The sequence below is a fragment of the Ranitomeya imitator genome, chromosome 1 (assembly GCF_032444005.1).
Source record: "Ranitomeya imitator isolate aRanImi1 chromosome 1, aRanImi1.pri, whole genome shotgun sequence".
Lineage (NCBI taxonomy): Eukaryota > Metazoa > Chordata > Amphibia > Anura > Dendrobatidae > Ranitomeya > Ranitomeya imitator.
Window position 1 is genome coordinate 299,310,738 of NC_091282.1, and position 288,358 is coordinate 299,599,095.

General features: G+C 45.0%; 3 protein-coding genes across 3 annotated transcripts; all 3 read left to right on the plus strand.

Annotated features, from left to right (window-relative positions):
- Positions 1–15,748: 15,748 nt before the first annotated feature.
- LOC138657739 (solute carrier family 2, facilitated glucose transporter member 11-like) lies at positions 15,749–63,124 on the plus strand. Its single transcript, XM_069745417.1, has 11 exons — positions 15,749–15,841; positions 21,597–21,757; positions 22,419–22,543; positions 24,141–24,270; positions 24,462–24,610; positions 28,079–28,269; positions 30,335–30,445; positions 35,367–35,468; positions 36,567–36,642; positions 36,725–36,852; positions 62,275–63,124. Exons 1-11 carry the CDS (start codon positions 15,767–15,769, stop codon positions 62,473–62,475), a joined length of 1,449 nt encoding a protein of 482 aa, XP_069601518.1. The 5' UTR covers positions 15,749–15,766; the 3' UTR covers positions 62,476–63,124.
- A 21,892-nt stretch (positions 63,125–85,016) lies between these two features.
- On the plus strand, positions 85,017–195,042 carry LOC138670117 (solute carrier family 2, facilitated glucose transporter member 11-like). The gene is made up of 12 exons (XM_069757159.1): positions 85,017–85,040; positions 91,098–91,196; positions 112,816–112,976; positions 113,601–113,725; positions 113,824–113,953; positions 114,137–114,285; positions 115,047–115,234; positions 117,696–117,806; positions 119,390–119,491; positions 149,448–149,523; positions 153,635–153,762; positions 194,587–195,042. Exons 1-12 carry the CDS (start codon positions 85,017–85,019, stop codon positions 194,782–194,784), a joined length of 1,491 nt encoding a protein of 496 aa, XP_069613260.1. The 3' UTR covers positions 194,785–195,042.
- Positions 195,043–240,908: 45,866 nt separating this feature from the next.
- On the plus strand, positions 240,909–249,815 carry MIF (macrophage migration inhibitory factor). Its single transcript, XM_069757116.1, has 3 exons — positions 240,909–241,096; positions 241,971–242,143; positions 249,641–249,815. Exons 1-3 carry the CDS (start codon positions 240,989–240,991, stop codon positions 249,705–249,707), a joined length of 348 nt encoding a protein of 115 aa, XP_069613217.1. The 5' UTR covers positions 240,909–240,988; the 3' UTR covers positions 249,708–249,815.
- The last annotated feature ends 38,543 nt before the right edge of the window (positions 249,816–288,358 follow it).

Here is a 288,358-nt window from a genome sequence, read left to right on the forward strand (position 1 = left end):
ATACCAATGGATCTTCTGCATAACTCATGTGGAGCTGATCGAGACTTCTCCTCTTCCTGGTATGTTCATCAGGTGTCTCCGGATCCCAAGGTAAAATCTTGAACTGCATAGCTAATTTAACAAGGGTGCATTGACCTATCCAGGCATTAGGCAACCTAGGACGGAGCTTACCATCTCCACATAACCAATAAATGTCGTACATATACTGTGTATGATTAGCTAGCAAGTCAGTATCTAAGGAACTGTTCTCTTTGCAGAAACCTGTCTCGAAGACCCCTACTGGTGTACCTGTAGTGTCGTAGGAATTATAGCAGGTATAATTATCAGCTAATACGGTTATTCCCCCTGGGACCTTTAGTTTAGGTGCTTCATGAATTAGTGGGACATAATCTGAGCAATCAGTGGGCTTTAGACCCTTCAACAGATTCATAACACAGGCAGTGGTATTGTCATCAGGAAAAAACAATGCATGTGTGTATAGATGTGTATTCGCTGCAGCACAAGCAATACATCCTACAGAGATATTCTGAACTCTTACATTGTATCTTACCCATTCTAACCATAAATTTTTCCTTGGGGCTGTTTGTGTTTCTATGGAGAAAACTTCTTGCCAACTGAGACCTGGAATGGGGATTACTTCGTTAACTATATTTTGCAAACGTTCACCTGGGCCTGTTTTAGCTGTACTGGTAACGGGGGCCTTGGTTGGTCTGAAGCTAATATCCTGGAGCTGTATATGGCCTAAATTCCCATAGTATCCGATACTAAATACACTATGAAAATGCCTTCCCAGTACAAACGTCTGCAGGTCAGCTGATTGGGGACTTTCAAGATTTAGGAGGAGGGGGTGACAGTTTCTACCCCATGTACAGCCCCTAGGTGGTTGTAACAGGGCTGTTAGATGCATTCTCCCATGAAGACTCCTACCCATCTCATCCTTAGGGAATATGGCTTCACTAGGTCTATATCCCCAATCATCCCCCGTATTCCAGGCAGCATCTGACCAATAATAACAATTATTATTGTTTTCTCTGGTAACACACATATAAAACTGGATAACTCCCTCTACCACCCGCTGAGTCTCGGGGCACTTGACAATATCACAGAAATCAAATCTCCAGATATTTACCGGGGCCGTTAGATTTACCCAGAGAATAGTGGCACCTGTATTCTTGTTTACAATAGGGGCCGAAGAGGTAAGGGTAAGGATGGCCCCCATCCTCAGAATCAAAAATAACAGCAACATCTCCCTTCAACCACCACTGTGACTAAGCACTGGTTCGGTCTCTTTTGCAGTGTGAAGCGTGGATCCAAGTGCTCTTTCCTTCAAGTTTTACAGCAGTGGGGGTAACCAAGATCACCGTGTGGGGTCCTTCGAATCTTGGCTGAAGACAATCTCTGCGCACAAACTTTTTCACATACACCAGGTCTCCTGGCATAAAGTCATGGACCACGTCACCTGTGGATTCTGGAAGAGAAGCAGAGACTGTAGGGTGGGTGTTAGACAGTTCTTTAGACAATGCAATCACAAATTTTACAACTTTATCATTTGTCTCTGACAACTCTTGGGGCCTAATATCCCCTATCTTAGGTGGAGCACCAAAAAGAATTTCAAAAGGAGTCAAACCATGTTTCCCCTGTGGGGTGTGTCTGATATGGTATAAGACCACGGGGAGCAAATCTGGCCATGGGAGTGGGTGGTCCTGGCTCATCTTAAGCAACTGGGTCTTAATTGTAGAGTTAATTCTCTCAACTTTGGCTGAACTGGAGGGGTGATAAGGGGTGTGTAGGCCCAAACCTGTCCCTAACATGTGCCACAGTTCCTCGTAGACATTAGCAGTGAAGGCTGGGCCCTGATCCGATTCAATGACTTCAGGGATTCCAAATCTGCACGAAATTTCAGTGATGAGCTTCTTAGCTGTAGTCTTGGCAGTCATGTTGGTCACTGGGTAGGCTTCAGGCCATCCGGAAAACATATCCACAGCCACCAGGGCATACTCATACTTTCCTGACTTGGGCATTTGAATATGATCAACTTGGATTCTTTGCCAAGGGTAGTCTGGTTTGGCAAGATGCTGAAGTGGCACCTTAGCGGTGGCTGTTGGGTTGCAGGTGGCACAAACTGGGCAGGCTCTTGAGTAAGCTGTAACAGTGGTAGAGATTCCTGGGGCCCAATAAAGCATCTTGATACAAGCTAGAGCTTGGTTCTTTCCTCGATGAGTCGATCCATGAGCCCATGCTGCAACGGCTGGGTACATCCTTTTGGGTAGACAGGGTTTCCCATCTACTTTGTAGAGTCTGGGAAATAGGTGCTGTCCGGCAAACCTAGGATTTCCACTGCAGCTTCCCACTGTCGTTTTTCTTCTTTGGAAATCAACTTCTGTTCTTCCCATAATCTTTCTTCAGGTGGCCGGGCTGGCTTCCAGACAGATCCGGTAGCAGGGTATTCCATCTCCATGTCTTCTATCAACTCTTTATTCTTCCTCCGGGCTTCAGGCTTGGCTTCAGACTTCTCAAAGTCTTGTTCTTCTTCAACTTGTGCAGCTTCCGTGGTTACCTGTTCCTTTGTTTGTGCTTTGGTAAGTACAGGCATCACAGATGTAGAGGTGTCTTTCCAGCAGAGTTTTTCTGATACTGCTTCTTCCTCTTCCCACTTTGCTGAGACATTCTTCATGGCAGCAGCTTTGGCAGCTTGGTCTGCTAAGTGGTTTCCTCTAGTCTCCTTTGAGTCAACTTTCCCATGTGCTTTAACCTTGATCACCGCAATCTGTACAGGTAGCTCCAATGCCTTCATCAGGGCCTTAATCCTCAGTGCATGTTTAACAGGGGTTCCTGTTGCCGTAATGAACCCTCGGGACTTCCACAGGAATCCAAAATCGTGACAGATTCCGTAGCCATATCTTGAGTCGGTGTAGACGTTGGCCGTTTTCCCTTAATAATCTTTATTTTTTTTTTTTTATATAGCGCTAACATATTCCGCAGCGCTTTACAGTTTTGTACACATTATCATCACTGTCCCCGATTGGGCTCACAATCTAGAATTCCTATCAGTATGTCTTTGGAATGTGGGAGGAAACCGGAGTGCCCGGAGGAAACCCACGCAAACACGGAGAGAACATACAAACTCTTTGCAGATGTTGTCCTGGGTGGGATTAGAACCCAGGACCCCAGCGCTGCAAGGCTGTAGTGCTAACCACTGCGCCACCGTGCTGCCCCTCTGCTAGATAACATGCTTGTTGTAGGGCCACAAGTTCAGCTTCTTGAGCGGACAGGTGAGGTGGTAAAGCTTCAGCCAGAAGGACTTCCGTTTCAGTGGTGACAGCATATCCAGTGTGGAACTTGCCATAAGAGTCTGCAAATCGGGATCCATCAGTCCACAGTTGCAAATCAGGACTGGGAAGCTCTTGAGTTACCACATTCTGTGGTGCAGAAATTTCTTGTTCCAATGCTTTTACACAGTCATGTGGGTCACTAGGTGACCTCCATTCCTCATACATCCAGTCAGGCATCTCCCCCCTAGAATGTGGAAGCAAAGTGGCCGGGTTGATGGTAGTACATTATTGGAAGGTGATGTTGGAGGGTAGAAGTAGAGAGCACTGAAGTCTGAGATGTCTTTGACTTGTCAGATGCTTGGAAGATGTTTGTTGGAGAACAACCGAGAGATCATGTCCGGGTTGAATGATCAAGTCATGACCAAGTGCTATGTCAGCAGATTTGTCCACGAGAACATGGGCTGCATGTACAGCCTTGAGGCAGGATGGAGCTGTTCTGGCAACAGGATCCAGTCTGGCTGAGTAGTAGGCCAGAGGGCGGAAGCGGTCAGCATGTTTCTGAGCTAGCACACCGGAGGCATGTCCTTCAGACTCCAAAACAAAGAGATGGAATGGCTGAGTGTAGTCAGGGAGACCCAGAGCAGGGGCACTGACAACAGCTTCCTTGAGAGCCTCAAAACAGTCCTTTTGCTGAGCATAGATGTACGGGTTTTCAGCATGATACCAATCTGGCCCTCCAGCCTTGAGGCAGTCATACAAGGGTTGCATGAGTCTTGAGGCATCCGGAATCCACTGTCTGCAGTAGGTAATGAGTCCTAAGAAAGATTGCATACCAGAGTAAGTTTTCGGATAACGAATGTCCTCGATGGCATGCTTTCTGTCCTCGGTGAGGTGTCTCGAGCCTTGAGAAATACAGTGTCCGAGAAAGACAACCTTTTCTTTGCACCACTGGACCTTGGCCTTCGAGACTTTGCAGTTGGCAGAGTGAAGGAAGAGGAGCAGGGACTCAGAAGCAGCAGACAGATTTTCCTCAGTTCCACAGAGGAGTAGGTCATCAACATACTGGAGAAGCATGACGTGAAGATTCTCCAATATCCATGGGTCCAGGATCATCTTCATAGCCTGAGTAAACTGGTTAGGGGAGTTCTGAGCGCCCTGTGGTGTCCTAGTCCAGGTCAGCTGAGATCCTTGGAACATGAAGGCAAATAAGAACTGTGAGTCTTCATGAAGTGGGACACTGAAGAAGGCGTTGGCCAAATCAATGACGGTGAAGAGTGTTGCTGAAGCAGGCACTTGGGAGAGCAAGGTGTTTGGGTTGGGGACCACAGGGGTTTCCAATATGGTAGCTGAATTGACTGCTCTAAGGTCCTGAACAAGTCTGTACCTTGGAGGGTCCCCGGGGGCTGTCTTCTTCTTCACCGGAAACAGGGGTGTGTTACAGGGTGAAACACACCTGATCAGTACTCCAGAACGTAAGAGGGAGGTAATCTGAACTCCAAGGCTTTGTTCCTGAGCAGCTTTGAGTGGATATTGAGGTAACCTGGGGTACGGGTGCCCAGGTTTGAGGTGGACTTTCACTGGAGGCACTTTGAGCAGACCCACGTCTTCAGGTCCAGTTGACCACAAGGCTTCAGGTAGGTCAGGCAGATCCGGAGTAGGTGTCGGTTGCAGTGTCATCATCATCAAAGGGAAAGCCTTGAGTACACAACGATCTTCAGTGCCTTGTTGTGAGGCAGGGTCTTGTAACTGCAGTTCCATCCCTTGATCACCAAAAGTGATGGTAGCACGAAGCCTTTGAAGGAGGTCAGCTCCCAGAAGGTTGACAGGACAGGTTTCAGACACCAGAAACTTGGTAAAGACACCAGAGAAAGGGCCGGCTGGAACAGGAACAGTGAGTGGTGATGAGGATTGTTGACCCTCAACTCCAATACACGTGAGGAAATCCGAAGACAGGGAGATAGTAGGAGGCAGTTGAGATGAAGAGATAACAGAGGTGGCCGCCCCAGTGTCCACTAGAAACTTGAGAGGTTGGTTGTCCACTTCCAGGGTAACTGTACCGCAGGATGAAGAGGTACGAGCTGCGGGGAAGGGGGGCACCGGTTGGCCTGAACTTCATGAGCATGGAGGAGGAGGTCTCTGATGATGCTCCTTGTGGGGGCAATCTCTTCTCATGTGGTAAAAGCTGCCACACTCCCAACACAGAGATCTCCCTTGGTCATCACGGTATGGTCTGTCTCTGTAGTTTCGGCCTTGGGGCCCTCTTGGCCCCGTGGTGGTGGTCCATACCGATCTTGGGCCTGGTACACCATAACAGGTACTTCTGGGGCTTCTGCCATATACATGGCTGATTTCTTCTTGCCTTTGTCCTTCTGTGCTTCTTTTTCTGCTTCTTTTTCTTCCCTTTGAAGCATTTTCTGATAACTCTTCACAACGGTGAGAGCCTGTTTTAGAGGACCATCAGATAATTCGGGACGAAGCTTCATGACCCTATCCTTCAGTGGATCTTCCAGACCATCAATGAACGCACGGACCAACAAGGCTGCTTGCGTCTTTACATGAACTGAGTAACCCAGGTCTTCAAACTGCATAGTTAGCCTGGCACTGTATTTCTCCACAGCTTCACCAGGTTCTTGTTGTATGTCCTGTATTGATCCTGCTTCGTCAGAGAGACGGTCCTGAGCCCACTTTGTGAGTTGTGCTATAAACTCTTCTCCAGACTTGAACTTGTTGAGGGGTCCCGCCTTAGTGGAGTCTAATTCTTTCATGATGGTGGGAAGAAAATATTCGGAGGCTTTGATTGAGGTAATGCCTGATAGATCAGACCATGTAGCCCCGTAGATGCTCCTAGTCTGTTCTAACTTCCTCACATACTGCATGGGAAATTTGTCCGGGTCTGGTAACTTGTTGACAATAGCATCAATCTGTACTGGAGTGAAAGGTTTGTACTTCAGCTTCAGCCCTTCTTCTTCTCCGTCACGCGTCACTACCTCATCTTTCGGGGCAGTTGGGGGCGCGGTGGGTGTTGTCTCATCCATAGGCTTTATACCTGTGTGCATTAGCGGTACCATGTATTCAGCTACCAAAGGCATGATGCCATCTATCCCAGACTCATGATAACAGACAATCCTGACTTCCTGCAAATCAAGGTTTGGGGTTGATTGTAGGCAATCTTTGATAACTTCAACATGTTCCTTCATACAGGGGCCCAGTGGGTATCCGAAGAGTCCTGAAGATATCAACGGTATAGCCAAGGTTCTACGAGGAAGTGTGTTTTTATCTAGCTGTCCTGCAAAAGTGAGCACTGTACGCAAGGCAGTCTGCAATATTGTACGACAGTGCTCGGGTGTCTTGTAATCATATATGGGACCTGCAGTGTGTAACACTATATCACAGGGTAAATTCCCCCCTCGGGTGGCCATAGCGTCTCCTGACTGCAAGGAGCCGTGAGTGATAAGGTAGGCCTGACATTCTTGGGTTATGACTGGGCCTCCCTTGTTAGCTATCTGTTGGGCCAAACCACCTCTATGTGACAGGGAAGAGTTGGCTGGGTTCACTATGGCTCCCACCTGGTGGGTGATTATGTCCCCATACCCCACCGAGAAGAGAACCTGGGAGCCCTGAGGTGTGACGTAGTAACGTGAATGACAGGGAAACCAGATCTCTGGGGCTTGTGGTAACTTAAGGGACTTGTTGAGAGAGGTAGGTCGCGGGCTTTTTACGGGTCTGGGAGATTCAAATGGACCTAACAGCGGTGGCGGGGTAGGTGGAATTGTAGCGGCCTGATTGTTCGGATCTTCCGGTTCTTCATCACCCTCGATAACCTGGCGTCTCATACGCATTACAGACTGGAAAGCCTCACTACCAGTTAGGGCATCGAAGGAGAATGGGCCCTGCCCAGGTGTGTTTACAAATATCACAGTGGGTTGCACCGGAAGACTAGGCCCAGTGGCCGAGGTGGAAACAGGAACAATGGATGTGGAAACAGTATCGGCCGGTGCTGGAAGTTTTTCAAGAGGGGGTGGTCCTTGATAGTACTCGCCGGAAGATGTCACCAGCGGATATGACGGCTGGGGAGAAATTCTGGGTGCACCAAGATGGCCGCCGGAGGAAGTGTGGCATGCCCCACTTCCGTCCGGGACCTGGGCGGAGCCCCAAGGACGGCCCGCCCCGCACACACGACAGGTTGTCACCCAAGACGGATTCTGCACACCACAAACAGGACACACCCATGGCTCTGGAGATATCGTGCCGCCGCCATTATAGGGCGGTGGCTGGGACTGTGTATTCATCAGTGGTGGCGCGGCGGCCATTTTACAATCTGCAAGATTACAATTCGGAGGCATTTTATAACCAAACATGGGCTCTGCATCTTCTGAGCCTCCCTCTCCATCAACCTCTTTCCATCCCTCGTTCTTCAAACCTCGCGCAACTCGCAGATGAGCTTGTGCTTGTTCTAACAATCCTTTATCTTTCAACATGCCCTTTTTGTTCTCTATGAGATTGTGCCATGTAGACGGCTGCAATCTCCCTGATGAGGGCAGTCCTACATGCTTGTACAATCTCTCAACATTCTTGACTGCCTTCTTCCCCTCCCGTGACTCTACTATTGTCTTGACTTCCACAGCATCCTCATCTAACCTGTGGGGCACGGACTTCTTCTTTAAGAGACGTAACATGACTCACAGAATACTACGCCCTTCTGCAGCAGGCCGCTGACAGCGATAACAACACGTGTGTCCTAACACGGAGCCTCACGCTCCACGTGTTATGAATAAAGAGCCTCGCGCTCAATATTTTTCCCTAACCTGAACACCAGTGATTACAGTCTGTCCTGTCACGATATTCTAAACGTTGGGAGGCTGTCTCCTAGTGAGACCCCTCCACTGTGTTTCTGGTGGTCCCCCTCTTGGGACGTCTTAATTACCGATATGTGCAAGTGTGTGCAAGTGTTTCTGGTGGTCCCCCTCTTGGGACGTCTTAATTACTGATATGTGCAAGTGTGTGCAAGTGTTTCTGGTGGTCCCCCTCTTGGGACGTCTTAATTACCGATATGTGCAAGTGTGTGCAAGTGTTTCTGGTGGTCCCCCTCTTGGGACGTCTTAATTACCGATGTATGTGCGTGCAATATCACAGAGGCTACGTCTCCTATCCCAATCCACAAACTTCTCAATCTTTCACTCTATCACTACTAGGCAACAGTCACGGGTAGGGTGGTTGAATGGAGTACAATGACCGGTGGAGGAGGTGTGGTGTACACGAGGACGCGCAGAGTGCGACGTCTCTCAGTTGCTGGTTCGAAGCGTGGCACGAGATCGCGCTCGGTCTCACCACTCGACCGGTCACTCCCCAGACCCAAGGAGACCACAGACTAACCAATAACGGCTGAAACACTAGCAAGTGTGACACATACAGAATGTATGATCTCCACTTACCGTGTTTGGAGGGTGATCAGTCCTCGAGGTCAGCCACTACGGGTGTCGTCCACGGACGTCCAGGTATGGGTCCAGAGGGTCTCGGATCTCACGGGCCACGCCCCACATTGGTTGCGCCAAATTGTCGGGGTCGTCACGACAATACCCTTCATCCACCAGTCATTCCAAATCAAGATAAGAGCAGTGGTACCAAATTGAAGAATGAGTCAGACAAAATCTGGTTCAAACTCAGTGCCTGCCCGTTTGTCTACCAGGTGTAGTAACGTCTCAGCAACTGATTTTATTTTCTAATACACAGCATTATATGATCTATTGGGGGAAGGTGTGCAGAGGGCGGGGATAGGCAGGGGTTAAGCAATGTATCTAGTATTCAGTCCTTCTGGTTGGTCTGACATCATCTGATGAATCTTTCTTTGTCCACATCTTGTTAAGTTTCGAATTCCAGAGAAATGATACTTGTCCTTCTGGAATGTGCAACTTGTTCCTTCAGCCTGAAAGTGGGGCAAAGGTGAATACTGGCAGCCATCTTAAATACAGTTAAATTTGCATTAGCAAGCATGAAAAAGAAAAACTTATTGTTTCACAGCATAAGAATATATAAAAGTACAAACATATATAAAGATATATATATTTTCACCTTGACACTACACAGCCTCGGGCTACTGGTGCCCGGTTCCTGCGCTTCAGCTCAGAGGGTGCCCGGTCACAGTTCCCCTCCGAACTCCTTTGTTCTCCTTTGCTTCTCCCCTCCCACACTTGTTATCCATGCAACCCGCTGTCCTGGAGATGCCGCACCACACGTGGCTGCACAGCCCCAACCTTTGCTCATTCTCCTCTCTCTTCCACTGTCTCTCCCCAACTCCCTAACTCCAACTCATTAACTCCTCATCCAGACCAGAATATCTATATCTGGGGGAATATCCCCTGAACCCAGGTTCAGAGCTCGCTCTTCTGGCCTGGATTCAGAATGTGTTGCATGTAGGTGTATTACCTGTTAAAGGGAATCCTCCTTGCCTCCAGGCATGACATCACCCTCCCCAAAAGGAAGGCAACAGCACTGTAACAACTGGTTACCTGGGGTGTTACACTTGTACATTAGTTAATGCAGATGTATGAAAACAGGTCACACAAGGATGTTACACGTATATCACACCAATGTCATATGGCTGTAAAGAACAGCGGTCATGACTCTGCTGTCGGTTGTGTCCCAGGACCAGGGGCTCCTTCCCTGTCCCTAACACTAGAGGCGCCCTATATTTCTCTGTTCCCCAGATTACTTCTGATGGTGAAGACACCGGGGCCATGTACCATGCCTTAGCTCTTAAATCCACCCTCAGTATGTACCCTTCCCCCACCCAAGGAAGAGGGGACTAGTAGTGTATCGTAATACACCTACAAGACTAACAAGGTAATACAAACAGGGATAAAGGAAAATACCAACCATACAAATATACTCACACAAACAACAGAGGTAAACACTGGGAAGTGGAGGATGGGGTTAAACTAAAGTAGGAAAAGGAGAGGAATTAGCACACACCCAAAACCTAGCAAAAGTCTCAGATAAATCCACCAAACGCCTTTTCAAACAACAACCACAAACTACTATCTCCTAACCATGCAGCATAAGCTATCTCTGCAATGAGTGCTAGCCAGGGCCCAGTTTATATAGGAGATCAGAGTGGCTAACAGTGCACAGCTGAAAGCCTCAATGCAGGAAAGCTTCCAAGAGCTCTCAACTGAGCAGATTAACCCCTGCACTGCTAAAAGAAACCTGCACCATTTAATATGAAAGTGAAGTGCTTCAAAACAGTGCAGGAGTAGGAGAAATCAGACGCTGCTGTTTTCTGGCTCCTCTCTGTTGTGCTAAACCCATAACAATGGCTACCTGGATGGCACAAGGATGAAAATCAGATGTAAATCAGAAAAGAAAAGTTTGAGTTTTCTGCATGAAACTCAGATGATTTTTCATATGCTCATCTGCAGCCATCCCCTGAAACTGATCTAACTTGACTAGAAAACATGGCAAATTAACAACAGTTTGCATCTGTTTTTCATTCTGTCTCCTACTTGCACCTTGATTTGACTCCCATAGAAATCATTACATGTTATTAAGAGTGGTTTGAGTGGCTGAAAATCAATTCCAATCACTGGTTGTTTTTGTGCCAAATTCATATATTGCTGCAAATTCCATTCAGATTAATTGTACAATAAAAGAAATGTTTGCAGCAACAAATCTGAAGCATGTGAATCATTCAAGACTGGGAAGGGAACCTGTGTCCAGAAAAAAACTCCATTACTGCGCCGGCACTGGTTCAGTCACTGCTCTGAGTATTTAGAGCGGCGGCTGTAACCACATCCCGACCCTCACTGATAGTCGGCCCCAGTGCAGAGCATGTGTCAGTAAGGGCTGGAGGTGCAGCTACAGCTGCTGCTCTCTATACTCTATACTGGTGACTGAACCAGCGCTGGCGCCGTCCTCGTAACTGAAGCCGGAACGCTGCACGGGGGGAAGAGTTCATTTTCTCCCCCTGCATTTGGCTAAGTGAAGGTGCCGGGCCGGTTAATTATGTGATTAACCTGCAGATTAAGCCCATATCTGCAGGTCAATAGCGTTTTTTTTTCTGGTAACAGTTTCCTTTGATCTTAGGGCAGGGGTCCCCAAACTGTGGCTCTCGGGCCCACGACGTGTGGATCACACTTGTCTGCCAGCTTGGTGCATTAGCACTAAATCTAGCAACCAGCTATGAAGAGCAGGACTCCAGATGGTGACTTTTCTGAGTAGCCCCCCACAAAAGAGTAGATCTGGATGAAATTGAATGATGCTGCCGGTTAGGTGGGTACATAAATCTGTATGTAATAGTGTGGTGGGAGTGCTTAGCGCGAGAATACGGAATGGGGGTAAGGTAGGAAACCCTGGATGTAAATATACTGCCTTGGTGTGACAGCTTTTGGATGTCATTATAACGGAGCTCCTATGGGAGTAATTATTGTGAGAGAAGGGAGGCAAGAAATGGATGTCACTGCTCTGGGGGTTCTGCATGTGGCTCGAGACTTCTGTTACTCTTAGACCTAAATGTGGCTCTTAAGGTTAGAAAGTTTGGGAACCACTGTCTTATATCTTGTCCATGGCCTAGCTATAATCAGCTGTTGCCACAAGATGGCACATTTGTTTTGCCAGGTTCTTCAGTTACCGATGCTCTTTGACGCTGCTCCCAGCTCTAGTTGACTATTCTAACCATGGAACTTTCCTCTACTAATTTCATATTGGGCTATTTGAAAACTGGACACATTTTTTATACAAACCTTTGACCATTTGACCAGTTAACTTAACACTATAGAGCTTTTACCATCATCGTAATTGTTTCTTATAAGAAATGTGAGTCAAACAGTGCCATAGTGACAAAGGGCTAGAGAGACCAGTGCTGTAATTATTGCCGTCCTTTGTTTAATCCTGGTCGCATCACTCCGTTTCCGCATCAATGTACTGTACTTGCTTAGCAGAGTTTTGGGTCCACTGACCATCTGATGTTTCCTGTGTAATGGCTGTTAATGTTTTGTCATACTCCATACCTCTCTGTCATCTGCCATGCGGTCACTGGGTGTCTTAAAATCTACTGTAACTCCTTACTACCATCAGACTGTGCACTTGTGATCTAGTCGTCCTTGCATAGATCTGAAGTTGTCTTTCTAAGGACAATCAATTGACTACCAGGAGAGAAGACAGTTTCAGTAGCGATAACTATGGGCAGCTTGGCTTCAGAGCTGGTGAGTGTACTATATAAAACTTATGTAAAATGTTAGGCTCCTACATCCCATCTGTCTTATCACTTTATTGGGTCCATTCCCAGCGCATTCCTAATATTCAGTCAGAATTTATCTGAAATTATGGATGACCTCCCCTCTCAATTCTTACATTGAGTCTGGTTTGTAGGTCCTACAAGGTAGGTGGCCCATTATGTTGCCTTTCCTCTTCGGCCTGTGGTCCACAGTCCAATAATATTTTGGCATACTCCTTTTTTTTCTCCTGTTATAAGCCTAAACCAGGAATGAAATCTAAAAGCTGAGAAAACATGGTAATGGACAGAACACAGTTTTTTTTTAACATCCATTCTTTAAATTGGCTGCAAAAAATAAATGCAAATGCTACATGTAATTTAAGCTTTAGGACAGCTTGCACTTGAAGTGATTACAATATGGTTCTGAAATATCATAAAACATTATGGGTGACACACTGTTCACACAATGATGCAAAATCATATCATAAGTATTGTATGAATATTAGGGTGTGTTCACACCGACTTTTTAAAGGAGTTTTTGGAGCAGAATCAGGGAAGGACCTGGGCAGAAACTGTCTAAGGCTGTGTGCACACGTTGCAGATTTTTCGTGTTTTTTTCGTGTTTTTTCGCTATAAAAACGTGAAAAAAATGCATACATTATGCATCCCATCATTTAGAATGCATTCCGCAATTTTTGTGCCCATGATGCTTTTTTTCTGTGAAAAAAATGCATCGCGGTAAAAAGCGCAGCATGTTCATTAAGTTTGCTGATTTTTTGCGGATTTGCCACTATATTATTGCATTGGGAACCTCCAGAAAAATCTGCAAAAAAAACCGCACCAAAAACGCGAGAAAAACACATGTGGATTTATTGCAGAAAATGTCTTGTTTTGCTCAGGAAATTTCAAACCTACTCAAAAACTTTTAGTTTCCGCTTAGTTTTTTTCTCCAAAAACTAAGCAAAAAGACAGTGTGCACATACATTTACAGATCTGAAATAAGTGGCCTGTTTTTATTTAGGGAGGTGATTGAATTACATGGGACAGCCTCAAACAAAAACAAAAGCAATACTGATGAATTACTGATGCATTCATATTTTTTAAACATTTGCTATGTGTCTTTTTCCTCCTACAAATCGAATGAAAGTAGGGCATGCTTCATTTCTCAAAGCATTTATTTTATACGCATGTGTAAATAGCCTTACATGCTAACATAGGCTCTATAATAAGCTAGGTAAATACTGCGTCTGTGGCTTCTGTCGGGTGCATACACTGAGTCAGGAGGCATGTGCCCGACAGTGGCCACAGGCTAGATGTCTAAGCATCCGTCCACCATAAGAACTATCGTAATAAAATGTATACCAGAGTCTTCTGCACTTTCCTATAAGTAAAAGAAATGGGATGTAGACACAAACAGGCCAGATACTGTATAGGCTGAAAGATCATGCTTTTGGCCTGTCTCTGGTGAGTTATATCGTATTGGATTGTTACATTATATGTTTGGAAAAGCCTCCAACACATACTGCACATTTACTGAAGCTTTTCTCACTTGAGTATAGAAAATACATTTGCAACATGTCAGTTTTATAGGGTGAAATCTGCAGTAAATCTGCTTAAAGGGAACCTGTCACCTGAATTTGGTGGGCTCTGTTCCGATGGGTGGCGTTTTCTGCTCTTTCGTGCACCCCTTCCTTTCCCGCTGGCCGCAATATTGTCTTGAATGTGATTCGGTTTCCTCCGTAGTACACGCGTGTGCAATGCAATCTCGCCTTGCGCATGCGCAGTATGCTTTGCCCAACTGCGGGCAAAGCCGAAAAGTATTAGTGCGCATGCGCCGGCGCGCTATGTCCCGGAACACAGCTAAATACTTCAGTAAATGTGCAGTGTATGAACATGTCCAAATGCTGACTTGTCACTATACAGCTCTGGCAAAAATTAAGAGACCACCACATCAAAACCCTGTCATAGGCAGCCCAATCTCCAGGGACCCAATAGAGAATAAGGAAGGCACAAAATATGTAAAAAAGTATAAATGTATTAAACACACATGTATAAATGTATACAAACACTAGATAACACAAAATATATAAATGTGCCTACAATTGCATAACAATACCCTAAAAATAGGGGGAGAGTAAGACAGGCTGTATATCAGCAAAGAACCGATAGGAACCACAGTCCATACGGGGTATATACCATCATGGCTAGGAGATAGAGTATATAGATAAATCAAAGCTTTGCCCTGATGCTCGTTCAGAAATATCTCATATTGTTTAGAATGACACCAGCTACCTATGTCAAGCAATTGCTATATATAGTAGCACAGTTATAAAACGGATCTGAAACAAGCCATCCACCATAAAATAATAGATGTGAATATAACAATGCCGGTGAGGCAAGCCACGCTGGTAATCAAATAGGCAGAGCTATATAGTGCGTCGGCATGGCTACGGACCAGGTCATGTGACCGGGTCATGCGCCCATGTGACGTGCTCCTTGAGCGCCGCCCCGCTCTCCGCGACGCATCATGGCGGGGGAGCGCTGCTTACAGCTGGTGGTGAGACACATTAGGATGGGAGCAGTATAAAAAGGTGGACTATCAGGTGCCCATTACCTCCTGACGAAACTGCGGGAGCAGTGAAATGCGCGTCGAGGTGCGCTATGGGACCATTTTCTGGGGTCACATCATGGCTGCAGGTAATATGAGAGCTCCCTATGGTGTGTGCTACTATTAGATTGCACAATTACCCGATGGGCACTATATAGCTCTGCCTATTTGATTACCAGCGTGGCTTGCCTCACCGGCATTGTTATATTCACATCTATTATTTTATGGTGGATGGCTTGTTTCAGATCCGTTTTATAACTGTGCTACATGACGCATGAAAGCGGTGATTAAAAATCATGGTTATTCCACAAAATATTGCTTTCTGAACTCTTTCTGAGTTAAAACATTAGTATTGTTGTTTCTAAATGATTATAAACTTGTTTTCTTTGCATTATTTGAGGTTTGAAAGCACTGGGTTTTTTATTTTGACTATTTTTCATTGTCAGAAAAAAATACAAAATGTATTGCTTGGAAATTCAGAGACATGTCAGAAGTTTATAGGATAAAAGAGCAATTTACATTTTACTAAAAAATATACCTATAAAGAGAAAAATCAGACAAACTGAACATTTTGCAGTGGTTTCTTAATTTTTATCAGAGCTGTATTTCCAGAGTATCATATATCAATGCATCTCTCTTTTACTTTTGTGTCAGGTGCAGCACCGGAACCTTTTCCTGATGTTGTTTGTGTTGGGCATCGGCGGTACATTTCAGTACGGTTATCACATGTCCGTGCTTAATTCTCCATCTCCGGTGAGAACAATCATCTTTCTTCATAAACTTCTCCACTAGTGCAATAGGGCATAGTTTTCCATATAGCATGCATCTGTTCATTTTCATTGGCCTTAGACTTTCCGTTCACGTAGATATTAAAGAACTTTGTCAGTTTATGTTCTAAATTCAGTTAAAAAGTGCATGTTTAGTTATACAGTGCATAGAAAAATATTTTACAGTTTAAAAGATCCTGTCACCAGAAAAAAACACTATTAACCTATAGATATGGGGTTAATTTGCAGGTTAATAGCGTTACTAACCTGCATGGCGCCTCCACTTAGCTGATTGCTGATGGGAGATAATGAACTTTATTCCCCTCGCAGCGTTCCAGTTTCAGTCACGAGGGCCGTGCCGGCGCTTGTTCAGTCACCGCTGTGAGTATAGAGAGTGGCAGCTGTAGCCGTGCTTCCAGCCCTGACTGACACTGGCTCTGCACTGGGGCCGGCTCTCAGTGATGGCCGGTGACGCTGTTACAGCCACCGGTCTATATACTCAGAGCAGTGACTGAACAAGCACTGGCCTAGCTCCCATGACTGAAACTGGAAATCTGCTAGGAGAATACATTTCACTCTCTCCCCACAGCATTTGGGAAAGTGAGGGCGCTGGGCAGGTTAAAAATGCTGTTAGCCTGCAGATTAACCCCTTAATCCCATTTGACGTACTATCCCGTCAAGGTGACCTGGGACTTAATTCCCAGGGATGGGATAGTACGTCATAGGGATCGGCCGCGCTCATGGGGGGAGCGCTGCCAATCGCGGCCGGGTGTCAGCTGACTATCGCAGCTGACATCCGGTCATGGACCGCCCCCGGCACATTAACCCCTGGCACATTAACCCCCTGCACACTGCGTTCAAACATGATCGCAGCATTCCGGGGGGTATAGGGAAGCATCGCGCAGGGAGGGGGCTCCCTGCGGGCTTCCCTGAGACCCTCGGTACAAGGCGATGTGCTCACCTTGTACCGAGCGTCTCTTCCCTGCAGACCTCGGATCCAAAATGGCCATGGGGCTGCATCCGGGTCCTGCAGGGAGGTGGCTTACAAGTGCCTGCTCAGAGTAGGCGTCGGGAAGCCTACCTGCTGTGCATGTCAGATTCCTGAGATCTGTCACTTTACTGTGATGTCAACATTCCTAAATAAAAAAAAAATAGATATATTGTTCCAATACATTCCTTTATCTAAATATAAAAAAAACAATAAAAGTACACATATTTAGTATCGCCGCGTCCGTAACGACCCGACCTATAAAACTGTCCCACTAGTTAACCCCTTCAGTGAACACCGTATAAAAAAAACCGAGGCAAAAAACAACCCTTTATTATCATACTGCCGAACAAAAAGTGAAATAGCACACGATCCAAAAGATGGATATAAATAACCATGGTACCGCTGAAAATGTCATCTTGTCCCGCAAAAAAACGAGCCACTGTACAGTGTCATCAGCGAAAAAATAAAAAAGTTATAGTCCTCAGAATAAAGCGATGCAAAAATAATTATTTTTTCTATAAAATAGTTTTTATCGTATAAAAGCGCCAAAACATAAAAAGATTATATAAATGAGGTATCGCTGTAATCGTACTGACCCGAAGAATAAAACTGCTTTATCCATTTTACTTAATGCGGAACGGTATAAGCGCCCCACCCCAAAAGAAATTCATGAATAGCTGTTTTTTCATCATACTGCCTCACAAAAATCAGAATAAAAAGCGATCAAAAAAGTCACGTGCCCAAAAATGTTACCAATAAAAATGTCAACTTGTCCGGCAAAAAACAAGACCTCACATGACTCTGTGAACCAAAATATGGAAAAATTATAGCTCTCAAAATGTGGTAACGCAAAAAAATATTTTTTGCAATAAAAAGCGTCTTTTAGCGTGTGACGGCTACCAGTCATAAAAATTTGCAAAAAAACATGCTATAAAAGTAAATAAGTAAATATACTTATAAGTAAATGTACTTATTTCCATTTTCCCATTAGGGTTAGGGCTAGGGTTAGGGCTAGGGTTAGGGCTAGGATTAGCGTTAGGGTTAGGGCTAGGGTTAGGGTTTGGATTACATTTATGGTTGGGATTAGGGTTAGGGGTGTGTCAGGTTTAGGGGTGTGGTTAGTGTTATGGTTGGGATTAGGGTTAGGGGTGTGTTGGAGTTGGGGTTAGGGGTGTGATTGGGATTAGGGTTAGGGGTGTGTTTGGGTTAGGGTTTCAGTTAGAATTGGGGGTTTCCACTGTTTAGGCACATCAGGGCTCTCCAAACGCGACATGGCGTCCGATCTCAATTCCAGCCAATTCTGCGTTGAAAAAGTAAAACAGTGCTCCTTCCCTTCCGAGCTCTCCAGTGCTCCCAAACAGGGGTTTACCCCAACATATGGGGTATCAGCGTACTCAGGACAAATTGGACAACAACTTCTGGGGTACAATTTCTCTTGTTACCCTTGGGAAAATAAACATTTGGGGGCTAAAAAAACATTTTTGTAGGAAAAAAATGATTTTTTATTTTCACGGCTCTGCGTTATAAACTGTAGTGAAACACTTGGGAGTTCAAAGTTCTCACAACACGTCTAGATAAGTTCCTCAGGGGGTCTAGTTTCTAATATGGGGTCACTTGTGGGGGGTTTCTACTGTTTAGGTACATCAGGGGCTCTGATGCCTGCAGACCAATCCATCTAAGTCTGCATTCCAAATGGTGCTCCTTCCTTTCCGAGCTCTGCCATGTGCCCAAACGGTGGTTTACCCCCCCATATATGGGGTATCAGCGTACTCAGGACAAATTGGACACCAACTTTTGCGGACCAATTTCTCCTGTTACCCTTGGAAAAATACAAAACTGGATGTTAAACATAATTTTTGTGGAAAAAAAATGATTTTTTATTTTCACGGCTCTGCGTTATTAACCGTAGTGAAACACTTGGGGGTTCAAAGTTCTCACAACACATCTAGATAAGTTCCTTGGGGGGGTCTAGTTTCCAATATGGGGTCACTTGTGGGGGGTTTCTACTGTTTAGGTACATTAGGGGCTCTGCAAACGCAATGTGAGTAAAATCCATTTTAAAAGTTAATTGCTAAATAATATTCCTTGTCTATTGCTTAAATAGCTATTATTTATCTAGCAGTTGTGCGAGTGGCGCAATCCTGTTGAGCTACAGAAATGTCACTAATTACCAGCAATTTCCCTGAGTCTGCTGTTTGCATGTCTCATAAAGGCGATCTAAAAGATCCCCCCCAAAAATTCTATTGGCTAAATAAATAAGTATTTGTATCCAGCAGTCAGGCCTCTCAACGTGCACCACTAAAGAGGGTCATGAGGAGGTGGAGTGCAGTGATGCCCAAACATTTGAGCACCCACAGCCAGGAGAAAGCCACGTTGGGGAAGGTCAATTCATGTCTAAAGAGGACGAGGATAATAATGACACACAGTTGCCATCAGGTCAGCCAAAAATCTCAACTCAGAAGGAGAATCAGATGAGGTCACTGATTCAACCTGGCATGGTGGCACGCCTAGCGAGCTTAGTGACCACAGCAGTGCAGAGAGGGATGAATCAGTAGCATGAAACAGGTAACAAGAGGTAGTGGTTTGACCAGAAGGAGAACTCATTCAACTGTTCCACAGAGCCCCCAACTCGGCTAGATAACAGGCCAACGGTGCATTGTTCCCCTGTATGGCAGTTTTTTTCTGAAATTCCTCCAGACAAAACAACTGTAATTTGCAGCATCTGCCAAACCAAGCTAAGGCTGGGTTAGTAACATAGTAACATAGTAACATAGTTAGTAAGGCCGAAAAAAGACATTTGTCCATCCAGTTCAGCCTATATTCCATCATAATAAATACCCAGATCTACGTCCTTCTACAGAACCTAATAATTGTATGATACAATATTGTTCTGCTCCAGGAAGACATCCAGGCCTCTCTTGAACCCCTCGACTGAGTTCGCCATCACCACCTCCTCAGGCAAGCAATTCCAGATTCTCACTGCCCTAACAGTAAAGAATCCTCTTCTATGTTGGTGGAAAAACCTTCTCTCCTCCAGACGCAAAGAATGCCCCCTTGTGCCCGTCACCTTCCTTGGTATAAACAGATCCTCAGCGAGATATTTGTATTGTCCCCTTATATACTTATACATGGTTATTAGATCGCCCCTCAGTCGTCTTTTTTCTAGACTAAATAATCCTAATTTCGCTAATCTATCTGGGTATTGTAGTTCTCCCATCCCCTTTATTAATTTTGTTGCCCTCCTTTGTACTCTCTCTAGTTCCATTATATCCTTCCTGAGCACCGGTGCCCAAAACTGGACACAGTACTCCATGTGCGGTCTAACTAGGGATTTGTACGGGGTTCACATTGCGTTATGGTGGTACGTTAAACGGACTACATTACACCGCGGCATAACGCGGTGTAACGTAGTCCGTTAATGCCGCCATTGAAAGCAATGTCGGACGCATCGCTAGCGCACGCCCACAATGGGCGTGCGCTAGGGATGTGCCGTCATTGAGTGACGGACCCTGAGATGCGGGCTGCAGCGTTTCCGGGTCCGTCACTGCTAGCGCAGATAGAGCTAGCAGATGCTCTATCTGTGCTAACGCGATGCAAATGTCGGCACTTGCGTTACAGCAGCCCGTTAGCGTATGTGCTGAACGGGCTGCTGCTATCGCAATGTGAACCTGGCCTAAGAAGATGCAGAACACTGTCAACCTGACCTCCACCAGAACGCAAAAGCATATGGCAGCTAAGCACCCCAGTAGGTTGGCGGAATACCTGGCTACAAAATCTGTGTCTGATGGTGAAACCACTGCCCCTTCCCCTGTGTTACAGCCTTCCCTATTTGCTGTCCAGGAAGGAGGTGCTGATGCCTCCTGTCCACAACCTGCAGTTGCACAGACACAAGAGTCAGCAATCACTTCCAGTTCGTTGTCCCAGTTCAGCGTTCAGGTGTTCCTTGTCAGCATATATGTCTGTTCACAGATTGTTAGTTAGATAGGACATACATAAGCGTTAGCATTTTACATTGTTTGGTGCTGGACAAAGACCATTGCTGACTTTTCCAGGCTCATAGATGAGACTTGTGTATCTTTATTAAACTGTCGCTTCCCTTACATTTTCCAAATTTGGGTCCTTACTCCTTACAAAAAATGGTGGTGGGGTATTGGCCAGTTTATGTACATTTTAAACACGTCTAAGAGACTGAGTTAATACACTGCTGAAAAAGCAGGACTGAACCAAAGTTAGATTAACTACAACTGGCAGTAGATAGCAGGATTTTAAGAGATTAAATAACTTGTAACCCTGGGCTAAAAAGAAAGAAGCACTCACAAGCAGAAGTTAACTATTGACTTCCTAGCCTGAATGGTACTACACGTCCCAGAGAAGACTGGACTAGTGTTGTCACACCATGCTGTGTGCAACGAAAGTACAACACCACCCGGCAGCAGAAGCAGAGTCAGGACAGCCACTGACACAGATGTCACATTAACCATTTAAAGGGGTTCCCCAAAATAATATACAAATGGAATCCCTGATATAATTCAAACTGCAGCCCGCCCTACTCACGTGTAGGATGGGCTGCAGACTGAAGACATAAACCTCTAGAAACCTCAACTGACAGAGATACAGAAAACAATGCAGAGAAAGTAATGAGTGCTAGGAGATTGGAACTGTGATGTTGCTAGTTTGTACTATAATTTCTATTAATTCCGACTTCCAGTTCAGCCTTTACTGACCTCATATATTGTTACTATCACATTAGTTTATCAAACAGTTCATCAATGACACTTGGATGAGAAGATACGGGACCAGAATCACTGATGGATCCCTTACATTGATATGGTCTTTGGTGGTTTCAGTGTTCAGCATCGGTGGTCTAATAGGATCCACTGCATCTGGCTACCTAACCGGAAGATTTGGGAAGTAAGTAAATGGGAACCTTGTTAAAATCCAACTGAAATTGAGCATTTACTTATTTTATTTTTCTACTTGCATGTGTATTGTATCTATTGTTTTATGAGTCTCCCATAATTATAATAATTTATGCTATATAATAATAGCTATTGAAAGGAGTTGACCATTTTTATTGTTTATGGTTCATGAATTTCCAACTACTCCGCTTACTCTTCTGAATTGTAAAGATGACAGCAACATAACATTGAGCAAATTAGAATAAAGTTTTAATATTGTAAGGAAAAACGGTAGAAAATTCTAAGATACGTTTTGTTTCAAGCCTTCAACATTTTCAAGATGTCTGCTGGCTGTCAGTGAATGGAAACAAGCACAATTTAGGTTCAGAAGTTAACAACCTAATTTTGTCCAAGTTAAGGCAGTGGGTGACAGTGATGAATCACCTAGGGAATAGGGTGACGCCAGCAGTGGACAAACTGTGGTGTAGAATTCTTTTTTCACAAATATTGTAAATATATGAATGTAAAATACCAGCTAAATGTCGAACTGTCCGAGCCAAAAAACAGAGCCAAGGAGTCTCTGCCACCTCTGATGACCTGTCACTGCTGCAGCCAGTGAAAATAGTGAAATATATCTGCACTATGTTATACTATTGTCCACATTTGTACTACAGGAAGAAGTGCCAGCTGTGTATCGCAGTGCTGCCGCTGGTCAGTGCTGTGCTCATGGGCCTCAGCCAGACTGTTGACCGGATTGAGATGATTGTAGCTGCGCGTTTCCTCTCTGGGTTTTACTCAGGTTTGTGCCAAATAAATCAATACAGATCAGATTGTCATAGATTGTCCCCAAATAGAGAAGAAGCATCAATAATGAGAATATATCAATTAAAAAATGTGCAATCCTTTCTCTGTATTACCATCCACGGGGTTGTATTTTTAAAGGAAATCTGTCGGAAGGATTTCACCCCTCAAACTATTTATATGCAAATGTAGTTCCTTCAAAGACAAGTCTAGCAATACTTTTACATGACCAGTTTGTTCCTCCATTACTGAGAAATCAGCATTTGAATTGATATATAAATGAGGTTGTAGATCTGGAGCCTGTGTCACTCCAGCTCTATTCCCCACCCAGCAATGCCTACTCCTGCTTAACTGACAACTCCTTTGTCTGAATTCAACAGGAGAAGGTGGAGTGACAAAAGTTTCAGATCTACAGCTCCATTTGCATATGAATTCAAAGGCTGATTTCTCAGTAATGGAAGAACAAACTGGCCATGTAAAAGTATACAAAACATAACTTTTTTATTTTTCCAAGAGGGCTTGTTTTTTCATGGGACGAATTATATTTTTGAATGAAATCATTCATTTTATCATGCGATGCACTTGAAAGTGAGAAAAAAAATTCCCAGTGCGTTGAAATTGCAAAAAAAAGTGCAATTTCACAAAATTTTTAAAAGAATGTATTTACTATGTTGGCTGTATGGTAAAACTGACCTGGCAATATGATTCTTCAGGTCAGTACGATTAAATAGATATCAAACATGTTTATTTTTTTTTTATTTAAGTGGTAAAAAAAAATGTCAGAAATTTGTAGGAAAAAAAATTTGCCAATAGGAGGGTGGGATGACGTGCCCCTGCAGCTGTCAAAGATTGACAGCTGAATTTAAAAGGTTGTCAGCTGATAAAGTCACACGATTGCTGATTAAATCAGCCATCATGTGCGGGGGGGGGAGGGAGATATGGGCTTGGCGTGCCAACCTGCATCAAGGGCAGGGCCACAACTTTTCACAAGCACGTCAAAGGTCGTGAAGGGTTTCATAGACAACAGCCATTGCGGTTCTGTACCCAACAGCTATGTAATATCATTGAGGATGAAAAAGTATCACTTACTATATTTTGAAATGCTGTGTAGAGTGGCGGCTGTGCTGCACCGCTGGCTTCTCAAAGAATCGGGGTATCCAAACTAGATTTACATTAGTAGAATAGGTATTAAGGTTTATTCTCAAACGTGTTAAAAAATACTTCTTCATCAGGAGGACCATAAGTTAATCTTGAGGTTCTCCTGATTTAAATGTGAGTTGTACTTTGAAATGCTTTGAGAATAAACAGCAGTAATTATTCTATTAATGTAAATCTGTTCAGATTTCCGATTCATTGAGAAGCCAACAGTGCAGCATAGACATCTATCAGCACCATTTTGATTTCAATGTTGGATCTGCCAACCAGCGGGGCAGCAGCAGCTGGACCTATTGTAAGAGTTGTGCTTTTTTTACAACTCTATCCAACTCGTACCATACCACAAAACACTTTCTGTCTGGATAATGGCCTATTTTGCTCTCTTTTGTCCTTGTAGCCTATAATCAATGCTTACTATATTTTGTTTCTTTCAATATTAGGTTTGGGAGTTAATATTCATGCACAGTATGTTGGAGAAACTGCCCCTCGAAAGTTGCGTGGCTTCATCAATGCAACCGGACCCTTGTTTGTAACTCTGGGAAAACTTTGTGGACAGATTGTAGGACTTAAGTAAGCGCTGCTAAAAAATCACGCACAACACGACAGTATTAGTGCTCAGTCCAGGCTGTTACGGGCCCACACTGTACCGCTGTGTGCTCCTGATTTTATATGGAGACACCCATCCATTAACCTCTGCCAAAGGTCTGGCGTGAACAGTTTATGAACTTCTCCTCTTAAAATGTTCTTTTGTCTCAACACAGAGAGATATTTGGGACAGAATTCTTGTGGCCTCAAGTTCTGCTCTGTAGTTCCATTTCATCCCTTATTCAGCTGGTTACTCTGCCCTTCTTCCCAGAATCTCCAACCTACTTGCTGCTAGTAAAAGGCGACAAGGAAGGTTGCCTAAAAGGTAAGTGCAACACAACAGAGGAAATAACCATTGTCAAGCATAACGGAAAGGTGATTGTTATATGTGCGGGTCACATAATTCCAATCATAATGATCATCTTCTGCAGTTTTCATTAACATTTCAGAGTCTTATATACTGTCTAATCACATTGCAAAATCACAAGAGAGGTACTGTTCATAGATCTTTACACGTTTAGGATTGGAAATAGATTTCGGTTCAAATTCTGTCTCCAGCGTTGTCCTTGGGCAAAGATAATTTCAATGACTAGCTGTTCCCTATGCATGTCAATGGGGTTACCCACCCCTATTCACACACTATTCAGAATTTCAGTACTGATATTTGGAGAAAAAAAACACAAGAATAAATTTGATGCTACCTATTCTAGTGGATTATCCAAGGAAAAGAGCTGTGTGTAGATTAGACCCTCTAAATGTTTCTGAGTCGCCCACCAGGGCAGGGCACTCGGTGTCGGGTCCGGTCGACTATTAAAGGGGATGTCATGGTGGCTGCGACACAGTCTGTGGCCCTGGGACTCACTGTAAATGGGAACGGTCTTTTAAGGGGAATTGTGAAGTCTGTCGTGATGCCACCTGTGATGTTCAGTCAATAGCGGGACCGATACTGGGTTAAAGGGGTCCTCTGGGGGATGTTGTAGCAATGATGGTGACACTTCCCACAGATGAAGCGGGGTCCCCAGGGGTCGTGAAGTGTATGGCGATGATGGTGTACACCGGACAATGAGTAAAGGACACAAGATGTAAAGTCTTTACCTGGTTTACTGTAGTTGGCAGGCCACAGTCCAGGGCACCAGGCACGGATGGTGATGCGGCCCGGCCTCCTCAGAAGCAATGGAAGGTTTCCTTTTTCCAGTCGAGGTCCGTGAGCCTTTCCAACTAGCGCTTTTTGTATATGAAATCCCTGCTGCCTGAAGCTTTCTACAGAGTCCTCTATTCCCCCTGTCCTGAGACAGGTACCTGCATGATGGGCAGCTTGAGCCTTTTTATAGGGACTCTATCATGTCCCAGGCCCCTCAGTTGCTGCTGCATCTCAGGTGTGGGCCAATCCCATAAAGTTCTCAGCCCTTCGATTCTGCCGAGTGTCCTACAGTTCCACTAAGGCCTCAGGCTCCCAGTACCCAGTACTGCGCTTTGGCTCTGAGGGTGCCCGGTCACAGTTCCCCTATGAGCCCTGTTCCTCTCCTTTGCTCCTTTCCTCTGAAGCTCCACCACATACATCCCCTCAGGTTATCTTTCCTTTCAGAGGCTTCAGCTCCCTCGTGGCTACCAGGCCTCTCTGTCTGCTCTCTCAGACTTCCTTCTCCTTCAGTGTCTCTATCAGACTGTCCTGCTTGGTCTCGCTCGACCAACTGCCTAGCTCCTCCTCCAGGTCAGGATACATATAGCTTAGGGAAGCTCCCCTGAATCCGGGTCCTGAGCTCCCCCTCCTGGCCTGGATTTGGATTGTGTTGTATGCGGGTGCCTTACCTGGTGAAGAGAACTCCATTACCTCTGAGCATGATATTACCCTCCCCAAAGAAAAGGCAACATCACTGTAGCAACCGGTTACCTTGGGTGCTACATTTCTATAGCTCGATGACAATTCAAATTGTACATCCGAGGCTGAAATCCAAATTCTAATGCAGATCATATATTAATTACTTGTGGAATTTCATATTTCAAATTCAACATATGTGAATGTTCCCATGGATTGTGTGTATCTTTATTTACTGGTTTCGAACGAGAATGTTTGCCATTTTTATTTCCTTTACACCGACGGAATTACAGTGCTAATATAAATCAACCAAAAACCTAAGATATGTTAGGATTAGTGATGAGCGAGTATACTCGTTACTCGAGATTTCCCAAGCATGCTCGTGTGGTCTCCGAGTATTTCGCGTGCTCAGAGATTTAGTTTGTCGGCGCAGCTGCATGATTTGCGCCTGCTAGATAGCTTGAATACATGCGGGGGTTGCCTGTTTGTTAGGCTGGAGTAACACTAGAGAGTAATATGGACAAGTGATGTGCGATATACGCTGACCCCGACAATGAAGGAGATGAAGAAATTCATTTCTCCGCCTCCTCCGCAGCTGTGATCCGATGCTCTCTGTGCAAGAAGCTCGGAGCACAGACGCATGACACATGGCTCCCGCTCGCAGCAGAGCAGGAGCCGAGGGTCATTAGCATATCACATCTGATGCCTTAGGCAAACAAACATGTATTCAAGCTGTCTAGCAGTTGCAAATCATGCAGCTACGTCGACAAACTAAATCTCCAAGCACGCCGAAATACTCGGAGACCACCCGAGCGTGCTCAGGAAATATCGAGTAAAGTATATTCGCTCATCACTAGTTAGGATCCAATTTACTGATAGAATACACCCATTAACGTCTATGGGGAGTGCTTAAGATATGGGTGCATCAGTTTTGCATCATTACCTGATCGGTATTTCAAGTTTTCCCATCTGTATTTGCATTTACCACTTTTATTTTCTATTGAGCAAAAATAGATCCGTTTTTGCACAATAGAAAAAAATAGCAATGAAAGAAAATTCAGATGCAAAAATTGATCCTATACACAAGGATTACTGATGAAATGCTAATGCATCTAGATTAATATTATGTCTATATTGCAGATCTGTATTATGAATATACAATAATATGATTGTGTGAAAGGGGCCTTTCATGCACCGGCGCATACTTGTGATTGGTTCAGTAAAATATTAATGACACTCATACATTTTTTTTAGATTTTTTAAAAAGAGGACTGGAGCAAAACAATTGTTTTGTGGTTGATACCTTTTTAGGCATAAAAATTATGCAAGGCACTTAGAGGTGGTAAACAGAGATGACCAAACGTTTGGCATTCGTACCGGACTTCCATTGCAATGTTCCAGGGAAGGAGAAAGAGAGAGCATTTTCCAGATCAAAAGTTTGGGTCTGCATTGTTGTCAATGTGGTCCAGATTTTGGTTCGATTTCGGGTACAGTTCTGGTACCCGAACTGAACTTTAGAATGAAGTTCGGTTGGGTACCAGAACCAGAACTTCCACGGGTGCGCTCATCCCTCGTGGTAAAGAATTATGCAACAAATGTATATTTAAGTTTTCTGGTCATTATTTCACATCAGAACCCAAAACCAAGAGTGGAAATAACAGAGAAAAACTATAATCATAAGCTTAATCATAAGCTCTACACCCATTCCATGTTTAGATCCGCTTCTGTTTTTGGCTATTAAATACAGATGCAAAACATTGGCTCAAATATAGACAATTGCCTAAAGCAATTTTGTGATGATTTTATTAACAGTGCAAAATTATGAACGTTTCACCTGTAAAAAGCAAGCCGTTAATAATCGCATCGCAAAACCATGACAAATCTTGGAAAAATTCATGTGGTTGGTCAGTAAATAGCTGCGGTGCACATTACCACAATGCGTGAACATAGTCTAACAGCTTTTCTTTTTTTCTCAAGCCCTGAAACAGTTGTGGGGAGACAGAGATCACCAACCAGTCATTGATGAAATGATGAAAGAGCAAAATAATACCCAAGAGAAAGGAAAACGCATGGGTGTTTTGGAGCTGCTAAGGGACAACTCCAATCGCTGTCAACTCCTTACTATGATTGGCTTATTCACCAGTCTTCAACTTAGTGGTGCCAATGCAGTTGAGTGTTATTTTGAACACATTATAACAAGATTTAAGAATAAAAGATTTAAAAATACAGAAAAACAAATTGTATTACATCCACCATTTTTGACTGCAGCTTTTTTGCCACTAAAAAGTTGCAAAAAATGTATGAGACCTCCCTTATGATCAGGTTAAAGGGAAGGTTCCTCGTTTGTAGGTCATTAATAAATCACTGTAATGTAGCATAACATGCTGCTATAAGCAAGTTTGAAATGCATGTAAAACAGATTTCATGTGTTATATGAGTTTAAAGAATGCACTGGGGGCTGACATCTTGGTTTTGCAGCAGTAGCAGGGCACTATCAGTGTCAGATTACAGCACCCCATGGACATAGGAGATAATAGACCAGCTCGGACCCTATCTGTAACAATGCAGCAGCATTAGCAGTGAGCTGGGCACGCCTCTGTGGGCTGCACAACTCACTGCTGTAGGTGTGACTAGCTGCCATTTTATTATGGCCCTGTGCTATCTGCCGAGCTCCACTTACTCTCTATCGCAGAACAGAAGAAGCCCTCACTGCTCCTCTGTACTCCAAGCAGGAACATCCTCTGCTCCTCACACCTCTGCTGCCCTGTGTGCTTCTCCTGCTGTGTCTCTGCCTCCCCCTCACACACAGTCCTTGTGATCTCCAGTAAGCTGCACTCACAGCCTGCAGAGAGGGAGGTGACACCTGGAGAGAGAGAGGGCAGCTGACAGGACAGGGATTAAGGTGGGGGAAGGGGGATGGCAAGAATGTTATTCACAAAAAATGCTGCTGAGCCCGCTGTGTTCTGCTCCTCTGTAAACAAGCTGCTCCTCTGATGCAGTAACTGCAGGTGATAGCAGGTCACAGGGCAGTCACACACAAAATGGTGCTACCCTGTGATGCTGCTCTTCATTCTGCCCCAGGGATATTAGACCACCCAAAAGAGAGGGAAATGGTGATGTCAGCAGTTACTGCGCCAATTTTCCAGCAAAGAGTAAAGTTGCTAAATCTTACTATAACTGCTTGAGGTCTAAAACGGAAAATGCTCCCCCTAGTGGTAAATATGTATATTTGTAGAAAAATATATAATATTTTTCATATAGAAATGTTTGCAAACAGTGCAAACATTGCATTAATACATTTTAATTACTATTTTAAGCTTAATTTCACAAAAAAAACAAAATACAAGAAAACTGGTGGCACCTTCCCTTTAAAGATTTTAACAAATGTGTTGAGGACATGATTTTGAGGGACTTTTCTAACATATTAGTATTACACGTTCCCCTCCAGCACTTATTTCTGACTTTTTCCTCACAGACTACACAGCTATCCTGTCCACACAAAGGCAGCTGAGAATGTGACCAGAGCCACAAAATCATGTCCCCAACTAACCTATGAAAATTTTCACAATGACAAATCTGAATAAGGCCGGGATCACACACAGTGAGATACAGTCGAGTCTCGCTGGTTAAAAACAAGCTCTGGCACCGGCACTCCAGAGCGGAGCGTGCGGCCGCGCAGCAATACATGGAGCTGCACGCTCCGCTCCGGAGTGCCGGTGCCAGAGCTTGGTTTTAAACAGCGAGACTCGGCTGTATCTCGCTGTAGTGTGACTCCGGCCTAAGGGCTCCCACATATTTACAGTATCTGATAGCACATGGAGCAATGTTATTCTATTGGGCAGTGCAGATCTGTGATTTAGCATGAGAAAAAAATCAGCATGCTGTGACTGACTGCGCAAATCAGAGCATGCGCACTCATTCAAGTCCACGGATGTGTGTGAAACATCATCTTGCAGTCTGATTTACGCAGACATAGACAATGGAGAAGATGGAGAAATTCAGTTCTCCATCGTCTCCTCGCCTGTGAAAGCCAAGTACCAGGAAGTATATAAAACAGAGCAGATTTATTTAAAACATGACAAATCAAAATAATCTAATTTACCTAATAAGTGTAGAAATGTTTCAAAAAATTTAAATCAAAACCCTTTGCAATGATGCAAAGTCTAGGCCTAGATATGACTAAATTGTGTCTTCTTCGCTACAATTACTGTATATCTTCTCATGATATAACAGATTTACTTCTACGCATATGACGTGTTTCATGAGGCCGGTTTCCCTGATGACCAGATTCCATATGTTTCACTAGGAGTCGGGAGTTTTGAGTTGGTTTCTGCTATGATCTGTGTAAGTCTTTTTCGCTCAAAGATGTACAGTATGTTGCTTGCTTTGTATTTGAGGACCAGCCTACTATTTCACAAAATACAGTATATTATATTTATTTGTATTACTTATGAAAAGATCTGCTAAAGATCAATTTACACATGCCAGCTGATGAAGGTTTTTCAGCAAATCACTTATTTTTTTGGAGTCTCATTGTTTTTTTAGCTAGCTTTTCATAACGACAGCACTTGTTTTACTGTGATTTGAAATAATTATGTTAAAAAAAAAACACACAGAACTACTGTAACATACAGTTGAAACCAGATGTTTACATAGACTATATAAAAAGACACATATGCATGTTTTTCTCAATGTCTGACATGAAATCAGAATAAACTTTTCCCGTTTTAGGTCAATTATGATTACCATAATTATTAATATTTGCCAAATGCCAGAATAATGAGAGAATGTTTAAGACATTTTTACTTACGGAAAAGTCAAAAGGTTACATACATTTTATTATTATTTGGTACCATTACCCTTAAACTGAATAACTTGGTTCAAACGTTTGGGATATCCTTCCACAAGCTTCTCACAATAGTGGGTCGAAATTTGAGCCCATTCCTCCTGACAAAACTGTATGTGTATGTGTAACTGATCCAGGTTTGTAGGTCACTTTGCTCGCACCTGCCTTTTCAGCTTTGCCCATAAATTTTCAAAAGGATTGAGATCAGGGCTTTGTGATGGCCACTCCAAAACATTGACTTTGTTATCCTTAAGCCTCTTTGTTACCATTGTGGCAGTATGCTTCGGGTCATTGTCCATTTGGAAGACCCATTTCCTTCCAAGCTTTAAGTTTCTGACTTATGTGTTGAGATGTTGCTTCAGTTTTGCCATATAATCTTTTCTCATGATGCCATCTATTTTGGGAAGCGCACCAATCCCTCCTGCAGCAAAACAACCCCTCAACATGATGCTGTCATGCCCGTGTTTCACAGTTGGGATGGCGTTCTTAGGCTTCCAAGCTTCTCCCTTTTTCCTCCAAACGCAACGATGGTCATTATGCCCAAAAAGTTCAATTTTAGTTTCATCAAACCACAGGACATCTCTCCCTAAATTAAAGTATTTGCTCATGTGTGCATTTGCAAATATTAATCTGGATATTTTATGTTTCTTTTGGAGTAATGGCTTCTTCCAGGCATAGTGGCCTTTCAGCCCATATTGATACACTACTCGTTTCACTGTGGATATTGACACAATCTTACCAGATTCCGCCATCATCTTCACAAGCTCTTTTGCTTTTGTCCTTGGGTTGACATTCACATGTCGGACCAAAACACATTCATCTATGGGACACAGAACCCGTCTTCTCCCGAAGCGATATGATGGCTGGACATTTCCAAATTGTTTGTGCTTGCATATAATTGTCTGTACAGATGAACAAGGCACCATCAGGTATCTTGAAATTGTACCCAAGCATGAGCCTGACTTGTGCAAGTCCACAGTTATCTTCCTGATATCTTGGCTGATTTCTTTACTTTTCCATGATGCTACAAAAAGAAGCAGTATGTTTCAGGTGTGCATTAAAATATGAGCTGTGTCTCTAATTAACTCAGATGTTGCCAAAAAAACAGAAGCTTCCAAACACATGACATCATCATATGGGCAGTCCAGAATTGTTTAAAAGCATAGTAATCTTAGTGTATGTAAACGTTTGACTTTGCAGTAATTAAAATGCCTTAAAAGAGTCTCTCTCATTTGCAAATATTAATAATTATGGTAATCCTAATTGACCTAAAACATGAAAGGTTTATTCTGATTTCATGTCAGATATTGAGAAAAACATACATACAACTCTGGCAAAAATTAAGAGACCACTGCAAAATTTTCAGATTGTCTGATTTTTTTCTTTATAGGTATATTTTTGAGTAAAATGTACCGTATATACTCAAGTATAAGCCGAGATTTTAAGCCCATTTTTTTAGGCTGAAAGTCCCCCTCTCGGATTCTACTCAAGTCATACCCAGGGGTTGGCAGGAGAGGGGGAGCGGGGGCTGTCTAATTATACTCACCTGCTCCTGGCACAGTCCCTGCAGGTCCCTGGATCCACGGTTCCCCAGCTTCTTCCTGTACTGAGCGGTCACATGGTACCGCTCATTACAGTAATGAATATGCTGCTCCACCTCCCATAGGGGTGGAGCCGCATATTCATTACTGTAATGAGTGGTAACAGTGACCGCTCACCTCAGGAAGAAGCTGCGGTGCTGGGAAACCAGGGACCGCGCCAGGAGCAGGTGAGTATAATGGGGAGGGGGAGAGCTGCACGATATTCACCTGCTCCCCGTTCCAGGCACGGCTCCGTCTTCAGCGTCTTCTGCCGTCTTCTGCCTGAACATCAGTGCAGATGACGCTGAAGATGGAGCAGTGCCGGAACGAAGTCAGGTGAATATTGAAAGTGCCGGGAGCGACGAGAGGTGAGTATGTGATTTTTTTTATCGCAGCAACAGCAAATGGGGCAAGTGTCTATATGGAGCATCTTACGGGGCCATAATGTTTGTGCAGCACTATACGGGGCAAGTGTCTGTATGGGGCCATAATCAACGTTTGTGCAGCACTATATGGGGCAAGTGTCTGTATGGAGCATCTTATGGGGCCATAATCAACGTTTGTGCAGTACTATATGCGGCAAGTGTCTGTATGGAGCATCTTATGGGGCCATAATCAAGGTTTGTGCAGCACTACATGGGGCAAATATCTTTATGGAGCATCTTATGGGGCCATAATCAACATTTGTGCCGCATTATATTGGGAAAATGTGTATATGGAGCATCTTATGGGGCCATTATTAACCTTTATGCAGGATTATATGGGGCGTATTTTAATATGGAGCATCTTATGGGGCCATCATAAACTTTATGGAGCATTATATGGGGCTCCTGATTCAATTTGGATATTCAAAAATACTTAACCTACTGATGTCTCAATTAATTTTACTTTTATTGTTATCTATTTTTACTTTTGACATTTACCGGTAGCTGCTGCATTTCCCACCCTAGGCTTATACTCGAGTCATTAAGTTTTCCCAGTTTTTTGTGGCAAAATTAGGGGGGGCGGCTTATACTCGGGTCTGCTTATACTCGAGTTTATACGGTAAATTGTACTTTTATTCTATAAACTACTGACAACATGGCTCCGAAGTCCCAAGCAATACATTTTGTATTTATTTTCTGAAAATGAGAAATAGTCAAAATAACAAAAAATGCATTGCTTGCAGACCTCAAATAATGCAAAAAGAAACCAAGTTCATAATCATTTAGAAACAACAATACTAATGTTTCAACTCAGGAAAAGTTCAAAAATCAATAGTTTGTGGAATAACCATGATTTTTAATCACAGCTTTCATGCGTCTTGGCATGCTTTCCACCAGTCTTTTACACTGCTTTTTGGTGACCTTATGCAACTCCTGGTACAAAAATTTAAGCAGTTCTTCTTTGTTTGATGGCTTGTGATTATCCATCTTCCTCTTGATTATATTCCAGAGGTTTTCAGTGGGGTTCAGGTCTGGAGATTGCGCTGTCCATGACAGGGATTTGATATGGTGGTCCTTTATCCACACCTTGATTGACCTAGCTGTGTGGCATGGTGCATTGTCCTGCTGGAAAAAAACATTCCTCAGAGTTGGAGAACATTGCCTGAACAGAAGGAATCAACTATTTTTCCAGGATAACCTTTTATGTGGCTTGATTCATACATCCTTCGCAAAGATTAACTTGCCCAATTCCAGCCTTGCTGAAGCATCCCCAGATCATCACCGTTCCTCCACCAAATTTCACAGAGGTGCAAGACACTGTGGGCTTGTGTGCCTCTCCAGGTCTTTGTCTAACCATTAGATGACCAGGTGTTGAGCAAAGCTGAAAATTAGACTCATCAGAGAAGATTACCTTACTCCAGTCCTCAAAGGTCCAATCCTTATGGTCTTTAGCAAACTTCAGCCTGGCTCTCCTTTGCTTCTCATTGATGAAAGGCTTTTTTCTACCTTTACATGACGAGTCCTGCCTCTAGGAACCTGTTACAAACTGTTCTTGCCCTGAACTTCACCCCAGCTGCCATTTGCCATTCCTTTTGTAGGCCACTTGATGTCATCCTGCGGTTGCTGAGTGACATTCGATTAAGATGATGGTCATCCCCGTCAGTGGAGAGTTGTTTTCACCCTCTGTCGGTCTGTAGCTTTGTTGTCCCCAATGTCTGCTGCTTGACCTTGTTGTAATGGACTGCCGTCTTAGAAATATTAAGGATGGAGGCAACATGATGCTCACTATGTCCCTGTGCTAGTAAAGCCAGAATTGAGCCCTTCTTTTCCTCACTCAAGACTTTTCTTTTCAACTCCTTTGACATGGTTAAAAGTTATGTTTTCATTCCTATTACTTTTGGGGTATTACTAGCAATTGTTTTGCCATCCAGCTTGTCCTATTACAAGAGGATTGTGAACACCACAGCAGTGTTTTTTATACTTTCCTTCGGTAAATAAGATTTGGTGCAGGTGATCACCTAATCAGAAGCACATTAAGTAGAATGAGGTGTACTCTGTGGGAATTCAACTGACACTGGAATGGAATGGCTATCAGACATGTAGACAAGTTGATTTTTATAAAACTGCAGTGGTCTCTTAATTTTTGGCTGAGTTGTATGTGTCTTTTTATATATTGTATGTAAACTTCTGGTTTCAATTGTATGTGAATTCACCCTAATAAGTGTTCAGTTCATTGAATAGCATTGTTATCTAGTCTTGCATCTTGTATCAGGCATAAAATTACCAAAAGTTGCTACAATGTAAAAACCATAATGTCACAGTAAATACATGAATTACTTTTATTTTGGCACTATGTGTTAATAGCCATAGCCTGAAGTTTGAAAATAAACTAATGGCACATTTATTTTTCTTAGAGTCTCCTGATTGACCGCTTTGGAAGAAGGGTTCTACTCTTGGGGGGCTATAGTCTTATGGCTCTGACCCTAGCGCTTCTAACTGTGACACTTGCAATGCAGGTAGCTGCTACTTCAGGGTATACCTTTATACATTTTTATGCAGAGTCATCTTATAATGAATAATTGAGTAATTTAAAGGGTATCTTCCATTTTATTTTATTATTTTATTCTACTCACTAATATAGAGCCATTAGAGGTCTCAATTTTAAAATCACCTTGATTGCTCAAAATTTTTTTAAAATCTCTTCATTGCAATGCCCATCAGCATAAGAGCTGACTTCCTGCATGTGTACATGCACAGAACGATACAGTACATGGGCTCAAGAGGAACTCTGTTGGCATGAACACAGAGTACAGTACAGGTTCATAGACTTTCTATTGCGCTCATATACTGCTCTCTGTACGCGCTAATGCCCAAGCTCAACGGAGCAGCTTTTTGAGCACTAGGATCCCATATGGATCAACCTTATAGCATCTGATTTTTATGGATACACTGAAATTCTTAACAAAGGAGATAGTATTTGGTCTTGTAAAGTTTACAAACTGATGATTCCTAAAAAACAAATGCCACATGGACGAAAATACAGATCAAAAATCGCCTTTTTTTGTGAATGAAAATAAGACGATTTTTATCATAAGATCTTGTGAACTTATTCAAATACTGCATTTGGTAGAACATTTCACACATATAATTCAGTCAGTACTTTGGATCGGTCACCACCCGTCATGTTTGGTTTAGTGAATATTTTTACCCTCATGAATAATTGCTTTTTCTTACTCTGTGAAGTGTTGTACCTCAGCTACTCCTCCTAGAAATAACATAAATACATTGACAACCAGTGTTACCATTCCCATTTTTTCAAACGGTGTCTCCCTACACAATTACCACTAATTGGCGAGTTGTGTAATGACATACCGCTAACTTATAACACCCAGGTGGCAATTAACCAATAAATATCAAAAAGGAATAATAGAGAATTGTCCCAATGAAGGGAAAATTCAAGTGTTTACTAATATAGATATGTTAGCAATAGTGACATGTTCGTGTTAAGTCTGAGGTTACATCATCTTTTAATAATGTTGTACACCTAGCAACTAATCAGACGTTTTCCATTGCAGAATAGTGTGGCGAAAATGCTCTTTATTCTTGTATTTTAGGAAAAATACTTCTGGATGCCATATTGCAGTGTCGGCCTCACCTTTACCTTCATTTTTGTATATGGAGCTGGGCCAGGTAAGTGATTGGACTTGCTGCAGTATAATATTGCACGGATCATGTTCTTCTGGTTTGTAACAGTGACTCTTATCATCTACAGCTGGTGCCACAATATCTACATGTGTTGAAATCTTTGCTCAGGCCCCTCGTGTTCCTGCATTTGTCATTTCAGGAGTTTTCGGCTGGGTTGGGCTCTACATCCTGGGCATGATTTTCCCATATGTTGTGGTAAGTTGGAACTTATACATTTAGATTAAATTAAACATAATTAGTATAAATTGTTAACAATCATTTACAAAATAGACTTAAATTGCCTATAGACATTATATTAATCTCTATCCTCACCTACTGTATTCTCACCCATCCCTTGTAGATTGTGAGCCTTCGCGGGCAGGATCCTCTCTCCTCCTGTACCAGTTATGACTTGTATTGTTTAAGATTATTGTACTTGTTTTTATTATGTATACCCCTCCTCACATGTAAAGCACCACGGAATAAATGGCGCTATAACAATAAATAATAATAATATTAATGTTGAATAAGCCCGCCGATCTTGGCAGGTGTGGCTGACAGTGGCATAACTAGAGTCCAACGGCCCAGTGCAAAATTTGGACCTGGTCCCCCACCTGAATGTTGGTCAGATGTATGGGCCCTTGTAGCGTTCTTCATCCTAAAAAGACATACATGTTCATAACTTATTAATAATATCCCCAGTACTGTCTCCTTCTTGTAATAATCTCCGCCATTCTGCGCACCTTTCAGTAATGATTCCCCAAACTCTGGGCCCCATGGTACAACATTTTTCCCCTTTCTGTTGTAATGTCCCCAATTTTGGTATAAAGCCCCCATCCTGGACCCCTCCGTTCTTCTCTAACACATTTTTTTATACTATCTAGCGCCACTATATATATATACAGTGGGGTAAAAAGTATTTAGTCAGCCACCAAATGTGCAAGTTCTCCCGCTTAAAAAGATGAGAGAGGCCTGTAATTGATATCATAGGTAGATCACAGCTATGAGAGTTAAAATTGAGAAAACAAATCCAGAAAATGACCTTGTCTGGTTTGGCAAGATTTAATTTGCATATTATGGTGGAAAATAAGTATTTGGTCACCTAAAAATATGCAAGATTTCTGGCCTTAACAGACCTGTAACTTCTTTTTAAAGAGGCTCTTCTGTCCTCCACTCATTACCTGTAATAATGGCACCTGCTTGAACTTGTTATCAGTATAAAAGACACCTGTCCACAACCTCAAACAGTCACACTCCAAACTCCACTATGGTGAAGACCAAACAGCCCTGCACCAGGTTGGGAAGACTGAATCTGCAATAGGCAAGCCGCTTGGTGTGATGAAATCAACATTGGGAGCAATAATAAGAAAATGGAAGACATTCAAGACCACTGACAATCTCCCTCGATCTGGGGCTCCACGCAAGATCTCACCCCGTGGGGTCAAAATGATCACAAGAACGGTGAGCAAAAATCCCAGAACCACACTGGGGGACCTAGTGAATGGCCTGCATAGAGCTGGGACCACCATCACAAAGGCTACCATCAGTAAGACACTACGCCGCCAAGGAGTCAGATCCTGCAGTGCCAGACGTGTCCCCTTGCTTAAGCCAGTACATTTCCTGGCCCATCTGAAGTTTGCTAGAGAGCATTTGGATTATCCAGAAGAGTATTGGGAGAATGTCATATGCTCTGGTGAAACTAAAGTAGAACTGTTTGGTAGAAACAAAACTCATCATTTTTGGAGGAGACAGAATGCTGAGTTGCATCCAAAGAACGTCATACCTACTATGAAGCATGGGGTTGGCAACATCATGCTTTGGGACTGTTTCTCTGCAAAGGGACCAGGACAACTGATCCATGTACATCAAAGAATGAATGGGGCCATGTATTGTGAGATTTTGAGTGCAAACCTTCTTCCATCAGCAAGGGCATTGAAGATGAAACGTGGATGGGTCTTTCAGCATGATAATAATCCCAAGCACACCGCCAGGGCAACAAAGGAGTGACTTCGTAAGAAGCATATGAAGGTCCTGGAGTGGCCTAGCCAGTCTCCAGTATCTCAACCCCATAGAAAATGTTTGGAGGGAGTTGAAAGTCAGTGTTGCACAGCGACAGGCCCAAAACATTACTGCTCTAGAGGAGATCTGCATGGAGGAATGGGCCAACATACCACCAACAGTCTAAACAGGAAGAAAATAGCAGGACCACACAAGTCTTCCATTAGAAAAACCTTTGTCCTTTATTTTAACAACGTGCTGTGGACATGGTTACAGAGGGCAGGATAATTGCAAGACAAACTGGTTAGGTTAATGTCCAACAGTGAGTACTCACCTGTTTCTTAGTGCCATTCAGCTTTTTTCTTGTTTTTTATATACCACCAACAGTGTGCGCCAACCTTGTGAAGACTTACAGAAAACGTTTGACCTCTGTCATTGCCAACAAAGGATTTATAACCAAACTAGCTGAAGAGCCCGGCGTTGCCTGGGCATAGTAAATATCTGTGGTTAGTTATAGCACCTCACTTCTCTTATTTTCCCATCACGCCTCTCATTTTCCCAATCACATCTTTCATTTTCCCCCTCACATCTCTCATTTTCTCCCTCACACCTCTCATTTTCTCCCTCACATCTCTCATTTTCCCTCTCACATCTCTCATTTTCTCCCTCACACCTCTCATTTTCCCCCTTACTCCTCTTATTTTCCCCCTCACTCCTCTCATTCCGCCCTAACACTTGTCATTTCGACCTCACATCTGTCATTTTCCGATCACTCCACTATTTTCCCTCACTCCTCTCATTTTGCACTCACACCTCTCATTTTCACCTCAGTATATACATGTTTGTCATCTCCCTTATTTATAGTATACACCTGTATGTCATCTCCTGTATATAGTATATACCTGTATGTCATCTCCCCTGTATATAGTATATACCTGGTGTGTGTCATCTCCCCTGTATATAGTATATACCTGTATGTCATCTCCTCCTGTATATAGTTTATACCTGTGTGTCATCTCCCCTGTATATAGTATATACCTGTGTGCCATCTCCTCCTGTGTTAGACCTCGTTCACACGTTATTTGCTCAGTATTTTTACCTCAGTATTTGTAAGCTAAATTGGCAGCCTGATAAATCCCCAGCCAACAGGAAGCCCTCCCCCTGGCAATATATATTAGCTCACACATACACATAATAGACAGGTCATGTGACTGACAGCTGCCGTATTTCCTATATGGTACATTTGTTGCTCTTGTAGTTTGTCTGCTTATTAATCAGATTTATATTTTTGAAGGATAATACCAGACTTGTGTGTGTTTAAGGGCGAGTTTCGTTTGTCAAGTTGCGTGTGTTGAGTTGCGTGTGGCAACATGCATGTAGCGACTTTTGCGAGTTGAGTTTTGTGTGGTAACATGCGTGTAGCAACTTTTTGTGTGTCGAGTTGCATGTGACAGGTTAGTGTTGCAAGTTGTGTGCAGCAAGTTTTTGCGCATGGCGAGTTTTGCGCGTGGCGAGTTTTATGTGTGGCGCGTTTTGAGTATGTGCAAGTTTTGTGTGAGGCAACTTTTGCATGTGTTGCAACTTTTGTGCATGTGGCAATTTTTCCGCGTGTGCAAGTTTTGCGTGTGGCGAGTTTTCCATGAGGTGAGTTTTGGACTTGTGGCGAGTTTTGCGTGAGCCTAGTTTTTGCATGTGGCGAGTTTTGCGCGTGGCGAGTTTTGAGCGGCGACTTTTGTGTTTTGACTTTTATCTGGCGAGGTTGGTGTATGTGTGGTGAAATGTGTGCTGAGGGTGATATGTGTTCAAGCACGTGGTAGTGTGTGGCGCCTTTTGTGTGTGTGTGTTCATATCCCCGTGTGTGGTGAGTATCCCATGTCGGGCCCCCACCTTAGCAACTGTACGGTATATACTCTTTATAACAAACCTTATGAAAACCAACATCACACAACAAGATCTATAGGATAAAGCTATATCCCATGATGTCAATAGACATAGACTGGAAATATGTCGCACAAGAACTCAGCAACAAAGAAAAAACCACGACAAAAAATTCCAAATACAGAAAATAATTAGCAAAACATTATTTTATTAAAGTGACCGGGTATAGATGACATAGGAGAACAAAGGGAGGGGGAAGAAGAGAGAGAACAACACCCTCTCACACATGTCAGAGTTGAAACATGTTGGCATATGCAACAGATTGGGACTTATTATAAGTGAAAGGAGGACTTTATACTAACCAGACAGTAGATGGCGATAGTGTGTAAAGTTATATACTTGCTGTAATGTGGGGAGGGAAGCTCTCAGTGGTTGGTTGCTTTTCTTACTTTCGGTTTTGCTTTTCTTCATGAATGTGTTGTCTTCAGTGCACGGACTGTGCGACACTGAATTGTATCTCATGTTTATCCAGTATGAAGTAAATACTGTTCACTCAAGATATCTTGCTGATTGAAGCTCTCCTAAGTACAGCGGTGACTGCAAGAAGACGCACTCTGCAACAGGTTATGGGCCCAGGCACCCCAGATAACCCCAGGCACCCCAGATAACCCCAGATAACCCCAGACAACCCAGGCACCCCAGACACTACAGGTCTGCACTACAAGCTCAGGCAGAAGGATCCTGGTTTATAGCCCAGATAACGGAGCACACAGATAAGCTCTGTAAACAGAAGGAACTAAACCCAGATACAGAGTGACAGAGGAATTCAGCATCCCAGGAGCTGGATATAATTGCAGAGAATTCACAGGACATACAGGAGAATATCTCCAGTACAACTCTCTAAACAAGTAAGACTATATAAAGATGATGAGTAACACAGAACTGAAATTTACAGTAGCTAAACTGAATAGTGAAAATTATCAGTTATGGAAATTCAAAGTAGAGATGTTGTTATCTAAGGATGATCTATGGGAAGTAATTGTTACAGCAAGACCAGATCAAGATAATCAGACATGGGATAAGAAGGATATAAAAGCTAGAGCCACCATTAGCTTATTAGTGGATGATGCTCAATTAATACATATAAGAAATGAAGAAACAGCTAAGGGAATGTGGGAAGCATTAAGAAAACTGTATGAAAGACCTAGTTTGAATCACAAGTTATTTTTATTAAGAAAGCTGTACAGTATGAGATTGAGTGCAAATGACGATATGCAGAAGCACATATTCTCAATGATGGAAGTGATATCACAGCTAAGATCTATTGGTGAAGATATTAAAGAAAGTCATGTAGCAGCTATATTGTTGTGCAGTTTACCAGATTCATATACAGCCTTGATAAATGCCCTTGAGACGAGACCAGAAACTGACATTACATTAGATTTTGTGAAAACAAGACTAATAGATGAATATCAGAGAAGAAAAGAACAAAGAAATGATTCTTCTACTGAAAAGGACAGTGAAAACGCTCTCAAAGCTACAGAATTCCAAAAACCCTATAATAAAGAGACAAGAGAATGCTTCAGATGTAAGAAAAAAGGTCATTTAAAGAAAGACTGTACCATATGGAAAGCAGAACAACAAAAACTACAACATAAAAAGCATACAGAGAAAGTAAAAAACACAATTTCCGATTCATGTGAGAATAATTGGAATGGCACATTTAAAGTAACAGACAAGAAATCATCACTTGGTTGGTTTATTGATTCAGGAGCAACGAGTCATATGACAAGTGACAAGAATTTCTTTACTGATCTTGATTTAGATAAGAAAGAAGCCATTTATCTCGCAGATGGAAGCAAAATAACCGCAGAAGGTATCGGACAAGGTATGCTAAATTGTTCAAACAAGTTCGGACAAGATTCAAAGATACTTGTACAAGATGTGTTGTATGTTCCAAAATTGGAAGGCAGATTATTATCTGTGAAACGTTTAACAGCAAAAGGACTTAAGGCCCCTTCACATTAAGCGACGCTGCAGCGATACCGACAACGATCCGCTCTCCAGCGACCAACGATGCCGGTAACCAGGGTAAACATCGGCAGGGCCGCGCTTAGTAACCCGATGTTTACCCTGGTTACCATGCTAAAAGTAAAAAAAAACAAACACTAGATACTTACCTAACGCTGTCTGTCCTCCAGCGCTGCGCTCTGCTTCTCTGCTCTCCTCCTGTACTGGCTGTGAGCCGGAAAGCAGAGCGGTGACGTCACCGCTCTGCTTTCCGGCTCACAGCCAGTACAGGAGGAGTGCAGAGCACAGCGCTGGAGGACAGACAGCGGTAGGTAAGTATCTAGTGTTTGTTTTTTTTTACTTTTAGCATGGTAACCAGGGTAAACATCGGGTTACTAAGCGCGGCCCTGCGCTTAGTTACCCGATGTTTATCCTGGTTACCAGTGAAGACATCGCTGGATCGGTGTCACACACGCCGATCCAGCGATGTCAGCAGGAGTCCAGCGACGAAATAAAGTTCTGGACTTTCTTCAGCGACCAACGATCTCCCAGCAGGTGCCTGATCGTTGGTCGCTGTCACACATAACGATTTCATTAACGATATCGTTGCTACGTCACAAATAGCAACGATATTGTTAACAATATCGTTATGTGTGAAGGTACCTTTACAGTGAAATTCAAAGACAATGAGTGTGCAATTATTGCAGGAAACAAGGTGATAACCAAAGTCAAGGCAGATGAACAATTATATCATTTTGACACACCAAAGGAACAGATGAAGGTATGTACACATGATCACAAAAACTGTATTCACATGTGGCATAGACGTCTAGGACATAGACACCCTGACAGTATAAGGGAACTACAGAGAAAAGAATTGACAAAAGATTTAAAGATATCAGATTGCTCAATTACCATAAGATGTGATTGTTGTATAAAATCCAAAGCCACAAGGATATCTATTCCAAAAGAAAGTGAGATGAAAAGTGAAAGACCACTTGATTTGGTGCATACTGACGTATGTGGACCCATGAAAGTGACAACATCAGGAGGCAATAGATACATGTTGACTTTTATAGACGATTACTCAAGATACACAGTCACATACTTAATTAAAAACAAAAGTGAAGTTTTTGATAAACTTGTAGACTATGTAACAAGATCAAGTAACAAATTTCAAAGGAAACCAATTGTCATCAGAAGTGAAAATGGAGGTGAATTTACAAGTCACAGAATAGAAGACTACTTAAGACAAAATGGAATAGAACACCAGAAAACGGTTCCATACACACCTGAACAAAATGGAGTAGCAGAAAGGAAAAACAGAACTCTAACAGAGATGATAAGCTGTATGCTGACGGATTCCAAACTACCAGAGAAATATTGGGGTGAGGCAGCAATGACAGCAACTTATCTACAGAACCGACTTTTTTCCAGAAAACTGACGAAAACTCCATATGAACTGTGGCAAGGTATGAAACCAAGTGTCAATCATTTAAAAGTTTTTGGATGTAAAGTTTTCATATTCATTCCAACAGAAAAACGTTCCAAACTTCAAAACAGATCCATGGAAGGAATATTTGTTGGATATAGTGAAAATTGCAAAGGATACAGAATCCTAGATCCCAAAACAGACAGAGTTACGGTGAGTAACAGTGTGACGTTCATTGAAGATTTAAATGAAGACATTATGATTTCAGTTGAAACAAAAAATGTGAAAACCAATAATGACACAACTGAAGAAATATCTGATGAGAAAGAAGTAGAAATTAATGAAGAACAAAATACTGAAAGTGAAGAATCACAACTACAAACAGACACAGAACCAAGACGTTCAATGAGAGAGAACAAAGGAAAACCACCGAAACGTCTCTCATACAAGACAAGCACAAGAAAAATCTATGAGCCTACTTCTTGGGAAGAAATATCTAAACTGCCTGTAGAAGAAGCTAATAAATGGATAGAAGCAACAGAAACAGAAATTAAATCCATGCAAGATTCAAATACATGGACATTAACAGATTTACCAGAAGGAAGAAAAACCATAGGATGTAAATGGATTTTTAAAGTTAAATACCAAACAGATGGCACAGCTGAAAGATACCTAGCAAGACTCGTAGCTAAAGGGTATTCTCAAAAATATGGAGAAGACTATGATGAAACATTTGCTCCAGTTGTCAAACACACTACAATAAGAACTTTACTTACAGTTGCAGCAATGAAACAGATGCAACTGAGACATCTGGATGTAAAGACAGCTTTTCTGAATGGAGATTTAACAGAAGACATTTATAAAGATGAAAGAAATCCAAACAAAGTTTGTAAACTACAGAAAAGCATATATGGTTTAAAGCAAGCAGCTAAAGCGTGGAATGACAAAATCACGGAAGTACTTACAAATGAAAAATTTCAAAGAAGCACTCTGCAACAAAACACTCACAGAAAAACATCACATTCCAGATAGGTAAATGGGTATGGACTTATTGTGAAGTGAACTGGCCATTATTGCACATAAACCCATATAGCCTAAAAAGGAAAATACAACACCCCTATATAGCGAATAGAAATATAACCAAACGGCTAATATAGTTACCAATAGAGCCGGGGGTGTAACTGTGAGCGTCCTTCCCGATGCGCGTTTCGGCGGTGTAGCCTTTCTCAAGGGATGGCGCCATCGCTCTCATTCTTTAAGTCCCCCTTGTTCACATCTGGCAGCTGCCCATTTGCCTCCAACACTTTTCCTTTCACTTTTCCCCATTATGTAGATAGGGGCAAAATTGTTTGGTGAATTGGAACGCGCGTGGTTAAAATTTCGCCTCACAACATAGCCTATGATGCTCTCAGGGTCCAGACGTGTGACTGTGCAAAATTTTGTGGCTGTAGCTGCGACGGTGCAGATGCCAATCCTGGACATACATACACACACACACACATTCAGCTTTATATATTAGATATTGAGATGAACTTTTGTTAATGACCAAATACTTATTTTCCACCATAATTTGAAAAATAAATCTTGCCAAATCAGACAAGGTGATTTTCTGGATTTGTTTTCTCAAGTTTTACTCTCATAGTTGTGGTCTACCTATGATGTTAATTACAGGCCTCTCTCATCTTTTTAACCCCTTCATGACCCAGCCTATTTTGACCTTAAAGACGTTGCCATTTTTTGCAATTCTGACCAGTGTCCCTTTATGAGGTAATAACTCGGGAACGCTTCAACGGATCCTAGCGATTCTGAGACTGTTTTCTCGAGACATATTGGGCTTCATGTTAGTGGTAAATTTAGGTCAATAAATTCTGTGTTTATTTGTGATAAAAACGGAAATTTGGCGAAAATTTTGAACATTTAGCAATTTTTACATTTTGAATTTTTATTCTGTTAAACCAGAGAGTTATGTGACACAAAATAGTTAATAAATAACATTTCCCACACGCCTACTTTACATCAGCACAATTTTGGAAACAAAATTTTTTTTTGCTAGGAAGTTATAAGGGTTAAAATTTGACCAGCAATTTCTCATTTTTACAACGAAATTTACAAAACCATTTTTTTTAGGGACCACCTCACATTTGAAGTCAGTTTGAGGGGTCTATATGGCTGAAAATACCCAAAAGTGACACCATTCTAAAAACTGCACCCCTCAAGGTGCACAAAACCACATTCCAGAAGTTTATTAACCCTTCATGTGCTTCACAGCAGCAGAAGCAACATGGAAGGAAAAAATGAACATTTAACTTTTTAGTCACAAAAATGATCTTTCAGCAACAATTTTTTTATGTTCCCAATGGTAAAAGGAGAAACTGAACCACGAAAGTTGTTGTCCAATTTGTTCTGAGTATGCTGATACCTCATATGTGGGGGTAAACCACTGTTTGGGCGCACGGCAGGGCTTGGAAGGGAAGGAGCACCATTTGACTTTTTGAATGAAAAATTGGCTGCACTCTTTAGCGGACACCATGTCACATTTGGAGAGCCCCCGTGTGCCTAAAAATTGGAGCTCCCCCACAAGTGACCCCATTTTGGAAACTGGACCCCCCAAGGAACTTATCTAGATGCCTAGTGAGCACTTTAAACCCTCAGGTGCTTCACAAATTGATCCGTAAAAATGAAAAAGTACTTTTTTTTCACAAAAAAATTCTTTTAGCCTCAATTTTTTTCATTTTCACATGGGCAACAGGATAAAATGGATCCTAAAATTTGTTGGGCAATTTCTCCTGAGTACACCGATACCTCAAATGTGGGGGTAAACCACTGTTTGGGCACATGGTAAGGCTCGGGAGGGAAGGAGCGCCATTTGACTTTTTGAATGAAAAATTATCTCCATCGTTAGCGGACACCATGTCGCGTTTGGAGAGACCCTGTGTGCCTAAACATTGGAGCTCCCCCACAAGTGACCCCATTTTGGAAACTGGACCCCCCAAGGAACTTATCTAGATGCCTAGTGAGCACTTTAAACCCTCAGGTGCTTCACAAATTGATCTGTAAAAATGAAAAAGTACTTTTTTTTCACAAAAAATTTCTTTTCACCTCAATTTTTTCATTTTCACATGGGCAATAGGATTAAATAGATCCCAAAATTTGTTGGGCAATTTCTCCCGAGTATGCCAATACCTCATATGTGGGGGTAAACCACTGTTTGGGCACACGGCAGGGCTCGGAAGGGAAGGAGAGCCTTTTGACTTTTTGAATGGAAAATTAGCTCCAATTGTTAGCGGACACCATGTCGCGTTTGGAGAGCCCCTGTGTGCCTATGCATTGGAGCCCCCCCACAAGTGACCCCATTTTGGAAACTAGACCCCCCAAGGAACTTATCTAGATACATACTGAGCACTTTAAACCCCAAGGTGCTTCACAGAAGTTTATAACGCAGAGCCATGAAAATAAAAAATAATTTTTCTTTCCTCAAAAATGATTTTTTAGCCTGGAATTTCCTATTTTGCCAACGGTAATAGGAAAAATTGGACCACAAATTTTGTTGTCCAGTTTGTCCTGAGTACGCAGATACCCCATATGTGGGGGTAAACCACTGTTTGGGCGCACGGCAGGGCTCAGAAGGGAAGGCACGCCATTTGGCTTTATAAATGGAAAATTAGTTCCAATCATTAGCGGACACCATGTCGCGTTTGGAGAGCCCCTGTGTGCCTAAACATTGGAGCTCCCCCTCAAGTGACCCCATTTTGGAAACTGGACCCCCCAAGGAACTTATCTAGATACATACTGAGCACTTTAAACCCCCAGGTGCTTCACAGAAGTTTATAACGCAGAGCTATGAAAATAAAAAATAATTTTTCTTTCCTCAAAAATGATTTTTTAGCCTGGAATTTCCTATTTTGCCAACGGTAATAGGAGAAATTGGACCACAAATTTTGTTGTCCAGTTTGTCCTGAGTACGCAGATACCCCATATGTGGGGGTAAACCACTGTTTGGGCGCACGGCAGGGCTCAGAAGGGAAGGCACGCCATTTGGCTTTATAAATGGAAAATTAGTTCCAATCATTAGCGGACACCATGTCGCGTTTGGAGAGCCCTTGTGTGCCTAAACATTGGAGATCCCCCACAAATGACCCCATTTTAGAAACTAGACCCCCAAAGGAACTAATCTAGATGTGTGGTGAGCACTTTGAACCCTCAAGTGCTTCACAGAAGTTTATAACGCAGAGCCATGAAAATAAAAAAAAAATTTCTTTTCTCAAAAATGATTTTTTAGCCCGCAATTTTTTATTTTCCCAAGGGTAACAGGAGAAATTTGACCCCAAAATTTGTTGGGCAATTTCTCCCGAGTATGCCAATACCTCATATGTGGGGGTAAACCACTGTTTGGGCACACGGCAGGGCTCGGAAGGGAAGGAGAGCCTTTTGACTTTTTGAATGGAAAATTAGCTCCAATTGTTAGCGGACACCATGTCGCGTTTGGAGAGCCCCTGTGTGCCTATGCATTGGAGCCCCCCCACAAGTGACCCCATTTTGGAAACTAGACCCCCCAAGGAACTTATCTAGATACATACTGAGCACTTTAAACCCCAAGGTGCTTCACAGAAGTTTATAACGCAGAGCCATGAAAATAAAAAATAATTTTTCTTTCCTCAAAAATGATTTTTTAGCCTGGAATTTCCTATTTTGCCAACGGTAATAGGAGAAATTGGACCACAAATTTTGTTGTCCAGTTTGTCCTGAGTACGCAGATACCCCATATGTGGGGGTAAACCACTGTTTGGGCGCACGGCAGGGCTCAGAAGGGAAGGCACGCCATTTGGCTTTATAAATGGAAAATTAGTTCCAATCATTAGCGGACACCATGTCGCGTTTGGAGAGCCCCTGTGTGCCTAAACATTGGAGCTCCCCTTCAAGTGACCCCATTTTAGAAACTAGACCCCCAAAGGAACTAATCTAGATGTGTGGTGAGCACTTTGAACCCTCAAGTGCTTCACAGAAGTTTATAACGCAGAGCCATGAAAATAAAAAAAAAATTTCTTTTCTCAAAAATGATTTTTTAGCCTGGAATTTCCTATTTTGCCAACGGTAATAGGAGAAATTGGACCACAAATTTTGTTGTCCAGTTTGTCCTGAGTACGCAGATACCCCATATGTGGGGGTAAACCACTGTTTGGGCGTACGGCAGGGCTCAGAAGGGAAGGCACGCCATTTGGCTTTATAAATGGAAAATTAGTTCCAATCATTAGCGGACACCATGTCGCGTTTGGAGAGCCCCTGTGTGCCTAAACATTGGAGCTCCCCCTCAAGTGACCCCATTTTAGAAACTAGACCCCCAAAGGAACTAATCTAGATGTGTGGTGAGCACTTTGAACCCTCAAGTGCTTCACAGAAGTTTATAACGCAGAGCCATGAAAATAAAAAAAAATTTCTTTTCTCAAAAATGATTTTTTAGCCTGGAATTTCCTATTTTGCCAACGGTAATAGGAGAAATTGGACCACAAATTTTGTTGTCCAGTTTGTCCTGAGTACGCAGATACCCCATATGTGGGGGTAAACCACTGTTTGGGCGCACGGCAGGGCTCAGAAGGGAAGGCACGCCATTTGGCTTTATAAATGGAAAATTAGTTCCAATCATTAGCGGACACCATGTCGCGTTTGGAGAGCCCTTGTGTGCCTAAACATTGGAGATCCCCCACAAATGACCCCATTTTAGAAACTAGACCCCCAAAGGAACTAATCTAGATGTGTGGTGAGCACTTTGAACCCTCAAGTGCTTCACAGAAGTTTATAACGCAGAGCCATGAAAATAAAAAAAAAATTTCTTTTCTCAAAAATGATTTTTTAGCCCGCAATTTTTTATTTTCCCAAGGGTAACAGGAGAAATTTGACCCCAAAACTTGTTGTCCAGTTTCTCCTGAGTACGCTGATACCCCATATGTGGGGGTAAACCACTGTTTGGGCACATGCTGTGGCTCGGAAGTGAAGTAGTGACGTTTTGAAATGCAGACTTTGATGGAATGCTCTACGGCGGGCGTCACGTTGCGTTTGCAGAGCCCCTGATGTGGCTAAACAGTAGAAACCCCCCACAAGTGACCCCATTTTGTAAACTAGACCCCGAAAGGAACTTATCTAGATATGTGGTTAGCACTTTCAACCCCCAAGTGCTTCACAGAAGTTTATAACGCAGAGCCGTGAAAATAATAAATACGTTTTCTTTCCTCAAAAATAATTTTTAGCCCAGAATTTTTTATTTTCCCAAGGGTTACAGGAGAAATTGGACCCCAAAAGTTGTTGTCCAGTTTCTCCTGAGTACGCTGATACCCCATGTGTGGGGGTAAACCACTGTTTGGGCACACGTCGGGGCTCAGAAGGGAAGTAGTGACTTTTGAAATGCAGACTTTGATGGAATGGTCTGCGGACATTACGTTGCGTTTGCAGAGACCCTGGTGTGCCTAAACAGTAAAAAAAAACCACAAGTGACCCCATTTTGTAAACTAGACCCCCCAAGGAACTTATCTAGATATGTGATGAGCACTTTGAACCCCCAAGTGCTTCACAGACGTTTACAACGCAGAGCCGTGAAAATAAAAAATCATTTTTCTTTCCTCAAAAATGATGTTTTAGCAAGCAATTTTTTATTTTCTCAAGGGTAACAGGAGAAATTGGACCCCAGTAATTGTTGCGCAGTTTGTCCTGAGTATGCTGGTACCACATATGTGGGGGTAAACCACTGTTTGGGCACACGTCGGGGCTCGGAAGTGAGGGAGCACCATTTGACTATTTGAATACAAGATTGGCTGGAATGGTGGCGCCATGTTGCGTTTGGAGACCCCCTGATGTGCCTAAACAGTGGAAACCCCTCAATTCTAACTCTAACACACCCCTAACCCTTATCCCAAATGTAGCCATAACCCTAATCACAACCCTAACCCCAACACACCCCTAACCACAACCCTAACCCCAACACACCCCTAACCCTAACCACAACCCTAATTCCAACCCAACCCTAACCCTAAGGCTATGTGCCCACGTTGCGGATCCGTGTGAGATTTTTCAGCACCATTTTTGAAAAATCCGCGGGTAAAAGGCACTGCGTTTTACCTGCGGATTTACCGCGGATTGCCAGTGTTTTTTGTGCGGATTTCACTTGCGGATTCCTATTGAGGAACAAGTGTAAAACGCCACGGAATCCGCACAAAGAATTGACATGCTGCGGAAAATACAACGCAGTGTTTCCGCGTGGTATTTTCCGCACCATGGGCACAGCGGATTTGGTTTTCCATATGTTTACATGGTACTGTAAACCTGATGGAACACTGCTGCGGATCCGCAGCCAAATCCGCACCGTGTGCACATAGCCTAATTCTAAAGGTATGTGCACACGCTGCAGAAAACGATGCGGATCCGCAGCAGTTTCCCATGAGTTTACAGTTCAATGTAAACCTATGGGAAACAAAAATCGCTGTGCACATGCTGCAGAAAACCTGCACGGAAACGCAGCGGTTTACATTCCGCAGAAAGAAGTGACAGAAGTGAGAAGCGGTTTTACAACTGCTCCAATAGAAAATCGCATTTGTAAAACCGCAGTGAAATGCGCAGAAAAACCGCGGTAAATCCGCGATAAATCCACAGCGGTTTAGCACTGCGGATTTATCAAAATCCGCTGCGGAAAAATCCGCAGAGGACCAGAATATGTGTGCACATTCCTAACCCTAACCCTATCCCTACCCCTAACCCTACCCCTAACCCTACCCCTATCCCTACCCCTAACCCTACCCCTACCCCTACCCCTAGTTCTAACTCCAACCTTAGTGTGGAAAAAAAAAATTCTTTATTTTATTATTGTCCCTACCTATGGGGGTGACAAAGGAGGGGGGGGGGTCATTTACTGTTTTTTTTTATTTTGATCACTGTGAGGTTTTATCACAGTGATCAAAATTCACTCTGGAACAAATCTGCCGGCCGGCAGATTCGGCGGGCACACTGCGCATGCGCCCGCCATTTTGGAAGATGGCGGCGCCCAGGAAAGAAGACGGACGGACCCCGGGAGGCTAGGTAAGTATAAGGGGGGGGGGGATCAGGGCACGGGGGAGGCGTCGGAGCATGGGGGGGTGGATCGGAGCATGGGTGAGGGGATCGTAACACGGGGGGTGGAGCGGAGAACGGGGGGGTGGATCGGAGTGCGGGGGGTGGATCGCAGTGCGGGGGGGATGGATCGGAGTGCAGGGGGGTTGGATTGGAGCACGGGGGTGGGATTGGAGCACGGGGGGTGGGATTGGAGCACGGGGGAGCAGACAGGAGGACGGGGGAGCGGAGCACAGGACGGAGGGGAGCGGACCACAGATCGGGGGGCTGAGGGGCGATCGGTGGGGTGGGGTGGGGGCACATTAGTGTTTCCAGCCATGGCCGATGATATTGCAGCATCGGCCATGGCTGGATTGTAATATTTCACCAGTTTTTTAGGTGAAATATTACAAATCGCTCTGATTGGCAGTTTCACTTTCAACAACCAATCAGAGCGATCGTAGCCACGGGGGGGTGAAGCCACCCCCCCTGGGCTAAAGTACAACTCCTCCTGTCCCTGCAGGCTGGGTGAAATTGCAGTTAACCCCTTCCCGACCTGTGACACAGCGTATGCGTTATGAAAGTCGGTGCCAATCCGACCTGTGACGCATATGCTGTGTCACAGAATGATCGCGTCCCTGCAGATCGGGTGAAAGGGTTAACTCCCATTTCACCCGATCTGCAGGGACAGGGGGAGTGGTAGTTTAGCCCAGGGGGGGTGGCTTCACCCCCCCCGTGGCTACGATCGCTCTGATTGGCTGTTGAAAGTGAAACTGCCAATCAGAGCGATTTGTAATATTTCACCTATTATAACTGGTGAAATATTACAATCCAGCCATGGCCAATGCTGCAATATCATCGGCCATGGCTGGAAACATTGATGTGCCCCCACCCCACCCCACCGATCGCCCCCCCAGCCCCCCGATCTCTCCTTTACACGGCTCCGCTCCCCTCCGTCCTCCTGTCCGTTCCCCCCGTGCTCTTGTCCGCTCACCCCCGTGCTCCAATCACCCCCCGAGCAGTGGTTGCAGTTGGTCTTGTGGCTCAGTCTGCTGCTGCTGTCTCCGCTGCCTAAAAATGTGGGTGATGTCTGGAGGAGCAGCCTGCAACCTGCAGCCGCCCAGCTCACCCAGAACCCCAGAATACATGCATGCCACACAACCTGCACCAGTGGGGTAGGAAGAAGCTTAACCCCTTCCCATCTGTATGAAGGTTATTGCTGAACCTTAAAGATAACAATCCGACCCGCATAAATGGGGATAACCAGATGCCAGGAGGAAGGGGAGCTGCTGTCATGGATAAAACTGAGCTGTGGGCTGTACGTTGGGGCCCCGTGGCCCCAGGCTGGTGACTGGAGGGACTCTGCCCAGTGCTGGCATGTGGGTGATTTCTGCTCCGGAGTCTCAGCTTCTCTCCTCCAGGTCACACTGTGCAGTCACAACAACATTGGTTGTGTCTGTCCAGGTCCCAGCAGCTGCCACTGCTCCCACCAAGGACATGGCATCACTTAACCCTTCCCCTGCAGCCACCGGCAACAAATCCGGCAATTATTCCTTGATTAAATCAGGTTACAACCCAATAGAGGAGCAGACATTTTCTGCTGCCATTAGGGTCCGGGAGGGGGTGACCTGTGACATTGGCTGCCCTGCTACTCTGTAGTGGGGGGTGACAAGGGTAACATGGGGTAACGATAACGGAGAAATGCACAGGATAATAGCGCAACAGAGGGCAGTGTATGGAATGGAGCAGTCAGGGGGTGGGCTGCAGGATCCCCCTATACTGTACATGACTGCTCGGGACAGGGAGGCGTTTAATGAGCTTCTAATGACGGGGCACTAATTGGGTCATTAGGGTTTGTGGAAAGGATTCAGCATCAGATCCCTCATTAATGCCCGAGCCGCCTGTTACTTTGTAGCACAGATCTGTCGGGGCCGCAAAACCAAACAACGTTTATGTAGAAAAGTCTTTTTTTCATAGAAAAACTCAAAACAGAAAAGATTTTCTGATATAACAACGCCCTGCTCACGACACTGCACAGCACCTCTCCCCCTGTATATATACACTGCACAGTACCACTCCTCCTCTATATATACACTGCACAGCACCTCTCCTGTATATATACACTGCACCTTTCCTCCTGTCCTATATATACACTGCACAGCACCTTTCCTCCTGTCCTATATATACACTGCACAGCACCTTTCCTCCTGTATGTATACACTGCACAGCACCTCTCCTGTATATATACACTGCACAGTACCACTCCTCCTGTATATATACACTGCAGAATTTACAATAGCTGTCACTCATGTAAGAAGTGAAATCTGGCATTGTACTATACATTTCTCTGCCGTATCTGTGCATCATAAATCGGGGTATGTGTTAAAGGGGGGGGCCCACTGAGACTCTTTCGCCCGGGGCCCTCGAAAACCTGGAGCCGGCCCTGCTGGGTCATGAAGGGGTTAACCCTTTCACCGGATCTGCAGGGACGCGATCTTTCCATGATGCATACGCTGCGTCATGGGTCGGAATGGCACCGACTTTCATGACGCAGCGTATGCGTCAAAGGTCGGGAAGGGGTTAAGTATAACTTACACACTTGGTGACTGACTAAATCCTTTTTTTCCCACTCTATCTATCTATCTATCTATCTATCTATCTATCTATCTATCTATCTATCTATCTATCTATCTATCTATCTCTGTCTGTCTAATATAGTGGCTTGTGAAGGTGTTCACACCCTTGTTTTTTTACCTATTTTGTCCCATTACAACCAGTGTTTTATTTTTTTTGTAATCTGATTTTAGTGTGATGCATCATCACTAAATAATCTAAGATGGTGACATGAAGTGAGAAAAATATAGGCATTAATTAAATTTATGAGATCAAATAACTAAAAATTGCAATGTGCATATGTATTCACCCCTTTTGCGATAAAGCTCCTAAAAAAATTGGTGCAAGCAATTCCCTTTGTAAGTCACATGCTTACTGCAAGGAAGTCCACCTCTAATCTAAGTGTCACATGAACTGTCAGTATATACACTTTACCTTTTCTGAAAGGCCACAGAGGCTGCAACACCATTAAGCAAGTCACACCACTAACCAAACACCACCATTATTATTATTATCTGTGGTCAGACTTGCTGTTCACCAGAGTTTTCAGTTATTTTATATTATTTGTTGTAGGCATGTTCTTTACATGAACTGATGAAAACCCTCAAAAAAACAGTCAAATGCCAGGATGGGAGGTAGCAAAACATAATATCAAGGAGGGTGTACGGGTGTATACATTATATATATACTGTATATATATATATATATATATATATATACAGTGGGGCAAAAAAGTATTTAGTCAGTCAGCAATAGTGCAAGTTCCACCACTTAAAAAGATGAGAGGCGTCTGTAATTTACATCATAGGTAGACCTCAACTATGGGAGACAAACTGAGAAAAAAAAATCCAGAAAATCACATTGTCTGTTTTTTTAACATTTTATTTGCATATTATGGTGGAAAATAAGTATTTGGTCAGAAACAAAATTTCATCTCAATACTTTGTAATATATCCTTTGTTGGCAATGACAGAGGTCAAACGTTTTCTGTAAGTCTTCACAAGGTTGCCATACACTGTTGTTGGTATGTTGGCCAATTCCTCCATGCAGATCTCCTCTAGAGCAGTGATGTTTTTGGCTTTTCGCTTGGCAACATGGACTTTCAACTCCCTCCAAAGGTTTTCTATAGGGTTGAGATCTGGAGACTGGCTAGGCCACTCCAGGACCTTGAAATGCTTCTTACGAAGCCACTCCTTCGTTGCCCTGGCAGTGTGCTTTGGATCATTGTCATGTTGAAAGACCCAGCCACGTTTCATCTTCAATGCCCTTGCTGATGGAAGGAGGTTTGCACTCAAAATCTCACGATACATGGCCCCATTCATTCTTTCGTGTACCCGGATCAGTTGTCCTGGCCCCTTTGCAGAGAAACAGCCCCAAAGCATGATGTTTCCACCACCATGCTTTACAGTAGGTATGGTGTTTGATGGATGCAACTCAGTATTCTTTTTCCTCCAAACACGACAAGTTGTGTTTCTACCAAACAGTTCCAGTTTGGTTTCATCAGACCATAGGACATTCTCCCAAAACTCCTCTCCATCATCCAAATGCTCTCTAGCAAACTTCAGACGGGCCCGGACATGTACTGGAGTAAGCAGTGGGACACGTCTGGCACTGCAGGATCTGAGTCAATGGTGGCATAGTGTGTTACTTATGGTAGGCCTTGTTACATTGGTCCCAGCTCTCTGCAGTTCATTCCCTAGGTCCCCCCGCGTGGTTCTGGGATTTTTGCTCACCGTTCTTGTGATCATTCTGAACCCACGGGGTGGGATTTTGCGTGGAGCCCCAGATCGAGGGAGATTATCAGTGGTCTTGTATGTCTTCCATTTTCTAATTATTGCTCCCACTGTTGATTTCTTCACTCCAAGCTGGTTGGCTATTGCAGATTCAGTCTTTCCAGCCTGGTGCAGGGCTACAATTTTGTTTCTGGTGTCCTTTGACAGCTCTTTGGTCTTCACCATAGTGGAGTTTGGAGTCAGACTGTTTGAGGGTGTGCACAGGTGTCTTTTTATACTGATAACAAGTTTAAACAGGTGCCATTACTACAGATAATGAGTGGAGGAAAGAGGAGACTCTTAAAGAAGAAGTTACAGGTCTGTGAGAGCCAGAAATCTTGATGGTTTGTTTCTGACCAAATACTTATTTTCCACCATAATATGCAAATAAAATGTTAAAAAAACAGACAATGGTTTTTTCTGGATTTTTTTTTCTCAGTTTGTCTCCCATAGTTGAGGTCTACCTATGATGTAAATTACAGACGCCTCTCATCTTTTTAATTGGTGGAACTTGCACTATTGCTGACTGACTAAATACTTTTTTGCCCCACTGTATATATATATATATTTACTCATGTATAAGCCGAGTTTGTCAGCCCCTTTTTTTGGCTGAAAAAAAAACACTCTCGGCTTATACACGAGTCACGGTCCCAGTGCAGAGAACATGTCTGTGCTCCCCCCCGGCAGCCTCGGTAAGAATTTCGGTGGCCGCTGATAGGGCCGGCGGTTGGTGTTGGCACAGGGGCAAGTGCCAGTGTCCTGAGCAGGCGGGGACACCGATGCGCTATGGGGGCCAGGTGCCTGTGCCGCTGCTTACTCAGGCCCTCGGTACTTGCAATATTCACCTGATCCCGTTCCACCGCCTCTCTGTGGCTTCTGCGACCTCCGACTGTGACATTCAGGTCAGAGGGCGCGATGACGTGATTAGTGCCCGCCCTCTGCCTGAACAGCAGAGAGACGGCAACGCTGAGGAGCAGCGGTCAGCCACGAGAGGTGAGTATGTCATTTTTTTAATTGCAGCATCAGCAGCAATATAGGATATAATCGTATCAGCATAAACTGCACTGATATGATGAGTATCTTATGGGGCTATCATCAACCTTTGTACAGCATTATATGGGGCATATTTTTCTATGGAGTATCTTATGGGGCCATCATCAACCTTTATGCAGCATTATATGGAGCGTATTTTTCTATGGAGCATTTTATGGAGCCCATCATGAACATTATGGAGCATTATATGGGCCCATCATGAACTTTATGAAACATTATATGGGCACATCATGAACTTTATGGAGCATTATATGGGCACATCATGAACTTTATGAAGCATTTTATGGGCCCATCATGAACTTTATGGAGCATTATATGGGGCGTATTTTGTATGTAGCATCTTATGGGGCCCATCATGAACTGTATGGAGCATTTTTTAAATTTACCAGTAGCTGCTGCATTTCCCACCCTAGGCTTATACTTGAGTCAATAATTTTTACCAGTTTTTTGTGTCAAAATTAGGTGTCTCAGCTTATACTCGGGTCGGCTTATACTCGAGTATATACGGTATATATATGTAGCACCCCAGGTAACCGGTTGTTACAGTGATGTTGCTTTCCCTTCCTTGCTCAGAGGCAATGGAGTTCTCTTCACCAGGTAAGGCACCCGCATGCAACACATTCTGAATCCAGGCCAGGAGGGGGAGCTCAAGACCTGGATTCAGGGGAGTTTCCTTCAAATATGGATATGTCATGGTCTGGAGGAGGAGTTAGGTAGTTGGTCCAGGGAGACCAAGGGAGCCAATCTGATAGAGACACTGAAGGAGAAGGAAGTCTGGAACTGAGAGCAGACAGAGAGGCCTGGCAGCCATGAGGGAGCTGCAGCCTGTGAAAGGACAGATAACCCGAGGGGTTGTATGTGGTAGAGCTTCAGAGGAAAGGAGCTAAGGAGAGGAACAGGGCTCAGAGGGGAATTGTGACCGAGGCCTTAGTGGAACTGTAGGACACTCGGCAGAACCGGAGGGCTGAGAACTTTATGGGATTGGCCCACACCCCACCGCAGCAGCACCTGAGGAGCCCGGGGCATGATAGAGACCCTATAAAAAAGGCTCAAGCTGCTCGTCATGCAGATACCTGTCTCAGGTCAGGGGGAATAGAGGACTTCATATACAGCAAGCGCTAGTTGGAAAGGCTCACGGACCTCAACTGGAGAAAGGGAATCCTCCATTGCCTCCGAGCCGGCCAGGCCATACCATCACCCGTGCCTGGTACCCTTGACTGTGGCCTGCTAACTACAGTAAACCAGGTAAAGACTGCAACTTGTGTCCTTTACTCATTTTACCGGCCTACACCATCATTGCCATACACTCCAGAACCTCTGGGGACCCCGCTTCACCTGTTGGAAGCGTTAGCATCATTGCTGCTACATCCCCCAGAGGACCCCTTTAACGCAGCGTCGGTTCCGCTATTGACCGAACACCACAGGTGGCGTCACGACAGACTCATTTACAATATCCCTTTAAAGACCGTTCCCCTTTAATTAGACGCCCAGGGCCACAGACCGGGTCGCAGCCACCGTGACATCCCCTTTGAGACCGGACCTGGTACTGAGTACCCCACAGCCCTGGCAGGGTGCTCCACATATATATGAGAACTCCTTCAAGATTGTTGGAAGACCATTCCTGGTGACTACCTCTTGAAGCTCATCAAGAAAATGCCAAGAGTGTGTAAAGCAGTCATCAAAGCAAAAGATGGCTACTTTGAAGAACCTAGAATATAAGACATATTTTCAGTTGAGACACACTCTTTTGTTAATTATATAATTCCACATGTGTTAATTCATAATTTTGATGCCTTCAGTGTGAATGTACAATTTTCATAGTCATGAAAATACAGAAAAATCTTTAAATGAGAAGGTGTGTCCAAACTTTTGCTCTGTACTGTATATATATATATATATATATATATATATATATATATATACATATACATAATACAGGGCAATTCTGGATGAAAATCTGTTAGAGGCTGCAAAAGATTTCAGACTGGGGCATAGGTTTACCTTCCAGCATGATAACTACCCTAAATATACTGCCAGAGCTACAATGGAATGGTTTATATCTGTTATGAAAGCAACACACACTCCCTCGCGGGTAACAAAAAAAGGGAAGACCTACTACAGGAAGATGCCACACCCACACTCAACTGGTCCCTGTACAGACTGGAAAGACCCAGGCCACACAACTCAAAAACAACACCTCAGTTCACGACGGTGTTCCGCTGGTGGTACCGCGCAAAAGGCTGGTACCACCAGCAGTTTCCATATTGAGACATCCATCACTTGGCTGAATTTGCAGAATGGGCAAAACAAAAATTGGAACAGGACCCTCAGTTTACAGACAACATTATGTTCAGTGATGAGGAAAACTTTTTTGGGTGGGCCATTTACATGAATACACCTGAATAACATGGGAATGGTGACAGGTTTCTTGTGCAGGGTGTCCTGCATTGAAATCTGCTGCAATGACCCGGGTACTGCGTTCACCAGACATCAAAACAATTTCTATCACGTGTTAACCTCTGCGACATGTCAATGGCTGTAAACAAAGAGAAACTTGTAAATAACTCATGAAAGAATAATGTTATGTTAAAGCCAAGCACACCATTGTTTGTCTTGTGAAATTCTCAGTAAGTTTGATGTGTCACATGACCCTCTTCCCATTGGAAAAAATAAAGTTGGATACAAAATGGCCGCCTTTTAAATGGCCGCCAAGGTAACCACCCATCTTGAAAAGTTTTCCCCCTTCCATATACTAATGGGCCACAAAAGGAAGTTGATATCACCAACCATTTCCATTTTATTTAGGTGTATCCATATACATGGCCCACCCTGTATATATATATATATATATATATATATATATATATATATATATATATATATATATATATATATAGACTATATACTGTATATATATATATATAGATAGATATATATATATACTATATATATGCGCATCGCAGTGGCTCAGTGGTTAGCATTTCTAGTAACAGATTACTGCTGTTTTGCTATGCATCATGTTTGCAGCCGGTCATAATAACCAGAGCAGCTCTAAGTACTTGGCCGGTGTCACACTAAACGTATGAAAAATCGGTCCGGGTCTCCCTGCCGAGAGTTGCACAAGTGTTCTCCGTATGGTCATCCGTGTGCAATGCGTTTGCAATGCGATAATGCGATTTTCTCCCACCAATGTATCCGTATGGCATCTGTATGACAATAGTATGATACGCGTATGCCTTTACATTTCTCACTGACTTTCTCCATTGAATTAAATTGCTCAATGGGCTGAAATCGGGAAAATATGTGTGTATTTGTTGCAAGTTAGAAAGATGTTCCGTGTGGAGTCCGAGTTTTTCTCGCACTCATAGGCTTGCATAGACGAGTCTCGGACGATATACGCGCACAATCACAGCATGCTGCGATTTTATATGCACGTCGAATGCACGTCGAATATGGCTGAGAAAATCAGCCCCATATATTAACACTAGTCTGAGTGCTATGCAATGTTTTCTCACATAGCACTCGCCCGTATTCTATGGTAGTGTGTCATCGGCCTAAGGGCTCCTTCTCACTTGCTAGCGACTCGGATGAGTTTCGCATGATTAAAACCCGGCTCGGCACCCGGCACTCAGATCGGAGCGTGCGGCCGCATAGGAATACATGCAGCTGCACACTCCACTCCTCTGTGGCGGGGTATTGCCGTGCGAGACTCATCCGAGTCTCACACAAGTGAGAATGAGCCCTTATAGATATATCTGCATAAAAAGTTGAGTAATATTTAAAAAATGCATAAACAGTTATTTATTTCATGCCCTTTCTTCCTATATACAGAGTTGGTTTCAGAATACTGTTGGCTGCCCATTTAAACAGACAACCACTTTAGGTCACATCCCAATGTTAGAAATGTGATTTTACAATTTAGCTTGAACTAAAGAACACCAACACTAGCGCTTTTATAAAGTGGATTTAAAATACATTTTATTTATACGCTAAATGTAAAAAACCACACAGGCTTATAAAAGTGGATGAAACACTAATACAGGAGAAACAAAAAGGTGGGTATGGCTTAAAGTGGCATAGTATATGTCATATGTGTAAAAGGGTTACAATATTCAATTACAAAGAAATTCAGATGCATACATGTATATATAGCCTAAGTAAGCATGCATATATATGTTTTCTGAGTACAATCAGTCTGCAGGAAATAAAAGACAGGCACCATATAGTAAAAAGTGTATAATCTTAATAATAAATAAGTTATATACACATATTAAAAGTGGAAAGAGATGGTGCCAGGAAAATACCGCGGGCAGACAAATCAACATCCAGCATCAATAATACACAAACCCACAATACATATACCATGATGTTAATTACCTCATACAAGCCAACAGCCAGGGACCCACTACACCCGGTGAGCGTTTCGCTGTAGAAAGCTTCATCCAGGGGTTGATTTTACAATTTAGCTTGAACTGTGTAACTGTATCTGAGCTTCTTCAAGGTATTGCTCTAGTGATAGGAAACCACCAAATTACCGTATGTATTTTACTTTAGAGATCACAGTGGAGAAAACATCATTGTGGATTTCATAATTTGCAATGCATTTCCACAATAAAATCTGCATTAATATCTGCTTGACTTGGCGAGGCTTTGCAGTTGCAGATTTTACTGTGGAATTATCACTGCAGAAAATCCTTAGTCAACAAATCCTGTGTGGCTGTACCCAAACAACTCAATGTCACTGATCATTGTCTTCCACTGAGTAACATCTTTCTAATCGCTCATCATATTTTTTGGGATTATATCTTCTAGGAGACTCTTCGTCATTTCTGCTTCCTTCTCTTCTTATCAGTTATCATCACTTCAGCAACTGTTATATATTTTTTTGTTCCTGAAACTAAGGGGAAAAGCATAGCAGAAATTTCTCAGGAATACTATAACCGAAAATTCAGGAAACAACGCATGGAGACAAAAACTGCCCACCCTGAAGGCGTACTGTGCAGCAGACTTTAAGCACTGAAACATAAAGGAAAACATCCAGAAGATACCTGTGTATAAATCTAATGCCATTGCAGGGATATGAGAGTGACTGGATATAATATAAAGCAAAGATAGAGGCTACAAGTGACCAGAGGTGAAAATGAAGGACAGGCTGTACGGAGTTGGGACAGTTCCAGGTGGAGAGCATTGATGGTCGTGGAAAGGACTGGAGAAGCTGCCCACGCCCCCTTGAAGATCTTATGATTATAAAAAGCATTGCTATGTTTTAAATGTTGTTTTATCTATTTTGTGCAAAGCAACAGTGAATTAGTAGTTATTGGGACCAACCCATGATGGGAAGACATACATGGGCACATAGGAATGCAGTTTCCTGTTGTTAGATAGGAATAAGTATTGAGAAGTGAACAGACCCATGGTCTTGTTGCTCCCAGATGTGCATTGTAAGGTTGCCGTCACACTAGCAGTATTTGGTCAGTATTTTACATTAGTATATGTAAGCCAAAACAATGAGTGGAACAATTAGAGGAAAAGTATAATAGAAACATATGCACCACTTCTGTATTTGTCACCCACTCCTAAATGATTATGAACTTATTTTCTTTGCATTATTTGAGGTATGAAAGGACTGTTTTTTATAAAAAATTTGACCATTTTTCTTTGTAAAAAAAATAAATAAATAACAAAATATATTGCTTGGAAATTCAGAGACATGTCAGGAGATAATAGAATAAAAGAACAATTTACATTTTACTCAAAAATATACCTATAAAGAGAAAAATCAGACAAACCGAACATTTTGTAGTGGTCTCTTAATTTTTGCGCCGTTAATTAACGGCGCTGTGGAAAAAGTGTATAGTGCCCCCCAGAGTCGGATTTTCTCTGGGGTCTTGGTTGCCGGGGGTAGCCGAGACCCCAGAGAACATGATTGCGGTCGGTTTTTACCAACCCCTGAGTTGCGATCGGTAATTAGCCATTTACCGGCGGTCGCAAAAAAAAAAAGCGATTTGCCATTTCATTTCTCTGTCCTCCGATGTGACCACACATCAGAGGACAGAGAAATGGGGTCCACGATCGCCCCCCGATACTCACCCGTCTCCCCCGGTGCACCTCGTGGTTCCCCATGGGCGCCGCCATCTTCTTCCGGCAAAAAAATGGCGGGTGCATACGCAGTGCGCCCACCGGCCGGCACCCGGAACATCTTTGGGGTCTCAGCTGCCGGGGGTAGCCGAGACCCCAAAGAACATGATCGGGGTCGGTTTTTACTGACCCCTGTTTTGTGCTCGCCAGTAAATAACTGTTTACCGGTGACCGCAAAAAAAATGCAGTATTTTATTCTCTGTCCTCTTATGTGATCACACATCAGAGGACAGAGTAATAGGGGGATCGGGGACCCTGTTATACTTACCGGTGTCCCTGGGTCCTCCTGCTTTCTCTCCTGGCCGCCGGCTTCTTGCTTTGGTAAGAAAATGGAGGGTGCATGCGCAGTGCGCCCGCCGTGATCTGCCGGCCAGCAGAGGAAGATTTCTTCCTCTTTTTTATTTTGGTCACTGTGAGATCCTATCACAGTGATCAATATAAAAAAATAGCAAAGAACCCCCTCCTTTATCACCCCCTTAGTTAGGAAAAAATAATAAAATAAAAAGTATGTATTTCTATTTTAGGGTTAGGGCTAGGGTTAGGGTTGGGGCTAAAGTTAGGGTTAGGGTTGGGGCTAGGGTTAGGGTTGGGGCTAGGGTTAGGGTTGGGGCTAAAGTTAGGGTTAGGGTTGGGTCTAAAGTTAGGGTTGGGATTAGGGTTGGGATTAGGGTTTGGATTAGGGTTGGCATTAGGGTTACCCTTCGGATTAGGGTTAGGTTTGGGATTAGGGTTAAGGTTAGGGTTGGGATTAGGGGTGTATTGGGATTAGGGTTAGGTTTAAGGTTAGGGTTGAGATTAGGATTAGGGGTGTGTTGGGCTTAGGGTTTTGATTAGGTTTATGGTTTGGGTTGTGATTAGGATTATGTACCGGGTTGGGATTAGGGTTAGGGGTGTGTTGGGGTTAGGGTTGGAGTTACAATTGGGGGTTTCAACTGTTTAGGTACATCAGGGGGTCTCCAAATGAGACAGCCAATTTTACACTCAAAAAGTCAAATGGTGGTCCCTCCCTTCTGAGCTCTCCAGTGCGCCCAAACAGTGGTTTACCCCCACATATGGGTAATCAACGTACTAAGTACTAGTAGTTGGACAACAACTTTTGGGGTCCAGTTTCTCCTGCTACCATTGCAAAAATAGAAAAAAAATTGGGGGCTAAAAAAATCATTTTTGTGGGAAAAAAAGATTTTTTATTTTCACGGCTCTGTGTCAAACTTCTGTGAAGCACTTGGGTGTTCAAAATGCTCACCACACATCTAGATAAGTTCCAAATAACTTTTGGGGTCCAATTTCTCCTGTTACCCTTGGGAAAATAAAAAATTGGAGGCTAAAAAAATCATTTTTATGGAAAAAAAAATATTTTTTATTTTCACGACTCTGCATTATAAACTTCTGTGAAGCACTTGGGTGTTCAAAGTGCTCACCACACATCTAGATAAGTTCCTTGGGGGTCTAGTTTCCAAAATGGGGTCACTTGTGTGGAGTTTCTACTGTTTAGGTACATCAGGGGCTCTGCAAATGCAACATAACGCCCGCAGACCATTCTATCAAAGTCTGCATTCCAAAACAGCGCTCCTTCCCTTCCGAGCTCTGCCATGCGCCCAAACAGTGGTCCCCTCACATATGGGGCATCAGCGTACTCAGGATAAATTGCCCAATGAATTTTGTGGTCAAATTTCTCATGTTACCCTTGAGAAAATAAAAAATTGCCAGCTAAAACATAATTTTTGAGGAAAAAAAAAGGATTGTTTACTTTCACGGCTCTACGTTATCAATTTCTGTGAAGCACTTGGGGGTTCAAAGTGCTCACCACAAATCTAGATAAGTTCCTTAACCCCTTTCCGACCTGTGACACAGCGTATGCGTCATGAAAGTCGGTGCCAATCCGACCTGTGACGCATATGCTGTGTCACAGAAAGATCGCGTCCCTGCAGATCGGGTGAAAGGGTTAACTCCCATTTCACCCGATCTGCAGGGACAGGGGGAGTGGTAGTTTAGCCCAGGGGGGGTGGCTTCACCCCCCCGTGGCTACGATCGCTCTGATTGGCTGTTGAAAGTGAAACTGCCAATCAGAGCGATTTGTAATATTTCACCTAAAAAACTGGTGAAATATTACAATCCAGCCATGGCCGATGCTGCAATATCATCGGCCATGGCTGGAAATACTAATGTGCACCCACCCCACCCCACCGATCGCCCCCCCCAGCCCCCCGATCTGTGCAGCGCTCCCCTCCGTCCAGTGCTCCGCTCCCCCGTCCTCCTGTCTGCTCCCCCCGTGCTCCAATCACACCCCCCGTGCTCCAATGAAACCCCCCGTGCTCCGATCCCCCCCCCCGCACAGGGATCCCCCCCGTGCTCCGATCCACCCCCCTGCACAGCGATCCCCCACCCCGTGCTCCAATCCACCCACACGCACACCGATCCTCATCCATGCTCCGACGCCCCCCCATGCTCCGACGCCTCCCCCCCGTGCTCCGACGCCCCACCCCGTGCCCTGATCTCCCCCCCTTATACTTACCGAGCCTGCCGGTGTCCGTCTTCTTTCCCGGGCGCCGCCATCTTCCAAAATGGCGGGCGCATGTGCAGTGCGCCCGCCGAATCTGCCGTCTGGCAGATTCGTTCCAGAGTGAATTTTGATCACTGAGATATAACCTATCTCAGTGATCAAAATAAAAAAAATAGTAAATGACCCCCCCCTTTGTCACCCCCATAGGTAGGGACAATAAAAAAAATAAATATTTTTTTTTTTCCACTAAGGTTGGGGTAAGAACTAGGGTTAGGGGTAGGGTTAGGGGTAGGGGTAGGGTTAGGGGTAGGGTTAGGGGTAGGGTTAGGGTTCGGGATGTGCACACGTATTCTGGTCCTCTGCGGATTTTTCCGCAGAGGATTTGATAAATCCGCAGTGCTAAACCGCTGTGGATTTACCGCGGTTTTTCTGCGCATTTCACTGCGGTTTTACAACTGCGATTTTCTATTGGAGCAGTTGTAAAACCACTGCGGAATCCGCAGAAAGAAGCGACATGCTGCGGAATGTAAACCGCTGCGTTTCCGTGCAGTTTTTCCGCAGCATGTGTACAGCGATTTTTGTTTCCCATAGGTTTACATTGAACTGTAAACTCATGGGAAACTGCTGCGGATCCGCAGCGTTTTCCGCAGCGTGTGCACATACCTTTAGAATTAGGCTATGTGCACACGGTGCGGATTTGGTTGCGGATTCGCAGCAGTGTTCCATCAGGTTTACAGTACCATGTAAACATATGGAAAACCTAATCTGCTGTGCCCATGGTGCGGAAAATACCGCGCGGGAACGCTGTGTTGTATTTTCCGCAGCATGTCAATTCTTTGTGCGGATTCCGCAGCGTTTTACACTTGTTCCTCAATAGGAATCCACAGGTGAAATCCGCACAAAAAACACTGCAAATCCGCGGAAAATCCGCAGGTAAAACGCAGTGCCTTTTACCCGCGGATTTTTCAAAAATGGTGCTGAAAAATCTCATACGAATCCGCAACGTTGGCACATAGCCTTAGGGTTAGGGTTGGGTTGGAATTAGGGTTGTGGTTAGGGGTGTGTTGGGGTTAGGGTTGTGATTAGGGTTATGGCTACAGTTGGGATAAGGTTTAGGGGTGTGTTGGAGTTAGAATTGAGGGGTTTCCACTGTTTAGGCACATCAGGGGGTCTCCAAACGCAACATGGCGCCACCATTGATTCCAGCCAATCTTGTATTCAAAAAGTCAAATGGTGCTCCCTCACTTCCGAGCCCCGACGTGTGCCCAAACAGTGGTTTACCCCCACATATGGGGTACCAGCATACTCAGGACAAACTGCGCAACAATTACTGGGGTCCAATTTCTCCTGTTACCCTTGAGAAAATAAAAAATTGCTTGCTAAAACATCATTTTTGAGGAAAGAAAAATGATTTTTTATTTTCACGGCTCTGCGTTGTAAACGTCTGTGAAGCACTTCGGGGTTCAAAGTGCTCAGCACATATCTAGATAAGTTCCTTGGGGGGTCTAGTTTCCAAAATGGGGTCACTTGTGGGGGGTTTCTACTGTTTAGGCACACCAGGGGCTCTGCAAACGCAACGTGACGTCCGCAGACCATTCCATCAAAGTCTGCATTTCAAAAGTCACTACTTCCCTTCTGAGCCCCGACGTGCGCCCAAACAGTGGTTTACCCCCACACATGGGGTATCGGCGTACTCAGGAGAAACTGGACAACAACTTTTGGGGTCCAATTTCTCCTGTAACCCTTGGGAAAATAAAAAATTCTGGGCTAAAAAACTATTTTTGAGGAAAGATAACGTATTTATTATTTTCACTGCTCTGTGTTATGAACTTCTGTGAAGCACTTGGGGGTTCAAAGTGCTCACCTCACATCTAGATAAGTTCCTTTCGGGGTCTAGTTTCCAAAATGGGGTCACTTGTGGGGGGTTTCTACTGTTTAGCCACATCAGGGGCTCTGCAAACGCAACGTGACGCCCGCAGAGCATTCCATCAAAGTCTGCATTTCAAAACGTCACTACTTCACTTCCAAGCCCTGGCATGTGCCCAAACAGTGGTTTACCCCCACATATGGGGTATCAGCGTACTCAGGTGAAACTGGACAACAACTTTTGGGGTCAAATTTCTCCTGTTACCCTTGGGAAAATAAAAAATTGCGGGCTAAAAAATCATTTTTGAGAAAAGAAATTTTTTATTTTATTTTCATGGCTCTGCGTTATAAACTTCTGTGAAGCACTTGAGGGTTCAAAGTGCTCACCACACATCTAGATTAGTTCCTTTGGGGGTCTAGTTTCCAAAATGGGGTCATTTGTGGGGGATCTCCAATGTTTAGGCACACAGGGGCTCTCCAAACGCAACATGGTGTCCGCTAATGATTGGAGCTAATTTTCCATTTAAAAAGCCAAATGGCGTGCCTTCCCTTCTGAGCCCTGCCGTGCGCCCAAACAGTGGTTTACCCCCACATATGGGGTATCTGCGTACTCAGGACAAACTGGACAACAACATTTGTGGTCCAATTTCTCCTATTGGCCATTGGCAAAATAGGAAATTCCAGGCTAAAAAATCATTTTTGAGAAAAGAAAAATTATTTTTTATTTTCATGGCTCTGCATTATAAACTTCTGTGAAGCACCTGGGGGTTTAAAGTGCTCAGTATGCATCTAGATAAGTTCCTTGGGGGGTCTAGTTTCCAAAATGGGGTCACTTGTGGGGGAGCTCCATTGCATAGGCACACAGGGGCGCTCCAAATGCGACATGGTGTCCGCTAACAATTGGAGCTAATTTTCCATTCAAAAAGTCAAAAGGCGCGCCTTCCCTTCCGAGCCCTGCCATGTGCCCAAACAGTGGTTTACCCCCACATATGAGGTATCGGCGTACTCGGGAGAAATTGCTCAACAAATTTTAGGATCCATTTTATCCTATTGCCCATGTGAAAATGAAAAAATTGAGGCGAAAAAAAATTTTTTGTGAAAAAAAAGTACTTTTTCATTTTTACGGATCAATTTGTGAAGCACCTGAGGGTTTAAAGTGCTCACTAGGCATCTATATAAGTTCCTTGGGGGGTCCAGTTTCCAAAATGGTGTCACTTGTGGGGGAGCTCCAATGTTTAAGCACACAGGGTCTCTCCAAACGCGACATGGTGTCCGCTAACGATGGAGATAATTTTTCATTCAAAAAGTCAAATGGCGCTCCTTCCCTTCCGAACCTTACCATGTGCCCAAACAGTGGTTTACACCCACATGTGAGGTATCGGTGTACTCAGGAGAAATTGCCCAACAAATATTAGGATCCATTTTATCCTGTTGCACATGTGAAAATGAAAAAATTGAGGCTAAAAGAATTTTTTGGTGAAAAAAAAGTACTTTTTCATTTTTACGGATCAATTTGTGAAGCACCTGAGGGTTTAAAGTGCTCACTATGCATCTAGATAAGTTCCTTGGGGTGTCTAGTTTCCAAAATGGGGTCACTTGTGGGGGAGCTCAAATTTTTAGGTACACTGGGGCTCTCCAAACGCGACATGGTGTCCGCTAAAGAGTAGAGCCAATTTTTCATTCAAAAAGTCAAATGGCGCTCCTTCCCTTCCAAGCCCTGTCATGCGCCCAAACAGTGGTTTACCCCTACATATGAGGTATCAGCGTACTCAGGACAAATTGGACAACAACTTTCGTGGTTCAGTTTCTCCTTTTACCATTGGGAAAATAAAAAAATTGCTGCTGAGATATCATTTTTGTGACTAAAAAGTTAAATGTTCATTTTTTCCTTCCATGTTGCTTCTGCTGCTGTGAAGCACCTGAAGGGTTAATAAACTTCTTGAATGTGGTTTTGTGCACCTTGAGGGGTGCAGTTTTTAGAATGGTGTCACTTTTGGGTATTTTCAGCCATATAGACCCCTCAAACTGACTTCAAATGTGAGGTGGTCCCTAAAAAAAATGGTTTTGTAAATTTCGTTGTAAAAATGAGAAATCGCTGGTCAAATTTTAACCCTTATAACTCTCCTAGCAAAAAAAAAATTTGTTTCCAAAATTGTGCTGATGTAAAGTAGACATGTGGGAAATTGCAAAAAACGGCCAGGTCATTAAGGTCAAAATAGGCTGGGTCATGAAGGGGTTAAATATGAGATGGTCCCTAAAAAAATGGTTTTGTAAATTTCGTTGTAAAAATTAGAAATCGCTGGTCAAATTTTAACCCTTATAACTTCCTAGCAAAAAAAAATGTTGTTTCCAAAATTGTGCTGATGTAAAGTAGACATGTGGGAAAAGTTATTTATTAACTATTTTGTGTCACATAACTCTCTGGTTTAACAGAATAAAAATTCAAAATATGAAAACTGCGAAATTTTCAAAATTGTTGCCAAATTTCCATTTTTTTGACAAATAAACGCAAAAATTATTGACCTAAATTTACCACTAACATGAAGCCCAATATGTCACGAAAAAACATTTTCAGAACTGTTAGGATCCGTTGAAGAGTTCCCGAGTTATTACCTCATAAAGGGACACTGGTCAGAATTGCAAAAAACGGCCAGGTCATTAAGGTCAAAATAGGCTGGGTCATGAAGCGGTCAATTTATTAGCTAGAGCGCCCAAATTTTGCACATACAAAATTGCAAATATTTTGGAATATGCAAAAGAAAAAAGGGATATGAGATGGTTTACTGTATGTAAACCATGTCTCATATCATGTCGGGTTTGAGAAGCTGATGGGAAAAGCCGGCAATTGAATTACCGGCTTTTAAGCTATCTAGCGCTGTATGATATATTAATATATATATATATATATATATATATATATATATATATATAGGTGTCTCACTGACATATATAGATAGATAGATATAAATATATATAGACAGTATATATGTTTTTACGATTATTTGAGCCCATGGATCCATTGTATGTCCGTATGTCGGTTTTGCAAGCCTGCGAGAAAATCTCACAGTACAGATGCCATACGGATTACATACGGAGGATGCCATGCGCAAAATACGCTGACACACCCTGCCTACGGATGACATATGGATCACTATTTTGGGGACTTTTCTGCGTATTACGGCCGTAAATAACGGACCGTATTTTTATACACTGAGTGTGAGGCCGGCCTAACCCAAAACAGTAAGAAATGCTGTAGTAGACGACGATTAATCTAATCCCATCAACTAATCTAAATTACTTTTTTTTACTATCTGACACTAATTAAGTTCAGCAAAAAATACTGTAGTAGTTGACAATTACTATGTTTTACTTTCACTAATCTAATCCTTTCAGCTAATGTAAATAATTTTGTACTCTTTTTTCACCCCACCCAAAAGAAATTACAGACCTGTCAATGATGTTCATCACCGACCAGCACTCGACAGCTGTAGGACGCATGACCCATGTTGTGCAAAAAGGGATAAAAAAATAGACAGGACAAAAAATTCCTTACAAAAAATGAGCACTGGTGCTAATCAGTGGTGTACGTCTGATTAGCAGCTCAGCATCTGTAGGACCCACACACGGAGTGGTGCAAAGAGGAGAAAAAATAGTTGGTTAAAAAAAGTTGTGGAAAACAGTGAACACAAGTGCGGATCAGTATTTGCGTTATTGATCAATGCACGGCAGCAACAGGATGCACGTTCGGAGGTGATGCAAAAGGGGGCATGGACAGGTACAAAAATAGTCCTGGAAAACAGTGAGCATGGTTGATCAGTGATTTGCAGCTGCAGAATGCACAAAAATCAAGCGATCAGGTACTGATCAGCAATCAAGTACTGAACAGTGATTGGCGACAGAAGGTGGGGTGGAAAAGTGTGGAGAGGGGGAAAAGGGGGGAACAGAGGAGGGAGAGGGAAATTGGGGTGAATTAGGAAAGATTAGGAAAGGATCAGGAATAGTGATGAGCGAGTATACTCATTGCTCGCGTTTTCCCGTGACCTCCGAGTATTTATGACTGCTCGAAAATTTAGTTTTCATCGCGGCACCTGAATGATTTACAGCTACTAACCTGCTTGATTATATGTGGGGATTCCCTAGCAACCAGGTAACCCCCACATGTACTCAGCCTGGCTAGTAGCTGTAAATCATTCAGCTGCCGTGATGAAAACTAAATATCCGAGCAGTCATAAATACTCGGAGGTTACCCGAGCGTGCTTGGGAATACCCGAGTAATGAGTATATTCGCTCATCACTAATCAGGAACTCTTCTTTGCTCTTCAGCAGGATCAGCGATGCACAGGCTTCAAAATGTCTGTGGAACGACAAGGCCCAGCACGGTGCACAGAGTGACCGCCCTGTACAAGACTGCAGGTCACTTCCAGGTCACACCACGTCTGTGTGTAATAGTATGCAGGTACTGAGTATGTCACCACGGAACAGACAGACCAACAGTTGAGGGGTTTAATAACAGTAATAAGGTTCTCCTCGCAGGGAGGAAGCAATGGAAAATAACTGGCAATAAAACAGTGCAAAAATATGGGAATCAAACAGTGTAACAGAATTAAGCAGGATTTTCTTGAGAAATGAACACTTATCAGTCTGATGAGGACTTGCTTGAAGGGTCATCTTCTCCAGCGTAGGCGCCGAAAAACACTTGTCGCTCCTCTGTTGCCTGTGGGCTGAGTAGTCTCTAGGAGCCTGCTGCCTGGGGTTTCGGGAGTTAATGTGATATGCACAAGTTCTTAGTCTTTAGCCTTTACAGCACAGCAGGAATCAGGGGCTCTGCACTGTTAAGTCTCTGTACCAGAAATGAGGGGCTCTGCACTGTTCAGTCTCTGTACCACGAATCACAGTCTCTGTATCAGGAATCACAGTCTCTGTACTGATACCGCGGGTACCAGGGGTCGCAGTCTCTATACGGGCCAATGTCTCTACATGGGTCTCAAAGCGCCCCTCACCAGTCACAGCAGAGTCCGCATTCAGGTACTCACAAGATGCAGTCTTTTGGGGCAATCTCCCTGTATTTGTCCTCTGACCAGGAGATTTCTCTCTCTCCCAGAGCGCAGCTGCACCCTGCTCTGATCTCTGCTCACGCTGCTCTGTGTCTTGCATGCGTGCCTTTCCTGCTCTCTGTCTGGCTTTCTTCCTGTCCCAGTCTCTAAGTGTGTCCCCTCGGGAACCTGCAGCACAGCTCAATGGTTCCAGGCACAGAGCCGAGAAGGTAACCGCCCTCAGACTCTCATTGTGCTTCACCTCCTTACATTTGCGCTGATTGGTATTATCAAACTCATCGTTGATCACACCAATCAGAACTGGCTCTGGTGATACCGGCGTTGCTAGGCTTCAGCCTATGATCGCAGCTCTTACAGCTTGAAATGCTGCAATTTGCTGTTCAGAAGCGGGGGTGGGGTGTTGCCACCCCCGAGACTATGACATCATGCTCCCTGCTCCACAACAGAAATCCGCAGGTGTAAATCCGCAGGTGGAATCCACACAAAAAACGAACAGTAAATCCGCGGTAATTCCACTGTAAATCCGCAGTGCGGTTTACCTGCGGATTTACCAAAAACAGTTAGGAAAAATCTGCACACCATTCCGCAATGTGTGCACATACCCTAAGAGTTTCCTACAAACTCAACTCTTTTGGCTACATCATACCATTCAAAAATTGTTATAAAAAATATTCCTGTAGGGCGCATACTGTAGAACTCTCAGCAATTTCTCATTTTTACAACACCAGTTTTTTTTAGGGACCACATCACATTTGAAGTCACATTGAGGGGTCTATATGACAGAAAATACCCAAGTGTGACACCATTCTAAAAACTGCACCCCTCAAAGGGACTATGGCTACGTTCAGATTAGCGTTTCCCGACGCTGCGTCGGGAAACGCAGCGGCGACGCACGCGTCATGCGCCCCTATGTTTAACATGGGGGACGCATGCGTTTTTCTTGTTGCGTTTTCCGACACGTGCGTCGTTTTTGACGCTAGCGTCGGACGCAAGAAAATGCAACAAGTTGCATTTTTCTTGCGTCCGATTTTCGTCAAAAAACGACGCACGCGTCGCAAAACGCAGCGTTTTTGCGTGCGTTTGCACGCGTTTTTTCGTGCGTCGTGCGTTGCGTCGCCGAGGCAGCGGCGCGCAACGCTAATCTGAACGTAGCCTTAGAACCACATTCAAGAAGTTTATTAACCCTTCAGATGTTTCACAGGAATTTTTGGAATGTTTAAAAAAAAATGAACATTTAGCTTTTTTTCACAAAAAAATTACTTCTGATCCAATTTGTTTTATTTTACTAAGGGTAACAGGAGAAATTGGACCCCAAAAGTTATTGCCAATTTGTCCTGAGTACGCTGATACCAAATATGTGGGGCTAAAACTCTGTTTGGGCGCATGGCAGAGCTCGGAAGGGAAGGAGCACCGTTTTACTTTTTCAATTTAGAATGGTATGGATTGAGATCTGATGTTATGTTGCATTTGCAGAGCCCCTGGTGTGCCTAAACAGTGGAAACCTCCCAATTTTAACTCCAACCCTAACCCCAACACACCTCTAAGCCTAATCCCAATCCTAACCACACCCCTAACCCTAACACATTCCTAACCCTAATCCCAACCCCAACACTCCCCTAACCCCAACACACCCCTAACCCAACCGTAAATGTAATCCAAACCTACACCCCAACTCTAGCCCCAACCCTAACTTTATCCCCAACTCTAACTTTAGCCCCAATCCTAACCCTAACTTTAGCCCCAAACCTATCCCTAACTTTAGCCCCAACCCAAACCCTAATGGGAAAATTGAAATAAATACATTTTTTTATTTTATTATTTTTCCCTAACTAAGGTGGTGATAATGGGGGCTTTGATTTACTATTTATAGCGGGTTTTTACAGTGGGTTTTTATGTCGGTTTTTATGATTGGCAGTTGTCACACACTGAAAGACGCTTTTTATTGCAAAAAATATTTTTTGCGTTACCACATTCCGAGAGCTATAATTTTTCCATATTTTGGTCCACAGAGTCATGTGAGGTCTTGTTTTTTGCGGGATGAGTTGACATTTTTCTTTGTATCATTTTCAAGCACATTACATTTTTGATCGCCTTTTATTCCGATTTTTGTTATGCAGAATGAACAAAAAACAGCAATTTGTGAATTTCTTTTGGGGGGGTGTTTATACCGTTCTGCATTTGGTAAAATTGATAAAGCAGTTGTTTTCTTTGGGTCAGTACGATTACAGCGATACCTCATTTATATAATTTTTTTATGTTTTGGCACTTTTATACAATAAAAACTATTTCATAGAAAAAATAATTATTTTTGCGTCGCTTTATTCTGAGGGCTATAACTTTTTTATTTTTTATTTTTTCGCTGATGACCCTGTATTCCGGCTCTTTTTTGCGGGACAAGATGATGTTTTCGGTGGTATAATGATTATTTATATCCATCTTTTTGATCGCGTGTTATTCCACTTTTTGTTCGGGGGTATGATAATAAATCATTTTTTTTTTGCCTTGTTTTTTATTTAGATTTTTTTTTTTTACAAATGTAAATGTTTTTTTTTTACTTTTTTACTTTGTCCCAGTGTGGGATATCATGTTATAGTGTCAGATCGCTGATCTGACACTTTGCAATGCACTGTGTCAGATCAGCGATCTGACAGACACTGCAGGAGGATTGCTGGCCCCTGCTCTGAGCAGGTGCTTGCAAGCCACCTCCCTGCAGGATCTGGAAGGAGCCCTGCGGCCATCTTGGATCGGGGGCTAGCAGGGAGGAGGACGGAGAAGACGATCAGAGCAACGCGATCACATCACGTTGCTCCGAGGGTCTCAGGGAAGCACGGAGGGAGCCCTCTCCCTGCGCGAGGCTTCCCTATGCCGCCGGAACGCTGTGATCATGTTTGATCGCAGTGTTTCAGGGGTTAAAGTGCCAGGAGCAGTCCGTGACCACTCCTGGCACATAGTGCCGGATGTCAGCTGTGATAGTCATCTGACACCCGGCTGCGATCAGCTGTGAGAGCGGCTGATCGTGTTAGACGTACTATCCCATCGGTGATCATACAGCCCATACCACCTCGATGGGATAGTACGTCGAATGTCAGAAAGGGATTAAATACTACATTTTGACATTATTTGGTTTATCCTTTATAAAGATTCCAAATCACAAAGTAGAAGTGTGCCTTCTGTAGTGCGGCAGTGTTCACACCTTGTGGTGCTGAGACCGTGATCCAGTAAAGTTCAAAGCAAATGTCTTTAATGTCCAAAACAACTCACAAATGAAAAGCAAACAGTGTCCTCCGGATTGCAGCCGGGGTGTCAAACAGTCTGTATCAGAGAACGGTTGCCGTGGGTGACTGCACCACTGTGTCATGCTGAGGGGTGCCAGGTGTCTTGCTTACCTTGACTCTATGGTCACTTTGCACAAGCCGGATGTTGCAGAGCCACCTGCTCTGCAGCTTGCAGGCCAACACTGACACACCCAACCTTTGCTGCAGGGTTTTTAAAGGAGACCTGTGGCCATGGGCCACTTGTAAGATCCGGCTGAAGGGAGTAAATTGCCAAAAACTGGAATAGAAAGCGATCAAAAAATTTTATGTGCGCAAAAATGGTACCATTAACCCCTTCATGACCCAGCCTATTTTGACCTTAAAGACCTTGCCGTTTTTTGCAATTCTGACCAGTGTCCCTTTATGAGGTAATAACTCAGGAACGCTTCAACGGATCCTAGCGGTTCTGAGATTGTTTTTTCGTGACATATTGGGCTTCATGTTAGTGGTAAATTTAGGTCAATAAATTCTGCGTTTATTTGTGATAAAAACGGAAATTTGGCGAAAATTTCGCAATTTTCACAGTTTGAATTTTTATTCTGTTAAACCAGAGAGTTATGTGACACAAAATAGTTAATAAATAACATTTCCCACATGTTTACTTTACATCAGCACAATTTTGGAAACTAAATTTTTTTTTGCTAGGAAGTTATAAGGGTTAAAATTTGACCAGCGATTTCTCATTTTTACAACGAAATTTACAAAACCATTTTTTTAGGGACCACCTCACATTTGAAGTCAGTTTGAGGGGTCTATATGGCTGAAAATACCCAAAAGTTACACCATTCTAAAAACTGCACCCCTCAAGGTGCACAAAACCACATTCAAGAAGTTTATTAACCCTTCAGGTGCTTCACAGCAGCAGAAGCAACATGGAAGGAAAAAATGAACATTTAACTTTTTAGTCACAGAAATGATTTTTAGCAACAATTTTTTTATTTTCCCAATGGTAAAAGGAGAAACTGAACCACGAAAGTTGTTGTCCAATTTGTCCTGAGTACGCTGATACCTCATATGTGGGGGTAAACCACTGTTTGGGAGCACGGCAGGGCTTGGAAGGGAAGGAGCGCCATTTGACTTTTTGAATGAAAAATTGGCTCCACTCTTTAGCGGACACCATGTCACGTTTGGAGAGCCCCCGTGTGCCTAAAAATTGGGGCTCCCCCACAAGTGACCCCATTTTGGAAACTAGACGCCCCAAGAAGCTTATCTAGATGCATAGTGAGCACTTTGAACCCCCAGGTGCTTCACAAATTGATCTGTAAAAATGAAAAAGTACGTTTTTTTCACAAAGAAAATGTTTTAGCCTCAATTTTTTCATTTTCACATGGGCAACAGGATAAAATGGATCCTAAAATTTGTTGGGCAATTTCTCCTGAGTACACTGATACCTCACATGTGGGGGTAAACCACTGTTGGTGCACATGGTAAGGCTCCGAAGGGAAGGAGCGCCATTTGACTTTTTGAATGAAAAATTATCTCCATCGTTAGCGGACACCATGTCGCGTTTGGAGAGCCCCTGAGTGCCTAAACATTGGAGCTCCCCCACAAGTGACCCCATTTTGAAAACTAGACCCCCCAAGGAACTTATCTAGATGCCTAGTGAGCACTTTAAACCCTCAGGTGCTTCACAAATTGATCTGTAAAAATGAAAAAGTACTTTTTTTTTCACAAAAAAATTCTTTTCTTTTGTTGGGCAATTTTTCCCGAGTACGCCGATACCTCATATATGGGGGTAAACCACTGTTTGGGCACACGGCAGGGCTCGGAAGGGAAGGCGCGCCATTTGACTTTTTGAATGGAAAATTAGCTCCAATTGTTAGCGGACACCATGTCGCGTTTGGAGAGCCCCTGTGTGCCTAAACATTGGAGCTCCCCCACAAGTGACCCCATTTTGGAAACTAGACCCCCAAAGGAACTTATCTAGATACATATTGAGCACTTTAAACCCCCAGGTGCTTCACAGAAGTTTATAACGCAGAGCCATGAAAATAAAAAATAATTTTTCTTTCCTCAAAAATGATTTTTTAGCCTGGAATTTCCTATTTTGCCAAGGGTAATAGGAGAAATTGGACCACAAATGTTGTTGTCTAGTTTGTCCTGAGTACGCAGATACCCCATATGTGGGGGTAAACCACTGTTTGGGCGCACGGCAGGGCTCGGAAGGGAAGGCACGCCATTTGGCTTTTTAAATGGAAAATTAGCTCCAATCATTAGCGGACACCATGTCACGTTTGGAGAGCCCCTGTGTGCCTAAACATTGGAGCTCCCCCACAAGTGACCCCATTTTGGAAACTAGACCCCCAAAGGAACTAATCTAGATATGTGGTGAGCACTTTGAACCCCCAAGTGCTTCACAGAAGTTTATAACGCAGAGCCATGAAAATAAAAATAAAAAAATTATTTTCTCAAAAATGATCTTTTAGCCTGCAATTTTTTATTTTCCCAAGGGTAACAGGAGAAATTTGACCCCAAAAGTTGTTGTCCAGTTTCTCCTCAGTACGCTGATACCCCATATGTGGGGGTAAACTACTGTTTGGGCACTTGCCGGGTCTCGGAAGTGAAGTAGTGACGTTTTGAAATGCAGACTTTGATGGAATGCTCTGCGGGCGTCACGTTGCGTTTGCAGAGCCCCTGATGTGGCTAAACAGTAGAAACCCCCCACAAGTGACCCCATTTTGGAAACTAGACCCTGAAAGGAACTTATCTAGATGTGTGGTGAGCACTTTGAACCCCCAAGTGCTTCACAGAAGTATATAACGCAGAGCCGTGAAAATAATAAATACGTTTTCTTTCCTCAAAAATAATTATTTAGCCCAGAATTTTTTAATTTTCCCAAGGGTAACAGGAGAAATTTGACCCCAATATTTGTTGTCCAGTTTCTCCTGAGTACGGTGATACCCCATATGTGGGAGTAAACTACTGTTTGGGCACATGCCGGGGCTCGGAAGTGAAGTAGTGACGTTTTGAAATGCAGACTTTGATGGAATGCTCTGCGGGCGTCACTTTGCGTTTGCAGAGCCCCTGATGTGGCTAAACAGTAGAAACCCCCCACAAGTGACCCCATTTTGGAAACTAGACCCTGAAAGGAACTTATCTAGATGTGTGGTGAGCACTTTAAACCCCCAAGTGCTTCACAGAAGTTTATAACGCAGAGCCGTGAAAATAATAAATACGTTTTCTTTCCTCAAAAATAATTATTTAGCCCAGAATTTTTTATTTTCCCAAGGGTTACAGGAGAAATTGGACCCCAAAAGATGTTGCCCAGTTTCTCCTGAGTACGCTGATACCCCACGTGTGGGGGTAAACCACTGTTTGGGCACACGTCACGTTGCGTTTGCAGAGCCCCTGATGTGGCTAAACAGTAGAAACCCCCCACAAGTGACCCCATTTTGGAAACTAGACCCCGAATGGAACTTATCTAGATGTGTGGTGAGCACTTTAAACCCCCAAGTGCTTCACAGATGTTTATAACACAGAGCCGTGAAAATAATAAATACGTTTTCTTTCCTCAAAAATAATTATTTAGCCCAGAATTTTTTATTTTCCCAAGGGTTACAGGAGAAATTGGACCCCGAAAGTTGTTGTCCAGTTTCTCCTGAGTACGCTGATACCCCATGTGTGGGGGTAAACCACTGTTTGGGCACACGTCGGGGCTCAGAAGGGAAGTAGTGACTTTTGAAATGCAGACTTTGATGGAATGGTCTGCAGGCGTCACGTTGCGTTTGCAGAGCCCCTGGTGTGCCATAACAGTAGAAACCCCCCACAAGTGACCCCATTTTAGAAACTAGACCCCCCAAGGAACTTATCTAGATATATGGTGAGCACTTTGAACCCCCAAGTGCTTCACAGACGTTTACAACGCAGAGCCGTGAAAATAAAAAATCATTTTTCTTTCCTCAAAAATGATGTTTTAGCAAGCAATTTTTTATTTTCACAAGGGTAACAGGAGAAATTGGACCCCAGTAATTGTTGTGCAGTTTGTCCTGAGTATGCTGGTACCCCATATGTGGGGGTAAACCACTGTTTGGGCACACGTCGGGGCTCGGAAGTGAGGGAGCACCATTTGACTTTTTGAATACAAGATTGGCTGGAATCAATGGTGGCGCCATGTTGCGTTTGGAGACCCCTGATGTGCCTAAACAGTGGAAACCCCTCAATTCTACCTCCAACACTAACCCCAACACACCCCTAACCCTAATCCCAACTGTAGCCATGACCCTAATCACAACCCTAACCACAACCCTAATTCCAACCCTAACCCTAAGGCTATGTGCCCACGTTGCGGATTCGTGAGAAATTTTTCAGCATAATTTTTGAAAAATCCGTGGGTAAAAGGCGCTGCGTTTTACCTGCGGATTTACCGCGGATTTCCAGTGTTTTTTGTGCGGATTTCACCTGTGGATTCCTATCGAGGAACAGGTGTAAAATGCTGCAGAATCCGCACAAAGAATTGACATGCTGCGGAAAATACAACGCAGCGTTTCCGCGCGGTATTTTCCGCACCATGGGCACAGTGGATTTGGTTTTCCATAGGTTTACATGGTACTGTAAACCTAATGGAACACTGTTGCGAATCCGCAACGGCCAATCTGCTGCGGATCCGCAGCCAAATCCGCACCGTGTGCACATAGCCTAATTCTAAAGGTATGTGCACACGCTGCGGAAAACGCTGTGGATCCGCAGCAGTTTCCCATGAGTTTACAGTTCAATGTAAACCTATGGGAAACAAAAATCGCTGTACACATGCTGCAGAAAAACTGCACGGAAACGCAGCGGTTTACATTCCGCAGCATGTCACTTCTTTCTATCGGATTCCGCAGTGGTTTTACAACTGCTCCAATAGAAAATCGCAGTTGTAAAACTGCAGTGAAATGCGCAGAAAAACCGCGGTAAATCCGCCATAAATCCGCAGCGGTTTAGCACTGCGGATTTATCAAATCCGCAGCGGAAAAATCCGCAGAGGACCAGAATATGTGTGCACATACCGAAACCCTAACCCTAACCCTATTCTAACCTTAGTGGAAAAAAAAAATTCTTTATTTTATTATTGTCCCTACCTATGGGGGTGACAAAGGGGGGGGGGGTCATTTACATTTTTTTTTTATTTTGACCACCGTGATAGGTTATATCACAGTGATCAAAATGCACTTTGGAACGAATCTGCCGGCATGCGCCCGCCATTTTGGAAGATGGCGGCGCCCATGAAGAAGACGGACGGACCCCGGGAGGATCGGTAAGTATGATGGGGTGGGGGGGAACACGGGGGAGGGATCGGAGCATGGGGGGGTGGATCGGAGCACGGGGGTGGATTGGAGCACGGGGGGAATCGGAGCACGGGGGTGGATTGGAGCACGGGGGGAGCGAACAAGAGCACGGGGGGAGCGGAGCACAGGACGGAGCAGTGCATAGGACTGATCGGAGGACTGGGGGGGGCGATGGGTGGGGTGGGGGCACATCAGTGTTTCCAGCCATGGCCGATGATATTGCAGCATCGGCCATGGCTGGATTGTAATATTTCACCAGTTTTAATAGGTGAAATATTACAAATCGCTCTGATTGGCAGTTTCACTTTCAACAGCCAATCAGAGCGATCGTAGCCACGGGGGGGTAAAGTCACCCCCCCTGGGCTGTACTACCACTCCCCCTGTCCCTGCAGATCGGGTGAAATTGGAGTTAACCCTTTCACCCGATCTGCAGGGATGCGATCTTTCCATGACGCCATATAGGCGTCATGGGTCGGATTGGCACCGACTTTCATGACGCCTACGTGGCGTCAAAGGTCGGGAAAGGGTTAAAAACATCAACTCGTCATGCAAAAATCAAGCCCTCACATGAGCCTGTCAACAGATATATAGGAAAATTATAGCTTTTAAAATATGGCGTTGCAAAAACTTTTTTTGTGTGTTTAGTGTATTATAGCAGCCAAACATAAAAAAATATAAATTTGGTATCACTGTAATCGCACCAACCCGAAGAATAAAATGGTCTACTTACTTATACTGCGTGAGGAATAGTATAAAAATAAATAGAACAAAATCTTGACCTGCTGTTGATTTGTTCATTCTGCGCCTCCCAAAGATCGCAGTAAGGCTCGGCTCACTGAGCGCTTACACTGAGGTTTTCTATGTAAATCTCTGAAATACATGATTCAGATAGAAGCCCCAGTGGTAAATTCTCTATTATGAGGCAGATGGAGACACAATGATCTGGCGGTGTCCCTCTCTTTTTTAAGAATGCATAGAAGTGCGTTCAGCCACAGTTTCTTGCACCTCGGCACGGTGGCGCAGTGGTTAGCACAGCAGCCTTGCAGCGCTGGGGTCCTGGGTTCTAATCCCACCCAGGACAACATCTGCAAAGAGTTTGTATGTTCTCTCCGTGTTTGCGTGGGTTTCCTCCGGGCACTCCGGTTTCCTCCCACATTCCAAAGACATACTGATAGGGATTCTAGATTGTGAGCCCCATCGGGGACAGTGATGATAATGTGTGCAAAACTGTAAAGCGCTGCGGAATATGTTAGCGCTATATAAAAATAAAGATTATTATTATTTATTACCTCTGAAACGTACACTCCTGAACAGTGCCCAAACGGAGTCCTCATTATAGTGAATGGATCCCTTAAGGGTTTCATCTGAATCACATCATTCAAAGATTTAGATGGAAACCTCTGCTGTTCTTGCACCACAGGAGCTCTGCCAATGTGACATGGCACCTGCAAATCATAACAACAAAATCTTCACCATAATATGGCGCTCCTTCCCTTCTGAGCTTTGCACTGTGCCTCAAAAGTAATTTTTTTATACATTTGGGGGGGTATTAGTGTACCTAGGAGAAATTCCTTAACACATTATACTATTCATTTTCTCCTATTATCACTTTTGAAAATTGAAAACTTGGGGTCAAAGCAACTGGGCCCAATGTTATACAATTCTGTGAGTGGGTTAAAAATGCTCACTACAGTACTAGGAAAATATTTAGAATTGAGAGTCCTCAGTGGTTGATACCTTTTAATGGCAGTACTAAGATGAATTCCTCAAAAGCAGTAGCTTCCAAAATGGGTCAACTTTTGGGGGTGTCTGCTGTTTTGGCATGTTAGGGCCTCTTCAAATGTGATATGGCATCTGCAATTTATTCCAGTGAAAAGTGCGCTCCAGAGTTCAATTGGCGTTCCTTCCCCTCCAAGCCCTGCCGTGTGCCCAAACAGTAGTTTTCCACTACATATGGGGTATCGTTGTACTCATGAGAAATTGCACAACAAATTCTATGTTCCATTTTCTCCTATTACCCTTGTAAAAATGAAAAATTTGACTTTTTAAAATTCTGTGAAGCACCTGTGGGTTCAAGGTGCTCACCATATCTATAGATAAATTCCTTGAAGGGTGTAGTTCCCAAAATGGGGGGATTCCACTGTTTAGGCACCTCAAGGGCTTTACAAATGTGACATGCATCCACTATCTATTTCAGCTAATTTGTGCTACAAAATTCAAATTGTGCTTCTTCCCTTCTGAGCCCTGCCATGCTCTCAAACAGTAGTTTTCCACCACATAAGGAGTATCAGTATACTCATAAGAAATTGCCTAAGAAATTGTATGGTTCATTTTCTCCTGTTGCACTTTTGGAAATGCAAAATTTGGGGCTAAAGCAATATTTTTGTGGGAAAAAGTAACATTTAAATTTTTTTCCTTCTACATTGCTTTATTAACCTTTTAGGGTGTTTCACAAGAATTAAACTTCTTGAATATGATTTTGAGCACTTTGAGGGGTGTAGTTTTTAAAATGTTGTCACTTTTGGGTATTTTCTGCCACATAAGCTCCTCAAAGTCACATTAAATGGGATGTGGTCCCTAAACAACTTGGTTTTGTAAATTTTGTTGGAAAAATGAAAAAATTGCTTTTAACCCTTCTAACTTCTTAATAAAAAATATGTTTAAAAAATAGATGTAAAGAAGAGATTTGGTAAATGTTATTTATTCAGTATTTTGTGTGGTATAATTATCTGGTTTAATGGCATAACAATTAAAAGTTTGAAAATTGCAAAAGTAATTTTTTGGGGGGCAAATGTAACATATTTTCATAAATAAACACAAATGATATTGATCAAAATTTACCACTAACATGAAGTACAACATGTCACAAAAAACAGTCTCAGAAGCAATGTGATATGTTGAAGCATTTCAGAGTTATTACCACATAAAGTGACACTGGTCAGAATTGAAAAAATTGGATTGGTCAGAAAGGTGAAAACAGGCTTGCGGGTGAAGGGATTAATGTTGGAAATAACCCTTTAACTAAGTTACTAACTCAGAACAAAATAATATTTTAAAATAAAAAAATAAATTTATTAAGCTTCCATTTGTCCACACAAGCAGAACTATCAGATAAATACATCTTAGACAAAAACATAGCAGGTCTCATATAAAAAAATTAAAATGCACGTGTCTGACAGTCCTACGTTAGCTTGCATACATTAAAAATATGCAGCACATGATGAAACTGCAAGTCATGAAAAAAAAATAACAAATCACGTCCCAAATCTTAGACTGAATTATCTAATCCAAAGGTCACAGTAACCCATGGTATGTAAAAATTTAACTTCATTCAACTCCTTGACCAGCAACTTCTTATAAACCCTGCAGTACTGAGAGACTAGACAAGGAATAGAGCTCCCACAATCCTTCCAAAATGTCATCATGGATGAAGGAACTCGTAAGTATTCATTCTCATTAGAACTGATGTAAAGCGTGACTGTCGGCAAAACTTAATTTATTAATGAAGAGACTAGGCAGGTGCCATCGCTATTACCATAGATGATGGGAAAGATTTATCAAGACTGGATTAAAAGCAAGAGTGAAGCATTTGCCAACATAAGTTATAACCATTCAAGTTTCAGCTTTAGGACTCATTCACTCCAGCATATCATATGGACGTGTACTGTCAGTGTTATAATTTGATAGCACATAGACAGCAAACCAGTGTTATTCAATAGGGCTGTTCAGGATGGCACATAGATTATAATCACCTTTTTGTCTGGATGAAAATTGGAGGATTTTTCATATCCTCACCTAAATCTGGTCAGAATTTAAGGAAAAGGTGGCCATTGTCTTCTGCAGATACAGCATACGATTTACTCATGCCAGGTTCAAACGAGCGTATGAAAAATCGTCTGATTTTTATCCAAAAAAGGTGGAAAAAGTCGAAAGCAATATGGATGATCCATATGGGATCTGACTTTTTTTATACACCCATAGACTAGAATTGGAGAGGATCATGTGAACGAGCCCTAATAGTCACAATGCACATTTACTATATAATTGTCTAAGGGTCACTTCCGTCTTTCTGTCTGTCCTTCTGTCTGTCACGGATATTCATTGCCACGACCAATCAGCGACGGGCACAGTCCGGTGGCAAAATGGCCGCTCCTTCCTCCCCGCAGTCAGTGCCCGCTCCATACTCCCCTCCAGTCAGCCCTCACACAGGATTAATGGCAGCATTAATGGACCGCGTTATGCCACTGTGTAACGCACTCCATTAATGCAGCTATTAACCCTGTGTGACCAACTTTTTACTATTGATGATGCGTATGCAGCATCAATAGTAAAACGATCTAATGTTACAAATGATAATAATAATAATTAAAAAAAAACTTTATTCTCACCCTCCGACGTGCGCGCTGTCCTCGGCAGTGCAAGCGGCAGGCTCCCGTGCCAAGGATGCTATGCGAGAAGGACCTTCCATGACGTCATGGTCATGTGACCGCGACATCATCACAGGTTCTGCGCTCATACCAACCCTGGGACCGGAAGCTGTTGCGTGCACCGCACACAGGCGCCAGGACTACAAGGGGCCTTCGGAAGATGAGTATATGTTTATTTTTTATTTTAAGTCTTTTTTAACCTGTTACATACGTGGAAGAGCAATATACTATGTGGCTGGGCAATATACTATGTGACTGGCCAATATACTACGTGACTGGCCAGTATACTAACTGTCTGTGCTGTGTACTACGTGGCTCTGTGCTGTATACTACGTCACTGTGCAATATACTACGTGACTGGGCAATATACTATGTATGTGACTGGGCAATATACTACGTGGTTGGGCAATATACTATGTGGCTGGCCAATGCACGTTTTGCGTGGGCTTCCTCGGGGGGCTGTTGGGGCGAAACGTGCGTTGGGGCTGCACTACTCAGGTGACAGTAGTGGAGACTATGGGTAAGGACACTTTCTGACATCCCTAACAATGTGTATTTAACTTAAAGTGATATACACCTAATTATAGGTTGAGGACTATTGTGACCGGTTTAGTTATCTCATTACTTCTTAAATTGATTAGCAGCACTTTAAATTTGCACATGATTCCTATGGACTTAGCACTTTAGTAAACTGCATCAATTTATCACATTGAGCACCTTGACATTCCTCTACCAGTGGCTTTGCTACAGTACTTTTCATTGACTGAGGTATTGTTGTTTAGGTGTCCTCCCATCCACTTTGATTTAATACTGTCCCTGGGTTTTATACCTGTGAAGTCAACTTTTCCACTTTGTTGTTATTGATTTTCTTTTGATTACTTTTTGTGATGTCTACTTGTATTGTTGAATAAATTATTTGGATTTTATTTAGGATTTTTTGTACTCTTTTTTTCTTCTGTGTCTTATGGTTATATGAGAGTGTCCTAAGCTAATATACAGTTAGGTCCATATATATTTGGACAGAGACAACATTTTTCTAATTTTGGTTACAGACATTACCACAATGAATTTTAAACAAAACAATTCAGATGCTGTTGAAGTTCAGACTTTCAGCTTTCATTTGAGGGTATCCACATTAAAATTGGATGAAGGGTTTAAGAGTTTCAGCTCCTTAACATGTGCCACCCTGTTTTTAAAGGGACCAAAAGTAATTGGACAATTGACTCCAGGGCTATTTCATGGACAGGTGTGGGCAATCCCTTTGTTATGTCATTCTCAATTAAGCAGATAAAAGGCCTGGAGTTGATTTGAGGTATGGTGCTTGCATTTGGAAGGTTTTGCTGTGAAGTAAACATGCGGTTAAAGGAGCTCTCCATGCAGGTGAAAAAAGCCATCCTTAAGCTGCGAAAACAGAAAAAACCCATCTGAGAAATTGCAACAATATTAGGAGTGGCAAAATCTACAGTTTGGTACATCCTGAGAAAGAAAGAAAGCACTGGTGAACTCATCAATGCAAAAAGACCTGGGCACTCACGGAAGACAACAGCGGTGGATGATCGCAGAATAGTCTCCATGGTGAAGAGAAACCCCTTCACAACAGCCAACCAAGTGAACAACACTCTCCAGGAGGTCGGCGTATCAATATCCAAATCTACCATAAAGAGAAGACTGCACAAAAGTAAATACAGAGGGTTCACTGCACGGTGCAAGCCACTCATAAGCATCAAGAATAAAAAGGCTCGACTGGACTTTGCTAAAAAACATCTAAAAAAGCCAGCACAGTTCTGGAAGAACATTCTTTGGACAGATGAAACCAAGAACAACCTCTACCAGAATGATGGAAAGAGAAAAGTATGGCGAAGGCGTGGTACAGCTCATGATCCAAAGCATACCTCATCATCTGTAAAACACGGCGGAGGCAGTGTGATGGCTTGGGCATGCATGGCTGCCAGTGGCATTGGGTCACTAGTGTTTATTGATGATGTGACACAGGACAGAAGCAGCCGAATGAATTCTGAGGTATTCAGAGCCATACTGTGTGCTCAGATCCAGCCAAATGCAGCCAAACTGATTGGTCGTCATTTCATACTACAGATGGACAATGACCCAAAACATAAAGCCAAAGCAACCCAGGAGTTTATTAAAGCAAAGAAGTGGAATATTCTTGAATGGCCAAGTCAGTCACCTGATCTAAAGACTAAACTTCAGACAGAAAGGCCCACAAACAAACAGCAACTGAAAACCACCGCAGTGGAGGCCTGGCAGAGCATCAAAAAGGAGCAAACACTGTGTCTGGTGATGTCCATGAGTTCAAGACTTCAGGCAGTCATTGCCAACAAAGGGTTTTCAACCAAGTACTAGAAATGAACATTTTATTTAAAATTATTTAATCTGTCCAATTACTTTGGGTCCCTTTAAAAACAGGGTGGCACATGTTAAGGAGCTGAAACTCCTAAACCCTTCATCCAATTTTAATGTGGATACCCTCAAATGAAAGCTGAAAGTCTGAACTTCAACTGCATCTGAATTGTTTTGCTTAAAATTCATTGTGGCAATGTCTATAACCAAAATTAGAAAAATTTTGTCTCTGTCCAAATATATATGGACCTAACTGTAGCTCCCCCATGATGTAAATTGAGGGGCATAAATGATCTAGGAAATGCTTTCTGCTCTGAGGCTTGTGTATCAGATGGAAATTATTGGCAATTATCAAGACACACTCAATAAAGGAGTGGTTCTGCAGGTGGGGGCCACAGACCACATCTCAGCACCAATGCTTTCTGGCTGATGTTTTAGTCACTTTTGAATGTTGGTTGTGCATGAGACGGACTCTACAACCCACACAAGTGGCTCAGGTAGTACAGCTCATCCAGGACGGCACATCAATGAGAGCTGTGGCAAGAAGGTTTGCTGTGTCTGTCAGCGTAGTGTCCAGAGGCCGGAGGCGCTACCAGGAGACAGGCCAGTACACCAGGAGATGTGGAGGGGGCCGTAGGAGGGCAGCAACCCAGCAGCAGGGCCGCTACCTCAGCCTTTGTACAAGGAGCAACAGGAGGAGCACTGCCAGAGCCCTGCAAAATGACCTCCAACAGGTCACAAATGTGCATGTGTCTGCACAAACGGTTAGAAACTGCCTCCATGAGGATGGTCTGAGTGCCCGACGTCCACAGATGGGTGTTATGCTCACAGCTCAACATCTTGCAGGACGCATGGCATTTGCTTCAGAACACCAGGATTGGCAAATTCACCACTGGCACCCTGTGCTCTTCACAGATGAAAGCAGGTTCACACTAAGCACATGTGACAAACGTGACAGAGTCTGGAGATGCCGTGGAGAGCGATCTGCTGCCTGCAACATCCTTCAGCATGACCGGTTTGGCAGTGGGTCAGTAATGGTGTGGGCTGACATTTCTTTGGAGGGCCGCACAGCCCTCCATGTGCTTGCCAGAGGAAGCCTGACTGCCATTAGATACCGAGATGAGATCCTCAGACCCCTTGTGAGACCATATGCTGGTGCGGTTGGCCCTGGGTTCCTCCTAATGCAGGACAATGCCAGACCTCATGTGGCTGGAGTGTGTCAGCAGTTCCTGCAAGATGAAGGCATTGAAGCTATGGACTGGCCCATCTGTTCCCCAGACCTGAATCCGATTGAACACATCTGGGACATCATGTCTCACACCATCCACCAACGTCACATTGCACCACAGACTGGCCAGGAGATTGCAGATGCGTTAGTTCAAGTCAGGGAGGAGATCCCTCAGGAGACCTTCCGCCGCCTCATCAGGAGCATGCTTTGGCGTTGCAGGGAGGTCATACAGGGACGTGAAGGCCACACTCACTACTGAGCTTCCTTGTCTTGAGCCATTTCCACTGAAGTTAGATCAGCCTGCAATTTGATTTTCCACTATGATTTTGAGCATCATTCCAACTTCAGACCTCCGTGGGATATTAGTTGTGATTTACATTCATCATTTTTAGGTTTTATTGTTCTCAACACATTCCACTATGTAATGAATAAAGATTTGCAGCCAGAATATTTCATTCAGTGATATCTAGGATGTGGGATTTTAGTGTTCCCTCTGTTTTTTTTGAGCAGTGTATATATTTACTAGATGGAGGCCCGATGTGGTATGCTCTGTACACGGTCAGACACACTCACCCCTGTGTCTGACCGTGTACAGAACATACCACAGCTCCTGGGCAGGGGAGGAAGCAAAAGACAATATTGTCATTACAGGAGGAGATCGTAGAGGATACATTTTGTGAGGTAATATATTTTTTAAAAACAGTCAGTGAAATATTTTACCTCATAAAATGAATCAACTGTGATCCCCTGCTGTAATGTCAGTATTATCTTTTGCTTCCTCCCCTGCCCAGGAGATGTGGTATGCTCCGTGCACGCTCACACACAGTCAATTTTTAAAATGAACTTTCCTCCATGGGAAAAACCCTTTAATGTGACCGGCTTCCTCTGCCTGTAGACATGTGGCGCATCTGCTGCCGGGATCAGATGAATGATTCACTGCACCTGCGCGTAATTTGCGCAGGCGCAGTAACTCAGATGACCCCCATCTTTGTGCAGACAGATAGCGGCAGTCCCATTAAAACTGCGCATGTGCTCCTCCTGTACAAAGATGGCGGCAGTTAGTGAATCATTCGGCTGATCCCGGCAGCGGCGTGTTCGCTATGGTGTTCCTCTGGTGGTACCGTGCAAGAGGCTGCGTGAGTGTGTGAGTGTGAGAGTGTGAGTTTGAATGTGAGAGTGTGTGAGAGTGTGAGTGTGTGAGTGTGAGTGAGTGAGTGTGTGTGTGTGGTGCGTCGGTGTTCCGCTGGTGGTACCGCGCAATAGGTTGGTACCAGCACCAGTTTCCATATTGAGACACCCATCACTTGGGTGTCCCAATATGGCGGTCAGTGAACTTCCTCTGCTTGGAATTCTGGGATACGGTGACATCTGGACAGAACAGGAAATGAAAACATTACAAGTCAATTATAGAAATAGATCCTTTTTCCTTGTTAATGAACCACATCAACATAATAATATTTTACGCTTTCATTTTGTTTTTCAGGTACAATATCGCGGGCTATTCATGCTGATCTTTGTATTGGGAATTGGAGGAACTTTTCAATATGGATTTCAAATATCCATCATGAACTCTCCTTCTGAGGTCAGTATGTAACGCCGCTTCATCACTGAGAGTAACTGAATCACTTCAACTGTGGATTCACCTGGATTTTCACCTAGGGGTGAAAAGTGAAAATGCAAAACACTCTACCTGTAGAAAGAATTCCATGAAGTAATAAAAATACTGTATATTTACTCTCTTAACTATGTTGTAATTTCAAAGTTAATGTAAAAAAACTGTTTCCAGTCCCAAATTTTGATATAGATATTGAATTTAAATTTTACCCATTGCAAGGAAAAGATGCACGCTGTCATGCTGAAGCTATGCAGGTAACTGCAAATTCCACCAGATGGCAACAAAGTGGAAGGAAAGTAACAAGTCTGCAAGGGCAGACCTGCAGTGCTGCTGCGAAGCTGCCACCAGGTGGCAGCAGAATAGTCAATCACGCGGTATAGGGGAAAAAAACAATAACAGAGTCAGTGGAGAGCCAAAGGGTCAAATACCGTACAAGAGGCAGAAGTACCAGGGACCAGAGGCAAAGTCAAGTCAGAGTCAAAGCCAAGTCAAACACAAAAATCCAAAAGCAATCAGGAAACACGACAAGTCGGGCAGGGAAGGAGGAATAGACACGGGCCAGAAATCGCAGCCCTGACATGATCAGCACATGATGCACATGGTTGGTGTGCAGTGTCTACAACTCTACCAGATACATACCATCTATTTTAACCAGTCTTTTGACAAGTATTACCTTGTATCTCCAAACCCACAGAGGCTATTTCACTGCTTTAATTTAATGCATTTTAGGTCCATTCTCACCATAGAAGGCTCATCACTGAGAACATATGATACCTATGTACAAAATGTCACAATTATAGGAGCAGGCTCTTCCTACTAACTGTGACACTGAGTCACTTATCAAGAACAAGCCATAAGATGGCATAGCCAATGAGTCCAAGGTCTAAAGCCATAAGGGTACATAATAAACAGAAAGAAGAGACAATGATGCAGTCAAGTAATGGTCCGAGGTAAAAATACTAGCTCAGAGCAAAGGGGTTCAACAGACGGATGGTTAGAACGAGGTTCAAGATCAGTTTCACAGTTCAACCCCTAAGGGTGTTTGGGATGCAATTACTGACAGCTCGGCCATCCAGCGTGCTGAAGCTGTCAGTACTTTAATTTACAGCATGACTGTCCAGTCTGGTTCAGGGGCGTGTTGAGCTGTTGGTGTGTTTATTGACAGCTCAACTAGCCAATCTGTGACTGGGAGGCGTCGGCTGTCTCAGGTGTTTACTATCCGGGGTGATGGCCATGCCTACTTAATTGAGCAGCTTCTCCCAGACCACTGCCAGACGTACATTCATCTTGTGAGGTTTGTGCTTTGTGCTCTCTGTGCCTTGAGTTCTATATGCTTGATCTGTAGCTTGAGTTTGGACTTCGTTCTGACCATCCGCCTGTTTAACCCCTTCATTTCTGATTCGTTATACTCCCGGCACTCTGACATCGGAAACGTTACCTGACTACGCTTTTGTCTCTTCCTTCTGTTTGTGACGTACCCTCCTGGCTTCTGACCTTGGACTCCCTGATCACTCTGACTCACGGCTTAGCCGCGAGAAGTGACTAGCATCACAGTCAGGTAACAAAAAATCAACCAACAGAACGCAAGGTACAGAGATACAAACCGCACAAAATCTAAATGTAAACGTCTGGGACTAAAGGCCCCTTCACATTTAGCGACGCTGCAGCGATACCGACAACGATCCGAATCGCTGCAGCGTCGCTGTTTGGTCGCTGGAGAGCTGTCACACAGACCGCTCTCCAGCGACCAACGATGCCGGTAACCAGGGTAAACATCGGGTAACTAAGCGCAGGGCCGCGCTTAGTAACCCGATGTTTACCCTGGTTACCATGCTAAAAGTAAAAAAAAACAAACACTAGATACTTACCTACAGCCGTCTGTCCTCCAGCGCTGCGCTCTGCTTCTCTGCTCTCCTCCTGTACTGTCTGGGAGCCGGAAAGCAGAGCGGTGACGTCACCGCTCTGCTTTCCGGCTCACAGCCAGTACAGGAGGAGTGCAGAGCGCAGGGCTGGAGGACAGACAGCGGTAGGTAAGTATCTAGTGTTTGTTTTTTTTTTACTTTTAGCATGGTAACCAGGGTAAACATCGGGTTACTAAGCGCGGCCCTGCGCTTAGTTACCCGATGTTTACCCTGGTTACCAGTGAAGACATCGCTGGATCGGTGTCACACACGCCGATCCAGCGATGTCTCCAGGGAGTCCAGCGACGAAATAAAGTTCTGGACTTTATTCAGCGACCAACGATCTCCCAGCAGGGGCCTGATCGTTGGTCGCTGTCACACATAACGATTTCATTAACGATATCGTTGCTACGTCACAAATAGCAACGATATCGTTAACGATATCGTTATGTGTGACGGTACCTTAACAGCCCAGTTAATTAGCCTGGTAATCACCTGGTGCAATGAACACCTGGAAACAGCCAGCACAGCCAAGTCTCCAAGTCTCAGATTGAACGGCTGAGCCGTCAGTAACTGCGTCCCAGACACACCGAGGGGTAGAATCGTGACAATAAATAGGTGGAGATATTTATCTCAATTGGTATCTTTCCCATTGGGACATTATGGAATTTTGTACATCTGTTATGGGATGGGAGACATAAACTTAACTCTATATTTCCAAATGTATATGACATGGTGCTCCTACCATAAATCCTACCATCAAATTGGATATTGCATCGATTGTTATTTAATAGTTGCAACATTTGTCACTTTGAAGATATTTGTGATAATATTTGTCATCTGCTCTGACTACACTTCTATCACTGAGAGTCTAACACATACACACATGGAGAAAAAACTGTTGGCACCCTTCTGATAAAGTAAGAAAATCTCACAATGATCTCTGAATTAAACTGAAACTGATAAAAGTAATTTTCAACGTAAATTTACTGAATATCAACTAATAAAAATCAGACATTACTTATGAATTGTGGTTCTATAAAAAAAGAAAAATAAGGCTGCCATCACACTAGCAGTATTTGGTCAGTATTTTACATCAGTATTTGTAAGCCAAAACCAGGAGTGGAACAATTAGAGGAAAAGTATAATAGAAACATATGCAGCGTCGGACTGGAGCACCTTGGGCCCACCAGAGAAAATCATTCTTGGGGCCCACTATGTAGCTACATAGAAATAGATACAAGACCACCAATTGTGCGGTAAAAAGCGCTAATATCAGGGTATACTATAAGGTAGTTCACGTCTTAATAATGTAGCAAGGGTTGGGGTAGCCCCCTCACAGAATATAATGTAGCCCCCTCATAAAATATAATGCAGTCCCTTCTCATAGAATATAATGCAGCACCCCACAAAATATAATGCAACCCTCTCAGGTATGACGCAGTCCCCACCATAGAATATAATGTAGCACCCCATAGGGTATAATGCAGCCCCCTCATATAGTATAATGCCACCCACCACAGAATATAATGTAGTCCCCTGAGAGAATGCAGTTCCACCACAGAATATAATGCAGCCCCCCCATAGAGTATACTGTAGCCCCCTCATATAGTATGATGTAGCCCCCATAATATTATGTAGTCCCCTGAGAGAATAATGCAGCCCCACCACAGAATATAATGCAGCCCCCCATAGAGTATACTGTAACCCCTCATATAGTATGATGTAGCCCCCCATAATATAATATAGTACCTTGAGTATAATGCAGTCCCCCCACAGAATATAATGTAGCCCCCCAGGGCCGTATTTAGAGTTTCTGCTGCCCTAGGCACTTTTAGCGCTGCCTCCCCCATTGGTGAGTATGACACTATCGGCAGTGACTTTGGCAAGAATCGCTGATGTGAAAGTCGCAGATCCGGCAGTTTTTCTGCATCTGCCGTGTAACGGATCACTTACAGCAACACTGCGTTCCCTATGGGATTTGCGGCACTTGCCATGATCTGGCAAATGTGGTACCATACCTCCCAACTTTTGAAGGGAAGGAGGCATTAAGTTTGCGGCGCGCGTAGTGCGCCGCGGCAAAATTTAGGCCACGCCTCTGACCAGACCCATTTCACAACTAGTCACACCCATATCCACGTCCCAACCGCAGCCATTTAGCACTGCTGATCACACTGTTTTATATACAATAATTATAAGCAAACAAAAATATGGCCACACAGTGCTCCATACTGTATAATGGCCACACATGATGCTCAATACTGTATAACGGCCACCACACATGATGCTCCATACTGTATAATGGCCACACATGATGCTGCATACTGTATAATGACTGCACATGATGCTCCATACTGTATAACGGCCACACATGATGCTCCATACTGTATAATGGCCACACATGGTGTGCCATACTGTATAATGTCCATTGGCCACACATGATGCTCCATACTGTATAATGGCCACACATGATGCTCCATACTGTATAATGGCCACACATGATGCTCCATACTGTATAATGGCCACACATGATGCTCCATACTGTATAATGTCCATTGGCCACACATGATGCTCCATACTGTATAACGGCCACACACGATGCTCAATACTGTATAATGACCCCCCTCCTGTATGCATGGCTCATCTCCCTCCTATCCCATATACATAGCTCATATTACCCCCTCCTGTATGCATGACTCATATCTCCCCATGTATGCATGGCTCATATTCCCCCCCACCTATGCATGGCTCATATCCCCCCCCCCTGTATGCATGGCTCATATCCCCCCCCCTGTATGCATGGCTTATATTCCCCCTGTATGAATGGCTCATAGTCCGCCCCTGTATGCATGGCTCATATCCCCCCCCCTATATGCATGGCTTATATTCCCCCCTGTATGAATGGCTCATAGTCCGCCCCTGTATGCATGGCTCATATCCCCCCCCTGTATGCATGGCTTATATTCCCCCCTGTATGCAAGGCTCATATTCCGCCCCTGTATACATGGCTCATAGTCCGCCCTGTATGCATGGCTCATATTCCCCCCTGCATGGCTCATATTCCGCCCCTGTATGCATGGCTCATAGTCCGCCCTGTATGCATGGCTCATAGTCCCCCCTGCATGGCTCATATTCCCCCCTGCATGGCTTATATTCCCCCCTGCATGGCTCATATTCCCCCCTGCATGGCTCATATTCCCCCCTGCATGGCTCATATTCCCCCCTGCATGGCTCATATTCCCCCCTGTATGCAGGCTTATCTCTCCGCACCCACACCCGCTCCTGCTCGGCACGCCGGCTTATGTCCTCCTTCATCCCCCCGTTCCCCCGTCCCTCATACTCACCTGTCCCACTGCACGGCCGTGCCGACATCCCTCGCGCTCTGTCCCGACTCCAGCGGCGGCGCCGGCGCAGCACCTTCTACCTGCTTGAGCGGTCATGTGACACCGTTCATTAAGATAATGAATATTCTTGATCTTAATGAGCGGTGTCACGTGACAGCTCGTTCAGGACGAGCTGCAGTGCAGACGCCGAGACCATCGCTGGAGCAGGCAGGGTGAGTATTCAAGGCGGGCGACGGCGGCGGGGGAGGGGGCCCTGCAGCAGGGGGAGGCCCTGGAGCGGGAGGAGGCCCTGCCAGCAGGTGTCAGTGCCAGGGCCCACCGGAGGATCCCCCGGTTCCCCGGTGGGCCAGTCCGAGCCTGAACATATGCACCACTTCTGCATTTATCACCCACTCCTGGTTTTGGCTTGCAAATACTGATGTAAAATACTGACCAAATACTGCTAGTGTGACGGCAGCCTAAGGAAAATGACCTCGACAAAATTATGGTACCCTTTACTTAATATTTTGCTGCACAATCTTTTGCTCTTAACTGTTCTTGGATGCTTTTAGCAGTGTGTTTTGGATCATTATGCCCAACTGGAGATGGACGAAACTGAACAGTAAAGTTTGGCGTCCGTACCGAACACCGACTGTTCGGGCACGGACACCGAACACGGACTTCACCAGGAAGTCCATGATACTGTTTGGGTTCGATCCTCCGAACACCGCGTGACATGACAGCATGGCAAACGCTGCTTCTGATCAGCTGTAAATTCATCACGTCCGGTCAGACAGCCGCGATTCCCATGCTGTCAAATGACAGCATGAGCGCGCAACTGTGATCGGAGAAGTAAAGTTTATCTCCGGTCACTGGTGTCAGCTGATGGGGCTACTGCAATCCACAGCTGTCAGCTCTAGAAAGGCTGCTTATCAAGAATACAGCTGTCCCCACTCCGTTTTTTAAAATTATTTAAATAAATCATTAAAAAAAAAAAGATGTGGGGTCCCCCCATTTTTGACAAGCAGCCAAACTAAAGCAGACAGCTGGGGGCTAGTATTCTCGGTCTGGTAAGTGGCCATCGATATTGGCCCCCACCAGCCAAAAAATAGCAGCCCGCAGCTGCCCAGAAAAGGTGCATCTATTGGATGTGCCAATTCTGGCGCTTTGCTCAGCTCTTCCCACTTGCCCTGGAGTGATGTCAAGTGGGGTTCATATTTGTGGGGTTGATGTCACCTTCAGGGCGGCCACTAGAAATTTCGGGGCCCCATATTGGCAAATTTTTCGGGGGCCCCCTTGAGATTCCGCCCAGGCTCCACCGCAGCCCCGCCTCCATGCTCCACCCCTCGAACTGTCTACAGTCCCACCACTCTCTATTGGAAAAACTCCACTTCTCACCTATCACACATTAACAGATCCCATCACAAGATCACACATATAGCCGGCAGCTTTTGTTTTGGCCAAAAGATTTTTTAAGCCGCCACCATAACACGGTAGACACTTTTGGCGGGGCCCTACTCTGCTGTAACCTATTAAATATGTGTTAAAATATGCAATACAATTTAGGTATATTTTTATTTATTTTTCAATTTTTAAAATGACCAATAATATCACATACAAGGAACAAATACCGTTACACCATGTCAAGACCACATATTACCACCACAGTGATCAAATAACATCACATACAAGGAACAAATACCACAACACCATGACCAGACACCATATTATTACCACATAGTGACCAAATAGCACATACAAGGGACAAATACCACAGCTCCAAGACCAGACCACATATTACCACTACAGTGACCGAATACTACAATACTGATCAGTAATAAAAAAAACACAATACTATCACCGTAAGAGCCATTATACACAGGAGATCTGTACTTAGTATGCAGTATCTGTGTACAGGTAATACAGTGATCACTGGTGATATTATACACAGGAGCTCTGTATATAGCAGGGGTGTCAAACTGCATTCCTCAAGGGCCGCAAACCATGCGTGTTTTCAAGATTTCCTTAGCATTGCACAAGGTGCTGCAATCATTATGTGTGTAGGTGATTAAATTATCACCTGTGCAGTACAAGGAAATCCTGAAAACATGACCTGTTTGCAGCCCTCGAGGAATGCAGTTTGACACCCCTGGTATATAGCATAGTGTATAGTGTCAGTGTATAGGTAACACACTGACTCACCAGTGACTTCTCTAGGTGAGGCCCTTCATCTTTCAACTTTCATCCAGCACAGACCGCCGTCACTTCTTCCAGCCAGAACTTGTCTCTGCAGGAAATAACACAGTTATCTCGCACTCCGCTTGCAGAACACAATACTTAATTTTTCCCAACTTCTACATTGCACCACATGAAGAAAAAAAGGCGACATAGTATCACTCTACACATTAACAGGACCGCCCCCCATTTAAAACAGTATACTCAAAAAATAAAATAAATACATCACTGCAGTAATAATATCCCTTAATTAGCCCTATGGTAATAATATCCCCCATCCTGGCCCCTGTGTGTCTCATTCCTGGCTCCAGTCATATGTTCTTGCATCCTGCCCTCATGAGTATCCATTCTACCCCATATGATCTCCCCATCCTGCTCCATATGATCTCCCCATCCTGCCCCATGTGATCTCCCCATCCTGCCCCATATGATCTCCCCATCCTGCCCCATCTGTCTCCATCGTATCCATCCTGCCCCATGATCCTGCACAATCTGTCTCCAATCCTGCCCCCAGTGTCTCCAATCATGCCCCAATGTCTTTCATTCTTCCTCGTGTCTCCAATCATGCCCGTATCTCTATTCTGTCCCCAGTGTCTCCAGCATTTCTGTCCCCAGTGTGTCCAGCATCTCTCCCCGTGTGTCCAGCATCTCTGCCCCCAATGTCCAGCATCTCTGCCCCCAATGTCCAGCATCTCTTCCCCAGTGTGTCCAGCATCTCTGCCCCAGTGTGTCCAGCACCTCTGCCCCCAATGTCCAGCATCTCTGCCCCAGTGTGTCCAGCATCTCTGCCCCCAGTGTGTCCAGCATCTCTACCCCGGGTGTGTCCAGCATCTCTGCCCCCAGTGTGTCCAGCATCTCTGCCCCCAGTGTGTCCAGCATCTCTGCCCCCAGTGTGTCCAGCAACTCTGCCCCCAGAGTGTCCAGCATCCCTGCCCCCAATGTCCAGCATCTCTGCCCCAATGTCCAGCATCTCTGCCCCAGTGTGTCCAGCATTTCTGCGCCCAATGTCCAGCATCTCTGCCCCCAATGTCCAGCATCTCTGCCCCAGTGTGTCCAGCTTCTCTGCCCCAGTGTCTCCAGCATCTCTGCCCCCAATGTCCAGCATCTCTGCCCCAGTGTGTCCAGCATCTCTGCCCTAGTGTCTCCAGCATCTCTGCCCCCAATGTCCAGCATCTCTGCCCCAGTGTGTCCAGCATCTTTGCCCTCAATGTCCAGCATCTCTGCCCCAGTGTGTCCAGCATCTCTGCCCCAGTGTGTCCAGCATCTCTGCCCCAGTGTGTCCAGCATCTCTGCCCCAGTGTGTCCAGCATCTCTGCCGCCAATGTCCAGCATCTCTGCCCCAGTGTGTCCAGCATCTCTGCCCGAGTGTGTCCAGCATCTCTTCCCCAGTGTGTCCAGCATATCTGCCACCAGTGTGTCCAGCATCTCTGCCCCAGTGTGTCCAGCATCTCTTCCCCAGTGTGTCCAGCATATCTGCCACCAGTGTGTCCAGCATCTCTGCCCCCAGTGTGTCCAGCATCTCTGCCCCCAATGTCTAGCATCTCTGCTCCCAGTGTGTCCAGCATCTCTGCCCCAGTGTGTCCAGCATCTCTGCCCCAGTGTGTCCAACATCTCTGCCCTAGTGTGTCCAGCATCTCTGCCCCCAGTGTGTCCATCATCTCTGCCCCAGTGTCTCCAGCATCTCTGCCCCAGTGTGTCCAGCATCTCTGCCCCAGTGTCTCCAGCATTTCAGCCCCAGTGTGTCCAGCATTTCTGCCCCCAGTGTGTCCAGCAACTCTCCCTCAGTGTGTCCAGCATCTCTGGCCCCAATGTCCAGCATTTCTGCCCCAGTGTCTCCAGCATTTCTGCCCCCAGTGTATCCAGCCTTTCTGCCCCCAGTGTGTCCAGCATCTCTGCCCCAATGTCCAGCATCTCTGCCCCAGGGTGTCCAGCATCTCTGCTCCAGTGTGTCCAGCATTTCTGCCCCAGAGTGTCCAGCATTTCTGCCCCAGTGTGTCCAGCATTTCTGCCCCAGCGTGTCCAGCATCTCTGCCCCAGCGTGTCTAGCATCTCTGCCCCAGCGTGTCCAGCATCTCTGTCCCCAGTGTCCAGCATCTCTGCCCCCAGTGTCCAGCATCTCTGCCCCAGCGTGTCCAGCAGTCAGCCCCGGGGCCCCCTGGATCGCCGCTCTCAAAAAACAAAACAAAAAAAACACGAGTTCTTACCTGGCCGCGCTCCTGCGGTAGGCGAAGCTCACTCCCTCCACGCAGGTGAAGCGCGCACTCGCCGGCTGACAATGATGTCATATGCCGGCGAAGTGCGTGCTGCGGCTCAAGTCAGCTGCCAGCCTCTGATTGGCTGGCGGCTGTTAACTATTGACGTGCTGGTGCGGGCCCGCACGTCAATAGCGTGCTGCAGGGCCTGTAAGGGGGGCCCGGTGAGCAGATGAGACGGGGCCCAATGCGAGCCCCCTCTGCCCACCGGGCCCCATACGCCAGTCAGGGCAGTAATGCCCTGATGGCGGCCCTTGCCACCTTAACTGACAGCAGTGACCGGAGGTAAATTTTATACCTCTAATCACAGCTGCGCGATCAGGCTGTCTTTTGACAGCATGGGAACCACGTCTGTGCCCAGCTGTGATCATTTTACCGTCAATCAGAAATGATGTTTGCCACGCTGTCATACATATGACATCGCAACAAACACCCGGTGTTTGGGCAACTGGACCCAAACAGTAACAGGTACTTCCTGGTGAAGTCTGTGTTTGGTGTCCGAACACTAGACGCTGAACTTTATTGTTCGGGTTCACCAATCTCTACTAATGACAGGACACACCTTAGTTTAAATAGTCCCTATGGTCGAATAATTTTTTTTATTATCTGTTGAACTACAATTGAAAAGCAATGTCTGATTTTGATTAGTTGATATTCAGTAAATTTAAATTGATAATTACTTTTGTCAGTTTCAAGTTATTTCAGTGACCAATGTAGGCTTTTCTTACTTAAACAGAAGAGTACCAACAATTTTATATTGATTCAATGATGATTTGAATAAACCAAATTAAAATTCCACCGGTGGGCATATACACACATACAGTGGGGGGAAAAAGTATTTAGTCAGCCACAAATTGTGCAAGTTCTCCCACTTAAAAAGATGAGAAAGGCCTGTAATTGACATCATAGGTAGACCACAACTATGAGAGTCAAAATAGAAAAAACAAATCCAGAAAATCACCTTGTCTGATTTGGCAAGATTTATTTTTCAAATTATGGTGGAAAATAAGTGTGTGGTCATTAACAAAAGTTCATCTCAATATTTTGTTATATATCCTTTGTTGACAATGACAGAGGTCAAACGTTTTCTGCAAGTCTTCACAAGGTTGGCACACACAGTTGGTGGTATGTTGGCCCATTCCTCCATGCAGATCTGCTCTAGAGCAGTGATGTTTTGGGCCTGTTGCTGGGCAACACGGACTTTCAACTCCCTCCAAAGGTTTTCTATGGGGTTGAGATCTGGAGACTGGCCAGGCCACTTCAGGACCTTCATATGCTTCTTATGAAGCCACTCCTTTATCGCCCTGGTGGTGTGCTTGGGATCATTATCATGCAGAAATGCCCATCCACGTTTCATTTTCAATGCCCATGCTGATGGAAGAAGTTTGCACTCAAAATCTCACGATACATGACCCCATTCATTCTTTCATGTACACGGATCAGTCATCCTGGTCCCTTTGCAGAGAAACTGCCCCAAAGCATGATGTTGCCACCCCCATGCTTCACAGTAGGTATGGTGTTCTTTGGATGCAACTCAGCATTCTGTCTCCTCCAAACACGACTAGTTTTCTTTCTACCAAACAGTTCTTCTTTGGTTTCATCAGACCATATGGCAATCTCCCAATACTCTTCTGGATAATTCAAATGCTCTCTAGCAAACTTCAGATGGGACTGGACATGTACTGGCTTAAGCAAGGGGACACGTCTGCCACTGCAGGATCTGAGTCCCTGGCGGCGTAGTGTGTTACTGATGGTAGACTTTATTATAGTGGTCCCAGCTCTAGGCAGGTCATTCACTAGGTACCCCCATGTGGTTCTGGGAATTTTGCTCACGGTTCTTGTGTAAGAGGGTGGTGTGTTATGGACAGTAAGGAACACGCTGTCACTTTAAGATGCTGCACCCCCTTGTCTGGCATGATGAAATGTTCTGCTTCTCCCCTGCAATAGACTGTGTGAATGAACTGGACTGTGCAGAGGGTGGGGGTGGAGCCTGAACAGCGTGTGTGAACTGGAGCTGCTGCAAAGAGAACTTTGTGCTGTTTTGCTGCAAGAGAGGACCCCCAGCCTGTAACGTAGTGGACTTGTGAAATTTGACCGACTTTTCCGGGTGCAGCGAGAGTGGCTGTCCTGTGTGAGTTTGAGAAGCTACAAGGACACCGAGAAAGGGATTTACAGTTTCCAGAAGCATCTCCAGGACCCAGAAGCAAGGAGAAGACCATTTTTCACGGAGCTGGCAGAAAGCTGTGCGCACCACCATACTAGAGTGTAGGGGCCCCCCCCGGGACTGGATCTGAGTCCCCAACATCACCGTGAGTTTGTTCCTGTTTTGTGCACATTAGGGCCTAGTGTAGGCTTCAATAGTCAGTACACGGGAGCCGTGTGGCCTCCTTAGTAAAGGCCAAGGAGGTTATACGTAGAGTAGCATCATTATTTGTTTATTGTTTGCATTTGCTTGTGTGGCATATATTGAAACTGTAACAGTTGAGCACCGTGCTATTTGACGGACAAGCTAAAGAATATAACTTTTGTAAATTATCTTCTGCCATTGAATACCCCTGTTTGCACCTTCCTCATCCACTTCATTCCTTGTCTTCCAATAAATTTACCCTTTGTTGTTTGCACCTCATTTTGTGTACCGTAGTATTCCTGCACCGTGGTGGTCCTCCGGCCATCGCTTTACTTGTGATCATTTTGACCCCACGGGGTGAGATCTTGCATGGAGTCCCAGATTGAGGGAGATTATCAGTGGTCTTGTACAGTATGTCTTCCATTATTGCTCCCACAGTTGATTTCATCACACCAAGCTGCTTGCCTATTGCAGATTCAGTCTTCCCAGCCTGGCGCAGGACTACAATTTTGTTTCTGGTGTCCTTCGACAGCTCTTTGGTCTTCACCATAGTGGAGTTTGGAGTGTGATTGTTTGAAGTTGTGGACAGGTGTCTTTTATGCTGATAACAAGTTCAAACAGGTGCCATTACTACAAGTCATGAGTGGAGGACAAAAGGAGCCTCTTAAAGTTGAAGTTACAGATCTGTGAGACACAGAAATCTTGCATGTTTTTAGGTGACCAAATACTTATTTTCCACCATAATTTGAAAAATAAATCTTGCCAAATCAGACAAGGTGATTTTCTGGATTTGCTTTCTCAATTTTGACTCTCATAGTTGTGGTCTACCTATGATGTCAATTACAGGCCTCTCTCATCTCTTTAAGCTGGTTTTACACGTCAGTGGCTCCGGTACGTGAGGCGACAGTTTCCTCACGTACCGGAGACACTGACTCACGTAGACACATTAAAATCAATGTGTCTCTGCACATGTCAGCGTGTTTTCACGGACCGTGTGTCCGTTTGAAAAACACGGAGACATGTCAGTGTTTGTGGGAGCGCACGGATCAAACGGACCCATTAAAGTCAATGGGTCCGTGGAAATCACGTACCGCACATGGATGCTGTCCCCCCACCGCACACGGATGCTACAGTAAGCGCTGTCCCCCCAGCTTGTGGTGCTGAAGCCCCATTCATTCCTTCTCTCCAGCAGCGTTCGCTGGAGCGAAGGAATGAAAAATCTTTTTTTTTTTTTGGCGGTGTAAATAAAGTTCCCTGTAACCAACCCCCTCCCACCCCCTGGGCGCCCGCCCGCTGGAAAGAAAATACTCACCCAGCTCCCTCAAAGCTTCCTCTCAGCGTCGCAGCTCTTCCTGTATGAGCGGTCACGTGGTGCCGCTTATTACAGTGATGAATATGCGGCTCCACCTCCCATAGGGGTGGAGCCGCATATTCATCACTGTAATGTGCGGCACCACGTGACCGCTCATACAGGACAAGCAGCAACTCTGAGAGGAAGCGCCGAGGGAGTTGGGTAAGTATTTTAATGCCAGCGGGCGGGCGCACAGGAGGTGGGAGGGGGTAGATTACCGGGAACTTTATTTTAAACACAAAAAAAATTAAAAAAAACAATGATTTTTCATTCCTTCTCTTCAGCGAACGCTGCTGGGAAGAAGGAATGAATTCTGGATTGAGCACCCAAAGCAGGGGACAGCGCTTAACTCTGTCTCCTGCACGGTGCATGTGGTACCCAGTCGGCACACGGACGGCACACGGCTGCCGCACGTGTGCCACACTGATTTGCCACGTGAACACACGGACACGGATAACTCCGGTACCGATTTTTCCGGTACCGGAATTATCTGGACGTGTGGGACAGGCCTAAGTGGGAGAACTTGCACAATTGGTGGCTGACTAAATACTTTTTTTCCCCACTGTACACCCGGCTAAAAGCTTTGAGATCGCAACAAATTTTATTTCTCACAAAATTTTGCTGCTTCAGTGTTTTTAGACGTCAGATGTTTGTATGGTTACTGAAGTGCAATTAGAAACATGTTATAAGTTGGTTTTTTTTACTTATATTGACAAAAAAATCAAGTTTATGCAAAGAGAAGAGAATATTTGCAGTGTCCACCCTAATTCTTCAGTACTTCGGCAATTAGCCCTGACATGCTGGATATCAGCTTCTGGGCCTAAGGCCGGGTTCACACTGCACTAGCAGCAGCCCGTTCTGCACATCAGCTGCGGGCTGATATTCATAACAGGCTACAAATATTGGCCCCCGGCCGTCGGCTTTCCCCCTCTGGCGCAGAAAATTGCGCGGGAGCCCACGCCGTTTTTTCCGTTTTTTTTTAATGCAACGCTCATTAAGGCTACTTTCACACTTGCTTCAGTACGAGTCCGTCGCTATGCGTCGGGCCGAAGTACCGATGCACGTTGTGAAATTTGTGCACGACGTAGGCAGCAGATGCAGTTTTTCAACGCATCCGCTGCCCATTCTGAAGTCCAGGGAGGAGGGGGCGGAGTTTCGGCAGCGCATGCGCGGCAGAAAATGGCAGACGCGACGGACAAAAAAACGCTCACTTGAACGTTTTTTCATGCCGACGGTCCGCCAAAACATGACGGATCTGTTGCATGACGGACGCAACGTGTGGCCATCCGTCGTGATCCGCTGCTAATACAAGTCTATGGGTAAAAAACGCATCCTGCAAGCACATTTGCAGGATCCGTTTTTTTCCCAAAACGACGGATTGCTAAAAACGCAAGTGTGAAAGTAGCCTTAGAAACATCGGCCTTTCTATTATATATCTATGGATATATCTATCTATAGATATATTTATAGATAGATATATCTATAGATACATAGATGTATCTATCCATATATCTGGCTACTTTCACACATCAGGTTTTTGCCATCAGGCACAATCCGGCGAGTTTTGAAAAAAACGGATCCATTTTTTTCCGCCGGATCTGTTTTTTCCACCGGATCTATTTTCTTCCACAGGATCCGCTTTTTTCCGCAGGATCCGTTTTTTCCCCGGATCCGTTTTTTCCCCGGATCCGTTTTTTCCGCTGGATCCGTTTTTTCAAAAACAGCATCAAAAAAGCATCAAAAACCACACCAAAAACCTGCACCAAAAGCTGCACCAAAAACTGCACCAAAAAAAGCAAAAACCCCACCAAAAACTGCACCAAAAACTGCATCAAAAACCACACCAAAAACCTGCATCAAAACTGCACCAAAAACAGCATCAAAAACCACACCAAAAACCTGCATCAAAAACTGCACCAAAACCTGCATCAAAACTGCACCAAAAACTGCATCAAAAACCACACCAAAAACCTGCATCAAAAAATACACCAAAAACTGCACCAAAAACAGCATTAAAAAACACATTAAGGCTATATACACACGTTGCAGATTTGACTGTGGAATTTTTCTGTGCAGATTCTGTATTTCTTGGCAAAAAACGCAGGTCAGAATCTGTACCTTTTTTGGTATGTGCACACGTTGCAGATTTTTGTGCAGATTTCTTCCTTTTTTACCCTTGCAAATTTTTATTATGGAATGGGTGCAGAAACGCAGCAAATCTGCACAAAGAATTGACATGGTCCTTTTTTGAATCTGCTGCAATTTCCATACAGATTTTTCTGCACCATCAGCACAGGATTTTTTTTGCCATTGATTTACATTGTACTGTAAATCACTTGCAGATCTGCAGCGTTTCTGCGTGGAAAAAAAAATGCTGCAGATCTGCAGGAAATCTGCAACGTGTGCACATAGCCAAAAAATCTGCATCAAAAACCTGCACCAAAAACTGCATCAAAACTGCACCAAAAACTGCATCAAAAACCGCACCCAAAGCTGCATCAAAACTGCACCATTTTTTGATGCAGGTTTTGATGCAGTTTTTGGTGCAGTTTTTGATGCAGTTTTTGGTGCAGTTTTTGATGCAGGTTATTGGTGCGGTTTTTGATGCAGGTTTTGATGCAGTTTTTAGTGCGGTTTTTGATGCAGTTTTAATGCAGTTTCTGGTGCAGTTTTTTTATGCAGGTTTTGATGCAGTTTTTGGTGCGGTTTTTGATGCGGTTTTTGATGCAGTTGTTGTAAATAAATAAATAAATAAATAAATGGAAAATGTGCATGATTTCAACATGCATGAAAAAATGGATTCGGAGGACGGATTCATTTCACATCTCAGTTTCATCCGTTTTTTTCCGGATCCGTCGCTGTGCGTTTTTTTCGCCGGACAGAAAAACCGTTCCCCTGTATGTGTTTTCCGTCCGGCGGAAACAGCTTTCTTGACGGATCTGGCAAAAAAACGGATGAAACGTGTGGCCATCAGGCGCAATCCGGTGCTAATACAACTCTATGAGAAAAAAACGAATCCGGCAGAAAAAAACAGATCCTGCAAATGTGCTTGCAGGATGCATTTTTTACCCATAGACTTGTATTATCATGCAACGGATCCACCGTGTTTTGGTGGACCGTCGGCTTGAAAAAACATTCAAGTGAGCGTTTTTTGTCCGTCGCGTCTGCCATTTTCTACTGAAACTCCACCCCCTCCTCCCCGGATTTCAGAATGGGCAGCGGATGCATTGAAAAACTGCATCTGCTGCCCACGTCGTGCGCAAATTTCACAACGTGCGTCGGTACGTCGGCCCGATGTATAGCGACGGACCCGTACCGACGCAAGTGTGAAAGAGGCCTTAAGGAGCATTGAATTTTTTTAAAAAAGGCCAATATTTGTAGCCTGCTATGAATATCAGAATATCAGCCCAAAAAATGGCGTGGGGTCCCCCTATATTTTATATATTTTATAGCCAGAAAGGCTACGCAGACAGCTGCGGGCTGATATTCATAGCCTAAAGAGAGGCCATGGATATTGGCCCCCCGGCTACAAATACCAGTCTGCAGCCGCCCCAGAAACGGCGCATCTATAAGATGCGCAAAATTCCGGCACTTAGCCCCTCTCTTCCCACTCCCGTGTAGCGGTGGGATATGAGGTAATAAGGGGTTAATGTCACCTTGCTATTGTAAGGTGACATTAAGCCGGGTTAATAACGGAGAGGCGTCAATTAGACGCCTATCCATTATTAATCCAATAGTAATAAAGGGTTAATAAAACACACACACATTAGGAAAAAGTATTTTAAAATTCTTCATTTAACCATACTTACCATACTTCAGCGCCTGCAAAAAAACTTAAAATAATAAAACGTATACTACCTGTCCGCCGTAGTCCAATTAATAACGAGTGTCCCACGACGATCTCCCCTATAGAACAGTGACATCGGGTGATGTCACTGCTCTATAGGACCCTCAGTGACACACTGACAGGAGACAATGGTTCCTGCAGTGCATCACTGAGAGGTTACCTTAGGACAAAGTCTCACTTTATGGCAATTGCTGCGTGGGAAAATTTCTCATACAGCAATGCCGAAAGTGAGACTAGGAACTATCTTTTTTACAGCGGTGGAGGAATACAGTGCGGAAGGATACCTTCCTCCCGTCATTGTGTTCCTGTAACGTCCAACGATGTAAATCCTTCTGAAGGGGTTAAAACATTTTGCAGCAAGGAGCTTTGCTAATGCAATGCTACTCCTCGCTGCAAAACCCCGGGGAATGAGTCTAAATATAGATCAATGAGCTATATTTAGCTTCATTTGCGGTGAGGCGCCCCCTGCTGGATGTTCATAGATCGTGGGAACTTACCTAGAAAGCCTGGGAGCATTGCATTAGCAAAGCTCCTTGCTGCAAAATGTTTTAACCCCTTCAGAAGGATTTACATCGTTGGACGTTACAGATCTGCGGAGGGTAAGTATATTGTTGGTTTATTCTGTTTTTTCTTTCACAGAACGAGGGTCTTCAGTGACTGGATTGGGCGTAGAATAAAATACTCCAACAACAATTGTTTTTATTTTATTAAAATAATTTTAAATAATGTGTTTGTGTTTTATTTAACCCTTTACTACAATTGGATTATTAATGGATAGGTGTCATAATTGACGCCTCTCCATTATTAATTAGGCTTAATGTCACCTTACAATAGCAAGGTGGCATTAACCCTTCATTACCCCATATCCCACCGCTACACGGGAATGGGAAGAGAGTGGCCAAGTGCCAGAATAGGCGCATCTTCCAGATGTGCCTTTTCTGGGGTGGCTGGGGGCAGATATTTTTAGCCAGGGGGGGCCAATAACCATGGACCCTCTCCAGGCTGTTAATATCTGCCCTCAGTCACTGGCTTTACTACTCTGGCGGAGAAAATTGCGCGGGAGCCCACGCCAATTTTTTCCGCCATTTAACCCTTTATTTTAAGAGCTAGAACGGCCAAATTTTGCAGATACACTCTACTGACATTAGTAGTGTGGAATCTGCAAAAAAAATGGAGAGAAGACATGGTTTACTGTATGTAAACCATGTCTCAAATTATGTCGGGTTTTAGGAAGGAGAAAGAAAAAGCCGGTAATTGAATTACCGGCTTTCAAGCTGTATAGCGCTGGAAAAAATAGTAATATATATACATATATGTGTCTACTGACATATATATATATATATATATATATAGACAGTATATATATTTTTTTTTTACTTTTTGGGACACATGGATCATTTCTATAGCGGTATGTTGGTTTTGCAAGCCTGCGAGAAAACCACGCAGTACGGATGCCATACGGATTACATACGGAGGATGCCATGCGCAAAAAACGCTGACACACCCTGCCTACGGAGGAGCTACGGACCACTATTTTCGGGACATTTCAGCGTATTACGGCCGTAATATACGGACCGTATTTTCATACGCTGAGTGTGAAGCCGGCCTTAGGCTGCCGTCACACTAGCAGTATTTGGTCAGTATTTTACATCAGTATTTGTAAGCCAAAACCAGGAGTGGGTGATAAATATAGAAGTGGTGCATATGTTTCTATTATACTTTTCCTCTATTTGTTCCACTCCTGGTTTTGGATTACAAATACTGATGTAAAATACTGACCAAATACTGCTAGTGTGACGGCAGCCTTAAATACTGAGCCAATGTGTATTATGTAATTTTCATGCCATGGAATGACTTTGCAATTTTTTGGGATCCAGTTGGATGAAATATATTACGTGTGCTATACTGCTAGAGTAAATAAATTCTTCACAAATTATAATAAAACATTTTTTATTCACAACGTGTTTCAATGCCATATTTAACAATTGAAAAAAAAGAAATACATTTGGCTTTTTCACTTGATAAAGACACTTGTATGGTGTTGAAACGCATTGAGAAAAAAAAAAAATCTTATCATTATTGTTGAAGTATCAATTTAATACAGCAGCACAGGTCACCTAACATGTTTCATCCAACTGGATCCAATATCTCCTGGACGATTTATCCACCCGACACGGGCAGCAGCTGTTTTTCTTCATGCCTACATAGGAATTGTGCCTGTCACAGCTTCACCAGGTGAGTGTTAACCAAGCACGTACCCACTCTTCCTCCATAGGGCATCAACCAATTATGCGCTCTGTTCCCCACATCTAGATTTCTTTGCAATATTTTTTGGCAATTCATCTGATTATTAGAGAGTTAATGCAAGTTGCCACTATAAAATCTAAAGCAGCAAGTTTTGTGAAGGCCAAAATTATGACATTCTCAAAACTTTTGTACATGACTATACATACAGTACTTGAATTTTGAATAACAATACTACATGTTTAATGGGGACTATATCACTTCTCCCCTATGCCTCCAAGCTACTGGAACAACACGTCTACTTTGAACTGTCCTCCCATCTCTCTTCTTGCTCCCTCTTTGACCGCTTACAATCTCGCTTCCGGTCACACCACTCCACTGAAACTGCCCTAACTTAGGTCACCAATGACCTCTTAACCGCCAAGAGCAAGCGACACTACACTGTCCTCCTCCTCCTGGACCTGTCGGCTGCCTTTGACACAGTGGACCATTCCCTATTATTACAGACCCTCTCATCCCTTGGCATCACAGACTTGGCCCTATCCTGGATCTCATCATACCTAACAGACCGGACATTCAGCGTCTCCCACTCACACACCACCTCCTCACCTCGCCCCCTATCTGTCGGAGTCCCACAAGGTTCAGTTTTAGGGCCCCTGCTCTTCTCCATTTACACCTTTGGCCTGGGACAGCTCATAGAATCTCATGGCTTTCAGTATCATCTCTATGCTGATGACACATAGATCTACATCTCTGGACCAGATATCACCTCCCTACTAACCAGAATCCCTCAATGTCTATCCACTATTTCATCCTTCTTCTCCGCTAGATTTCTGAAACTTAACATGGACAAAACAGAATTCCTCATCTTTCCCCCATCTCAGGTGACCCCCCCAACGAACTTATCCATTACAGTAAATGGCTGCCCACTCTCCCCAGTCCCATAAGCTCGCTGCCTCGGGGTAATCCTTGACGCTGATCTCTCCTTCAAACCATATATCCAAGCCCTTTCCACTTCCTGCCGACTTCAACTCAAAAATATTTCACGAATCTGTTAATTCCTCAACCAAGAATCTGTAAAAACCCTAGTCCATGCCCTCATCATCTCTCGCCTCGACTACTGCAACCTCCTGCTCTGTGGCCTCCCCTCTATCACTCTTGCACCCCTCCAATCTATTCTAAACTCTGCTGCACGACTAATCCACCTGTCCCCCACTATTCCCCAGCTTCTCCCCTCTGTCAATCCCTTCACTGGCTCCCCATTGCCCAGAGACTCCAGTACAAAACCCTAACCATGACGTACAAAGCCATCCACAACCTGTCTCCTCCATACATCTGTGACCTCGTCTCTCTCCCGATACTTACCTACACGCAACCTCCGATCCTCACAAGATCTCCTTCTCTACTCCCCTCTTATCTCCTCTTTACACAATCGTATATAAGATTTCTCTCGCGTATCACCCCTACTCTGGAACCCTCTACCACAACACATCAGACTCTCGCCTACCATCGAAACCTTCAAAAAGAGCCTGAAGACCCACCGCTTCCGACAAGCCCATAACCTGCAGTAACCACCGATCGACCAAACCGCTGCATGACCAGCTCTACCCTCACCTACTGTATTCTCACCCATCCCTTGTAGATTGTGAGCCTTCGCGGGCAGGGTCCTCTCTCCTCCTGTACCAGTTAGGACTTGTATTGTTTAAGATTATTGTACTTGTTTTTATTATGTATACCCCTCCTCACATGTAAAACGCCATGGAATAAATGGCGCTATAACAATAAATAATAATAATGATAGGGACATTCATATGTCGTATAGCAGTCAGTAAGACAGTACTGTCATCACTAAGGTGCATTATACGGCACTTTCTTACACAATGTAATAAAAGTAAGGTCTGCTGCTATGCTATCAGTTAGAAAATAAAATAGGAAAATCATCTTTCAATACACCAATGAAGGATCTACAATGAATTTTGATACACAGCAGTAACATTACCAGTGTCTAAGATTAGTGATCTAAAAAACCTTGTAAGTAAGCCAAGTGCATGTACATTTTAATGACTGCTTAGTAATTCTCTTCCAGTTTGTAAAGAGGTTTATCAATGACACGTGGATGCATCGCTACCACCTACCAATTGCTGACAACAGCTTGAGATTGCTTTGGTCTTTTATTGTATCAAGTTACTGCATTGGAGGACTGTTGGGTTCTTTGGGATCTGGATATTTAGCTTCTAAATATGGGAAGTAAGTGTCTATTTCAGATTACATTTACGGTAATGACATCAAAATCACATCTCACTCTTCTTTACTCACTTTGCCAAAGCAACGGGAAAAAATGAGATTACTACCCATATGAAGCACAGATTAGAGCGTCTTTAAAGACCCTTTTTCATGGGTCACTGCAAACTCTATGGGGGCAAATGATAGTTAGAAAGATCATTTGGCCCTATGCAGTTTGCATATTCATGGCACCATATCTCCTGTTTACATGTGGCGATGACAAAAATGTTCTTTTAGGCCTCACAAAATTTGTGATATGTTGAAGAGCAAATGTTTTACTCTTTCATTGACAGATTGCTGCCATGCTTAGATCTGTCAATAATCAGAAAGAATAGGGAATGTAGTCAATTACTGGCCAATGTAAATGTTACATAAATGGGTCATCCAAGATAATTAAGATCCTCACTGGTATACCATTGACAGTGGCTGCGGATGTCAAGGCTCATATACGGCACAATACATCTGCAGCCAATCACTGGCATCAGCGGTCTCAGAAGTTTGGCTGCAGACATCACTGTACACAGACAATCTGGGCTAAAAAAAAGGCTTTACTAAACTAAATAATTATCCATACCTCACTTCTTACAGGAAAAGATGTCAGCTGTGCAGCAATGTGATCCCCATAACTGCAGCACTATTGATGGGGCTTAGTGCCACTGTCAGGTCTTTTGAGATGATTCTGATCGCCCGCTTTCTGTATGGCATTAATGCAGGTATGATTTTTTTTGCTAACACTATGTGCTGGTACCTTGATCTACGCCTAGATAAATGTAATGTATGAATGATAAATATATGTTTACAACTACTTCAGGATTTGGACTCAACATCCACTCTCAGTATGCAGGAGAGATTGCAGACAAGAAACTGCGCGGATTTACTAACACCAGTATATCCATATTTGTGACAACTGGCAAATTGACTGGGCAAATTTTAGGGCTCAGGTGAGAATTAGACTGATCATTTGTCAACATCTTGCTTGTCTAAAAAACAGTGAACAATATTGTTCTAACATTAGGTTAACGTTCGACTCTTACATTTTAATTATCTTTATCATTTTCATAGCACTCTTGATATTGAAATGCCTAATAGAAAGTCTGACCTGTTTATATTTTGTCCTTAACCAGGGAGATCCTAGGGATTGAGTCTCAGTGGCCTCTTCTCTTAGCTTTCAGTGGGTTCTGGGCACTTGCTCAGATGGTCACCTTGCCACTCTTTCCAGAGTCCCCACCATACCTCTTAATGGAAAAAGGAGACAAAGATGGTTGTATAAAAGGTAAGCAATAGCATAAAACATATTTCCTGCTTTAAAGAGACCAATCAGGTCTAATGACTGTCTATACTATACCTGCTTATATGCATATTTTATTATTCTAACAAGGTGTTTAATAAAAATGAAATCATTTAAAAATTAAATCTTAGACTGCAATGTTGCATATGCAAACAAAGCGGGACTAGTCCAATGGAGCAACTTTTCCCTCAGACTAGTCCTGCCTCAGATCATGCCCCTGGCTATGATTAACAGACTGTGTGTTTATGGTGCGACCATTATGTTGGCTGTAAATCACGTTCAGGGGTTCATAATAATAATAATAATCTTTATTTTTATATAGCGCTAACATATTCTGCAGCGCTTTACAGTTTTGCACACATTTTCATAGCTGTCCCCGATGGGGCTCACAATCTAGAATCCCTATCAGTATGTCATTTGGAATGTGGGAGGAAACCGGAGTGCCCGGAGGAAACCCACGCAAACACGGAGAGAACATACAAACTCTTTGCAGATGTTGTCCTGGGTGGGATTAGAACCCAGGACCCCAGCGCTGCAAGGCTGCAGTGGGTTCATGATTAGAAGATCTGAGGCAGGACTAGTCCATGAAATGTTGCCGTGCTGGATTAGCCCTACCTCATTGGCATATGCGGTGTTGTAGAATAGAAGTGCTTTCTTCAAAGATTGCGGCTCCTTATAAGTTGCATCAAACACTTCAGAGTTATCTCAATCTTTTGTCCTCTTATTATTTTGCTTTTCTCACCTAGCAATAAAACAACTGTGGGGGGATCAAGACCATCAGAAAGAGATTGATGAAATGTTACAGGAACAAGCTTCTCGGAAAAGTGGTCGTAGTCTGACCATCCGAGAATTGCTGAGAGAACCTTCACTGCGCTGGCAGCTGTATATGCTAGTTGCCTTAACCATAGCTCTGCAGCTATGTGGGATCAATGCGGTAAGCCTTATTTATCTTTTTATCTTTTCTGCTTTATAAATAAATATAGATGTAGATTTTATAATAAAATTATATTTACACAAAGTTAATGAATATTTAAAAGGAAACTCCAAAGAGACTGTCATATTGTCATCTGAGAAAATCATGTTCATCGAAAAACAACACTAATTTCCAGAGGGAAACAGAAATTTTTCAAACTTATGAAAAGGATTTTAAGGGCTTTATAGAACTCGTAGTTCTGGATATCTATGTCATTCTGAGGTTAGACGTCATAGAAGCGATTTTTCACATGCATCTAATATCATCCAATTGTGCTTAGAAGTAATTAAAAAGCATCTAAAGTGACGTATGAATTTGATAGGTTTCAACTTGCAAACTATATTGCTCTTATTGTTTTTAATAGGATTGCATTTTTTTTTACTAATATGCTTTTACTTTCAAAGGTGCCTTGATCTCCAGATTCCATTTTGGCCCATTTCAGTAGCTCCACTTCCAGCCCTTTCTGAGTCAGCATGTTATAAGTGATGTGTTTGAATGGGATTGACTGTTCATTTCAATAGTTCAGCCAGTCCCCTCACTATCAATGTATAACTTGGGACAGAAGGGAGCTAGCTTAAAATTCCTGTTGTGAATTAAAAGTAGTATTTTGAAAGTGGGTATCTCCTTTAAATAAATACTCCACTCTTCTAGATCCTGGAAGCATACCTATCTAATGCTAACTAGAAATGGTCTCACTAGAAATGGTCCCAGTGTTCTGATCAGTACGTTTCATCTCTGTCCTTTGCTGATCACGAGAACAAATTGGCAAAGGTCTCTTCAACATGCCTCCTGCACAGTTGTGCTCCTGGCCCTTGCTGCATAAGGGCAGTCTCACACGTCCAGATAATTCCGGTACCGGAAAAATCGGTACCGGAATTATCCGTGTCCATGTGCCCGTGCGTTTCTGTGGCACACGTGTGCCGCCCATTTGCCGCCCGGGTACCACACGCACCATGCAGGATTACACTCATGAATATGCGGCTCCACCTCCCATAGGGGTGGAGCCGCATATTCATTTCTGTAATGGGCGGCCCCACGTGACCGCATACAGGAGAAGCTGCGGCCAGGACAGGACACCGCAAGGGAGCTGGGTGAATATTTTTATAACAGCGGGCGGGCGCACGGGGGGTGAGAGGGGGGTGGGGACAGGGATCTTTATTTTAAACACGAGAAACAAAAAAAAAAAGGATTTTTCATATCGTCTCTACAGCAAACGCTGCTGCAGAGAAGATATGAATCGTGGCTTCAGCACCATGTGGGGGGGATAGCGCTTACTGTAGCGCTGTCTCCTGCATGGCACACGGACTGCACACGGACAACGTCCGTGTGCGGTACGTGTTTTACACGGACCCATTGACTTTAATGGGTCCGTGTAATCCGTACGCTCCCACGAACACTGACATGTCTCCGTGTTTTGCACACGGACACACGGTCCGTGAAAACACGCTGACATGTGCAGAGACACATTGATTTTAATGTGTCTACGTGAGTCAGTGTCTCCGGTACGTGAGGAAACTGTCACCTCATGTACCGGAGCCACTGACGTGTGAAACTGGCCTCACCAACTGCAACCCATCTATTTAAGTGAATAGGGTAGCAATGAATTTGGATGGCAGGAATTAGGATTGCACATGAAATATTAGCAAAGACTCCAAAGATCATGGGATTCCCAACAGTCAACCATTCACTGATGAGAAAGTGATGAAAATACCAACCTGTAGTACTGGTGGAAAAAAAACCGCTTTAAAGCAACACTACACTCTGGCCTAAATCAATGCACGGCTGGTGCAGAGCCTTGAGTGATGCAGGACACAGAAAATCTCTTTGTAACTGTTGCTTGTCCCTTTAAAAGCTTGGCATGACAGAACCGGTATGTCATTCTATGCAAATAGAAATGTTACCCCCTTAACCTCAGTCTGGAGCCTATCACCTAGCCAAATCAGTTCTGATACTTTGCACTAACGAGGGGCAGTAGCCTGAAACACTGTGTCTGCAAATTGAGATTCTGATTAGGCTTTTATTCTAAGAGTCGATAGTGATTTGTAGGATTGCTGCTTACACCGGTGGCGCTATAGAGTTCAAGTCCTCTTCCGCTCTGAAGAGGAAATTTGCACCTTTAGTAGCTAAAATACATGCAAATGAATGTATTGTAAAGCAGAGGTGATAGACAAAAGCGCACCACACAAATTTGTGTAGCGCTAAATTGGCAACCTTCATATCTAGATTCATACTTTGGGTACTTAAGGTTGGGGAGCAATCAGAGGGTCAAGAATGGATCAAAGCAACCTTGCTTTCTACAAATCTAGTAAAATGTTAACAATTCTATTTTAATGCTTACCAACATGATTGTAGAATATATAATCAGCACACATCTTATCATTTTTCCAACTCGGCAATCTTTTACATACCCAATGACTTTTAGGTATATTTTTATGCTGCTGAAGTATTTAAAGCTGCTGGGTTTTCAGAGAAGCAAATCCCATACTTAACAGTTGGTGTCGGAATATGTGAGACCACGTCGGTGATCCTGTGTGTAAGTGCAGCAACATTTTCTTGCATTTCTGTAGCAAACAGATATGTAGAATTTCCAGACCACTCCTAGAGTATGTAACAATACCCATCATATCTTCCTAAGCTTGGTTACTTATTTCCTTTTTTGTTGCATTTTAAACGCTTCTGTCTGATAAAATTTAAATCGGCCTAAAAAGTCAGTGAACTATGTATTCAGGTTAAAATATCTATAGGAAAAGCACATTACATTAAAAAAGGCTATGGACACCTTTGACACGGAAAGAGCAAGCAGGTGTGAAAGTGTATATAAATGATTGACCTCTCCTTGAAGCACCGAGCGCCTGTACTTGGTTTGAACAGTCATTCTGTGCTAACAGAGTCCCTTTAATACCAGATTGCCCAATTATTTTTTCTTCTTTTTTTGTGAACAGCTTTTAACATTCTTAGATGCTTTGTTGCTGTATTCTTATGCAATTGGCTTGCATATTTCCTATCGGTTTGGTATTTTCCTAAGCTTTGTCCCTATTGAGCTAGTTATTTGTTATACATAATCTATAGTGTCTGCCAACACCTCCGCATGATTCCCCTCCTCTCACCGTGCGGGGACGCTGGCTTACTCATCGACCCGGCATGGTCCTCGGCATGCTCCTTCTTCCTGGTCTGTGTGCACTCCACAGTTCCCCGGCGGCGCGCCTAGTACAAGCATGCTCACCTGCTTTTAAAGGGGCAGTGCACGCACAGGGTAAAATGCCCCCAGCTGACAGCTGGGAGGCGTTTAGTTAATGTGAACTCTGCTAGATGTCTCCCAGCCAATAGCTGGGAGGCATCTTGTATAAAAGGCACCCTCCCCAATAGGGAGGTGCCTGAGCAACCCCTATAGTTAGTATTAGTGGTGATGGTGTGTGCAACTGTATGTTGCCAGGTCCCCGTCCCTAGTATATTCTAAAGTTATTCCCATATCCTATGTCCAGTATAGTTTGCCCATGTTCTTGTTCCTGAAACCGCGTCTGTGGTACCTATACCCGAACCCTGGTCCCGGTGTGGCCAGTCCTGTGTCCGTTGTTCCTGGTTCCAGTGCAGCCAGCTCCAAAACAGCTCCTGGTATCTATGGGTCTAAACAAGAATCTACCTCCTACATCCACGTTGTCCGTACAGTCCACCAGTGTCCAGTTCCGGCTAATCAGTGACTTCTGTCATGTCTCCCCACGTCAGTGAACCTGACCCCTGTCATCTGCAGCTGCAGTACCGGTGGCTGAGCTGCTTAGCTGCGCCTTTTCCTAGGCAGGTCTGGCCCTATGGGACAGTGGGTCCATGAACCACATGTGCCACCTGCAGGCGTGACTCTCTCTATAGACTATGCCATCAAAACAGGCCTGCTTGGTAGTGGAGTGATTCAGTAATAGACACTGGCTATTATTTAATCTCCTGGGCCCATTTGCAAAACCTATACTGAGATACTGATGAACACGTTTATAAAGTAACAGGCACTAGGCATTTGGTAACCAATATCCATGGGGAACAATCAATCCATGCATGCAATTAAGTTTGTGTTTATATAATTAATGTACCATATCTTGAGCTTTTTTTTGTAAAATTCATTTTCAGAGTCTAGTAGTTGATCATTTTGGAAGAAGACTTATTTTGCTGGCTGGATATGCATCCATGATTCTCTCCTTGGGACTTCTGACACTGACTATTTCACTTCAGGTAATTATATTATTGCTACCACAATATTATTGAAATTAAAAAAAATTATTTTAACAGCGGTGACCTTATGTAGATAAACATACAAGAATAGCAAAGTGTGAATCAGTTGTTCTATCTATTCTAGGCAATTTACTGATAGAATTGATGGATACAATAGGGGGGCTTTATAGCTGAGTTTTCCCTCCTATTAGTCAGACTAATCTGGTCCGCTGCGCCCTGCTGGTGCATTCGGTTGGAGGCTTCAGCAGGTAAACATCTCTGCTTTTTTCTCTGTGACTTTTTTTGAAGAGAAAGAGAGGCTACTAAGAGCATGTCTCTTTCTCTAGGGAGGACATGAAAATGAGCTCTAAGCAGTCACTTCCTTTTCACTTGGGTTTGAAATGGTTACCAAACTAGACATTACCTTAATCTTCCACCATTTTTGAACAGGACTTGAACTTCGTTGGCTTCATACTCTCTGCTTTGACACTATAGTCATCAAAAATAACCATAGTTATGCACATCAGACAAGACTCAGCTCAGTCCGTCAGATATGAAGTATTGCTATTTGTTACACTTCATCCGACCATTCTATAGCCCCACAAAGTCATTTTATGCCATCATATAAGCATGAGTAGGTTTCTACTATTCATTAAAATCCCTGAATGCTCTAATAACTCTATTGGTCAAATGTAAGTGATATGGTCAAATTCACTTTCGCAACTTTGCATATTTCACAAGTGCACAAAGAAAAGAGGTAAAAGCAGAACTTGTGGCTGAAATAAATAATTGAATACATCACTAAATACATTCCCCAACATTAAAATTGCAACATCAAGAAGGACTAGTTATGGAATTATGAAAATCATGGGATCTATAAACATGTTAATGATATCTTAATGATGAAAAATGTAAACAAAAATTTACAAAACATCTCAATTTATTCAGTATTACGTTTGAGCGCTGCATGCAGAAATATATGCACTTACACACCTTGGCTACTATCAATGAGATTATGAGATTATTAATAGAGATGGGCGAACCCGAACAGTAAATCCATGTTACTGTTCAGGTTCGACACCCGAACCCCAGGTGTTTCTCGCGTTGTCATCTGCATGACAGCTCAAGAAACAATAGCGGCTCTGATCTGCGGCAAGTTTACTGCCAGTCAGAGAGCCGCATGAGCCCGCAGCAGTGACTGGAGGTAAAAAGTTTACCTCCAGTCACTGGCATCAGCTGATGGGACTACTACTTCAATCAGCCTTTGCCTGCTGCTGCTAATAACAGTGAGAGCAGGTGCGGCTAATTGGAGTATTTATCAGCTGGCATCTGCGCTCTAAATAATAATAATTAAAAAAAAAAATGTGGATTCCCCTGTATTTTTGATAACAAGCCCGGCAAAACTGACAGCTGCAGGATGCAGAGTTAGCTAGGCTGGTTATCAAGAATACAAGGGTCCCCCAGCTGTTTTTTTAAATTATTAATATAAATAATAAAAAAAAAAAAAACAGCATGAGGTCCCCCTCATTTTTAACAACCAGCCAAGCTAAAGCAGACAGATGGGGGCTGCTATTCTCAGGCTGGTAAGGGCCCATGGTTATTGCCCCCTCCCTGCCTAAAAATAGGAGCCCTGTTGTGGATTCTGTTTTTGGGCTCCCTCTGGTGGTTACAGATGGTACTGGGTGACTTGTGTTCTCTGCGGTCTCTGGTGTCCACCTGTTCTATCAGGATATGGGAGTTTCCTATTTAACCTGGCTTTCTTGTCATTTCCTCGCCGGCGATCAATGTAATCAGTGTGTCTTGTTACCTCTGCTTTCCGCTTCTGTAATCTTCAGGACAAGCTAAGTTTTTGATTTTCCTGTTCCACGTTTTGCTTTATTTTTGTTTTAGTCCAGCTTGCAGTTATGTGATTCCTTGTTGCTGGTTGCTCTAGTGGGCTGATATTACTCCTCATGTTCCATGAGTTGGCACATGAGTTCAGGTAATTTCAGGATGGTTTTTTGTAGGGTTTTTCGCTGACCGCGCAGTTCACTTTTGTATCCTCTGCTATCTAGTTTTAGCGGGCCTCATTTTGCTGAATCTGTTTTCATTACTACATATGTGCTTTCCTCTCATTTCACCGTCATTACATGTGGGGGGCTGCTGTTTCTGTGGGGTGTTTCTCTGGAGGCAAGAGAGGTCTTTGTTTCTTCTAATAGGGGAGGCTAGTCCTACGGCTGGCGCGAGACGTCTAGAATCATCGTAGGCACGTTCCCAGGCTACTGCTAGTGTTGTGAATTAGGTTCAGGATCGCGGTCAGCTCAGTTTCCATCACCCTAGAGCTTGTTCTGTTTTTTTTGTGCTTGTCCTTTTGTGATCCCCTGCCATTGGGATCATGACAGTATCGCCGGCCAAAAGTGGTAATCGTATTGGCTGAAGTAGGAGGAAAAGTAGTCTGAGGAAGTTTTTTTTTTTTTTTTTTCCTTCCCTCAGAGGTTGCTGCCTAGCCTTAATTGCAGCCTGGCTGCGTCTTACCTCCTCTTAATCCTTGAATGGCTCTGACCTCAGCTGTTTATCATGGACGTCCAGAGTTTGGCTTCCAGCCTGAATAATCTTGCTGCTAAGGTTCAAAATATACAAGATTTTGTTGTACATGCTCCTATGTCTGAACCTAGAATTCCTATCCCAGAGTTTTTTTCTGGAGATAGATCTAGTTTTCTGAATTTTAGGAACAATTGCAAGTTGTTTCTTTCTTTGAAATCTCGCTCCTCTGGAGACCCTGCTCAGCAAGTCAAAATTGTAATATCTTTCCTGCGGGGTGACCCTCAGAATTGGGCATTTGCATTGGCACCAGGGGATCCTGCGTTGCTCAATGTGGATGCGTTTTTTCTGGCATTGGGTTTGCTCTATGAGGAACCTAACCTAGAGATTCAGGCTGAAAAAGCTTTATTGGCTCTCTCTCAGGGGCAAGATGAAGCAGAAATTTATTGTCAGAAATTTCGGAAATGGTCGGTGCTTACTCAGTGGAATGAGTGCGCTCTGGCTGCAAAATTCAGAGATGGCCTTTCTGAGGCCATTAAAGATATTATGGTGGGGTTCCCGGCGCCTACAGGTCTGAATGAGTCTATGACTATGGCTATTCAGATTGATCGGCGTTTACGGGAGCGCAAACCTGTGCACCATTTGGCGGTGTCTTCTGAACAGGCACCTGAGACAATGCAATGTGATAGAATTCAGTCCAGAAGTGAACGGCAAAACTATAGGCGGAAAAATGGCTTGTGTTTTTATTGTGGTGATTCAGCTCATGTTATATCAGCATGCTCTAAACGCACAAAAAAGGTTGATAAGTCTGTTGCCATTAGTACTTTGCAGTCTAAGTTCATTCTGTCTGTGACTCTGATTTGTTCATTATCAGCCATTTCCGTCGATGCCTATGTGGATTCAGGCGCTGCCCTGAGTCTTATGGATTGGTCATTTGCCAACCGCTGTGGGTTTAGTCTGGAGCCTCTGGAAGTCCCTATTCCTTTGAAAGGAATTGACTCTACACCTTTGGCTATGAATAAACCTCAGTACTGGACACACGTGACCATGCGTATGACTCCCGTTCATCAGGAGGTGATTCGCTTCCTGGTACTGTATAATTTACATGATGTCTTAGTGCTTGGTCTGCCATGGTTACAAACTCATAACCCAGTCTTGGACTGGAAGGCGATGTCTGTGTTAAGCTGGGGATGTCAGGGGGTTCATGATGATGCACCTCCGATTTCTATCGCTTCATCTACTCCTTTTGAGGTTCCTGTATTTTTGTCTGATTATCGGGATGTTTTTGAGGAGCCTAAGCTCAATTCGCTTCCTCCTCACAGGGATTGCGATTGTGCTATAGATTTGATTCCTGGCAGTAAATTTCCTAAAGGTCGTTTGTTCAATCTGTCAGTGCCAGAGCATACTGCTATGCGGGATTATGTTAAGGAGTCCTTGGAAAAGGGACATATCCGTCCATCTTCATCTCCTTTGGGAGCAGGTTTTTTTTTCGTGGCCAAAAAAGATGGTTCCTTGAGCCCTTGTATAGATTACCGTCTTTTGAATAAGATTACGGTCAAATATCAGTATCCTTTGCCATTGTTGACTGATTTGTTCGCTCGCATTAAGGGGGCTAAATGGTTCACTAAGATTGATCTTCGGGGTGCGTATAATCTTGTGCGGATTAAGCAGGGTGATGAGTGGAAAACCGCATTTAATACGCCTGAGGGCCATTTTGAGTATTTGGTGATGCCTTTTGGACTTTCTAATGCTCCTTCTGTCTTCCAGTCCTTTATGCACGATATTTTCCGTGAATATCTGGATAAATTTATGATTGTGTATTTGGATGATGTTTTGGTTTTTTCTGATGACTGGGAGTCCCATGTTCAGCAGGTCAGGAAGGTGTTTCAGGTCCTGCGGGCCAATTCTTTGTTTGTAAAAGGTTCAAAGTGTCTCTTTGGAGTCCAGAAGATTTCTTTTTTGGGGTATATTTTTTCCCCTTCTACTATTGAGATGGATCCCGTCAAGGTTCAAGCTATTTGTGACTGGACGCAGCCTACATCTCTTAAGAGTCTACAGAAGTTCTTGGGCTTTGCTAATTTTTATCGTCGTTTCATAACTAATTTTTCTAGTGTTGTTAAGCCTTTGACGGATCTGACTAAGAAGGGTGCTGATGTTGCTGATTGGTCTCCTGCGGCTGTGGAGGCCTTTCAGGAACTTAAGCGCCGGTTTTCTTCTGCTCCTGTGTTGCGTCAGCCAGATGTTTCGCTTCCTTTTCAGGTTGAGGTTGATGCTTCTGAGATTGGAGCGGGGGCGGTTTTGTCACAGAGAAGCTCCGATTGCTCGGTGATGAAGCCATGTGCGTTCTTTTCTAGAAAGTTTTCGCCCACTGAGCGGAATTATGATGTTGGTAATCGGGAGCTTTTGGCCATGAAGTGGGCATTTGAGGAGTGGCGTCATTGGCTTGAGGGTGCTAGACATCGTGTGGTGGTCTTGACTGATCACAAAAATCTGATTTACCTTGAGTCTGCCAAGCGTCTGAATCCTAGACAGGCTCGTTGGTCACTGTTTTTCTCCCGTTTCGATTTTGTGGTTTCATACCTGCCAGGTTCAAAGAATGTGAAGGCGGATGCTCTTTCTAGGAGTTTTGTGCCTGATTCCCCTGGAAATTCTGAGCCCACTGGTATCCTTAGGGATGGGGTGATTTTGTCGGCTGTCTTCCCAGACTTGCGACGTGCTTTGCAGGAGTTTCAGGCGGATAAACCTGATCGTTGTCCGCCTGAAAGACTGTTTGTTTCGGATAATTGGACCAGTAGAGTCATCTCCGAGGTCCATTCTTCTGCGTTGGCAGGTCATCCTGGAATATTTGGTACTAGAGACTTGGTGGCCAGGTCTTTTTGGTGGCCTTCCTTGTCGAGGGATGTGCGTTCTTTTGTGCAGTCTTGTGAAGTTTGCGCTCGGGCTAAGCCTTGCTGTTCTCGGGCCAGTGGATTGTTGTCACCTTTGCCTATCCCGAAGAGGCCTTGGACGCACATTTCCATGGACTTTATTTCGGATCTCCCTGTCTCTCAAAAAATGTCCGTCATCTGGGTTGTGTGTGACCGCTTTTCTAAGATGGTTCATCTGGTCCCCTTGCCTAAGTTACCTTCCTCTTCTGAGTTGGTCCCTCTGTTTTTTCAGAGCGTGGTTCGTTTGCATGGGATTCCGGAGAACATTGTTTCTGACAGGGGATCCCAGTTTGTGTCTAGATTTTGGCGGACGTTCTGTGCTAAGATGGGCATTGATTTGTCCTTTTCGTCTGCATTCCATCCTCAGACGAATGGCCAGACGGAACGAACTAATCAGACCTTGGAAACTTATTTAAGGTGTTTTGTTTCTGCTGATCAAGATGACTGGGTTACCTTTTTGCCGCTTGCCGAATTTGCCCTTAATAATCGGGCTAGTTCTGCTACCTTGGTTTCTCCTTTCTTTTGTAATTCGGGTTTTCATCCTCGTTTTTCCTCTGGTCAGGTGGAGCCTTCTGATTGTCCTGGAGTGGACATGGTGGTGGATAGGTTGCATCAGATTTGGAGTCATGTGGTGGACAATTTGAAGTTGTCCCAGGAGAGGGCTCAGCAGTTTGCTAATCGCCGTCGCCGCGTGGGTCCTCGACTTCGTGTTGGGGACTTGGTATGGTTGTCTTCTCGTTTTGTTCCTATGAAGGTCTCTTCTCCTAAGTTCAAGCCTCGGTTTATCGGTCCCTATAGGATCTTGAAAATTCTTAACCCTGTGTCGTTTCGTTTGGATCTCCCGGCATCGTTTGCTATTCATAATGTGTTCCATCGGTCGTTGTTGCGGAAGTATGAGGTACCTGTTGTTCCTTCGCTTGAGCCTCCTGCTCCGGTGCTGGTGGAGGGAGAATTGGAGTATGTTGTGGAGAAGATCTTGGATTCTCGTGTTTCCAGACGGAAACTTCAGTATTTGGTCAAGTGGAAGAGTTATGGTCAGGAGGATAATTCTTGGGTGGTTGCCTCTGATGTTCATGCTGCTGATTTGGTCCGTGCATTTCATAGGGCTCATCCTGGTCGCCCTGGTGGTTCTCGTGAGGGTTCGGTGACCCCTCCTCAAGGGGGGGGTACTGTTGTGGATTCTGTTTTTGGGCTCCCTCTGGTGGTTACAGATGGTACTGGGTGACTTGTGTTCTCTGCGGTCTCTGGTGTCCACCTGTTCTATCAGGATATGGGAGTTTCCTATTTAACCTGGCTTTCTTGTCATTTCCTCGCCGGCGATCAATGTAATCAGTGTGTCTTGTTACCTCTGCTTTCCGCTTCTGTAATCTTCAGGACAAGCTAAGTTTTTGATTTTCCTGTTCCACGTTTTGCTTTATTTTTGTTTTAGTCCAGCTTGCAGTTATGTGATTCCTTGTTGCTGGTTGCTCTAGTGGGCTGATATTACTCCTCATGTTCCATGAGTTGGCACATGAGTTCAGGTAATTTCAGGATGGTTTTTTGTAGGGTTTTTCGCTGACCGCGCAGTTCACTTTTGTATCCTCTGCTATCTAGTTTTAGCGGGCCTCATTTTGCTGAATCTGTTTTCATTACTACGTATGTGCTTTCCTCTCATTTCACCGTCATTACATGTGGGGGGCTGCTGTTTCTGTGGGGTGTTTCTCTGGAGGCAAGAGAGGTCTTTGTTTCTTCTAATAGGGGAGGCTAGTCCTTCGGCTGGCGCGAGACGTCTAGAATCATCGTAGGCACGTTCCCCGGCTACTGCTAGTGTTATGAATTAGGTTCAGGATCGCGGTCAGCTCAGTTTCCATCACCCTAGAGCTTGTTCTGTTTTTTGTGTGCTTGTCCTTTTGTGATCCCCTGCCATTGGGATCATGACAGAGCCCGTAGTCGCTCCAGAAAAGGCACATCTTTTAGATGCACCAATTCTGGTACTTTGCCCTATGGCGGTGGCAAGTGGGGTTGATTTCACCTTTGTATTGTCTGGTGACATCAAGTCCACGGCTTAGTAATGGAGAGGCATCTGTAAGATGCCTCTCCAATAGTAATCCTATAGTTATATTATAAATAAACACAAAACGAGAATAAAGTCCTTTATTTTAAATTTAAAAAACTTTTACTTAGGGGCGTGGCCTGAGAGTCCATGTGAGCGGACGTGCGGCTGTGAGCTCCCGCCGCTGTATATCTAAAAATCCTGCAGAGCCGCTGCTGTTTGATCCCTGAGGGGGCTTACTGGCTGCGGGGAGACTTGTGGAGCCCGGTGGCGCTGAGCGGTAGCGCTGGAACCGGCGAACATGACAAGGAGACGGCAGAAGGACGCAGGAGCTGGGGATGCAGGCGCAATCCAAGATGGCGCCGACACAAGGGAGAAGGCGGATAAGGAGAACGCCTCATGCAGAAAGCGCATGGAGGTAGCGGCAAAGCTCCAGCAGTTTGCGAGAGCGGAGGCCGCAGAGGAGGGAGCCGGAGCTTATACCGAAGAGGAGGAGGAGGAGGAGAGCCCAGCAGGAGAACATGAGGTACAACAGGGGAGAAAGGAGAGTAAAATGGCGGTGGCAGAAGGGGGACCCGAGGAAATGGCGCCAGAAGCTGAGCCTACCTTAAGAGACGTTTTTGCGCTAGTTTCTTCATGTAAACAATCTCTGACCTTACTGATACAGGAGGTTAAGGGAGACACAGCCCAGATAAACGCAGCCATGCAGAAGATTGACAAACGTGTGGGGGAGGTAGAGGAGAGAGTGAGCACTGCAGAAGACCATATAGTGCAGCTGCAAAAAGCAGAGAAAAAGTTCACTCAAGCAATAGCTGAATTGGCGGCGAAAAATGAGGACCTTGAGAACAGGTCCAGAAGAAACAATATTCGCATAGTGGGCATCCCTGAAAAAGCTGAAGGGAGGAATCCAACGGAGTATATTGAAAACTGGCTGTTAGAGACTTTTGGAGATATGGCGCTAACAAAAGTGTTCGCGGTAGAGAGAGCGCATAGGGTCCCACCGAAACCACCTGTCCCTGGAGCGATTTCCCGTACCATGCTAGCAAAAATTCTAAATTATAGAGACAGAGACATTATCCTGAGGAAGGCCAGAGACATGACGGATCTGACAGTTGAAGGCCAAAAGATTGCTATCTACCCGGACTATTCTACTTTGGTGCAGAGACAACGGATGATGTTCATGGGTATCAAGAGACGGCTGAGGGAGCTGGGAGTGCAATACTCTATGATGTTTCCAGCAAGACTGAGGGTGGTGGCGTTTGATAAAATTCATTTTTTTCAGAAGCCGGAGGAAGCTACCCAGTGGATCGATATTAATGCTAAAAAGCTTAAAGGAAAAGGAGACTGAAACTGTGGGAAGAGTCTGATTTTGGTTACCTATTTGTCAGTGGGCATAGAGTCATGTGATTGACAAACTAGGGGGTATGGGTGGTGAAGAAGGGAGCTGGATTGTACTCAGTTAAAGTTAAAGGGAGAGTGTAATGGCAGCTGGGAAGGAGGGAGGAAGGGTAAGCGGCATATTTTAAGTGTATGCAGGTTTCTTGCGTATGTAAATAATTCTACGTTAAAATACTTTGAGACACGTTATTTTTCAAAATGTCTGAAATCCTGTTATGTACAGTGGTGGGAGGAGGGTTGGGAAGGTAATGCCAAACGGAGTGTTCGCTATGGGCGATGATGCCCCACTCTTGAAAAGAGGTGGAATGGTTAGATGTGAGGGGGGAAGGGTGGGAGGGGGAGATGGGAGGGGGGGAGGAGGGAAGTTAGACAGCTCGTGCTCAAAAAAGATGATACTTTGAGTGAAGATGAGCCAAGTGATGGGGACCCGCTTTAAGATTTTGTGCTGGAATGTGAGAGGTCTAGGGGAAAAATCCAGACGAGCCGCGTGTTTGCAATATGCAAGAGACCAACGGGCCTCAATGATATGCTTGCTGGAGACGCATTTGGTAAGGGAAAAGGTGGATGTCCTGAATAGACGGTGGATCCAGAAGGGATATCATTCTACCTTCTCCACGTATGCAAGAGGAGTCTCAATCTTGGTTCCAGCGGGAGTTCAATATGAGGAGGTGAAGGTATATGTGGATGTGGATGGGCAGTACGTACTAATACGGTGTATATTGTAAGGAGTGATGTTGTGTGTTGCCGCGATGTATATTCCGCCCCCCTACTCTAGCAGGAAAATTAGAGAAGTAATGGAGCGAGTGGAAAGATGGGGACCGACACCGTTAATAATTATCGGGGATCTAAACAGCATCTGTGATCAGTGGCGTAACTACCACGGTCGCGGTAGTCGCCACTGCGACCGGGCCCGGGGGGAGTCAGGGGCCCCGGCAGGTCAGGTGCACGCCGACACCAGCAAAAAGTTAAAAACTGTTGCCGTGCAGGTGATTCGTCCCGCACGGCAACAGACAGACCTGCCCTCCACCTGACCTGCCGGGCGCACACATCAGATCAGCAGCCGACGCCTGATCTGAAAGGAAGAGCTGAAGATCCTGTGGTGACGTCATCACTATCATAGGTCTTTCACCATTGATCAGCTCCGCCTCCTGATCACATGACGATGACGTCACCACAGGTCCTTCAGCTCTCAGCACCTCAGTCCTGGTTGTGTGTAGCTCGTGTTCTCTGGTATCAACCAGCAGCAGATTTCCGGTTCCTGCTGTTCTGGTGAGATATGGAGACGGGCAGAATGCAGAGTCGGATGGGGCAGAATGCGGAGATGGATGGGGCAGAATGGGGAGATGGATGGGGCAGAATGTGGAGATGGATGGAGCAGAATGCGGAGATGGATGGGGCAGAGTGTGGAGTCGGATGGGGCAGAGTGCGGAGACGGATGGGGCAGAATGTGGAGACGGATGGGGCAGAGTGCGGAGACGGATGGGGCAGAGTGAGGAGTCAGATGGGGCAGAGTGAGGAGTCAGATGGGGCAGAGTGCGGAGTCGGATGGGGCAGGAGCATGGGCAGGATGTGGATTTGGGTGGAAAATATTTTGGAGGGGGGGGGCCCATTTGAAAGTTCGCACCGGGGCCCATAACTTTGTAGTTACGCCACTGTCTGTGATGAATATTGGGACAAAAATAAAAGTACTCAGAATAGGTCGGAGGGACACATAACAACATTTGGCACCTATATACAGGAGATAGGTATGATTGATCTTTGGAGGGTCAGACATATTGGAGAGAGAGGGTACTCATGTTATTCACCAGCGCATGCCACGCTCTCTAGGATTGATATGGCTCTGGGTAACAGGATTATGGACACGTTGGTTGGGGAGGTGAGATATTTGCCAAGGGCCCTGTCAGACCATAGTCCAATTGAAGTAGAGGTTAGATTGGAGGGGGCACGGTCGACAAGTGGGAGAGAATGGAAGATTCATCCCAATTGGTTACAGAGTATTGAGTTGGAAAGTATAGGACGGGAGGTGGCGGAATTCTTTCTCTTAAATGATGGAAGCACTGATGCTCTTACAATCTGGGATGCAATGAAGGCGTATCTGAGGGGACTACTGTTTAGGGACATTAGTAGGTGTAAGCGGAGGACGAGGGAGGCAGAAAAGGCGGCAGTTGAGGAGTTGAAGGAAGCAGAAGTCTTCCTGGAGCAGAACAATATTGTATCATACAATTATTAGGTTCTGTAGAAGGACGTAGATCTGGGTATTTATTATGATGGAATATAGGCTGAACTGGATGGACAAATGTCTTTTTTCGGCCTTACTAACTATGTTACTATGTTACTATGTTAGAAGACGGGATGGCCACACTGGGAACCCCTGAGGCAGAGAGAAGGATGAAAAACGCACAAAATCATTTGGAAAAAATTCTGTTAGGCAAAGCTGAGAAGAAGCGGGATTTCCAAAGGGTATTGTTTTATCAGGAGGGAGAAACAGTGGGACATATGCTATCGGTAGTGGCTGCTGCTCAGAGAGGTTCTTCATATATACACTCTTTGGAATCTGCAAGTGGAGGTAGAATAACGGAAACGCCTGAAATCTTGAGGGCCTTCGCGGACTTCTATGCAGATTTGTATTCCTCTCGGGTTGGTGAATCGGTCGAGGACACATTGACTTTCTTGGAGGGTCTGGATCTGCCGAGACTGAATGAGGCAGATAGGTAGAGCCTTGAGGCCCCTATCACTGAGGAAGAATTGAGTCGGGCATTGATGTCTATGGCTAATGGGAAGGCGCCTGGGGTCGATGGGCTACCCGCTGAGATCTATAAATATTTGGCAGAAGTGTTGATTCCTAGATTAAAAATGGTACTGGAGGAAGCTAGGTCCTGTGGGTGCTTGCCAGCCTCTATGAGAGAGGCCATAATAGTGGTTATTCCAAAGGAGGATAAGGACTTGGGGAAACCGGAGTCGTACCGCCCAATTTCTTTACTAACTATTGATGTCAAGCTTCTGGCCAAGGTGTTGGCTCTCCGCCTCTCTAGTGTTATTTCGAGTCTGGTGCATTCGGACCAGTCTGGCTTTATGCCTGATAGATCAACGGCGATCAACTTGCGGAGATTATATGTAAATTTGCAGGTAGAGTCTGATAACGGTGGTCGAAGAGTGATTGCATCGCTAGATGCGCATAAGGCGTTTGACAGTGTTGAATGGGGATACCTCTGGCAGGTGCTGGAATGTATGGGGTTTGGTCCGCAGTTTGTGGCCTGGATACAGCTGTTGTATTCATTACCGACGGCTAGAATTAGAGTGAATGGGGAGCTGTCTCAGCCCATAGGGCTGGCTAGGGGTACTAGGCAGGGATGCCCGCTCTCACCCCTCCTGTTTGCGTTGGCTGTAGAACCTCTTGCTGCTAAGATTCGGCAGTCTGATAGGGTCCCTGGGTTTAGGTATGGGAAAGTAGAGGAAAAAATAGCGTTATACGCGGATGATGTTTTGCTGTTCCTGGCGGATCCAGACGATTCACTAAGAGGGGCCATTGAAATTGTTGAGAGATTTGGTAATGTGTCGGGACTAACAATTAATTGGGATAAGTCGGTTCTTTTTAGGGTGGATGACGTAGGAGAGAATGTGAGTGAGGATGTTGGGGATGAGAGGCTAAAGGTGGTTTCCCAATTTAAATACCTTGGAATATGGGTTTCGGTGCCAATTGCGGAGTTCCTGCAAAGGAATTTGACTCCTGTTATGGGGGTACTCAAGGCGAAGGTAGATGCCTGGAATAAACTACATCTATCGGTCGTCGGTAGGGTAAACCTTATTAAAATGGTCCTGATGCCAAAAATTCTATATGTTCTACATAACTGTTATGATTACGCAATTCGGTACCACAGTGGACATAGAGGTCAGAGCACATACAGTGATCTGACAATAACCCAAAAACATAGAACGAGCTCTGAGACGTGGGAACTCTGTTGACCGCAATCCCTGATCCTCTCCAAACAACACTAGAGGCAGCCGTGGATTGCGCCTAACGCTCCCTATGCAACTCGGCACAGCCTGAGAAACTAGCTAGCCTGAAGAAGAAAATAAGCCTACCTTGCCTCAGAGAAATACCCCAAAGGAAAAGGCAGCCCCCCACATATAATGACTGTGAGTTAAGATGAAAAGACAAACGTAGAGATGAAATAGATTTAGCAAAGTGAGGCCCGACTTTCTGAACAGAGCGAGGATAGGAAAGGTAACTTTGCGGTCAACACAAAACCCTAAAAACCACGCAAAGGGGGCAAAAAGACCCTCCGTACCGAACTAACGGCACGGAGGTACACCCTCTGCGTCCCAGAGCTTCCAGCAAACAAATAGATAAGCTGGACAGAAGAAAAGCAAACAAAATAGCAAAGGAAAACTTAGCTATGCAGAGCAGCAGGCCACAGGAACGATCCAGGAGGAAAACAAGTCCAATACTGGAACACTGACAGGAAGCCAGGATCAAAGCACTAGGTGGAGTTAAGAAGAGCAGCACCTAACGACCTCACCACATCACCTGAGGGAGGAAACTCAGAAGCCGCAGTACCACTTCCCTCCACCAACGGAAGCTCACAGAGAGAATCAGCCGAAATACCACTTGTGACCACAGGAGGGAGCTCTGCCACAGAATTCACAACAGTACCCCCCCTTGAGGAGGGGTCACCGAACCCTCACCAGAGCCCCCAGGCCGACCAGGATGAGCCACATGAAAGGCACGAACAAGATCGGGAGCATGGACATCAGAGGCAAAGACCCAGGAATTATCTTCCTGAGCATAACCCTTCCACTTAACCAGATACTGGAGTTTCCGTCTTGAAACACGAGAATCCAAAATCTTCTCCACAATATACTCCAACTCCCCCTCCACCAAAACCGGGGCAGGAGGGTCAACAGATGGAACCATAGGTGCCACGTATCTCCGCAACAATGACCTATGGAATACGTTATGTATGGAAAAAGAATCTGGAAGGGTCAGACGAAAAGACACAGGATTAAGAACCTCAGAAATCCTATACGGACCAATGAAACGAGGTTTAAACTTAGGAGAGAAAACCTTCATAGGAATATGATGAGAAGATAACCAAACCAGATCCCCAACACGAAGTCGGGGACCCACACAGCGTCTGTGATTAGCAAAACGTTGAGCCTTCTCCTGGGACAAGGTCAAATTGTCCACTACCTGAGTCCAAATCTGCTGCAACCTGTCCACCACAGTATCCACACCAGGACAGTCCGAAGACTCAACCTGTCCTGACGACAAACGAGGATGGAACCCAGAGTTGCAGAAAAATGGCGAAACCAAGGTAGCCGAGCTGGCCCGATTATTAAGGGCGAACTCAGCCAAAGGCAAAAAGGACACCCAGTCATCCTGATCAGCAGAAACAAAACATCTCAGATATGTTTCCAAGGTCTGATTGGTTCGTTCGGTCTGGCCATTAGTCTGAGGATGGAAAGCCGAGGAAAAAGACAAGTCAATGCCCATCCTACCACAAAAAGCTCGCCAAAACCTCGAAACAAACTGGGAACCTCTGTCAGAAACGATATTCTCTGGAATGCCATGTAAACGAACCACATGCTGGAAGAACAATGGCACCAAATCAGAGGAGGAAGGCAATGTAGACAAGGGTACCTAATGGACCATCTTAGAAAAGCGATCACAGACCACCCAAATGACTGACATCTTTTGAGAAACGGGAAGATCTGAAATAAAATCCATAGAGATATGTGTCCAAGGCCTCTTCGGGACTGGCAAGGGCAAAAGCAACCCACTGGCACGAGAACAGCAGGGCTTAGCCCGAGCACAAATCCCACAGGACTGCACAAAAGTACGCACATCCCGCGACAGAGATGGCCACCAAAATGATCTAGCCACTAACTCTCTGGTACCAAAGATTCCAGGATGACCAGCCAAGACCGAACAATGAACCTCAGAGATAACTTTATTCGTCCACCTATCAGGGACAAACAGTTTCTCTGCTGGACAACGATCAGGTTTATTAGCCTGAAATTTTTGCAGCACTCGCCGCAAATCAGGGGAGATGGCAGACACAATTACTCCTTCCTTGAGGATACCCGCCGGCTCAGACAAACCCGGAGAGTCGGGCACAAAACTCCTAGACAGAGCATCCGCCTTCACATTTTTAGAGCCCGGAAGGTACGAAATCACAAAGTCAAAACGGGCAAAAAACAGCGACCAACGAGCCTGTCTAGGATTCAACCGCTTGGCAGACTCGAGATAAGTCAAGTTCTTATGATCAGTCAATACCACCACGCGATGCTTAGCTCCTTCAAGCCAATGACGCCACTCCTCGAATGCCCACTTCATGGCCAGCAACTCTCGGTTGCCCACATCATAATTTCGCTCAGCAGGCGAAAACTTCCTGGAAAAGAAGGTGCACGGTTTCATCACTGAGCAATCAGAACCTCTCTGCGACAAAACAGCCCCTGCTCCAATCTCAGAAGCATCAACCTCGACCTGGAACGGAAGCGAAACATCTGGTTGACACAACACAGGGGCAGAAGAAAAACAACGCTTCAACTCTTGAAAAGCTTCCACAGCAGCAGAAGACCAATTGACCAAATCAGCACCCTTCTTGGTCAAATCGGTCAATGGTTTAGCAATACTAGAAAAATTGCAGATGAAGCGACGATAAAAATTAGCAAAGCCCAGGAACTTTTGCAGACTTTTCAGAGATGTCGGCTGAGTCCAATCATGGATGGCTTGGACCTTAACAGGATCCATCTCAATAGTAGAAGGGGAAAAGATGAACCCCAAAAATGAAACCTTCTGCACACCAAAGAGACACTTTGATCCCTTCACAAACAAAGAATTAGCACGCAGGACCTGAAAAACCGTTCTGACCTGCTTCACATGAGACTCCCAATCATCCGAGAAGATCAAAATGTCATCCAAGTACACAATCAGGAATTTATCCAGGTACTCTCGGAAGATGTCATGCATAAAGGACTGAAACACTGATGGAGCATTGGCAAGTCCGAATGGCATTACTAGATACTCAAAATGACCCTCGGGCGTATTAAATGCAGTTTTCCATTCATCGCCTCGCTTAATTCGCACAAGATTATACGCACCACGAAGATCTATCTTGGTGAACCAACTAGCCCCCTTAATCCGAGCAAACAAATCAGACAACAACGGCAAGGGGTACTGAAATTTAACCGTGATCTTATTTAGAAGGCGGTAATCTATACAAGGTCTCAGCGAACCATCCTTCTTGGCTACAAAAAAGAACCCTGCTCCTAATGGCGACGATGACGGGCGAATATGCCCCTTCTCCAGGGACTCCTTCACATAACTGCGCATAGCGGCGTGCTCAGGCACAGATAAATTAAACAATCGGCCTTTTGGGAACTTACTACCAGGAATCAAATTGATAGCACAATCACAATCCCTATGCGGAGGTAGGGCATCGGACTTGGGCTCATCAAATACATCCCGGTAATCAGACAAGAACTCTGGAACCTCAGAAGGGGTGGATGACGAAATTGACAGAAATGGAACATCACCATGTACCCCCTGACAACCCCAGCTGGACACCGACATGGATTTCCAATCTAATACTGGATTATGGACTTGTAGCCATGGCAACCCCAACACGACCACATCATGCAGATTATGCAACACCAGAAAGCGAATAACCTCCTGATGTGCAGGAGCCATGCACATGGTCAGCTGGGTCCAGTACTGAGGCTTATTCTTGGCCAAAGGCGTAGCATCAATTCCTCTCAATGGAATAGGACACTGCAAGGGCTCCAAGAAAAACCCACAACGCTTAGCATACTCCAAGTCCATCAAATTCAGGGCAGCGCCTGAGTCCACAAATGCCATGACAGAATACGATGACAAAGAGCAGATCAAGGTAACGGACAGAAGAAATTTTGACTGTACTGTACCAATGGTGGCAAACCTAGCGAACCGCTTAGTGCGCTTAGGACAATCAGAGATAGCATGAGTGGAATCACCACAGTAGAAACACAGCCCATTCAGACGTCTGTGTTCTTGCCGTTCAACTCTGGTCAAAGTCCTATCGCACTGCATAGGCTCAGGTTTAAGCTCAGGTAATACCGCCAAATGGTGCACAGATTTACGCTCACGCAAGCGTCGACCAATCTGAATGGCCAAAGACATAGACTCATTCAAACCAGCAGGCATAGGAAATCCCACCATGACATCCTTAAGGGCTTCAGAGAGACCCTTTCTGAACATAGCTGCCAGCGCAGATTCATTCCATAGAGTGAGCACGGACCACTTTCTAAATTTCTGACAATATAACTCTATCTCATCCTGACCCTGACAAAGAGCCAGCAAATTTTTTTCTGCCTGATCTACTGAATTAGGTTCATCGTACAGCAATCCGAGCGCCAGGAAAAACGCATCGATATTACTTAATGCAGGATCTCCTGGCGCAAGAGAAAATGCCCAGTCCTGAGGGTCGCCACGCAAAAAAAGAAATAATGATCAAAACCTGTTGAACTGGATCACCAGAGGAGCGAGGTTTCAAGGCCAGAAATAGTTTACAATTATTTTTGAAACTCAGAAACTTAGTTCTATCTCCAAAAAACAAATCAGGAATAGGAATTCTTGGTTCTAACATAGATTTCTGATCAATAGTGTCTTGAATCTTTTGTACTCTTGCCGAGAGCTGATCCACACATGAAGACAGACTTCTAATGTCCATTGCTACACCTGTGTCCTGAACCGCCCAAATGTCTAGGGGAAAAAAAAGGCAAAAACACAGTGCAGAGAAAAAAAATGGTCTCAGAACTTCTTTTTTCCCTCTATTGAGAATCATTAGTACTTTTGGCTTCCTGTACTGTTATGATTACGCAATTCGGTACCACAGTGGACATAGAGGTCAGAGCACATACAGTGATCTGACAATAACCCAAAAACATAGAACGAGCTCTGAGACGTGGGAACTCTGTTGACCGCAATCCCTGATCCTCTCCAAACAACACTAGAGGCAGCCGTGGATTGCGCCTAACGCTCCCTATGCAACTCGGCACAGCCTGAGAAACTAGCTAGCCTGAAGAAGAAAATAAGCCTACCTTGCCTCAGAGAAATACCCCAAAGGAAAAGGCAGCCCCCCACATATAATGACTGTGAGTTAAGATGAAAAGACAAACGTAGAGATGAAATAGATTCAGCAAAGTGAGGCCCGACTTTCTGAACAGAGCGAGGATAGGAAAGGTAACTTTGCGGTCAACACAAAACCCTAAAAACCACGCAAAGGGGGCAAAAAGACCCTCCGTACCGAACTAACGGCACGGAGGTACACCCTCTGCGTCCCAGAGCTTCCAGCAAACAAATAGATAAGCTGGACAGAAGAAAAGCAAACAAAATAGCAAAGGAAAACTTAGCTATGCAGAGCAGCAGGCCACAGGAACGATCCAGGAGGAAAACAAGTCCAATACTGGAACATTGACAGGAAGCCAGGATCAAAGCACTAGGTGGAGTTAAGTAGAGCAGCACCTAACAACCTCACCACATCACCTGAGGGAGGAAACTCAGAAGCCGCAGTACCACTTCCCTCCACCAACGGAAGCTCACAGAGAGAATCAGCCGAAGTACCACTTGTGACCACAGGAGGGAGCTCTGCCACAGAATTCACAACACATAACGCACCAATTTGGATCCCTCGGGGGAAGTTCAGGCAGATTAATGCCCTTTTTAGAAGTTTGATATGGTGAAGAAAATATCCACGTATTAGCCTGGAGACGCTTTAGCGACCCAAGGAAGATGGTGGTTTGGCTTTGCCCAACCTGGAAATATACTTCCTTGCGGCCCAGAGCCAGCATTTGAAGGGCTGGGCGCGAGGGGCGTCATCCAGTGCAGTACAACATCTAATGGAAGAGGTGACGGACCGACGACCGGTGGTCAGGTGTTTGGAGGATGGCTCCTTGGGCGCTTTGGGGAGAGTATACCCAACCCTGTTCCTGATTCGCAAATTATGGAATAGACTAAGGCAGATTCGCGGGGTTACAGGGTTGACTAAATTCACACCGATATGGTCTAACAACAATTTAAAGGAATTTGAGGCCTTGGGGGGGCTGATGGAATGGCAGAATAAGGGAATTTGCTTTGTTCACCAGATAATCCAGCAGCAGGCATTGAAGTCCTTTTCCCAATTGCACGTAGAATTTGGTCTGCGATCCGCAGGGGAATATCAGTATGCGCAGATGAGACATGCCTTTAGAGCTCAGAATAAGAAGGTTGATATCAGGGTTCAAGATGATATAGTGTTGGAGTATGTGTGTGGTGATGGGACTACAAGGGGAGTTATTTCCACTCTGTATAAGGACCTTATGCACACGTTTTTGCTAGACTTCCCTATAAAGGCGAGAACTAAGTGGGAGAGGGACGTGGGGCCAATGGAGAATGAAACTTGGGAGTCGGTGATGGAGTGGGTTCCGCGACTATCCTTGAGTGAACCATATAGACTCTCGCAGCTATATATTCTGCATAGAGTATATAAATCTCCGGAAGTGCTATACAGAGCGGGATTGCGTGCCAATTCTGAGTGCCCGAGGTGTGCGAGTGAGAATGCAGGAATATATCACATGATGTGGACGTGTCCTAGGCTGGCTGCTTTTTGGGTGGTGGTTTTGAGCCGGGTTGAAGTAGCGTATAAGTGTAGAGTTCTTAGAGACCCGATAGTATGCGTGCTGGGATATGTGGAAGAAATTGGAGTTGACAATACTTGGAAGATTGCAATCGCTAGGCTACTATACATGGCCAGGAAAGTAATAGCACGAAATTGGATAAATGCGGAACCACCTGCGAGAAGGGAATTTCTCCAATATGTTCAACATGGACTAAAATTGGAAAAGGGGGTGTACAAAAAAAGGGGGAAAATAGAAATGTTTAATAAAATGTGGTCTCCTTGGCTTGAATTGGATTGAGGAGTATTGATGTCGAGTTTCTTAAGACCTGGTTAAGGATAAATTGCACGAGGCAGAGAAGGCCTCAGTGGGGTGAAGATTGGGATAGAGCTGTCTTAGGGGGGAGGGGGGTAGTTGGGGTAATGTTGGGGTTTATTAAATAAGAAAATGTGTATGTGATATATTGCAATGTAAATGGCATTCTGATGTTCTTCTTTATATTGTTAACATTGTAAACAAACTTTTCCTTTTTTTATTTAAAAACTAGCTGAAGAGCCCGGCGTTGCCTGGGCATAGTAAATATCTGTGGTTAGTTATAGCACCTCACTTCTCTTATTTTCCCATCATGCCTCTCATTTTCCCAATCACATCTTTCATTTTCCCCCTCACATCTCTCATTTTCTCCCTCACACCTCTCATTTTCTCCCTCACTCCTCTCATTCCCCCCAACACTTGTCATTTCGACCTCACATCTGTCATTTTCCGATCACTCCACTATTTTCCCTCACTCCTCTCATTTTGCAATCACACCTTTTAATTTTCACCTCACACCTCTCATTTTCACCTCAGTATATACATGTTTGTCATCTCCCTTATATATAGTATACACCTGTATGTCATCTCCTGTATATAGTATATACCTGTTTGTCATCTCCCCTGTATATAGTATATACATGCTGTGTGTCATCTCCCCTGTATATAGTATATACCTGTATGTCATCTCCTCCTATATATAGTATATACCTGTATGTCTTGTCCTTCTGTATATAGTATATACCTGTATGTCATCTCCTCCTGTATTGTTATGAACAGGTAATTCAGAACCACAATGGACCTTGAAGTTCAGAGCACACAAGGTGACCTGACATTTACCAAAAACATAGGACGAGCTCTGAGACGTGGAAACTCTGCTGACCGCAATCCCTAATCCTAACACACCACACTAGAGGTAGCCGTGGATTGCGCCTAACGCTCCCTATGCAACTCGGCACAGCCTGAGAAACTAACTAGCCCTGAAGATAGAAAAATAAGCCTACCTTGCCTCAGAGAAAATTCCCCAAAGGAAAAGGCAGCCCCCCACATATAATGACTGTGAGTAAAGATGAAATACAAACACAGAGATGAAATAGATTTAGCAAAGTGAGGCCCGACTTACTGAATAGACCGAGGATAGGAAAGATAGCTTTGCGGTCAACACAAAAACCTACAAACAACCACGCAGAGGGGCAAAAAGACCCTCCGCACCGACTAACGGTACAGAGGTGCTCCCTCTGCGTCTCAGAGCTTCCAGCAAGCAAGAAAAACCAATATAGCAAGCTGGACAGAAAATATAGCAAACAAAAATAACACAAGCAGAACTTAGCTTATGCAGGATAGAGAGGCCACAGGAACGATCCAGGAGGAAGCAAGACCAATACTAGAACATTGACTGGAGGCCAGGATCAAAGCACCAGGTGGAGTTAAATAGAGCAGCACCTAACGACTTAACCTCATCACCTGAGGAAGGAAACTCAGAAGCCGCAGTACCACTCTCATCCACCAAAGGAAGCTTATAGACAGAACCAGCCGCAGTACCACTCACGACCACAGGAGGGAGCTTGGCCACAGAATTCACAACACTGTATATAGTATATATCTGTGTGTCATCTCCTCCTGTATATAGTATATACCTGTAGGTCATCTGCTCCTGTATATAGTATATACCTGTGTGTCATCTCCTCATGTATATAGTATATACCTGTGTGTCATCTCCTCCTGTATATAGTATATACCTGTAGGTCATCTGCTCCTGTATATAGTATATACCTGTGTGTCACCTCCTCCTGTATATATAGTATATACCTGTGTGTCATCTCCTCCTGTATATAGTATATACCTGTGTGTCAGCTCCTCCTGTATATAGTATATACCTGTAGGTCATCTCCCCTGTATATAGTATATACATGTATGTCATCTCCTCCTGTATATGGTATATATCTGTGTCATCTCCTCCTGTATATAGTATATATCTGTGTGTCATCTCCTCCTATATATAGTATATACCTGTGTGCCATCTCTCCTGTATATAGTATATACCTGTGTGTCATCTCCTCCTGTATTAGACCGCATTCACACGTTATTTGGTCAGTATTTTTACCTCAGTATTTGTAAGCTAAATTGGCAGCCTGATAAATCCCCAGCCAACAGGAAGCCCTCCCCCTGGCAGTATATATTAGCTCACACATACACATAATAGACAGGTCATGTGACTGACAGCTGCCGTATTTCCTATATGGTACATTTGTTGCTCTTGTAGTTTGTCTGCTTATTAATCAGATTTTTATTTTTGAAGGATAATACCAGACTTGTGTGTGTTTTAGGGCAAGTTTCATGTGTCAAGTTGTGTGTGTTGAGTTGCGTGTGGCGACATGCATGTAGCGACTTTTGTGAGATGAGTTTTGTGTGGCAACATGCGTGTAGCAACTTTTTGTGTGTCGAGTTGCATGTGACAGGTTAGTGTAGCAAGTTGTGTGCAGCAAGTTTTGCGCATGGCGAGTTTTGCGTGTGGTGAGTTTTATGTGTAGCACCTTTTGAGTATGTGCAAGTTTTGTATGAGGCAACTTTTGCATGTGTTGCAACTTTTGTGCATGTGGCAATTTTTCCGCGTGTGCAAGTTTTGCGTGTGGCGAGTTTTCCATGAGGTGAGTTTTGCACTTGTGGCGAGTTTTGCGTGAGCCTAGTTTTTGCATGTGGCGAGTTTTGCGCGTGGCGAGTTTTGAGCGGCGACTTTTGTGTTTCGACTTTTATGTGGCGAGGTTGGTGTATGTGTGGTGAAATGTGTGCTGAGGGTGATATGTGTTCAAGCACATTTTGTGTGTGTGTTCATATCCCCGTGTGTGGTGAGTATCCCATGTCGGGGCCCCACCTTAGCAACTGTACGGTATATACTCTTTGGCGCCATCGCTCTCATTCTTTAAGTCCCCCTTGTTCACATCTGGCAGCTGTCAATTTGCCTCCAACACTTTTCCTTTCACTTTTCCCCATTATGTAGATAGGGGCAAAATTGTTTGGTGAATTGGAAAGCGCGGGTTTAAAATTTTACCTCACAACATAGCCTATGACGCTCTCGGGGTCCAGACGTGTGACTGTGCAAAATTTTGTGGATGTAGCTGCGACGCCTCCAACACTTTTCCTTTCACTTTTTCCCCATTATGTAGATAGGGGCAAAATTGTTTGGTGAATTGGAAAGCGCGGGGTTAAAATTTCACCTCACAACATAGCCTATGATGCTCTCGGGGTCCAGATGTGTGACTGTGCAAAATTTTGTGGCTGTAGCTGCGACGCCTCCAACACTTTTCCTTTCACTGTTTTTCCCATTATGTAGATAGGGGCAAAATTGTTTGGTGAATTGGAAAGCGCGGGGTTAAAATTTTGCCTCACAACATAGCCTATGACGCTCTCGGGGTCCAGACGTGTGACTGTGCAAAATTTTGTGGCTGTAGCTGTGACGGTACATACATACATACACACACATATACACACACATTAAGCTTTATATATTAGATAACAAACACAGTTATATTCACCTAACACCCATTGCACTAAAGCCCTTGTCTCCTGTAAAAAAAACATAAAAATAAAAAACCACTACACACGTGGTCAAAATTGTTGGTACCCCTTGTTTAATGATGGAAAAACCACAATGGTCACAGAAATAACTTGAATCTGACAAACTTAATAATAAATAAGATCTATAAAAATGAACAAATGAAAGTCAGACATTGTTTTTCAACCATGCTTCCACAGAATTAAAAAAAAAATAAAACTCATGAAATAGGCCTGGACAGAAATGATGGTACCCCTGAAAATAATGTGACAAAAGGGACATGTTAAATCAGGGTGTGTTCACTACCTACCATCACAGGTGTCTACAATCTTGGAATCAGTGAGTGGGCCTGTATATAGGGCTACACATACTCATTGTACTATTTGGTGACATGGTGTGTATCACTCAACATGGACCAGAGGAAGCGAAGGATAGAGTTGTCTCAGGAGATTAGAAAGAAAATTATAGACAAACATGTTAAAGGTAAAAGTTATAAGACCATCTCCAAGCAGCTTGATGTTCCTGTGACTACAGTTGCACATATTATTCACAAACTTAAGATCGATTAGACTGTAGCCAACCTCCCTGGACCTGACCACAGAAGGAAAATTCATGACAAATCAAATCGACAGATAATACGAATGGTAACAAAAAAGCACAAAAAAACTTCTAAACTGATTAAAGGCAATCTTCAAGCTCAAGGAGCATCAGTGTCAGATCGCACCATCCGTCGTTGTATGAGCCAAAGTGGACTTCATGGAAGACGACCAAGGAGGACACCATTGTTGAAAAAAATCATAAAAAAGCCAGACTGGAATTTGCCAAACTACGTGTTGACAAGCCACAAAGCTTCTGGGATTAATGTCCTATGGACAGATCAGACAAAAATGGAACTTTTTGGCAAGGCACATCAGCTCTATGTTCACAAGTGGAAAAGTGAAGCATATCAAGAAAAGAACACTGTCCCTACTGTGAAACATGGAGGAAGCTCTGTTATGTTCTGGGGCTGCTTTGCTGCATCTGGCACAGGTTGTCTAGAATCTGTGCAGGGTGCAATGAAATCTCAAGACTATCAAGGGATTCTAGAGAGAAATGTGCTGCCCAGTGTCAGAAAGCTTGGTCTCAGTCGCAGGTCATGGGTCTTACAACAGGATAATGACCCAAAACACACAGCTAAAACACCCAAGAATGGCTAAGAGGAAAACATTGGACTATTCTGAAGCGTCCTTCTATGAGACCTGACCTAAATCCTATTGAGCATCTTTGGAAAGAGCTGAAACATGGAAAAGGCAACCTTCAAACACGAGACAACTGGAGCAGTTTGCTCTTGAGGAGTGGGCCAAAATACCTGTCGAGAGGTGCAGAAGTCTCATTGACAGTTACAAGAATCATTTGGTTGCAGTGATTGCCTCAAAAGGTTGTGCAACAAATTATTAAGTTAAGGGTACCATCATTTCTGTCCAGGCCTACTTCATGAGTTTTATATTTTTTTAAATTCTGTGGAAGCATGGTTGAAAAGCAATGTCTGACTTTCATTTGTTAATTTTCATAGATTTTTTATTTATTATTACTTTTGCCACATTCAAGTTATTTCTGTGACCATTGTGGGTTTTTCTGTCATTAAATGAGGGGTACCAACAATTTTGACCACGTGTGTATATCCCTCCCCTTTCCGTCGTTCTGTCCCACGCTGTAATACATGTCTGGTGATAAATAGTTTTCAACCTGGACAGTGCAAGATGCGACGGTCCATGTTCAGAACCACTGAGGAATGAACTGGTGCGAGGGCAGTGTCAGTGAGTAGTGGTGACGTTATCAAGGTTACTGCAGGTCACTGAGGCGGCGCTCCCAGCCAGGGCCCTGAACTGCGGTAAACTCGGTGAGATCACCGCTAGCTGTTGTGAATTCTGTGGCAGAGCTCCCTCCTGTGGTCACAAGTGGTACTTCGGCTGATTCTCTCTGGGAGCTTCTGTTTGTGGAGGAAAGTGATACTGCAGCTTCTGAGTTTCCTCCCTCAGGTGATCTTGTGAGCTCGTTAGGTGCTTCTCTACTTAACTCCACCTAATGCTTTGATCCATGCTTCCTGTCAATGTTCCAGTGTTGGACTTGTTTTTCCCTGGATCATTCCTGTGGCCTGCTGCTCTGCATAGCTAAGTTCTTCTTTGCTATTTGTTTCCTATTTTTTCTGTCCAGCTTGTCTTTTGTTTTGCTGGAAGCTCTGGGACGCAAAGGGTGTACCTCCATGCCGTTAGTTCGGTACGGAGGGTCTTTTTGCCCCCTTTGCGTGGTTTTCTTTAGGGTTTTGTGTAGACCGCAAAGTTATCTTTCCTATCCTCGCTCTGTTAAGAAAGTCGGGCCTCACTTTGCTGAATCTATTTCATCCCTACGTTTGTCGTTTCGTCTTAACTCACAGTCATTATATGTGGGGGGCTGCCTTTTCCTTTGGGGTATTTCTCTGAGGCAAGGTAGGCTTATTTTCTATCTTCAGGCTAGCTAGTTTCTCAGGCCGTGCCGAGTTGCATAGGCAGAGTTAGGCGCAATCCACGGCTGCCTCTAGTGTTGTTTGGAGAGGATTAGGGATTGCGGTCTGCAGAGTTCCCACGTCTCAGAGCTTGTTCTATGATTTTGGGTTATTGTCAGATCACTGTATGTGCTCTGACCTCCATGTCCATTGTGATACTGAATTGCCTTTCATTACAGTACAGGAAGCCAAAAGTGCTAATGATTCTCAATAGAGGGAAAAAAGAAGTTCTGAGACCATTTTTTTTTCTTTGCACTGTGTTTTGCATTTTTTTCCCCTAGACATTTGGGTGGTTCAGGACACAGGTGTAGCAATGGACATTAAAGGTCTGTCTTCATGTGTGGATCAGCTCACGGCAAGAGTTCAGAATATTCAAGATTTTGTGGTTCAGAATTCTTTGCTAGAACCGAGAATTCCTATTCCAGATTTGTTTTTTGGAGATAGAACTAAATTTCTGAGTTTCAAAAATAATTGTAAACTATTTCTGGCTTTGAAACCTCGCTCCTCTGGTGACCCAGTTCAACAGGTTAGGATCGTCATTTCTTTTTTGCGCGGCGACCCTCAGGACTGGGCGTTTTCTCTTGCGTCAGGAGATCCTGCATTGAGTAATATCGATGCGTTTTTCCTGGCGCTTGGGTTGCTGTACGATGAGCCTAATTCAGTGGATCAGGCAGAAAAAAATTTGCTGGCTCTTTGTCAGGCTCAGGATGAGATAGAGTTATATTGTTGGTCGCTGTTTTTTGCCCATTTTGACTTTGTGATTTCGTACCTTCCGGGCTCTAAAAATGTGAAGGCGGATGCTCTGTCTAGGAGTTTTGTGCCCGACTCTCCGGGTTTGTCTGAGCCGGCAGGTATCCTCAAGGAAGGAGTAATTGTGTCTGCCATCTCCCCTGATTTGCGGCGGGTGCTGCAAAAATTTCAGGCTAATAAACCTGATCGTTGTCCAGCGGAGAAACTGTTTGTCCCTGATAGGTGGACGAATAAAGTTATCTCTGAGGTTCATTGTTCGGTGTTGGCTGGTCATCCTGGAATCTTTGGTTCCAGAGAGTTAGTGGCTAGATCCTTTTGGTGGCCATCTCTGTCGCGGGATGTGCGTACTTTTGTGCAGTCCTGTGGGATTTGTGCTCGGGCTAAGCCCTGCTGTTCACGTGCCAGTGGGTTACTTTTGCCCTTGCCGGTCCCGAAGAGGCCTTGGACACATATCTCTATGGATTTTATTTCAGATCTTCCCGTTTCTCAAAAGATGTCAGTCATTTGGGTGGTCTGTGATCGCTTTTCTAAGATGGTCCATCTGGTACCCTTGTCTAAATTGCCTTCCTCCTCTGATTTGGTGCCATTGTTCTTCCAGCATGTGGTTCGTTTACATGGCATTCCAGAGAATATCGTTTCTGACAGAGGTTCCCAGTTTGTTTCGAGGTTTTGGCGAGCCTTTTGTGGTAGGATGGGCATTGACTTGTCTTTTTCCTCGGCTTTCCATCCTCAGACTAATGGCCAGACCGAACGAACCAATCAGACCTTGGAAACATATCTGAGATTATTATTATTATTATTATTTATTATTATAGCGCCATTTATTCCATGGCGCTTTACATGTGAGGAGGGGTATACATAATAAAACAAGTACAATAATCTTGAAAAATACAAGTCACAACTGGTACAGGAGGAGAGAGGACCCTGCCCGCGAGGGCTCACAATCTACAAGGGATGGGTGAGGATACAGTAGGTGAGGGTAGAGCTGGCCGTGCAGCGGTTTGAGATGCTTTGTTTCTGCCGATCAGGATGACTGGGTGTCCTTTTTGCCTTTGGCTGAGTTCACCCTTAATAATCGGGCCAGCTCGGCTACCTTGGTTTCGCCATTTTTCTGCAATTCTGGGTTCCATCCTCGTTTCTCTTCAGGACAGGTTGAGTCTTCGGACTGTCCTGGTGTGGATACTGTGGTGGACAGGTTGCAGCAGATTTGGACTCATGTAGTGGACAATTTGACCTTGTCCCAGGAGAAGGCTCAACGTTTCGCTAATCGCAGACGCCGTGTGGGTCCCCGACTTCGTGTTGGGGATCTGGTTTGGTTATCTTCTCGTCATATTCCTATGAAGGTTTCCTCTCCTAAGTTTAAACCTCGTTTCATTGGTCCGTATAGGATTTCTGAGGTTCTTAATCCTGTGTCTTTTCGTCTGACCCTCCCAGATTCTTTTTCCATACATAACGTATTCCATAGGTTATTGTTGCGGAGATACGTGGCACCTATGGTTCCATCTGTTGACCCTCCTGCCCCGGTTTTGGTGGAGGGGGAATTGGAGTATATTGTGGAGAAGATTTTGGATTCTCGTGTTTCTAGACGGAAACTCCAATATCTGGTTAAATGGAAGGGTTATGCTCAGGAAGATAATTCCTGGGTTTTTGCCTCTGATGTCCATGCTCCCGATCTTGTTCGTGCCTTTCATGTGGCTCATCCTGGTCGGCCTGGGGGCTCTGGTGAGGGTTCGGTGACCCCTCCTCAAGGGGGGGGTACTGTTGTGAATTCTGTGGCAGAGCTCCCTCCTGTGGTCACAAGTGGTACTTCGGCTGATTCTCTCTGGGAGCTTCCGTTTGTGGAGGAAAGTGGTACTGCAGCTTCTGAGTTTCCTCCCTCAGGTGATCTTGTGAGCTCGTTAGGTGCTTCTCTACTTAACTCCACCTAATGCTTTGATCCATGCTTCCTGTCAATGTTCCAGTGTTGGACTTGTTTTTCCCTGGATCATTCCTGTGGCCTGCTGCTCTGCATAGCTAAGTTCTTCTTTGCTATTTGTTTCCTATTTTTTCTGTCCAGCTTGTCTTTTGTTTTGCTGGAAGCTCTGGGACGCAAAGGGTGTACCTCCATGCCGTTAGTTCGGTACGGAGGGTCTTTTTGCCCCCTTTGCGTGGTTTTCTTTAGGGTTTTGTGTAGACCGCAAAGTTATCTTTCCTATCCTCGCTCTGTTAAGAAAGTCGGGCCTCACTTTGCTGAATCTATTTCATCCCTACGTTTGTCGTTTCGTCTTAACTCACAGTCATTATATGTGGGGGGCTGCCTTTTCCTTTGGGGTATTTCTCTGAGGCAAGGTAGGCTTATTTTCTATCTTCAGGCTAGCTAGTTTCTCAGGCCGTGCCGAGTTGCATAGGCAGAGTTAGGCGCAATCCACGGCTGCCTCTAGTGTTGTTTGGAGAGGATTAGGGATTGCGGTCTGCAGAGTTCCCACGTCTCAGAGCTCGTTCTATGATTTTGGGTTATTGTCAGATCACTGTATGTGCTCTGACCTCCATGTCCATTGTGATACTGAATTGCCTTTCATTACAGCTAGCACAGTGAGAAAAAGTCTCACAGTGCAGCACTGAGTTCACCATAGTTCATCCTTATTTTCATTTTTATGTCACTTGTGCATCAGTTTTTCACATCTGTTTGCAATCCTTATGTTTGTTTTGAACAACTGTATGGGATTTGCTTTAACAGAAACAATTTATGAATTGGTAAAAGTCAAATACAGTTTTCTATCTTTATAATAGTAATGTATCCATGAAACACTCATGACATAAGGTTGGTAACCCTTTCCTGATCAGTTTTTAAGCACCTATTGACTTATAACAGGCGAATCTGATTCAGAGTGTGGATCAAAGTAGCAAAAATATTTGTGTGAACTATTACATTGACTTGTATCGGTCAGTTTCCGTCCGTATGCTATATGTTTTGCATATAGACAGTACATGGGTGTTTAATACATCCATCTGAACAAGCCAATACTGAAATTTTTTCACAGACATGAAGTCCATGTGAAAAGTATAGCGTGTGTACTAGAACATTGGTACTGTCCATATGAGGTCCTTTTTTACACGGAGAGAACTAAAACCAAAATTATGTTCATGTGAACTTACTGTTATGTGTATTCCCATGGATGTCAGCAGATCACGTTGGAAAGGGCTAGTGATACAAATATTTGTAGTAAGTGATGTGAATGTCTGAATTTTAGATGCTATTATAAAGCTGTAGTTGTCTATTTGATAGTAATAAAGTGGGCGCTAATATCATTATCACACATATGTGACCATTTCTCATTATTAATACTCAGGGCACTTTCTCCTGGATGCCGTACTGCAGTGTAATCCTTCTATTCCTTTACACGCTGTCATTTGGTACAGGAGCCGGTAAGTGATCACCCTTCTAAGAGTAAAGTCACACAAGGCAGTAATTCCTGCTGTTGCACCATCAGTCTGAAGGTAACAAGCAGAAATAAATCTCATTCACATGGATGGAACTGATATTCAGTTTCTCAGATCTATGCAACAAATCTGCTGCTTGTGAATATATGCTTGGGCTTTATTCACATGACTATATTAGACATCTTAGCGAATGCCATATATTTTACATAAAAAAGAGATTGGATGGATTTTTTACCTTTTGTTTTTTGTTAGAAAATATATGGTTCATACGTTCATGTAATTAAAGCTCAGAGCTGGCCATACACATTAGATAAATGATGGCTCAAATCTCATAACAGCAGAGAAAAAGGATTGGGCTGCTGGAATTCTAAATGTCTATTTTTTTTTTGCTTATGGGTGATAAGCTGAACACCAAAGGTATCTTAGAGAGTTATTCTCCACTCTCCCCATTTAGAACACATGCACGCTCTGCCAAGCTGAGCATGTACGTGTATGGAGGAGAGGGGGGAATTTGAATGAAAAACTGTTGGCTGAACAAGCAAGCACTATAAAGTGTACAGCCACCCCTGGCACTTTCATGCACCAGTATTTTGGGCAGTATGCTCATCAGTAGTTATATGTCAAAACCATTAGTGAAACGCAGAGTAAAACCTTTCCATACACATTCAATGAATGTAGACAGAGCCCACTGCTTCCAGCAGAACTATAAGGAAAACATAAGAAAACCAAGAGTCTTTAAATCCAAAAGTATAAACAAGTACTAATAATAATGAAAGATAGTCCAAGAAAAGTAATCACTATCAAAATATCTTTAATAATAATACAAAAACACAAATAGGACATAAAAAACACATACAATACAATACAAAAAAATAATATAATTGGATAGGTCTAATGAACAATAATGCAAGACTGGCAGAGGGTAATCAAATTCACAATAAGAGGGAGAGCACGGTACTCAAAAAAATATATATGAGTATACAATCAATTCCAGCAATAGTATATGTCAGCTGGAAAGCACAAGTGTGCATAAACTGAGGCAAAGGAGTGACCATACACTAACCCTCATGTCATGTGGGGAAGACGCACGAGGGATCACAGGGGCCACTCTATAATAGTATAAGCCATGTGGCAGGAAGATCAAACCCCCATGACTCCCCGAATAAAAGTGCCAATAGTACGCTTATGTGCAAAATAGCATGTGTCTTACCACGGGAAACCGAACACCCACCGCACAGGTACCCCAACGCGCGTTTCACCGCTGCTTCTTCAGGGGGCAGTGTCTTCCAGCAGAACTAGCAGCCTGCCTAAGTGTATGGGGTGTCTCAATTCTCCCATGACTGCAGATGTAGGCTGGCGTTTACTTTTTTTCTTGACACCACCAGTAGTGTTTGGCAGAAGCTTATTCCCTTCAAATCATTAAAGGGAACCTGCCACATGGAAGGTTAATATGTATCCTTTGTATCCGGCTTAATGGAGTAGGGGCTATGGGTAGAAATTGAAGTTTAATCCTTCCTGCAGCAGCTGATTTCCAGTCATTGGGGTGGTGCAGGGAGTCACCTCTCATTATTCAGTAAGTGCACTGTTATCGCTCCCCGGCATATTGATTGACAACCTGCTCTGCAGCATAAGTGTGTAGCATGTGTGTGGTGCAGAGTGGACTGTCAATCAAGGTGTAGGGGAATGATTACAGTGCACTCTAATCCAATTCAGTCCTTCACATCGTTCTTGGCACCCATGAAGTGTATGTACTTAATATGGAATATCTCCAGAAAAACATGAATCGAGTGAAAGTTTTTTTGTACTGAGCTCTCGTGTTAAATACAAAAGAGCAAATCATCAACAATAATTAAAAACAAGGAATAATGGGAGGGAAAAATAGGAAAAACTAGTTTGAGATGACATTGGTATTGGCACCCTTTACATTAAATTAGCGTGGAAACACATTTTGACTCACCTGTGGTAAATCACAAATGAGAATCACCTTTGATTGATTGTTGGTGCCCATGTGACATGAATTAGCCAATGAATGATGACTTCAGTGGTTAAAAAACCCACATGGAAGGCCCTGTTCCTTTGTCACAATGGTGAAGAAAAAGGAGCTGTCTGAGGACATCAGAACTGCTATTTTTAGGAAACACAAGACTTTCAAAGGGTATATGGCATCCCCAAAGACCTTGATATCCCAGTTTTAACAGTGCGCAATGTTATTAAGAAGTTTTACAAGCATGGAACTGACAAGAACCTCCCTGGACGTGGGGAAAAGAGGAAAATGGACCAGACATGTCTTCAGGTTGGTTGGTGCAAATGATGGGAAAAACACCATGTCAAACATCTAAAGACCTGAAGGCCATACTGTAACAGTCTATTGTCATGGTTTTAACAAGTTTCATATGCCACACACTAAACCTAGCAGCTTTATGGGCGAAGGCCAAGAAAGAAAACATTGCTGAAAAAAAGACATAAAAAGGAACGACTGAACCTTGCCAAAGAGTACTTTAACAAACCACAATCCTTCTGGGAAAATATTCTGTAGACAGATGAAACAAAATAGAGTTTTTTGGCAATGCAAATCCATAGTTTGTTTACAGACAGTGCAATGAAGCTTATAACGAAAAGAACACTCTACCAACACTTAAGCATGGTGGAGGATCCACAGTGCTGTGGGGTTGCTTTGCTGCATCTGGTACTGGAGACCTTGTCCGTATCCAGGAATTATGAAATCAGATTATTACGAGATTTCACAGCGAAATGTCTTACTCAGTGTAAGAAAACTTGGTTTGAGTCGAAGATCATGGGTCTTCCAGCAAGACAATGTCCCAAAGCACACATCCAAAAGTACACAGGAATGGTTGCAAAAGAAAAAGTGGACTGTGTTAAAATGGCCAGCAATGAGTCCTGACCTTAATTCCATTGAAAATCATTTGGGTAAGCTGAAATCTGCCATTGGGAAAAGAACCCTGCACATATTCAAGAGCTTGAACAAACTGCTAAGGAAGAGTGGGAGACAATACCAGCTAAGAAGTGCAGGAAGCTTATAGATGGCTACAATAAATGTTTGAAGGCTGTAATCAATGCCAAAGGGTGTGCAACCAAGTATTAATTAGGGGTGCCTTTATTACTGCACATGCTGTTTATTCTGTTTCTTCTTTGAAATTGCAACATGTAAGTTGAAAAACAATGTTTTATTGTTATATTAATTTGGACCACTAATTAAAAAATCCTGAAGATATAGCTATGGTACATTTCCATTTATTTCTGAAGATATTGTACAGTTTTTGAAAAAAATAAAGGGGTGCCAATAATGGTGAGCAAGAAGGCAAGAGGGGGTCAGGGAGCTGCATGCCGTAGCAATCCAATCCAAACGAGGCTGGGTCCAATGTGTAACAGGTGAGTGTCGGTCCCGTTGAGAAGCACAGCCACGTAGAAAGAAGGGGAGGGATATAGTCGGCACCTCAACTTGTAACTAAAATCCAAAACTTTATTAGGATGTCGAGCCATGTTAAAATTATTTTTAAAAAACTGATGCTTTTCAGGCGCGACCATAGCGCCCTTAGTCATAGGTTGAGCAGCACTGCAAATGGAAGCAAGCGGCTCCAGGGAGAATATAACCATATTTTCTTCCAGTACGCTGGCTACTTACCTGCAGATTACCTCTATATCTGCATGTAAACTGAGTTTGTGGATGTGACAAGTACGCTTTAAGAGGCTATGCCTGTTCGGCCCAAGCAAGCATGGCAGTTTGGTAGAATTAGATGTTCAAGTTACATGGCCAGCTTTAGATTGTGTAACCAGATGAATCCTGTGGGACCAGTCAGTAGAGAAACTGTAATGGCCTTCTTTACAGGCAACGTATATGTTAGTTGATATACTGGATACCATATATACAAAATCAAAGCATGTTACTAAGCATATTATCCCATTACTTAAAAAGTAAATAAAGTTTTAATAATTTGCCCGATTCTAATTCATACTTGTGTGGGTAGCTTCTTTACTCTGAGATTGGATATCCCCTTTCATTTACCTATTGATATGCTCCTCAGTAGCCCTTTGTTATACACACAAGATGAACTCACTATAAACTTTCTTCTTTCAGGTGGGACTACTGTGACTATCATTCTGGAAATCTTTTCTCAAGAAGCTCGGGCAGCTGCAATGGTGATTGTAGGGGTAATAAATTGGCTCGGTCTGACGATCATTGGCATGGTCTTCCCCTTTGTGGTGGTAAGAGAAAACATTGAACATTGTGAGGTCTAAAGTATTGACTAGTTTATAATTTTTACTTTGAAATTTCACATTTTGGGCACATTGTCAACTAAGCTAAAATGATGAACCCTAGATCAAAATTCAGGCACATTGGGTGAACTATATTAAAGGGGTCCTATCAAGTTTGAAAGTTATCTCCTATTCATGGGATACCTTTACGATTGCTGGTGCTCTGACCTCCGTGGTCCACACTGATCCTGAGTGAAGCAAAGGTCGACTATGCGCTCTGTCCCTCCATTTGATTCGCCCGCTTGTCATCTATGTGCACAAGGCATGCCACACCAGCCCGGATAATCATAAGCCAAGATCCTGGAGCGATCTGCTCATCTCTAGTTGTATTGACCCACAGTATAATATTAACATGTTAAAACAAAACAAAGAAACAACAATCTAGAATTGCTGTTTTTTTGTTTTGCTTTGTTTCCAAAAAAGTAAAATAAATGAACTAAAAATCATATGTACAAAAAGTATTTGAAGACTTCATATAGCTCAATTTTGTGGCAATAGAAAAACTTTTTTTTTCTCAAACAGTATATTTATTTTACAAAATGACAAAAAAAACCCTATATGAATCTGATATCTACATAATCATGCTGACCCACTTTATATGGGCATGTTGGTCATAGGTAGCTAATTAAAGGGATACCTTGATATCTGTAATGCAATGTTTCTCAATAAGTAAAGAGCTGTTAAAGCACTACTCCAGCGTCTTTTTATTATTGCAGCACTGGAGAGGTGCTATTAAACTAAGTTCCCTGACCCTAGGTTCATATTTACCAGCCTCTCTTTTCATCTGTTCCCGGCGCCCCTCAGGTCCCGCGCCGCCATCTTCTGACCACAACTTCTAATTGACCGGAAGTCAGAGGAAATGGTCACAAGCTTTCAAAGCAACTCTATGAGAGCCTCGTTCTGGCTTTTTTTCTGGTTCCCATAAATTTACATTGAGTTATGATTTGTGGATCACCCAGCAAACACTGGAGCAATCCAGCAGGTCACAAACTGCTGGAGACTGACCGGAGCGTCGTCGAGAACAGATCAATACAGGGCTGGTAAGTATAAGACAGGGTGGCAGAAAACTTAGTTTTGTAGCACCACTCCAGCACTGCAATAAAACACTGAAATAGTACTTTAAGATCTACTGTATGGTGCAGGCACAGATCTCCCTGAGAATCTGCCTCCAGTGCTTATTTTACAGTTAGGGCCAGAAATATTTGGACAGTGACACAAGTTTTGTTATTTTAGCTGTTTACAAAAACATGTTCAGAAATACAATTATATATATAATATGGGCTGAAAGTGCACACTCCCAGCTGCAATATGATAGTTTCCACATCCAAATCGGAGAAAGGGTTTAGGAATCATAGCTCTGTAATGCATAGCGTCCTCTTTTTCAAGGGACCAAAAGTAATTGGACAATGGACTCTAAGGGCTGCAATTAACTCTGAAGGCGTCTCCCTCGTTAACCTGTAATCAATGAAGTAGTTAAAAGGTCAGGGGTGGATTCCAGGTGTGTGGTTTTGCATTTGGAAGCTGTTGATGTGAGCAGACAACATGCGGTCAAAGGAACTCTCAATTGAGGTGAAGCAGAACATCCTGAGGCTGAAAAAAAAAGAAAAAATCCATCAGAGAGATAGCAGACATGCTTGGAGTAGCAAAATCAACAGTTGGGTACATTCTGAGAAAAAAGGAATTGACTGGTGAGCTTGGGAACTCAAAAAGGCCTGGGCATCCACGGATGACAACAGTGGTGGATGATCGCCGCATACTTAATTTGGTGAAGAAGAACCCGTTCACAACATCAACTGAAGTCCAGAACACTCTCAGTGAAGTAGGTGTATCTGTCTCTAAGTCAACAGTAAAGAGAAGACTCCATGACAGTAAATACAAAGGGTTCACATCTAGATGCAAACCATTCATCAATACCAAAAATAGACAGGCCAGAGTTAAATTTGCAGAAAAACACCTCAAGAAGCCAGCTCAGTTCTGGAAAAGTATTCTATAGACAGATGAGACAAAGATCAACCTGTACCAGAATGATGGGAAGAAAAAAGTTTGGAGAAGAAAGGGAACGGCACATGATCCAAGGCACACCACATCCTCTGTAAAACATGGTGGAGGCAACGTGATGGCATGGGCATGCATGGCTTTCAATGGCACTGGGTCACTTGTGTTTATTGATGACATAAGAGCAGACAAGAGTAGCCGGATGAATTCTGAAGTGTACCGGGATATACTTTCAGCCCAGATTCAGCCAAATGCTGCAAAGTTGATTGGACGGCGCTTCATAGTACAGATGGACAATGACCCCAAGCATACAGCCAAAGCTACCCAGGAGTTCATGAGTGCCAAAAAGTGGAACATTCTGCAATGGCCAAGTCAATCTCCAGATCTAAACCCAATTAAGCATGCATTTCACTTGCTCAAATCCAGACTTAAGACGGAAAGACCCACAAACAAGCAAGACCTGAAGGCTGCGGCTGTAAAGGCCTGGCAAAGCATTAAGAAGGAGGAAACCCAGCGTTTGGTGATGTCCATGGGTTCCAGACTTAAGGCAGTGATTGCCTCCAAAGGATTTGCAACAAAATATTGAAAATAAAAATATTTTGTTTGGGTTATGTTTATTTGTCCAATTACTTTTGACCTCCTAAAATGTGGAGTGTTTGTAAAGAAATGTGTACAATTCCTACATTTTCTATCAGATATTTTTGTTCAACCCTTCAAATTAAATGTTACAATCTGCACTTGAATTCTGTTGTAGAGGTTTCATTTCAAATCCAATGTGGTGGCATGCAGAGCCCAACTCGCGAAAATTGTGTCACTGTCCAAATATTTCTGGCCCTAACTGTATGTGAATGTAAGTGATACAAGTTGTAGACATGTAATGACGGACAGTTTGCTCTCTTGATGTACATGTGTCACATTGGTAACGCCCCTTTTTGGCATTGGATGCACTATTCTGTCCATGTGACCTGGGACTTAATTCCCATGGACGGAAAAGTACGTCCAATGTGATCACCCGTGCTCCCGAGGGGGAGGGTGGCTGATCACGGCCGGCTGTCAGCTGATTCTCACAGACCAGTCACAGACCGCTCCCAGCACTTTAACCCCCGGAACACTGCGATCAAACATGAGCAGTGCATGTCAGGAAGTCTCTAAGGTCAGTGTACAGTAGCTGCAGCGCTGACAGTTTCTATAGTATCACAACCTTATTTTTCATGCACCAAGTTCAATTAATGAGGTGCAAAAACAATTTTTTTTAGAAATGGACACAGAATATATTTTAAAACTATAATAGTTTTTATTCATTTATACAAAACATGATTTAAAATGTTCAGGAACATGCAGATACTGGAAAAATGGAGGCTGATAAAGGATCACCGCTGACATATGGCAGGTAATTTTAAATATAGCAATTAATGACAACAAATAACAGCCAATATGTGAATGGCAAATTGCTTGATAGGTAAAGTGCTTAGTGCAGAAAGATCATTGGCAGGTAAATTATCTATCTAAAGTGCATTTGTCAGTTCATGCCACCACTATTAAGATTAGCCACTCTACAGTGTTCATTTTAGGACATGGTCACATATCAAAGTCAAACATCAGAAATACTCTGTCTAATACCTGACTCTGATACCTGACTCTGATACCTGACTTTCACATATCAAAGTCAAACATCAGAAATACTCTGTCTGATTCCTGACTCTGATACCTGACTCTGATACCTGACTTTCACATATCAAAGTCAAACATCAGAAATACTCTGTCTGATACCTGACTCTGATACCTGACTCTGATACCTGACTTTCACATATCAAAGTCAAACATCAGAAATACTCTGTCTGATACCTGACTCTGATACCTGACTCTGATACCGGACTTTCACATATCAAAGTCAAACATCAGAAATACTCTGTCTGATACCTGACTCTGATACCTGACTCTGATACCTGACTTTCACATATCAAAGTCAAACATCAGAAATACTCTGTCTGATACCTGACTCTGATACCTGACTTTCACATATCAAAGTCAAACATCAGAAATACTCTGATACCTGACTCTGATACCTGACTCTGATACCTGACTTTCACATATCAAAGTCAAACAACAGAAATACTCTGTCTGATACCTGACTCTGATACCTGACTCTGATACCTGACTTTCACATATCAAAGTCAAACATCAGAAATACTCTGATACCTGACTCTGATACCCGACTCTGATACCCGACTCTGATACCCGACTCTGATACATGAAACATTCAAACATCAGGATCAGAAGGTTATTTAGATTCCCTCCATACAGTATGTGAATGGTTCATCTCATAAAATTAGCACCTGGTATCACATGAGCTTGTGGTGATAATGGTAAGGCTGACGGCTGTAGTCTCTAGACATAGGCTGCTTTCACACATCAGGTTTTTGCCGTCAGGCACAATCTGGTGAGTTACGAAAAAAACGGATCCGTTTTTTTCCGCAGGATCGTTTTTTTTCTGCCAGATCAAATTTTTTTCTGCCGGATCCATTTTTTTCTTCCAGATCTGTTTTTTTCCGCCGATCCGTTTTTTTCTGCCGGATCCATTTTATCCGCAGGATCAGCGGGAAAAAAACGGATCCTATGGAAAAAAAATGGATCCGGCACAAAAAGAATAGATCCTGCGTAAAAGACGGATCCGGCAGAAGAAAAACGGATCCTGCAGAAAAAAAACGAAACTTTTTTTTCTGCCGAATCCGTTTTTTTACGCAGGATCCATTTTTTGTGCCGGATCCGTTTTTTTTCGTAGGATCCATTTTCCGCAGGATCCATTTTTTCTGCCGGATCCGTTTTTTCCGCAGAATCTGTTTTTTTCCGCAGGATCGTTTTATTTTCTGCCGGATCAAATTTTTTTCTGCCGGATCCATTTTTTTCTTCCAGATCCGTTTTTTTCCGCAGGATGTTTTTTCCCGCAGGATCAGTTTTTTCTGCCTGATCCTTTTTTTTACGTAGGATCTGTTTTTTTACGCCGATCCGTTTTTTTCTGCCGGATCCATTTTATCCGCAGGATCAGCGGGAAAAAACGGATCCCATGGAAAAAAATGGATCCGGCACAAAAAGAATAGATCCTGCGTAAAAGACGGATCCGGCAGAAAAAAAACGGATCCTGCAGAAAAAAAACAAAACTTTTTTTTCTGCCGAATCCGTTTTTTTACGCAGGATCCATTTTTTGTGCCGGATCCGTTTTTTTTCATAGGATCCATTTTCCGCAGGATCCATTTTTTCTGCCGGATCTGTTTTTTCCGCAGAATCTGTTTTTTTCCGCAGGATCGTTTTTTTTCTGCCGGATCAAATTTTTTTCTGCCGGATCCATTTTTTTCTTCCAGATCCGTTTTTTTCCGCAGGATCCGTTTTTTTCCGCCTGATCCGTTTTTTCTGCCTGATCCTGTTTTTTACATAGGATCTGTTTTTTTACGCCGATCCGTTTTTTCTGCCGGATCCATTTTATCCGCAGGATCAGCGGGAAAAAAACGGATCCTATGGAAAAAAAATGGATCCGGCACAAAAAGAATAGATCCTGCGTAAAAGACGGATCCGTTTTTTTTCGTAGGATCCATTTTCCGCAGGATCCATTTTTTCTGCCGGATCCGTTTTTTCCGCAGAATCTGTTTTTTTCCGCCAGATCCGTTTTTTCCCTGCCGGATCCTGTTTTGTTTGTCAGATTTGTTTATTTCCGCAGGATCCGTTTTTTTTCTGCCGATCTGTTTTTTTCCGCAGGATCCGTTTTTTTCCGCCTGTTCTGTTTTTTCCACCGGATCTGGTTTTTTTTTCCAGATCCGTTTTTCTCCGCAGGATCCTTTTTTTCCCCAAAAAACAGATCCTGCAGAAAAAACGGATCCTGCGGAAAAAATGGATCCTACAGAAAAAAACGGATCCTGCGGAAAAAACGGATCCGGCAGAAAAAAATGGATCTTGCAGAAAAAAAACGGATCCTGCGGGAGAAACGGATCCTGCGGAAAAAAAACGGATCCTGCAGGAAAAAAAACAGATCTGGCAGGAAAAAACGGATCCTGCAAAAAAAACAATGGATGCAGCAAAAAAATGGATCCGGCAGAAAAAACGAATCTGGCAGAAAAAAAACGGATTCTATGGAAAAAACGGATCCAGCGGAAAAAAAAAGATCCTGCGTAAAAAAAACGGATAGGCGGAAAACAGATCCGGCAGAAAAAACGGATCCGGCAGAAAAAAAAAACATCCGGCAGAAAAAAAAGGATCTGGCGGAAAAAAAACTGATCCGGTGGAAAAAAAACGGATCCTGCGGAAAAAAACGGATCCGGCAGAAAAAAATGATCCGGCAAAAAAAACAGATCCGGCAGAAAAAAAGGATCTGGCGGAAAAAAAATGGATCCGGCGGAAAAAAATGGATCCTGCGGAAAAACGGATCTGGCAGAAAAAAACGGATTCTGCAGAAAAAAACAGATCCGGCAGAAAAAAACGGATCCTGCGGAAAAAAACGGATCCGGCAGAAAAAAACGGATCCTGTGGAAAAAACGGATCTGGCAGAAAAAAACAGATCCGGCGGAATAAAACGGATCAGGCGGAAAAACCGGATCCGGCGGAAAAATACGGATCAGGTGGAAAAAAATGGATCCGGAATAAAAAAACGGATCCAGCAGAAAAAAACCTGATCTGGCGGAAAAAAACGGATCCGGCAGAAGCAAACTGATCCGGCAGAAATAAAACGATCCTGCGGGAAAAACGGATCCGTTTTTTTTGTAACTCGCCGGATTGTGCCTGACGGCAAAAACCTGATGTGTGAAAGCAGCCTATGTCTAGAGACTACAGCCGTCAGCCTTACCATTGCACCTCAAGCTCAAGTGATACCAGGTACTAATTTTATGAGATGAACCATTCACATACTGTATGGAGGGAATCTAAATAACCTTCTGATTCTGATGCTTGAATGTTTCATGTATCAGAGTCAGGTATCAGAGTCAGGTATCAGAGTCAAGTATCAGAGTCAAGTATCAGAGTCAAATATCAGAGTCAGATATCAGAGTCAGGTATCAAAGTCAGATATCAGAGTCAAGTATCAGAGTCAGATATCAAAGTCAGATATCAAAGTCAGATATCAGACAGAGTATTTCTGATGTTTGACTTTGATATGTGACCATGTCCTAAAATGAACACTGCACACTAGATGGTGATATCGCTTAGAAAAAACAGAAAAAGTACATTCATGAGTTTAAAATATGTTTGCTGCCAAGAAAAAACGAACACAACTGCATCAGCGTCTCAAATAATAATCCTAAATGGCAATCTTCAAACAATAATAATCAGGTTGTATAAATATTATAAGGTGCGATTTCTTATCAAGATATATACATGTCTATACATTAAACAATCCAGATTGTGCCATAGTAGCTGGAAAATATAAGTGGCTAGTAAGATTTGTGGATGGGATATTATATACCAAAGATGACAATTATCTGGATATCTCTGTGCACGCTGCTTGTGTCGTTGTCAGGACCTTAACCCCTTCAAGACCCAGCCTATTTTGACCTTAAAGACCTTGCCGTTTTTTGCAATTCTGACCAGTGTCCCTTTATGAGGTAATAACTCAGGAACGCTTCAACGGATCCTAGCGGTTCTGAGATTGTTTTTTCGTGACATATTGGGCTTCATGTTAGTGGTAAATTTAGGTCAATAAATTCTGCATTTATTTGTGATAAACACGGAAATTTGGCGAAAATTTTGAAAATTTCGCAATTTTCACATTTTGAATTTTTATTCTGTTAAACCAGAGAGATATGTGACACAAAATAGTTAATAAATAACATTTCCCACATGTTTACTTTACATCAGCACAATTTTGGAAACAAAATTTTTTTTTGTTACGAAGTTATAAGGGTTAAAATTCGACCAGCGATTTGTCATTTTTACAACGAAATTTACAAAACCATTTTTTTTAGGGACCACCTCACATTTGAAGTCAGTTTGAGGGGTCTATATGGCTGAAAATACCCAAAAGTGACACCATTCTAAAAACTGCACCCCTCAAGGTACTCAAAACCACATTCAAGAAGTTTATTAACCCTTCAGGTGCTTCACAGCAGCAGAAGCAACATGGAAGGAAAAAATGAACATTTAACTTTTTAGTCACAAAAATTATCTTTTAGCAACAATTTTTTTATTTTCCCAATGGTAAAAGGAGAAACTGAACCACGAACGTTGTTGTCCAATTTGTCCTGAGTACGCTGATACCTCATATGTGGGGGTAAACCACTGTTTTGGCGCACGGCAGGGCTTGGAAGGGAAGGAGCGCCATTTGACTTTTTGAATCAAAAATTGGCTCCACTCTTTAGCGGACACCATGTCACGTTTGGAGAGCCCCCGTGTGCCTAAAAATTGGAGCTCCCCCACAAGTGACCCCATTTTGGAAACTAGACGCCCCAAGGAACTTATCTAGATGCATAGTGAGCACTTTGAACCCCCAGGTGCTTCACAAATTGATCCGTAAAAATGAAAAAGTACTTTTTTTTCACAAAAAAATTCTTTTAGCCTCAATTTTTTAATTTTCACATGGGCAATAGGATAAAATGGATCCTAAAATGTGTTGGGCAATTTCTCCTGAGTACACCAATACCTCACATGTGGAGGTAAACCACTGTTTGGGCACATGGTAAGGCTCGGAAGGGAAGGAGCGCCATTTGACTTTTTGAATGAAAAATTATTTCCATCGTTAGCGGACACCATGTCGCGTTTGGAGAGCTCCTGTGTGCCTAAACATTGGCGCTCCCCCACAAGTGACCCCATTTTGGAAACTAGACCCCCCAAGGAACTAATTTAGATGCCTAGTGAGCACTTTAAACCCTCAGGTGCTTCACAAATTGATCTGTAAAAATGAAAAAGTAATTTTTTTTCACAAAAAAATTCTTTTCGCCTCAATTTTCTCATTTTCACATGGGCAGTAGGATAAAATGGATCATAAAATTTGTTGGGCAATTTCTCCCGAGTACGCCGATACCTCATATGTGGGGGTAAACCACTGTTTGGGCACTCGGCAGGGCTCGGAAGAGAAGGCGTGCCATTTGACTTTTTGAATGGAAAATTAGCTCCAATTGTTAGCGGACACCATGTCGCGTTTGGAGAGCCCCTGTGTGCCTAAACATTGGAGCTCCCCCACAAGTGACCCCATTTTGGAAACTAGACCCCCCAAGGAACTTATCTAGATGCATATTGAGCACTTTAAACCCCCAGGTGCTTCACAGAAGTTTATAACGCAGAGCCATGAAAATAAAAAATAATTTTTCTTTCCTCAAAAATGATTTTTTAGCCTGGAATTTCCTATTTTGCCAAGGATAATAGGAGAAATTGGACCCCAAATATTGTTGTCCAGTTTGTCCTGAGTACGCTGATACCCCATATGTGGGGGTAAACCACTGTTTGGGCGCACGGCAGGGCTCGGAAGGGATGGCACGCCATTTGGCTTTTTAAATGGAAAATTAGCTCCAATCATTAGCGGACACCATGTCACGTTTGGAGAGCCCCTGTGTGCCTAAACATTGGAGATCCCCCAGAAATGACACCATTTTAGAAACTAGACCCCCAAAGGAACTAATCTAGATGTGTGGTGAGGACTTTGAACCCCCAAGTGCTTCACAGAAGTTTATAACGCAGAGCCATGAAAATAAAAAAAAAAATTATTTTCTCAAAAATGATCTTTTAGCCTGCAATTTTTTATTTTCCCAAGGGTAACAGGAGAAATTTGACCCCAAAAGTTGTTGTCCAGTTTCTCCTGAGTACGCTGATACCCCATATGTGGGGGTAAATCACTGTTTGGGCACATGCCGGGGCTCGGAAGTGAAGTAGTGACGTTTTGAAATGCAGACTTTGATGGAATGCTCTGTGGGCGTCACGTTGCGTTTGCAGAGCCCCTGATGTGGCTTAACAGTAGAAACCCCCCACAAGTGACCCCATTTTGGAAACTAGACCCCCAAAGGAACTTATCTAGATGTGTGGTGAGCACTTTGAACCCCCAAGTGCTTCATAGAAGTTTATAATGCAGAGCCGTGAAAATAATAAATACGTTTTCTTTCCTCAAAAATAATTATTTAGCCCAGAATTTTTTAATTTTCCCAAGGGTAACAGGAGAAATTTGACCCCAATATTTGTTGTCCAGTTTCTCCTGAGTACGGTGATACCCCATATGTGGGGGTAAACTACTGTTTGGGCACATGCCGGGGCTTGGAATTGAAGTAGTGACGTTTTGAAATGCAGACTTTGATGGAATGCTCTGCGGGCGTCACGTTGCGTTTGCAGAGCCACTGATGTGCCTAAACAGTAGAAACCCCCCACAAGTGACCCCATTTTGGAAACTAGACCCTGAAAGGAACTTATCTAGATGTGTGGTGAGCACTTTGAACCCCCAAGTGCTTCATAGAAGTTTATAATGCAGAGCCGTGAAAATAATAAATACGTTTTCTTTCCTCAAAAATAATTATTTAGCCCAGAATTTTTTATTTTCCCAAGGGTTACAGGAGAAATTGGACCCCAAAAGTTGTTGTCCAGTTTCTCCTGAGTACGCTGATACCCCATATGTGGGGGTAAACCACTGTTTGGGCACACGTCGGGGCTCAGAAGGGAAGTAGTGACTTTTGAAATGCAGACTTTGATGGAATGGTCTGCGGGTGTCACGTTGCGTTTGCAGAGCCCCTGGTGTGCCTAAACAGTAGAAACCCCCCACAAGTGACCCCATTTTAGAAACTAGACCCCCCAAGGAACTTATCTAGATATGTGGTGAGCACTTTGAACCCCCAAGTGCTTCACAGACATTTACAACGCAGAGCCGTGAAAATAAAAAATCATTTTTCTTTCCTCAAAAATTATGTTTTAGCAAGCATTTTTTTAGATTCACAAGGGTAACAGGAGAAATTGGACCCCAGTAATTGTTGCGCAGTTTGTCCTGAGTATGCTGGTACCCCATATGTGGGGGTAAACCACTGTTTGGGCACACGTCAGGGCTCGGAAGTGAGGGAGCACCATTTGACTTTTTGAATACGAGATTGGCTGGAATCAATGGTGGCGCCATGTTGCGTTTGGAGACCCCTGATGTGCCTAAACAGTGGTAACCCCTCAATTCTACCTCCAACACTAACCCCAACACACCCCTAACCCTAATCCCAACTGTAGCCATAATCCTAATCACAACCCTAACCCCAACACACCCCTAACCACAACACTAACCCCAACACACCCCTAACCCTAACCACAACCCTAATTCCAACCCTAACCCTAAGGCTATGTGCCCACGTTGCGGATTCGTGTGAGATATTTCCGCACCATTTTTGAAAAATCTGCGGGTAAAAGGCACTGTGTTTTACCTGCGGATTTTCCGCGGATTTCCAGTGTTTTTTGTGCGGATTTCACCTGCGGATTCCTATTGAGGAACAGGTGTAAAACGCTGCGGAATCCGCACAAAGAATTGACATGCTGCGGAAAATACAACGCAGCGTTTCCGCGTGGTATTTTCTGCACCATGGGCACAGCGGATTTGGTTTTTCATATGTTTACATGGTACTGTAAACCTGATGGAACACTGCTGCGAATCCGCAGCCAAATCCGCACCGTGTGCACATAGCCTAATTCTAAAGGTATGTGCACACGCTGCGGAAAACGCTGCGGATCCGCAGCAGTTTCCCATGAGTGTACAGTTCAATGTAAACCTATGGGAAACAAAAATCGCTGTACACATGCAAACATACAAACTGCACGGAAACGCAGCGGTTTACATTCCGCAGCATGTCACTTCTTTGTGCGGATTCCGCAGCGGTTTTACAACTGCTCCAATAGAAAATCGCAATTGTAAAACCGCAGTGAAATGCGCAGAAAAAAACGCGGTAAATCCGCCATAAATCCGCAGCGGTTTAGCACTGCGGATTTATCAAATCCGCAGCGGAAAAATCCGCAGAGGACCAGAATACGTGTGCACATTCCTAACCCTAACCCTAGCCCTAACCCTAGCCCTAACCCTAACCCTACCCCTAACCCTACCCCTAACCCTACCCCTACCCCTAACCCTACCCCTAACCCTACCCCTAACCCTACCCCTAACCCTACCCCTAACCCTACCCCTACCCCTAACCCTATTCTAACAGTGGAAAAAAAAAAAATTCTTTATTTTTTTATTGTCCCTACCTATGGGGGTGACAAAGGGGGGGGGGGTCATTTATTATTTTTTTTTATTTTGATCACTGAGATAGATTATATCTCAGTGATCAAAATGCACTTTGGAACGAATCTGCCGGCCGGCAGATTCGGCGGGCGCACTGCGCATGCGCCCGCCATTTTGGAAGATGGCGGCGCCCGGGAGAAGACGGACGGGACCACGGCTGGATCGGTAAGTATGATAGGGTGGGGGGGGACCACGGGGGGGGGGATCGGAGCACGGGGGGGGGAATCGGAGCGCGGGGGGCGTGGAACGGAGCACGGGGGGGCTGGAATGGAGCACGGGGGGGTGGAACGGAGCACGGGGGGGGGGGTGGATCGGAGTGCAGGGGGGGTGATTGGAGCACGGGGGGGTGATTGGAGCACGGGGGGAGCGGGCACGAGCACGGGGGGGAGCGGAGCACTGGACGGAGGGGAGCCGGAGCAGTGTACCGGCCAGATCGGGGGGGTGGGGGGGCGATCGGAGGGGTGGGGTGGGGGCACACTAGTATTTCCAGCCATGGCCGATGATATTTCAGCATCGGCCATGGCTGGATTGTAATATTTCACCCGTTATAATGGGTGAAATATTACAAATCGCTCTGATTGGCAGTTTCACTTTCAACAGCCAATCAGAGCGATCGTAGCCACGAGGGGGTGAAGCCACCCCCCCTGGGCTAAACTACCACTCCCCCTGTCCCTGCAGATCGGGTGAAATGGGAGTTAACCCTTTCACCCGGTCTGCAGGGACGCGATCTTTCCATGACGCCGCATAGGCGTCATGGGTCGGAATGGCACCGACTTTCATGACGCCTACGTGGCGTCATGGGTCGGGAAGGGGTTAACCTGCCGCCCCAGATCTGCATGCTATAGAAGCGATCAGCCTGCACAAAATGAGTGTCCCATAGTGGGACACAGTGTAAAAGTTAGAATGAATTTAAAAAAAAATGTAATAATTGTACAAATATGTAAAAATAAAACATAATAATTAAAAAATCTATATTTATTCCATCAATAAATATTTGAATTTTAAAAAATCTAAACGGTAAAAGTACACATATTTACTATCACTGCGTCTATAACAACCCGACCAATAAAACTGTCCCACTAGTTAACCCCTTTGGTGAACACCATAAAAAAAAAAAAAAAAAAGGCAGAAAAACGATGCTTTATCATCATACCGCCGAACAAATAGTGGAATAATAATAAGTGGAATAACACGTGATCAAAAAGATGAATATAAATAAACATTGTACCGCTGAAAACGTCATTTTGTCCCACAAAAAAACAAACTGCCATATAGCTCCATCACCGGAAAAATAAAAAAGTTATGAGTCTCAGAATACAGCCATACAATAATAATTTTTTGTTATATAAAATAGTTTTTATTGTATAAAAGTGCCAAAACATAAAAATATGGGGTATGGTTAGGGTTGGGATTAGGGTTAGGGGTGTGGTTAGGGTTGGGATTAGGGTTAGGGTTGTGTTCGGGATAAGGGTTTGGACAGGCTCGGACTGGCCCACCGGAGAACCGGAGGATTCTCCGGTGGGCCCAGGCACTGACACCTGCTGTGTGGGCCCCCACTGCTCCAGGGCCCCCCGCCTCCCTCCCACCCTCCTTCCTTGAAGACAATACTCACCCTGCTCTAGCGATGGCTGGTCTCGGCGTCTGCAGCTCAGCTCCTCCTGAATGAGCGGTCACGTGGTACCGCTCATTAAGGTCATGAATATGCACATATTCATGACCTTAATTAGCGGTATCACATGATCGCTCAAGCAGGAAGAAGGTGCTGCGCCGGAAGTCGGGACAAAGCCTGGAGCCATGTCGACGCGGCCGCGCGGTGTGTGGGACAGGACAGATGAGTCTGAGGGACGGGTCAGGTCAGGTGAGTATGAGGGACGGGGGCGGGGCGTTCTCCAGTGCAGCGCTGATAGCAGCAGGAGACCTCCTGTGCTGTGGAGAGAGGCTGAGGAGCGGCGCAATGGTGGGGGCTCTGTACACAGGAGTACTCCATGGGGCTGATCAGAGGGTTGTGGGGGCACAGATAAGCGGACGTTCCTATATGGGGGATGTACAGAGAGCAGGGTGACTTTTGAATGTGGGGGAGGGGGTACTGTCACATGGGGGTCTGTGGGGAAGGAGGGGGTGCTGTCACATTGGGGTCTTTGAAGAAGGAGGGGGTGCTGTCACGTGGGGGTCTTTGGGGAACGAGGGGGTGCTGTCACGTGGGGGTCTTTGGGGAAGGAGGGGGTGCTGTCACGTGGGGGTCTGTGGGGAAGGAGGGTGTTGTGAATTCTGTGGCAGAGTTCACTCCTGTGGTCACAAGTGGTACTTTGGCTGATTCTCTCTGGGATCTTCCGTTTGTGGAGGAAAGTGGTACTGCAGCTTCTGAGTTTCCTCCCTCAGGTGATCTGGTGAGCTCGTTAGCTTCTTCTCTACTTAACTCCACCTGATGCTTTGATCTATGCTTCCTGTCAATGTTTCAGTGTGGGACTTGTTTTTTCCCTGGATCATTCCTGTGGCCTGCTGCTCTGCAAAGCTAAGTTTTGCTTATGTTATTTTGTTGCTATTTTTCTGTCCAGCTTGCTTTATTGGTTTTTCTCGCCTGCTGGAAGCTCTGAGACGCAGAGGGACCACCTCCGTACCGTTAGTCGGTGCGGAGGGTCTTTTTGTCCCCTCTGCGTGGTTTTTTATAGGTTTTTGTGCTGACCGCAAAGTTATCTTCCCTATCCTCGTTCTGTTCAGCTAGTCGGGCCTCACTTTGCTAAATCTGTTTCATCTCTATGTTTGTGTTTTCATCTTACTCACAGTCATTATATGTGGGGGGCTGCCTTTTCCTTTGGGGAATTTCTCTGAGGCAAGGTAGGCTTATTTTTCTATCTTCAGGATTAGCTAGTTTCTCAGGCTGTGACGAGGCGCCTAGGTTCTGGTCAGGAGCGCTCCACGGCTACCTTTAGTGTGGTTTGATAGGCTTAGGGATTGCGGTCTGCAGAGTTCCCACGTCTCAGAGCTCGTTCTATTATTTTGGGTTATTGTCAGTTCACTGTATGTGCTCTGACCTCCATGTCCATTGTGATTCTGAATTGCCTTTCATAACAGTACAGGAAGCCAAAAGTGCTAATGATTCTCAATAGAGGGAAAAAAGAAGTTCTGAGACCATTTTTTTTTCTTTGCACTGTGTTTTGTCTTTTTTTTCCCCTAGACATTTGGGTGGTTCAGGACACAGGTGTAGCAATGGACATTAAAGGTCTGTCTTCATGTGTGGATCAGCTCACGGCAAGAGTTCAAAATATTCAAGATTTTGTGGTCCAGAATTCTTTGCTTGAACCGAGAATTCCTATTCCAGATTTGTTTTTTGGAGATAGAACTAAATTTCTGAGTTTCAAAAATAATTGTAAACTATTTCTGGCTTTGAAACCTCGCTCTTCTGGTGACCCAATTCAACAGGTTAGGATCGTCATTTCTTTTTTGCGCGGCGACCCTCAGGACTGGGCGTTTTCTCTTGCGTCAGGAGATCCTGCATTGAGTAATATCGATGCGTTTTTCCTGGCGCTTGGGTTGCTGTACGATGAGCCTAATTCAGTGGATCAGGCAGAATAAAATTTGCTGGCTCTTTGTCAGGCTCAGGATGAGATAGAGGTATATTGTCAGAAATTTAGAAAGTGGTCAGTGCTCACTCAATGGAATGAATCTGCACTGGCAGCAATATTCAGAAAGGGTCTCTCTGAAGCCCTTAAGGATGTCATGGTGGGATTTCCTATGCCTGCTGGTTTGAATGAGTCTATGTCTTTGGCCATTCAGATCGGTCGACGCTTGCGTGAGCGTAAACCTGTGCACCATTTGGCGGTATTACCTGAGCTTAAACCTGAGCCTATGCAGTGTGATAGGACCTTGACCAGAGTTGAACGGCAAGAACATAGACGTCTGAATGGTCTGTGTTTCTACTGTGGTGATTCCACTCATGCTATCTCTGATTGTCCTAAGCGCACTAAGCGGTTCGCTAGGTCTGCCACCATTGGTACTGTACAGTCAAAATTTCTTCTGTCCGTTACCTTGATCTGCTCTTTGTCATCATATTCTGTCATGGCATTTGTGGATTCAGGCGCTGCCCTGAATTTGATGGACTTGGAATATGCTAAGCGTTGTGGGTTTTTCTTGCAGCCCTTGCAGTGTCCTATTCCATTGAGAGGAATTGATGCTACGCCTTTGGCCAAGAATAAGCCTCAATACTGGACCCAGCTGACCATGTGCATGGCTCCTGCACATCAGGAGGTTATTCGCTTTCTGGTGTTGCATAATCTGCATGATGTGGTTGTGTTGGCTTTGCCATGGCTACAAGCCCATAATCCAGTATTGGATTGGAAATCCATGTCGGTGTCCGGCTGGGGTTGTCAGGGGGTACATGGTGATGTTCCATTTCTGTCAATTTCGTCATCCACTCCTTCTGAGGTCCCAGAGTTCTTGTCTGATTACCGGGATGTATTTGATGAGCCCAAGTCCAATACCTTACCTCCGCATAGGGATTGTGATTGTGCTATCAATTTGATTCCTGGTAGTAAATTCCCAAAAGGTCGATTGTTTAATTTGTCCGTGCCTGAGCACACCGCTATGCGCAGTTATGTGAAGGAATCCCTGGAGAAGGGGCATATTCGCCCGTCATCGTCGCCATTAGGAGCAGGGTTCTTTTTTGTAGCCAAGAAGGATGGTTCGCTGAGACCTTGTATAGATTACCGCCTTCTTAATAAGATCACGGTTAAATTTCAGTACCCCTTGCCATTGTTATCTGATTTGTTTTCTCGGATTAAGGGGGCTAGTTGGTTCACAAAGATAGATCTTCGTGGTGCGTATAATCTGGTGCGAATTAAGCAAGGTGATGAATGGAAAACTGCATTTAATACGCCCGAGGATCATTTTGAGTATCTCGTGATGCCGTTCAGACTTGCCAATGCTCCATCAGTGTTTCAGTCCTTTATGCATGACATCTTCCGAGAGTACCTGGATAAATTCCTGATTGTGTACTTGGATGACATTTTGATCTTCTCGGATGATTGGGAGTCTCATGTGAAGCAGGTCAGAACGGTTTTTCAGGTCCTGCGTGCTAATTCTTTGTTTGTGAAGGGATCAAAGTGTCTCTTTGGTGTGCAGAAGGTTTCATTTTTGGGGTTCCTCTTTTCCCCTTCTACTATCGAGATGGATCCTGTTAAGGTCCAAGCCATCCATGATTGGACTCAGCCGACATCTCTGAAAAGTCTGCAAAAGTTCCTGGGCTTTGCTAATTTTTATCGTCGCTTCATCTGCAATTTTTCTAGTATTGCTAAACCATTGACCGATTTGACCAAGAAGGGTGCTGATTTGGTCAATTGGTCTTCTGCTGCTGTGGAAGCTTTTCAAGACTTGAAGCGTCGTTTTTCTTCTGCCCCTGTGTTGTGTCAACCAGATGTTTCTCTTCCGTTCCAGGTCGAGGTTGATGCTTCTGAGATTGGAGCAGGGGCTGTTTTGTCGCAGAGAGGTTCTGGTTGCTCAGTGATGAAACCATGCGCTTTCTTTTCCAGGAAGTTTTCGCCTGCTGAGCGTAATTATGATGTGGGCAACCGAGAGTTGCTGGCCATGAAGTGGGCATTCGAGGAGTGGCGTCATTGGCTTGAAGGAGCTAAGCATCGCGTGGTGGTATTGACTGATCATAAGAACTTGACTTATCTCGAGTCTGCCAAGCGCTTGAATCCTAGACAAGCTCGTTGGTCGTTGTTTTTTGCCCGTTTTGACTTTGTGATTTCGTACCTTCCGGGCTCTAAAAATGTGAAGGCGGATGCTCTGTCTAGGAGTTTTGTACCCGACTCTCCGGGTTTATCTGAGCCGGCGGGTATCCTCAAGGAAGGAGTAATTGTGTCTGCCATCTCCCCTGATTTGCGGCGGGTGCTGCAAAAATTTCAGGCTAATAAACCTGATCGTTGACCAGCGGAGAAACTGTTTGTCCCTGATAGGTGGACGAATAGAGTTATCTCTGAACTTCATTGTTCGGTGTTGGCTGGTCATCCTGGAATCTTTGGTACCAGAGAGTTAGTGGCTAGATCCTTTTGGTGGCCCTCTCTGTCGCGGGATGTGCGTGCTTTTGTGCAGTCCTGTGGGATTTGTGCTCGGGCTAAGCCCTGCTGTTCTCGTGCCAGTGGGTTGCTTTTGCCCTTGCCGGTCCCAAAGAGGCCTTGGACACATATCTCTATGGATTTTATTTCTGACCTTCCCGTTTCTCAAAAGATGTCAGTCATTTGGGTGGTCTGTGATCGCTTTTCTAAGATGGTCCATCTGGTACCCTTGTCTAAATTGCCTTCCTCCTCTGATTTGGTGCCTTTGTTCTTCCAGCATGTGGTTCGTTTGCATGGCATTCCAGAGAATATTGTTTCTGACAGAGGTTCCCAGTTTGTTTCGAGGTTTTGGCGAGCCTTTTGTGGTAGGATGGGCATTGACTTGTCTTTTTCCTCGGCTTTCCATCCTCAGACTAATGGCCAGACCGAGCGAACCAATCAGACCTTGGAAACATATCTGAGGTGCTTTGTTTCTGCTGATCAGGATGACTGGGTGTCCTTTTTGCCTTTGGCTGAGTTCGCCCTTAATAATCGGGCCAGCTCGGCTACCTTGGTTTCACCGTTTTTCTGCAATTCTGGGTTCCATCCTCGTTTCTCTTCTGGACAGGTTGAGTCTTCGGACTGTCCTGGTGTGGATACTGTGGTGGACAGGTTGCAGCAGATTTGGACTCAGGTAGTGGACAATTTGACCTTGTCCCAGGAGAAGGCTCAACTTTTCGCTAATCGCAGACGCCGTGTGGGTCCCCGACTTCGTGTTGGGGATCTGGTTTGGTTATCTTCTCGTCATATTCCTATGAAGGTTTCCTCTCCTAAGTTTAAACCTCGTTTTATTGGTCCGTATAGGATTTCTGAGGTTCTTAATCCTGTGTCTTTTCGTCTGACCCTTCCAGATTCTTTTTCCATACATAACGTATTCCATAGGTCATTGTTGCGGAGATACGTGGCACCTATGGTTCCATCTGTTGAGCCCCCTGCCCCGGTTTTGGTGGAGGGGGAATTGGAGTATATTGTGGAGAAGATTTTGGATTCTCGTGTTTCAAGACGGAAACTCCAGTATCTGGTTAAATGGAAGGGTTATGCTCAGGAGGATAATTCCTGGGTTTTTGCCTCTGATGTCCATGCTCCCGATCTTGTTCGTGCCTTTCATGTGGCTCATCCTGGTCGGCCTGGGGGCTCTGGTGAGGGTTCGGTGACCCCTCCTCAAGGGGGGGGTACTGTTGTGAATTCTGTGGCAGAGTTCACTCCTGTGGTCACAAGTGGTACTTCGGCTGATTCTCTCTGGGATCTTCCGTTTGTGGAGGAAAGTGGTACTGCAGCTTCTGAGTTTCCTCCCTCAGGTGATCTGGTGAGCTCGTTAGCTTCTTCTCTACTTAACTCCACCTGATGCTTTGATCTATGCTTCCTGTCAATGTTTCAGTGTGGGACTTGTTTTTTCCCTGGATCATTCCTGTGGCCTGCTGCTCTGCAAAGCTAAGTTTTGCTTATGTTATTTTGATGCTATTTTTCTGTCCAGCTTGCTTTATTGGTTTTTCTCGCCTGCTGGAAGCTCTGAGACGCAGAGGGACCACCTCCGTACCGTTAGTCGGTGCGGAGGGTCTTTTTGTCCCCTCTGCGTGGTTTTTTATAGGTTTTTGTGCTGACCGCAAAGTTATCTTCCCTATCCTCGTTCTGTTCAGCTAGTCGGGCCTCACTTTGCTAAATCTGTTTCATCTCTATGTTTGTGTTTTCATCTTACTCACAGTCATTATATGTGGGGGGCTGCCTTTTCCTTTGGGGAATTTCTCTGAGGCAAGGTAGGCTTATTTTTCTATCTTCAGGATTAGCTAGTTTCTCAGGCTGTGACGAGGCGCCTAGGTTCTGGTCAGGAGCGCTCCACGGCTACCTTTAGTGTGGTTTGATAGGCTTAGGGATTGCGGTCTGCAGAGTTCCCACGTCTCAGAGCTCGTTGTATTATTTTGGGTTATTGTCAGTTCACTGTATGTGCTCTGACCTCCATGTCCATTGTGATTCTGAATTGCCTTTCATAACAGGAGGGGGTGCTGTCACGTGGGGGTCTGTGGGGAAGGAGGGGGTGCTGTCAGGTGGGGGTCTGTGGGGAAGGAGGGGGTGCTGTTACGTGGGGGTCTGTGGGGAAGGAGGGGGTGCTGTCACGTGGGGGTCTGTGGGGAAGGAGGGGGTGCTGTCACGTGGGGGTCTGTGGGGAAGGAGGGGGTGCTGTCATGTGGGGGTCTGTGGGGAAGGAGGGGGTGCTGTCACACACATGAGGGGTTTGTGGGGAAGGAGGGGGTGCTGTCACACACATGGGGGGGTCTGTGGGGAAGGAGGGGGTGCTGTCACATGGGGTCTGTGGGGAAGGAGGGGGTGTTATCACGTGGGGGTCTGTGGGGAAGGAGGGGGTGCTGTCACGTGGGGGTCTGTGGGGAAGGAGGGGGTGCTGTCACACACATGGGGGGTCTGTGGGGAAGGAGGGGGTGCTGTCACACACATGGGGGGGTCTGTGGGGAAGGAGGGGGTGCTGTCACACACGGGGGATCTGAAGGAGGACATAAGCCGGCGTGCCATGCAAGATGGGAGGGGGGGTGTGGAGAGATAAGCCATGCATACAGGGGGGATAAGATCCATGCATTCAGGGGGGGGGGAATACGAGCCATGCATTCAGGGGGGGAATATCAGCCAAGCATAGAGGGGGGAATATGAGCCATGCATTCAGGGGAGGGGGAATATGAGCCATGCATACAGGAGGGGGAATATGAGCCATGCATACAGGAGGGGGATATGAGCCATGCATACAGGGGAGGGGGGATCTTTATACAGTATGGAGCATCATGTGTGGCCATTATACAGTGTTGAGCATCATGTGGGGCCATTATACAGTATTGAGCATCATGTGTGGCCGTTATACAGTATGGAGCATCATGTGTGGCCATTATACAGTATGGAGCATCATGTGTGGCCGTTATACAGTATGGAGCATCATTTGTGGCCGTTATACAATATTGAGCATCATGTGTGGCCGTTATACAGTATGGAGCACTATGTGTGGCCATTATACAGTATGGAGCGCTATGTGTGGCCATTATACAGTAATGAGCATCATGTGTGGCCATTATACAGTAATGAGCATCATGTGTGGCCATTATACAGTAATGAGCATCATGTGTGGCCATTATACAGTATGGAGCATCATGTGTGTGGCCATTATACAGTATTGAGCATTATGTGTGGCCATATTTTTTTTTTGTTTATAATTATTGTACAGTTAGGGCCAGAAATATTTGGACAGTGACACAAGTTTTGTTATTTTAGCTGTTTACAAAAACATGTTCAGAAATACAATTATATATATAATATGGGCTGAAAGTGCACACTCCCAGCTGCAATATGATAGTTTCCACATCCAAATCGGAGAAAGGGTTTAGGAATCATAGCTCTGTAATGCATAGCGTCCTCTTTTTCAAGGGACCAAAAGTAATTGGACAATGGACTCTAAGGGCTGCAATTAACTCTGAAGGCGTCTCCCTCGTTAACCTGTAATCAATGAAGTAGTTAAAAGGTCAGGGGTGGATTCGAGGTGTGTGGTTTTGCATTTGGAAACTGTTGCTGTGAGCAAACAACATGCGGTCAAAGGAACTCTCAATTGAGGTGAAGCAGAACATCCTGAGGCTGAAAAAAAAGAAAAAATCCATCAGAGAGATAGCAGACATGCTTGGAGTAGCAAAATCAACAGTTGGGTACATTCTGAGAAAAAAAGGAATTGACTGGTGAGCTTGGGAACTCAAAAAGGCCTGGGCGTCCACGGATGACAACAGTGGTGGATGATCGCCGCATACTTAATTTGGTGAAGAAGAACCCGTTCACAACATCAACTGAAGTCCAGAACACTCTCAGTGAAGTAGGTGTATCTGTCTCTAAGTCAACAGTAAAGAGAAGACTCCATGACAGTAAATACAAAGGGTTCACATCTAGATGCAAACCATTCATCAATACCAAAAATAGACAGGCCAGAGTTAAATTTGCAGAAAAACACCTCAAGAAGCCAGCTCAGTTCTGGAAAAGTATTCTATGGACAGATGAGACAAAGATCAACCTGTACCAGAATGATGGGAAGAAAAATGTTTGGAGAAGAAAGGGAACGGCACATGATCCAAGGCACACCACATCCTCTGTAAAACATGGTGGAGGCAACGTGATGGCATGGGCATGCATGGCTTTCAATGGCACTGGGTCACTTGTGTTTATTGATGACATAAGAGCAGACAAGAGTAGCCGGATGAATTCTGAAGTGTACCGGGATATACTTTCAGCCCAGATTCAGCCAAATGCTGCAAAGTTGATTGGACGGCGCTTCATAGTACAGATGGACAATGACCCCAAGCATACAGCCAAAGCTACCCAGGAGTTCATGAGTGCCAAAAAGTGGAACATTCTGCAATGGCCAAGTCAATCTCCAGATCTAAACCCAATTGAGCATGCATTTCACTTGCTCAAATCCAGACTTAAGACGGAAAGACCCACAAACAAGCAAGACCTGAAGGCTGCGGCTGTAAAGGCCTTGCAAAGCATTAAGGAGGAGGAAACCCAGCGTTTGGTGATGTCCATGGGTTCCAGACTTAAGGCAGTGATTGCCTCCAAAGGATTTGCAACAAAATATTGAAAATAAAAATATTTTGTTTGGGTTATGTTTATTTGTCCAATTACTTTTGACCTCCTAAAATGTGGAGTGTTTGTAAAGAAATGTGTACAATTCCTACATTTTCTATCAGATATTTTTGTTCAACCCTTCAAATTAAACGTTACAATCTGCACTTGAATTCTGTTGTAGAGGTTTCATTTCAAATCCAATGTGGTGGCATGCAGAGCCCAACTCGCGAAAATTGTGTCACTGTCCAAATATTTCTGGCCCTAACTGTATATAAAACAGTGTGATCAGCAGTGCTAAATGGGTGTGGTTGGGACGTGGATATGGGTGTGACTAGTTGTGAAATTGGTGTGGTAAGAGACGTGGCCTAAAATTTGCCGCGGCGCACTATGCGCGCCGCAAACTTTATACCTCCTTCCCTTCTTCAATAGTTGGGAGGTATGGTACCACATTTGCCAGATCACGGCAAGTGCCGCAAATCCCATAGGGAATGAATGAGGCCGAATGCAGTGTTGCTGTAAGTGATCCGTTACTCGGCAGATGCAGAAAAACTGCCTGATCTACTGCAAAAGGCGACTTTCACATCAGCGATTCTTGCCAAAGTCTATGGCGATAGTGTCATACTCACCAAAGGGGGAGGCAGCACTAAAAGTGCCTAGGACAGCAGAAACTCTAAATACGGCCCTTGGGGGCTACATTATATTCTGTGGGGGGGACTGCATTATACTCAGGGCACTACATTATATTATGGGGGGCTACATCATACTATATGAGGGGGCTACAGTATACTCTATGGGGGGGCTGCATTATATTCTGTGGTGGAACTGCATTCTCTCAGGGGACTACGTTATATTCTGTGGTGGGTTGCATTATACTATATGAGGGGGGCTGCATTATACCCTATGGGGGTGCTACATTATATTCTATGGTGGGGACTGTGTCATACCTGAAGGGGTTGCATTATATTTTGTGGGGTGCTGCATTATATTCTATGAGAGGGGACCGCATTATATTTTATGAGGGGGCTACATTATGTTCTGTGAGGGGGCTACCCCAACCCTTGCTACATTACTAAGACGTGAACTACCTTATATTATACCCTGATATTAGCGCTTTTTACCGCACAATTGGTGGTCTTGTATCTATTTCTATGTAGCTACATAGTGGGCCCCAAGAATGATTTTCTCTGGTGGGCCCAAGGTGCTCCAGTCCGACGCTGGGTTTGGATAGGGTTAGGATTAAGGTTAGGGGTGTGTTGGGGTTAGGGTTGGAGTTAGAATTGAGGGGTTTGCACTGATTGGGAACGTCAGGGGCTCTCCAAATGCGACATGGCATCCGATCTCAATTCCAGACAATTTTGCATTGAAAAGTCAAATGGCGCTCTTTCCCTTCTGAGCTCTGCCATGCACCCAAACAGTGGTTTACCCCCACCTATGGGGTATAAGCGTACTCAGGACAAATTGCACAACAACTCTTGTGGTCCAATTTCTCCTGTTACCCTTGGTAAAATAAAACAAATTGGATCTGAAGTAAATTTTTTGTGAAAGTTAAATGTTCATTTTTTTTAAACATTCCAAAAATTGCTGTGAAGCACCTGAAGGGTTAATAAACTTCTTGAATGTGATTTTGGGCACCTTGAGGGGTGCAGTTTTTAGAATGGTGTCACTTTTTGGTATTTTCTATTATACAGAACCCTCAAAGTGACTTCAAATGTGATGTGGTACCTAAAAAAAATGGTGTTGCAAAAATGCGAAATCGCTGGTCAACTTTTAACCCCTATAACTTCCTAACAAAAAAATGTTGGTTACAAAAATTCTGCTGATATAAAGTAGACATGTGGAAAATGTTACTTAGTAAGTATTTTGTGTGACATATCTATGTGATTTAAGGGCATGAAAATTCAAAGTTGGAAAATTGCAAAATTTTCGAAATGTTTGCCAAATTTCCGTTTTTTTCACAAACAAAACGCAGGTAATATCAAAGACATTTTACAACTCTCATGAAGTACAGTATGTCACGAGAAAAAAATGTCAGAATCACTGGGATCCATTGAAGCGTTCCAGAGTTATAACTTCATAAAGGGACAGTGGTCAGAATTGTAAAAATTGGCCTGGTCATTAACATGCAAACCACCCTTGTGGGTAAAGGGGTTAAATTAAGTTCTAACATATATCCATATCCCTATTGAAGCCCCTTAGTGTGTTCCCCAGCTGTGAATGATTGCACCAGAGAGATGATGCAGAATCCCACACACTATCACCACATGTGAAGAACCCACACCTCGCTACCACGCCTGATGTCATTACACGTTCCGCACCCTCTGGGGACACACAAGGTCAGTTTTACACAGACAACCCCTGTGCACACAGGCCCAATGACGCTCAGGGAGAGGATGTGGCCCATGCAGTCACTGACGTGGCACCACACTCTCTCAGAACTCTGACAGGCTGAGAGGCCCCTTTCACTATAACCAGTGAAACAGTGCCTAGTCAGTAGGACTGCCACCAGTTCCTCGTTAGATGCAAGCCCGGTCCGTTAACGGGATTATATTGGGCCAGACACCAGTCCTGGTAGTGTGAGGGTGATCTCTTAAAGTGAGATCTATATGATTGCTTGTACCTGACCAAATAAAAGCTGAGTGCGCACTTAGAGGCTAAAGAATGTATCTGATACACAAAGACAGATACACACTTCTCTCAGTCAAAGTTGGTACACAACTGAACTTTATTTTTAGAACAAAGAAAGATACTAAAAGCAGGAAATAGGGGGGGGGGAGGTCGCACAACTTCTGAACAGCTAGTCACTTTGTAATTGGTCCAGTCCAAGCTTCATTTCCAAATATGGTGTATTCCAGTGCCTTCACTCCTGCATTCCAAAGATTCCTGCCAGGACGGTTTCAAGGATTTCCAAGACAGTTTCAAAGACACAATCGCCATCTTGCTACACCCTATCTGAACTGACTTATATAAGGTTTAATAATTGATTTCATTAGCCATTTTCTCCTTCACAGTAGCATGGAAAGCTAAGCTGAGAACAGAGACTTGTGGTTCGTGGATTGAGGTAAAAGAGAAGCCCAAGGTTAAATTACAGTGGGTACGGAAATTATTCAGACTCCTTTAAATTTTTCACTCTTTGTTTCATTGCAGCCATTTGGTAAATGCAAAAAAGTTCATTTTTTCTCATTAATATACACTCTGCACCCCATCTTGACTGAAAAACAAGAAATATAGGAATTTTTGCAAATTAAAAAAGAAAAACTGAAATATCACATTGTCATAAGTATTCAGACCCTTTGCTCAGACACTCATATTTAAGTTACATGCTGTTCATTTCCTTGTGATCCTCCTTGAGATAGTTCTACTCCTTCATTGGAGTCCAGCTGTGCTTAATTAAACTGATCGGACTTGATTTGGAAAGGCACACACCTGTCTATATAAGACCCCACAGCTCACAGTGCATGTCAGACCAAATGAGAATCATGAGGTCAAAGGAACTGGCCAAGGAGCTCAGAGACAGAATTGTAGCAAGGCACAGATCTGGCCAAGATTACAAAATAATTTCTGCAGTACTCAAGGTTCCTAAGAGCACAGTGGCCTTCATAATCCTAGTATTCCTAGACCTGGCCCTCCAGCCAAACTGAGCAATCGTAGGAGAAGAGCGTTGGTGAGAGAGGTAAAGAAGAACCCCAAGATCACTATGGCTGAGCTCCAGAGATGCAGTAGGGAGATGGGAGAAAGTTCCACAAAGTCAACTATCACTGCAGCCCTCCACCAGTCGGGCCTTTATGGCTGAGTGGCTCAACGGAAGCCTCTCCTCAGTGCATGACATATCAAAGCCTGCATAGAGTTTGTTAAAAAAAAAACACATGAAGGTACAAATCTGTAACCATTCTTGACTGGCCCAGACAGAGCCCTGACTTAAACCCAATTGAGCATCTCTGGAGAGACCTGAAAATGGCTGTCTACCAACGCTCACCATCCAACCTGATGGAACTGGAGAGGATCTGCAGTGAAGAATGGCAGAGGATCCACAAATCCAGGTGTGGAAGACTTGTTGCATCATTCCCAAGAAGACTCATGGCTGTATTAGCTCAAAAGGGTGCTCCTACTCAATACTGAGCAAAGGGTCTGAATACTTATGACCATGTGATATTTCAGTTTTTCTTTTTTAACAAATTTGCAAAAATTCCTACATTTCTGTTTTTTTTTCAGTCAAGATGGGGTGCAGAGTGTACATTAATGAGAAAAAAATGAACTTTTTTTAAATTTACCAAATGGCTGCAATGAAAAAATGGAGTCTGAATATTTTCCATACCCACTGTATATATTTAACCACTTTAAGGGCACATTAAACAAAACACTATATATACAATGGTTATACATATACAATGGTCAGATATGCAAATACAACAGTGGTAGGACAAATAATGCAGAATATAAACAGACAGTTACCAGTCAGATGAAAGGCCTGGCTAGCGGTGGAGGGGCTGCCACATGAGAGGCTAGTGGTCTCCTCTGTTCCTTGAAAGCAATAGGGCATGCTTTACACGAGCATTTAACTACTTGGGGGTCACTAAATCCCCTCCCCTTGCATCTAGCAGCTAAAAACTCCAAGATGGATAATAGCACCTTAATGGATGGTCCAAGAGAGGCGGTTTTGGCACCATTGGATCCAGCCAGGCCCCTGCTACGTACTCCCCACCTTGGGGTGCTGGCACAACACCGCAGAAGAAATGTCAGCACAGGCTTCCAGTATCTGTTGTTTCAGGTCCTGCACATCTCGTATCTTCACAGCATAGACCAGGGGTGTCAAACTGCATTCCTCGAGGGCCGCAAACCATGCGTGTTTTCAAGATTTCCTTAGCATTGCACAAGGTGTTGCAATCATTATGTGTGTAGGTGATTAAATTATCACCTGTGCAGTACAAGGAAATCCTGAAAACATGACCTGTTTGCAGCCCTTGAGGAATGCAGTTTGACACCCCTGGCATAGACAATTGCCTTCAGATGACCCCAGCATCTGAAACAACAGATACTGGAAGCCTGTGCTAGCATTTCTTCTGCGGTGTTGCTATCAGTGTGTCAAGAGTGGGAGAAGAGGGTTGCATTGACAATTCAACACAATGGGCAGCACTTTGAACACATTTTATAAGTGGTCATAAATTTGTAAATAACTCATGAAAGAATAAAGTTATGTTAAAACCAAACACACCATTGTTTTTCTTGTGAAATTCTCAATAAGTTTGATGTGTCACATGACCCTCTTCCCATTGGAAAAAATAAAGTTGGATCCAAAATGGCCGACTTCAAAATGACCGCCATGGTTACTACCCATCTTGAAAAGTTTCCCCCCTCCCATATACTAATGTGCCACAAACAGGAAGTTGATATGACCAACCATTCCCATTTTATTTAGGTGTATCCATATAAATGGCCCACCCTGTATATGCCCATTGAGATGATAACAGCTGATTGTTAGCGGTACCAGTTGTTGGGCCCCCACAGATCTTAAAACCTTAGGTTAGGTTAGGTCAGCTATAAAAAAGTATTGGAAAAGTCCTTTAACCCCTTAATCCCATATGACGTACTATCCCGTCAAGGTGACCTGGGACTTAATTCCCAGTGACAGGATAGTACGTCATACGCGATCGGCCGCGCTCACGGCACATTAACCCCCGCGGTACACACGCGATCAACCATGATCGCAGTGTTCCGGGGGCATAGGGAAGCATCGCGCAGGGAGGAGGCTCCCTGCGTGCTTTCCTGAGACGATCGGTACAAGGCGATGTGCTCACCTTGTACCGAGCGTCTCCTCCCTGCAGGCCCCGGATCCAAAATGGCCACGGGGCTACTTCCAGGTCCTGCAGGGAGTACTTCCGGGTCCAGAGCAGGCTCTGGTAACCAAGCAGCAGGGCATGCCAGATCTGATCAGTGCTCTGCAAAGTGTCAGATCAGCGATCTGTCAGTATACAGTGATGTCCCCCCTGGGACAAAGTTAAAAAAGTTTAAAAAAATTTTTTAGATGTGTAAAAAAAAAAATTTTTCAAAATCCTAAATAAAGAAAAAATATATATATATTGTTCCCATAAATACATTTCCTTATCTAAATAAAAAAAAAAAACAATAAAAATACACATATTTAATATCGCCGCGTCCGTAAGGACCCAACCTATAATACTGTCCCACTGGTTAACCTCTTCAGTGAACACTGTAAAAAAAACAAAAACGAGGCAAAAAACGACGCTTTATTATCATACCGTCGAACAAAAAGTGGAATAACATGCGATCAAAAAGATGGATATAAATGTCCATGGTACCGCTGAAAACGGCATCTTGTCCTGCAAAAAACGAGCCACCATACAGCATCATCAGCGAAAAAATAAAAAAGTTACAGTCCTCAGAATAAAGCGATGCAAAAATAATTATTTTTTCTATAAAATAGTTTTTATCGTATAAAGAGCGCCAAAACATAAAAAAAATATAAATGAGGTATTGCTGTAAACGTACTGAACTGAAGAATAAAACTGCTTTATCCATTTTACCAAATGCGGAACGGTATAAACGCCCCGCACAAAAGAAATTCATGAATAGCTGTTTTTTGGTCATTCTGCCTCACAAAAATCAAAATAAAAAGCGATCAAAAAATGTCACGTGCCTGAAAATGTTACCAATAAAAACGTCAACTCGTCTTGCAAAAAACAAGACCTCACATGACTCTGTGGACCAAAATATGGAAAAATTATAGGTCTCAAAATGTGGTAATGCAAAAAATATTTTTTGCAATAAAAAGCGTCTTTTAGAGTGTGACGGCTGCCAATCATAAAAATCCGCTAGAAAACCCGCTAGAAAAGTAAATCAAACCCCCTTCATCACCCCCTTAGTTAGGGAAACATAAAAAAAAATTAAAAATGTATTTATTTCCATTTTCCCATTAGGGTTAGGGCTAGGGTTAGGGCTAGGGCTAGGTTTGGGGCTAGGGTTAGGGTTGCGGCTAAAGTTAGGGTTGGGTCTAAAGTTAGGGTTGGGGCTAAAGTTAGGGTTGGGGTTAAAGTTAGAGTTGGGGCTAAAGTTAGGGTTAGGGTTACATTTACGGTTGGGATTAGGGTTAGGGGTGTTTCAGGGTTAGGGGTGTGGTTAGGGTTATGGTTGGGATTAGGGGTAGGGGGTTTTGGCGTTAGGGTTTCAGTTAGAATTGGGGGTTTCCACTGTTTAGGCACATCAGGGCTCATAAACGAGACATGGCGTCCGATCTCAATTCCAGCCAATTCTGCGTTGAAAAAGTAAAACAGTGGTCCTTCCCTTCCAAGCTCTCCCGTGCGCCCAAACAGGGGTTTACCCCAACATATGGGGTATCAGCATACTCAGGACAAACTGGACAACAACTATTGGGGTCCAATTTCTCTTGTTACGATTGAGAAAATAAAAATTTTGGGGTCTAAAAAAACATTTTTGTGGGAAAAAAATTATTTATTTTCACGACTTGTTATAAACTGTAGTGGAACACTTGGGGGTTCAAAGCTGTCAAATCACATCTAGATAAGTTCCTTAGGGGGTCTACTTTCCAAAATCGTGTCACTTCTGGGGGGTTTCTACTGTTTAGGTGCATCGGGGCTCTGCAAATGCAATGTGACGCCTTCAGACCAATCCATCTAAGTCTGCATTCCAAATGGCGCTCCTTCCCTTCCGAGCTCTGCCATGCGCCCAAACGGTGGTTCTTCCCCACATATGGAGTATCAGCGTACTCAGGACAAATTGGACAACAACTTCGGGGTCCAATTTCTCTTGTTACCCTTGGAAAAATAAAAATTTGGGGGGGCTAAAAAAACATTTTTGTGGGAAAAAAATTAATTTTTATTTTCACGACTCTGCGTTATAAACTGTAGTGAAAAACTTGGGGGTTCAAAGCTCTCAAAACACATCTAGATAAGTTCCTTAGGGGGTCTACTTTCCAAAATGGTGTCACATGTGGGGGGTTTCAATGTTTAGGCCCATCAGGGGCTCTCCAAAGTGACATGGTGTCCCATCTCAATTCCAGTCAATTTTGCATTGAAAAGTCAAATGGCGCTCCTTCCCTTCCGAGCTCTGCCATGGGCCCAAACAGTGGTTTACCCCCCACATGTTGGGTATCAGCGTACTCAGAACAAATGGCACAACAATTTTTGGGGTCCAATTTCTTCTCTTACCCTTGGGAAAATAAAACAAATTGGAGCTGAATTAAATTTTTTGTGAAAAAAAGTTAAATGTTAATTTTTTTTAAAAAACATTCCAAAAATTCCTGTAAAACACCTGAAGGGTTAATAAACTTCTTGAATGTGGTTTTGAGTACCTTGAGGGGTGCAGTTTTTAGAATGGTGTCACACTTGGGTATTTTCTATCATATAGACCCCTCAAAATGATTTCAAATGTCATGTGGTCCCTAAAAACATTGGTGTTGTAAAAATGAGAAATTGCTGGTCAACTTTTAACCCTTATAACTCCCTAACAAAAAAAAAATGTTTGGTTCCAAAATTGTGCTGATCTAAAGTAGACATTTGGGAAATGTTACTTATTAATTATTTTACATGCTATATCTCTGTGATTTAAGGGCATAAAAATTCAAAGTTGGAAAATTGCAAAATTTTCGCCAAATTTCCATTTTTCACAAATAAACGCAAGTTATATTGAAGTTATATTGAAGAAATTTTACCACTATCATGAAGTACAATATGTCACGAGAAAACAATGTCAGAATCGCCAAGATCCATTGAAGCGTTCCAGAGTTATAACCTCATAAAGGGACAGTGGTCAGAATTGTAAAAATTGGCCCGGTCATTAAAGGGGTTGTCCACTACTTTCAATTAATAGCCCAATGTATCCCCCCGGGGCCCCTAATAAATTGTGCAAATACCTTGCGTTGCCGTTTTCGCCTGTGAGCGGCGCTATTCCGGCTGCTGAGTCTGGGTCACGTGACCCCCAGGCTGCAGCCGCCGCTCATTTTCGCTGACGTCACGTCAATTTCCAGACTCTGGAAATTGACGTGACGTCAGTAGCAGGCGTGACCAGCCCCCACAGACAGCAGTCACTCATCAAGAGTGACTGGGCTGTGGGCGGGGCTGGGGGCTGCCTGCGGGGCTGTGTTGGGGGTGGGCGGGGCTAGGCAGGGATGATTGTTGTGTGGACGCCGGGGGTCTGCGTGCCGGTGCCGGTATGTGCGTGCCGGCGCTGGTATGTGCGTGCCGGCTCCGTGGGTCTGCGTGCCGGCGCCGGTATGTGCGTGCCGGCGCCGGGGGTCTGCTGGGGGTGTGTGTGTGTGTGCGCTAATGTGTTGAATGTAAAAAAAAACACATACACAGTACGTACATACATACATACATACAATACACACCATGTGACATGCACCATGCGATGACATGCGACATGCACCATGCGACGACATGCACCATGCGACGACATGCACCATGCGACGACATGCACCATGCGACGACATGCGACATGCACCATGCGATGACATGCACCATGCGACGACATGCACCATGCGACGACATGCACCATGTGGCGACATGCGACATGCACCATGTGACGACATGCACCATGTGACGACATGCACCATGTGACGACATGCGACATGCATCATGCGACGACATGCACCATGCGACGACATGCACCATGTGACGACATGCGACATGCACCTTACGACGATATGCACCATGTGACGACATGCGACATGCACCATGGGATGACATGCGACATGCACCATGCGGCGACATGCACCACGCGACAACATGTGACATGCACCATGTGGCGACATGCACCACACGACGACATGCACCATGCACCATGCGACGACATGCACCATGTGACGACATGCACCATGTGACGACATGCGGCATGCACCTTGTGACGACATGCGACATGCACCATGCGACGATATGCGACATGCACCATGTGGCGACATGCACCATGCGACAACATGCACCATGCGACAACATGCGACATGCATCATACGACGACATGCACCATGCGATGACATGCGACATGCACCATGCGACGACATGCACCATGCGACGACATGCACCATGCTACGACATGGGACATGCACCATGGGACATGCGACATACAGTACATACATCATACATACAGACATACAGTACATATAACATAGAGTACATACTCACCATCACTTGTCATTTTGTTCCCCGAAGCCATTGTCACCTGTAAAAAATATTAAAATAATAAACAAACAATATACTCCCCGATCCGCAGAAATCCAATTAAAACGAGTGTCCCACAACGATCTCCTGTGGAGAGCAGGAGCATCAGCTGATGCAACAGCTCTCCAGGGGCTCCAGGAACACAATGATGGAAGGTATCCATCCACAATGTATTCCTCACAATGTATTCCTACGCCCCTGTGAGAAAATAGTCCCTAGCCTCACTTATGGCATTGGTGGGTGAGACATTTTCACACGCAGCAAATGCCATAAAGTGAAACCAGTGAACTAGAGTAACCTCAGTGATGCACTGCAGGAGCCATTGTCTCCTGTCAGTGTGTCACTGAGGGTCCTATAGAGCAGTGACATCACCCAATGTCACTGTTCTATAGGAGAGATCGTCGTGGGACACTCATTATTAATTGGACTACGGCGGACAGGTAGTATACGGTTTATTATTTTACGTTTTTTTGCAGGCGCTGAAGTATGGTAAGTATGGTTAAATGAAGAATATTAAAATACTTTTTTCCTAATGTGTGCGTGTTTTATTAACCCTTTCTTACTATTGGATTAATAATGGATAGGCGTCTTATTGACGCCTCTCCGTTATTAACCCGGCTTAATGTCACCTTACAATAGCAAGGTGACATTAACCCCTTATTACCCCATATCCCACCGCTACTCGGGAGTGGGAAGAGAGGGGCTAAGTGCCGGAATTGGCGCATCTTACAGATGCGCCATTTCTGGGGCGGCTGCGGACTGGTATTTGTAGCCGGGGGGGCCAATATCCATGGCGCCTCTCTAGGCTATGAATATCAGCCCGCAGCTGTCTGTGTAGCCTTTCTGGCTATAAAATATAGGGGGACCCCACGTCATGTTTGGGGGGGGTCCCCCTATTTTAATAGCCAGTAAAGGCTACGCAGACAGCTGCGGGCTGATATTCATAGCAGGCTACAAATATTGGCCCCAGGCCATCGGCTTTCCCCCTCTGGCGCAGAAAATTGTGTGGGAGCCCACTCCGTTTTTTTCCGCTTTTTTTTTTTTTTAAATTCAACACTCATTAAGGCCTCTTTCACTCTTGCGTCGGTACGGGTCCGTCGCCATGCGTCGGGCCGACGTACAGACGCACGATGTGAAATTTGTATAAAAAAATCAAAGAGCTGTCAAAGGACTCCAAATGCTAGCAGCAAAACAAATATATATATATATATATATATATATATATATATATATATATGAAACAAAAAAATATACTTATATATTATAAAAAGCCACAGAAAAGCAAGTCAATAAAAAAGCCTTTATTATAATAGTATGGCAACATCAGCACAAAAGTGCATGTGCTTGGGAAATAAATATACACAGGTGTACAGGTAAAAAATACGATATAAAAAATATATATATATACAACCAATTCCACAATCTGATTCTAAGCGCATGTATGAGACAAATTACGTGTATCCAAGGGGAAAAAAAATATACAACTAGTGAAGAAAAGTGTTGAATATGGATTGAAAAAATATATAAAATCTGTTAGTACATGTGTATCCACCAAAAACAATGTGCAAATAAAGTGCCACAGTATAATTGTGCAAAAGTGCAAGTAAAAGGGAAGACAAAGTCTATAGTGTGCAGTATGTCCCCTCCTGCACTATAGTATCATACACGCATGTCAATGTCTGCTGTGAGATATGTGGGAATTAGTGAGATATAGTCTTATATATACCTGTCGGTCCTGCGTGCCCAAGCACAGAGCACTCCGATGTGCGTTTCAGTGATTCCTTCGTCAGGGGGTAATGTGCTAAGCAGAACCGAAAGGATATATATACTCGCCGGAGGTGCCGATAAGAGTGGGCTAGTGACTCGACTTGTGACCATTCGTCGCTAATACAAGTCTATGGGTAAAACGCATCCTGCGAGCACATTTGCAGGATCCGTTTTTTCCACCGGATCCGTTTTTTTCCGCCAGATCCGTTTTTTCTCATAGAGTTGTATTAGCGCCGGATTGCGCCTGATGGCCACACGGATCCGTCAAAAAAGCTGTTTCCGCCGGATGGAAAACACCTACAGAGGAACGGTTTTTCTGTCCGTCGAAAAAACACACAGCGACGGATCTAGCAAAAAACGGATGAAACTTGTGGCCATCAGGCGCACTCCAGCGCTAATACAACTCTATGAGAAAAAAACGGATCTGTTGGAAAAAAAACGATCCGGTGGAAAAAAACAGATCCTGCAAATGTGCTTGCAGGATGCGTTTTGTACCCATAGACTTGTATTAGCGACGGATCGCGACGGATGGCCACACGTCACATCCGTTGTGTAACGGATCTGTCGTGTTTTGGCGGACCGTCGGCACGAAAAAAATGTTCAAGTGAACGTTTTTTTGGCCGTCGCGCCCACCATTTTCTAACACGCATGCGCGACAGAAACTCCGCCCCCTCCTCTACGGACTTCAGAATGGGCAGCGGATGCATTGGAAAACTGCATCCGCTGCCCACGTTGTGCAAAAATTTCACAACGTGCGTCGGTACGTCGGCCCGACGCATAGCGACGGACCCGTACCGACGCAAGAGTGAAAGAGGCCTTAAAGGGACACTGTCACCTGAATTTGGAGGGAACAATCGTCAGCCATGGAGGCGGGGTTTTTGATTCACCCTTTCCTTACCCGCTGGCTGCATGCTGGCTGCAATATTGGGTTGGAGTTCATTCTCTGTCCTCCGTAGTACATGCCTGCACAAGGCAATCTTGCCTTGCGCAGGCGTGTACTATGGAGGACAGAGAATGAACTCCAATCCAATATTGCAGCCAGCGGGTAAGGAAAGGGTGAATCAAAAACCCAAAAACCCCGCCTCCATGGCTGAAGATTGTTCCCTCCAAATTCAGGTGACAGTGTCCCTTTAAAGGGAACCTGTCACCCCGTTTTTTCAGTACAAGATAAAAATACTGTTAAATAGGGCCTGAGCTGTGCGTTACTATAGTGTATTTTGTGTACCCCGATTCCCCACCTATGCTGCCGAAATACCTTACCAAAGTCGCCGTTTTCGCCTGTCAATCAAGCTGGTCAGGTCATATGGGCGTGGCGACTGTTTCTTCCCCCAGATCTTGCATATCTTTCCGTTGGTGGCGTAGTGGTTTGCGCATGCCCATCTTCTGAATCCACTGGGCAGGAGAAGAAAAAACGCGTGATCGGCGCTATTTCCCTGGTGATCTGTGGGGGCGGCAATCTTCCTGAGGCCACGCGTGCGCATATGGAGTCCTCTGCTGCCCGGGGCTTCAGGAAAATGGCCGCGGGATGCCACGCGTGTGCAGATGGAGATCGCGGCGGCCATTTTCCTGAAGCCCATATGACCTGACCAGCCTGATTGACAGGCGAAAACGGCGACTTTGGTAAGTTATTTCAGGAGCATAGGTGGGGAATCAAGGTACACAAAATACACTATAGTAACGCACAGCTCAGGCCCTATTTAACAGTATTTTTATCTCGTACTGAAAAAACGGGGTGACAGGTTCCCTTTAATTAGCGTTGAATTTAAAAAAAAAAAAAGGCGGAAAAAAATGTCATGGGCTCCCGCGCAATTTTCTGCGCCAGAGGGGGAAAGCCGACGGCTGGGGGCCAATATTTGTAGCCTGCTATGAATACCAGCCCGCAGCTGTCTGCGTAGCCTTTACTGGCTATTAAAATAGGGGTCCCCCCCAAAAAAATGACGTGGGGTCCCCCTATATTTTATAGCCAGAAAGGCTACGCAGACAGCTGTGGGCTGATATTCATAGCCTAGAGAGGGACCATGGATATTGGCCCCCCACCCCCCTGGCTACAAATACCAGTCCGCAGCCGCCCCAGAAATTGCGCATCTGTAAGATGCGCCAATTCCGGCACTTAGCCCCTCTCTTCCCACTCCCGTGTAGCGGTGGGATATGGGGTAATAAGGGGTTAATGTCACCTTGCTATTGTAAGGTGACATTAAGCCGGGTTAATAACGTAGAGGCGTCAATAAGACGCCTATCCATTATTAATCCAATAGTAAGAAAGGGTTAATAAAACACGCACACATTCGGAAAAAAGTATTTTAATAATCTTCATTTAACCATACATACCATACTTCAGCGCCTGCAAAAAACGTAAAATAATAAACCGTATACTACCTGTCCGCCGTAGTCCAATTAATAACGAGCGTCCCACGACGATCTCCCCTATAGAACAGTGACATCGGGTGATGTCACTGCTCTGTAGGACCCTCAGTGACACACTGACAGGAGACAATGGCTCCTGCAGTGCATCACTGAGGTTACTAAAGTTCAAAGTCTTACTTTATGGCAATTGCTGCGTGGGTAAATTTCTCACCCAGCAATGCCATAAGTGAGGCTAGGGACTATTTTTTTCCACAGTGGCCAAGGAATCCCTTCTTCCCGTCATTGTGTTTGTGGGGCCCCTGGAGAGCGGTTGCAACAGCTGTTGCTGCTGTTCTTCACGGGAGATCGTCGTGGGACACTCGTGGATTTCTGCGGACAGGGAGTTTATTGGTTGTTTGTTTTTTTCACCTTTTTTACAGATGACACTGGCTTCGGGGATCAAAATGACAAGTAATGGTGAGTATGAACTCTATGTTTAATGTACTGTATGTCATGCATGTACTCTATGGAGTATGTATGGAGTATTTTTTTTTCATTCAACACATTAGCTGGATGATGGGACTACTACTGTCCCATCATTGGCTTATGTGTCCATCACTGTCAGTGTAGTAGGCATCGTCCGATGGGACTCATAGTCCCATCGGACGATGCCCGCACTGAGACACCCCGCACAGAGACACGCCGCAGAGACCCCGCACGCTGCACAGAGACACCCCGCACGCCCCGCAGAGACCACGCCCACCGTACAGAGACCACGCCCGCCGCACAGAGACCACGCCTGCCGCACAGAGACCACGCCCGCCGCAGAGACACCCCGCAAGCCGCACAGAGACCCCGCACACCGCAGAGAGCCCCACGGTCACGCACAGACACTGCCCGCACACACACACCCAGTCTCCGCCCACACTTCATTATACTGCATAATTGCACTATAGGAACTTCCGATTTCCGATATCGTAAAAATATCGGAACTCGGTATCGGAATTCCAATATAGCGAATATTGGCCGATACCCAATATTTGCAGTATTGGAATGCTCAACACGAGTGATGACACAACAATCTGAAGCAGCAGTACACAAGCTTCCCGAAGAAGCAAATATTGCGAAACGTGCGTTGGAGCTACGTACTCAGCGGGCACCATACCCACATGAGTAAGCACTATATGTATCACCTTATTAGCACTATGCACTTTATCACAGCTTTAATACATGTTTCTGCCTAGTATTTTGCCATTTTGTTTTCAACTGGGAAACGCTGCGTGAATAAGATTTGGCCAGATTGTAACGCATCGAGTACTCTAGAATATGTATGTAGTATATAATACAGCCCACGTAGTATATAACAAAGCCCACGTAGTATATTGCAATGTGGGCACCACATCCCTGTTAAAAAAAAAAGAAATAAAATAAAAAATAGTTATATACTCACCTTCCGGCGTCCCCCGCATCCAGGCCATGTCGTGACATTCCGTTGCCAGTAATGCCTTGCGGCCATAACACGTGATGATGTAGCGGTCTCATGAGAACGCTACGTCATGTTCGGGCATTGCCGCAATGCATTATTTGGACCGGATCGTCGCGAGTCGTGTGAAAGGCTGGCGCGGAAGATGAGAATATAATGTAATTTTTTTTGTATTACTTTTAACATCATATGTTTTTATTATTGATGCTGCATAGGCAGCATCAATAGTAAAAAATTGGGCACACTTAGACGATTAATGACAGCGTTAAAGGACTGCGTTACACCGCGTTATGCCACGGAGAAACGCAGTCCTAAAACGCTATGTGGGCGCTGACTGGAGGGGAGTACGGAGGGGGCACTGACTGGACGGAAGTAGTGGGGGGCCAATTTGTGGCTGGACTGTGCCTGTATGAGCACAAATAGTGTAAAATAAGAACACACATAATATATACATTCACACAAGTGTATGTAGATGGACATATATACCCACACATGTACTGTGTCATTTACATATCTAAGACATATACGCAGTGAGATCTCTTTACAGTATATCATATATGTATATTAAACTATACTATGAAATAGATGAGAAAGAAAAAAAGCTCAAAGCTTGATCACCATGGTTGTGCAGTTCTTGGTGCTGCTGCTTACAGCTTGTGACTAAGGCTACGTTCACACTAGCGTTATGCTAGTTTGCGTCGGGTTTGCGTCGGGCAACGCAGCGGCGACGCATGCGTCATGCGCCCCTATATTTAACATGGGGGACGCATGCGTTTTTGTTTGTTGCGTTGTGCGACGCATGCGTCTTTTTTGCCGCAAGCGTCGGACCAAGAAAACGCAACAAGTTGCATTTTTCTTGCGTCCGAATTTCGGCAAAAAACAACGCATGCGTCGCAAAACGCAGCGTTTTTGCATGCGTTTTGGTGCGTTTTTGCGTGCGTTGTGTGTTGCGTCGCCGACGCAGCGGCGCACAACGCTAATGTGAACGTAGCCTAAGATGTGGCCTCTCCTCATCAGCCTGAACAGAGAGGAGGGAGGGGTTTGGGTGTGTTTTGGAGTGGGTGTGCCAGTGCAGAGTTACATGCGAGTGCAATGCATCATGGAACTTGTAGTATTAGACCACAATAACTCAGGAGAAAGGAAGTTGTCGATTAACCCAATGAGAGCTGGATCCAGCACTAAAGATGTGCTGCTATAGCATGATAACAGGTAATATTGCTGAAATAAACACAGTAGATGTTTTCAGTGGCACATAATAGCAAGATTTATGAAAAAAAAACAAAAAAAAACTTTATAGTAGTGGACATCTTCTTTAACGTGCAAACCATCCTTCGCGCTTAAGGGGTTAAAATGTATTTATGTAACATGGTGAATAGTGTGAAATGTGAAGCAAAAAAATAACAACGTATAATTGCTGGGGAGTTTTTATTTTTCACCATAAAAATTTAAGCAGAGTTAGTAATATATACGGTATTTAGGCCAAAATGTTTTCACTGACAAATACAAACATCCTGCAAAACATTAGCCCTCATAGAGCTACAGCAAAGCAAAATCTAAATTGTATGGCTCTTATAATGTGACAATTAAAAAAAAACCTAGAAAAACAAGAATGACTTTGTCGTAAAGGCCCAAATTGGTTTCGAAGACAGAAAATATATACTATTTGTGCCAGTGACCAAGATGTGTGAGTCTCCGGGCCGCAGATAGAGGTCCCAAATCGATTCATCATTTGCTTTTTTGTGACTTTCGTTTTTTGTTTTGTGGTATTATTTACTCCACATTCATCAAAATTGCACACGTAATTCATGAGTTTGTCTAAAATTCTTTCTGTCTTGAACTATTTTTGCAACTTTTGCTGCCAAAAAGATCACCGTAGCACCAAAAGTTGAAAAAAAAAAACACCAAAATGTTGGCACACTCCAAAGTACACCATGGGGGATAGGAGTGCAGTTGTGCAAAATTTTGCAATTACTAAATTAGGCTTTAAAAAAAAAAAGCACCAATAGAATAATGAATTGGGGACAAAAAAGAGGCACAAAACTAGACAAAATCTGTCTATTTTTCCCAACAGTTTACCTCTTCTATTTCTCTCTCCAGGCTACTATGGAGCAATTCTGTTTCCTCATCTTCCTCATCATCACTGCCATCTGTGGGGCATTTCTCTACTTCTACCTGCCTGAAACAAAAGGGAAAACTTGGCTGCAGATCAGAGAGGATTTTGACAAGTACAATTTCTCAAAGCAGCACTGTATAGAAGACCAACCGAGTGCCAATGTTACATCGACCAGATTCTGATCTTCGGGACGTTCAGCCAGGTCACAAGACTGTTCTGGATTTGCTTCAAGCTTGCCTTGAAAAGGAAGCACACTTAATAATGTGTGTCTTATGGAAGCAGCTGACAAAGAGTGTGAATCCTTTCATGTCTGAGCACACACACACCAAGAAAACTGAATGTCTGATGAGGTCCCTTCATGAATACTCAGTTACTACATCCCGAGAAGCTACGCTACCTTTGTCATATATATTATGTGCTAATATCTAATAATTTATGTTAGAGCCAATATACATTTATGTACTGAACAGTTTGATGCCTTTATCTTGCATTTATTTATTCAGCGGACAGCTATTCTTAGCATTATACAAAGATATCAGTTCCACAGAACTAATATACCCATATACTTAGCCACTAGTGATGAGCGAATAGCATTGTTGCTCGGGTCTTCCTGAGCATGCTCGGGTGGTCTCTGAGTATTTGTTAGTGCTCGGAGATTTAGTTTTCGTCGACTCAGCTGCATGATTTATGGTTGCTGGACAGCCTGAATACATGTGGGAATTCCCTAAGAAACAGGCATTCCCCACATGTATTCAGCCTGTCCAGCAGCTGTAAATCATGCAGCTGCGGCAACGAAAACTAAATCTCAGAGCACTAACAAATACCCAGAGACCACCCGAGCAACGAGTATACTCGCTCATCACTATTAGCCACTCATCATAATATACTTAACAAGGAGAATCGGAGTCAAAATATGCTAAAAATGTCAACGTTTTTATTAATACACAAAATTACAAATAGAAATAAACAATATAGGATTACGAGTACAGATGTAATTTGGTCCTTGGTTAAAAAAAAGAGGCCGGAGAATAGGTCAGGACATGGAAATTGAATGCGAACAACTAAGAGTTTTCATGAGAGACATGTAGATAAACTGGTGCCCCTAAACTGAGTTTACACTCTACTAAGTAATAATAGGACAATAGTCCAATATGGGGGCAGTAGTCCAGTATCTGCCAAAAAGTACCAGAAGGCTTATGTTGGACGCAATACATATTATGAGCTTAACAAGTAAGAGGAGTATTTACCCATTGTATTTGTCAGTCCTGCCGCAACTGCGGCCACATTCTCCAACGTGCGTTTCGCATAGATGTCGCTTCCCCCTGAGCAAATTGGCATTTAAATGAAGATAATTTTTTTTTCCTCCACATTACTAAACGACTAAACCGTAAATGCATATATTATACATATGTACTGTATCTTGCAACAGTGCAGGCGACGGCGGCATTTTGATGACTATTATTTTTTTTTTGTAACAACACAATATGTTAGGCCGGTCTCACATGTCCAGATAATTCCGGTACCGGAAAAATCGGTACCGGAATTATCCGTGTCCATGTGTTCACGTGGCACATCAGTGTGGCACACGTGCGGCATCCGTGTGCCGCCCGTGTGCCGACTGGGTACCACACGCACCGTGCAGGAGACAGCGCCACAGTTAAGCACTGTCCCCTGCATCTGGTGCTGAAGCCCCATTCATTTCTTCTCTCCAGCAGCATTCGCTGGAAAGAAGGAATGAATAATCTTTTTTTTTAATTTATTTTTGTTTTTAAAATAAAGTTGCCGGTAATCTGCGCCCGCCCGCTGGCATTAAAATACAGGTCCTTCTCAAAAAATTAGCATATAGTGTTAAATTTCATTATTTACCATAATGTAATGATTACAATTAAACTTTCATATATTATAGATTCATTATCCACCAACTGAAATTTGTCAGGTCTTTTATTGTTTTAATACTGATGATTTTGGCATACAACTCCTGATAACCCAAAAAACCTGTCTCAATAAATTAGCATATTTCACCCATCCAATCAAATAAAAGTGTTTTTAAATAACAAACAAAAAAACCATCAAATAATAATGTTCAGTTATGCACTCAATACTTGGTCGGGAATCCTTTGGCAGAAATGACTGCTTCAATGCGGCGTGGCATGGAGGCAATCAGCCTGTGACACTGCTGAGATGTTATGGAGGCCCAGGATGCTTCAATAGCGGCCTTAAGCTCATCCAGAGTGTTGGGTCTTGCGTCTCTCAACTTTCTCTTCACAATATCCCACAGATTCTCTATGGGGTTCAGGTCAGGAGAGTTGGCAGGCCAATTGAGCACAGTAATACCATGGTCAGTAAACCATTTACCAGTGGTTTTGGCACTGTGAGCAGGTGCCAGGTCGTGCTGAAAAATGAAATCTTCATCTCCATAAAGCATTTCAGCCGATGGAAGCATGAAGTGCTCCAAAATCTCCTGATAGCTAGCTGCATTGACCCTGCCCTTGATGAAACACAGTGGACCAACACCAGCAGCTGACATGGCACCCCACACCATCACTGACTGTGGGTACTTGACACTGGACTTCAGGCATTGTGGCATTTCCTTCTCCCCAGTCATCCTCCAGACTCTGGCACCTTGATTTCCGAATGACATGCAAAATTTGCTTTCATCAGAAAAAAGTACTTGGGACCACTTAGCAACAGTCCAGTGCTGCTTCTCTGTAGCCCAGGTCAGGCGCCTCTGCCGCTGTTTATGGTTCAAAAGTGGCTTTACCTGGGGAATGCGGCACCTGTAGCCCATTTCCTGCACACGCCTGTGCACGGTGGCTCTGGATGTTTCCACACCAGACTCAGTCCACTGCTTCCTCAGGTTCCCCAAGGTCTGGAATCGGTCCTTCTCCACAATCTTCCTCGGGGTCCGGTCTCCTCTTCTCGTTGTACAGCGTTTTCTGCCACATTGTTTCCTTCCAACAGACTTACCATTGAGGTGCCTTGATACAGCACTCTGGGAACAGCCTATTTGTTGAGAAATTTCTTTCTGGGTCTTACCCTCTTGCTTGAGGGTGTCAATGATGGCCTTCTTGACATCTGTCAGGTCGCTAGTCTTACCCATGATGGGGGTTTTGAGTAATGAACCAGGCAGGGAGTTTATAAAAGCCTCAGGTATCTTTTGCATGTGTTTAGAGTTAATTAGTTGATTCAGAAGATTAGGGTAATAGGTCGTTTAGAGAACCTTTTCTTGATATGCTAATTTATTGAGACAGGTTTTTTGGGTTATCAGGAGTTGTATGCCAAAATCATCAGTATTAAAACAATAAAAGACCTGACAAATTTCAGTTGGTGGATAATGAATCTATAATATATGAAAGTTTAATTGTAATCATTACATTATGGTAAATAATGAAATTTAACACTATATGCTAATTTTTTGAGAAGGACCTGTACTTACCCAGCTCCCTCGGCGCTTGCATCCTCTCAGCGTCGCAGCTCTTCCTGTATAAGCGGTCACGTGGTGCAGCTTATTACAGTAATGAATATGCGGCTCCACCCCTATGGAAGGTGGAGCCGCATATTCATCACTGTAATGTGCGGCACCACGTGACCGCTCATACAGGACAAGCAGCGACGCTGAGAGGATGTAAGCGCCGAGGGAGCTGGGTAAGTATTTTAATGCCAGCGGGCGGGCGCAGATTACCGGCAACTTTCCAAAGACATACTGATAGGCAATTACAACGGGGACAGCAACGATAATGTGTGCAACCTGTAAAGCGCTGCGGAATATGTTAGCGCTATATAAAAATAAAGATTATTATTATGCTAAGCGATTAATCACTGTGTTTCTTAGGCCTCTTTCACACTTCAGTTGTTTGGCGTCAGTCACTACCGACATAGTGACGGATTGACGGATCCGTCACAATTGTTGAGAAAACGGTTCTAACGGATCCGTTTTTTTGACGGATCCGTTACTTGGGGGTTGTCAGGGAAAAGTATCTACTTTTTGGAGCATGCGCAATTGAAAAAACGGATTGGGGTGACGGATCCGCTGAAAAAACGGTTGCGGCGGATCCGTCGCCCATAGGCGCCCATTCCATTTCGGCGTTGACAAAAAACGTTTCAATGTCCGTCTATTTTCAGAAAACGTCCACATGGCGGATGGAACGGACGACCATCCGTCACAATCCGTCGCTAATGCAAGTCTATGGGAAAGGAAAATGGCGGTTTTAGACTGACGCCAAACAACTGAAGTGTGAAAGAGGCCTTAGCTACTGTATGAGCTGCAGCTTTTTATTTTCACCATTAAATTGGTTTTCTGGATCAGAAAATCCCTGTCCCCTGGCTGCAGTTTGTCTTTTAGGCTGGAATCACACGAGCATGTATATAAAAAAAAAAAAAGGTCCAATGATGACCCAGAAAAGTAGGATACGAGTGCAATGTGATTTTTGTCACCTAGCATCCGTATGACATCCATATTACATTAATCTGTATAAAATGCGTATTTAACATCATCTTTTACATACTGTAATTCTCTATGTAATTTACAACTAGTTTTCAAACTAATAAAGCAATCTTATATAAAGAGATATACATCCTGTAGACATATACAGTGGGGCAAAAAAGTATTTAGTCAGTCAGCAATAGTGCAAGTTCCTCCACTTAAAAAGGTGAGAGGTGTCTGTAATTTACATCATAGGTAGACCTCAACTATGGGAGACAAACTGAGAAAAAAAAATCCAGAAAATCACATTGTCTGTTTTTTTAACATTTTATTTGCATATTATGGTGGAAAATAAGTATTTGGTCAGAAACAAAATTTCATCTCAATACTTTGTAATATATCCTTTGTTGGCAATGACAGAGGTCAAACGTTTTCTGTAAGTCTTCACAAGGTTGCCACACACTGTTGTTGGCATGTTGGCCCATTCCTCCATGCAGATCTCCTCTAGAGCAGTGATGTTTTTGGCTTTTCGCTTGGCAACACGGACTTTCAACTCCCTCCAAAGGTTTTCTATAGGGTTGAGATCTGGAGCCTGGCTAGGCCACTCCAGGACCGTGAAATGCTTCTTACGAAGCCACTCCTTCGTTGCCCTGGCGGTGTGCTTTGGATCATTGTCGTGTTGAAAGACCCAGCCACGTTTCATCTTCAATGCCCTTGCTGATGGAAGGAGGTTTGCCCTCAAAATCTCACGATACATGGCCCCATTCATTCTTTCATGTACCCGGATCAGTTGTCCTGGCCCCTTTGCAGAGAAACAGCCCCAAAGCATGATGTTTCCACCACCATGCTTTACAGTAGGTATGGTGTTTGATGGATGCAACTCAGTATTCTTTTTCCTCCAAACACGACAAGTAGAGTTGAGCGACCTTGACCTTTTTAGAGTCGAGCCGGGTTTTGCGAAACCCGACTATGTCCAAAGTCGGGTCGAGTGAAATCGGCCGATTATGACGTAAAGTCGGGATCGACCGAAACACGAAACCCAATGCAAGTCAATGGGGCAGCATAGTCGGCAGTGAGTGGGGGCCAGGAAAACACCTAGAGTGCCCATTTTAATGTCAAAACCATCCATTCTTCTTAATGAAGCTTGTCAAGCGTAATTTACCTTATAATAATTGGAAGGCATTTGAAATTGGGGGTCATTTGGCTAAAGTTGTGGGGGGTAGGGCTGGTTCAAGTAATTAGTGGGCCCAGGAAATCTGGACCACGTCACGGCAGTGGAGCAGGGAGAGGTAAGTATTTCAACTTTGCAAGTGCTGTGAACCTGAGCAAGCAGGGGGGGCCCACTCGTTGGCATTGGCACTGGCACAGGGCCCCTCAAAGTACAGCGGTGTGTTTGCACGGCGGGGGCGCCTCCCACCGGCAGCAACACTTTTGCGTACTATGAGAGGCCCTGTGCCAGTGACGTCGCCAACTAGTATTCCTCCCCCCACCTGATGAAGGAACCTGCACTTTCATCTGCACCTTCCTCTTTGTCCCCGTGTAAGGTGGTATGGTATGCGGGAAGAGCAACCTGACTTTCAGCAGGGTCACAATGTTGTTGTGTAGCGTGCACGGGGAATGTTGCGTTATGGGTCAATGTACCAGCAGACTCATCTATCACTGGCTGGGCAATGGGCACGATGAAGTGGAAACACAGATATAGGCCCAAAGAAGAAAGTGGGCTAAATGCAGTTCAAAATTGGTAACACAGGAATAACCAGGGGGCATTGCAGTGGAGGACAACTGGAATGAGAGGCTGACACAGAGAGTAGGGCCAAATCAGTAAGTAGTCGAAATGCAGTTCAAAATTGGCAACCGTAGTAAACAGGCGGCACAGCTTTGTTCAGTGGAGGAGAACAGCAAGGAGTGGCAGACACCGATAGTAGGCCCCAAACCAACTAGTACGCCAAATGCAGTTGTTCCATTTAACCACAATTTAATGAGAGCCTGAAGATAGAAGCTCAGGAAAGGCAACCTGGGGAACACCTTGGAGTGTAACACACCATCTCTCTCCACCCCATACCCATTTTGTATGGCCTAATGCAGTGTACTTTTCTACAACTACTAAACGAGAGTCGGAAGACCGAAGCAATGGCAAGGAAACCTGGGGAACACCTTAGAGTGTAACACACCTCTCTCTACACCCCATACCCAATTTGAAGGTCTAATGCAGTGTAGTTTCCAAGAACTACTAAACGAGAGCCGGAAGATCGAAGCTCAGGAAAGGCAACCTGGGGAACACCTTGGAGTGTAACACACCCTCTCGCTACACCCCATACCCAATTTGAAGGCCTAATGCAGCGTAGTTTCCAACAACTACTAAACGAGAGCCGGAAGATCGAAGCTCAGGAAAGGCAACCTGGGGAACACCTTGGAGTGTAACAAACCCTCTCTCTACACCCCATACCCAATTTGTAGGCCTAATGCAGCGTAGTTTCCGACAACTACTAAACGAGAGCCGGAATATCGAAGCTCAGGAAAGGCAACCTGGGGAACACCTTGGAGTGTAACACACCCTCTCTCTACACCCCATACCCAATTTGTAGGCCTAATGCAGCGTAGTTTCCGACAACTACTAAACGAGAGCCGGAATATCGAAGCTCAGGAAAGGCAACCTGGGGAACACCTTGGAGTGTAACACACCCTCTCTCTACACCCCATACCCAATTTGAAGGCCTAATGCAGTGTAGTTTCCAAGAACTACTAAACGAGAGCCGGAAGATCGAAGCTCAGGAAAGGCAACCTGGGGAACACCTTGGAGTGGAACACACCATCTCTCTACACCCCATACCCAATTTGAAGGCCTAATGCAGCGTAGTTTCCAACAACTACTAAACGAGAGCCGGTAGATCGAAGCTCAGGAAAGGCAACCTGGGGAACACCTTGGAGTGTAACACAACGTCTCTCTACACCACGGAAGGGATGATTCTTAGGAAGGAAGGCTGTTGGAAATAAGCATTGCGCGTCCGAGGGTGATTAGATTCTTATTAGGTATATACTCACCCTCGGACGCGCCCTGCTTCTTTATTTGGAATGAATGTTTATTTGCAATGTGGTGTTGACTTTCTCTATTATTTTGGTAATTAATGATTTTATTATTTTCATTATTTTGCATCTTATCGGCAATAATATAAAGAAGACGCGACAGGACAACACTCGGTGGATGCCATATGTGTGTTTTCAATTTAAAAAACCTTTCAGTTAACTACTTGCAGGAGAAAGTAATTGTAGCTGGTGGCCATTTTTAGTACTGTACCAGATTTTAGCTGTTTGTTTGTTTTTAATGTCAAAATGTCTGCATTTGATATCTCACCAGTATTTTCTTTTTTATAAGCAAAATCCTTTTTTTTTTATTTTATGATGTTGGTTCAAGGGGTACACGGGCAGCAGTAGACAGGTCAGTGGAGGCCTAGTGGAAGGAGGGACCGCAGACAGGCTTCGAAGCCCTAACATAATAAATTGGGCTGCCTGTAGGCAATTTAAAATTGGTTCCAGGGGAACACGGGCAGCAGTAGACAGGTCAGTGGAGGCCTAGAGGAAGGAGGGACCGCAGATGCGCCAATGTTTCCCCCATACCAAATTTGTAGGCCTAATGCAGTGTAGTTTCCAACAACTACTAAACGAGAGCCGGAATTTCGAAGCTCAGGAAAGGCAACCTGGGGAACACCTTGGAGTGTAACACACCCTCTCTCTACACCCCATACCCAATTTGAAGGCCTAATGCAGTGTAGTTTCCAACAACTACTAAACGAGAGCCGGAATATCGAAGCTCAGGAAAGGCAACCTGGGGAACACCTTGGAGTGTAACACACCCTCTCTCTACACCCCATACCCAATTTGAAGGCCTAATGCAGTGTAGTTTCCAAGAACTACTAAACGAGAGCCGGAAGATCGAAGCTCAGGAAAGGCAACCTGGGGAACACCTTGGAGTGTAACACAACGTCTCTCTACACGACGGAAGGGCTGATTCTTAGGAAGGAAGGCTGTTGGAAATAAGCATTGCGCGTCCGAGGGTGATTAGATTCTTATTAGGTATATACTCACCCTCGGACGCGCCCTGCTTCTTTATTTGGAATGAATGTTTATTTGCAATGTGGTGTTGACTTTCTCTATTATTTTGGTAATTAATGATTTTATTATTTTCATTATTTTGCATCTTCTCGGCAATAATATAAAGAAGACGCGACAGGACAACACTCGGTGGATGCCATATGTGTGTTTTCAATTTAAAAAAACTTTCAGTTAACTACTTGCAGGAGAAAGTAATTGTAGCTGGTGGCCATTTTTAGTACTGTACCAGATTTTAGTTGTGTGTTTGTTTTTAATGTTAAAATGTCTGCATTTGATATCTCACCAGTATTTTCTTTTTTATAAGCAAAATACTTATTTTTATATTTTCTGATGTTGGTTCCAGGGGTACACGGCCAGCAGTGCCCTGGTCAGTGTAGTAGTAGTTGAAAGAATGGACCGCAGACAGGCATCGAAGGCCTAAAATAAAAACACATGGCTGTAGGCAATTTTAAATTGGTTCCAGGGGTACACGGACAGCAGTGGTGTGGTCAGTGGAGGCCTAGTGGAAGGAGTGACCGCAGACAGGCATCGAAGGCCTAAAATAATAAAACATGGCTGTAGGCAATTTTAAATTGGTTCCAGGGGTACACGGGCAGCAGTGACCTGGTCAGTGTAGTAGTAGTTGAAAGAATGGACCGCAGACAGGCATCGAAGGCCTAAAATAAAAAAATTGGGCTGGCTGTAGGCAATTTTAAATTGGTTCCAGGGGTACACGGGCAGCAGTGGTGTGGTCAGTGGAGGCCTAGTGGAAGGAGTGACCGCAGACAGGCATCGAAGGCCTAAAATAATAACACATGGCTGTAGGCAATTTTAAATTGGTTCCAGGGGTACACGGGCAGCAGTGACCTGGTCAGTGTAGTAGTAGTTGAAAGAATGGACCGCAGACAGGCATCGAAGGCCTAAAATAAAAAAATTGGGCTGGCTGTAGGCAATTTTAAATTGGTTCCAGGGGTACACGGGCAGCAGTGGTGTGGTCAGTGGAGGCCTAGTGGAAGGAGTGACCGCAGACAGGCATCGAAGGCCTAAAATAATAACACATGGCTGTAGGCAATTTTAAATTGGTTCCAGGGGTACACGGGCAGCAGTGACCTGGTCAGTGTAGTAGTAGTTGAAAGAATGGACCGCAGACAGGCATCGAAGGCCTAAAATAAAAAAATGGGGCTGGCTGTAGGCAATTTTAAATTGGTTCCAGGGGTACACGGACAGCAGTGGTGTGGTCAGTGGAGGCCTAGTGGAAGGAGTGACCGCAGACAGGCATCGAAGGCCTAAAATAATAACACATGGCTGTAGGCAATTTTAAATTGGTTCCAGGGGTACACGGGCAGCAGTGACCTGGTCAGTGTAGTTGTAGTTGAAAGAATGGACCGCAGACAGGCATCGAAGGCCTAAAATAAAAAAATTGGGCTGGCTGTAGGCAATTTTAAATTGGTTCCAGGGGTACACGGGCAGCAGTGGTGTGGTCAGTGGAGGCCTAGTGGAAGGAGTGACCGCAGACAGGCATCGAAGGCCTAAAATAATAACACATGGCTGTAGGCAATTTTAAATTGGTTCCAGGGGTACACGGGCAGCAGTGACCTGGTCAGTGTAGTAGTAGTTGAAAGAATGGACCGCAGACAGGCATCGAAGGCCTAAAATAAAAAAATGGGGCTGGCTGTAGGCAATTTTAAATTGGTTCCAGGGGTACACGGACAGCAGTGGTGTGGTCAGTGGAGGCCTAGTGGAAGGAGTGACCGCAGACAGGCATCGAAGGCCTAAAATAATAACACATGGCTGTAGGCAATTTTAAATTGGTTCCAGGGGTACACGGGCAGCAGTGACCTGGTCAGTGTAGTAGTAGTTGAAAGAATGGACCGCAGACAGGCATCGAAGGCCTAAAATAAAAAAATGGGGCTGGCTGTAGGCAATTTTAAATTGGTTCCAGGGGTACACGGACAGCAGTGGTGTGGTCAGTGGAGGCCTAGTGGAAGGAGTGACCGCAGACAGGCATCGAAGGCCTAAAATAATAACACATGGCTGTAGGCAATTTTAAATTGGTTCCAGGGGTACACGGGCAGCAGTGACCTGGTCAGTGTAGTAGTAGTTGAAAGAATGGACCGCAGACAGGCATCGAAGGCCTAAAATAAAAAAATTGGGCTGGCTGTAGGCAATTTTAAATTGGTTCCAGGGGTACACGGGCAGCAGTGGTGTGGTCAGTGGAGGCCTAGTGGAAGGAGTGACCGCAGACAGGCATCGAAGGCCTAAAATAATAACACATGGCTGTAGGCAATTTTAAATTGGTTCCAGGGGTACATGGGCAGCAGTGACCTGGTCAGTGTAGTTGTAGTTGAAAGAATGGACCGCAGACAGGCATCGAAGGCCTAAAATAAAAAAATTGGGCTGGCTGTAGGCAATTTTAAATTGGTTCCAGGGGTACACGGGCAGCAGTGGTGTGGTCAGTGGAGGCCTAGTGGAAGGAGTGACCGCAGACAGGCATCGAAGGCCTAAAATAATAACACATGGCTGTAGGCAATTTTAAATTGGTTCCAGGGGTACACGGGCAGCAGTGACCTGGTCAGTGTAGTTGTAGTTGAAAGAATGGACCGCAGACAGGCATCGAAGGCCTAAAATAAAAAAATTGGGCTGGCTGTAGGCAATTTTAAATTGGTTCCAGGGGTACACGGGCAGCAGTGGTGTGGTCAGTGGAGGCCTAGTGGAAGGAGTGACCGCAGACAGGCATCGAAGGCCTAAAATAATAACACATGGCTGTAGGCAATTTTAAATTGGTTCCAGGGGTACACGGGCAGCAGTGACCTGGTCAGTGTAGTAGTAGTTGAAAGAATGGACCGCAGACAGGCATCGAAGGCCTAAAATAAAAAAATGGGGCTGGCTGTAGGCAATTTTAAATTGGTTCCAGGGGTACACGGACAGCAGTGGTGTGGTCAGTGGAGGCCTAGTGGAAGGAGTGACCGCAGACAGGCATCGAAGGCCTAAAATAATAACACATGGCTGTAGGCAATTTTAAATTGGTTCCAGGGGTACACGGGCAGCAGTGACCTGGTCAGTGTAGTAGTAGTTGAAAGAATGGACCGCAGACAGGCATCGAAGGCCTAAAATAAAAAAATGGGGCTGGCTGTAGGCAATTTTAAATTGGTTCCAGGGGTACACGGACAGCAGTGGTGTGGTCAGTGGAGGCCTAGTGGAAGGAGTGACCGCAGACAGGCATCGAAGGCCTAAAATAATAACACATGGCTGTAGGCAATTTTAAATTGGTTCCAGGGGTACACGGGCAGCAGTGACCTGGTCAGTGTAGTAGTAGTTGAAAGAATGGACCGCAGACAGGCATCGAAGGCCTAAAATAAAAAAATTGGGCTGGCTGTAGGCAATTTTAAATTGGTTCCAGGGGTACACGGGCAGCAGTGGTGTGGTCAGTGGAGGCCTAGTGGAAGGAGTGACCGCAGACAGGCATCGAAGGCCTAAAATAATAACACATGGCTGTAGGCAATTTTAAATTGGTTCCAGGGGTACACGGGCAGCAGTGACCTGGTCAGTGTAGTTGTAGTTGAAAGAATGGACCGCAGACAGGCATCGAAGGCCTAAAATAAAAAAATTGGGCTGGCTGTAGGCAATTTTAAATTGGTTCCAGGGGTACAAGGGCAGCAGTGGTGTGGTCAGTGGAGGCCTAGTGGAAGGAGTGACCGCAGACAGGCATCGAAGGCCTAAAATAATAACACATGGCTGTAGGCAATTTTAAATTGGTTCCAGGGGTACACGGGCAGCAGTGACCTGGTCAGTGTAGTAGTAGTTGAAAGAATGGACCGCAGACAGGCATCGAAGGCCTAAAATAAAAAAATGGGGCTGGCTGTAGGCAATTTTAAATTGGTTCCAGGGGTACACGGACAGCAGTGGTGTGGTCAGTGGAGGCCTAGTGGAAGGAGTGACCGCAGACAGGCATCGAAGGCCTAAAATAATAACACATGGCTGTAGGCAATTTTAAATTGGTTCCAGGGGTACACGGGCAGCAGTGACCTGGTCAGTGTAGTTGTAGTTGAAAGAATGGACCGCAGACAGGCATCGAAGGCCTAAAATAAAAAAATTGGGCTGGCTGTAGGCAATTTTAAATTGGTTCCAGGGGTACACGGGCAGCAGTGGTGTGGTCAGTGGAGGCCTAGTGGAAGGAGTGACCGCAGACAGGCATCGAAGGCCTAAAATAATAACACATGGCTGTAGCCAATTTTAAATTGGTTCCAGGGGTACACGGGCAGCAGTGACCTGGTCAGTGTAGTAGTAGTTGAAAGAATGGACCGCAGACAGGCATCGAAGGCCTAAAATAAAAAAATGGGGCTGGCTGTAGGCAATTTTAAATTGGTTCCAGGGGTACACGGACAGCAGTGGTGTGGTCAGTGGAGGCCTAGTGGAAGGAGTGACCGCAGACAGGCATCGAAGGCCTAAAATAATAACACATGGCTGTAGGCAATTTTAAATTGGTTCCAGGGGTACACGGGCAGCAGTGACCTGGTCAGTGTAGTAGTAGTTGAAAGAATGGACCGCAGACAGGCATCGAAGGCCTAAAATAAAAAAATGGGGCTGGCTGTAGGCAATTTTAAATTGGTTCCAGGGGTACACGGACAGCAGTGGTGTGGTCAGTGGAGGCCTAGTGGAAGGAGTGACCGCAGACAGGCATCGAAGGCCTAAAATAATAACACATGGCTGTAGGCAATTTTAAATTGGTTCCAGGGGTACACGGGCAGCAGTGACCTGGTCAGTGTAGTAGTAGTTGAAAGAATGGACCGCAGACAGGCATCGAAGGCCTAAAATAAAAAAATTGGGCTGGCTGTAGGCAATTTTAAATTGGTTCCAGGGGTACACGGGCAGCAGTGGTGTGGTCAGTGGAGGCCTAGTGGAAGGAGTGACCGCAGACAGGCATCGAAGGCCTAAAATAATAACACATGGCTGTAGGCAATTTTAAATTGGTTCCAGGGGTACACGGGCAGCAGTGACCTGGTCAGTGTAGTTGTAGTTGAAAGAATGGACCGCAGACAGGCATCGAAGGCCTAAAATAAAAAAATTGGGCTGGCTGTAGGCAATTTTAAATTGGTTCCAGGGGTACACGGGCAGCAGTGGTGTGGTCAGTGGAGGCCTAGTGGAAGGAGTGACCGCAGACAGGCATCGAAGGCCTAAAATAATAACACATGGCTGTAGGCAATTTTAAATTGGTTCCAGGGGTACACGGGCAGCAGTGACCTGGTCAGTGTAGTAGTAGTTGAAAGAATGGACCGCAGACAGGCATCGAAGGCCTAAAATAAAAAAATGGGGCTGGCTGTAGGCAATTTTAAATTGGTTCCAGGGGTACACGGACAGCAGTGGTGTGGTCAGTGGAGGCCTAGTGGAAGGAGTGACCGCAGACAGGCATCGAAGGCCTAAAATAATAACACATGGCTGTAGGCAATTTTAAATTGGTTCCAGGGGTACACGGGCAGCAGTGACCTGGTCAGTGTAGTTGTAGTTGAAAGAATGGACCGCAGACAGGCATCGAAGGCCTAAAATAAAAAAATTGGGCTGGCTGTAGGCAATTTTAAATTGGTTCCAGGGGTACACGGGCAGCAGTGGTGTGGTCAGTGGAGGCCTAGTGGAAGGAGTGACCGCAGACAGGCATCGAAGGCCTAAAATAATAACACATGGCTGTAGGCAATTTTAAATTGGTTCCAGGGGTACACGGGCAGCAGTGACCTGGTCAGTGTAGTAGTAGTTGAAAGAATGGACCGCAGACAGGCATCGAAGGCCTAAAATAAAAAAATGGGGCTGGCTGTAGGCAATTTTAAATTGGTTCCAGGGGTACACGGACAGCAGTGGTGTGGTCAGTGGAGGCCTAGTGGAAGGAGTGACCGCAGACAGGCATCGAAGGCCTAAAATAATAACACATGGCTGTAGGCAATTTTAAATTGGTTCCAGGGGTACACGGGCAGCAGTGACCTGGTCAGTGTAGTAGTAGTTGAAAGAATGGACCGCAGACAGGCATCGAAGGCCTAAAATAAAAAAATTGGGCTGGCTGTAGGCAATTTTAAATTGGTTCCAGGGGTACACGGGCAGCAGTGGTGTGGTCAGTGGAGGCCTAGTGGAAGGAGTGACCGCAGACAGGCATCGAAGGCCTAAAATAATAACACATGGCTGTAGGCAATTTTAAATTGGTTCCAGGGGTACACGGGCAGCAGTGACCTGGTCAGTGTAGTTGTAGTTGAAAGAATGGACCGCAGACAGGCATCGAAGGCCTAAAATAAAAAAATTGGGCTGGCTGTAGGCAATTTTAAATTGGTTCCAGGGGTACACGGGCAGCAGTGGTGTGGTCAGTGGAGGCCTAGTGGAAGGAGTGACCGCAGACAGGCATCGAAGGCCTAAAATAATAACACATGGCTGTAGGCAATTTTAAATTGGTTCCAGGGGTACACGGGCAGCAGTGACCTGGTCAGTGTAGTTGTAGTTGAAAGAATGGACCGCAGACAGGCATCGAAGGCCTAAAATAAAAAAATTGGGCTGGCTGTAGGCAATTTTAAATTGGTTCCAGGGGTACACGGGCAGCAGTGGTGTGGTCAGTGGAGGCCTAGTGGAAGGAGTGACCGCAGACAGGCATCGAAGGCCTAAAATAATAACACATGGCTGTAGGCAATTTTAAATTGGTTCCAGGGGTACACGGGCAGCAGTGACCTGGTCAGTGTAGTAGTAGTTGAAAGAATGGACCGCAGACAGGCATCGAAGGCCTAAAATAAAAAAATTGGGCTGGCTGTAGGCAATTTTAAATTGGTTCCAGGGGTACACGGACAGCAGTGGTGTGGTCAGTGGAGGCCTAGTGGAAGGAGTGACCGCAGACAGGCATCGAAGGCCTAAAATAATAACACATGGCTGTAGGCAATTTTAAATTGGTTCCAGGGGTACACGGACAGCAGTGGTGTGGTCAGTGGAGGCCTAGTGGAAGGAGTGACCGCAGACAGGCTTCCAAGGCCTAACATAACAAACTTGGGCTGGCTGTAGGCACTTTTAAATTGGTTCCAGGGGTACACGGGCAGCAGTGGTCTGGTCAGTGGAAGTCTAGTGGAAGGAGTGACCGCAGACAGGCTTCCAAGGCCTAACATAACAAAATTGGGCTGGCTGTAGGCACTTTAAATTGGTTCCAGGGGTACATGGGCAGCAGTGTATGGTCAGTGGAAGTCTAGTGGAAGGAGTGACGGCAGACAGTCTTCGAAGGCCTAACATAACAAAATTGGGCTGACTGTAGGCACTTTTAAATTGGTTCCAGGGTAACACGGCCAGCAGTGGCCTGGTCAGTGTAGTAGTTGTAGAAAGAAGGGACCGCAGACAGGCTTCGAAGGCCTAACATAACAAAAATGTCAAAACAATGGTATTGTCAGTGCCAGGCATTGAAGGATGTCAGCGCCTAGACTACACATTGGTGAAGCTGTGAGAGATAATTTTGATAGTGGTAGAGCACTGTTTGAGCTGGGGGGGGGAACTGTCTTGTGGCCGGCGTTACAGGCACAGGGCCCCTCATATTACAACGGTGTGTCTGACGTTGGGTGCGCACCACCACCGCCAGAGACACTTTATTGTACTATGAGGGACCCAGTGGCAGTGCCGTCGACCAAAAGCGGCCACACCCACCTCTTCAGACAAACAGCACTCTCAAGGGTCCAAGCGCAAAGTGGCGATAGCACGGCCCCGTGTGGGGAGTTTGGCCATTTCGTGAGGTGGAAACATGTCGTATGCTGGACAATCAGGTGAAGAAAATTACGAGATTGGAAAAGTCATTCAGAATAGTCCACAGGCAAGACCTTTTCATAGGAAAGCTAGGTGTCAGCCGGGCAGGGTGGGGCAAAAGATTTTGAAATCCAGTTGTGGTTCATTTTAATGAAGGTTAGATCATCTACATTTTGGGTAGCCAGACGAGTCCTTTTTTCTGTTAGTATTGAACCTGCAGCACTGAATACTCTTTCTGATAGGACACTAGCTGCCGGGCAAGCAAGCTCCTGCAATGCATATTCTGCCAATTCTGGCCAGGTGTCTAATTTGGATGCCCAGTAATCAAATGGGAATGACGGTTGAGGGAGAACGTCGATAAGGGATGAAAAATAGTTTGTAACTATACTGGACAAATGTTGTCTCCTGTCACTTTGAATTGATGCTGCAGTACCTGTCCTGTCTGCGGTCATAGAAAAATCACTCCACAACCTGGTCAGAAAACCCCTCTGGCCAACGCCACTTCTGATTTCTGCCCCTCTAACACCTCTGGTCTGCTGGCCCCTGGAGCTCGTGTGAGAACGATCACGGGCGCTGTGTGCAGGGAATGCCAGAAGCAAACGGTCAACAAGAGTTGATTGTTTTGTTGCTAATATTAGTTCCAAGTTCTCATGTGGCATAATATTTTGCAATTTGCCTTTATAGCGAGGATCAAGGAGGCAGGCCAACCAGTAATCGTCATCGTTCATCATTTTTGTAATGCGTGTGTCCCTTTTGAGGATACGCAAGGCATAATCCGCCATGTGGGCCAAAGTTCCCGTTGTCAAATCTGCGGTTGTGCTTGGTTGAGGGGCAGTTGCAGGCAAATCTACGTCACTTGTGTCCCTCAAAAAACCAGAACCCGGCCTTGCCACGCCACCAATTTCCCGTGCCCCCGGGAAAGCTTCCTCATAAAAAATATACTCATCCCCATCATCCTCCTCATCCTCCACCTCCTCTTCGCCCGGTACCTCGTCATGTACACTGCCCTGACCAGACAATCGCTGACTGTCATCAAGGCTTTCCTCTTCCTCTGGTGCAGACGCCTGATCCTTTATGTGCGTCAAACTTTGCATCAGCAGACGCATTAGGGGGATGCTCATGCTTATTATGGCGTTGTCTGCACTAACCAGCCGTGTGCATTCCTCAAAACACTGAAGGACTTGACACATGTCTTGAATCTTCGACCACTGCACACCTGACAACTCCATGTCTGCCATCCTACTGCCTGCCCGTGTATGTGTATCCTCCCACAAAAACATAACAGCCCGCCTCTGTTCGCACAGTCTCTGAAGCATGTGCAGTGTTGAGTTCCACCTTGTTGCAACGTCTATGATTAGGCGATGCTGGGGAAGGTTCAAAGAACGCTGATAGGTCTGCATACGGCTGGAGTGTACAGGCGAACGGCGGATATGTGCGCAAAGTCCACGCACTTTGAGGAGCAGGTCGGATAACCCCGGATAACTTTTCAGGAAGCACTGCACCACCAGGTTTAAGGTGTGAGCCAGGCAAGGAATGTGTTTCAGTTGGGAAAGGGAGATGGCAGCCATGAAATTCCTTCCGTTATCACTCACTACCTTGCCTGCCTCAAGATCTACAGTGCCCAGCCACGACTGCGTTTCTTGCTGCAAGAACTCGGACAGAACTTCCGCGGTGTGTCTATTGTCGCCCAAACACTTCATAGCCAATACAGACTGCTGACGTATGCCAGTAGCTGCCCCATAATGGGAGACCTGGTGTGCAACAGTGGCAGGTGCGGATGGAGTGTTTGTGCGACTGCGGTCTGTGGACGAGCTCTTGCTTCTGCAGGAGGACGAGGAGGAGGAGGAGGAGGGGGTGCGAACGGCTACAGACAACTGTTTACTAGACCGTGGGCTAGGCAGAACTGTCCCAAACTTGCTGTCCCCTGTGGACCCTGAATCCACCACATTTACCCAGTGTGCCGTGATGGACACGTAACGTCCCTGGCCATGCCTACTGGTCCATGCATCTGTTGTCAGGTGCACCTTTGTGCTCACAGATTGCCTGAGTGCATGGACGATGCGCTCTTTAACATGCTGGTGGAGGGCTGGGATGGCTTTTCTGGAAAAAAAGTGTCGACTGGGTAGCTCGTAGCGTGGTACAGCGTAGTCCATCAGGTCTTTGAAAGCTTCGCTTTCAACTAACCGGTAGGGCATCATCTCTAACGAGATTAGTCTAGCTATGTGGGCGTTCAAACCCTGTGTACGCGGATGCGAGGCTAAGTATTTCCTTTTTCTAACCATAGTCTCATGTAGGGTGAGCTGGACTGGAGAGCTGGAGATCGTGGAACTAGCGGGGGTGCCGGTGGACATGGCAGACTGAGAGACGGTGGGAGATGGTATTGTTGCCGCCGGTGCCCTAGATGCAGTGTTTCCTACTACGAAACTGGTGATTCCCTGACCCTGACTGCCTGGCAAAGATACCTGCACAGATACAGCAGGTGGTGCGCTAAATGGTGGTCCTACACTGCCGGAAGGGATGTTGCGTTGATGACTAGCTTCATTGGCCGAGGGTGCAACAACCTTAAGGGACGTTTGGTAGTTAGTCCAAGCTTTCAAATGCATGGTGGTTAAATGTCTATGCATGCAACTAGTATTGAGACTTTTCAGATTCTGACCTCTGCTTAAGGAAGTAGAACATTTTTGACAGATGACTTTGCGCTGATCAATTGGATGTTGTTTAAAAAAATGCCAGACTGCACTCTTTCTAGCATCGGATACCTTTTCAGGCATTGCAGACTAAGCTTTAACCGGATGGCCACGCTGTCCTCCACCAGGTTTTGGCTTTGCCACGCGTTTTGGGCAAGATACGGGCCCGGCAGATGGAACCTGTGGCGATGTTGATGCCTGCTGCGGCCCCTCCTCCTCCTCTGCTTCAGAACTGCTGCCGCCTGCACCCTGTTCCCCCAATGGCTGCCAATCGGGGTCAAGAACTGGGTCATCTAATAACTCTTCTTGTACCTCCTGCGCAACTTCGTCTGTGTCACCGTGTCGTTCGGTGGTATAGCGTTCGTGATGGGGCAACATAGTCTCATCAGGGTCTGATTCTTGATCAGCACCCTGCGAGGGCAATGTTGTGGTCTGAGTCAAAGGACCAGCATAGTAGTCTGGCTGTGGCTGTGCGTCAGTGCACTCCATGTCAGATTCAATTTGTAATGGGCATGGACTGTTAACTGCTTCACTTTCTAAGCCAGGGACGGTATGTGTAAAGAGCTCCATGGAGTAACCCGTTGTGTCGCCTGCTGCATTCTTCTCTGTTGTTGTTTTTGCTGAAGAGGACAAGGAAGTGACTTGTCCCTGACCGTGAACATCCACTAACGACGCGCTGCTTTTACTTTTACCAGTTTCACGAGATGAGGCAAAAGAGCTAGAGGCTGAGTCAGCAAGATAAGCCAAAACTTGCTCTTGCTGCTCCAGCTTTAAAAGCGGTTTTCCTAATCCCAGAAAAGGGAGCGTTCGAGGCCTTGTGTAGCCGGACGACGAACCTGGCTCCACAGCTCCAGACTTAGGTGCAATATTTTTTCCCCCACGACCACCTGATGCTCCACCACTACCACTACCCTCATTACCAGCTGACAATGAACGCCCCCGGCCACGACCTCTTCCACTAGACTTCCTCATTGTTTTAAAAACGTAACCAAACTAACGTTATTTGTTGCAGTCACACAACTTACACGGTGAGCTATAACTTCAGTATGATTTAGCTACCCCTTTACAGGTTGGTGAGACCACAGCGAAAATCAGGCCCAATGTTACACACTCTTTTTTTGGTGGCTGCAAATTAGAGAGATGCCCCACACGCAGGACTGTCACTGAAGCACAAATGTTAATATTAATGTCACACTATTATTTTTTTTTTATTTTTATTTTTTTCAGGAACACTTTAGAAACCCCCCAAAAAAAAAAAAAAAGATTTTTGCAGGGAGAATTTAGAAAACAAATGTAACAAACTATATGCTTTCTATGGGCCACTGAGTGAGAGATGACGCACACAGGAATCAGGAGTGGCACACAAGCCCAGAGGCCAATATTTTTCTACCAATGATTGATGGAGTTATTTTCTCTGGTAGATTTTGGAACCCAAATCAAGGAAAAAAAATGTAGGCTTTCTATGGACCACAATTGGAGAGAGAGAGAGAGAGAGAGAGAGAGAGATGGCACACCCAGGAGTCAAGACTGGCACACAAGCAGAAAGGCCAATATTAATCTCCCACTGTTTTTTTTGTTTTTGTTTTTTTTTTTTTTTTTTTCAGGGAGACTTTAGAAAAAAAAATAATAAAAAAAATATGATTTTATCAGGAAGAATTTAGAAACCAAATAAAATAAAATGATTTTTTCAGGGAGAATTTATAAAACAAATAAAAACAAAAATAGGCGTTCTATGGCCCACTGACTGAGAGATGACGCACACAGGAGTCAGGAGTGGCACACAAACCCAGAGGCCAATATTTTTCTACCAATGATTGATGTAGTTATTTTCTCTGGTAGATTTTAGAACCCAAATCAAGGAAAAAAAATATAGGCTTTCTATGGACCACAATTGGAGAGAGAGAGAGAGAGAGAGAGAGAGAGAGAGAGAGAGAGAGAGAGAGATGGCACACCCAGGAGTCAAGACTGGCACACAAGCAGAAAGGCCAATATTAATCTCCCACTGTTTTTTTTGGTTGTTTTTTTTTTTTTTTTTTTCAGGGAGACTTTAGAAAAGAAAATAATAAAAAAAATATGATTTTATCAGGAAGAATTTAGAAACCAAATAAAATAAAATGATTTTTTCTGGGAGAATTTATAAAACAAATAAAACCAAAAATAGGCGTTCTATGGCCCACTGACTGAGAGATGACGCACCCAGGAGTCAAGACTGGCACACAAGCAGAAAGGCCAATATTAATCTCCCACTGTTTTTTTTTTTTTTTTTCAGGGAGACTTTAGAAAAAAAAATAATAAAAAAAATGTGATTTTATCAGGAAGAATTTAGAAACCAAATAAAATAAAATGATTTTTTCAGGGAGAATTTAGAAAACAAATAAAACCAAAAATAGGCGTTCTATGGCCCACTGACTGAGAGATGACGCACCCAGGAGTCAAGACTGGCACACAAGCAGAAAGGCCAATATTAATCTCCCACTGTTTTTTTTTTTTTTTTTCAGGGAGACTTTAGAAAAAAAAATAATAAAAAAAATGTGATTTTATCAGGAAGAATTTAGAAACCAAATAAAATAAAATGATTTTTTCTGGGAGAATTTATAAAACAAATAAAACCAAAAATAGGCGTTCTATGGCCCACTGACTGAGAGATGACGCACCCAGGAGTCAAGACTGGCACACAAGCAGAAAGGCCAATATTAATCTCCCACTGTTTTTTTTTTTTTTTTTCAGGGAGACTTTAGAAAAAAAAATAATAAAAAAAATGTGATTTTATCAGGAAGAATTTAGAAACCAAATAAAATAAAATGATTTTTTCTGGGAGAATTTATAAAACAAATAAAACCAAAAATAGGCGTTCTATGGCCCACTGACTGAGAGATGACGCACCCAGGAGTCAAGACTGGCACACAAGCAGAAAGGCCAATATTAATCTCCCACTGTTTTTTTTTTTTTTTTCAGGGAGACTTTAGAAAAAAAAAATAATAAAAAAAATGTGATTTTATCAGGAAGAATTTAGAAACCAAATAAAATAAAATGATTTTTTCAGGGAGAATTTAGAAAACAAATAAAACCAAAAATAGGCGTTCTATGGCCCACTGACTGAGAGAGAGAGAGAGAGAGAGAGATGGAACGCTTAGTACTGGCACACAAGCCCAAAGGGCAATATTAATCTCCCTTTTTTTTTCCAGGGAGAATTTCTAAAACCCAAAAAAAAAAAAAAATAGGCTTTCTATGGCCCACTATTTGTGAGAGAGATGGGACGCTCAGGACTGGCACAGATGGCACGCTCAGGACTGGCACAGAAGCCCAGAGGCCAATATTAATCTCCCTTTTTTTCTGGTAGAATTTATAAAACCAAAAAAAAATTTAAATAGGCTTTCTATGGCCCACTATTTGTGAGAGAGATGGCACGCTCAGGACTGGCACAGATGGCACGCTCACAACTGGCACACAAGCCCAGAGGCCAATATTAATCTCCCTTTTTTCAGGGAAAATTTATAAAACAACAAAAAAAAATAAATAGGCTTTCTATGGCCCACTATTTGTGAGAGAGATGGCACGCTCAGGGCTGGCACAGATGGCACGCTCAGGACTGGCACACAAGCCCAGAGGCCAATATTAATCTCCCTTTTTTTCAGGGAGAATTTATAAAACCCCCAAAAAAAATAAAATAGGCTTTCTATGGCCCACTATTTGTGAGAGAGATGGGACGCTCAGGACTGGCACAGATGGCACGCTCAGGACTGGCACAGAAGCCCAGAGGCCAATATTAATCTCCCTTTTTTTCTGGGAGAATTTATAAAACCAAAAAAAAATTTAAATAGGCTTTCTATGGCCCACTATTTGTGAGAGAGATGGCACGCTCAGGACTGGCACAGATGGCACGCTCACAACTGGCACACAAGCCCAGAGGCCAATATTAATCTCCCTTTTTTCAGGGAAAATTTATAAAACAAAAAAAAAATTAAATAGGCTTTCTATGGCCCACTATTTGTGAGAGAGATGGCACGCTCAGGGCTGGCACAGATGGCACGCTCAGGACTGGCACACAAGCCCAGAGGCCAATATTAATCTCCCTTTTTTTCAGGGAGAATTTATAAAACCAAAAAAAAAAATTAATAGGCTTTCTATGGCCCACTATTTGTGAGAGAGATGGCACGCTCAGGGCTGGCACAGATGGCACGCTCAGGACTGGCACACAAGCCCAGAGGCCAATATTAATCTCCCTTTTTTTCAGGGAGAATTTATAAAACCCCCAAAAAAATAAAATAGGCTTTCTATGGCCCACTATTTGTGAGAGAGATGGCACACTCAGGACTGGCACACAAGCCCAAAGGCCAATATTAATCTCCCACTGTATTTTTATCAGGGAGAATTTATACACCCCACAAAAAAAAATACAGAAAAATGAAAAGGCTTTCTATGGCCCACTATGTGAGAGAGATGGCACACACAGGGATGGCACTCTAGCAGAAATGCCAAATTGCCAATCTTAATCTCCCACCAAAAAAAAAAAAAAAAAAAAAACAGGGAATGTCCTACAATTACTATCTCCCTGCCTGCAGTAATCTCAGCCAGGTATGGCAGGCAGCTACTATCTCCCTGCCTGCAGTAATCTCAGCCAGGTATGGCAGGCAGCAATAAGGAGTGGACTGATGCACAAATGAAATAAAAAGTGTGGACAAACAAAAAAGATAGCTGTGCAGAAAGGAAGGAACAAGAGGATTTGTGCTTTGAAAAAAGCAGTTGGTTTGCACAGCGGCGTACACACAGCAATGCAGCTATCAGGGAGCCTTCTAGGGCAGCCCAATGAGCTACAGCGCTGAGGGGAAAAAAAAAAAAAAAAAAAACTTCCACTGTCCCTGCACACCGAGGGTGGTGTTGGACAGTGCAAATCGCTGCAGCACAAGCGGTTTTGTGGTTAATGGACCCTGCCTAACGCTATCCCTGCTTCTGACAAAGCGGCAGCAACCTCTCCCTAAGCTCAGATCAGCAGCAGTAAGATGGCGGTCGGCGGGAACGCCTCTTTATAGCCCCTGTGACGTCGCAGACAGCAAGCCAATCACTGCAATGCCCTTCTCTAAGATGGTGGGGACCAGGACCTATGTCATCACGCTGCCCACACTCTGCGTTTACCTTCATTGGCTGAGAAATGGCGCTTTTCGCGTCATTGAAACGCGACTTTGGCGCGAAAGTCGCGTACCGCATGGCCGACCCCGCACAGGGGTCGGATCGGGTTTCATGAAACCCCGACTTAGCCAAAAGTCGGCGACTTTTGAAAATGTTCGACCCGTTTCGCTCAACCCTAACGACAAGTTGTGTTTCTACCAAACAGTTCCAGTTTGGTTTCATCAGACCATAGGACATTCTCCCAAAACTCCTCTGGATCATCAAAATGCTCTCTAGCAAACTTCAGATGGGCCCGGACATGTACTGGCTTAAGCAGTGGGACACGTCTGGCACTGCAGGATCTGAGTCCATGGTGGCGTAGTGTGTTACTTATGGTAGGCCTTGTTACATTGGTCCCAGCTCTCTGCAGTTCATTCACTAGGTCCCCCCGCGTGGTTCTGGGATTTTTGCTCACCGTTCTTGTGATCATTCTGACCCCACGGGGTGGGATTTTGCGTGGAGCCCCAGATCGAGGGAGATTATCAGTGGTCTTGTATGTCTTCCATTTTCTAATTATTGCTCCCACTGTTGATTTCTTCACTCCAAGCTGGTTGGCTATTGCAGATTCAGTCTTCCCAGCCTGGTGCAGGGCTACAATTTTGTTTCTGGTGTCCTTTGACAGCTCTTTGGTCTTCGCCATAGTGGAGTTTGGAGTCAGACTGTTTGAGGGTGTGCACAGGTGTCTTTTTATACTGATAACAAGTTTAAACAGGTGCCATTACTACAGGTAATGAGTGGAGGAAAGAGGAGACTCTTAAAGAAGAAGTTACAGGTCTGTGAGAGCCAGAAATCTTGATTGTTTGTTTCTGACCAAATACTTATTTTCCACCATAATATGCAAATAAAATGTTAAACAAACAGACAATGTGATTTTCTGGATTTTTTTTTTCTCAGTTTGTCTCCCATAGTTGAGGTCTACCTATGATGTAAATTACAGACGCCTCTCATCTTTTTAAGTGGTGGAACTTGCACTATTGCTGACTGACTAAATACTTTTTTGCCCCACTGTAGTTTCATAAGCCCTCTACATATAACAAACTTGCACACTTTAGTGCCTTTCATCTGACACTAAAGGGTGTTAATCTTTATTTAATCTATTAAATAAATAATAAAAAAAATAACGCGATGTTCCCCCTATAATTGATAACCAGCCAAAGTAAAGCAGACAGCTGCGGGCTGATATTACTAGGCTGGGAAGGTCCCTGGTTACTGGGCCCTTCCCAGCCTAAAAATACCAGCCCGCAGCTGCCTCAGAAGCGAAACATCAGTCTTTCATTCACCCTCCCCAGGTGCGATGTTAAGTCTTTGCTGCTTACAGTCAACATCACAGCAGCCAATGAGCTCACAGTGTTGTCGATGTGACATCAGCATTGCAGACAATGGCAGATATTTCAAAAGGAGGACAATAGGTGGTTTTTTTTTTTAAATCAATACACAAAAATTTATTAAACACCGCATAATCAGTTAAAAAAACACATATAAAATACAGATTAAGGACACCATAAAATGGAATCCAGTACAATATCAATCATGAAAATCAAGTGTGAACAGTAAGGGAAGAGGAAGCCCTAATTTCTATGTACCCCCACTTTCAAGCCATAACCCTCTCTATTAGCAATCACTGTGTAACCCATTGTACCTATTATCAACCACAGAGGATAAGGCTTTCAAGGGAGGGAATATTTCCCCTAAGGTCCTGTATCAACTATGCCAAATTGTGTCCACTCCTACCATGGAAATTAAAGATAATAGAGCAAGGTCCTCTTACTCCGTACTGGATTCCACAAAAACGAAAGTGTGCAACCCCGACGCGCGTTTCGCTGCTCTACCTCATGCTTTCTCAAGGGGAGGTGCTCATTCATTCACCTACACGACCTTTTATCCCAGAAATCCCGGTCACGTGTACATCAGCTGACCGGGCCGCTGATTGGCTGTGTGGAAGCGGCGCATGCGACAATGGCAGATGCTAGGAGCAGTGGAGACTCGGACCCGGGAAGGGTGAGTAAAGCAAGGCTTTTTTTTCTTTAAATAAACTGCAGCCAAAAAAAATGCTCCCAAACTCCATTTAATTGCATTCCAGAGATGTATATAATATTGCCAGCGGCTACATGGTCAAAGATGACGTTAAACTGATGTCATAACACTTCGTAATGTTAGTGTCAAATATGGTTGCAAGAACACAATACAAAGATTTCATACAACCTGCATTATAGCAACTTACGTTATCGTACAATGAGAAGCCGCATGAAGTGATATTTGGATGTGAGACGTGGGTCAAAGCCTGAGTGGTTGTGCAGTCTCAACTTAAGTGTTGGGGACTTAAAGCCACCTAAAAAAACACCATGTTTTTCATGATGTTTTTTTTTTTTGCAGCAAATATGCCGTAGCCAGTTGTTTGATTAAATGGGTTTTCCAGGTTCAAATGTTTTTTGGTGCATAGGCAAAAATAACGACCATAGCTATATCCCCCACACCATAGCTCCAATGCCGGCTCTCCATAGCTGATCCAGTTTTGATTTAGACTAAAGTAGTGATGTCTCAGTGACCTATTACTGGGAGCAGAGGTCTCATGATGTCTACTGGTGCCCACAACCATTATTCGAACGTCGTCAAGATGGTCCAATAGTCTAATGTGTTTGGGGCCCCCAACTCTCAACAGATGACGTTTGATACAGAGAAAGATCTGGCCAGTTGGATTTCCAATGTCGGATCCTTTTTATCCCTGAGAGATAGGCCACTGCCAGAACAGTCTGGAAGAGGTCAGAAGATTCTGGAGAAGTCTGGCAGCAAGTCTTAGAGAACACAGGAGCACTAGGCCAAGCAGAATGTTTCTGTATAATGCGGAGATGACAGAGATAAACTGTTCGTCCGACAGCTAGCTAATGTGTACGGGGGGCCTTACCTGTTCATGAACGCTGATCCTAGCGATTGGCAGCAGCAGTCACATGCTGTAGTCTTGGTGATCACTACTGCAGCTTGCCAACTAGAATGGGGAATAGCAATAGAGAGGCGGCACTGGCTGCAGGGAAGGTCAGTATTGGCATTTCTGTTGTTTTCTGTGCCTGCAAGTTTATGGGCAAATGAAAATTAAACCTAGACAATCTGTATAATGAAGATGGTGCGGAATATGACAAAATAAAGCAAAATTTTTCCTTGAAGTGTGTGTGTGGGGGGTTATGGTATTTGTGCTGGTCTGATATGTGTTCCAGGCCGGCTTTTCCTGTCAGAGTCCAGCCTCGGCAACAATAGGACTATAAGTAAATGGCACTAAAAAGTGTGGATGAGATGGAGGAGTAGAAAAAAAATACTGGTAGTAAAGTATTACCTCAGACCTGCAGTGCCACTGCCCCTACGCGCGTTTCGGCCTGTCAGAAGGCACACAGGCCGAAATGCACGTAGGGGCTGTGGCCCCGCAGGTCTGAGGTAATATTTTACTATCAGTATTTTCTTTCTACTCCTCCATCTTATCCACACATTTTTTCTTGCCATTTACTTATGGTCCTACTGATTTCTATATTGTTATATTGCCCACTCTGGATACACAGATCTGCATCTCTGAACCAGATATCACTACCCTACTAACCAGAATCCCTCAATGTCTGTCCGCTATTCCATCCTTCTTCTCCGCTAGATTTCTAAAACTTAACATGGACAAAACAGAATTCATCATCTTTCCCCGATCTCACGTGACCCCCCCAACAAACCTATCCATTACAATAAACGGCTGCCCACTCTCTTCAGTCCCACAAGCTCGCTGCCTTAGGGTAATCCTTGACACTGATCTCTCCTTCAAATCACATATCCCTTTCCACTTCCTGCTGCCTTCAACTCAAAAATATTTCACGGATCCGTACATTCCTAAACCAAGATTTTTCAAAAACCCTAGTCCATGCCCTCATCATCTCTCTCCTTGACTACTGTAACCTCTTGCTCTGTGGCCTCCTCCCGAACACTCTCACACCCCTCCAATCTATTCTAAACTCTGCTGCCTGACTAATCCACCTGTCCCCCCGCTATTCGCCCACCTCTCCCCTCTATCAATCCCTTCACTGGCTCCCCATTGCCCAGAGACGCCAGTACAAAACCCTAACCATGACATACAAAGAAGACTAGAAGTAGGAAGGCACTGAGGCGATTATGAGGCGAGTAATTCACTTCTTCACGTAGGATTCAATTTAAGATATATACGGCACAAAATCCAGGATCGCAACTAGTGGGTGGTGCTCAACTGTAAGATATGTCATAACGATCCAAACAAAGTAAAATGAAAGTGGCACTCACCCAAACGTTGCTGACAAGTGAAGTCCTTTATTCAAATAAACAAATGGACAAACATGGAGTGGAGAGTGTTGTGAATTCTGTGGCAGAGCTCCCTCCTGTGGTCACAAGTGGTACTTCGGCTGATTCTCTCTGTGAGCTTCTGTGTTATGGCTGGCAATCAGGCAACACAGCGTGCAGTAATCAGCGCACATACAGAGATCTGGCAATAACCAAAAACAATAGGACGAGCTCTGAGACGTGGAATCTCTGTAGACTGCAGTACCTGATCTATCCTCACACAACTATAAGCAGCAGTGGATTGCGCCTAACAACTACCTATGCAACTCGGCACTGCCTGAGGAGCTGACTAGCCTGAAGAAAGAAATACAAGCCTGACTTACCTCAGAGAAATACCCCAAAGGAATAGGCAGCCCCCCACATATAATGACTGTTAGCAAGATGAAAAGACAAACGTAGGAATGAAATAGATTCAGCAAAGTGAGGCCCGATATTCTAGACAGAGCGAGGATAGCAAAGAGAACTATGCAGTCTACAAAAAACCCTAAAACGAAAACCACGCAAAGGGGCAAAAAAACCCACCGTGCCGAACTAACAGCACGGCGGTGCACCCCTCTGCTTCTCAGAGCTTCCAGCAAAAGACAATAGCAAGCTGGACAGAAAAAAACAGAAAACAAACTAGAAGCACTTATCTAGCAGAGCAGCAGGCCCAAGGAAAGATGCAGTAGCTCAGATCCAACACTGGAACATTGACAAGGAGCAAGGAAGACAGACTCAGGTGGAGCTAAATAGCAAGGCAGCCAACGAGCTCACCAAAACACCTGAGGGAGGAAGCCCAGAGACTGCAATACCACTTGTGACCACAGAAGTGAACTCAGCCACAGAATTCACAACAGTACCCCCCCCTTGAGGAGGGGTCACCGAACCCTCACCAGAACCCCCAGGCCGACCAGGATGAGCCACATGAAAGGCACGAACAAGATCTGGGGCATGGACATCAGAGGCAAAAACCCAGGAATTATCTTCCTGAGCATAACCCTTCCATTTGACCAGATACTGGAGTTTCCGTCTAGAGACACGAGAATCCAAAATCTTCTCCACAATATACTCCAATTCCCCCTCCACCAAAACAGGGGCAGGAGGCTCCACAGATGGAACCATAGGTGCCACGTATCTCCTCAACAACGACCTATGGAATACATTATGTATGGAAAAGGAGTCTGGGAGGGTCAGACGAAAAGACACCGGATTGAGAATCTCAGAAATCCTATACGGACCAATAAAACGAGGTTTAAATTTAGGAGAGGAAACCTTCATAGGAATATGACGAGAAGATAACCAAACCAAATCCCCAACACGAAGTCGGGGTCCCACACGGCGTCTGCGATTAGCGAAAAGCTGAGCCTTCTCCTGGGACAAGGTCAAATTGTCCACTACCTGAGTCCAGATCTGCTGCAACCTGTCCACCACAGAATCCACACCAGGACAGTCCGAAGACTCAACCTGTCCTGAAGAGAAACGAGGATGGAACCCAGAATTGCAGAAAAATGGAGAGACCAAGGTAGCCGAGCTGGCCCGATTATTAAGGGCGAACTCAGCCAACGGCAAAAATGACACCCAATCATCCTGGTCAGCGGAAACAAAACATCTCAGATATGTTTCCAAGGTCTGATTGGTTCGTTCGGTCTGGCCATTAGTCTGAGGATGGAAGGCCGAGGAGAAAGATAGGTCAATGCCCATCCTACCACAAAAGGCTCGCCAGAACCTCGAGACAAACTGGGAACCTCTGTCAGAAACAATATTCTCAGGAATGCCATGCAAACGAACCACATGCTGGAAGAACAAAGGCACCAAATCAGAGGAGGAAGGCAATTTAACCAAGGGCACCAGATGGACCATTTTAGAAAAGCGATCACAGACCACCCAAATGACCGACATTTTTTGAGAAACGGGAAGGTCAGAAATGAAATCCATCGAAATATGTGTCCAAGGCCTCTTCGGGACCGGCAAGGGCAAAAGCAACCCACTGGCACGTGAACAGCAGGGCTTAGCCCTAGCACAAATTCCACAGGACTGCACAAAAGCACGCACATCCCGTGACAGAGATGGCCACCAGAAGGATCTAGCAACCAACTCCCTGGTACCAAAGATTCCTGGATGACCGGCCAGCACCGAACAATGAAGTTCAGAGATAACTTTACTAGTCCACCTATCAGGGACGAACAGTTTCTCGGCCGGACAACGATCAGGTTTATTAGCCTGAAATTTCTGCAACACTCTCCGCAAATCAGGGGAGATGGCAGACACAATGACTCCTTCCTTGAGGATACTCGCCGGCTCAGATAACCCCGGAGAGTCGGGCACAAAACTCCTAGACAGAGCATCCGCCTTCACATTTTTAGAGCCCGGAAGGTATGAAATCACAAAATCAAAACGAGCAAAAAATAACGACCAACGGGCCTGTCTAGGATTCAAGCGCTTGGCAGACTCGAGATAAGTCAAGTTCTTATGATCAGTCAATACCACCACGCGATGCTTAGCACCCTCAAGCCAATGACGCCACTCCTCGAATGCCCACTTCATGGCCAGCAACTCTCGGTTGCCCACATCATAATTACGCTCAGCAGCAGAAAATTTCCTGGAAAAGAAAGCACATGGTTTGAACACTGAGCAACCAGAACCTCTCTGTGACAAAACCGCCCCTGCACCAATCTCAGAAGCATCAACCTCGACCTGGAACGGAAGAGAAACATCAGGTTGACACAACACAGGGGCACAGCAAAAACGATGCTTCAACTCCTGAAAAGCTTCCACGGCAGCAGAAGACCAATTAACCAAATCAGCACCCTTCTTGGTCAAATCGGTCAATGGTCTGGCAATGCTAGAAAAATTACAGATGAAGCGACGATAAAAATTAGCAAAGCCCAGGAATTTCTGCAGACTTTTTAGAGATGTCGGCTGAGTCCAATCCTGGATGGCCTGAACCTTAACCGGATCCATCTCGATAGTAGAAGGGGAAAAGATGAACCCCAAAAATGAAACTTTCTGCACACCGAAGAGACACTTTGATCCCTTCACGAACAAGGAATTAGCACGCAGTACCTGGAAAACCATTCTGACTTGCTTCACATGAGACTCCCAATCATCTGAGAAGATCAAAATGTCATCCAAGTAAACAATCAAGAATTTATCCAGATACTCACGGAAAATGTCATGCATAAAAGACTGAAAAACAGATGGAGCATTGGCAAGTCCGAACGGCATCACCAGATACTCAAAATGACCCTCGGGCGTATTAAATGCCGTTTTCCATTCATCTCCCTGCCTGATTCTCACCAGATTATACGCACCACGAAGATCAATCTTAGTAAACCAACTAGCCCCCTTAATCCGAGCAAACAAGTCAGAAATCAATGGCAAGGGATACTGAAACTTAACAGTGATCTTATTAAGAAGGCGGTAATCAATACACGGTCTTAGCGAACCATCCTTCTTGGCTACAAAAAAGAACCCTGCTCCCAATGGTGACGACGATGGGCGAATATGTCCCTTCTCCAGGGACTCCTTCACATAACTGCGCATAGCGGTGTGTTCAGGTACGGACAAATTAAATAAACGACCCTTAGGGAATTTACTACCAGGAATCAAATCGATAGCACAATCACAATTCCTATGCGGAGGTAGGGCATCAGACTTGGACTCTTCAAATACATCCTGAAAGTCCGACAAGAACTCTGGGATGTCAGAAGGAATGGATGACGAAATAGACAAAAATGGAACATCACCATGTACTCCCTGACAACCCCAGCTGGTTACCGACATAGAGTTCCAATCCAATACTGGATTATGGGTTTGTAGCCATGGCAACCCCAACACGACCACATCATGCAAATTATGCAGTACCAGAAAGCGAATAACTTCCTGATGTGCAGGAGCCATGCACATGGTCAGCTGGGCCCAGTACTGAGGCTTATTCTTGGCCAAAGGTGTAGCATCAATTCCTCTCAACGGAATAGGACACCGCAAAGGCTCCAAGAAAAATCCACAACGTTTAGCATAATCCAAATCCATCAGATTCAGGGCAGCGCCTGAATCCACAAACGCCATGACAGAATACGATGACAAAGAGCACATTAAGGTAATGGACAAAAGGAATTTGGACTGTACAGTACCAATAACGGCAGAGCTATCGAACCGCCTAGTGCGTTTAGGACAATTAGAAATAGCATGAGTAGAATCACCACAATAGAAACACAGTCTATTCAGACGTCTGTGTTCTTGCCGTTCTACTTTAGTCATAGTCCTGTCGCACTGCATAGGCTCAGGTTTACTCTCAGGCAGTACCGCCAGATGGTGCACAGATTTACGCTCGCGCAAGCGACGACCGATCTGAATGGCCAAGGACATAGACTCATTCAAACCAGCAGGCATAGGAAATCCCACCATTACATCCTTAAGAGCTTCAGAGAGACCCTTTCTGAACAAAGCCGCTAGTGCAGATTCATTCCACAGAGTGAGTACTGACCATTTCCTAAATTTCTGACAATATACTTCTACATCATCCTGACCCTGGCATAAAGCCAGCAGATTTTTCTCAGCCTGATCCACTGAATTAGGCTCATCGTAAAGCAATCCGAGCGCCAGGAAAAATGCATCAACATTACTCAATGCAGAATCTCCTGGTGCAAGAGAAAACGCCCAGTCCTGTGGGTCGCCGCGCAAAAAAGAAATAATAATCAAAACCTGTTGAATAGGATTACCAGAAGAATGAGGTTTCAAGGCCAAAAATAGCTTACAATTATTTCTGAAGCTCAGGAACTTAGTTCTGTCACCAAAAAACAAATCAGGAATCGGAATTCTTGGTTCTAGCATCGATTTCTGATCAATAGTATCTTGAATCTTTTGTACATTTACAACGAGATTATCCATTGAGGAGCACAGAGCCTGAATATCCATGTCCACAGCTGTGTCCTGAAGCACTCTAATGTCTAGGGGAAAAAAAAGACTGAAGACAGAGCTAAGAAAAAAAAATGATGTCAGGATTTCTTTTTTCCCTCTATTGGGAATCATTGGTGAGGCTCCTTGTACTGTTATGGCTGGCAATCAGGCAACACAGCGTGCAGTAATCAGCGCACATACAGAGATCTGGCAATAACCAAAAACAATAGGACGAGCTCTGAGACGTGGAATCTCTGTAGACTGCAGTACCTGATCTATCCTCACACAACTATAAGCAGCAGTGGATTGCGCCTAACAACTACCTATGCAACTCGGCACTGCCTGAGGAGCTGACTAGCCTGAAGAAAGAAATACAAGCCTGACTTACCTCAGAGAAATACCCCAAAGGAATAGGCAGCCCCCCACATATAATGACTGTTAGCAAGATGAAAAGACAAACGTAGGAATGAAATAGATTCAGCAAAGTGAGGCCCGATATTCTAGACAGAGCGAGGATAGCAAAGAGAACTATGCAGTCTACAAAAAACCCTAAAACGAAAACCATGCAAAGGGGCAAAAAAACCCACCGTGCCGAACTAACAGCACGGCGGTGCACCCCTCTGCTTCTCAGAGCTTCCAGCAAAAGACAATAGCAAGCTGGACAGAAAAAAACAGAAAACAAACTAGAAGCACTTATCTAGCAGAGCAGCAGGCCCAAGGAAAGATGCAGTAGCTCAGATCCAACACTGGAACATTGACAAGGAGCAAGGAAGACAGACTCAGGTGGAGCTAAATAGCAAGGCAGCCAACGAGCTCACCAAAACACCTGAGGGAGGAAGCCCAGAGACTGCAATACCACTTGTGACCACAGAAGTGAACTCAGCCACAGAATTCACAACACTACTGTGTCTCTTTGGTGTGCAGAAGGTTTCATTTTTGGGGTTCATCTTTTCCCCTTCTACTATCGAGATGGATCCTGTTAAGGTCCAAGCCATCCATGATTGGACTCAGCCGACATCTCTGAAAAGTCTGCAAAAGTTCCTGGGCTTTGCTAATTTTTATCGTCGCTTCATCTGCAATTTTTCTAGTATTGCCAAACCATTGACCGATTTGACCAAGAAGGGTGCTGATTTGGTCAATTGGTCTTCTGCTGCTGTGGAAGCTTTTCAAGACTTGAAGCGTCGTTTTTCTTCTGCCCCTGTGTTGTGTCAACCAGATGTTTCTCTTCTGTTCCAGGTCGAGGTTGATGCTTCTGAGATTGGAGCAGGGGCTGTTTTGTCGCAGAGAGGTTCTGATTGCTCAGTGATGAAACCATGCGCTTTTTTTTCCAGGAAGTTTTCGTCTGCTGAGCGAAATTATGATGTGGGCAACCGAGAGTTGCTGGCCATGAAGTGGGCATTCGAGGAGTGGCGTCATTGGCTTGAAGGAGCTAAGCATCGCGTGGTGGTATTGACTGATCATAAGAACTTGACTTATCTTGAGTCTGCTAAGCGGTTGAATCCTAGACAGGCTCGTTGGTCGCTGTTTTTTGCCCGTTTTGACTTTGTGATTTCGTACCTTCCGGGCTCTAAAAATGTGAAGGCGGATGCTCTGTCTAGGAGTTTTGTGCCCGACTCTCCGGGTTTGTCTGAGCCGGCGGGTATCCTCAAGGAAGGAGTAATTGTGTCTGCCATCTCCCCTGATTTGCGGCGGGTGCTGCAAAAATTTCAGGCTAATAAACCTGATCGTTGTCCAGCGGAGAGACTGTTTGTCCCTGATAGGTGGACCAATAAAGTTATCTCTGAGGTTCATTGTTCGGTGTTGGCTGGTCATCCTGGAATCTTTGGTACCAGAGAGTTGGTGGCTAGATCCTTTTGGTGGCCGTCTCTGTCGCGGGATGTGCGTGTTTTTGTGCAGTCCTGTGGGATTTGTGCTCGGGCTAAGCCCTGCTGTTCTCGTGCCAGTGGGTTGCTTTTGCCCTTGCCGGTCCCGAAGAGGCCTTGGACACATATCTCTATGGATTTTATTTCTGATCTTCCCGTTTCTCAAAAGATGTCAGTCATTTGGGTGGTCTGTGATCGCTTTTCTAAGATGGTCCATCTGGTACCCTTGTCTAAATTGCCTTCCTCCTCTGATTTGGTGCCATTGTTCTTCCAGCATGTGGTTCGTTTACATGGCATTCCAGAGAATATCGTTTCTGACAGAGGTTCCCAGTTTGTTTCAAGGTTTTGGCGAGCCTTTTGTGGTAGGATGGGCATTGACTTGTCTTTTTCCTCGGCTTTCCATCCTCAGACTAATGGCCAGACCGAACGAACCAATCAGACCTTGGAAACATATCTGAGATGCTTTGTTTCTGCCGATCAGGATGACTGGGTGTCCTTTTTGCCTTTGGCTGAGTTCGCCCTTAATAATCGGGCCAGCTCGGCTACCTTGGTTTCGCCATTTTTCTGCAATTCTGGGTTCCATCCTCGTTTCTCTTCAGGACAGGTTGAGTCTTCGGACTGTCCTGGTGTGGATACTGTGGTGGACAGGTTGCAGCAGATTTGGACTCATGTAGTGGACAATTTGACCTTGTCCCAGGAGAAGGCTCAATGTTTTGCTAATCGCAGACGCCGTGTGGGTCCCCGACTTCGTGTTGGGGATCTGGTTTGGTTATCTTCTCGTCATATTCCTATGAAGGTTTCCTCTCCTAAGTTTAAACCTCGTTTCATTGGTCCGTATAGGATTTCTGAGGTTCTTAATCCTGTGTCTTTTCGTCTGACCCTTCCAGATTCTTTTTCCATACATAACGTATTCCATAGGTCATTGTTGCGGAGATACGTGGCACCTATGGTTCCATCTGTTGATCCTCCTGCCCCGGTTTTGGTGGAGGGGGAATTGGAGTATATTGTGGAGAAGATTTTGGATTCTCGTGTTTCTAGACGGAAACTCCAGTATCTGGTTAAATGGAAGGGTTATGCTCAAGAAGATAATTCCTGGGTTTTTGCCTCTGATGTCCATGCTCCCGATCTTGTTCGTGCCTTTCATGTGGCTCATCCTGGTCGGCCTGGGGGCTCTGGTGAGGGTTCGGTGACCCCTCCTCAAGGGGTGGGGTACTGTTGTGAATTCTGTGGCAGAGCTCCCTCCTGTGGTCACAAGTGGTACTTCGGCTGATTCTCTCTGTGAGCTTCTGTTGGTGGAGAGAAGTGGTACTGCGGCTTCTGAGTTTCCTCCCTCAGGTGATCTGGTGAGGTCGTTAGGTGCTTCTCTGTTATGGCTGGCAATCAGGCAACACAGCGTGCAGGAATCAGCGCACATACAGAGATCTGGCAATAACCAAAAACAATAGGACAAGCTCTGAGACGTGGAATCTCTGTAGACTGCAGTACCTAATCTATCCTCACACAACTATAAGCAGCAGTGGATTGCGCCTAACAACTACCTATGCAACTCGGCACTGCCTGAGGAGCTGACTAGCCTGAAGATAGAAATACAAGCCTGACTTACCTCAGAGAAATACCCCAAAGGAATAGGCAGCCCCCCACATATAATGACTGTTAGCAAGATGAAAAGACAAACGTAGGAATGAAATAGATTCAGCAAAGTGAGGCCCGATATTCTAGACAGAGCGAGGATAGCAAAGAGAACTATGCAGTCTACAAAAAACCCTAAAACGAAAACCACGCAAAGGGGCAAAAAGACCCACCGTGCCGAACTAACAGCACGGCGGTGCACCCCTTTGCTTCTCAGAGCTTCCAGCAAAAGTTAATAGCAAGCTGGACAGAAAAAACAGAAAACAAACTAGAAGCACTTATCTAGCAGAGCAGCAGGCCCAAGGAAAGATGCAGTAGCTCAGATCCAACACTGGAACATTGACAAGGAGCAAGGAAGACAGACTCAGGTGGAGCTAAATAGCAAGGCAGCCAACGAGCTCACCAAAACACCTGAGGGAGGAAGCCCAGAGACTGCAATACCACTTGTGACCACAGAAGTGAACTCAGCCACAGAATTCACAACACTTCTCTACTTAACTCCACCTAATGCTTTGATCCTGGCTTCCTGTCAATGTTCCAGTGTTGGACTTGCTTTTCCCTTGATCATTCCTGTGGCCTGCTGCTCTGCATAGCTAAGTTCTTCTTTGCTATTTGTTTGCTATTTTTTCCGTCCAGCTTGTCTAATTTGTTGCTGGAAGCTGTGGGACGCAAAGGGTGTACCTCCGTGCCGTTAGTTCGGTACGGAGGGTCTTTTTGCCCCCTTTGCGTGGTTTTCTTTAGGGTTTTGTGTAGACCGCAAAGTTACCTTTTCTATCCTCGATCTGTTAAGAAAGTCGGGCCTCACTTTGCTGAATCTATTTCATCTCTACGTTTGTCTTTTCATCTTAACTCACAGTCATTATATGTGGGGGGCTGCCTTTTCCTTTGGGGTATTTCTCTGAGGCAAGGTAGGCTTATTTTCTATCTTCAGGCTAGTTAGTTTCTCAGGCTGTGCCGAGTTGCATAGGCAGAGTTAGGCGCAATCCACGGCTGCCTCTAGTGTTGTTTGGAGAGGATTAGGGATTGCGGTCTGCAGAGTTCCCACGTCTCAGAGCTCGTTCTATGATTTTGGGTTATTGTCAGATCACTGTATGTGCTCTGACCGCTATGTCCATTGTAGTACTGAATTGCCTTTCATAACAGGAGAGGCGGCTGGTAGTAGTTAGGGTGCGGGAAGGAGGAAAGGGACGACGGCCGTTTCGCGCGTGTGCGCTTCTACGGGTCCCGGTGTGAGAATCAAGAACGTCATATCCTATATAGGAGGTTAGACGGCTAGATGTGATCAGGTGAGTGGTAAAACTAATTAGAATAAAAACACCACAAAACGTTAATAAGCACATATTACAAATTCAGTTAGACATTACTTAGTACGAACTAAATCCGTATAGAAAAATAGTCATGTCCAATTTATCATTTAACCTAATCGGTCCCTGCGCGTTGGTTTCCATAATCCATCTGGCCTCACATTGTAAAAGGAGTTTGTTGCGATCACCCCCATTAGGTGGATTATTAACTATTTCTAGACCAGCGAAACGTAAAACGTTCGGATTAGCATTATGTATATCTTTCATATGCTTGATAAAGCGAGGGCATCCTTTTCCCGATGACATTGAGTTATAGTGTTCTCTAAATCTATGGAACATTGGGCGTATAGTTTTACCAATATAAAAGAACTGGCAGGGGCAAATAATATATATACCTAAGATTCCTGAATAATCCTATTCGTATAGGTCCCATCCACCATACAGTCCGCCAATTGATCACATGTAAATCCCAATATGTGGTTTATATTATTTGCCCCTGCCAGTTCTTTTATATTGGTAAAACTATACGCCCAATGTTCCATAGATTTAGAGAACACTATAACTCAATATCATCGGGAAAAGGATGCCCTCGCTTTATCAAGCATATGAAAGATATACATAATGCTAATCCGAACGTTTTACGTTTCGCTGGTCTAGAAATAGTTAATAATCCACCTAATGGGGGTGATCGCAACAAACTCCTTTTACAATGTGAGGCCAGATGGATTATGGAAACCAACGCGCAGGGACCGATTGGGTTAAATGATAAATTGGACATGACTATTTTTCTATAAGGATTTAGTTCGTACTAAGTAATGTCTAACTGAATTTGTAATATGTGCTTATTAACGTTTTGTGGTGTTTTTATTCTAATTAGTTTTACCACTCACCTGATCACATCTAGCCGTCTAACCTCCTATATAGGATATGACGTTCTTGATTCTCACACCTGGACCCGTAGAAGCGCACATGCGCGAAACGGCCGTCGTCCCTTTCCTCCTTCCCGCACCCTAACTACTACCAGCCGCCTCTCCACTCCATGTTTGTCCATTTGTTTATTTGAATAAAGGACTTCACTTGTCAGCAAAGTTTGGGTGAGTGCCACTTTCATTTTACTTTGTTTGGATCGTTATGACATACAAAGCCATTCACAACCTGTCTCCTCCATACATCTGTGACCTTGTCTCCCGGTACTTTCCTGCACGCAACCTCCGATCCTCACAAGATCTCCTTCTCTACTCTCCTCTTATCTCCTCTTCCCACAATCGTATACAAGATTTCTCTTGCGCATCACCCCTACTCTGGAACCCTCTACCACAACACATCAGACTCTCGCCTACCATCGAAACCTTCAAAAAGAACCTGAAGACCTACCTCTTCCGACAAGCCCATAACCTGCAGTAACCACCGATCGACCAAACCGCTGCATGACCAGCTCTACCCTCGCCTACTGTATCCTCACCCATCCCTTGTAGATTGTGAGCCTTCGCGGGCAGGGTCCTCTCTCCTCCTGTACCAGTTATGAGTTATGACTTGTAGTGTTTAAGATTATTGTACTTGTTTTTATTAGGTATACCCCTCCTCACATGATAACCAACGTCCAAATGATAAAGCTGGCACTTCTAAATACACTATAAAGAACAACGGTCACCCAGATAGGTAGCCAAAACGAAGAGATGGTGCTATAATATTATTATTAATAATATATACAAGATTGATGTTTGGAGTGGTTATATGGTATTTATTATGTATTTATTTGCCTTTGACCTGCGGTTCCACCATTGGTAGTTCTTCTATCAGGATATCCCTTATTGTTACAGTTATGTTCTTATTAATCCTTTAATAAAGTATATTTTTTTAATATTACCTTGTTCTTTTATGTGCAATCCTTTCTCTATAAGGGTTACATAACCTGAGATACAGCCTGACAACCGGACATAACCTGAGATACAGCCTGCCTACAGGACATAACCTGAGATACAGCCGGACAACCGGACATAACCTGAGATACAGCCGGACAACCGGACATAACCTGAGATACAGCCGGACAACCAGATATAACCTGAGATACAGCTGGACAACAGGACATAACCTGAGATACAGCCGGACAACCGGACATAACCTGAAATACAGCCGGACAACCGGACATAACCTGAGATACAGCCGGACATAACCTGAGATACAGCCGGACAAACGGACATAACCTGAGATACAGCCGGACATAACCTGAGATACAGCCGGACAACCAGACATAACCTGAGATACAGCCGGACAACCGGACATAACCTGAAATACAGCCGGACAACCGGACATAACCTGAGATACAGCCGGACAACCGGACATAACATGAGATACAACCGGACATAACCTGAGATACAGCCTGCCTACAGGACATAACCTGAGATACAGCCTGCCTACAGGACATAACCTGAGATACAGCCGGACAACCGGACATAACCTGAGATACAGCCGGACAACCGGACATAACCTGAGATACAGCCGGACAACCAGACATAACCTGAGATACAGCCGGACAACCAGACATAACCTGAGATACAGCCGGACAACCGGACATAACCTGAGATACAGCCGGACATAACCTGAGATACAGCCGGACAACCAGACATAACATGAGATACAGCCGGACAACCGGACATAACCTGAGATACAGCCTGCCTACAGGACATAACCTGAGATACAGCCGGACATAACATGAGATACAGCCGGACAACCGGACATAACCTGAGATACAGCCGGACAACCGGACATAACCTGAGATACAGCCGGACAACCGGACATAACCTGAGATACAGCCGGACAACCGGACATAACCTGAGATACAGCCGGACAACCGGACATAACCTGAGATACAGCCGGACATAACCTGAGATACAGCCGGACAACCAGACATAACCTGAGATACAGCCGGACAACCGGAGATAACCTGAGATACAGCCGGACAACCGGACATAACCTGAGATACAGCCGGACATAACCTGAGATACAGCCGGACAACCGGACATAACCTGAGATACAGCCGGACAACCGGACATAACCTGAGATACAGCCGGACATAACCTGAGATACAGCCGGACAACCGGACATAACATGAGATACAACCGGACATAACCTGAGATACAGCCTGCCTACAGGACATAACCTGAGATACAGCCTGCCTACAGGACATAACCTGAGATACAGCCGGACAACCGGACATAACCTGAGACACAGCCGGACAACCGGACATAACCTGAGATACAGCCGGACAACCAGACATAACCTGAGATACAGCCGGACAACCGGACATAACCTGAGATACAGCCGGACAACCGGACATAACCTGAGATACAGCCGGACATAACCTGAGATACAGCCGGACAACCGGACATAACATGAGATACAGCCGGACAACCGGACATAACATGAGATACAGCCGGACAACCGGACATAACCTGAGATACAGCCGGACAACCGGACATAACCTGAGATACAGCCGGACAACCGGACATAACCTGAGATACATCCGGACAACCGGACATAACCTGAGATACAGCCGGACAACCGGACATAACCTGAGATACAGCCGGACAACCAGACAAAACCTGAGATACAGCCGGACAACCGGACATAACCTGAGATACAGCCGGACAACCGGACATAACATGAGATACAGCCGGACAACCGGACATAACCTGAGATACAGCCGGACATAACCTGAGATACAACCGGACATAACATGAGATACAGCCAGACAACCGGACATAACCTGAGATACAGCCTGCCTACAGGACATAACCTGAGATACAGCCGGACATAACCTGAGATACAGCCGGACAACCGGACATAACCTGAGATACAGCCGGACAACCGGACATAACCTGAGATACAGCCGGACATAACCTGAGATACAGCCGGACATAACATGAGATACAACCGGACATAACCTGAGATACAGCCGGACAACCGGACATAACCTGAGATACAGCCGGACATAACCTGAGATACAGCCGGACAACCAGACATAACCTGAGATACAGCCGGACAACCGGAGATAACCTGAGATACAGCCGGACAACCGGACATAACCTGAGATACAGCCGGACATAACCTGAGATACAGCCGGACAACCGGACATAACCTGAGATACAGCCGGACAACCGGACATAACCTGAGATACAGCCGGACATAACCTGAGATACAGCCGGACAACCGGACATAACATGAGATACAACCGGACATAACCTGAGATACAGCCTGCCTACAGGACATAACCTGAGATACAGCCTGCCTACAGGACATAACCTGAGATACAGCCGGACAACCGGACATAACCTGAGACACAGCCGGACAACCGGACATAACCTGAGATACAGCCGGACAACCAGACATAACCTGAGATACAGCCGGACAACCGGACATAACCTGAGATACAGCCGGACAACCGGACATAACCTGAGATACAGCCGGACATAACCTGAGATACAGCCGGACAACCGGACATAACATGAGATACAGCCGGACAACCGGACATAACATGAGATACAGCCGGACAACCGGACATAACCTGAGATACAGCCGGACAACCGGACATAACCTGAGATACAGCCGGACAACCGGACATAACCTGAGATACATCCGGACAACCGGACATAACCTGAGATACAGCCGGACAACCGGACATAACCTGAGATACAGCCGGACAACCAGACAAAACCTGAGATACAGCCGGACAACCGGACATAACCTGAGATACAGCCGGACAACCGGACATAACATGAGATACAGCCGGACAACCGGACATAACCTGAGATACAGCCGGACATAACCTGAGATACAACCGGACATAACATGAGATACAGCCAGACAACCGGACATAACCTGAGATACAGCCTGCCTACAGGACATAACCTGAGATACAGCCGGACATAACCTGAGATACAGCCGGACAACCGGACATAACCTGAGATACAGCCGGACAACCGGACATAACCTGAGATACAGCCGGACATAACCTGAGATACAGCCGGACATAACATGAGATACAACCGGACATAACCTGAGATACAGCCTGCCTACCGGACATAACCTGAGATACAGCCTGCCTACAGGACATAACCTGAGATACAGCCTGCCTACAGGACATAACCTGAGATACAGCCTGCCTACAGGACATAACATGAGATACAGCCTGACAACCGGACATAACCTGAGATACAGCCGGACAACCGGACATAACCTGAGATACAGCCGGACATAACCTGAGATACAGCCGGACAACCAGACATAACCTGAGATACAGCCGGACAACCGGACATAACCTGAGATACAGCCGGACAACCGGACATAACCTGAGATACAGCCGGACAACCAGACATAACCTGAGATACAGCCGGACAACCGGACATAACCTGAGATACAGCCGGACAACCGGACATAACCTGAGATACAGCCGGACATAACCTGAGATACAGCCGGACATAACATGAGATACAACCGGACATAACCTGAGATACAGCCTGCCTACAGGACATAACCTGAGATACAGCCTGCCTACAGGACATAACATGAGATACAGCCGGACAACCGGACATAAACTGAGATACAGCCTGCCTACAGGACATAACCTGAGATACAGCCGGACATAACCTGAGATACAGCCGGACAACCGGACATAACCTGAGATACAGCCGGACAACCGGACATAACCTGAGATACAGCCGGACATAACCTGAGATACAGCCGGACATAACATGAGATACAACCGGACATAACCTGAGATACAGCCTGCCTACCGGACATAACCTGAGATACATCCTGCCTACAGGACATAACCTGAGATACAGCCTGCCTACAGGACATAACCTGAGATACAGCCTGCCTACAGGACATAACATGAGATACAGCCGGACAACCGGACATAACCTGAGATACAGCCGGACAACCGGACATAACCTGAGATACAGCCGGACATAACCTGAGATACAGCCGGACAACCAGACATAACCTGAGATACAGCCGGACAACCGGACATAACCTGAGATACAGCCGGACAACCGGACATAACCTGAGATACAGCCGGACAACCAGACATAACCTGAGATACAGCCGGACAACCGGACATAACCTGAGATACAGCCGGACAACCGGACATAACCTGAGATACAGCCGGACATAACCTGAGATACAGCCGGACATAACATGAGATACAACCGGACATAACTTGAGATACAGCCTGCCTACAGGACATAACCTGAGATACAGCCTGCCTACAGGACATAACATGAGATACAGCCGGACAACCGGACATAACCTGAGATACAGCCGGACAACCGGACATAACCTGAGATACAGCCTGCCTACAGGACATAACATGAGATACAGCCGGACAACCGGACATAACCAGAGATACAGCCGGACAACCGGACATAACCTGAGATACAGCCGGACATAACCTGAGATACAGCCGGACATAACATGAGATACAACCGGACATAACCTGAGATACAGCCTGCCTACCGGACATAACCTGAGATACAGCCTGCCTACAGGACATAACCTGAGATACAGCCTGCCTACAGGACATAACCTGAGATACAGCCTGCCTACAGGACATAACATGAGATACAGCCGGACAACCGGACATAACCTGAGATACAGCCGGACAACCGGACATAACCTGAGATACAGCCGGACAACCGGACATAACCTGAGATACAGCCGGACATAACCTGAGATACAGCCGGACATAACATGAGATACAACCGGACATAACCTGAGATACAGCCTGCCTACCGGACATAACCTGAGATACAGCCTGCCTACAGGACATAACCTGAGATACAGCCTGCCTACAGGACATAACCTGAGATACAGCCTGCCTACAGGACATAACATGAGATACAGCCGGACAACCGGACATAACCTGAGATACAGCCGGACAACCGGACATAACCTGAGATACAGCCGGACATAACCTGAGATACAGCCGGACAACCAGACATAACCTGAGATACAGCCGGACAACCGGACATAACCTGAGATACAGCCTGCCTACAGGACATAACATGAGATACAGCCGGACAACCGGACATAACCTGAGATACAGCCGGACAACCGGACATAACCTGAGATACAGCCTGCCTACAGGACATAACATGAGATACAGCCGGACAACCGGACATAACATGAGATACAGCCGGACAACCGGACATAACCTGAGATACAGCCGGACAACCGGACATAACCTGAGATACAGCCGGACATAACCTGAGATACAGCCGGACATAACATGAGATACAACCGGACATAACCTGAGATACAGCCTGCCTACCGGACATAACCTGAGATACAGCCTGCCTACAGGACATAACCTGAGATACAGCCTGCCTACAGGACATAACCTGAGATACAGCCTGCCTACAGGACATAACATGAGATACAGCCGGACAACCGGACATAACCTGAGATACAGCCGGACATAACCTGAGATACAGCCGGACAACCAGACATAACCTGAGATACAACCGGACATAACCTGAGATACAGCCTGCCTACAGGACATAACCTGAGATACAGCCTGCCTACAGGACATAACCTGAGATACAGCCTGCCTACAGGACATAACCTGAGATACAGCCTGCCTACAGGACATAACATGAGATACAGCCGGACAACCGGACATAACCTGAGATACAGCCGGACATAACCTGAGATACAGCCGGACATAACATGAGATACAACCGGACATAACCTGAGATACAGCCTGCCTACAGGACATAACCTGAGATACAGCCTGCCTACAGGACATAACATGAGATACAGCCGGACAACCGGACTTAACCAGATATATAACACTGAGATACAGCCTGACTACCGGACATAAAAAGCCAGATAACACAATTATACAGCCCGACAACCGGACATAACCTGAGGTACAACATGACCTGAGAGATAACACTGCTATACAGGACATAACCCAAGATTCAGCCTGACTACAGGACATACCGAGACAGATAATACTGATAGAACCAGACACATAACACTGAGATACAGCCTGTCTGACATGACCAGACAGATGAGATACAGCCTGACACCAAACATTACACACGACGACATGACAGGGGCCTGCTTTAGCCATAAGACATGACAGGCGCTGCTATTCTTCGCACGACCAGCAGGGGGAGGCGTGGCCTCGGATTGGCCGATTCTCCAGTGTTCCGGGCACACGTGCTCTCGTCACCCGCCGCCGTCTACAGACACACATCATGCCCACCTTCGAGCTATTCACTAACGTGGCCCGGGATGCCATTCCTGAAAACCTCCTGTGCAGCCTGACGGAGAAACTAGCTAAGGCGACTGGCAAGCCGGCAGATGTGCGTGGTAACTGTGGAGTGGGTGAAAGGGGCGGGTGGTGGTGCCATGTAGATAGGCGGCAGATGCCCATCAGAACTGGCAGGCCCTACTGCTTGCAGAGCGGCTGCAGAGACTGCCCGGCGGTGCCAAAGCCTGCTATTGCTGCCATGTCTACCTCTATATTAGGTTGCATGTGCTAAACCTCCAATCCGTGTAATAAAGCAGCCACCATGACGTTCCGTGTAGTAAATCACTTCTAGCCCGCATCTAAAGGGTTAACGCTGAACGTTCGGTCTAATAATATAGATAGAGATGTATCCAATCCACACAATGGGGGGAAGAGCCTGCATTGCACTGATACAGTGTAACTAGGGATGAGGAACAGCTTTGGATAAGAGCCTGTCCGAATATAGCGCTTATCGAATATCTGCGTCGGTACCCGGATCCCTGGAGCGCTCCGATAATCAGGGGTCCGGCTCCACGGCTGTGTGACAGGCCCAACAGATGCAGCGACTGCCTGTGCGGAGGGCTCTCCCTGCGTGTATTGTGCCCGTCACACAGCCGCGGAGCCGGACCCCTGATTATCGGAGCGCTCCAGGGATCCGCGATCCGGATGCAGATATTCGGATGAGCTCTTATCCAAAGCTATTCCTCATCCGAGCCTGCAGTGCACCCACTGCATAACTAATGTATTCATATGGCCCTATAATCAAAGTGGCAAAAAAAAAAACAGTGAAAAAGTGGCTGTGTCGCTGTTTATACGACTTTTGGCCATTACAATCATTTGTGCAGCAGATTATTCCTATATGTGCTTGGTCTTATCACTCACATTCCTTTTGGTTGGTAATTTGTTTTTCTTTTCACTAAAATACAGTTGTCTTTTTTTTTTTCTAGTACATTGCTGTGCACATCCTGCCTGATCAGATGATGAGCTTTGGGGGCACAACGGAACCTTGTGCCCTGTGCAACCTGAAGAGCATTGGCAAGATTGGAGGTCCACAGAACAAACAGTACACTACTTTACTGAGTGACATTTTGACTAAGGAATTGCATATTCCCGCCAACAGGTAAGCACCTTGTTAATTACATAGAATTCAGAACAGATAAATACGGTTTTAGAGGAGGAAAATAGGAAAAAAGATTGAAGCAAAAACTGTAGTCAATTCTGTACTAAATCCCCTATACTGATATATATATATATATATATATATATATATATATATATATATATATATATATATATATATATATATATATATATATATAATCTCATCCAGTTATACATGGCCCCCTCATCCCTATCCTGGTATGCATGGTTCCCCCTCATCCCTATCCTGGTGTGCATGGCTTGCCCTCATCCCTATCCTGGTGTGCATGGCTCGCCCTCATCCCTATCCTGGCATGCATTCTTCCCCCTCATCCCTATCTTGGTGTGCATGGTTCCCCTTCATCCCTATCCTGGTGTGCATGGTTCCCCCTCATCCCTATCCTGGTGTGCATGGTTCCCCCTCATCCCTATCCTGGTGTGCATGGTTCCCCCTCATCCCTATCCTGGTGTGCATGGCTCGCCCTCATCCCTATCCTGGTGTGCATGGCTCGCCCCATCCCTATCCTGGTGTGCATGGCTCACCCTCATCCCTATCCTGGTGTGCATTCTTCCCCCTCATCCCTATCCTGGTGTGCATTCTTCCCCCTCATCCCTATCCTGGAGTGCATGGTTCCCCTTCATCCCTATCCTGGTGTGCATGGTTCCCCCTCATCCCTATCCTGGTGTGCATGGTTCCCCCTCATCCCTATCCTGGTGTGCATGGTTCCCCCTCATCCCTATCCTGGTGTGCATGGTTCCCCCTCATCCCTATCCTGGTGTGCATGGTTCCCCCTCATCCCTATCCTGGTGTGCATGGCTCCCCCTCATCCCTATCCTGGTGTGCATGGCTCCCCCTCATCCCTATCCTGGTGTGCATGGCTCCCCCTCAACCCTATCCTGGTGTGCATGGCTCCCCCTCATCCCTATCCTGGTGTGCATGGCTCCCCCTCATCCCTATCCCGGTGTGCATGGCCCCCATCAGAAAAAAACAGTGAATAATCATTCTCTTTAATAGCGGGCACATGTGATCGCCCAGCTGCTGCAGGAAGCCGACAGCTGCAGCTACTGTGCCAGCTATTAAAGAGAATGAATATTTACTTCTCCTCGCGCCCATGGGAGTGGAGAGCAGTGAATGTTTATTCTTTAGAAGCGGTCACCCGTGATCGCCCAGCCGCTAAAGGAAGCTGGCGGCTGCAGCTATGGCGAACAGTGTGCCTGATATTAAGGAGAAATGAATATTCATTGCACCTCACACCCATAGCCCCTCCAACCTCTCTGCACAGACTTCAGTGCAAAGAGGTGGGTGGAGCTATGGGCGTGGAGAGCAGTGAATATTCATGTCTCTTTAACAGCGGGCACAGTGTTTGCCATTGCCTCCTGTGACCTGCTGCTCCGCCGCTGCTGCTTTCCCACCACCCCATCCAGAGCAAGTACATCTGGACTATGACGCACCCCCCATTTCCCTAGACATTTTTGGTGGAAACAATTGTCTTATAGTCCAAAAAATACGGTAAGCTGTCTGACCTGCCATCATTATGAAAGCAAAAATTTGTCTCCATTCATTTTTGTTGAATTTTGACCATTAGTTCATTAAAAAGAAAATAATTAAAGCAGAGTTAGGAAAATAACCATCCTGCCCATGCAGTTCTCATATGAATTGAGCATTAGCTCCCTGTTCTCCCATTCAGCCTGTGCGTCTGAGTTAAGGCTGCCGTCACACTAGCAGTATTTGGTCAGTATTTTACCTCAGTATTTGTAAGCCAAAACCAGGGGTGGGTGATAAATACAGAAGTGGTGCATATGTTTCTATTATACTTTTCCTCTGATTGTTCCACTCCTGGTTTTGGCTTATAAATACTGATGTAAAATACTGACCAAATACTGAGCGTGTGATGGCAGCCTCAGAGTTCAGGAGGCTCCATGTCTGCGCAGAGCCTCAGTCCACATGAACAGAGCAATGCGGAGCAGCACATCAGGATTACGATGCAGGGAGTATTTTCTTATTCAGTTCTTGTGGGGGCATGATATAGTGTGTACAGGGTCATGGGGCACATCACACTGTGTGTGGGAAGGGGGTCGTGGGGCACTTTACACTGTGTAAGGGGGGCCATGAAAGGAGGGTATCTTTGGTGAGCACACTAAGAGACCAGTAAAAGAGCAAATACTTTATTCTTGCTGCCATACATACAATACAATTACAATACAATACATACAATACTCTTTCTGTCTATAAATGTTAGGTGTAGTCACAGCAAGGCATAGCTCCAATGTCTGTGACCCTGCCTACTATGCCAAATATTGGAGTTATTTTATTTTTTGTGTTGTTAGTGTGAGGGAGTAAAGAAGGGGGCCAAATTAAACTTTTGCTATGGCGGGTTCCATGATTTCTATGTACAGTGCCTTGGAAAACGTGTTCATATCCCATGAACTTTTCCACATTTTTGTTTCACGCAACACCCACAAACTTAGGCTAGGTTCACACTTGTGTTCCTGTGCGCTGCGGATGGCAGTGTACTTCCTCCTTGCTTCCTCCGTGTAGCTCCGCCGCCTGCGTCCTGCGTTTTCCTGCGTACCTATCTTTAACATTTGGTACACAGGGACATGCGTTGTATGCGGATGTGTCCACATGCGGCAATTTGAGGCGTGCGGCGACCACACGGAAACTCAAAATTAAAGATCAGTACACAGGGAAACGCAGGCGGCAATATGCGGAGCCTCACGGAGGAAGTACGCTGCCATACGCAGCGCACAGAAACGCAAGTGTGAAGCCAGCCTTGACCCCTTCAAGTCGCGGCCCTTTTTCATTTTTGCGTTTTCATTTTTCACTTCCCTCCTTCCCTGAGCCATAACTTTTTTATTTTTCCGTCAATATGGTCATGTGAGGGCTTATTTTTTGCGGGACAAGTTGTACTTTTGAACGACACCATTGGTTTTACCATGTCTTTTACTAGAAAACGGGAAAAAAATTCCAAGTGCGGTGAAATTGCAAAAAAAAGTGCAATCCCACACTTGTTTTTGTTTGGCTTTTTTGCTAGGTTCACTAAATGCTAAAACTAACCTGCCATTATGATTCTCCAGGTCATTACGAGTTCATAGACATCTAACATGTCCAGGTTATTTTTTATCCAAGTGGTGAAAAAAAATTCCAAACTTTGCTTAAAAAAAAAAAAAAAGTGCCATTTTCCGATACCCGTAGCGTCTCCATTTTTCGTGATCTGGGGTCAGGTGAGGGCTTATTTTTTGCGTGCCGAGCTGATGTTTTTAATGATACCATTTTTGCGCAGATACGTTCTTTTGATCGCCCGTTATTGCATTTTAATGCAATGTCGCGGCGACCAAAAAAACGTAATTCTGGCGTTTTGGATTTTTTTCTCGCTACGCCGTTTAGCGATCAGGTTAATGCTTTTTTTTTTAATTGATCGGGCGATTCTGAACGCGGCGATACCAAATATGTGTATGTTTGATTTTTTTAAAATTTTTATTTAGGATGGGGCGAAAGGGGGGTGATTTAAACTTTTATATTTTTTATATTTTTTTCATATTTTTAAAAACATTTTTTTTTTACTTGTGCCATGTTTCAATAGCCTCCATGGGAGGCTAGAAGCTGGCACCACTTGATCGGCTCTGCTACATAACAGCGATCATCAGATCGCTGCTATGTAGCTGAAATGCAGGTGTGCTGTGAGCGCCGACCACAGGGGGCGCTCACAGCAGGCCTGCATCAGTAACCATAGAGGTCTCAAGGACCTCTATGGTTACCTTCCTGATGCATCGCTGACCCCCGATCATGTGACAGGGGTCGGTGATGACGTCATTTCCGGCCGCCCGGCCGGATGCGGTAGTTAAATGCCGCTGTCTGTGTTTGACAGCGGCATTTAACAGGTTAATAGCGGCGGGTGAATAGCGATTTCACCCGCCGCTATTGCGCGCACATGTCAGCTGTACAAAACAGCTGACATGTTGCGACTTTGATGCGGGCTCACCGCCGGCGCCCACATCAAAGGGGGATTCACGGCATGCGCAGTACATGTACGGCGCATGTCGTGAAAGGGTTAAATATATTTTATTAGGATTTTATGTGATATACCAACGCAATGTAGAAAGTATTTGTGAAGTGTAAAGGAATCTGATTATTGTGATGTGCATTTTTATTCAGCTCCCTGAGCCAATACTTTATAGGACCTCCTTTTGCTGCAATTACTGGTGCAAGTCTTTTGGGGTATGTCTCTACCAGCATTACACATCTAAAGGCTAAAATTTTTGCAAATTCTTCTTTTCACACTAGGTCTAGCTTAATGAGATTGGATGGAGCGCATGTCACAGGGCTACCGCAGCAGAGAAGGGTCAGAAGATCGCAGTGTCTGGTCACTGTACTGATTAGAACTCCTTCACCATCCTATTAAATAGTGCAGGTTTTTCCTTGCACTGTCATTGCAAGGGTTAATTAGTTCTGTGGAGCTCCCCACCCTGAATTGCCTCAGCTGTTCTTTTTTGACCACTCCCCTCTGGTATACATGCTTGCCACTGGCACTGGGATTTTCCAGTGATAGTTCTGACTTCCTGGTTAGGTGTTGGAGGAGATATTCAGTGTTTGGAGTAGGTGGTTAGAGAGTTGTTCAGGAGATTGCTGCATGCAGTTGGTTTGCATTTTTCCTCCTCCTCCCCTATTTGGTCTCTATTTGAAGCATATAGAGATTATGTTGACAGCCAAGTCTTGGTCGGTTTGCAGTTATGCCATATTCCTTCCGTTTTTGGATGATGAGTTGAACAATGCTCCATGACATTTTCAGAGCTTAGGATATTTTTTTTTTTATAACCTAATCCTGCTTTACCCTTCTCTTCAACTTTATCCCTGACCTGTCTAGTGTGTTCCTTGGTTTTCATGATGCTGTTTGATCACTAATGTTCTCAAACCTCTGAGGCCTTCACAAACAGATTTAGTTATACTGGGAATAAATTACACACAGGTGGAATTAATTTACTAATAATGTGATTTCTGGAGGCAATTGGTCACTCAGGATTTTATTTAGGCCTATTTTAATACATTTTCTCCTCATAAATTTAAGATTTATTTTTTTTTAATCAAGAAAACGTGCATGTGTTTGCGGCTGTCTAACAGCCGCAAGACATGCAGCCGTGGGGACTCTGACGTATTTTTCGAGCACACCCAAGGCACTCTGTTAGCACATGAGCATGCTCGGAAAACACTTTATCTGAGCATGTTCGCTCATCACCACTTTAGACTTCACAAATACTTTCAGCTTTGTTTTAGTATATTAGATAAAATCCAGTAAAATACATTTAAGTTTGTAGGTGTAAAGTGAAAAAATGTGGAAAAGTTCACTGGGTATGAATACTTTTTCAAGGCTCTGTATGCCCCTGTGGAACTCAGCTGTCATTCACTTCAATAGAGGCTGAGCTGCGGCACCCAGCGTGTATATTTATATGATTGAACTTGCCCCTTGTATAGTTGGGAAGAGAGGTGTATACAAGATTTTGTCAGTGATGGTGAGGGCTGGTTGATAATAGTGGTCCCTATACTAAATAGCTTCAGCAGGAGATGAAGATCTGTCATCAGATGCCCCAAAATGCAAACATCGCATTTATTTCTGATGGGGCCACTAATCATTGACTTGGCTGTCACGTCATCCACGTTCATTTGATTAGTGGTTATGGATCCTATCTCTGAAGCCATGTTCCATGCCTGCAAGACTGAACGACGGACAATCATTGTCTGTGGTTCTCTTGGTTAAACAGCGGTTTCCTAGTAAGGCTACTTTCACACTGGCGTTTTTTTAATACGTCGCAATGCGTCGGTAATGTAACTCTATGGGGCAAAAACGCATCCTGCAAACAACTTTGCAGGATGCGTTTTTGCCCCATAGAGTTACATTACCGACGTATCGACACACGTTGCAACCGTCTTGCGACGGTTGCGCCGTGTTGTGGCGGACCGCCGGGAGCAAAAAACGTAAACGTTTTTTGCAGCCGACGGACCGCTTTTTCCGACGGCGCATGCGCGGCTGGAACTCCTCCCCTACCTCCCCGCACCTCACAATGGGGCAGCGGATGGACGGCGCATGCGCGGCTGGAACTTCTCCCCCACCTCCCCGCACCTCACAATGGGGCAGCGGATGCGATGAAAATCTGCATCCGCTGCACCCGTTGTGCGGCGCAAACAACGCTAGCGTCGGTAACCTCGGCCCGACGCACTGCGACAGGCCGAGCCCGACGCTAGTGTGAAAGTAGCCTTAAATGTAAGTGCCAGGAAGCAGTGGAAAGACCACCGCGATCCAGGACTACTGCTGCATGTGAACAAGTCAAGTATATGAGGAGGTGATTTACCACTCTGGTTACGGTAATTTTTCTAGGGAAATTGAAGCTAATGGATCAATGGACTCCGCTCACAAAGTATTTTCAGCACTTGGAAGGATTAAAATATCTTCTTTATTTGGATCCAAAAACAGCTAAACATACATTTCTGACATGTTTCAAGCTGACAATGTCTCTGACTAAGAGCAGAACTTATAAAATGCCTTTTTCATCCTACCGGATGCTTTATGTGACTGTTTTCTTCAGTACCACTAACATTGTCTAGTGACATCTACCCATTCCCAGTCCAATACATAGAAAATGCAGGTTCACCTATTCCCCGGAGCAGCAAATTTCAGCACCCACTGATGGCTTGGCAGGGAACCAAGGGGTATTTGAATTGAGTAGTGTCTCTACACTTTAATTTTTCTGCTATGGAGTGATTTTGGATTGCAAATATACAATAGGAGAAAGTTTGCTGAGAGATTGAACAATGGTTTATTGTGGTAGAAAAATACTCTTCTTATTCATTACGTCAGTGTCCAGAATGAAAACTCACCTCCACCATCTTTCCATATAACCTATGCTCTGCTTTCTATAATGGTTCTTGAATATCTTCTATAAAGTTATTGTTTGTGCTGTTGTTACAGTTAAAGGGAATCTGTCAGCAGGTTTTTGCAATTTAATCTCACAGCAGCATGATGTAGGAGCGGAGACCCTGATTCCAACAATATAGCACTTGGTTTACTGGGTGCAGCAGTGTTGACACCGTTTTCTCTGCTGCAGATTTAGCAGAGCTTGAATGCTGAGCCCTTTATAACCCCACGCACACCACTGATTGGCTGCTTGTGTACAATGTTTATTGACAGAGAGCTGAAAATTAGTGATAGGGGCATGGTTGGACCAGCAAGCACCAGGCAGTTAGTCAAATAGTGATGTACTCCTGCTGATTGCTAAGTTTATTAAAACGGAATCTCACAGACCAGTAAGTGACACATCTTTGGAATCGGGGTCTCCACTTCTACCCCATGCTGCTCTCAGATTACATGACACAAACCTGCTGACATATTCCTTTTAATCCCAACACCCACAAAGTTCTATGGGTGGGTTTTGTGGTAGGTACTTTGCCTTGTGTATGTGACACTAACAGTTTCTCCATTTACAGGGTTTATATCAATTTTGTGGACTTGAATCCAAGTAACGTGGGCTGGAACAGATCTACATTTGCATAACTAGGCGCCGGTGCTCCAGTGCCAGAAGATGAAATGACAACCACTGCAGTATAATACCTGCTTGCCAATGTAATACATTCCTTACTGATTAAAGTAATACAAAGGTCATTTTTTGTGTCAGTCTTTATTACCTAGTTTTATGTGTGATTGTAAGGGTATGTGCACATGTTGCAGATTCCATTGCGGATTTTTCCGCGTGGATTCTGCAGAATCCGCAGGTAAAATGACCTGCATTTTACCTGTGCATTTTGTTCAGATTTTGTGTGGATTTCGCCTGCGTTTTTACACCTGCGGATTCCTATAATGGAATAGGTGTAAAAGCATAGCGGAATCTGCACAAAAAATTGACATGCTGCGGAAAATAAACCGCTGCGTTTCCGTTCGGTATTTTCCGCAGCATGTGCACTGCGGATTTGGTTTTCCATAGGTTTACATGGTACTGTACAATGCATGGAAAACTGCTGCGGATCCGCAGGGCCAAATCCTCTGGGGATCTGCAGCCAAATCTGCAACGTGTGCACATAGCCTAATTGTGATTGTGTACGTCAGAAAATATTATGTTGCTCAATTTGTTTTGAGACTGTACCGTCTCATTATTGTGATACAGTTTTCATTTAATTTTTTGTTCTAGCTCATGGAGGGTCAGTGGATAACGTTTGAATTCTCACCCTCTTTAACCCCTTCCAGACAAAGGACATAAAAGCAAGGCTGTGGAGTCTGAGTCAGTATAAAATCGACCGATTCCAACTCCTAAAATATATAACAAATTGGTTCAGTGCTGTAAATGTTTTCAGAATTTGGGAAAGTTATGAAATGTCCTATAAAAGTCTGTTCTGTTCCTGATCTAAGAACCTCGGCTTTTAGTTGAGATGAATCTGTCCTGCAATTTATGTGCATGCTCAGTAGGGGGCAGTGTTGTGGAGTCAGAGATTTGGATTAGCAACTCACTGCACTACATAAAAAGTATATTCTACAGTATGTGGGTCTCCATGTTTCACCTAGGCTCAGAAGATATCAAACAAACAATATCTGGAAAATAACAGCTGTCTCACTAACAACTGCATTTAAAGGGAATCTGTCAGCAGGTGTTTGCTATGTAATCTTAGAGCAACCATGATGTAGTGGAAGAGATCCTGAATACAGCTGTGTGTCACTTACTGGGCTGCATTTTGCAGTGTTTTATCAGCAGAAGATTCCCACTACAGGATAACTGTCCTGCTACCTCCTAGCCCCCACAGAAAGCTGCTAATCAGTGGTGTCGGCGAGGTTATACACAGCTTGGCGACTGAGCTCTGCTAGATCTGCAGTAGAGAAAGCTGAGATTCTACCACAACTGCTGCAACCAGTAAACTAAGAGATACATCACTGGAATTAGGCTCCCTGATCCTACACTATGATGCTAATCTTGCATAGTAAAAACCTTCTGACAAATTCCTTTTAATTGTGACACGAGACCCGAAGACGGACGTGTCACAGTCTTCCAGCTGCCTTGTCCCACAGCTTCCCACAACTAAGGCTACTTTCACACTAGCGTCGGAATCTCCCCGTAGCAATGCGTCGGGCAGAGATTCCGACGCTAGCGTTTAACGCACTGCACAACGGAGGCAGCGGATGCATTTCTTCGGCGCATCCGCTGCCCGATTGTGAGGTGGGGGCGGAGTTCCGGCTGCGCATGCGCGGTCGGAAAAAGCTACATGTAGCGTTTTTTGCTCCCGACGGTCCGCCAAAGCACGACACATCCGTCGCACGACGGATGCGACGTGTGGCAATCCGTCACAATGCGTCGTCAATACAAGTCTATGGGGAAAAAACGCATCCTGCAAGCACTTTTTTCTGCAAAACGACGCATTGTGACGGATTGCAGTTAACGCTAGTGTGAAAGTAGCCTAACTGCCTAAAACCCTCTACTTCTCGAAACTCTCTCGAGTCCTCCCACAAGCTAGCTTTCCATTGGTTCAAACATTTAATGGTTACTGCTTTGGCTAAAACTAATCCTTATCTTAATCTGACATCTAAGGCCCCTTTCACACATCAGTTTTTTGCCGTCAGTCACAATCCGTTGGCTCGAAGAATCCATCGCAGATTGTGAAAAATTGATGCAACGGATCTGTTTTTTGGACAGATCCGACTAGCGGATCTGGCTAACTGGATCGGAGCATGCTCAGTTTTTTTAAAAAAAAATGATCATAACCGTTGAGATTTTATTAAATTGGCTTAAATCCACACACATAACCCAATCCACCCGAAATCAACGGGCGACTTTCCCACAAATAAATGACACGACGAATAAAGAACAATAAAACATAACTTCAGGGAGGGAGGGATCTTTGATCTTCAGGTGACTGGCGATGAGCCGTTAAAACAGCTGATTTTTATACATAAAATCCTTCCCGCACTTTTTGTTTAAACCAATCAAAATGCGCAAAAAGTGCGGGAACAACTACCAGAAAAAACTGGATTGAACCTGCTCGTGCCTAGCACAGCTTACCAAGAACATAACTTAACCCTTTGAACACCATACCATTTTAAAACATATAACCACCAAAGAAAAGGAGGGGGGAAGGAGAGGCTGTTATCATGCGACCCCCCCTGCATTCGGCAAGGGGGGGGCGTCCAATGTATTTCACACACCTGTGGGAAAGCATTCTCCTCTGACTGCAAAGTCCCGATTTGTCTCAGCAACACGCAATTACTCTCAAAGTTCAGATTCATTTTCAACAGAACTTTTTTTAATTCCTATAGCTTCAATACAGACACCATCCAACAGTCCTCACATGTCACAGATGTTGCCCTTTCTAAGCTGTCCCTGAACTTCTGTACTAACATATCATCTGGTACTGTGGTCTCCATTTCTGCAGTTTTCCAGGATTGCCGGTCTAGCAGGTACCCGATGCTCCCCGTCCAACTTTCCCCTTCCTTGGGCGAAATTACAGGATTATGCTTCTAATCCTTGACTGACTGTAGGTAACGGAGTTACCCTAATGTTCACCCGCTGACCCCTCTAACTGCCCAGATCACACGAGTCCCGAAGACGGATGTGTCACAATTAGTGATGAGCGAGTATACTCGTTGCTCGGATTTTCCCGACCAGGTTGGTCTCCGAGTATTTATGACTGCTCGGAGACTTAGGCTATGTGCACACGTTGCGGATTAGGCTTAGGAATTTCTGGTGCGGATTCTGCCTCTCCTGGCAGAAAACGCACCTGCGGATTTGTCGGGTTTTTTGTGAGTTTTTGCTGCGGTTTTCTTGCGGATTTGCTGTGTTTGCTGCGGTTTTCTATAATGGAATGGGTACAAAAACGCTGCAGATTCACAAAAAAGAAGTGACATGCTACTTCTTTTAAACCGCAGCGTTTCCGCAGTCGATTTTCCACAAAGTGTGCACAACATTTTTTTTCTCATTGATTTACATTGTACTGTAAATCAATTGCGGATCTGCAGTGTTTCTGCACCTCAAAAAATGCTGCGGATCCGCAGAGGATCAGCAAAGTGTGCACATACCCTTAGTTTTCCTTCCGCAGCTAGATGATTTGTGGCTACTAGACAGCTTGATTACATGTGGGGATTCCCTAGCAACCAGGCAACCCCCACATGTACTTATGCTGGCTAACAGACATAAATCATCCAGCTGAGGCAAGGAAAACTAAATCTCCGAGCAGTCATAAATACTCGGAGGTCACCCGGGCGTGCTCGGGAAAACTCGAGCAACGAGTATATTCACTCATCACTAGTCACAATCTTCCCACAGCCTTGTCCCACAGCTTCTCACAACTACTGCCTGAGGCTACGTTCAGATTAGCGTTTCCCGACGCTGCGTCGGGCGACGCACGCGTCATGCGCCCCTATGTTTAACATGGGGGACGCATGCGTTTTTCTTGTTGCGTTTTCCGACACGTGCGTCGTTTTTGACGCTAGCGTCGGACGCAAGAAAATGCAACAAGTTGTATTTTTCTTGCGTCCGATTTTCGTCAAAAAACGACGCACGCGTCGCAAAACGCAACGCGCAACGCTAATCTGAACGTAGCCTGAAACCCTCTACTTCTAGAAACTCTCTCTAGACCCCTCCCACAAGCTAGCTTTCCATTGGTTCAAACATTTAACTGTTACTGCTTTGGCTAAAACTAATCCTTATCTTAATCTGACATCTACTTCTAACTCTAAAGTGCCCCCTTGACACTAACCCGACACTACACTGTCATAGCCTCTACCAATGCTGACCTAACTCTAAAGGTACCGTCACACTCAGCAACTTTCCAACGATCACGACCAGCGATACGACCGTGATCGTTGGAAAGTCCTTGTGTGGTCGCTGGAGAGCTGTCATACAGACAGCTCTCCAGCGTCCAAAGATGCCGAAGTCCCCGGGTAACCAGGGTAAACATCGGGTTACTAAGCGCAGGGCCGTGCTTAGTAACCCGATGTTTACCCTGGTTACCATTGTAAAAGTAGAAAAAAAAACAGTACATACTTACATTCCTGTCGCGTCCCCGGCCTCAGCTTCCCTGCACTGTGTAAGCGCTGGACAGAAAGCAGAGCGGTGATGTCACCGCTGTGCTCTGCTTTACGGCCGGTGCTGACACCGGGGGAACGTGACAGGAATGTAAGTATGTAGTGTTTTTTTTTTTTTACTTTTACAATGGTAACCAGGGTAAACATCGGGTTACGAAGCGCGGCCCTGCGCTTAGTAACCCGATGTTTACCCTGGTTACCAGTGAAGACATCGCTGAATCGGCGTCACACACGCAGATTCAGCGATGTCAGCGGGTGATCAGCGACGAAATAAAGTCCTGATCATTCCCCAGCGACCAACGATCTCCCAGCAGGGGCCTGATCGTTGGTCGCTGTCACGCTTAACGATTTCGTTAACGATATCGTTGCTACGTCACAAAAAGCAACGATATCGTTAACGATATCGTTATGTGTGAAGGTACCTTAACACTGACTGTCCGTAACTTATACAGATATAAACACAGGTACGTACATCAATTCACATCAGGACATTGTCAGCTATAATCATATTATACACTAGCTATTGAACCCGTTCTACGCCCGGGTGGCGAGCATCTATATTGGTATGTGCTGCTCCATCCTGCGTCCCCATCCTGTCATGAGCTGCTCCATCCTGCGTCCCCATTCTGACATGTGCTGCACCCATCCTGCACCCCCATGTGCCCCCGTTCTGTCATGTGCTGTTCCCATCTTGCGCCCCCATTCTGTCATGTGCTGCTCCCATCCTGCGCCCCTGTTCTGTCATGTGCTGCTCCCATCTTGCGCCCTCATTCTGTCATGTGCTGCTGCCATCCTGCACCCCCGTTCTGTCATGTGCTGCTACCATCCTGCGCCCGTTCTGTCATGTGCTGCTGCCATCCTGCGCCCGTTCTGTCATGTGCTGCTCCCATCCTGCGCCCCCGTTCTGTCATGTGCTGCTACCATCCTGCGCCCGTTCTGTCATGTGCTGCTGCCATCCTGCGCCCGTTCTGTCATGTGCTGCTCCCATCCTGCGCCCCCCGTTCTGTCATGTGCTGCTCCCATCCTGCGCCACCATTGTATTATATGCCCCCCATTATATATGCCCCCTATGCTGCTGCCATATATATATAAAATAAAAAAATAAAAAACATACTCACCTAACGTCGCTGGGCGCCGAGTGCTGGGGGCCTGAGCAGGCGGGGACACCGGCGCGCTGTGGGGGTCAGGTGTCGGAGTCACTGCTAGCTCAGGCCCCCAGCACTTGCTATACTCACCTGTCTGTCCCGTTCCAGCGCTGCGCATTAAGCGCGTCATCGCGCCCTCTGAACTGGGAACGTCACAGCAGAGGACCCGGGAGACGGAGCCGCACGCAGCGCTGGAACGGGGGACAGGTGAATATACTTACCCTCCTGGCGGTCCCTGACTCTCCGGTGGAGATCGCGGTGTGCGTTCAGTGTTTACGCATACCGCGATCTCCTGGGAGCGTCACTCTGTGAGGCCCAGACTGCGCCGGCGCTTGCGCAGTCTATAAAGGCTTCGGACAGAGTGACGCTCCCAGCGTTATATTATAGATCATAAACACTTAAAGGGAACCTGTCACCCCAAAATCGAAGGTGAGCTAAGCCCACCGGCATCAGGGGGTTGTCTACAGCATTCTGTATGCTGTAGATAAGCCCCCAATGTATCCTGAAAGATGAGAAAAAGAGGTTAGATTATACTTACCCAGGGGCGGTCCCGGTTCTGTTCTGGTCCGATGGGCGTCGCGGTCCAGTCCCTCCTATCTTCTTACGATGACGTCCAAAGTACTGCAGTGCGCAGGCACTGGGAAAGGTCAGAGAGACCTGGCACCTGCGCACTGCAGTACTTTGCTCTGCCCTCAACAGGGCAGACAAAGTACGCCTGCACAGAAGCCACAGCCTGAAAACAAGAAGAGGACGTCATCGTAATAAGATGGGAGGCCCCAAACCAGACCGCGACGCCCATCGGACCAGAACAGAACCGTGACCGCCCCTGGGTGAGTATAATCTAACCTCTTTTTCTCATCTTTCAGGATACATTGGGGGCTTATCTACAGCATTACAGAATGCTGTAGATAAGCCCCTGATGCCGGTGTAAGAGGGTGAACTGTAGTCCCACTGAGAGGGCACTAGGACCCTGTGGTTTTTGCCTATTGCAGAAGAGAACAGACCGTGCAAAACTCCCAGAGACAATGTGTGCTGCTGGGTGGGGTCTAGTGTCTCGGGTGTAAAGTGAAACTAGGAAGTGAGAGCTGAGAGAGAAAAAGGCGGGAAGCAAAGGCAGAAGCTGCTGTGATATCTTAAAGAGAGACTGTGTGTGGATTTACTGCAAGTGTTTTTGGAGGAAAAGAAGCTTTTGAGAGACTTTTTGTTGCTAACGTTCCCCTGGAGAAGAACTAACCTTTTGTTTAACTCTGTGAGAGACTTGTGAGGCTAACGTTTCCTGGAGAGGAGTTAACCCTTTATTTAACAAAAGACTGAGACTTTACTAAGAACCCAGTACGTATTTGGAAGTCTGTGGATTCCCTGTGCATTGAGTGGAGAACCAAGTCTGGACAGACTGCTGATACAGAGACGGACGGATTGTCGTGGAAGCATTCCTAGGAGCTACAGAAGCAGAGACAACATCGTGAGACCACTAACTAAGTCCCCGGCGTTTGGGCTCGGCATCGGCCGACAAGACAAGAGGAGTTTGCTGTAACTTATTGGCGCTGAAGATATGAAATGGCTGCAGCCTGTGCGGATTCCTGCCTGAGAGGAAATCCATCTCAGGATACGGTACCATAGTTATAGATACCCGGGTATCTCTGCTCAGAGTGTTAGATTGTTACTTTAGAGGTGTATCTTATATTAGAGTTGTGTAAGTTATACTCAATGTGCCATTCCAGGGGCTCCCTTAATAACACTACATTCAATTTACACTTGTTCCTGTTTTTTAGTTGCCTGTTAGGTAAATTTCTTACTAGTCTGTTGTAGGATACAGTTCTCAGGAGACCTTGGAGTGGCACAATGATTTCAGCTGCTGCTGAATTGGTGTATCTTTGGGGTGCATCTGTCTTAATATTCTCCATATTACCTTGATTATTTTGCCTTTGAGTAAATACCGTTGGAGATTTCTGCCTTGGTCTTGGTTTGTGACTCACTGGATCTTATTCGGACCTCTGGTCATTACATTTTTGGCGTAGTCGGCAGGATCCAGTGTTTGTCATGGACGAGGGCGAGGGTGGAAATGACCCCGCTGTATCCGCATCCTCCTCGGGGGTTGGGGTTCCCCTGGCAGCCGCGGCGACTTCGGGAGGGTATGTGCCTGTAGGAGCTTTACTTCAGCACATGCCGAAATACGATGGGCGCAATATGGCGTTGCAAGATTGGGCTGAGAGAATCCGGAGTATTCTGCGCATGTGTAATTTGACCCCCGCGTTACGCGCTGAGCTGGCATTAAATGCACTGGAGGGTGATATTAGGCGTATGGTGATGGTGCGCCCAGAATCAGAGAGGGATACATTAGAAAAGATTTTGGAACTGTTAGAGGGGAGTTTGGGGGGCCGAGCGCGCGTGGCCCAGCTTCGGTCCCTATTCTTTAATCGTCCCCAGAGAGAGTGTGAGTCCCTGATGCAGTACTCTAATATTTTGCAAGAGATGTTGAATGAGATGCAGCGACTAGACCCGGGGGCCATGGGGGCATTCCGGGAGGTAGACCGCTTGCTCCGGGACCAATTCATCACTGGTGTAGCCAATAGACTTCTCCGGGACAAACTGTTGGAAATGGCCCGGGTTGCACCAGAGTTATCTTTCTGGCAGATTTACCGAGCTGCAGTGGAAAGGGAAGAGAAATCGGCCTATGTTCCCGAGGGGTCAGTGAACAGTGCCCAGCTGGAGGAAGATGGTTCATCAGGGTCGGGGGGAGAGGGGCTGGTAAGCGTGGTACAAGCTCTGCGTGCTGAGGTGAAGGAGTTGAAGCTGAAATTGTCTCAACTGACAGTTGATCCCGCCTCTACCCCCTCGCGGGAACCTCCTGCCTCACCCCCTGGAACGGTGACCCCGCAAATGGCCAGGTCGTCCTATCAGAATGAGTCAAGCCCTCGCCCACGAGGAACAATCACCTGCTGGAAGTGTGGCCGCCAGGGACACATCTCGCGTTACTGCCGGGCGCTTACAGCCCCAGAAACCCCGTCGCCGGCTTTAAACTTCCGGCCGCTGCCATGAGAGGGCAAGCAGCAGCGGCCCCACCCACACAAAGCCCTCGACGGAATGAACAAGATTTGTTTGCATGTAGTCCAGTGATAGAAGCAGAGTTTGAAGGGCGGAAGATGAGGTGCTTGGTTGACACGGGATCCGAATGTACTATAATGCCTCTGGAAGTATATGAGAGATACTTCAGTCGACTAGTGATTCCAGAGGATGGCCGAGTGATACGACTGACCGCCGCAAATAATGGTCAATTGTCAGTAAAAGGGATCGTGTGGATGCAACTAAAAATGTTTGGTCAAGAGCTGGGGCAGAAAGGGGTAGTACTGGTGGATCATCCCCCTAGAAGAGGGATGGAAGTGACGCTCGGAATGAACGTGCTGCGAGATTTGAATCACCAGATGTATGCCAGTGAAGGACCCCGATACTGGGCCCGTGCGACAAGACACCGACCCACACAGAGAATTCTACACCGTCTAGTGCTGAGTTGCGACTTGCTGAAAAGTGCGGTCCCAGGTGGCCGGGTGGGCCGGGTCCGAGTGACTTCGAGGGCCCCGATCCTGCTGGGACCCAGACAAGAGGAACTCTTAATGCTGCCTGTGGGAGCTGCACAGAGATTGAATGGGCTTGAAGTGCTACTTGAGCCCGCCCGAGAGGGTTCCTCATTTGCCAAGGTACATGTGGCCCGTTCTTTGGCGATTGTGAAGAATGGACGAGTACCGGTCCGATGCATCAATGTTTTAGATGAAGCTGTTGCAATTCCCGCTGGGACCATACTGGCTGAACTGTTCGTACCGGCAGAGAAGGTGCCGGAAAATGCAGGGTTCGAATTGCGACCAGACCAACAGTCATCCTGGACATTCGCGGTCGAGGTAGGCCGGACTGAACCTCCTACGGAGGAATGGAATGTTCATGTGATCATGAAGCAGATGGGAGTGGATCGGGAGAAGCTGACCCCCGTGCAGTTGGAGCAGTTGGAGAGAGTTTTGTGGGAACATCAAGAGACCTTTTCCCGACATGGAGAGGACTTCGGGTGTACCCAGACGATTGAGCATGAGATTCCAACGGGGGATACTCCACCCATTAGAGAAAGATATCGCCAAATTCCTCCGGCGCTCTATCAAGAGATGAAGAGCATGGTGGCCAGTATGCTGGACAACCAAGTGATCCGAGAGAGCCGGAGTCCCTGGGCGGCCCCTGTAGTCTTGGTCCGCAAGAAGGATGGGACACTCCGATTTTGTGTGGACTATCGGAAATTGAATGCCCACACCGTACGGGACGCATATCCTTTACCCCGTATTGAAGAATCCCTGTCGGCCCTGGGTCGGGCCAAGTATTTCTCAACGTTGGATTTGGCAAGCGGGTACTGGCAGGTCCCAATGGCTGAAAAAGATCGGGCCAAGACGGCGTTTGTATTGCCAATGGGGCTCTTTGAGTTCAACCGGATGCCCTTTGGCCTCGCTACCGCCCCGGGAACCTTCCAACGCCTGATGGAACATTGCTTGGGCGATCTAAATTTTGAATCAGTCCTGATATATTTGGACGACATTGTGGTGTTCGGAACCTCATTTGAAGATCATCTGGAGAAGCTGCGTCAAGTTCTCCGGCGGCTCAAGAGCTACGGCCTGAAAATAAAGCCAAAAAAATGTCAGCTGTTACGAAACCAGATTGAATATTTGGGGCATCTGGTGACCCCGGACGGGGTACTACCTTTAGCCAGTAAGATTAAGGCGGTACAAGAGTGGCCACCTCCTTGTGACCTGCGAGAAGTGCGGGCCTTCCTGGGCCTAGCAGGATACTATCGGCGGTTTGTGCCTAAATTCTCACAAGTGGTGAGTCCCTTGAATGAACTTTTGAGAGGGACAGCGCTGGGTCCTCGAAATCGCCCCATTCCATGGGGGCCCCTACAGAAAAAGGCATTTGATGGAGTGAAAACCGCCCTAACGAGTGCCCCATTGCTGGCCTACGCCCGGTTTGACACCCCTTTTTTGTTGTATACCGATGGTAGTCTTCATGGGTTGGGGGCAGTACTAGCACAGGTGCAGGACGGCCGAGAGCGAGTGATTTCTTATGGCAGCAGATCTTTAAGAGACTCCGAGCGAAATCCGGCTAACTACAGCTCATTCCGGCTGGAATTGCTGGCCCTGGTGTGGGCAATGACAGAACGCTTCGCCGAGTATCTAACAGGAGCTGAGGTGCTAGTCATGACAGATAACAACCCGCTAGCTCACTTAGAGAATGCAAAACTGGGGGCGTTGGAGCAGCGGTGGGTCGCCAGACTGGCCAAGTTCAATTACCGCATTAAATTTCGCTCTGGTCGAGAGAACGGCAATGCAGATGCATTGTCAAGAGTGCCCCTTGGGTCATCCGGGGAAGATGTTGATGAACAACTTGAGGATACTGAAACTCCAGCTTTGGGGCAAATACCTATCTTCCAAAGTGTGGTACACTCAAGTGGGGTGGCCACCGGGATGCCCTGTGTCCTGGGTAAAACACCCTCAGGTTGGACAAGAGTCCAGGATGAGTGTCCGGACGTTGCACTTGTGCGCCGTTGGGTACAAAACAAGGCCTGGCCCAGTGCAGAGGACAAGGCTCAGTTGTCCATGGAAGGAATGAAACTCCTTCGACAATGGGATAAATTGTGTGTGGAACAAGGTCTTTTGTATCGTAAGGTGTACCTGCCATCGGAGCTGCAGCATCGGTACCAACTGATAATTCCTGTGGGGATGGGGCCGGTGGTCGCTCGTGAGGCGCATGAGAAGGGGGCCCATTTTGGAAGTGAAAAGACACTTCAGTGGTTGCAGCGAGTCCTCTACTGCCCTGAGTTGGGAGGGATGGTGGCCGACGCGTGTCGGCAGTGCCGAATTTGTGGGCTCAACAAAAGCCCTGAGCAGCGGGCTCCCACACAGTCTATTAAGACTTCAGCTCCACTGGAACTACTCATGATTGACTACGTGTTGATAGGGTACTCTACATCAGGGTACTCCTACTGCCTGGTGATGACAGATCACTTTACCAAGTATGCTGTAGCGGTGCCGACAAGAGATCAGACGGCCAAGTCGGCGGCTGAGGCAGTGTGCCGACATTTCTTCCAAGTGTTCGGGTGTCCGCAGAGAATACATTCAGATCAAGGGGCCTGCTTTCAGGGAACGCTGATGAAAGAGTTGCACCAGCTCTATGGTATCGAGCAGTCGAGAACAACGCCTTACCACCCTCAGGGTAACGGGGCGTGTGAGCGTTTTAATCGGACCCTGTTGCAAATGTTGAGGTCCTTAGAGCGTCAGCAACAGACATGCTGGCCTGAGTATCTCCCCGAATTGATGTGGGCTTACAATAACAGGGTGCACAGTACTACTGGTTACTCACCACACATGTTGATGTTTGGTAGACCTGGCCGAGACATTGAGGATTTGAGCATGCCAGATCCCTCCTCCGCCCCCCTTCGGACTGCATCCGAGTGGGTACGAGAGCATCGGCGGCGGTTGAGGGTGGTGCATCAGGTGGTGGGTGACCGCCTTCGCCAGGTGGTCCATAAGGACACGCGACCTGTACAAACAGAGCTGTTCTCTCCGGGAGACAGCGTGTTGGTGAGGACAAAACGACGGTCAGGAAAGCTGAGTGACCGATGGGAGGCGATACCGTATCTGATAAAAAAACAGGTGAACCCTGAGATTCCAGTGTACGAGGTCGAACCGGTGGGGACAGGGGGGCCAACCCGTAATTTGCATCGTAACATGTTACAGCGGTGCTGGTTTGAAGATTCGGCGCCTACCCCCCTAGAGCCAGAGGCCATGTTTCAAGGGGCGGAAGCTCTGAATGATCTTGAGTTTGATGGTGTGCTTACTCCTGCGCCTGCTTATTTGCCCCCTGTGACCGATCTGGCCTCGGGTGATGAGAATGTTGGGGATATGGAGGATGTTGTTGAGGAGAGTGCATCAGGTCAACTGCTTGGTCCTGACGCTGTATCACAGGACATCGAGCCGCAGGAGGAGACAACTCCACTTACGCCCACTAACACGACCATGGAAGAGACTCTAGCTCCCTCTAAGGTCGCACCTGTTGATGTAGGACTCAGGAGAACTACACGATCTACGGCAGGAATACCGCCTCAGCGATATGCTCAAGATGAATTTGAGTGGGAAGGTATGTCGAGGACGCCAACCTCTAGTGGGGTGGCATGTAAGAGGGTGAACTGTAGTCCCACTGAGAGGGCACTAGGACCCTGTGGTTTTTGCCTATTGCAGAAGAGAACAGACCGTGCAAAACTCCCAGAGACAATGTGTGCTGCTGGGTGGGGTCTAGTGTCTCGGGTGTAAAGTGAAACTAGGAAGTGAGAGCTGAGAGAGAAAAAGGCGGGAAGCAAAGGCAGAAGCTGCTGTGATATCTTAAAGAGAGACTGTGTGTGGATTTACTGCAAGTGTTTTTGGAGGAAAAGAAGCTTTTGAGAGACTTTTTGTTGCTAACGTTCCCCTGGAGAAGAACTAACCTTTTGTTTAACTCTGTGAGAGACTTGTGAGGCTAACGTTTCCTGGAGAGGAGTTAACCCTTTATTTAACAAAAGACTGAGACTTTACTAAGAACCCAGTACGTATTTGGAAGTCTGTGGATTCCCTGTGCATTGAGTGGAGAACCAAGTCTGGACAGACTGCTGATACAGAGACGGACGGATTGTCGTGGAAGCATTCCTAGGAGCTACAGAAGCAGAGACAACATCGTGAGACCACTAACTAAGTCCCCGGCGTTTGGGCTCGGCATCGGCCGACAAGACAAGAGGAGTTTGCTGTAACTTATTGGCGCTGAAGATATGAAATGGCTGCAGCCTGTGCGGATTCCTGCCTGAGAGGAAATCCATCTCAGGATACGGTACCATAGTTATAGATACCCGGGTATCTCTGCTCAGAGTGTTAGATTGTTACTTTAGAGGTGTATCTTATATTAGAGTTGTGTAAGTTATACTCAATGTGCCATTCCAGGGGCTCCCTTAATAACACTACATTCAATTTACACTTGTTCCTGTTTTTTAGTTGCCTGTTAGGTAAATTTCTTACTAGTCTGTTGTAGGATACAGTTCTCAGGAGACCTTGGAGTGGCACAATGATTTCAGCTGCTGCTGAATTGGTGTATCTTTGGGGTGCATCTGTCTTAATATTCTCCATATTACCTTGATTATTTTGCCTTTGAGTAAATACCGTTGGAGATTTCTGCCTTGGTCTTGGTTTGTGACTCACTGGATCTTATTCGGACCTCTGGTCATTACACCGGCTTAGCTCACCTTCGATTTTGGGGGTGACAGGTTCCCTTTAATACGTACCCGGTTTCATTAGGCAGGCATGCACAGGAATGCAGGACACAAGCAGGCACCTGCACACCCCTACAGAGTTATGCAGAATCCATCATTTACGAACCTCAGCAGATGACTGTGCTGTTACTGAAAATTTCTATTCAAAGATCAATGCTGATATTACTGTCATATGGTAACTATATAGTGGTATATGCCAGTGCTGCAGAACATATAAGAGATTAAAATACAGTTATATATAGTAACTTGCCGCTGACGTCCTTTCTGATGGAATCATTCACTTTTCCATCTGGCTCAGACCGACATGACAACTTCTTCCAACCAGGACTCGTCTGCAGAGATTACAACAAAGACATATTTCCCTTCTTATATTTTCAGCACTGTCCACATCTATTCTCAACCTGCACAAACTCATTATCCTGCTGTCACCCCAATACTGGGCCGCTGATGCCGTATGTGTCCCTATTACTGATCTTCTTAGTATCCAACATAATAATGCCACCACTGTGCTTCTTACAATATATCATACCTCCTTTTCGTCCCTCTAGATCAGGGGTCTCAAACTCGGCTGGGTAAATAGGTCGCACATAAAAAAAATTTGAATTTTTTAATGATACCATTTTATTTTAAACAGTGTGATATATTTTTTAAATTTTTTTGGCTTGTTGTTTTATTTTTTTAAATGTCAATCGTATGGATTATAGTACAGTTTTATAGCTTGGGTTATTACACATGGGGCGATAATTGTCCATCAATTTGCCTCATACAGTAATATTGTCTTACAACTAACACCATATAGTAATTCTGGCCAACATCTTGTACTAATTTCCACCCATCCTGGTCCCCATCCATCAGTGTGGATCTCATATTGCAGTAATGGTCCACCAACCCGGTCCTTATATTGCAGTAATGGTCCACTAGTTTGGTCCTCATATTGCAGTAATAGTCCACTAGCTTGGTCCTCATATTACAGTAATGGTCCACCATCCTAGTCCTCATTGCAGTAATGGTCCCCAGCCTAGTCCTCATATTGCAATAATGGTCCCCAGCCTAGTCCTCATATTGCAGTAATAGTCCCCCAGCCTGGACCTCATATTGCAGTAACGGTTCCCAGCCTAGTCCTTATATTGCAGTAATAGTCCCCCAGCCTGGACCTCATATTGCAGTAACGGTTCCCAGCCTAGTCCTTATATTGCAGTAATAGTCTCCCAGCCTGGACCTCATATTGCAGTAATAGTCTACCAGCCTGGACCTCATATTGCAGTAATGGTCCACCAGCCTGGTCCTCATATTGCACTAATGGTCCCCCAGCCTAGTCCTCATATTGCACTAATGGTCCCCCAGCCTAGTCCTCATATTGCAGTAATGGTCCACCAGCCTGGTCCTCATATTGCACTAATGGTCCCCCAGCCTAGTCCTCATATTGCAGAAATGGTCCCCCAGCCTAGTCCTCATATTACAGTAATCTTCCCCAGCCTAGTCCTCATACTGCAGTAATAGTCCCCCAGCCTGGACCTCATACTGCAGTACCGGTCCCCTTTGTGCCGCTGTTCACATATACAAAAAAATCCTTCTCACCTGTCCTCCACTCAGCAAACAGCGTCCTCATATTGCAGTAATGGTCCCGCAGCCTGGTCCTCATATTGCAGTAATAGTCCCCCAGCCTAGTCCTCATATTGCAGTAATGGTCCCCAGCCTAGTCCTCATATTGCAGTAATGGTCCCCCAGCCTAGTCCTCATATTGCAGTAATGGTCCCCCAGCCTAGTCCTCATATTGCAGTAATGGTCCCCCAGCCTAGTCCTCATATTGCAGTAATGGTCCCCCAGCCTAGTCCTCATATTGCAGTAATGGTCCCCCAGCCTAGTCCTCATATTGCAGTAATGGTCCCCCAGCCTAGTCCTCATATTGCAGTAATGGTCCCCCAGCCTAGTCCTCATATTGCAGTAATGGTCCCCCAGCCTAGTCCTCATATTGCAGTAATGGTCCCCCAGCCTAGTCCTCATATTGCAGTAATAGTCCCGCAGCCTAGTCCTCATATTGCAGTAATGGTCCCCCAGCCTAGTCCTCATATTGCAGTAATAGTCCCGCAGCCTAGTCCTCATATTGCAGTAATGGTCCCCCAGTCTAGTCCTCATATTGCAGCAATGGTCCCCCAGCCTGGACCTCATATTGCAGTAACGGTTCCCAGCCTAGTCCTTATATTGCAGTAATAGTCTCCCAGCCTGGACCTCATATTGCAGTAACGGTCCCCTTTGTGTCGCTGTTCACATATACATTCAAAAAAATCCTTCTCACCTGTCCTACACTCAGCAAACAGCGTCCTCTTCACAGCCAGAGCAGCACATGGCAGTGATATCATACACTGCCCATGCCAGTGGAGCGTTCCCAAGGGCTAGGGATTACTCGGTATCGGGCCCTTTGCTTCTCAAGGGGGATGTCACGGTGGCTGACCCGGTCCGTGGCCCTAGGGACGTCCGTTGTAAAATTGGGGAAAGGTCTTTAAAGGGATAATGTTCGTGACGCCACCTGTGGTATTCAGTCAGGGTGACCTACGCTGCTTAGGGGTCTGCTGGGGTGATGTTATGGCAGCTAGATGGTATACCTTCCCACAGGTGAAGTGTGTCCCCAGGGCTTCCCAGAGTGTAGATAGTGGATGGTGTGAGGCGCAGTGAAGAACGAGGATACAAGGGTGCAGTCTCTTTACCTTTACTGAAGGCTTCAGCATCCACAGTCCAGAGCACCAGATCACAGGGCAGGCAGAGTCCGGCCGGTCTGAAGGAAAATCCAAAGTCCCCTTGTCCAGGTGGATATCAATAGCCTTCCTCTAGTGCCTGAGTGTTGTAGTCCCTTCCTGCTGAGCTTCTCGGTAAGGTCCTCACAACTGATGTTGTTGTTCTAGATGTTATGTCTTTCTCTCTGTCCCCTAGATGGATAGGAACAACCCGTATGACTGATGGCCTGAGGCTTTTTACAGGGACTCAAGCATGCCCCAGCCCCCACAAGTTGCCACCGTGCCTCCTGGGTAAAAGGTCGGGCAACTAATATGTAATTAGCTGTCCTGCCGGTCTCTGGAGCCAGGCTTGGAGACGATGACTCCCTCGGTGTTCCGGCTACCGGATTCTGCGCCTCAGAAGGAGGTAGCCTGTTGCAGGGCAGAACTCCTTCTGGATTCCTCTCCTTGTGCTATGACTTTGTTTCTCACCCTCTACAATACAATTCTCCTTCAATGTGTCTTTCTTAGGATGCTGCCGCACGTGGGGCAGGCACAGCTCCGTGGCCTTCTGTTTAGGCCTCTGACAGGATCCCACCCCTGTCAGGGACCCACTACCTTAGCGGAGCTCAGATAGCTGCTCACTGGGTCGAGCCCAGCCAGCTTCCACCAGACTGGTGCTGCCTGGGTGAAACCCAGCTCGCTTCTGCCTAACTTCCTATCCAGACCACCAGTTTTACCTAATTGTGAAGAGTGCCCTAATAAATAGGAGCATAGCTCCCCCTGGTCGACTGGAGTGTGAAGTGTGTTGGATGGTTTGTGATACCTGGTAAAGTGATCTCCTTTATTGCCTTCAGACGTAACATCACTCCCCCCTAGAGGAGAATGGCATTACTGCAAGACCAGGACCCTGGGGCGCTGCACTAGCATGCCGACATCAGCTGTTTTGTAGTGCAGAAACCAGCTGTCTGTGCCGTGATACATTTCAATTGATAGGAAGTGCTGGCACGACAGGAGCTCACGTGCCTGCAGGCCGCATAAAGCAGCCTGAGGTGCCACATGCACCCGAGTGTTTGAGACCCCTGCTCTAAATTATACCTTTGATTCCTCTTTTCCACTAAGACCAGAAAGAGTACAACTTTTCCTTCTTCCTTTGCACGTTGTGATCTGTATGTAGCTGTAAATTGAAAAGACAGAATAATCTCAGGATGAGGTGTTGAGCAGTAGGGCCAGTGTCAACCATATGAAAAATGTGACAGAGGGCACTTAGTGCTTTATTTACTACTAGATGGTGGCCCAATTCTAACGCATCGGGTATTCCAGAATATGTGTAGTAGTATATAGCACATGCCACGTAGTATATAACACAGGCCACGTAGTATATAGCACAGCCACGTAATATATAACACAGGCCACGTAGTATATAGCACAGCCACGTAGTATATAGCACAGCCATGTAGTATATAGCACAGCCACGTAGTATATAACACAGCCCACGTAGTATATAGCACAGCCCACGTAGTATATAGCAAAGAGACGTAGTATATAACAGCCCATTCAGTATATAACACAGCCCACGTAGTATATAGCAATGTGGGCACCATATTCCTGTTAAAAAAAGAATTAAAATAAAACATAGTTATATCCTCACCTTCCGGCTGCCCTCGGATCCAGCCCAGGCATTTAGCGATGCTCCTCCCGACACTCCGGTCCCAATAATGCATTGCAGCAATAACACTTCATCTCCGGTCATTGCTGCAATGCATTCTTGGGACCGGAGCATCACGAGGAGCGGGAAAGGTGCCGGAAGGTGAGAATATAATGATTTTTAATGTTTTTTATTATTTTTAACATTAGATCTTTTTACTATTGATGCTGCATAAGCAGCATCAATAGTAAAAAGTTGGTCACACAGGGTTAATAGCTGCGTTAACACTGCGTTACACCACGTTATGCCGCGGTGTAACGTAGTCCGTTTAATGGACTGCTAAACCGCTATGGTTGCACTGACTGGGGAGTAGGGAGGGGCGAATTCGCGGCCAGACTGGGCCCGTCGCTGATTGGTCGCGGCCGCGACAGCTTCTCTATTGTTTGAAATTGCACATAATGGCTGTTCAACACTTCACCTACTCTTTATCTACCGTAATTATCTGTGTCAATTACTTTATTGCATGGTGCTGTAAAACAAATAGGGAAACGGTAATTCATAGTCATTTTTCTGATGCTACTGGAAAGCAGCAACCTTAAGAGAAAACTGACATTTAAAAAAACACTATTAACCTGCAGATATGGCTGCCAACTCTAATGCCGATTCTATGCGTTACATCCACCGATCTCTATGCACTGAATGGCCACTGAAGCCGCATCGGCCGCACTCATATGACTGATAGAGCGAGGCTGCTGGGTGCAATAAAGTGCATTTCCTCCCAGCAGCAGGGGTTTCAGTGCCGGTGGTAGGAAATGCAGTTGCGTTATTTTACATGACAGGTTCCCTTTAAATAGTATACCTATGCTATACACCATAATAGTATTGCAAGAGATCAGGTCTCCCATGTATGAAAACATATTGGGCTTCTTATCAGTATAAGGCTACGTTCCCACAATGAGCTTTTGGTGCATTTTTGATTCTGCGTATTTTAACTGCATCAAAAATGTAGCATCTTAATGTTCCAGCAAAGTGGATGAGATTAACAGTGGGTACGAAAAGTATTCAGACCCCTTTAAATTTTTCACTCTTTGTTTCATTGAAGCCATTTGGTAAATTCCAAAAAGTTAATCTTTTTCTCATTAATGTACACTCTGCACCCCATCTTGACCGAAAAAAAAACAGAATTGTAGAAATTTTTGCAAATTTATTAAAAAAGGTCATAAGTATTCAGACCCTTTGCTCAGTATTGAGTAGAAGCACCCTTTTGAGTTAGTACAGCCATGAGTCTTCTTGGGAATGATTATTCAACACAGTCTTGAAAAAAATCCCTTGCAAAAACGTCAGGTACAATATTAAATACACACTACCGCTTCAATAAAGAGTAGAAAAGACGATATAGCAAATATTAAAATATAATAAATTTTATTAAATATGATTTAAAATCATGTAAAAAATACCAAACAAAGCTATAAGAGCCACACAAAAGAAGAACACACAGGAGACCTATGGACAATGCCAAAAGAATATCTATATAACAGGTATGATTTAAAGAATTGTGCCAAAATTCATAAGACATTCATGCGCACCTGTGCCTAGATACATAATCAGCCTGACATAATGGATAATAATGACGATGTACCTTATGTGCAAATAATGCTACAAAGGTGACGGCTAGCAAAATGCTACTCAAAGTGCCTGGTGCATCGTACAAACTAAAAAACTGCATATATGTATATGAAGAAGGTGCTACAAAAACTGTCAAATATAAATAAATAAATAACAGGGAAGTTACAAAAATTCATATGTGCACAAGAAATAAATAAGTTTTTCACACCTGGATTTGGGAATCCTCTGTCATTCTTCCTTGCAGATCCTCTCCAGTTCCGTCAGGTTGGATGGTGAACGTTTGTGGACAACCATTTTCAGGTCTCTCCAGAGATGCTCAAATGGGTTTAGGTCAGGGCTCTGGCTGGGCCAGTCAAGAATGGTCACAGAGGTGTTCTGAAGCCACTCCTTTGTTTGTTTGTTTTTATTTGCTTAGGGTCATTGTCTTGTTGGAAGGTGAACCTTCAGCCAAGTCTGAGGTCTAGAGCACTCTGGAAGAGGTTTTCATCCAGGATATCTCTGAATTTGGCCACATTCATATTTCCTTCAATGGCAACCAGCCGCCCTGTCTCTGCAGCTGAAAAACACCCCCATAGCTTGATGCTGCCGCCACCATGTTTCACTGTTGGGATTATATTGGGCAGGTGATGAGTAGTGCCTGGTTTTCTCCACACATACTGCTCAGAATTATCACCAAAAATGTCTATCTTTGTCTCATCAGACCAGAGAATGTTATTTCTCATAGTCTGGGAGTCCTTCATGTGTTTTTGTGCAAACTCTATGCAGGCATTCATATGTCTTGCACTGAGGAGAGGCTTCCGTCAGGCCACTCTGCTATAAAGGCCCGACTGGTGGAGGGCTGCAGTGATAGTTGACTTTGTGGAACTTTCTCCCATCTCCCTACTGCATTTCTGTAGCTCCGCAATAGTGATCTTGGGGTTCTTCTTTATGGGTCCTCCCTCCTTATGTACTCGTGTGCCTTGTTATCTGCTCATGTTTAATGTATTTGTCTATATTTGCCCCGTATTCACATGTAAAGCGCCATGGAATAAATGGCGCTATAAAAATGTATAATAATAATATAATAATAATAATGTTTCTCACCAAGGCTCTTCTCCACAATTGCTCAGTTTGGCTGGAGGGCCAGGTCTAGGAAGACATCTGGTGGTCCCAAACTTCTTCCATTTAAGGATTATGGACTCCAATGAAGGAGTAGAACCATCTCAAGGAGGATCACAAGGAAATGGACAGCATGTGACTTAAATATGAGTGTCTGAACACAGGGTCTGAATACTTATGACCATGTGATATTTCAGGGTTTCTTTTTTAATAAGTTTGCAAAAATTCTACATTTCTGTTTTTTCCCCAGTCAAGATGGGGTGCAGAGTGTACATTAATGAGAAAAAAAATGAACTTTTTTGAATTTACCAAATGGCTGCAATGAAACAAAGAATGAAAAATGTAAAGGTGTCTGAATACTTTCCGTACCCACTGTATAGAACTCTAACGCGCACTGTGATTTTATTTTGCTCAGCGTAAACTGACCTCAGTTTGCGTTTTCAAGCCGCAGGGTGTCAATTTCTCTTGTGGGTATGTTGAGTTTTCTCTGCGCATTAGATACAGAAAATCCACAGGTAAAAAAAATGCATGTGCGTTTCTACGGCAGAGACGCATCAAAAATGCATCTATCCTGCACTTAAAGAATGTCAATAAAGGTTTGTCAAAGCAAAATACGAGGAATCAAAAAAAAAAAAAACAGCCTTATTTACAGCATGAGATGCCAAAAAGAGCAGGGTCAAAAACATGATAAAAATGCATTCAAGCAGTCTCAGGCTTTCAAGCATGAAGGTGTGCGGCTGCGATGCACTACTATGCCATAGGTCACACACCATGTGATGTGTGGATGGTATGAATTCACTATGGCAGGGACAAAAATAAAACGAAATTCATGACCCCAGGGTGCACTTAATTAACCTCTGTTTCCTGGCAGTATGATGTAATGTGGTGCTCTCCAAATAGTACAGAAAACAGGGAGGCCAAAGAGGCTATTGATAAACATTACTTATTGCATATATATATATATATATATATATATATATATATATATATATATATATATATATATATATATATATATATATATATATATATATATATATATATATATATATATATATATATACAGATAGACAATGGAGTAACAGAGATTCAATTCCAATGCAGCAATCACGGTTACTTCCCGATACAGTCATGCAGATATAACAATGGTGCAGTGATTTCTAAGCCCAATGTTTGCTTATATGCGCAGTCCTGATCGCACAGCAATTAGAGCTGAGGCTGTGATTTCTCTTTTACAGGAGTTCTGCCTGTTTCCCACCTGCTTTTTCACTTTTCCTGAGCAACACACTGGTGCAAACAAAATATCTCCTTCTCTCTGTTTTAAGCCCAGGACCTGGTCATGTCATCTAACCATGTGACCTTATGGCCATATATGGAAAGCAGGGCTGCTTTATTAACTTCTAACCTACTGATAGCAGAACATAATAAGTACATCACTCTATACATATATAAACCACTACTATGTACTGAATTCTAAAGTACATTATCTGCTTAATGAAATGTGAATATTGCACAAACCTAGTGAGGTAGCTGCAGGTTACATCAACCCAACAAATATGAACCCCACTTGCCACCGCTACAGGGCATGTGGGAAGAGCCAGGCAAAGCGTCAGAATTGGCGCATCTCATTGATGTGCCTTTTCTGGGTGGCTGTGGGGGCCAATATCCATAGGCTGTGTAAGGGCTATTTGACCAAGAAGGAGAGTGATGGGGTGCTACGCCAGATGACCTGGCCCCCACAGTCACCAGACCTGAACCCAATCGAGATGGTTTGGGGTGAGCTGGACCGCAGAGTGAAGGCAAAAGGGCCAACAAGTGCTAAGCATCTCTGGGAACTCCTTCAAGATTGTTAGAAGACTATTCCCGGTGTCTACCTCTTGAAGCTCATCAAGAGAATGCCAAGAGTGTGCAAAGCAGTCATCAAAGCAAAAGGTGACTACTTTGAAGAACCTAGAATATAAGACATATTTTCAGTTGTTTCACACTTTTTTGTTAAGTATATAATTCCACATGTGTTAATTCATAGTTTTGATGCCTTCAGTGTGAATGTACAATTTTCATAGTCATGAAAATACAGAAAAATCTTTAAATGAGAAGGTGTGTACAAATTTTTGGTCTGCATTGTACGTATTTGTTACAAGAGCAACAAATGTACCATATAGGAAATACGGCAGCTGTCAGTCACATGACCCGTCCACTGTATTATGTGTATGTGTGAGCTAATATATACTGCTAGGGGGGAGGGATTCCAGCTCAGCTTCTATTTTGCTACAGTTAATTAATCTGAGCTCTGATTGGTTAACCCCTTCCTGACATGCGCCGTACTAGTACTGCTCTGCAGGAACTGAGTTCCCGCAAACCGCAGTACTAGTACGGCGGCACAATCGTGCAGCCTCACAGTGAGCGCCGCGGCGATCGCGTGCAGGTGTCAGCTGTATATGACAGCTGACACCCCGCAGCAATGCGCTAGTGCCGATCATGGGCATTTAACCCCTCTGATGCCGCTGTCAATAGTGACAGCGACATAGAGGGGCATCGCGCAGGGAGGGGGGCTCCCTGCACTCCTCCGCCGGAACAATGCGATGGAGTTAGAAATGGACAATGGACATGGACAATGTTAGAAAGTAAAAAAAAAAATATAGAATGTACAAAAAAATCCCCAAATAAAGAAAAAAAAAATATTTCCCAATAAATCCATTTATTTATGTAAATAAAAAAATCAATCAATAAAAGTACACGTTTGGTATTGCCACGTCCGTAACGACCCGCTCTATAAAACTATTCCACTAGTTAACCCCTTCAGTGAACACCGCGAAAAAAAAAAAACCGAGGCAAAAAAAGCTTTATTATCATACCGGCGAACAAAAAGTGGAATAAAACGCGATCAAAAAGACGGATATAAATAAACATGGTACCACTGAAAACATGAACTCGTCCTGCAAAAAACAAGACCTCTCATGACTCTGTGGGCCAAAATATGGACAAATTATAGCTCTCAAAATGTGGTGATGCAAAAACTATTTTTTGCAATAAAAAGCGTCTTTTAGTGTGTGACAGCTGCTAATCATAAAAATCCGCCAAATAAATGCTATAAGAGTAAATCAAACCCCCCTTCATCACTCCCTTAGTTAGGGAAAAATAATACAATTTTAAAAAATGTATTATTTCCATTTTCCCATTAGGGTTAGGGTTAAAGTTAGGGTTGGGGTTAGGGCTGGGGCTAAAGTTAGGGTTGAGGCTAAAGTTAGGGTTTGGATTACATTTACGGTTGGGATAAGGGTTGGGATTAGAGTTAGGGGTGTGGTTAGGTTTATGGTTGGGATTAGGGATAGGGATGTGTTTGGGTTAGGATTTCAGTTAGAATTGGGAGCTTTCCACTGTTTAGGCACATCAGGGGCTCTCCAAACGCGACATGGCGTCCGATCTCAATTCCAGCCAATTCTGCGCTGAAAAACTAAAACAGTGTTCCTTCCCTTCCGAGCTCTCCCGTGTGTCCAAACAGGAGTTTACCCCCACATATGGAGTATCAATGTACTCAGGACAAATTGGACAACAAATTTTGTTGTCCAATTTTTCCTGTTACCCTTGGGAAAATACAAAACTGGGGGCTAAAAAATTATTTTTGTGAGAAAAAAAAAGATTTTTTATTTTCACGGCTCTGCGTTATAAACTGTAGTGAAACACTTGGGGGTTCAAAGTTCTCACAACACATCTAGGTAAGTTCATTGGGGGGTCTAGTTTCCAATATGGGGTCACTTGTGGGGGGTTTCTACTGTTTAGGTACATCAGGGGCTCTGCAAATGCAACGTGATGCCTGCAGACCAATCCATCTAAGTCTGCATTCCAAACGGCGCTCCTTCCCTTCCGAGCTCTGACGTGCACCCAAACAGTGGTTCCTCCCCACATATGGGGTTTCAGCGTACTCAGGAGAAATTGGACAACAACTTTTGGGGTCCAATTTGTCCTGTTACCCTTGGGAAAAATAAAAATTTAGGAGCTAAAATATCATTTTCGTGGGAAAAAAAAATATTTTTTATTTTCACGGCTCTACATTCTAAACTTTAGTGAAACAATTGGGGGATAAAAGTGCTCACCACACATCTAGATACGTTCCTTAGGGGGTCTACTTTCCAAAATGGTGTCACTTGTGGGGGGTTTCCACTGTTTAGGCACATCAGGGGCTCTCCAAACGCGACATGGTGTCCGATCTCATTTCCAGCAAAGTTTGCATTGAAAAGTCAAATGGCGCTCCTTCCCTTCCGAGCTCTGCCATGCGCCCAAACAGTGGTTAACCCCCACACACGGGGTATCAGCGTACTCAGGACAAATTGCTCAACAACTTTTGGGGTCCAATTTCTACTGTTACCCTTGGGAAAATAAAAAATTGGTGGTGAAAAATCATTTTTTGTGAAAAAAATAAGATTTTTTTTACGGCTTTACATCATAAACTTCTGTGAAGCACTTGGAGGTTCAAAGTGCTCACCACACATCTAGATTAGTTCCTTAGGGGGTCTACTTTCCAAAATGGTGTCACTTGTGGGGGGTTCCCACTGTTTAGGCACATCAGGGGCTCTCCAAACGCGACATGGTGTCCGATCTCATTTCCAGCAAAGTTTGCATTGAAAAGTCAAATGGCGCTCCTTCCCTTCCGAGCTCTGCCATGCGCCCAAACAGTGGTTAACCCCCACACACGGGGTATCAGCGTACTCAGGACAAATTGCTCAACAACTTTTGGGGTCCAATTTCTACTGTTACCCTTGGGAAAATAAAAAATTGGTGGTGAAAAATCATTTTTTGTGAAAAAAATAAGATTTTTTTTACGGCTTTACATCATAAACTTCTGTGAAGCACTTGGAGGTTCAAAGTGCTCACCACACATCTAGATTAGTTCCTTAGGGGGTCTACTTTCCAAAATGGTGTCACTTGTGGGGGGTTCCCACTGTTTAGGCACATCAGGGGCTCTCCAAACGCGACATGGTGTCCGATCTCATTTCCAGCAAAGTTTGCATTGAAAAGTCAAATGGCGCTCCTTCCCTTCCGAGCTCTGCTATGTGACCAAACAATGGTTTACCCCAACATATGGGGTATCGGCATACTCAGGACAAATTGTACAATGACTTTTGTGGACCAATTTCTCCTATTTCCCTTGGTAAAATAAAACAAATAGGATCTGAAGTAAAAATTTTGTGAAAACAAGTTAAAATGTTCAATTTTTTTTAAACATTCCAAAAATTCCTGTGAAGTACCTGAAGGGTTAATAAACTTTTTGAATGTGGTTTTGAGTACCTTGAGGGGTGCAGTTTTTATAATGGTGTCACTTTTGGGCATTTTCTGTCATATAGACCCCTCAAAGTCACTTCAAGTGTGAGGTGGTCCCTAAAAAAATGGTTTTGCAAATTTTGTTGTAAAAATGAGAAATCTCTGGTCAATTTTTAACCCTTATAACTTCCTAGCAAAAAAAAAAATTATGTTTCCAAAATTGTGCTAATGTAAAGCAGACATGTGGGTAATGTTATTTATTAACTATTTTGAATGATATGACTCTCTAATTTAAGGGCATAAATACTAAAAGTTTAAAAATTGCAAAATATTCGCCAAATTTCCATTTTTTTAACAAATAAACGCAAGTCAAATCGAAGAAATTTTACCACTATCATAAAGTACAATATGTCACGAGAAAACATTCTCAGAATCACCAGGATCCGTTGAAGCGTTTCAGAGTTATGACCTCATAAAGTGACAGTGGTCAGAATTGAAAAAAAAAGGGGTTAATATAGGCAACAAAGGACATTCTCAGTATAACAAAGCTTGTGTGAGGTAATAGCATATCAGTTAGGGTGTGTTGGTGGAAAGGTTTTGTGGTTTTTGTGTGCAGAATAAATTTTTGTTAACACATTCTATTTTGCTAACAGTAGTTTTTAACCCGGGCGAAGCCAGGTAGTACAGCTAGTATTAAATACAAGGTTAATTGCCTATTACATGAAAGATCCTGCCTGGACTGCATCCACGTACCCCAACGTCTGTTTCGTATGGATGTTGCCTCCTACGCCTGCAGCTTGCTGTTATTAGCAGCAGCAGGCGTAGGCTGATGGGAGCAGCATGGCTGGCATTAGGGGCAGAGGAGGCAGCCTAGGGCCTCCGCTCCTCCAGGGGCGTGCCGCTATTAGTGGCACACCATGCGGCCTCTATAGGGCCCGTGAGTAAGAGGGGCTTGGCACTGCCCCCTCCCCCCGCATTCAACTCTAAATGCCTATACAGTTGAAAGCAGTGATGGAGGAGAGAGTGTCAGATGATGCTCCCCCTCTCCTCATTCCCCGTCTGCTTGTGATTCAGGGGGCGCATGATGACATCACTTCAACGTGCACCACGCTGTGCTAGCAGTGGAGCTGATGAGCAGGACCGGCTCCAGGTTTTCATGGGCCCTGGGTGAAAGTCCCGGTGGGCCCTTTTAACACATACCACAATTCATAATGTACGGATACGGCAGAGAAATCTAGGTATAGTACAATGCCAAAGATTTCACTTACTTCTTACATTACATGAGTGATATGTATTGTGCATTCTACATTAGCTCAGAAACCGGACAGTATAGTCCTCTATACAGAATAATGAGCCCCATATATTGCTCCAAACAGAATAATGAGCCCCATATATTGCCCCATAGAGTATAATGGCCCCATATAGTGCTCCATACAGTATAATTGGCACCACATAGTCCTCTATACAGAATAATGAGCCCCATATATTGCTCCAAACAGAATAATGAGCCCAATATTATGCTCCATACAGAATAATGAGCCTCATATAATGCTCCATACAGTACAATGGGCACCACAGAGTACTCCATACAGAATGAGCCGCATATATTGCTCCATACGGAATTGACCCCATATAATGCTCCATACAGTATAGTGAGCCACATGTTATGATCCGGTGACCTTGGAGCAGCATGAAAACTTTCACTGGAGTAGGTGGTAACTATACTGACCGCAAATCCTGATCTTAACACCGCAACTAGAAGTAGCCGTGGGGTGTGCCTAACAAATCCTAGACACCTCGACACAGCCGGAGGACTAAATACCCCTATAGATGGAAATAGGAATTCTACCTTGCCTCAGAGCAGAACCCCAAAGGATAGGCGGCCCCCCACAAATATTGACTGTGAGTAGTAGAGGAAAAGACACACGCAGGCAGGAAACAGGATTTAGCAAAAGAGGCCACTCTAGCTAAAATAGGAAAGGATAGGACAGGATACTAAGCGGTCAGTATTAAAATCCTTCCAAAAAGATCCACAGCAGAAAATACAAAAACTCCACTATCTAACTAAAGATGTGGAGCGTATATCTGCAACTCCAGAGAATCCAACAAGACTGAGAAAACACTGACACAGTCTAAGCTGGACAAGAGAAAACAAATGAATAGCACAGAATATAAGCACACAGCTAGTGTGCCACAGAAAAAAAAGAAACAGACACTTATCTTTGCTGAATTGGCAGCTAAGCAGGAGAAGCCAGACAAAGATCCAGCACTTCCCAAGAAACATTGACAACTGGCAAGGACTAATGAGTCCTGCAAACCTAAATACCCCAGTCAGAATTGCAATCAGCAGATACACCTGTCCAAGACTGCAGCCCAGGGACAACTGCATTACCACCTACAACCACCGGAGGGAGCCCAAAAGCAGAATTCACAACAGCCACATATAATTCTCCATACAGTATATGATGGGCCCCATCTATTGCTCCATATATAATGGGCCTCATATAATGCTCCATACAGTATATGATCAGCCCCATACAGTATACTGAGTCCCATATATTGCTCCATACAGAATGGGCCTCATATAATACTCCTTACAGAATGGGTCCCATATAATGCTCCAAAAATAATTGGCCCCATAAGATGCTCCATGTATAATGGGCCCCATATAATGCTCCATATATAATTGGCCATATAAAATGCTCCATATATAATTAGTCCCATAAGATGCATCATATATTATTGGCCCCATATACTGCTCCATATTGAATTGGCCACATAAGATGCTCCATATTAAATTGGCCCCATAAGATGCTCCATATTAAATTGGCCCCATATAATGCTCCCTATAGAATTGGCTTCATAAGATGCTACCTATATTATTGGCCCCATAAGATATTCCATATAGAATTAGCCCCATATATTGCTCCAAATATTAAAAAAAAAATAAAATGCTCACCTCTCGTTGCTTAACGCTGCTCTGCTCTGGACTCCTCACCGTCGGCGTCTTCCTGCTCTTTCTGCTGCGACTGCTCAGGCAGAGGGCGCGCACTGGTGATGTCATCGCGCCCTCTGACCTGAAAGTCACAGTCAAAGGATGGAAGACGCTGCAGCGCTGGAAGCGGGAGAGGTAAGTATCGCAAGTGCCAGGGCCCGGAGCAGGCGGGGAGTCCACTCGCGGGGGCCGGCACCATAGCGCGCCAGTGTCCCCGATGGAGAGTGAGCCCCCTGCCTGCTCAGGGCCCGGGTGCGCCGGATGCTGACGCCGGCCCTGCTGATGAGACTAGAGCAGAGCCTGGAGCAGCGCCGGGAATGAGGAGAAGTGAGGATTGTATATGTGTATATATGTATGCATTATATATGTGTATGCATTATACTGTGTGTGTGTGTGTGTGTGTGTATGTAGGTGTATACTGTATACTTGTATGCAATATACTGTGTGGGCTGCATTATACTGTGTGTGTGGGGGCTGCACTATACTGTGTGTGGGCGGCTGCATTATACTGTGTGTGGGGGGCTGCATTATAATCTGAGGGGGCTGCATTATACTCTATGAGGGGGGCTACATTATACTGAGTGTGCGGTGCTGCATTATACTCTGAAAGGGTTGCATTATAATCTGAGGGGGCTGCAATATACTCTGTGGGGGCTACATTATACTGAGTGTGAGGGGGCTGGATTATACTCTGAAAGGGTTGCATTATACTCTATGAAGGGGGTCTGCATTATACTATATAAGGGGGCTACATTATACTGTCTGTGTGTTTGGGGCTGCATTATACTCTATGAGGGGGCTGCAATATATTCTATGAGGGGGCTGCAATATACTCTATATGGGGGCTGTATTATGCTCTATGAGGAGACTACATTATACTCTTTGGGGGCTGCATTATAACTCTATGAGGAGACTACATTATACTCTATGAGGGGGGCTGCAGTATACTCTATCAAGGACCATAGGGAGTGCATTATACTATATGTACTATATGGGACCTGGATTATACTGTTTCGCGAACTATCTGTCCTCATAATTCTTCCTCAGCTGATGTAAAGAAACTCGGGAACAAGCGAAATACTTCAATATTGTTGTTCATGCTCATTTAACAGCCTGAACTCAGCGCATGTAAATATAACCAAAATGTTTCTGTGTGATGGTGCAATATGTGAGCAGTTGGCGCCCCACTTTGAACTTTTGCCAAGTTCCCCACTTTGTCTAAAACAGGCCCTGGGGAGCAGTAGTCCCATCAGCCTATGCCAGTGACTGGAGTTAAACTTTTACCTCCAATTACATCTGCTGGTTTTTGCTGTCATTTGACAGCGTGGGGACCACAGCTCTTTGACTGGCGGTAATGATTTCCCCACCAATCAGGAGCAGTGTTTGCTGTGCTGTCATGCACATGACAGCGCGACAAACACCCAGTGTTCTGGGGGCCAAACCCAAACAGTCAAACGTACTTCCTGTTGAAGTCTGTGTTCAGTATCCATGACCACACAGTAGTTGTTCAGTAAAGGCACCAAATTTTACTGTTCAAGTTCGCCCATCTCCAGTCACGGTGTCTCCTATGTAATGTGTACAGCAGACTTCTAACTGCTTTAGTTTTATAAATGTAACGTGAGCAGTAGTGTTGAGCATTCCGATACCGCAAGTATCGGGTATCGGCCGATATTTGCGGTATCGGAATTCCGATACTGAATTCCGATACTTCCCGCGTATCGGATACCGGAATCGGAAGTTCCCAGAATTCAAATTGAACGCAGCAGCCAATGAGGAATGAATGAAAGTGTGGGCACATCCTGTTTAGCATGGTGGGCATGTAAGTACTGGCAAGGCTTGGATTGGCTGCTGAAATGATGTCACTCTGCACTATAAAAAAGCGCTGCCGCCATTTTGCGCTCACTCTGCTGTGATTTCAGTTAGGGACAGGACGCTGTGTTCTAACTGAGGGCCAGTTGAGCTAGCTAATTGCTTTATTTTCCTTTCCAAAGGCTAATTTAGCAAAACGCTGTGTGTTCTTCACTGTTCACCTTGCTCTTGCCTTGCAGCGCTGTTTTAACAGCGTTCTGCAAGGTCTCTGTGTGTGTGTGTGTGTGTGTGCAGCTCACTCTGTAGTCTGTGTGCAGCCATATACCCGGTTGTATTCAGCTCAGGGGGGGTTCACACTGCCTCACACAGTTGTTCTTTTTTGCTCTTAGTGCAGCCTGCTGCACATTTTTTCTCAAATTTCCTATTAGTGTTTTTCCACCAGTCTCCAGCTCTATTGTGGAAAAACACTACATAGGATAACCTAGAGGGGGGTTTTTGGGCCTTGCAGCGCCGTTTACGGCTGTCTGCACGGTCTCCGTGTGAGCCCAGCTCGCCCTGTAGTCTGTGTGCAGCCATAGCCGGTTGGATTCAGCTCAGGGTTCGTTACTGGCTCATACCTTGAGAAAAATGTTCCTTTTTTTCAAATAGTGCAGCCTGTTTAAAATTTGAAAAAAAAAATTCCTATTAGTGTCTTTCCACTCGTATCCAGCTAAATAGTGGAAAAACACTATATAGGATAACCTAGAGGAGGGTTTTTTGGCCTTGCAGCGCCGTTTACGGCTGTCTGCACGGTCTCCGTGTGAGCCCAGCTCGCCCTGTAGTCTGTGTGCAGCCATAGCCGGTTGGATTCAGCTCAGGGTTCGTTACTGGCTCATACCTTGAGAAAAATTTTCCTTTTTTTCAAATAGTGCAGCCTGTTTAAAATTTGAAAAAAAAAAAAATTCCTATTAGTGTCTTTCCACCAGTCTCCAGCTCAATTGTGGAAAAACACTACATAGGATAACCTAGAGGTTTTTTTGGGGGCCTTGCAGCGCCGTTTACGGCTGTCTGCACGGTCTCTGTGTGAGCGCAGCTCGCCCTGTAGTCTGTGTGCAGCCATAGCCGGTTGGATTCAGCTCAGGGTGCGTTACTGCCTCATACCTTGAAAAACAATTTCCTTTTTTTCAAATAGTGCAGCCAGTTTAAAATTTGAAAAAAAAAATTCCTATTAGTGTCTTTCCACTTGTATCCAGCTAAATAGTGGAAAAACACTATATAGGATAACCTAGAGGAGGGTTTCTTGGCCTTGCAGCGCCGTTTACGGCTGTCTGCACGGTCTCCGTGTGATTTAAACTAGCTCTGTAGCCCGATCTGCACCAAAAAAAAGGTTAAGTTCACCAAACACAACTTACACTTGTGTAGGCCACATTTGAAAAATAATAAAGTTTAGTCCACAATTTACAACATTAGTGTTTCTTACACCTGTTAGGAGGAGCATTACAGGAATAAGCACACTAAGGCCTTAGTACTTTTCTGCTTATCTTTATCTGTCAACCAAGATGAAGAGGGCAGGGAGTAAGGCACGTGGGCGTGGGCGCGGAGCAGGGAGAGGAGCAGGGAGAGGACGTGGTGATTCTGTGCCTGCTGCGGGCGCCGGTGACTCGTCGTCACTCAGTTTCAGCAGGGAACAGTCCTTCATGCGCAGCTTTGTCGGAGAGCGCCGTGCACCGCTGCTGCGTGAAGACCAAATTGAAGCCGTTGTCGGGTGGATGGCAGCTAACGCCTCGGCATCGACTTCAGTTAGTGCCACATCCTCTCAGGCACAGAGCACTGGAGAGCAGCCATCTGTCTCTTCACCACCTGCCAAATTGGCCAGGCAGTCAGAGAGCCCAGGACAGGAGCCGTCTCTACTTCTGTTCTCTGAATCTCTTGGCTTGGAAACAGGGGGCCAGCCAAGCAGCATTGGAGAAATGGAAGAAGAGGCAGTGTGCAGTGATGCCCAACACCTTTTTCTCTCTGACTCTGAAGAGGCAGGTGGGCCAGTGCCTCCGGTGACCACAGCGCAGTACGCATCTGATGATGAAACTCAGGTGCCGCTTTCTCGTGCGTACTGTGCTGCTGAGACTACCCAGGAGGAGCAGTTGGTGGCAGAGGGTAGTGGAGATGATGAGGTCCTTGACCCATCGTGGCGTGAGGAACAGGAAGGTGGTGGGAGCAGCTCAGAGGAAGAGCTTCCTCTTACGGGCCAAAGAGGGAGAGGGAGGGGGAAGACTGCGGAGCCTGTAGCCTCCACTTTGGCACCCGTTAGGAGCCTGTCTCTTTCCAAAGCCAAAAAGGGCGCTCCCAAGACTTGCAGTGCCTGGTCCTTTTTTGACACAGTTGCAGATGACATTTGTTTTGTCAAATGCAAGCTGTGTCATCATAAAGTAAAAAGAGGGAAAAATGTCAGCAACCTCAATACCACAAATATGTGGAAACATGTGCGGACCAGGCACGCGGTGGAGTTACAGAAACACACTGAAGATGTAGGCCAACCAACAGCGGCAGCTACCACCTCTTCAGCTCGTGTTGCCTCTTCCTCCAGCTCACGCACAGCTGGTTTGGCTTCCTCCCAGAGACCTTGTGTAATTCCACCCACAGCACCACCTTCCCAGTCATCCTCACACTCCCAGTCTACTCTACAGCCATCGGTAGTACAGGCATGGGAGAAAAGGCGGGCATTCTCGGCCAACCACCCCCGAGCACAGGCTCTGAATGCAGGCATTGCCAAACTGTTGTCCCTGGAAATGCTCTCGTTCAGGCTGGTGGAGACTGACAGCTTCCGTGACTTGATGGCATTGGCAGTCCCACAGTACAAGGTGCCCAGCCGCTTTTACTTCAGCAGGCAGGCTGTCCCTGCCCTGCACAGGCATGTTGAGGCAAACATAAAACATGCGCTACTAAACGCCGTCAGTAGCAAGGTCCACCTCACCACCGATGCGTGGACCAGTCAGCATGGACAGGGGCGATATGTTTCCCTCACTGCCCATTGGGTTAATGTTGTTGAGCCAGGTACAGATCGTGCGAGTGGCGCAGGACGTGTCCTGCCCACTCCAAGGATTGCAGGAATCCAGTCTGTACGCATCGACTCCTCCTCTTACACCAGTTCCTCTGATTCCTCTCTGCAGGATCCGTCACAGTCCACCCCCACATGGACCCGTGAACGTTTACCTATGACCGACATGAGCACAGCCGTGGCCAAACGTCAGCAGGCCGTCTTGAAACTAGTTTCATTGGGGCATCGAAGCCACACAGCGCAGGAGCTCTGGAATGCCATAAAGCAGGAGAGCGATGTGTGGTTACTGCCAGCGAATCTCCAGCCAGGCATGGTAGTGTGTGACAATGGCCGAAATCTGGTGGCAGCTTTGGCCCTTGGCAACCTCACTCACATCCCATGTCTGGCACATGTGCTCAATTTGGTTGTGCAGAGTTTTCTGAGGGACTATCCGGATCTTGATGCCCTGCTGCACAAGGTCCGCCTAGAGTGTGCTCACTTGCGGCGTTCCAGCTTGGCCAGATCCCGCATTGCTGCTCTGCAGCGCCGATTCCGCCTTCCGGAACACCGCATCATATGTGACCTACCTACCCGGTGGAATTCCACGTTACATATGTTGGAGCGGTTGTGTGAGCAGCAGCAAGCAGTTATGGAGTACCAGCTGCATCAGGCGCAAAGAAGTCGCAGTCAGCGCCGATCAGACTTCACAACCACAGAGTGGGCCACTATGAAGGACGTCTGCCAGGTTTTGCGTCCTTTTGATTATTCCACGCGGATGGCAAGTGCAGATGATGCACTAGTCAGCATGACTGTCCCCCTTATCTGCCTGCTTCAGCAAACTTTGCAAGGGTTAAGGGATGATGTGGTGGAAGAGGTGGAGGATGAGGAGTCACCTTTTCCATCAGCTTCTGGAGAGTCAGCGCCACGTGGTTCCTCACAAAGGGGTACGCAGGGGCCAATTTGTGAGGAGGATGAGGAGGAGTCAATGGAGGAGGAAGAGCTCCGTCCAGAGGAGGGAGCGACACAATTGTCCAGTGGTCAGTGTGTACAGCGAGGGTGGGGTGATGACGAGCGGGCAGAGATCATGTCTCAAGCAGGGGACAGCGTTTCTGGGCCGGTTGGCACTCTGCAGCACATGGTGGATTTCATGCTGCAGTGCCTGAGAAACGACCGCCGCATCGACCACATTCTCAACATGCCTGATTATTGGGTGTTCACCCTCCTCGATCCTCGCTACCGGGACAACGTCCAAAACCTCATCCCTGCGTTGACCCGGGAGCGTAAATTGCGGGAGTACCACGACACACTGGTGAATTCCATCATCTTCTCCTGTCCAACTGAGAGGAGTGCTGCTAGTGCTTTACAAAGCAGCTCAGTGCGTCGAGGCAGTGGGGGAGGCTCTGCCCAAAGAGGGAGCAGAAGCAGTGCCTCTGCCCAAGGCAAGCCCAGTATGGCACAACTCTGGCACACTTTTGTGTGCCCGCCCCAAATGTCTACACCATCACCGGCGGCTCCAGTCAGCAGGAGGCAACGGTTCCGTCAGATGGTGACAGACTACATGGCTTGCCCTCTTACTGTACTCCCAGACGGCTCTTCCCCGTTCAAGTTTTGGGTCTCTAAGCTGGATACATGGCCAGAGCTAAGCCAGTATGCATTGGAGGTGCTGGCTTGCCCTGCGGCTAGTGTCTTATCGGAACGTGTCTTTAGTGCCGCAGGTGGTGTACTAACAGACCGTCGCATGCGACTATCCTCCGATAACGTTGACCGGCTTACTTTCCTGAAAATGAACCAGGCCTGGATCTCGCAGGAATTTGCCACTCCTCTGCCTGATTAAGTAATTGGGTGTCATCCAGGTCTCCTGCTGTGTTCATCTTTCTACCACCTGAACTGCTATTCCTGGGCTCCAACACCGCCAGTTGCGGCTCAGAAGTGCAGGCTGCACAGTAAAAACATACGACCCAGTGTTATTGGGTTTCAGTAACGTCAGCTGATCCCCAGCTGTGTAGCCGGCAATGTGTCCTGCGACCGCCACGCTGGCACAACAACCTAAATGTAAGGGAACCTCTCCCCCCCCCCCGTCGTTTGTTACTGAAAGAGCCATCTTGTGCAGCAGTAATGCTGCGCAAGGAAAAGGTAGCTCTTTTTTTTTAGCTCTTTGCACACGCAGAACTTAACACTTATAAAATGTGTTCACTGATACCGTTATACCGTCCCGGAGCTGGGACTTTCCTTCGTAATGTGACGCAGCACAGCCGTCATTCCTACCCCCTTGGTGCCATGCGCTGCCTCCTCAGCGTTGTTTTAAGCTGTCACGGAGCCTGCGCTGTTCTGTTATCCCTTGGGCATGCCCTATTTGCGCTGCCTGTCTTCTGACATAATTTGGTGTCAGGCTGGCTGCGCCTGTGCGGCCGCGGTGCCCGAGATCCCGCCTCGCAGTGTCTTCTGATTGAGTCACACTGCGGGCCTGGGATCCATGGGCATGCGCAGTGCATATCTTCCCCTCGGGCTCTCGCTCATTTCCCTCCGCCTTCTTTAGACTGTGCGCCGTCAGCTGATCCCTAGCATGCCACGGCCGTGACACCGCACAGTCTGAAGAAGAGGGAAGGAGGGGAGTGAGAGTCGAGGTTATGCACTGTGCATGCCCATGGTTCCAAGGCCCGCAGTGGGATTACGTTAGATGAGACTGCGAGGTGGGATCTGGAGCAGCGTGGACGCACAGGCACTGACAGCCTGACACCAAATTATGTCAGAAGACAGGCAGCGCTAATTGGGCATGGCCAAGGGCTAACAGAACAGCGCAGGCTCCGTGGCAGCTTAAAACAACGCTGAGGAGGCAGCGCACGGCATCAAGGGGATAGGAATGACAGCTGTGCTGTGTCCCATTACGAAGGAAATTCGCACCTCCGGAACGGTTTAACGGTATAAAGGGACACATTTTTAGTGTTTACTTCGGTGTTTGCAAGGAGCATAATTAAAAGAGCAACCTTTTCCTTTTGCATCCTTAGTGCTGCACAACATGGCTCTTTCAGCTACAAACGTCTTGGGGGGGGGGGTTAAAGGTTTCCTTTCAACTTGCTCCAATCAGGCTTCGGCCTACACTCTGTTCCTCTGCTCCTCCTGCTGTCCCTGGGCTCTAACACCGCCAGTTGGTGCCTGGAAGTGCTGTGTGCACAGTCAACAGTCGCTCCTCTGTTATTGGGGTTCAGTAACGTCAGCTGATCCCCAGCTGTGTGTGCGGCAATACCTCCAATCTGCTCCTCCTGCTGTCCCTGGGCTCTAACACCGCCAGTTGGTGCCTGGAAGTGCTGTGTGCACAGTCAACAGTCGCTCCTCTGTTATTGGGGTTCAGTAACGTCAGCTGATCCCCAGCTGTGTGTGCGGCAATACCTCCAATCTGCTCCTCCTGCTGTCCCTGGGCTCTAACACCGCCAGTTGGTGCCTGGAAGTGCTGTGTGCACAGTCAACAGTCGCTCCTCTGTTATTGGGGTTCAGTAACGTCAGCTGATCCCCAGCTGTGTATCCGGCAACGTGTCATGCGACCGCCACGCTGGCACAACTAAAATGTAAGGGGACCTGTCCCCCCCCCCCCCTAGGCGTTTGTTACTGAAAGAGCCACCATGTGCAGCACTAATACTGCACAAGGGAAAGGTCGCTCTTGAAATTATGCTCCTTGCAAACGCTGAACTACACACTCATGTAATGTGTCCCCTCACACCGTCCAACCGTCCCGGAGGTGGGACTTTCCTTTGTAATGTGACGCAGCACAGCCGTCATTGCTACCCCCTTGGCACCGTGCGCTGCCTCCTTAGCGTTGTTTGATTCCGTCATGGACCCTGCGCTGTTATGTTATCCCTTGGCCATGCACAGTTTGCGCTGCCCGTCCTCTGACATCATTTGTTGTCGTCCTGGCTGCGCCTGTGCGTCCACGCTGCCCGAAATCACACCTCGCAGTGTCGTCTAATGTGATCCCACAGTGGGCCTGGTATCCATGGCCATGCGCAGTGCATATACTAGCCTCTCACTCCCCTTCTTCACGCTTCTTCAGACTAGGCGGCGTCAGCTGATCCCTAATAGCATGCCACGGCCGTGACGCCGCACAGTCTGAAGAAGCAGGAAGGAGGTGAGTGAGAGGCGATGATATGCACTGCGCATGCCCATGGATCCCTGGCCCGCAGTGGGACTACATTAGATGACACTGCAAGGTTGGATCTCGGGCAGCTTGGACGCACAGGCACTGCCAGCCTGACACCTACATGATGTCAGAAGACGGGCACCGCTAACTGTGCATGGCCAAGGGATAACATTACAGTGCGGGCTCCGTGACAGAACCAAACAACGTTGAGGAGGTGGCGCCCGGCACCAAGGGGGTTGGAATGACGGCTGTGCTGTGTCACATTACAAAGGAAAGTCCCACTTCCGGGATGGTTTGACGGTGTGAGGGGACACATTATATGAGTGTGTACTTCAGCGTTTGCAAGGAGCATAATTTTCGGAGCCACCATTTTCCATGTGCAGTAT

What these genes read in the sequence shown, in the direction of transcription:
- MIF (XM_069757116.1), top strand. Translation starts at nt 240,989, where the DNA reads ATGCCCACCTTCGAGCTATTCACTAACGTGGCCCGGGATGCCATTCCT. An exon ending in CGACTGGCAAGCCGGCAGAT is followed by an intron (nt 241,097 to 241,970) that starts GTGCGTGGTAAC and finishes TTTTTTTTCTAG; the next exon opens with TACATTGCTGTGCACATCCT. An exon ending in TTGCATATTCCCGCCAACAG is followed by an intron (nt 242,144 to 249,640) that starts GTAAGCACCTTG and finishes CTCCATTTACAG; the next exon opens with GGTTTATATCAATTTTGTGG.
- LOC138670117 (XM_069757159.1), top strand. Translation starts at nt 85,017, where the DNA reads ATGTCATCATGGATGAAGGAACTC. An exon ending in TCTGTATGGCATTAATGCAG is followed by an intron (nt 113,726 to 113,823) that starts GTATGATTTTTT and finishes CAACTACTTCAG; the next exon opens with GATTTGGACTCAACATCCAC. An exon ending in AGCTATGTGGGATCAATGCG is followed by an intron (nt 115,235 to 117,695) that starts GTAAGCCTTATT and finishes AATGACTTTTAG; the next exon opens with GTATATTTTTATGCTGCTGA.
- LOC138657739 (XM_069745417.1), top strand. Translation starts at nt 15,767, where the DNA reads ATGTTGTTTGTGTTGGGCATCGGCGGTACATTTCAGTACGGTTATCAC. An exon ending in AACTTAGTGGTGCCAATGCA is followed by an intron (nt 28,270 to 30,334) that starts GTTGAGTGTTAT and finishes ATGATATAACAG; the next exon opens with ATTTACTTCTACGCATATGA. An exon ending in TGATTTTCCCATATGTTGTG is followed by an intron (nt 36,853 to 62,274) that starts GTAAGTTGGAAC and finishes TATATCTTCTAG; the next exon opens with GAGACTCTTCGTCATTTCTG.